Raw genomic sequence first — 244,264 nt, 5'->3', positions numbered from 1 at the left:
TATATCAATATTTCAGCATTGTCTAATGTTAATTGATTAAACTTTGACTTCTCCAGACTAGCCAGACTTGTGTTGCAATTACCCTCCCCCCCCCCCACAACACACACTGACACAGCACTGATGCTGCTATTAACATCTCCAGAATGATAATGAAAAGTTAGGAACTGCTTCTTTTATATCAGTCTAAAAGTACTTCTAAAGCACATGATTTACTTAAATGTGTGATTTCTTTAAGTTTGCATGAAGAGTTTATAGAAACTTTTCGCTTTTGTCACTGGCAACTAACACAGCATTTCTGGCATTCCCTCCTAAAATTTATAACTTCCGGATCTCCTCTTGATATTCATGAAACATTGTAAAGGAATTTTGATTTTGTACTGATGCTATGGTGGTAAACAAAGACCAAAAGCATTGTAGGTTGCAAACAATTTGAAATCTTTCAAGAAATACAGTCAGTCATAATTCACAGTGTAAATAATGCAGTGCTTTTTGCCGCAAAGAGGTAACTTTTTTCAAAGCATAATACCATTTTTAGTTTCGTGCACAAAAAGTTTTCCTTTATACCATTGTACTACATAATGTCTAAATATGTGATATGTACACAACTTTTGACATAAACCATTTTCAGCCAAATTCTTAAGGTGGCAGGGTCCAGTTTCGTAAATTGGCCTCTGGCAAATTTCTTAACTTAAGGCTATGGTGTGACTTTTTCAGTTATTATTGTTTACTATTTATAGCTATAGATATATTTGTGAACTAGGTGTTTCGGGCTTGTGTTGTTCTTGAAATTGATGTCAGGCATGTACACCTTCCATAGTTGCTCTACAGTATGTTCATAGTTAAATACCAATAGTCGGCTACGAAGAAGAGCTAGCCTCCCACAGCAGTAGACACGTGGGTTCAAGGCAAGTGGAGTATCTCAAAAACGGCTTGGATGACAGCTATTCTGAATTGCATCAAACTATTTAGTAGACAATGTTTTTCAAAATTTTCATCCAGGGAAAGAGCTTGCGTTTGCACTGTGAGCATCACATGCTGTCAAAAATGGCCTTTGGATGTGAAAAATGCATGTATAAAATAGGATTGAGGTGTATAAACTTCTTCTGCTATGAACTGCCATTGACTTCTCTGGTCAAGTGAATAGTATTCTTATGCTTTGTTTTAATATAGGTATCTAAAAATATGGACCTTTTTGACCTCACTTGTGTATTTGATTTTTTAAGATTTTTTATACTAGGTCGCTGATTGCGGTAATAAATTTGTACATAAAAAGTGGTCCCTGCCCCCTTAAACAGGAAAACTTATATTGGAAATCCAAAAGTTACAAGAATAGCATTTAGAGACCACGATACGGAATGCTCACAATCCAACTCAGTCAAGGTCTCAGTAATACAAGTTATATCCCATGCAATTATAAAAGGTTTATCGATAAGTGCCATTACTCTGTTGAAATTGTAGTGGACATAACAAAACGTCAGATAAGGCACATTTAGGTCCGCGAAACAAAATGTTTTCGTCCGATCGCGCTGACTGGTTATTGAGCTGGGATTTACAAGCAACATCCCGTATAAAGATAAGGAGTTGTGTTGTAAAATTGTATAAGTCTCTCCAAAACAGTGTAGTCGACACAGAATCCATACAGGGCGCACGTATATTTAAGAGACGATGTTCTGTCCATATATATTTAAGAGACGATATTTTGACCAAATTCCATGTAAATATATTGAATGGCTATTGAGAAATTCTGACTGTAAGCAGTATTAATGTTTCCATGAGAAGTCAAGAATTTTCTCGAAAGAGGCATACATTTGTCAAAAATGGAGTAACTGAGACTAATTCTCGTAAAGGCAAATGTATGTGTCTGAGACAATATTCATACCAGATGGCATCCTAATATATTCAAATAGTTCTTGAAATCTTGATCATTTGTCATTTGTCACTCAGCTGCCGTCACGTCTCTAAATTCCGTAGACACCCTGCAATAGTGATAAACCAACATAAATTGTCAAATATTTTAGTTAAGTTTTCTGCAGTTTGTAATTATCAGCTCAATGTTTGTACACGATTCCACAACATAATACAGCCTACATTTTACCTATCGGCTACAATTTCGTACCTGGACCCCCGAGCAAAATGTCTCGTACATTTTAGTCACGGTTAGGCAAATTTACAGTTATAAGCTACATGTGTGTACCTGGGACACCACCTTAAAATGTCATACATTTTTGCTATCGACTAAATGTTTGTACCCGGGCCCCCAGCGTAAAATCTCACACATTTTAGTTACGCTTTATACAATGTAAAGCTATTAGCTAAATGTTTATACATTGTCCCCCCACCCCCCAATATAATGGACATTTTCAATTATTACCATAATTATTTTCGCTCTTCGCTTAACCATGCTCACCGATTTAACATAATTAAAAGCATTATTATTTAATTTTGCCGCATTGCCTTTTCTATTTGACGTTTGTTTTACGTACGTGTTACGTATACATTGTTTGTGCGGCGTATTTTAAACTTATCTTTGATTTTTTGCCAACCTAGTATAGTCGTTTTAACATTCATTTTCGAATTTGTAATGTTTTTAAAGGCCCATCATTACAGAAGCCGTTTACTGAAGCTTGCATCTTTTTTTTTTTTTTTTTTTTTTTTTTTTGATCAGCCTGAATGAACAAGTTGTTGTTGTTGTTGTTGTTGTTGTTGTTGTAGGGTTTAACGCCATTTTCAGCACAAGATAGGCTATACATGGCGGAAAGTATAATTGGTGGAGGAAGAACCCTGGAAACCCCGGGAAGAACCACCGACCCACGAGAAGCTACTGGCAGGCTTTCTCACGTACCAACGTTAGCCGAGAATGAACAAGTAAAAGCTTTGTGCATGTAAAAGTGTGTATATGTATGTATACACGTATGCATGTGTGTATCAATCCACTTATATAACTGTCTAAGAACCTAAATATAAGACAGGCCCTGTGGAACTTTGGTTGCATAGAAATATGGTGATACAGTTTCATTTCTTACATATTTATATGTTTTCATCTGTGCAAAAATCACAGTCTAATAATTAGAGTCATATGACGTTAGTAATATGTGCTAAACGAGACCCAAATAGGACACCCAAGACCCAAACTGGAATTCCTTTATTTAATGAGTCCATATGAATAACAGGGGGATGGTATTCTCACCCATGTGACAGAGAAATCCTGCTTTGTTTTTTTTACTAACCTTACTTTTCTCAATGGACGCAACCATTGTTGTATTCTGCTGAGCTCGAGGGAGTTCTTTCATTGTAATATAAATATTAATTATTTATTGTTAATTTCATATCATATGTAAAAATTGTGTACTTCGGATGGACAGGTCACGCCACAGCCTTCATTAACATATTCGTATTAATGCGTCATATGTAAACAGCATTAGCACGTGGATTTAGACGTATTCACGCAAAACTTAACAATTACCAATTACAACTGTTGTTGCTGTTTGTGGATGAGGGTGTGTAAGTGGTAAATATATCTGGATTCTAATAAGATGATTATTCTGATTTTCATAAAAAATTGTGAGACCGAATGATCTACAGATAAATGAGAAGAAATGATAGTGAGTGATGAATTCCCCTGTTAAATCTGTTGAGCCATTTAACACGGATTTCCCGTTTGGGTCTCAAGTGTCCCATTTGGGTCTCGTTTTCTACATTACTGCATGCGATAAACCCTTTCTTATCTCATTTGCGCAGGTCCTACACATTCATGAAGGATCTGTATTGGTAAGAAAGTGACATGTACAAAATAGATGAACTAATAATGAATAAATTAGAAGATAGATAGATAGATGGATGGATGGATTGGTGGGTGGACGGACAGACAGATAGATAGATAGATAGGCCATTTCTAACAGTAACCTCTTAATGCTGGTACCATTCTGTAAGTCTTTGATATGACTCGGCCGGGGATCGAACCCACGATCTTCCGCTTCCGAGGCGGACGCTGTAACCACTAGGCCACCGGAGCGATATATAGATAGATAGATAGATAGATAGATCCCCGCTGCTGTTTAGATAACGACTTTGAAATAATAAGTATTATACTGTCTCTTAATCCCGAACGTGAATCAGGAAATGAATTTAAAAACTGTATATATGAAGCAAAAGAAAATTGTATTAATGAAATAATGGTTTGGAATGTTTATTTAACGTAACAATATTACCAGTGTAAAGACGAACAGGGTCACGTTTGTCAAGGTTAGTCCAAGTATCGTCAACTTACGCATAAATATTTATTCTAAAAACATATATTTGATTGTCGAGATAATTAATAATCATCATCGCCGCTCGTTGGTCGTTCAGTGTATCATCGATAACACACGAGATGCGCCATCTCTGGTAAATTCTTTTTTGGCGTCACGAATACTTTTAATCAGAGTTTCCGTCGGATCAACCAGAGCCCGCCTCCGCATGTCAGGGGTTCATCTATCAAGATCGAAGCTACATTTAGAAAGTTCAGTTACAGATAATCTCTCATATTCTTCCATATTATAATTAAGGCAAATATATATTTAAATTAAATTAAAATATCATTATAATATGTGTATATATAATGATTCCAACAAAGAATAACTGTAGTTGGCTTATGAAAGGTTCTACTCCCAATGACGTGTGTGTGTGTGTGATTTGGATTTTTAGCGTAGCTTTAACAATTTTTCAGTCATATCGCTACGATGTCTGCTGTGTGACAGTTTATTGCGATGTCTAGCACTGGTGCATCATGCCGCAGACATGTAGCATGATGTCCCACCCAGTCACATTATCCTGAAACCAGGTCGACCAGTCCTAACACTAACCTCTTAATGCTGAGCGCCAAGCGAGGTAGCTGTTAGTACCATTTTTGTAAGTCTTTGGTATGACTCGGCCGGGGATCGATCCCACCACCTCCCGCATCCGAGGCGGACGCTCTAAACACTGGGCCACCGGAACGGTCAGCTCCCTGTAACAAAGCTTGCGTAAATAAATTATGTGGACTTCACCTACAAAGTTTACGAAAAGGGAGTCTAGGAAGAGGGAGTCTAGGACCAAAACCGTTTATGAAGTGTGGTGTTGGGGTTAGAAGAGAAATGCAGTTGTGTGTGTAATGTGGTGGTAAAAATACAGAGAGATGAAACGCTGTTATAAAAAAAAAAACCACTGACAATAATGACAAAGTTATAAATAACTGTTGAAGATTATCTCACCAGATTTGTAAAAATTTATTTAGACAAATAAAATTATTCTATAAAATGGAGCAAAGTGAGTTTATTAAACATCTTATCATCAAGAATTATGAGGCATCTCGTGATCATATCATCGAGTACTTTCGACTAAAACAAACAAGTTGGTAATGTCAATAATACTGCTACGGATTATATTTTGTTATTTTTTAAATAAATATATATTCATTATATAATGAACTACAAAATTTTTAATGTTATTATTTCTGCAATTAAAAAATTCAAACATGACGTATAAAAATATGTGATGAATTAAATCCTGAGAAAATTATTTGTAAAACTTTGAAGATAGATATACACTACCAGCAGAAAACAAGTTCTTTAAGCTAATTCAGCACTCTATGTTTCAATCCTTGGCGACAGTGACAGATACAGAAGTTGAAACATTCGTATCTCTCTCACTCGCGATTGAAAAAAAACTTAGATCAGAATTATCTCACGAATACGAAACAAAAGATTATTAACACACGTGTGAGGCACTTCTTATCGTCTGATTGTGAAAATGAAACAAGTGTCAGTGACCATAGTGATTCTGAGAGTTAGGCAGCGAGCGTTACAACTTGTTTTGGTGTAACGGATTGTGAAATAAAAACTCAGATTTATTTCTGATAATAGTATTTATTTTCATTTAGATTTTTTTATGATACTAATATTTATTCTCCTTCAGCCCTTTAATTATTATTTTTAGTGTCATTTATCCCAGCAATTTATGAAATCAGTCCTAAAATTATTATTTTTAGTAACATTTACCCCAACAAATTATAAAATCTGACTGACTTTAACAATTTCGAGTACCATACACCATAATATATTTGAGAATCAGTGAAAAAAAGATCTTAATATTTATTCTGATAATAATATTTATTTTAATAATATTTATTCTGATAATAATATGTGTTATGTAATTTTCTGTTTGATGAGATTTTTTAATATCTTAAGTACCATTCACCCCATCAAATTATAAAATCTGACTAATTTTAACAATTTTGAGTACTATATACCCCATCAAATTTGAGAATCAGTGAAGAATAAGATTATAATATTTATTCTGATAATAATATTTATTCTGACAATAGTATTTGTTATGTAATTTTCTGTTTTCGATGAGATTTTTATTATTTTAAGTACCATTCAGCCCATCAAATTATAAAACTGACTGAATTTCATTTTTTTAGTAGCATTTACCTGAATTCTTGACGAGAATCAGTGCAAAATAAATTATATTATAATATATTTATTTGTTCCTTTACAAATTCAAGGATGAAATTATTATGTTTTGTTTCTGTTTTTGACGAAATTGTTTGATAATCTGAAAACTTATGGGTAATGTTCCCATCAATTTGATGATATTATTGGATAATCTGATTTAATTTGGGTAACGATAAAACCAATAATACAATTATTGAACATAAAACTGTTAATAAAATTGACTAATAATCTAAAAACTATTGGTAATATACCCATCAATTTGATGAAATTGACAAATAACCGGAAAAAGTATGGGTAATATATCCATCAATTTGATGAAACTGTTTGCTAATCTGAAATAATTATGGGTAATATACCCATCAAATTATAATATTTAACTGCCTTGACTTTGTCAATGCTGAAATATGAGCGAGTATCAGTATAAAAAGAATTCTGTTCTATGTATTTTACTACCCCTGATTATGAAGCAGGATTTAAAATCAATCACTAACGTGAAGATCTATGATCTTTTAAATTCAAAATTCCATTTCGTGAATCAAGTAACTGTCCAGATTGGTCAGTAAGTTTGACATGTATCATTGATAATAACAAATCATGACACCGCAAATAGACCGGATTAATAGGTTCTTGTACAATCAAATATCCAGGAGGTACTTGTGTAAATGTGTATAAAATATATCCTTGTTGAGTTTGATTTGACTTTTCAAGATTTATTTGATAGGTACTGTCAATTGCATCACATGCAAGATTAACTGCAATCGTAGATGTTATATTAACAATTCCAGGTGAATTATGACTGCCTGCCGCCAACGCATGGATTATTGTTATGTTTGAGAATACCTGCCGGTTGGGTTTTCTTCTCGATGACTAAAGTAATTTGGGAAAGTTCTCGTTGATAAGATCGTTGACTGATATTTTCAGACTATCTGTGGAAAGTACTGGTATTACAAACGCTGGTAATTGTTCTTTTGTTTCTTATAATGATCGAGAAATAATTGTCCAAGTGTTGTTTAGGGAGGTTCTTCTTTTACACTGACTAAATCATCACCGTAGTTTCTACTCCGGGCAATCACTGTTTCAACGATAACTTTATTGACATAATCAAGATCCGAAGCAGTCTGGTTTAGATGTTGTATATTTTCAATAATATGTTGCTTGATATCATCATTGTACTATTGGGAGATACTGGAAAATAAATTTTGTACATCACCGAGTACCCATTGGTACTTAAGTTTAATTTTAAGGGAAAATCATTAATAAAATCTTCATTGATAAATGCTTTGTAATCATTTATGTTAATATTATATATAATTCTTCCTAACCTATGAAGTCTTTCACCATTAGACGTAGCAAAATAAATTAGCTCACCGTTAAAACATGCATGAAAGAAAATCCACAGATAACTTTTTCGAAATTTTGGAAAATTTATTTTAAAAATTCTCATCTGTGATAAAATCATCTCGTTTTGGTTCTGGTGGTCCTTGATGAACGGGTAGAATATCTGACCATTCTAACACACTTCTGATTGATGATTGATATCTACAGCATACTCTAGCGAGTTTATTTTTTATCGCAGCTGATAAAGTTGGTTCGTGAACAGTGATAGCAATTTTGGATTTAATTCTGCGTTGGAATGCATCGGTGATTTGTTCATTTTTATAGGCTAAGTTCAGGATTAGTTGAGCTTGCTGATATCATCGTAGTTTTTGACGGAGTTGTATTAACAACAATCTGCTGTAATAACTCGTTCGCGGTTGACATTATTATTATTATTATCTTAACCATATGTGGATTCTATTACGCTCATTGCATCTTTGTAAGTTCCAGTCATCTGTGTATATTATTCCATCGTCGAGACTCGATGATAACAAGGAAGATATTTCTTTACTTTTAATGTATACTGATCAACATAATGTTTTATTTTCTTTTGTCATTCAAGTGCTTCATTGTATCTAAACCGTTGAACATCAATCAGGATTCACATGCTATTTTAATTATTTCGTAATCAATTGAGGTGTTTCAGCGACAAATTACAGACACCACCAGTAAGACGCCGCGGTTAATTATTTATCAGATGATTCCAGCATAAATGTTTCTTCGTCTCCTTTATTAAACACAATAGAAACGGTTCCAGACAGATTATCGGTTGAATGACGCCAGGGATACGGGGTAAATATACTAAATTTTGCACCGCTGAACAAGGACAGCCTTTAAGCACCAGTGACTTCCGTGGTATGCTTGATAGTGGTATTTTGCTGTGACGATGTTGATGCTCCTGATGATACTGTATATACCGCATTGATGATCAGCTTGTGAGGAATTTTAATCAGATTCAATTTTTAACGATATCAGGAATTCCAGTGATAACATCTAGGTTTTTTCTTCTTCTAGTATCATCGATATTACTCTGCGCTATCGCGATTAGCTCGGAAAATGATTTAGGATCTCTAATAACACCTACTCGTTGATTAATCTTTTCAATGGTTGACATAGCTGTTTGTTATCGCAGAGTTTTGTGTTAATGTCAGAGAGTTTAATACCGGTTTCTACTGGTTTTCCAAATAAATCTTCAACAATTCCATTTATTATTTTGCGATAATTAAACAAATGTGTTCGCATGAGTATTATAATCAGATTAAAAAGTGGTCATTTCATTATTAATTGAAACTAACGAGTTCATAATTGGGAGATTTCTACGGTCGATATATTTCTTTGTTACAGCTTCATCGTCTGATTCTAGTTCTCCAAGATCAGTAATTTTATTATTAGCCATATTGAGAGAACCAGTCATTGTATCAACGGTGGATCGTAAACGATTTGAGTCTCTGATTCTACCGCCGTCAGTACATACTGGAATGTTATCGATGGTAGCACCAAAAACTCTACGATATATGTTGACCCACTTAATATTACTCGTCTTTAAAATACCGTATTTATGCTGAAAAATAACTACTTCATCCCGCTCAAGTCCAGAGAGGTTCATAAGATCAGGAAGATCATATCTAGTAGCGTAATTCAACAAATCAATATCATCTTTTTTTCTTCTTGTCTTTGATAGAAGATCTTTCCTAAATATCAACCCATATAACTTAAGATATGTTTATAACGACGGTGGACGGTTATACCGTCTACTTGTATAATCGTGCACGACTTTATGAGCTGGTATTGTTGATGTTGACATAGCGCCGAGTACAGTAATTACTTCACGGCCATATATTGGTGAATCGGTTATTGTCTGTGTTGATAATGTTGAATGCCAGACTGGAATATAATAAAGATGATTGCTTTGCATTCTGTCGACATATTTTAAAAATTCTTTTGGTGATGCCAACCCATAAGAATCAAAATAAACAATTCCACGTGTATCAATCGCGTATGCAGCCCAATGAGTACCTGGACCAGAACTTCTTCCGAGAATAATGATACCGGTTTCAATACGGTTTGGTTGTTTTGGTAACTCTTCACGCATAGAAACACCACTGAGTGTTTGATATTTAATTTTGTATTAGCATCAATCAAATCAAAATTTGACATTGGAAGGATCAGCGAAGTGTTCCTGGACGTCTCAGACTTGTTCCTTACCAATGAGGGGTTCTTGGTAATATTAGACCCTTTCCTTTTTTTAGAAGTCTTTATTCCTTTTCCTGTTGCTTTCTTTAATGCCATTTCAGTAGTAGTTCCAACAGCACCAAGTACAGCTGATTTTGCAACAGCTGGAGCCGCAGCGGCTATTAAGGCTGATATAGCTGCAAAAGTGGAAATATGCCGGGCACGAGAGCAACACGCTAATAACTGAGCCACTCCGGATTCTGCCTCCGTTATTCTCCTCGTACGACCTAGTTACATATCCCCATGCCAGCAGGGGTTTGAGAGCTCCGTTATTTTTGAGAAAGCAAGTGAAGTTCAGTTTCAGTCAGATGTGGGGTCCCCGGTAGGGTACCTGAGTGGTCTAAGGTACTCATCTTAACATATAATTCACATATCTCAGCTCAGTCCGCGTGGGTTTAGTATCGGCTCGGCAAACGCTAGTATGCACAAATGATTTTCAGTAGCTCTCCGTAGATTGGTGGTTTTTCCTCGGGCTTTCTTTGGTTCTTTCTCCACCAGATCTACCGGCCGCCATGTAATAGTCTATCGGGTGCTGAAAAATAGAATGCAATCACTAAAACAAAACAAACACTTAGGTCTACGAGTTGTAGCAGGCGCAATGGAAATTCAAGCCGTACAAGTTATTGCTGGTAATTTTTAAATAGGTGTTATTTATACGATTGGTGTTTAGTTCTCTTTTGCAAGATTTTCATTGATGTAAGGGATGAATGCATTAAAATATACTGCTGGTGCAGTAGCTTGCAGAAAACGACCAACGCAAAACTGATTTCGACATGAAATTAGTCACTATTCAAGGCAAGCAAGAACGTATTTATCTTCTCAAAATAAATGAATTTCACTGCTGTTTATATTTATAATTGTCTTTTTAAATTCGATTGAGTATGATTGATCAGAAAACTGTATGGCCATGCATAACCAACCGTTTTGAAACAGACTTCAATAAAGTCACTGCACAGAATGCACTACGTATCTGCAAGAAATTATTTATTCAAATGGGAAAATTACTTAATTCTATTCAAATCAGAAGCACCAGGTTATCCTGTCTATTCGCTTTTGTAAGCCATTCTTTACTTTTTAAGGTAACGGTTTCCGTGGAACTCAGATACTCGTAGCGGACAACATTATGTGTAGAAGATATGTCCATTTATGTTCAACACTGGCAACAATTCACCCCAGTCGGTTGTGGCCATCATAACTCCATATCATCGAGGTAGGTCATTGTATCTTCTAGTCTTTTTAATGAATATAATTGTTTCTGTTATTTGTTGCTTCGCAGTACAACGAAAACGGCAATAACATCCGTTAAATGTGCTCATTTTCAAACAGCCTTCAAATATTTCTAAGATTACCAGTTTTTCTTCACATTTAAACGCTGAAAGCATAAATAATTCGCATACCAATATGTAATAAGAAGCCCAGCCAGAAGACAACACGTCTGTAAGCCAAATGGAAAATTGTTTTGATATTAGGCAATAATCGTACCAATACAAATATGTATTGATGTATTTAGGCATCTTCGTTAGCGAAGGTTTCGATATGTTAACCCTATCTATACCATGGCTGATCTATCATATTTTTCAGTGCTTTGTCCTAGCGACATCCATTGTTTCCCTTAGCATATAATGTCAACTAACCAACAGTGTGTAACAGCAGCACTTTGTACATCAGCCGAAAATAGCAAAGGCTATTGACTTCAATAGAAGAAGAGATGACATTGTAATCTAACATTGAAAGTATGAGTACGTACCTGAGAGAAGCTATTACAAGTGTATTTGAGGGAAAGGATGTATTTGTACAAACACGGACCGACAGTGGAAATCTGATTATTTATGAGTCCATTTCCGTTGTGAGCGCCTCTTCTCTCTGTAGGAACAATGTTCAAATTCGAACAAGCTGGTTTGGATTGGATGCAAAGGCTTGTCGCCGCATCCAATGAAATTCACAGACCCGAAGCATTTAAATATCTGATCGATCCGCCAATGTGTAGCTAGGGATAACGACATCGGAGCCTCATCTTCACTAGCCAAGGTTCTGATAACCTTATCTACACCTTGGCGGATTGAACATATATATTGGTGCTTTGTTATAACGACATCTATTGGATTTCATGTGTTACCCACCTTAGTATGTAATGCCAACTAACCAATAGCGTGGTGCATTGTACATACACTGAAAACAGTGGGTGCAATTAACCCCAAAAATGATAATTTGGAAGTTAAACATAGAATATGTGACTATATACCAAAGGGAAGCCATTACAGGTGTATCTGAACGAAAGTTATTTGTGCAAACACTGGAAAAATTGCTTATTTATCAATCCATTCAAGTTGTATGCTCCCGTTGTCTCGATCACGTAGGCGCAGTGTTCAAATTTGAACAACTTAGTTTTGAAGAAGGTTAAAACATACATAGAGCAGTATGAAGAAGTAATAACTTTAGTATTGATAACTCGAGCATAAGCAAGAACAGACCCTGATAACAAGAAAGTTAAAACATAGAGAGGTATGAAGAAGTAATACCTTTAGTGATGATAACGCGAGCATAAGCAAGAACAGACCCTGATAACAAAAAAGTCAAAACATAGAGAGGTATGAAGAAGTAATAACTTTAGTGATGATGACGCGAGCATAAGCAAGAACAGACCCTGATAACAAGAAAGTTAAAACATAGAGAGGTATGAAGAAGTAATACCTTTAGTGATGATAACGCGAGCATAAGCAAGAACAGACCCTGATAACAAGAAAGTTAAAACATAGAGAGGTAGAAAAATAGGTAGAAATACAATTTTCTATTTAGCTAAAATGTACAGGACAACCTGAAGATCTATCTAATCTTATAATGTCAGATACGTTATCAAACATAAAATCATTCACTGGATGTTGTTCTAGCTGCTTAAACAAATATCAATTGACGGTGGAAACATATTAATCGGTAGAAAAAGAAAAAGATGATGAATTGAAGGAAAGGATTACCGAACAATCTACCGACACATTAAACAAGCATGCGAGAAAGATATTAAAATACAGAATGATATATGTTTTTGACGTAGGCAATTAGTGGGAGGAATACATTGATGCCATGCAAGCGTTTGAAACAAATACAAAAATGAATACAAATGCATGATGACGGTAATGTTTTGCCAAAATAAGCTTGGCCTGAGAAAGTAAAAACCGAATAGGAAGATTACGAACACAAACTTTTCATACAAATCTTCAAAAGAGAAAAAGCAGACCAAAATAATTCAAAGAGAGGAAAAACGTTTGCAAGAAAAACAGTTAAGGATTTTTTGCAACAAATTTTTTTCCTCCAACTCTTTAACTTACTCAAACCAAATGTACTTTACGGTAAAGAAAACTTGACAACTGCTTGATGTTTTACCCAAGCTTATTAAAGAATATAATAATACAGGTCAAGCAACAATAAACATGTCATTTAATGTTGACTAGAAAGAAAAGGCATTAAAAGTATGTCTCATACTATTGGGTTACATGTCAATTTGGAACCTCCTTCAGGGATTATGCAATGAAAGTATGACAACAATTCACCAAACCGCATTTCTTTCTCCGCCGGACAAAATATTTACCATGTACAACTTTAAAAGACAAACTGATCAAGTAAACACAAGAAAAATAAAATGAAGCTGGCAGAACAATGAAGGAAATGAATAGGTGTTTGAGGGACAAAAGATGAAAATGACATGTCACTGTGGAAAAAACAGTAAAAAAAATTTGCAAACAAATCACTGAAGAAACAATGATTTCAAGTCAAAGTTTAGATAGTAAAGGCTATCACTTGCTTTATCTTAAGTAAATGGACAAAAATTGATTTTCTTAAAAACTGACAAACACAGCACTCTATCCTTGTCGGGCGATGCAATTTAATGCAACAAATCGGTTAACTTACCTTAATCATGTTAAAATATGAACCATATTTAAGAGACAAGTCTTTACTAGACTGGAACTCATTGTTTCAACACGTCATGGAACATTTTTATACTTTCACTTTAATATTTTATTGTAATAACAATTAAAAGATAAGGAGCTCAGTGCGACTTGAGATTTTGGCATCATCAGTTAAACTGGGCAGTGTTGATGGCAACATCTGGTTGTGCGATTTAGTTAATAAATTTGATAGATACAAATGAATCATTATCAGTAAAATAGAAATCTTATCCTTATGTCCAGGTGGGAAAATTCATGCCTGAAAGTGTCACAACTTTAACTGATTCAAATCAGATGGGATAAAACGGATATAAAACACTTTAATTATATTTTAAATTACACCATATCATGGTGGGAGATGCCTCATGGCAAACAAAATATTTCACCTATCACGGGCTAGGAAAAATAACTGAAGGCGAATGTTTTGGTTAGGCTACATATAATGTTGTGTTTGCCGTGTATAATAAATATTACAACCATAAATCATGGACTGTTAAATAATGGATAATATTATCACGTTATGAAATTAATTATACCGTAGTCAAATAACTTGTCTGACATACCTATTCCTGTAAGATAGCAATGGGTTAGTAGATGGGGAATAACTAGAGCGATTCAAAGTATAAGGTATATACAATCAGCAATTTCAGTGCACAAGTATGAAACAAAATATATATTATTATATATTTTCGACAGATACTGTTATTAAACTTAATTAAGCTATTAATGTTAGGACAACACAGGTATGGCAGAGATGAACATATTATTGTAGAAGTTCATTAATGTATAATGGATTAAGACATAAAACTGGACTATGCTGTTGATAGTGACGGTAATTTTCCCGTACCGATAATTGATAGTATAGTTTGAGGCAACAATAATTTACGAATATCCAGGGACCCAGTTAAACTGGGGTTAAAACCTAATATTAATATTGAGATGACATGCAAACGGATGTCTTTGCACATCAGTAAATTCTAATATGTGTTTAGACCGTGTCTCTTCGATAGAATCATCAATAAATCCCTCCGTATATAACACAAATTTTACACTTAGCCTTACCCAAAGCGCATCGTCTATTATTCATATATTATTTGTTAGATTTCTTGGCGCTAACATATTTTCTGCGTCTTCTTTCCTTGAGATGTGAATTACTCTACCATAGCATTTTCCATAATATTGCGTTCTAGCTTTTATTATTAAGTTATTTTCTATGGAAGTATTTTCTAGAGAGAGAGAGAGAGAGAGAGATAAATTACTTATTTGAGCAAATTTTTATTATATTCTTGTAAAGTAGAAATAGTTAGTATTATGGTCCTTATACTGAAAGTAGCACATGTAAAGATACTGCATGCCATGGGAATACTTGGATCTTGAAGGTTAAAATTTATTAAATAATTTGGGATTATCATATCATTGGAATATCCTATATGATATTTTGATACATCTGACTCAGAGAATTGAAGGAACTTTTGATCAATATAAAAATCATTACAGTATGTCCTGATTAAATTTCTGTCAAGAAATTAAAACAAATGGTATTGTGTAAGAAACGAACATTTTTTGTAACGATATCTGGTTATATAAGACCGCTCGGGTGGCCTAAGTACTTAGAGCGTCCGCCTCGGATGCTCGGGTCGCGGGTTCGAACCCCAGCCGGGTCATATCAAAAACTTATAAAAAAAATGTCATTTGCAGCTGCCTCACTTGACGCGCAGCATTAAGAGTTTAGTGTTAGGACTGATCGGCCTGGTGCCAGGATAATGTGACTGAGTGGGATATGATGCTCAAATGTCTGCGGCATGATGCCTCATTGCTTGACATCACTATAAAATGCCACACTGCAGACATCGTAGCGATATGACTTAAAAATTGTTAAAAGCTACGTTAAAAATCCAAATCACACACACATATAAATACACACACAAACGCACACACATTTCGACATAAAAAGAGTTGCTTGATTATAAATTCTTTGTCTCGATTAATTTAGCAACAGAAACAGACGAGGAAGCCCTAAAATAGGAGAACAATTGATAATGGACGGGATATCAGGTTTTACTTGTGTGTCCCATGTTACAGGGAATTGAAAATGAAGTACCTAATAAAATTATAGTTTTCATAACCGAGTAAGATAAAGTTTATCATTATTATGTCAGAAAATTATAAAGATTGATATATTTTGCAGATTAAGAGAGTGTCATAAGAAAAGTAAGATTTTCTTGAAAATGGATTATTTGTATTTAAAATAGCTATATCAATACCCTCTATAAACAGGCTTTATTTCTTGACATACACTGTACAATTCAGTTATTAGAATATCTTTTTGTCAGCTTAGCCTTCCTCAAGTCATGCAAATTTCTCACATCTGCAGCTATATATTTTGATGTACAGTTTGAAGCTGAATAAAGAGTTAGGCCCCTTTCTGTTTCGTATCCTTTCTCCAAGTAGTTCAGTATGAGTAACCATGACAAAGCATTGCTAGACAGACACTGGAGCACACACAACGGATGGGCGACGTGCAAATTATTTTGGTTTTCGACAAGTAGAGCTAAAATGCAAAGAAAAAACTGAACTAAATCGACACAATATATTCAGAGGATGATTATCGTCACAAAATTCCAATCATCAAAACAACCGGATCCATGTACATTAAGGATTAAATATTGACGAAGTGTCTAGTTTAATAAGTGACTCGATATCCTTGTTTTGGAGAGCCGGATATGTCATTATATTAATATGATCCGAGGAAGCAGGATGTATATATATATATATATATATATATATATATATATATATATATATATATATATATATATATATACAAACATTCATTTTAATGCAGCTTTCAAAATGTAACTTTTTAAGGAATTCTGAAATTAGAAAAAGTGTCAGTCAAAAACCGAGACCGCAATGACTAGGTAATCGGAAAATCACCCATTTCAAATACACAATGGTTTATTTTTTTACTTTTATTATATCATAACAAACTAGGCTCAAAAGAAATATATTTACTCTCCTTGAAAACTGAAAATAAGAACATTTTAAAATACAGTATGTCGAAAATATCATTTAAAATATCTACATTATTGTGCGATTTTATTATTATCATGGGTGATTTTATTATTATCATGGGTGATTTAATTATTATCATGGGTGATTTTATTATTATATCATGGGTGATTTAATTATTATCATGGGTGATTTAATTATTATCATGGGTGATTTTATTATTATCATGGGTGATTTCATTATTATCATGGGTGATTTTATTATTATATCATGGGTGATTTAATTATTATCATGGGTGATTTTATTATTATCATGGGTGATTTCATTATTATCATGGGTGATTTTATTATTATATCATGGGTGAAAGAACATTTTTAAATATTGCTTATGATACGCAAATAGTCATTTTTACGATGACTAAGTGTTATATATGAGTTCAATAAATAATTGAAAAAGAGATCATATACATTATATAATTACAAGTGATTTTGTCATCTAGTGTTTTCTTATCATCTGCGTTTTAATTTAATTGTAAATAAACAGTTCATTATATAGCAAATAACATGGCTTAGGTTAGGGATGCTAATATTTTGCGAGAAAATAAAGTGATTGTGTTTGTTTAATTATTTATTCAATAAAATTATTCTTGCAAAATTGCAAGGATGTTGTTAATAAACCAATTTAGTACTAAATATAATTAAATTCAGTTGATAAATAAATGAATGGAATTAATCTTTAATTTACTGATTAGTTAATTAATTCAAGTGTGTTTGTGTGTTTGATTATATAGTTACTTATGCACATATCTACATCAACTTTCTTACATTTTTAAAAGATTTAGAATAATAAAAGGTACATGAATGAAAATGAAAAATTGAACATTGATACTTATTCTAACTGACCTAATTAGTTAAGGCGAAACTCATTAATTAAAACATTATTTTGTTCAAAATTTGATGACATTAGTTAAATATTTCAACATTTGGAAATATGATATAAGGATTTGAGAAAGTAAAAAATGATCTATGAACTGCTAACTCGGGTTATAAAATTATTTTAATGAAATTAAAGTTGTCAATGGTATCGGTAACAAGTTTTCAGAACAATAATGTTTTCTTCACACAATCAGTTACGAATATGCATTGATAGCAGCACAAAAGTATTAGAGTTTTATGCAATTACATATAAACGTACCAGATTTCTGGAAAAGAGAGAGAGAGAGAGAGAGAGAGAGAGAGAGAGAGAGAGAGAGCGAGATTATATGAATAAATGAAATCATAGATTAAGGTACCGAGTCAGGTATTATACACTATACATACACCGAAAGGAATACGCCATATTATTAACAGCTAGGAATCAAGACGTCGTGTCTTTACTTATTAATATGGAATTTATAAAAAATAAATTTAGCGGATACATACAATTTTGAATACTCTCTAATAATATAAAGGATTTCATGTCCTTAAAATATGTTTGGAATTCAAGCAGTCCAGTAACAATTTCCTTCCATGTAAATTCCAATGACTGGTATATAGAGCAGCATATATATAACATTTGCACATAGACAATGATATGTATTTGATACGTACGATATCAGTACCGTAATGGTCATCATCATCATCATCATCATCATCATCATCATCATCATTGGCGACTCGGTCTCGAAAGACCATGCGAATAGCGCCCTTGGGGTGTTGTCTGTCTCCGTTGGCATCGTTTGCTGTGGCTGTGCAGGCCTATACGTGAGTGACAGTCCCTACTGCAGTTGGTGCAGACATACTGGGAAGTCTGTGTTACTGTGGTTGCTGTTGCGTTCTTCTTTCTCTTACGTTTCTCTGCCGCCAACTGGCCTCTCCTCACATCAGCGACTGATATGCCATTGTTTACCATCAGTCTCCAGGTGCCTCGGTCCTCAGCCAGCTCTTCCCAGCCATCGGGTGAAATGTTGCATGCCTTCATGTCCCTCTTGCACACATCTTTGAAACGGAGTGAGGGGCGTCCGACTCTTCTTGTGCCAGTGGCCAGTTGTCCATATAAGATGTCCTTTGGCAGCCTTCCATCCTTCATGCGTCGGACGTGACCCAGCCATCGAAGGCGGCGTTTAATTAGCAGGGAGTACATGCTGGGGGTACTTGCACGCTGCAGGATCTCACTGTGTGGAACACGGTCTTGCCAGCTGATTTTCAGGATGCGTTTTAGGCACCGTATATGGAAGGAGTTGAGCCTGCGTTCTTGCCTCATGTAGGTACTCCACGTCTCACTTCCATATAGAAGGGTGCTGAGAACGCAGGCCTGGTAGACTTGGACCTTGGTGTGCTCTGTCAGCGCGTTGTTTTCCCAAACCCTCTTTGTTAATCGAGCCATGATGGTGTTTGCCTTTCCAAGCCTTCTGTCCAGCTCCATATCAATCGAGAGAGTGTTGCTGATGGTTGACCCTAGGTAGGTAAAGTTGTTGACTGCTTCCAGGGTGACACCGTTGATTTTGATTGAAGGGGCAATGGTGGTATCTTGCACGCTGACATTTGTTTTTTCCAAGCTGATTGTGAGACCAAACTGCGTGCAGGCAACAGCAAAACGGTCTCCCAGTCTCTGGAGGGCTTCCTCGGTGTGGGCCACAAGAGCTGCGTCATCTGCAAAAAGCATCTCCCTGATGAGCACAGCTCTCACTTTGGTCTTTGAGCGCAGTCGTGCCAGGTTGAACAGCCTCCCATCGGACCTGGTGTGTAGATATATGCCATCCGTGGACGTGTCGAAGGCATAGGACAGGAGCAGGGAGAAGAAGATCCCAAAAAGTGTTGGTGCCAGCACGCAGCCCTGCTTCACACCACTGTTAATTGGGAAGGAAGTTGAGGATGATCCATCATACAGGACTGTTCCCTTCATATCTGCATGGAAAGAGATTATCATGCTGAGGAGTTTTGGGGGGCAACCGATCTTACTCAGAAGTTCAAAAAGGCCCTTCCTGCTGACCAAATCAAAGGCCTTGGTGAGGTCGATGAACATCATGTAGAGTGGTTGACCTTGCTCTCTGCTCTTCTCTTGGAGTTGTCGTAGGGAGAAGATCATGTCTGTCGTCGACCTGCCTGCTCTGAAGCCGCACTGTGATTCCGGGTACACACGGTCTGCCAGCAACTGCAGCCTGTTGAGTATGATGCGGGCGTACACTTTACCAACAATACTCAAGAGCGAGATCCCCCTGTAATTATTACAGTCACTGCGGTCGCCCTTGTTTTTGTAGAGGGTCACAATTGTGGCATCACGCATGTCTTGGGGGACTACTCCTTCCTCCCAGCAGCGGCAAAGTAGCTCGTGCAGTGGTTTAATCAATGCTGGTTTTCCACGTTTGATAGCTTCGGGCGGGATGCTGTCACTACCTGGTGCTTTGTCGTTTGGAAGGCAGTCGATTGCTTTGCTGAGCTCCTCTAAGGTTGGCACTTTGTCGAGCTCTTCCATGGTGGGCAGATTCTTTATGCTGCTGAGGGCTGCATCAGTGACTGATGTTTCTCGGGAGTATAGTTCTGAGTAGTGCTCCACCCATCTGGCCATCTGTTGCCCACGGTCTGTGATCTTCTCTCCCGTCAGGGATTTCAGGGGAGCGACCCTTTTCACCGTGGGGCCTAGAGCCTTCTTGATGCCACTGTACATGCCTTGGATGTGTCCGGACTCGGCACTGCGCTGGATCCCTTCACACAGTTGTTGCCAGTACTCGTTCGCACACTGTCTAGCAATGCGTTGGGTGTTACTTCGGGCACTTCTGAGAGCAGCAAGCGTCCGTTCATTAGGGCATTTTTTGTAAGCTATGAAGGCTTTTCGTTTCTCCTCGATTTGTGGTTTCATCTTTGATAGGTGTGCATTGAACCAGTCCTGGCTGGGTCGTTCCTTCTTGCCAAACGTTGACATAGCCGTACTGTAGATGGCACCCTTCATGGCATTCCACTTGGCAGTAGCGTCACACTCAGGCAGGTCCTGGAGAGCCTTGTTCAGGGCAGACACATACTCCTCCACCTTGGCAGGGACTGACATCTGTGCAGTGTTTATGCGAGGACGTCCTTTTGGTTTTGAGCGGTGTAGCACGTGTGGCTGTAGTCGCACTCTGCTGCTCACAAGGGCATGGTCGGAGTCACAGTCTGCACTGTGGTAGGTTCTGGTGGAGAGGACGCTGTTAAGGGCAGAGCGCCTGGTGATGACCAAGTCGAGTTGGTGCCAGTGATGAGATCTGGGGTGTTTCCATGACACTTTGTGTTGTGGCTTACACTTGAAGAAGGTGTTTGTGATGCACAGGCCATGGTAGGTGCATAGCTCCAGCAGTCTCTGGCCGTTTTCATTGGTCTTTCCAGTGCCATGATATCCTAGGCAGGTAGGCCATGACTCGTGGTCTGCACCTACTCTGGCATTAAAGTCGCCGAGGAGGAATAGTGGTTCATTTTTGGGGCATCCTTTGATCTGTTCGTCCAGCTGCCCATAGAACTGATCCTTCACGTCTTCTGATGACGTGAGGGTTGGGGCGTAGACACTGATGATGTTGACAGGACCTGAAGTAGTGGTGAGGCGGATGGACAAGAGACGCTCAGTGCCCCCTGTGGGAGGTTCAACCGAGGCCAGGAGATTGTTTTTGATGGCAAAGCCCACTCCGTGTTGACGGGGCTCCTCAGGTTCTCGACCCTTCCAGAAGAAGGTGTAGTTTTCCTCTCTGAGGGAGCCACTAGAGGCGAGCCTGGTTTCCTGGAGGGCAGCTATGCTGATATTTAGTCTGGTGAGTTCTCTATCGATGATGGCCGTCTTTCTGGTGTCGTCCACTTCTCTGAGGTCGTCGGAGATGCCTGTACACATGGTGCGCACATTCCAGCTTGCAAATCGAAGAGCTGGAGTCTTCTTTATTGGTTTCTTGTTTCTTTTGTCTGGTGTGGAATTACCGTCTGCTTGTCATGCTGAACAACACACTGAGCTCCAGACACCCACTGGAGCAGGCAGACGATGGCGGGTCAACACCTTATTGACCGGGGGCTGCCCGGCTTGAGGCGGGCGATAGTTGGCCAGTGGGACACGATGATCCCTCCCACCGTCAAAGCTGACCCGTGGCGCCCCTTCCCTACGCCAATCGGGTGGGACTTATAACCCGTAAACTGTCAGCTTCCGTGTTGTTTCCTCACTCAGTAGCGAGACTGGAGTGTCCTCTCCAGGGCGCAAGCCTGGGCGTGGAGTATGGAGATCCTGGGCTGCCCAGACGTCAGGATCCCCCTCTCGTCCTTGCTGGTGGGGTCCAAAGGAATGCTGAGCATGACATTTGGCACCAGTTTGGATGCAGGAGCTGCCGGAAGGAGGTCGCAGTCGACCCCCAGCCGCCTTAGGGGCTCCACTCCTGATTTTCTGTCTGGGTTTACTCCCGTAGCCTTTCCTTCTCCCGAAGATATCCACAAGGCAGTGGAGCCATAATCCAATGGATGGGACTTGGTTGGTTTTGAATCAGAGTTTCCTTCTCCTAGATGAACTGCCTGACAAGGCTAACGAGCTTCATCTGCCCGGGTTTGGGGTCAGAGTTTCCCTTCTCTTAGACTGGTTGCCTGCCAAGGCTAATGAGCCCAGTCTGCCCACCCAGTTATACCGCCGGGTACTCGGTCGCGCCACACAGCAGGCTCTGTTAAAAACAGGGGCACCGCATGAAGGTGCTGCTGTGGACACAATAGTGTAGGAGAGGCCATATGCAAGTAACCTCCCGCCCCGCAGAGCGAGACAGTGGTCCTGCGGCGATCACTACACCTGGGAAGGAGAGGCTATGAGAGACGCTTCACTTTCCTTTGGCAAGCGGGACGTCGGACCCAGGCCACGCACCCCCCAATGATATGTATTTGATACGTACGATATCAGTACCGTAATGGTAGAATATATGTAATGATACGAATACGGTCGTGAGCTTTTTAACCGTAATGAAAGGGTCTATAACTGTTGTCACTGTTACACTGCTACAAAAGTGGGTAAACTATCTGATCTACAATCCGTATTTTATTAAATGCTAGTGTGTGTGTATATATATATATATATATATATATATATATATATATATATATATATATATATATATATATACATACATACATAGATACAATGCGGTAATTTCTTAGGACGTGGAATCAGATAAGAAAATGCGCAAAAACATATCAACACCAGTGATGTGCATTGGTTCTAGGTGCCGTTGTTGGCTTTGAGTTGAATTGTTTCGAATTGTTGGGAACAAGCTATTAAATGGTATATTTACATTTTCAGACTCAAAGATTTACGCGCTTGAGGAAAGGAATATAATTCCTGGTTTTGAAAACAATGCGCGATATTCCAGAAAATCATGATAACAGGCTATACTCACTTACAATTATAAGATAACTGAAAAGTAAATCGGAATTTAATCTATATTTTTTCCAGGCTTATATGAATAGTAGAATCGATTAGAAAATGTATTTGAGTTGACTATGAGTTAGAGTAATTTTTTATTTATTAAACTTGCATTATTATCAATATCGTTAGCAGATTTTGACCAATTGCCTCAAAACAATATGGCACATAGGAAAGAAGATTTTTCAGAGCTTGTCACCTACATATTGGTCGAATAAAGTAATGTTTATTCCTAAGTTATGTCGAATATTTTGGTCATCAGTTGAAAGCAAATAACTCTGTTAACATGCCTGTTGCAGAATCATTAATTATTTTAAGAATAATTTATCAACAATCTTATACAAATGCTCCAGTTTCACAATTCTGGCTATGAATTTGTGTATCTTGCCCCATATGACCTTATTGAATGGAATTGAGATATCACGAAATACCATGTCGGTGTATCAAGAGACTTTTAATAATTCAAAACTGATACACAGTTGAATAACGTGAACGAGAGTCTCGTTGCCATTTATTTGTAAGTTTTTGTTCATACAGAATAATTACGTATGCGTTTGAGGAATTTTATTAACGCATAGACATAAGATAGTAAGGAAGTTGGCATGCGATTGGTTCAAACATTTGTATCCACTTGTAGATGGAGATTGTAAGATTCAACAAAGTGAGAGACGCTAGAAGATTTGTTCAATACCAATGCTTTGCTACGTCAATAAAGGTCAAATGATGACTACACAACTGATCTTTGTTTTATTTTTTAAATAAAATTGGAAGAGTAATTAAGAATTCTTTCCATTAATATATGATTTTTAAAACTGCTTTTGATCACTGAAATCCGATATTTGTAAAACCAATGTAGAATGTTTCTTTACATATTTAAACCCCCCCCCCCCACAACAAACATTACTTTAGATTCGAAAACTTCAGTTTCAGCAGATGTAGTTCCAGGACTAATAAAATCTAATGAAGGGTCAATAACAATAAACAATAAGGAAAGATCATTAACAATGAACGCTAAGGAAGGATCAATACCAACAAATGCTAAAGAAGGATCAATAACAACAAACGCTAAGGAAGGATCACTACCAACAAATGCTAAAGAAGGATCAATAACAATAAACACTAAGGAAGGATCACTACCAACAAATGCTAAAGAAGGATCAATAACAATAAATGCTAAGGAAGGATCAATACCAACAAATGCTAAAGAAGGATCAATAACAATAAACGCCAAGGAAGGATCACTACCAACAAATGCTAAAGAAGAATCAATAACAATAAACGCTAAGGAAGGATCACTACCAACAAATGTTAAAGAAGGATCAATAACAATAAATTCTAAGGAAGGATCACTACCAACAAATGTTAAAGAAGGATCAATAACAACAAATTCTAAGGAAGGATCACTACCAACAAATGCTAAAGAAGGATCAATAACAATAAACGCTAAGGAAGGATCAATAGCAATAAACGCTAAGAAAGGATGAATAACAATACAGTCTCAGGAGGGTCAATAACAATGAACGCTAAGGAAGGATCAATAATAATAAATGTTAAGGAAGGATCAATAATAAGAAAAGCTGAAAAGGTATCAATAACAATAAACGCTGAAGAAGTATCAATAACCATAAACGTCGAGAAAGCATCAATAACAATAAAAGCAGAGAAAGCATCAATAACAATAAATAGTGAGAAAGTGTAAGTAACAATAAACGTTAAGAAAGGGTCCATACCAATAAACGCTAAGGAAGGATCAATACCAACAAAAGCTAAGGAAGGATCAATACCAACACACGCTAAAGAAGGATCAATAACAATAAACGCTAAGGAAGGGTTAATAATAATAAACCCTTAGGAATGATCAATAACAATAAACGCCGAGGAAGTATCTCTAACAATAAACGCCGAGGAAGTATCTATAACAATAAACGCTGAGGAAATTTCAATAATAATAAACGATGAAGTATCAATAACAGTGAACGCTGAGGAAGAGAAAATAACAACAAATGCTGAGAAATTATCAGCAAAATTAGTCGGTTCTTGAATCATTTGTCTGAAAATATTCAGCTGTATAAACCTTGTAATTTATGCATATCACTTAGAATATGTGGCAAATATTAAAGTTAAACTTTAATTATTTATTCTGCATATATTTCAATTATATTTCATATAATCGCTTATACTTACTTTGCATGCTTTCATGATTTCATTTCACACAATATACAGAATTTTAATGCGACGCGAATATATGAATTTTAGATCATTTTAGATCCATTAATCATTTGTAATTCTGAGGACCACCAATGAATCTAAAATAAACAGAACGATGACATGCACGGAGTACACGGGATACATGAGAATCTTGTACACTGTATTTAATAGATTTTGCCTTTTGCGATAATGATGATGACAGATGTGATTAGGTCCATTCTGCAAAAGTCGACTTTGACAGAAGGACATTTCTTTCATTCAAGACCTTTTCCTTCACAAGTGGCGCCTAATTTATTGAAATTCTTTATCATGACTGAATTACATTATTAATCTACGATATAGTGAATATTTAACTCTTGGACAAAACTCTCACGTGAGATTAGAAGATACAATAACATGCACATTTTTGTAGTTATTACAGTTCTATTAATTGATAACTCTGGTGGACACGTTAGTTTGGCATGTTGCTGACGAGCTACTCGTCGGTCACGCCAAAAGCTAGTCAATCAATATACGTATGTACAGCGTAAAATCAACATTAAGGGCCAATGCTCACCACTTCTAATATAAGACTTAGATTCCTCAAGACGAACTCGTCTCTGTCTGCTTTGTATACTTCTATGCCTCTTGCGTTTATGCCGAATGAAAACATATTTGAAAGACGTATAAAAATTTGTATTTCTAGAAAGTAATAAAGTGATTTTTAATTTTGGCTATAACGGAAGTGGAAATAAGCATAACAATATTCGATACTAAATGTTTACATAGACCTTAGTTTAAGAAAGAATTACAACTAGATGCTTCGACAGGAAAATGCTTTTCCAATCATTATCTTCCATTCGGTGATCAGTAATGAGGGATGATATGGAGTGGGGTGGAGAGAGTCAATGTTAAAACATCCATATAATTGACATTACGAACAGGTGCCCATCATAACTAACCGACACATAATTTTACCGATCAACATTCACACCTACTGACAAACACAAATTCTTATTAACCAGTACTCAATCTACTCGCAATCACCAGCATCTACTGACTTAACAATAAGCAGTCATACTGACAGCATCCACACCAACGGACCAAATACAGTTTTTACTGACCAGTATTCACACACCTACTAATACAAATCCACGCTTACTAACCTTTAAACAGCGTTACTCACCGGCACAACATCACCTGACCAGCATATGCAATTACTGATATTCACCCACACATAATGACTAAAGGGATGTCTTACTGACCAGCACCATACATTGTTACAACTCTATGGTCCTAAACTAAGTAACAGAAAAGAGCGAAAACCAACAAGATTTTTTAATTCAAGAAATAATTTTTTTCTCTTGAATACAATGTGAAAATTTATAAAAGAACTTACATTATTGTGTATTAAATCTCAAATATCCCTAAATGTTCTATCACAGGTCTAAAAATATAAAGTTCCAATTGAATTCCAGTAATATTCCAAATTAATTCCGATACTAAACGTCTTGTGCTAGCATTCTTTTGAAATATCACAATAATGTATATTTACAAAGTAACGTTTTAGCCCAAGAATATTATTGAGCACATGGTATGTCCAGTGCATAATTTAAAATATATATCTAAACAATAGAAATTGAACAAAACAGTAAGACAAATTCTACTTCAAATGTTAAGGCAAGACTAAGTAATTTTGCAAGTAAACAACATTATATAAAAAGCTAGTACACAAGACTAGTCACTTTGAAGGTCAGTCTCCTTTATAAAACATTCGAAGTTGTCAACAAGTTTATGAATTTCCGAGCAAAAAACGTAATGTCCTAGGCTTAAATTCTATTACAAATGTTTACCATTAATAATATTCCGAATATTTAATCCACATTCTTTGACAAATAATTGCTTTGTTTTGTGTTGTTTATAAAATGAATAACTGTTGAGTTATTCCATTAGTTTGATTTTGAACAAAGTCAAGTAACAATGCTGTTGGGCATTTCTGCTCACCTAAGGTTTCCGTCACCAATATTAAAGCGAAACGCTTACCGAATTCGTCCAATTGACAAAATAAAATACTGCACTGCTTACGATTTGAAAAGAGGCAATTGTCACCAGAATATTCTGTTCAAAATAATATTAATTTTGACACACGGGATACCAACCCTGTGTTTTCATGACTCGCGATATGTCGGCCTATTCTGCGCATAGCTTTGAAAAGAAGTAATGTTTATTAATCGGGCTATGTAAATTAAATACATTACTTTGGACTGTTTTCGTCAGTATTTCGGTCGAACAATTAGGTCAGGTTTGTAGCTGGTTTTACAAAATGCAAGCTAACATTGCCAATTAATCGCGAGATAATATTAAGAGAACTAAACTGATCGTTAAAAAAATTATAGTAAAGTACAGTATTTTGTATAAAAATAAGCTATTATGTTGAAGAGAACTAATACTGAATAGGATATAATATGTTTACAACTTCTCGTTTATGAAAACAAATTACTAATGAATTTAGAAACATACTATAGCCGAGGAATTTCTTGAGAATCCAGTTCAAGCGGCAAGTTGACATGTTGTATAGCAGACGATAAAACTTCGTGCGAGACAACTTCTTGCAAAATTGGAAACTTGTATGGAAATGCTGTATTCTTTTAAGGGATACATTTCCATCTCTTATATAATGTATTTATTTTATGATTCTAAAAGATAAATTGGATATAGGATTGTTTGGGTTACAAGTTCAAGATGGTCATGGAGTGGGTCTTCATGTTGACATTTAGAAGTCACATTTTATATGCAATTAGGGTAGACACGTGGGATATTTTTTGTATCACTTCCTTAATAAAAGGACTATTGGATATTCGACCAAAACAACACGAGATTCAATGCTTACAGGAATGTCGTATCGTTGCTCAGAATTTATCCGACGCGCAGAACTGGCCGACATGGTAGGTAATCATAGAAGAGCCAATAAGCAATATATATAAACCATTACCTAAACAGCATAGTATGTAGGTGGTGTCGGTAAATTTGCATGTACATCTATTGCAATGATGCTGTAAAAACGGTAATCAAAGGTACCAACTCATAATAACACTGAAATGGCTGTGATTAAAAGTAGTGCTAAAATTACGCAAGTCTCGTTTAGTTTAGCAGAGACTATAACCTATTTCAGATTAATAGAATTAAAATGGCTGTCTCTTAAAGTAAAACGAAACTTTAAGGACTAATATGGACTTTAGCGAAGGTTACAAAAAATCGAAAATTGTCCAAGACTAAAAGTAATGCTAAATTACAAAACCACATTATGGTAGAAAAAAAATATACAAATCATGGATTCGGATGCAATTAGTACCAAACTCTCAAACCATTAAAGTGATACTAACATTTCGAAACTACTTTCGAATTTACCTTAGATTGAAAAACGCGTACCGAATACAAAATTGACCTAAAAAAAATAGTAATACCAACAAATTACGAATCTAATGCAGAATTTTGTGGACACTAAAATGAAATTTCCCAAAATTTAATAATAGTTACAAATTTTTAAAAAATTAATAAATAAAGTTGAATGGTTTACTTTGAGAATTTACTTTGAGAATTGTAAAATAAGACTTAAAATTAAACAAGTTATACCTAACTTAACGAAAAAGTATTGAGAGAAATAACATACTTGCCAAAGATAAAACCAAACTTTCAAACTAACAAAGTAACTTAATGAAAACAAAAATGTAAAAGTTATGAAAAATAATATTTAAAGTCTATTTTTTAAATAAAAAATGAACCAAATTTTAAAAAGCACATTTTTCCAGTGTTAAAAACTGAAGAAATTGCAAGTTATATTTGGGATGGTAATGTTGAGTATCATTTCCTTTTTCTTAAACCTCAGTGGCCCTGAAAAGGGTCGTTGCGGGTTAATAAAGGTCTAGGTTGATATCTTTGTTTATGTAGCATTGAGAGTAATGATGACAAACATCTAATGACCATAACCTACCTTAGCTATCCAAAACCCACACATACAAACAAAATGGATGTGGGGACAGGATGATGTGACGGTCAATACTACACATAACGGCAATGCTACAGCCACTCTTGTAGACAACACTTGATGGAATATGGATATATGAGGTTCACTCACACTTACGTATGAACAAACACACTTCTTATCCAACAGATATACACATGAATACAAAACATATTTGAAAGGGGATAAGCAGATAGCAGTAAAAGTCAAATATAATTGCAATTATAGACAAGGTTTTTACTATCCGCTCTCCCACCAATCCCCGACAAATTTTAAAAAAAGAAAAAAACAGCAAATAAAAAATATCCATGGAAAACTCTTTTGAAAGGGTTGTAGGGTATGTGAGGGTGGGCGATCCTTACAAATAAATATACCTGATACTGTCCAAAATTAACCATTACAAGTCATATGGATAGTCAAGGGGAAATGTTAGTACAGGAATGATTGTTTCAGGTAGTATGGGACATTTAAAAAGTCATGCAAACTTTGAGAAGTTCAAAGATTTTACGTCAAATGAAAGTATTGTTATGGAAATGTTTAATGTTGCTCCTAATTGTTTTTTGAACTCGCTCAAACCAATTCTAGTTAAAGTCTTACAGGCCATGTAGGCATTCAACGCCGACTATTTCATAATGGGTGTCATTTTGTTTAGAATTTGATTCTTTAAAAAGGAATTATTCACTTTATTTGCGCACCCCGAGACTTATATATCGTAAAATCAAAGTTCGTGGACATTTTTGGACGAGATTAAGCTAATAGTGTGATCCATTACAATCTGTCGTTCGCTGTTATGTAACAATGAAAGGTACGCATGTTGATAAACAAATTCGTTATACCCTATATTATAACGACTGGACTCAGCGTGCTCTTTGCTTGATCCAGTTTACTACCTGGCCACTACTGGATGTTTGTTTCTCTTTTCTTCTTCAAATGTAGACATGATAATGTTTACTTACCCATAAATGTATTCATGAGCGTTTTGCCTTAGATAAAAGGGGCAACGAACAGTGTGTTGGTAAGGAATTCATTCTGAAAAGATCAAAATACGGGTTAAAGGAAGATACTTTAATGGAGAAATGTCGGTAGGTACATTGGCAATTCAGATCGATACTTCATTATTATTATTATTATTATTATTATTATTATTTGTAGTAGTAGAAGTAGTACAATATTGGAGCAGTCGCCGAAGAAGCCGCAAACTCTATTCTCTTGATTCTTTTTTCATCTTTATAGCTTCCACGGGACCCCATCACACTGTTATGAAACCATGGGCTGATACACACAGACACATACATAAAAGCGATTTCGATATCGTTTCGGACAAGAAAACAAAGTGTACCTCGTTGCCTTTATCATCCGGATGGTGGAGTTTTGAATGGTGAATGTGCCCCTATTAGAAACATGTAATTATATGGAAGGAAATAATTTATAAGTAGCTTAACATGCAAAGTCAAGTGTAGTAAGTGTTAGTGTTATGCAAAAGAGTGTAATGAGTGTAATGAGTGTAATGAATGTGCTATGCATTTACACCCAAACGATTTTAGTCATTTTTTTTGTTTCCTTTACCCTCTACACTGAATAAAGTTTACTGACACTATACGGACAACATTGTGGAACTGTCCCTTAAACCTTTTATACATACATACATACATACATACATACATAGTGATGTGCAGAGTTTTGTATGATGCATGAACATGAGCTGTGCAGTAATTAAAATTACGTTTTATCATCAAATATTGAGTAGGTATGTGCGGCAGTGGTGTAAACTTACTTCTCCTTGATTCCAAGTGTTTCGTTCTGGAAGAAGGCCAACGTATATAATTTTGTTTAATTTATATAGATTGTGCACCCTTTACGTATGATACCTTATGAAAGAGCAAGCTAGAGAGATTTACGTACGATAACTTATAAAACAGAAAGCTAGAGACCTTTACGTATGATACCTTATAAAACAGCAAGCTAGAGACCTTTACGTATGATGCCTTACAAAATAGTAAGCTAGAGACCTTTACGTATGATACCTTATAAAACAGCAAGCTAGAGACCTATACGTATGATACTTTATAAAACAGAAAGCTAGAGACCTTTACGTATGATACCTTATAAAACAGAAAGCTAGAGACCTTTACGTATGATACCTTACAAAATAGCAAGCTAGAGACCTATACGTACGATAGCTTATAAAACAGAAAGCTAGAGACCTTTACGTACGATGCCTTATAAAACAGAAAGCTAGAGACCTTTACGTACGATATATTATAAAACAGCAAGCTAGAGACCTTTACGTATTATACCTTATAAAACAGAAAGCTAGAGACCTTTACGTACGATACCTTATAAAACAGAAAGCTAGACACCTTTACGTACGATACCTTATAAAACAATAAGCTAGACACCTTTACGTACGATACCTTATAAAACAGAAAGCTAGAGACCTTTACGTATGATACCTTATAAAACAGCAAGTTAGAGACCTTTACGTACGATACCTTATAAAACAATAAGCTAGACACCTTTACCTACGATACCTTATAAAACAAAAAGTTATAAAACAATAAGCTAGACACCTTTACGTACGATGCCTTATAAAACAGAAAGCTAGAGGCCTTTACGTATGAGACCTTATAAAACAGAAAGCTAGAGACCTTTACGTACGATACCTTTTAAAACAGAAAGCTAGAGACCTTTACGTACAAACAGAAAGCTAGAGACCTTTACATACGATACCTTACAAAATAGCAAGCTAAAGACCTATACGTATGATACCTTATAAAACAAAAAGCTAGAGACCTTTACGTACGATACCTTATTAAACAGCAAGCTAGAGACTTTTACGTATGATACCTTACAAAATAGCAAGCTAGAGACCTTTACGTATGATACCTTATAAAACAGCAAGCTAGAGACCTTTACGTACGATACCTTATAAAATAGCAAGCTAGAGACCTTTACGTACGATACCTTATAAAAGAACAAGCTAGAGACCTTTACGTACAATACCCTATAAAACAGAAAGCTAGAGAGATTTACGTATGATACCTTATAAAACAGAAAGCTAGAGACCTTTACGTACGATACCTTATACAACAGCAAGCTAGAGACCTATACGTAAGATATCTTATAAAACAGCAAGCTAGAGACCTTTACGTATGATACCTTATAAAACAGCAAGCTAGAGACCTTTACGTACGATGCCTTATAAAAGAACAAGCTAGAGACCTTTACGTACAATACCTTATAAAACAGAAAGCTAGAGAGATTTACGTATGATACCTTATAAAACAGAAAGCTAGAGACCTTTACGTACGATACCTTATAAAACAGCAAGCAAGAGACCTATACGTAAGATATCTTATAAAACAGCAAGCTAGAGTCCTTTACGTATGATATCTTATAAAACAAGCAAGCTAGAGACCTTTACGTATGATACCTTATAAAACAGCAAGCCAGAGACCTTTACGTATCATACCTTATAAAACAGCAAGCTAGAGCCCTTTATGTATGATACCTTATAAAACAGCAAGCAAGAGACCTATACGTAAGATATCTTAAAAAAAAACAAGCTAGAGACCTTTACATACGATACCGTAAAAAACAGCAAGCTAGAGACTTTTACGTACGATACCTTATAAAAGAGCAAGCTAGAGACCTTTACGTACGATGCCTTATAAAACAGCAGGCTAGAGACCTTTACGTATGATACCTTATAAAACAGCAAGCTAGAGACCTTTACATACGATACCTTATAAAACAGCAGGCTAGAGAGATTCACGTACGATACCTCATAAAACAGCAAGCTGGAGACCTTTACGTATGATACCTTGTATAACAGCAAGCTAGAGACCTTTTACTTCAGGCGATGCTTGTTTTACGAAGATTATATATATATATATATATATATATATATATATATATATATATATATATATATATATATATATATATATATATATAATTACAAAAAATATATCAGTAAAGAAACATTTATGTAAAAGGTGTAATGCAGTAGCAATTGAACAAATATTAGTAGAGAAACATAACCAAGAATAAGGCTTGCTTTAACACACAGTGTCCCGAGGTAATGTCTACTTTTGGTACAGTCTGATTAAAGTCAGATCTCTGCTGTCAAACGTGAAGATATGACAGCGACCGCTTAGAGGTCACCTTTTGGTGGTCATTTTTTCGAATCGATTGTCCAAAGGAAATTGTGGCAAAACGTCCTGTCTGTCTGAATATGGCCCATTTACTCCACATCCGTGTTGGTCCCCCTGCTGCTGCTGTGTGTGTGTGTGCGTGTGTGTGTGTGTGTGTGTGTGTGTGTGTGTGCGTGTGTGTGTGTGGACCTTAAGGTCTGACTCTTCATCTCAGAAACCATTACTCGATAATGTAACTGTTAGATATTTATATGAACCTGGTGCACTTGAAGGTGGTAAAAAAGAGCAACTGATTCTATCTGGAGCGTAACCACACATAAAAGTTCCAACGTGGTAAGACACACTGGTAGATTGCAATCTACAGAATAGATTCAACTTCTCCTCAACATGGATTTGTACGTGAACAATTACAAGTAATTCTTGAAGATAGTCAATTACCACCGCTTTCACTCTTGTGAAGGATGATTCGTTAATATATCAAGATACTGGCCCCATTACGTCGATTGGACTTAAGACAGGTCAGCATCACATTTTCGCATATGTGGACGAGACTACTATTAATTCTATCCACTGTGAATTGTCTTGGATTGTTATTCGAATACTGCCACAACATTACTGTGTTACAGCAAGCACAGTGATTATTTTTGTCGTTGTTTCAGTGTTATGATAAACTCAACATCAGTATCAAAGTCGCGCTTATTTTGTCTGTCATATCGCTTATAACCAGCTAATATTTCCTTACTACTTCGTTTAATATATGAACAATTGGGCAGAGACGTTTGAATGTGGTTGTGACATGTGATGAAAATAGATTTAATTTCTTGAGTCTGACTCCGGGGTAATACAAAAATCACTCATGTAGCATGCATAATGTATAGTACAACTATATTTAATGTGGAAAAATTGTCTCATTCAATTGCATCGCAAACTACTTTAACGAAATGGTTAAACCTGAAGCATACGTATTCGAAGTTATATGTATTCAAATTTTGACTAAGAATAACGGGATGTGCGCATTGTCCTTTAATGAATGTTTTTGATTTATACACAGTATACGTCATCCAGCAAACAAGATGTTTACTACCCGTTAAAAAATCTTTTCAATTTGAACAAAGTTCATGTATTCATATATTTAATTGATTCATTTTGTTTCAGCAACATATAAACAAGCTTCACCATGTCCCTTACATCCCAGGCCCTGACCCAGGTAAAACAATTTGATGGATAAGTGAGATTCCAGTTATTTTGCTCATGATTGTATGTGAAAATATATGTCATATCCAATCATTTTATGTGATTTCATCGTTTTAAAGAAAGTTAATAATCAAAAGAAAACACTTGATGTTGCTGCTGTCATGGGCACACACAATAGGCCATTCTCAGAATGTATTCATGTATTCATGAGACCCTGGGTCAACGAATCCAAAACGAGGCTAAGCTAGACACCAGCTTCATATGTTATATATATATGGTTGTTGGTGTGTTTGAGCAGCAGAGAGAGTGAGCAGACCACTTGCTTTAAAGTCCATTTTTGAACATAAAACCACATACGAAAAAAATGAAACATAAAAGGTTAATAACGTCAAACCAATGCCTCTAATATACCGAGAGTTTCTCTAATTGTGTTAGTTTTTTTGTTACTCTATCTTTTGTTACTCTATCTTTGTCGTTCGTGTTTTTTTTATAATTTTTATGTGTGTTTTGTTTACCCAGCGTGACAGTTATTTATGGTCGCACCATCTCTGCTGCTATAAATGTGTAAGTAATTAAATCATTATTATATCAATCTTTCAACAAAATATTTTATCAAGACCTATGCGATATCGCTATAGAGGATCATGTAAATGTATTGCTATAAATCCGTGTGGAGCAGATTGTGCTTTTGAAAAGAAGTTTTGAACCTAATCATGTCCAGATCCCCAATACACCAAGTCTGATAAATATTTCGTGGAGTATATGTATCGACGTCATTAAACACAACTAAAATATTGCAGTTATCTCTGATCACTTTAGGTATTTCTGTATATCGCTGAGTAACATAACTCATATCAGTATTTTATATCTCCCTCGAGAAAATATTCTAGCTGGATTTGACTGCTTATCCGGCACGAGATTATTAATAAATCCACTGAGGTCATCTACAGATTGGGCTTCATCAATATCGATGATAAAATAAAAAATATCATTACCATCTTCGTCCAACAATTTTGCATTTTCCTTAAAATCTTTAAGTACATCGTAAAAATATCTGATAATCAACTGACGGAGCTATTAAACATAATTTATCTCATTTGAGTCATCTCATTACCAGATTAAGTAATAATGCGTCTTACCAGACCCATATGGACCTATGATAATTGTTCTGATATAATTTGGTAGCGCTGTGTGATGTTTTACTGGCTCTTTCTTTCGTGTCACTGAGAAATCAATGACATCCATGTTATGCAGATATAATAGATAATATGGATTTATATTGTGTTCGATGTAGAGCAACCACCCCCACAAGTGGATTAACAACAATAATAACAAAAACTAAAAAGCAAGCACTTACAGGTAAATGTGTAAAATGTGGTACAAAACAATATAAATTTATTTTTAATAATAAAATTGGTGTTGATGTCGCTACTTCATTGGGAAAATTAACAAGAACTCCATGGGCTAAATACACAGGAGAAAAACATCTTTCTGGATATAATTATTGTAGTCCTGGAACTCGACTCGATTTCCGACTTGACGAGCGAGTTCATCTAAGACCTGGAGAGTATCCAATAAATGCGACTGATCAAGCATGTCAGGGCCATGATGTCGCATATAAAACTCCAGATCTGCAACAACGACATATTGCATATGTGAAGTTGATTCACTCGTTAAATTCCATAAAAAATAAATCTTTTAGAGAATCATTAGCTAATTGGCTGATAAGATCTGCGATGAAAGGTAAGCTAGTATTAGGATCTGGTAATTAATCAACATTTAAATAGAAATAATGGACTTGATTTATTATAGCCCTTTAGGATATTGGACGAGTAGAGCACCGATTAGTAAACTCGCTGATGCAGCAAATGTTACACGTTATGTTTGCTGCAAATTGGTTAGCACGACAGGCAATATGGCAAATTTAACTACCAGCACCTAAAAAGTTCAGCATGCACATTTTGATGTCAGCACTCCTAATGAAGTTCATCAACCAGATATTTTTTTTTACCACACGATACTATTGAAATTGGTAGACGTCAAACACGTACATACAAATACGCGTTAACTGTCGTTGACGTTGCAAGTAGATAGAAGGAAGCAGAGCCGTTATCAACTAAAACAGCAGCTGAAGTTTCTTCTGCTTTTGAACGAATGTATCAGCAAGGATCCGGGCCACAAGGTAGTCTACGATGGCCACAGTTACTACAGGTTGATCCTGTCAAGAAAGTTTTTGGTGCAGTATAATCTCTGATGCAAAAAACACTACGTCAAAATTACATGAGGACATACCGCAATTCATCGCGATCAGGCAATTGTTTACCGATTTAATCGAAAACTTGCTGAGCGGTTATTTGGATAGCAATATCCAAAGGAAATAATTCAGAAAGATATGAGATCTCGTGAATGGGTTGCAAGATTACCAAGTGTGATAGCAGCATTAAATAATGAAATTACTAGAACAACTGCCATGAACCCTATTAATGCAATTACAAAAAAATAAAAAATAAAACACGTACTAAAACAACAACATGAATTTTTAAAACAACAAGTATTAGGTAGTATTACTGTCAGGTATTTATATGAACCAGGTGATGCTAAAGGTGGTAAAAAAAGAGCGACTGATCCTATTTGGAGTATTATGACACATACAATTTCCAGCGTGGTAATATCCACGGGTAGACCTGCAATCTACAGATTAGATTCAACTGTTCATCAACGTGGATTGTACGGGAGCATTTACAAGTAATTCCTGAAGACACAAAATTACCACCGCATTCACTTTTGTAAACTCGCACCTCGACGTCGATTAAATTCAAGACAGGACAGTATCACATTTTTGCGTGTATGACCAAAAATTACTATTAATTCTGTCTACGGTATATTGTCTTGGATTACTTTGTGAATACTGCCACAACATTACTCTGTTACAGCTTGCACAATGATTATTTTGCTGTTGTTTTAATGTCGTGATAAATTCAGCATCGAGATCAAGGTCGCGCTTATTTTATTTTTTTGTCACATTGTTAATAACTAATTTTTGTCTATGACAATTCTCTGCAGCTGAGATATTCTTCTGATCGACACATTGCGAGATAAACTAAGTTTGACCATTCGATACGATCATCGACGATCCAAACATTTTCATCAGAGATGATTAATCCTTGTGATGAATAAATTGTCATTGCGTATCCTATTGTTCATGGAGTTTTGTACATAGTTAACGCACTCTCAACAACACTGACAGGAACTAAAACAATATCATTTAATATACGATTTCGTTTTTCTGACGAACACGGTTTATCAACGTCGATATTCTGTCATCGCGAATCTGCTGGTCGATAACACAATGAAACAGGTATATTTGAACTTTTTTCTTTATGTAACATAAATAATTGTTGTTGAAGTGTATCACGAACTATCTTTCTACTTGCAACTATCAAATCATTTGGTCTCCATAAATTCCAAAAATTGTTAATAGAAGTATCTGAAATTATTTCACGCATTATTTCACATTGAATTTTATTCGGTTGTAGTCTGATTAATTTCTTAAACTTTCTTAATTCAGGATCAAGCGCTCTATGATCATCAGTTATTTTCATTACAATCAACAAAATTCTTCAGTCGTTTATGTGGAGACAATCCATCAAAAGGTGGTGGCTGACCATGATCGCCACACATTATTATATTACATTATATTACATCAGTATTTTTTGTCCATAACCAATCAAGAAATATTTGTAACGTTTCTCAAACAATAATCTTTGGAATATATTTCTCTTCCATTCGTTCAGGAGTTCATTTATCTCCCTTCCATCGAATGAATTTATGATAAGTGCATGATTTAATATTTCGTTCTCTCATGTCTCTTGCTAGTCTATGTGTTGGTGTTAATACCAATATTTCTGAACAACTGTTCAATAATAATTTAATCACACGAGTTGTTTTGCCACAACCGGCAGGCCCATTGAGATAAACATTTTTTTATCTAGCTACAGGATCATATACAGATGGTGCAGATGATAATTTTGATATTTGATATCTTAGGTAATAAATGTCCTTAATTTCAACGTTTGCGGATCCAGAATAATTAAGCATATTTTCTTGTTTTATTCTTCATTCACCCCATGACGCATAAGTGCCGATATGTAGTTGTTCTAGCGATCCTGTATCTTTTAACTGATATAAAACAAATCCGTAGCGACTCTGACAGCGAATTATATTTATCATCGATAATAGTTTTATCGAAACGTACGCTAGCATTGAAGATCTTAATTGAGTAAACTGCGGTGACTCACCATCAATATAACTCACAAGTGTACCTAATATAGTTCTGTCTTACAAATTAGTATTACTTCGACTTATTAATGTCTTTCTATTCGTTGTATCAGCAGTTATAAAATCTAGTTCAGCATCATCTATCATTAATCTTGTACAATGTCGTTTATGATCATATGAGCCTCCTTGGATAAATTTACCAAGTATTTGTCTGCCAAGATCTTTTGCAACTTTATTCTCAAAATCAGTTATATCAGGATTTTCATAATCAGAATATTTCTTTTGTTGTGGCAACCAGACTTCTTTCTGCGAAAGATACGATATAATTGATTAACTTACTATTAACAATACTAGTATTTTTTTTACATCGAGCATATATCTTAATAATACTGCTGGTGCCTTCATTTTTTCTGAAAAGTGTTAGCCAAACTAGACATAACAAATCAGATGAAGATTTTCAGCAAACTTAAATGACTCGATACAAACGTATCCAGTCAAGGAAGAATCTGGTAATGGTCCATTTATTGATACTCTGGTCATCTCGTGTCTTGGATATGCAAATCGCTCAAAATACTCAGAACACTTTCCGGTACCAAGAAAAAATCCGGATAACATACAACCATATCAACCGAAATAGCATCCCTATATTCGTATTTAGTATTCCATAACTCACCGTGTCCGTTTTCGACACAACTGCGTTGTAATTCTTCAAGAAAATCCAATCGTGTTGGTTTCCCCGAATTTTTCTCTCTAGCAAAATGAGAAGCAGCTGAGGGAACGGTAAAACAATAATCAGTAATTGTTCAGCATCGTCATGGGTAAATTTCAACGCAATATCTTTCATTTCTTTGTGGTGAGAATCTGTACAATAAATATTTCCATTATTCCGTACAACCTGATCATAGTTTCCATTATCTAAACTGTGAAATAACCATACTGATACAGGATCGATCTTACTTATTTCGTTAATAAAATCAAATATATCTCCTTGATAAATTTAACAATTCGATTTCGAGGAAATATTGTTACTGCATTAGTCCACTCATGCGCATCATGATCAGTAATTTTAATCGAAGCTCCTTTCGATTTATATTTTGATTCGTACAAAATCTCTCCGGTTATTGTTCTTACAGTTATTGGGAATTTCAAGTTCTTTTCTAATTCAGCAACATTTACTGTAGCTCTTTTATCCTTGACTGATTCAGCCCATTTGCTTATTTTTTCACGTCGCTGATCTGTTAGTTTATTTCCACGTATCGCGTTTGTAAAATAACCCATTACTCGCTCGGCTACACAAATAATTTTTGAAAATTTCGTCTCTTTTAGTTCATGAACGCTGGGTTTATCATTAAGCGGATAAATTCAATAAAAAACCTCGGTTACACGATTCGCTCTTTCATAATACGGTTTGTCTATACCAGTCAATATTCCTAGTTTAGAATTTTTACTTAATACGGCGACTTTTTTTTCATTTTGAAGGACAGGGATGTTTTTTTCACTCTTAATCCAAGTATCGTCAATTTCCTTAATAAACATTACTCTGAAAAAATATATTTGATTGTCGAGATTTTTAATAATAATGAAGCATTCCGTGATGGTGTAATTAGTCTAAAAAAAACCGGTCGGTACTGTCACTAATACTGGATATCTTATATTCAATACCGGGTGAAATAAAATATATCTTTGTCTTAAAATCGTGTACGAAAGTTTTTGGGAGGTAATCGAAGACGGTCTTGTGATCGATAATATTAATGGGCAAAGGCTCAATAACTCATTTTATAATGTACTAGTAATTACACAGAGCGAGAATCGTACATTTGGTAAGACTGGCTGTAATGAAAAGAGATCAAAGCAGTTGTATCTACAAATGTAGAGACAGGCGAAAAAAATAGTATTTCAATCAAAATATCCAGCTGGCTAATATTTTGATATCTGCAGGTATTCAATAAACCTTGCCGCAAACAATATATCTAAATCAGCGTATTCGAAGAAATATAAACAAAAGATAATATTTCATTATTGTTGAAGGGAGATAACTCTGTCAAGCAAAGCTCTCTCCAGTAGAGTAATTAAGTAGTTACCTTGCTTGTTGCTACTAATATTATATTACTATTTATTTAATTTTTGAGTCATTATACTCATGGTTAGAATAATTATAGATCGAACAATTATTAATTCATTCTAAGACTTCATTTCACTGGTGATGAAAGTACTGGAATTTTATATATGTGTCCCGACAGGTAAAGACAATTTTTGAAAAACACAAACGACAAAGATAAAGTAACCCAATTAGAGAAACTCTCAATAAGTTAGCGGCTTTGGATTGACCTTTTATTTTTCATTTTTTTCGTATGAGGTTTTATGTTCATAAATATATATATGGACTTTAAAACAAGTGGTCTGTTCACCCTCTCTGCTGCTGTTTGTATTTTCTTGCAACTGAATGATGTAATAAAGAGAAATCCAAACGCAAAATAGGTCCTGTCGATGAAGCAAATGAGTGTATGTATGTGTGTTTTATAATGGTAGGTTTCTTACAAATTTACCCCTAGGCCTATTCCACAAAACGGGGTCATCGAAAACTGGGCGTACCTCCACGCAGCGCATTAATATCAGAGATATGAATTGACGTACAAGTAGTAATTACAGAAAAAGTGAAATTTATTACCTCGTTGAAAAAATACATAGAAACAGAGAAGAGAGATAGCACCAGTACAATGAAAATCATGAGAGGACCAGTTGCATTAAATTAGGAGAGAGAGAGAGAGAGAGAGAGAGAGAGAGAGAGAACGCGACTGGATAAGAATTAAAGGAACTAACGTAACTGTTGATAAAATATACTGATGTGTGTAAAGGTAAAGGAAAATGCAAGCTTAAATCACAGGCCATTATAATTCTATCGTTGTAGTTGAAACTTTTATGAAATAAATTGCTTATCGAAATATGCATACAAACATAACGTTATTATAGATAAATTGTATTTCTGTCACATGCTTTTTATGTAGTCATGATCACAAGCTGTAACATGCAGTACAAGCCCAAACTGATATTGATGCTTGATGCCTGTTACAGAAATAAAGCTGATTAGATTCAGGAATGAAATTTAAATGAATTTGACAGGTTTACCTCAACAACATGTGGTGACTCATTTTTCTTTATGATCTAAATCACCGTACCTTGACAAGGCATTCATTTCCATCGTTATAAACTCAAAATTAAAGAGAACAGTATTTTAATAAACAGAGTAACAGAATATCCCATACATAAAATAAAAGTTTATATTGTTTAGACACGATTCGTTCCTATTATGTTTACTTTATCTAATGTCTGCATTTACATACTGGGTGTTAAAATTCATCCATCTACCAACACCACAAAAATAATATTAATTATAATCAATGAAAAAGTTCACATAAATAAGGGACAAATGTGTATGTTTTGGGGGCAGGGTGCTTTTGATTTTTTTAATAAATATTTGATTATATATATATATATATATATATATATATATATATATATATATATATATATATATATATATATATATATATATATATATATATATATATATATATATATATCAGCTTTGAACAAATTATCCTGCTGTTTTGTTTGTAAATATATACCTGCCCATTTTGTCAGTTGACAAATAACATTTTATTCAGTTCAGAAAATAAACAATATGTCATTTAAGGGAAAATCCCAGTCCCTCCCACCACTAGGCACTAAAAGCAACAAGCACCATAACAACAACCAGGTTGTGCACTTCTGATACAAATTAAAATGCAAGCATACCGACATGTACCCAAAACTATTTAAAGCTCACCACCAAGTCTCTTGTTGTCTGCGTGGGGGGGGGGCGTGGTTGGTTAAAAGGGTAGTTTGTGTCACTATGCACATTTTGAACATATTTTATTATGACCGCGTGTTTTCATTATATTATTTATTGATGATAGCTGTACATTTAAACCATACCTAATCGGGAACAAAATTAAATAGTTTCTTTTCTCTATCGTTATCTTCCACTTTGTGTGCTGTAGAGAAAAAGGACACTCAAGATTGGACGTAAATCAACTTACGTTTAAGAGAATGGACATGTCCCTCACTGTAATACTTGAATCTTTGTACAGTAGGACGCCATATTTTTTCTCGATCTGCCTAGATTAGCCTCGTTTTCATGATACATTAATATTCATGAGGATCTCATTAAGAATGGTACATAGAGTATATTTATTTATATTAATTCGCCAGCTGTTTGTAATACACCGTAGAATCTTTTCAAGCTCAACAGATTAGTGCAAGATTGGTCCCGAATTTGTTGACGGCTGTTCAAAAACAGACTGGGGGTGAAACTTTTGGCCGTACTTTTACCTTTTGAATTTTTTTGTCTACACTGTTGCTGATTAGTTTTAAAGTGGTATGATAAAACTCCTGACCGTCTGCTTTCCAAGTGACGGGAAGAACTTTAGCATCCAATAATCAATATCATGGGGTGGGGGCATTTTGTGGATAGCTCGGATATCGATTTTGTTTTCTAACATTATTCAATTTTCTTTACAGTCCTCGAAGTGTCTCTGGCAGATTTATTGAAGTATCCTTGCTGTAGATGAACTGACGCATATCATCAACTTCCATTTGCATGTGCGAAAATAGCTGGTGAAAAACAAAGATATGGCACCTGGAAAACTTATTTTGTAAGCCACATCGTTTCTTAATATTAACATTTACATACATATACATATAAAATGCCTAAATACAACTAAATCAGGCAGATTTCATTAGACTCGGTCCATGGTTTCGTAATGTCTATTATTCATGTCTGCAATTGGTTGAAATTTATATGAATTTACTTGAAAGCTAACTTTAAATATATTTAACTTTGAAAATATGAACACAAAATTATCTCAAAAGTGTGTTAGCTTTTTTACAATAATGAATAGAAATCGCTTTTATATGCTTTGACAGCGCTTGTTCGGGACCAATCTTCATTTATAATAATTTTATAAACGAACCTAATTGAGAGGCTCCAAAAGTAAGCAATGTACATGAAGCATTGTGTCCCAAGGTTAGTTTAGTCACTGTAAGTATATTAAATATGAGTTCGTAGCTGTGAACGTGGCATTCGTTTTGGGCCTACATACTAGGATTATCGAGTAAGAGAAACTTTCCACATATTAATTTTGCCAATTCTAATTGATTGTAGCATTGGCTGACATTGATGTGTTTAAACACCCAAAGACCGTGGATCACGAAGGAATGGCTACTATAGTGTTTTTTATAAAGAGCACTTTTTTAAATTCCACAACTGACACGGTTCTGTACAAGAGACAGCTGCATCTGATAAACACGTCTTCAAACTCTGTAATTGCTATACACCTTCCAGTTGAAAAGTTCTTTGTGTCACTAAACGCAACCGCCATTAAGGTATTTCTAATTATATATGTGATTGAACTAAGTTTATTAAAACTAAGTTTATTATAGACGATAGTGCAAATACCGGATACCTTTATTACTATGAATAAAGTTTTTAGTTTTCAGTTCAGACGACAATTTGATATTCACGGGTGTACAGCTCAAACTTTTACTATGTTGATTGATCAATTAGTGGAAATACTTCTTTAATTTATTGCTTAAATAACTGAATCATTTTTATATTTAATTACATAGTCATATTTTAACAACATGAACAAATATAAAAGAATTAGAATTCCAACAAGAAGGTGAAAGAAAGTCAAGATATGAAAATTGCGACTTGGTCTAGATAACATAATTAGTAAGACGAAAATCTTGAATTTAAAATTTATTTATTATACAATTAAATGACATTAGGTAAATAATTCAAACTTTAGAAACATTGTATAAACAACTGATGAATAAATCAGCAATTACAGGTTAAAAAAGGCACAGATCATGCAAAATTATAATTTTGTTAGCATATACATATTTCATACTATTAATGTTTCCAGTGATTTCGGATTACAAGTTCCCACATCTATTAAACAACACCAAGAACAACAAAACAACTTTCTCCATAAAATGGCTTACAAATTTTCATGGATTGCGTGACATTGTGTCACAATAGAAACCGTGTCAGGGATTAGACATTACCGAAAGGAATACGTCATATTATTAATATCTAGGAATAAAGACATCATGTCTTTCCGTATTAATATGGCAAACTAAACTCAGTAGAGAAATACAATTTTAAATGTTTCCTTAATTATACAAAGCATTTCGTGTCTTTAGTATACGTTTTGAATAATTCAAACAAATAAATATTAACCCTCCCAGTAAAATCAGATGATCATTATAACACCATATTAGTAGTCACTGATTCATATACAGATGATTTAGACTGTGAATTAATTTATATGTACATAAATAGGTAATGATATGCATTTTGTATACGTTCATCACAAACAAACAATGGATTATCTCTAAAATAGTATGTAACCCATAATATAAATCACTACAATTGTTTCTAATTAATTTGTGCCAAACAGACAGGTTCCTGCCACCCACTCATAAATAGTTAATCATTTATCTTAACCTGTTTTATTTCTGAATATATACTAACCAGTTTCACCTTTTACTTACTCAAAATTTTAAATCAAATATGTGGAAAATAATTATACCGGCAAATGAGAGAATAATCTATATTTTATCACATCTATGTACTGTTAGCATGAACACGTTTGCAAATAAATTATATTCATGCCCTTTTGCGCTTGGGAATGTAAAATCGGCTACACGCAAAAGTTAAAGTAGGTGAGTGGTTGGAGTAGGGGACTTGCGACTGAAAGGATGTAGATTGGAATCCTACCATTAGATCAGCTATCGTCGACAGCGTGGTGCGTCCTTGAGCGAGGCATTTTACGTTTTACGTTTTGTTTTGGCACTAAATAACCTACATGTGTTATTGAACCGTTAGGCATCAAACCAAATTCACCAAATCAAACCAAATTCACCAACTTATATTTACCATTTATATTTCCGATAATACCACGTGATGTGTGATGCCATGTAGTATATACTCATTATCATGTGCTTGTGAACATTAATGCCCTATTGCCCTAATCCATACAATCAGAAACACAGAACACACATACACTTACACATATATCGTCATAAATGTTGTTTTTGCTCATCACAGCAGAGAAACTTTTCTTTAAAGATACTTCAGTTGTACATTGGGCAAATATCTACAAAACATCTATGAATTATCCACAACAAAGAAATGCTTCGCAAGTGGCTAGCAATGATTCAGTGACGCTGTATAATGTTTCACACTACTTGCTAGGAGCGATTCTCTTTTATCTATAAATAATCACGTGAAATTTGAACTATTCGGAAATAAGTGTAGAGAAAAAAGGGATGAAGTAACTCAAGATTTAATATTTCACCTGTATTAAAGAAAATGGTACCTTCCAATTGCGCATGCCATAAATAGAACTTTGTATTATGGGCCGGAGGCTTATATTAATGAAATAAAGTGATTTTCTAAATCTACAAAATATCTTGCTACAGACTAACGTTCTATGCATTGATATAGGCATGTCTCACAATCACGTGTTATTCTTATATGATGTGTACAAAACAATATATGTATGAATAGAAAACAATATCAGACTTACAATAGCATCCCCTCCTCCACAATATCAAAATGTTTTCTTCAGCAGGATTTTTGAGACACCGATTTTAATGGCAATTGTAGCTAAGCCAGCTGGAGCACAAAAGCGGTGCTCTTCTACATTTTTGCCGACAAAAAATATTTACATGGACTATAACTACAGAGGTTGTGATACAAATATAGATAACATAAAAAGAACTAAATGCTTGCTACGGGTCCTGAGACTGGACATCATGATTAATATCGGTGAAGAGATTATAACAAAGTGTTCTCGCTCTAAATTAGGCATATTGTAGTGCTAGTTTGGTTAGAAATCAAAGTGTGTGAGATTGAACTTCTCCGTTCAGTCCAAATAGACCTGTATACAATCGTATCACTCTTTTAATACTAAAACGCCAATAATTATTCCCAACAGAATCCAGTGCAAGCTGAAAGCTCGGCCCACCTCACCTCCTGATGAATGTCGGATAGTGGCTGGAGTGGAGTGCTGGACTGGCATACCCGTATCATTTAGTGGAGTGGTATCGTATAACAAGATTTTCCAGTCCTGTTTGTCATAGTATCCCACCCATGTATATTCTCCGACCGTTTCGTTATGGGATTGTGACGGTACTACGTCGGCCTCCAATACGGCATAGCCCTGGTTTGAACACATTTGATTAGTTCAAATTGATCACAGTGGTTAGACAGAAAGTTTTTACCAACTTAGTGTTGCCCTTTCTTACACATATATGATAAATAAACACAATAAACAGCGCCAAATTTCACCAGGAGAGAGCGAGCGAGCGAGAGAGAGAGAGAGAGAGAGAGAGAGGTTGCGGATGTTGTTGTTGGATTTAGTTTTCAATTGAATAGTTTGAACCTTTCATGCAGTTTGGAAAACGTTATAATTTCGATAAAATCGTATATTTTCACTGTCATTTAAATATGAACGCAAGGTTTTACGCTGAAGAAAAGAAAATAATTATTGGTTTTGAACAGTGCCAAATTTTCAAAGTCATGATGGTAAATAGTCAACATTGACTCAAAATTAAGCTCTGGTATTAAAGATGGTTGATAAAAAAAATTCGTAGTTTAAACTGCCATCGTTTCTTGCAAGCTTAAAAATATAGTAGAATATTTGTGTTGACTATTTAGAAAAAAATATTGATTGTGGCTTTCAAATAATTTGATTTATGGAACTTGTTATATCATCAATAGCGTTGACATAGTTTGACAAATTGTTGTATCATAAAAACGCTAGTATAGTTTGATGAATTGCTATATCATTAATAGCATGCTTTGACACATTGCTATGGCATCAATGGCTATAGTATATTTTGACAAATTCCTAGTTCATTAATAGCGTTGTTACAGTTTGTCAAATTGCTATATCGCCAGCAGCCTTCCTATAGTTTGACAAATTGCTGTATCATTAATAGCCTTCCTATAGTTTGACAGGTTGCTTTATCATTAATAGCTTTCCTATAGTTTCACAGATTGCTATATCATTGATAGCGTTAGCATAGTTTGACAAATTGCTGTTTAATCAATAGCGTTAATATAGTTTGACAAAAATGCCATGTTATTAATAGTGTTGGTATAATTTGACAAATTGTCCCAATGTAATTTGGCACGTAGGAAAGAGGAGTTTTTTTTTGTGAATTGTAATCTACATATTGGTTAAACAAAGTAAGGTTAATTCTTATGTCATGTCGAATATTTGTGATATCAATTGAAAGCAACTAACTATGTGAAAATGTCTGATGAAAAACCATTAATTATCTTAAATATAAATAATTAATTTATGTACTGTTATATATATATATATATATATATATATATATATATATATATATATATATATATATATATATATATATATATATATATATATATATTGAATTCTAGCTCAGTAAGGTTAATTCTTAAGTCATGTCGAAAGGTTGGGCCATCACTTGAAAGCAACTTACTGTGTGAAAATGTCTGATGCAAAAAAACATTGACTATCTTGAAAATAATTAATTAATTTATGTTTTTTGTGCCGCAGTGAGAATAGGAACTAATGAACTATTGAATATAAATGCTACAGTTTCACAATTCTAGCCGAGCATTCGTGTAGCAAGCCTCTGTATCACAGAAATGAATTTGGGATGTCACAAAATACAACGCTGATGTATTCTTGAGACTCCCGACTCTTACAATTGCATCAGACAAGTTCAATCAACTAATATTATGGTTAAATGACATCGTTTGGAGTCTCGCTGCCATTAATTTAAAAGTTTTCGTATGCAAAGTATACATGTTCTTGAAGGTGAATATTTATTAATTTACAAACACAGTACAGGAAAGAAATTCCCATACGATTGCTTCAAAATGTTTTATCCACTCTTTAGATACAGGTTTTAAGAATCAACAAGTCAGATCAGCTAGAATATTATTCGTTCAAAAGCTATTCTATTCTTAGTAACGGTGAAATCACGCTTACATAACTGAACTTTCCTCCTTGTTTTTCTAAATAACAATGGAATACCAGTTACGACTTTCTTTCAACAGTATCTTTTCCCACACTGTTTTTGATCATTAGGTCGAAATTCGATATGTGTGTTATTAATTGCAGAATGTTTATTTTTCCTGCAAAAAGATTATTCACTCGATTTCTACAATGTTTATGTTTCAGTCGAACTGTTATTTTGAATGTTCTGCATAACACTTCTGTGCCAAGGTTTATCCGTAGAAAGTATTGTAACAATACGTGTTCAATGCATTCGTCACCAGAAGCAAGTATTTTAATTTTGAACCATGATATCAACAAATTTTCCTTTAACGTGACGATTTAAGATCATGTCCAACTTCAATAAAGGCAAAGGTAATTTCATAGAGTGATCTCTTTCACAGCGTTCATGTACTTAAGATCGAAAACTTCAATTTCAACAGATCAGCAAAAAGATCAATAAACGTGGAGAAAGTATCAATAACACTTGTTGGATCTTGAATTACTTGTCTAAAACTATTCAGCTTTATAAACCATGTAACTGTTGCGTAGCCCTAAGAAGTTTGGGCAAATAATTGGAATTAAACTTGAATTCTTTATTCTGCAAATACTTAAATTATATTTCCTATAACCGCTTATAATGAACTCGTATGATTTCACTTGACACAGTATATGGATATTAAATAACTTGATCGAGACCTAACATTTGAATTATGCATCTATTGATTCAATGGATTTCCGAAGACCATCGTTGAATCCAAAGCCAAAGCAAAATTAAACAAAAATGATGTCATGTAGGGACGCATACGAAGTAGCTGTGTACTTTACATTGGATAATTGTTGTCTCATGTGAGTATGATAACACTGGACAACAAATTTTTACAAAAGTCATGTTACTGAAATAAAATTAGTCAATTCTTATCAATTTTTATGTGCTGAACACGAATATGACAGTCAAATTGCAAAATTGGCTCTAGTTTTTTTGTAATCTGCAAGAAATTAATGTTTACATAACGAAATGCATTCCAATAGTAAAAGGTCAACTGTAATAGCCTACCTATAAAAAATCAAGTCATTGACTACATCTTAGATTTCTTCGCCTGTCTCTTGTACAGCTGTTCGGGAGCATCTCTGAGGAGTGTCCAGCAGTAGTCAGCCAGCATTGTAGTGGACCATTTTCCCTGGTATCTTTGTTCCATTGTTGCGATATCTTGATGAAAACGTTCGCCGTGTTCATCACTAACAATACCACAGTTGCTAGGAAAGAAATCCAAATGGGAATGAAGGAAGTGAATCTTTAGAGACATATTGCAGCCAAGTTTCTTATACTTCATCAACATGTCTTCTACTAGTTCCTTATAGTTTTCTGCCCTAACATTTCCGAGGAAGTTTGTAGAAACTAGGCGAAAAGCATTCCATGCTTGTTTCGCGTCACCTTCCAGCAAGTTGTTGAACCGGTCATCTTTGAAAAGCTCTCGAATCTGAGGACCCACAAAAACTCCCTCTTTAATCTTTGCTTCGCTGAGTCGAGGGAATTTTTCATGCAGGTATCGGAATGCTGGCAAAGTCCGGTCAATGGCTTTCACGAAGTTCTTCATCAAACCTAGTTTGATGTGAAGGGGTGGTAGCAAGATTTTCTGAGCCTCAACCAGAGCTGGGTGTTGGATATTCTTCTCTCCAATGGCTACATTCTGCCTGTGAGTCCATTCCTTCCTCATGTAGTGCATTTCCCTTGCTCGGCTATCCCACTCGCATAAGAAACACATGTATTTTGTATATCCTTGCTGCAGTCCCATTAAAAGGGCAACTACCTTCAAATCACCACAGAGGTGCCAGCTGTACTTGTTATACTCAATGGAATTCAGTAGCTGCCTTAAGTTATCGTATGTCTCTTTCATGTGGACAGCATACGCTACTGGAATAGATGGAAGAATGTTTCCATTGTGCAAAAGCACAGCCTTGAGACTCAGTTTCGAAGAGTCCACAAATAGTCTCCATTCTTGTGGGTCATGAGTGATTTTTAAAGCATTCATGAGGCCCTCAATATCGGAACAGAATATCAGATTACTTTCCTTTCTGAAGAAAGGCTCCAATTGCTGGTGGCGCTTTCGATATGCAGTAATTGTGACATCTTCTTCTAGAAGATTCTATTGTTGGAGTCTTGATCCTAGCAATTCTGCCTTGTTCTTTGATAAGTCCAAATCACGAATCAGGTCATTTAGTTCTTCCTGTGTTATTCTGTGTGGGGTTGATGATGCACCACAGTGAAAATCTGGATCACTGCATGCTGATGGACCAGGAGAAGAACAGGTCGACTCGCCTTTGTCTTCGTCAGATGAATCAAGAGAATATTCTGCTGGAGGTTCTGGAATAGGAAGTCCCTCACCATGTGGAACTGGTCTCAATGCAGACGGAATGTTTGGGTAGACTATTCTCGACTTCTTTCGCTTCGTTATTCCGCCGGAAAGAGGAGGAACCAAGCAGAAGTAACAGTCATTTAGGTGGTTGCTTGGCTCTCTCCACACCATTGGGACTGCAAACGGCATTGATGACCTTTTGCAATTCAACCACTGTGAAAGCTGTGTTGTACATGTAGCACAGCATATATGCGGAGCCCAAGGCTTGTCTTGGTCACCAACCTTGCATCCGAAGTAAAGATGATATGCCTTCTTCACTTGAGAATTGATACTTTTCTTCTGGTTGGCAAATGTCACTTCCCCACAAATATAGCAAAAATTGTCCGCGGTATTAACACACTTTCGAGGCATTACTGTTCTTTATTGTACGTAAATGGATAAAATAATAAGTTTTATGTAACAGTAGCTTGAACTGTCTCGCACAACGTCTAAAATATTTTAAATGCTGAACCTATCTGATTGGGCTTTATATAGTACACTGCTTACGTCAGCTTCAGCAGCCGCCTGGCATTAGTATAATAGGCCTACACATGTATAGTACACTGCTGACGTCAACTTACTTCAGCAGCCGCATGGCATTAGTATTGCATTGCATCAGAAAATGATGCAATCAACTGTGGATGATGTGAGCATGATGGTATTATGCAATGTTACATCATTATTCCGGATGTTGCTGCAGTCCTACTGGAGAAATTTACACAGTGAAACATAGAAAATGAGGTATATGAATATCTTCAAAATGAGAGCCAATACAAATTTTTCACGGTTATATTCGTGTTCGGCACACCAAAATACTACAGATTAGGGCCTTTTCAAGTCAGTAATGATTTCACTGTTGACCAGTGTAATGCCAGTTCTTATAGGGCTCATGTAGCAAAAGTCGACTTTAATAAAGAGTACCTTTCTTTCATGGTAGTCTTTTATTTCTTCACAAAATGGCTCCTAATATACTGACATTTCTGACCATTATTCACAGGATTAATATTGTACGCTAAAATGAATATTTATCTCGTGGACTATATCTCACGAGGAATGAAGAGGATACAAATTTATTTAATTCTTATGTAGCTATTGCAACCATATTGACTAATAACGCTCGTGGACAAGTTAGTTTGGCATGTTGCCAACAAGCTAAAAGTCGGCTACGCAAAACTCAGTCCACATACATACGTACGTGTGTGTGTGTGCATGCATACATACACACACACACACACACACACACAGTGGGTCGGTGGTTCTTTCCGGGGTTTTCCCGGATTCTTCCTCCACCATTAATACTGGCCGCCATGTATAGCCTATCTTGTGCTGAAAAATGGCGTTAAACCCTATGACAACAACAACAACAACAACAATACATACATACATACATACATACATACATACCTCCTCTAATCTAATGCTTAGATTCTGGAAATCGAACTCGTCCCTAACCATCTCGTATACCTCTATTCCTGATTTGTTTGGGTCTCCTGAAAATATAGAAGAACGACCATTGCCTTTAGTTTTAATTTTGCGCAAGTTAATCGATGTACGTGATTTGTCCTACTGTCTTTTGATTATTATAAGAGAGGAAACACACCGAAAAACATTCAGAGAGAGGAATATTAGGTATTTCGACCTGACGACGCTTTTCGAAACCTTGCCCTGGATACAGCTTAGTAGTGGTGGACGACATAAGTGTGTCTCTGTGTGTGTGTTTAATGGGGCTGCATTATGGAATAGAACAAGTTCACTCTGGCAATCTTGGATCAGGACGATGGGGGGGGGGGGGATAAGATGAAGGTAATATAAAATACACCCATATGATTAACACTGGGTACGACAACGGGGAATGGGGTGGAGGAAGGGGTAAGGGAAAATAAATATTAAAAGCGTCAGTTATCTTTAATTTTCATTGATGTATTTCGTCATTATTTCCCTAATATCAATATTTCTTTGACTAAATGGCATTACATCGTCTTTAAGAAACTTTGTTTTATTTGTTGAACGCCAATAACCGCATGTACGCACTCACCTCCAGGGCAATTAAAATTGGAAAATTATATTGAAAATCTTGAGAATAAAAATAGGAAACATGTAACAAATATGACTTAGTGCCAAGATTCCAATACTAACATTTATATTTGTATGCAGTAAACTCGCTCTCTCGTCATTTAAGCTTTTGATAAAATTGTTTTTAAATTTTTTTTTTTTTTTGGGGGGGGAGGCACTAGACAGATGCCCCCTCATTTCCAAAAAAAATAAAATAAAAAGTATTGTATGTTTGTGTGTTTCCCCCTCACATATGTTGTATGTTCTATTTAAACGGATTTTTGTATCAAAAATTTAAATTTACATTTTTGAGGGGGGTATTTATTTTTCCCTAATGTTATATAAAGGGTTGTTCGTCCGAGCCTGGTTTTATTCACCTTGCTCGAAGTACCTTCCCTTGAAAATGTTGTGACCTTTGGTAGAGGTCGCCTAAGTCTCAGTGTTTGCTATGTGTATTAGTGCTATATTGTGTGTATGCTATATTTTATGTATGTTTGAGACAGCAAGTATAAATCAAGTTTATTCCCAGTTGTCTTATTTCAATTCTTTGGATTTAGAATCCATTTTAATATATCTTATGTTATTTTCCGTTAATTTATTTTCAATTTAGAATTTTGGCGATCGGAAAGGTGCGGTATATTAGGTAATGAAAAATAATTCTATTGTTTTATTCGAGTGTTAATCTGTGTCGTTCCTCGCAAAAAGTGCTAGAATTAGAAATAGGTAGGCTCTGCTCGATTCAAGATCCACACTTCTTTATTCTCATTGTATTTCTCCTGAATCGAGTTAGGCCTCCTTTGATTATTTTATTAAATTATTTCTTTAGAAAAATTCTAAAAAAAATTGTTTGTATAACTACAGGATTGAAGAAGGGCAACCATACAGTACGGGAGCTGCATGGTTTGAGATAAAGAAGGGGTCAGTGGGGTATTTACTATGTATTATTCTCTGCTTGTATTTGTGTTTCTGTTTTGTCTGTTTATGTTCTATATGGGGTGTTTTTCCAAGACTCTTTCATAGGCCTGTCCATTTCGCGTAGCGCCAAGTGACGTAGCCAAATGATGTCATCGCCTTGTACTTTTCCCATATAGATTCCCTGTAGTTTCGTACTTTTAGATTTAGTAAATTTTCAAATTATGTATATGAGTTTTAGTACCAAAAAAAAAAATTAAAAAATTTAAGACTTGAAAGGGTCCTGGGGTTTGGTCGGGCTCATGTCTGGGTCGGGGAATGAGTTGGAGGCTCTGGCCTGCGCACTGACAGTATCACACCCCTAATGGGTAACCAACCCGAGCTCTCCCTCCCATTCCCCTCCCAATTATGTTCACTCCTCTCCCCAAATACCAATTTCTTAACAAGTTAATTCATAGTTATCTACCCATCACTATTATTTGCCCACAGGCCCTCATTATTTCAACAATGTAATCTGTAATTTTATAAAGTGTATTTTTGTCAAATTTCCCATCTAAAAATAAATCGTTTTCTCTTTTGTAATTGTCCTTTTTGCATATTTCCCCTATTAACTTTAGTCTTTCTTCTTTTCTTTTTTTTCACGTTGCGTCATGGTACGGTACTTACTGAAAGAGGCGTTTTTACACAGTGGACATTTTGGCGATACTCTGATCATGTGCCGTCTCACTCCCACCTCTCTTGTCAACCATGCATTGTGCATGTATTTGAACCAGAGGCTTTCAATTTTAAGTGATCCTAATTTGTTCCAGTGCCCCCAGGCTCTTTCCCAATTTACCCCTAAATTTTCTTGTTCTACTTTACTCATACCTTTTTGTTGTATCTTCTTTTATCCATTGATATCTATATTTTTCATCCTTCTCCCATAAGTCTCTTTTATCACGATATTTAGTTAGTAATTCTTTAATATGCCTGAACTTTCTAGGTATTTCTAATTTTTTTATTAATTGATTATTTTGATATATTTCCCTCCTATTCCACTTCGTAAAACCGTACCAGTATATATATATATATATATATATATATATATATATATATATATATATATATATATATATATATATATATATATATGCATATATATATCCGTTCCCACGGTAGGTTGGGTTCAGATTTTAATCTTTTAAATCTATTTAAAATGTTGGCATATTTAATTAAAATGGGATTAGGTAATGCTAATCCCCCTTTCTCTCGCTCTATATAACGTTTCTTTATTTATGTTTGTGGGTTTTAAAGTCCCATATATAATTAATAATATAATTATCTATTTTCTAATGTGGCATTTTCTATTTCTGTAGATTTTAAAATATAGTTCATGTTAGAGTACATGTATGTTTTTGGCCACCTGGGCCCGTTCCATTATACATAGTGGCGTTAGTGCCCAGATATTCACATTTTCTTCTATTTTCTTTTCCAGGTTTTTACAGTTTTTATGTTCATCTGTTCTCCCAAAGTAGGCTCCCAATGAATTAACTCAGTCCTTGATTAGATGGGGGGGGGGGGGGCAGTCCGGGGTGATTGCCCCACCAGTTCCTTATCTTTAATATTTATGTTTTTTCATGGTTGATTTTAGACCCTGAAGCCTTTTGCATGTGTATGAAGGAATTTGGGTCTTTTATAAAGTTAGTACAATCATCTGCATGTTGTAGCATCTTAATTTCATCCTTTATATTTGGAACTTTAATACCTTCAATTTTAGTGTTCAGTCTTATTCTTATACTTAGGATCTCAATTGCTATTACATATAATAGCATAGATAGTGGGCATCCTCACTGATCTTTGTATGTCAAATTTTCTTTCCCGTCTTCGCTCCATTGACATGTGTTCTTGAGGTTATTTTGTTGTACAGGATTTTAGTCCACTTTTGAAAGTTATTTCCAAATCCATTTTTCTAAGACTTTTTGCATATAGTTGTGTTCTAATCTGTCAAATGCTTTTTCCTGGTCAAAAAGTACCATAGCACCTTTTAGCCCACATTCCTGTATATAATCTATAATTGTTTTAATACTTAAAATGTTATTCTGAATGTCCCTCCTCTTGGCCCAACATGTTTGATTTATGTTTATGATTTTATTCATTCCCTTTTAAATTCTTTCTTTCTGCTAAAATTTTACATAATAACTTATAGTCCGTATTTAGGGGGAGGAGGAGATGGGCCTCCACTTTTTTTTAGATCTTCCCTATCCCACTTCCCTTTGTATATTAGTATTATAATCCCTTCCCTCGAGCGTTCTCTCATATTATCATTTCTCAAATTTGTTGTATAACCATTCTAAAATGGGCAACAACTCGCCACGGAATTTCATATAAAACTCCGAGGTGAGTCCATCTCTACCTGTTGATTTCCCGTTAGTCAAATTATGTATTTCTTCTCTTGAGATGAAATCGTCACACAAGTTCTTGTGTTCTGATGATATCATCTCGCAATCTATTCCTTGTAGGTACTCCTCTATTGTGTTATTATTAATATGTTGAGAGGTATACAACATGCTATAAAATTCTTCAATATGTTTTAAAATTTTCCTTCATTAATTTCTAAAGTTTAAAAACATTTTTCACCCATCCACCCCTCCTTAACTCTTTTCTTTTATATAGACCCTCAGCTTTTTTTTATATATTGTGGTAAATTTTCCAGCCCTTATCTCTCTCCCTGTGTTTTCTTCATCTAATATTTGATTTAATTTCCCTTTACGTATATTCTCTCTCTCATTTGTATTAATATTTTCTAGCTGTCTTATAATCGCGTCTTTTCCATTTTTTGTTTTTTCTTTCTTATTTTTTAATATGTATTATCTTTTTTTTCAATAAAATTTTTAATTTATCCCATTCATTTAAACTATCTATGTTTCCCTTATCTATAATTTTTTTTTATTTCTACTTTAATTTCTTCGATAAAATCTTTTTCATCCAAAATCTTGTTATTCATTTTCCAGTTCCCTTTACACCATTTATATTTGTTTTTCAATTCTATTTCTAAATATATTAACTTGTGATCTGAAACTTTAAGATCTGTAATACCTGTTTTTGATATAACTTTTTTTCATAGTAGGTAAAATATAATGTATCTAATCTACTCCCTTTGTATATTTTGTAATCGTATGTGTATTCCCTCCTAAGTAAATTTAATTTTCCTATATACGTCTACCATTTTGTGCTTGTTTAGGAAAAATTCCATCTCTGGTTTAAACCTTACGTCATTTTAGTTAATTCCCCTACTCTATTTATATTTTCCCCCACCCAGTTAAAATCTCCCCCTAAAATTAAATTTTCCATGGTATATTTTTCCATGTATTTTGATAAGTTTTCTAAAAATTGTTGTTTGTGGTATTTATTTGCCGGCATGTATACATTTAAAAGGTGGACATCTTTTATAATGTGGATCATTCTCCCTTTAAAAAAATCCCCTTCATTTTCCCTTTTCCAGTTTACTCCCCTATTATTTTTAATAAATGTTGCTACCCCTCCTCTTACGTCTTTCCCCTTAAAATCATTTAAAATCAGTATACCATTCATTTTTTCCTCACATAACGCCAGTAACTCTTTAGTGAATCCATTATGTGTTTCCTGTATAAATAGAATGTCGTTAGTGGTTTCATTACATAATTTAATTAATTTATCTTTATTAATCTCATTTACATTTATAGATGAAACACGGAAGTTTTTTCTTCCATTTTTCATTTTCCTTCCAGGTTGCCGCATTCCGGTTTTACAGTGATTATTATTTAAAAATATAGTTATGAATGTAAAGTATGTATGTTAATTAATTTTATAATTAGAATTAATTAACATACATACTTTACATTCCCCCCCCCCCCGTATTACTATATGTTGGAGTAACTTCCTCCGTTGTATTCTCTTCTGTCCTGTCTATACTCGTTTGGTCTGTAGTATTTTCTGTGTACATTTCCGTTTCATTTTCGTGTTCAATCATTTCTGAGTCAGTTTCGTTTTCGGTTCCTGTCTTAATGTCGTTTTCACTGTATTCTTTATCTCTGTCACTGTCTATTTCGCTCTGGTCTTCACTGTCACTTTCTTGCTCACTTTCTTGTTCCTGCCTCAATTTTTTTTATTCCCCCCCCCCCGATCTTATCCTCCTTGATTTCATAAATTGACTGCGGACTTTCTCCTTCTGTGTCACTATTGCATCTCTCCTGGGATGAACCCGACCTGGAGAGGGCTTTCCTTTTTTCAGTCTAAATTTTGGTAAGGGAGTAGAGGTCAGGTGATTCCTGCTCACTTCTGACTCCTCACCTTCCGTTTTTCCCTTTTCGTCTCCCAGGGAGTTTTCCTCCTCTTGTGAGAGAACCTATTAGTCAGTGTAATTGGGTTTCTCGTGTAGGGAGTTTTTAATTTCCCTGTTTTATTGGGACTTAAGATTTTCTCCCATTCTGGGGTTGGTGAATTGTCCCTTATTTCTGTTACGTCTATTTCTGGTAAGTTCACGAGTTCGTTGTTTACTGATATATCAGTTTTGTCTCTCCCCCACCCCCGTTTCTTATTTCCTGTATTAATCTACTTAGTTGTGTGTTAAAGTCACTGTTGGGTATTGGTTGATTGCTATCTACTTTGCTAGCGTAAGTTGCTGTTGTTGTTGTTGTTGTTTGTGCCTGCTGGTTTGTGCACTCCTTAGAGTTATGCCCTGTCTGCTGACATTTAGGGCACTTCCTGAAGTTCTTGCACGCCCGGAACCAGCTTTCAGCCTAAATCCCATTAGATAAAAGAATTTCGGAATTTTTGGGGCATCTTCTTTTGCACAGTGAGGATTCGTATACCTGTCTTAATGTTCCCGAATCCCCATACTGTGGCCATTTTCGCTTTCTTAACTTTGGTTTTTAGTTTCAACTCGACTTTGTCGATAACTTGTATGGTCTCTACTTCCAGACAGAGGCCTGAGATGGAGACATCTATTGTTTTGGACTCTATCTCTCTGGTTAGAGGTTCACTTTTGTATATGTTTGCCTTATTTCTTTTTCTAATTCCATTTTGTACTGAGATAATTTCACTAATTCTACTAACTGTCCTAGTTATGGAATGGTCTCACACCACTATTAAACAGTAGCTACTAATTCACTAGGTAATTACTCACAAAAAGGCGGTGAGCACTATTCTAGATTTTGTGCAGTTTGATCTGCACACACCTCAGATACAGAAATTAGTTCGAAATCCAACGTGATTAGGTAAACATTAATGAAAAGGCAAATTGAAATGTGAAAAATTGAAACAAATTAAGGTTCCCTACTGAAAGAAAAAATACCAACAAATGAAAACAAATGAAAATGAATGTTGGATCTAGTGCAAATGAGTTATCATCAGTTGGTATTCCAACTTTGCTTTAGATTTTTTTTTTTTGGGGGGTACCAGACAGATGCCCCCCATCCTAATTTAATAAATTATTTTATGTATTTTTGTGTTGTATTGTGTTATTTCATCGTTTTTGTAGTAACGTGAATTAGGATTTCGGGTATTTTTTTTTCCATCCCTAGTGTATCTATAGGGGTGTATCTCCGAGAGTGATTTCAATTATCCTCTCGGGTTACTTCCCCTAGTTTGCTTTTTCTGTGACCTTGCTAGGGTCTCCTAAATCCCGTGTTTGTTATATGTTTGTGCTATATGTTATGTATGCTATAATGTGTTATTGTTGGGATAGCATTTACATCAAATTCTTGCAGTGTATCAGTTTTCCTATTATATTCCGTGTTTATAATACAACGGAAATTTTATTAATTTTGAAGTTGGAAGATTGGTGATATCCCCTTAGTGTTTTGAATCTTAGTGATTCTTATGAAGTGTATTAAATTCACCTTTCTTTATGAGATGAGACTGAGCTCCAGGGGGGTTCACATTTTTTTTAATTTGTATGTGTCTCCCCCTTGGAGCAGGTCTATCTTTTAATTATAATTGTTCCAAAAGTTCGTCACAATAGTGGTAGTTGATGATGATTTTAAAAAAAAAATTAATTTAAATTAAGTTACATTTTAAATTCCAAAATTCAGATTTTTCAAATCTTTAAAATTTGAAAAATTGATTTCTTTTCACATAAAATATTTGTTAGTGTAAGAGGATAAATAGATAGATATTCATTTTATATTTTTAGGTTTTCTAATATCTCAAGAGGGTTCTTTTCCAGACTCTTACATGGGCCTGTTCACTTCGCGTAGCGCCATGTGACATAGCCCCATGGCATCATTATCTGTACTTTCCCTCTTGAAATCTATTATAAGTTAAAATTGTATTGGCCCACAAATTTTTATAGTATTAACTATAAAACTTGAAATTTTGTATAAAGTCTGTTTGTTAAAATTACCATCCAGGTATAATATACATTGTGGTTTAAAGTTATCATTTATATTTATTTCATCTATTATGTTTTCCCTAGTGTTTAATGTTTCCCTACAATTTAAAATTACATGTCTTTTAGTATATGGACCTGTTTTGCACAGCGGACATTTTGGCGGTACCCTGACCATATGCCGTCTCGCTGCAGCCTCTCCTGTCAACCACGCATCATGCATGTATTTGAAGGCGAGGCTTTGTATTTTCAAAGAACCTAGTTGGGACCAGTGCCCCCATGCCCTTTTCCAGTTGACATATAGGTTTTCTCTTTCCACTTTACATTGTATATTTTTGGTAATGTCGTTCCGAATCCATTTATATGAGAGTTTTTCGTCCAGGTCCCAAAATTCTTTTTTATCCCTATATTTCATTAATAAATCTTGTATACTTTTAAATTTCCTTGGAGTTTCTAATAATTTCATAACTTTGTTGTTTTTATAAATTCCCTCCCTGTTCCGTAAAACGAAACCAAACCAATATAAATAAATCCCTTCCCAAGGTAATTTCGGGTCGTCATTCAGTCGTTTAAATCTATTTAAAATATTTGTAATTTTTAAAATTATGGGACTTGGTATCCCTATCCCCCCCCCCCGTTCTCTTGATTTATACAGAGTTTATTTTATAACATAAAGTCCCATATGTAGTTAATTATGATTTTATCTATATTATTGAGTATTATATTACTTATATTGGTGGACTTCATTATATAGTTAAGGTTTACGTACATGCATGTTTTGGCCACTTGGGCCGTTCCATTAGACATAGCGGCGTAAGTGCCCAGATATCAACATTCCGTTTTATCTCGCTTTCCATTTTTTTTACAGTTATCCTTCTCTCGTTTTTCCCAAAGCAAACCCCAAGTGTTTTAACGGTATCTTTAAATACATGGGCTGGTATGGTTGAATGCCTACCACGCCAGTTACCTATCTCTAGTATTTCCGTTTTGTCCTGATTTATTTTAGATCCCGACGCTTGTCCAAATTTTTCATATTCCTTTATTAGGTGCACAAAGGATTTCGGATCATCTAAGAAGTTGGTGCAATCATCTGCATGTTGTAACATTTTCACTTCATCTGTAATATTTGGAACTTTTATACCTTTAATTTCCTTGTTTAGTTTTATGCTGATACTTAGCATTTCGATTGCTATTACATATAATAGCATAGATAGTGGGCACCCTTGCCGCACTGATCTTTTTATGTCAAACTTTTCTGTCATTGCTCCGTTATTTTGTACTCTGGATGTTATATTAGTATATAGTATTTTAGTCCATTTTCGGAAAGTTTCTCCGAAACCAAGTTTTTCTAAGACTTTCTGTATATAGTTGTGCTCAATTCTATCAAAGGCTTTTTCCTGATCAAAAAGTGCCATGGCAGCTTTTTGTCCCTTGTTATGTAAATAATCTATTATTGCAGTTATGTTTAAAATGTTGCTTTTTATAACCCTATTTTTTGGCCCACATGTTTGGTTTATATTAATTATGTCCCCTATCCCCTTTTTTAGCCTATTACTTAAAATTCTACTCAAAATCTTGTAGTCTGTGTTAAGGAGGGAGATGGGCCTCCAGTTTTTCAGATCTTCTCTGTCCCCTTTTCCTTTATATATTAAAATAATGATTCCTTCTTTCATTGTTCCTGACATTTCCTTATTTTTTAAAAGTATATTATTGTACAACCATTCGAGAATGGGCAACAACTCTCCACAAAATGTCATATAGAATTCTGCAGAGAGTCCATCTCCTCCCGGTGATTTTCCCTTATTCATGGTCTTTATACTTTCTAGAATTTCTTCTTGTGTGATAAAGTCATCACAAAGTTTTTTAAAGTCATGGTTAATTTTCTCACAGGGAATTTTTTCTAAATAATCATCTATTTTACTCCCTGCTATATTTTGTGATTCATAAAGTGTGGCATAATAGTTTTTAATATGTTTCATAATTTCCCCTTTTTCTGTTGTTGTTGTTGTTGTTGTTGTGTTTATTTTTATTTTATCTAAAGTTTTATCTCCCCCCATTCTTTTATATAGCCCCTCTGCTTTTTTATATATCCCCGTATATTTTCCTGCCCTAATTTCCCTACCCCTGCTTTCTATTTTATTTATCTCCTCCAATCTGTTTTTTTAAATTAGTCTCTATATCATTAGTGTTTGGTTTTTGCATTTGGTGTCTAATCGCTTCCCTTTCCATTTTTAGTTTCTTACTTTTTATATTACAGCGTTCTATAGCTAATTTTTAAATTTAACTTTTAATTTTTCCCATTCCAACATTATATCTATATTTTCCCTACTTTTAAGTTCTTCTATCTCCTGTTTGGTATTTTGTATAAAATCTGTATCTTTTAGGATCGAATTGTTTAACATCCACCTTCCTTGCCCCCATTTTATTCTATTTTTAATTGTTATAGTCATGTTTATAAGTTTGTGGTCAGATATTTTAAAATCGGTTATATTAGTTTCTCTGTGTATATTTATATTCCAATTATTGCAATAAAATTTATCTAAACGACTTCCTTTATTTATTTTATAGTCATAGGTAAACTGTTTCCTTAATAAATTTTGTACTCTATAAACATCTATCAATTTGTACTTTTTAATAAAATATTCCATTTCTGGTTTAATTCTAATGTCATTTGGTGCCAGGTTTCCCTCCCTATCTATATTTTCTCCCACCCAATTAAAATCACCTCCTATAATAAGATTTCCTGTAGCATATTTCTCTATATATTTAGTTAAATGTTCTAAAAAGACTTTCTTTTGTTCCCTGTTTGCCGGCATATATATATTAATTATGTGTATTTCTTCAATTATAATATGTATCATCCTACCATTAAAAACCCCTTCTACTTCTACTCTGTCCCATGATAATCCTCTTTTATTTTTAATTAAAGTTGCAACTTTGCTTTAGAGCGCACAAAAAGTAAGTCTGCTCTCCTCGATGACCTGGATAATGCTAGTTACAATGGCCAAAAGATTGAGACGTTAAAGAGAAGCCACTGACAGTTGTTACCTTGTTTGTACTGCACTGAGCACGTCGATTACTCTCTAAAGCAAACATGGCTATTTATCTAAACGTCACTTGCAAACGGTCTGTAAAGAATCGCACGCTTAGATTAGATAAATTTAACGTTGTTTTTCCAGTTGTGTATGGACCGGATGTTTTGATAACGTGAAAAACAGACTGGTTCAAACGATCCGCGTCACTTCAACTCAAACCACATCGACTACGCCGGAATAAGGTAAATTATCTTCAACTGAGAAACGTATCGGCGGCAATGCCTCCTGGGTCGATTGCCCTCAGTGCCTTGGCAATTGACAAGACTTAGTTTTTCAAAACAACCTTACCGTCTTAACGACTACACCAGCAGGGTGCTAATGTACATCTAACCATGTTTAGATTACACCTATTATATTTACTTCTGTAACATTTATTTATGACAGAAGCAGCCGTTATCTGGAAGGCGTCGTTAGAAATATAAAGCCTAGTGAATGAGCACGAATTTGACACCGTAATATGAGGCGCCGTAGCGGATAAAAGCTAGTCCAATGAGACCGTTGCCATTGAAATTTTCACGTCATATGATCTGAATTCCAATTTCAAAAATGCTTGTCCTTAAAGTTACATTTTCTAGGTCGAGATCTTAGATTGTATCTGTTGAACTGAACAGTACTAGTTGAAGATTATATTTTCAATGTCGAGGTTTTAGATTGTGTCGTTTGAATTACACGGGAATTTTTATGATCCATTAATATATATATATATATATATATATATATATATATATATATATATATATATATATATATATATATATATATATATATATATATATATATATATATATATATTAATATTACAATAACCAGCCAAAAACTATCAGACCATTTCATGGTCAATATGGACCTAAAAACGAAAAAGAAAGAGAAAAATCGGGGCCAGGACTATGGAAACTAAATAATAAAATTGTAAATGACAATGAATATGTAGAAGGAATAAAAAAGAAAAGAAACTGAAACCTTCAAAAATGAAGAAAATATTAGTATAATAAATTATTGGGATGTTTTAAAAAACATAATAAAAAGAATATCTATTCAGTACTCAAACAGAAGGCGGAAAAACAGAAAAAAGACAAACACGAACTCAAATTAGAACTAAGCAAAACAACAAAAACGACGATGAAAAAACGACTGACAGACAAAATTAAAATCATTAAAGAAGACGAAAATCAGGGGAGAAAAATAAGGGCTGGAGAATTTACAGTGATCTACAACAAGGAAAAAAAAAGACGGATATAAACGATAAGAATTTAGAAAAGCGGGTGGGGTGATAAATTTTCAAACAAAATCAAAATAAACAATGTAACCGATACTGTAAAAGAAGATATCCTAAATAATATTTCCCAATATTATAAAGAACTATACACAACACAGAATATAGACTTCAGCACAATCGACAGCTACTTAAAAAATGTCGACTGTGAGATGACATCAACAGTACAGTACATAGAGACCAATGTGATGACGTCATCTCAGATGAAGAAATCACAAAGAGTATAGCTACACTCACTAAAAAGAAATCGCCAGGGAAAGATGGACTCACTGTGGAATTCTACCAAAAGTTTCACGGTGGACTAACGCCGATCTTAAACGCTTTGTATAATAATATATTTTTAAGTAAAAATAAAATGACTAAATCTATGCGGGAGGGGGTTATTACAATTATATACAAAGGGAAAGGGTATAGAGACGAGATTAAAAACTGGAGCCCATTATCACTTTTAAACACGGACTATAAGATTTTAAGTATGATTTTAACAAATAGAGTAAAGGGTGGGATAAACAAAATAATTAATGTAAATCAAACTTGTGGGGGAAAAGGGAGGGATATACAAAACAATATTTTAAACATTAAAACTATAACTGACTACATAAATGAAACTGGTACGAAGGGAGCTATAGTACTCTTCGACCAAGAGAAAGCTTTCGACCGATTAAAACAAAACTATATAAAGAATGTATTTAAAAAAATTGGTTTCGGACCCAGCTTCCAGAAATGGACCGAAATCCTATACACTGGGATAACTTCATGTGCACAGGTAAACGGGAAATGCACGAAAGAATTTGAAATACAACGATCAGTGAGACAAGGATGTCCACTATCAATGCTATTATACGTAATGGTAATAGAAATGCTAAGTCACAAGATACGAAACAACCTAAAATTACAAGGCATACAAATACCAAGCCTTAAAAAAGAATTAAAAATGCTCCAACATGCAGATGATTGCACCAGCTTTATAAGAGAGGGGAAATGCTATAAGCGTCTAGTAGAAGAATTTGGAAAATTTGGTAAAGCGTCGAGTTCCCAAATAAACCACGACAAGACCGAAATTTTAAAAATAGGTAACTGGAGGGGAAACCACCCTGGATTACCCCTACTCAGACACACGGTAAAGGCTCTAGGGGTTTACTTTGGTAAAAAAAGAAGTTGTAGAAAACTATAAACATATTATCAACAAAATAAGAACAATGTGAAAAGCTGGGCCATGGCGCCATTATGTATCATGGAGCGGGCCCAAGTGGCTAAGACTTATTTATACTCAAATATTAACTATATACTTAAATCCATAGATATGATAATAAAATGTTTAAAAACATAGACAATGAAATAATAGATTATATATGGAATCATAAAATGCATAATATATAAAAGATACATTATATAGGGCCAAAAGTAGATGGGGCTTGGGGTTGCCGAGCCCCCCTACTACTAAAATTAATTAACATAATCAATAGTTTTAAAAAAATTACAATCAGACCCTGCTACAGCGTGGGAAGCATTGTACAGCTACTGGTTCGGCTTCACCTTGAGAAACCGACCAGAGATATACAAAAATAACAAAATAATAAACAAATTCGAAGTACAACGCAAATTTAAACATAAAAGAGAACTAATTTTAAAATATATGGACAAAAAACAGACTTATGAAAAACAGAAATAAGCAAAAGTCATGCTTGGATTAGGGATGAGGTAACCAAAAACATAAGATGTAGAGTACAGCAGGACAAGTGGGGGTAAATTGGACAAAACTTTGGAAAAATTGGGGAAAAATAAGATCTCTCAAAACACAAAGTATAATTTTTAAATACCAGCTAACAGGCGAAGAAGCAATCAAACGTCGTATGATCAGGATAATGCCGAAATGCCTTTTATGTAAAGCAGAGAACTTCACCAAACTACATACGATTGCCCAATGTGATAAAACTAAACATAATAAGATAATGTTAATAATGGAAATTTGCCAAAAAATAAAAGTATAACAAAATAACATTTTATTCATAGATGTAGACTAATAAAACAAAATCGTTCTAAAAAATATAGACTATATAGTAACTACGATGATATCATGTGGACAGGAGATAAAGATTTTTAAATAAGATACGTGGTACAAATAAGGATATTAACCACTATACGAACTCAGTACGTTTTACGACGAACATATACTTACCGTCAGGCTGATATAACGCAATTTATATTGGAATTGTGAGAGAGAGGGGAAGGGAGGAATTACAGACCGATGTCATACCCATACCCCCACCTCTCAACCCACAACAGCCATATTTCAAAGACAATTTTAAATTATAATTCCAATATTAAAAAAAAACATATAACTTTTTTTAAAAAAAGAGAAAAAGAAAGAAAGAATTCTTTAATTTAAAATTTTTGGTAAATGTATTTTTTTATTAATTTTTTTTTCTAGAGAGAAAATTCTAAAGACATATCTAATAAGGGATACAGGGAAACTATATGGGGAAGTAAAAGGCGATGACATCATGGGGCTAAGTCACATGGCGCTACGAGAAGTGGACAGGCTCATGAAAGAGTCTTTGAAAACACCCCATGTAGAACATAAACAGACAAAACAGTGACACAAATACATACTGGATAACACTTGCTTTAAAACCCTACTAACTTCTTCTATATCTTAAAAACCATACAGCTCTCGCACTTTATGTTTGACCACTACACAATAATGTGGTCTCATAAACAATTTTGGGTCTTTCAATAAAGAATAATCAGATAAACTAAACAAAGGAGGCCTAACTCGACCCATGAAAAACACATAGAGAATAAAGAAGTGTGGACCTTGGATTGAGCGTAACCTACCTATCAGCATCCTTAAAAACTATTACGAGGAACGACACACTTTATCACTCGAATAATAAAATAGGAATTTTTTAAAACAAAATCTAAATAGTACGCCGTTCCATCATCAAAATTCGAAAACCATCAAACAAATTAAAAGATTAAATATAACATATCATAACGGATCTTAAATTCAAATTAGGAAGAAATGCAACTTTGAAAGATATTTGATCTATACTTGCTGTCTCAAACATACAGAAAATATAGGATACACACAATATAGCACCACTACATATATCAAACACTGAGACCTAGGCGACCTTTAGCAAAGGTCACAAAAATTTCAAGGGAAGGAATTTCGAGCAAGGTGAGGGAAACCATGCTCGGACAAACAACTCTTTAGATAACACTAAGGAAACATAAATACCACATCAAAAATGCTAAAAACTAAATTTCTGATATAAAATTTTGTTTTTAAATAAAACATACAACACGTATGAGGGGGAAACACACAAACATAAAATACTTTATTTTTTTTTGGGGGGGGGCAACTGTCTGGTGCCCCCTCCCCCCCATAAAAAAGAATTACACGGCGGTGGTTGAAACTTCAATGTCATACGTCGAGAATTCCTAATTTACGTACTGATTCAAAGAGTTTGTGTTGAAAGTTCCATTTCATATGTTGAGTTTTTAGATTGTATCTGTTGAATTACACATCGATGGTGGGACATTTTATTGTGCTTGTCACAAATGTTATTTTTAGATAGTGAAATGATGTGCTGATTTTACAAGTAACATTGAACAATGTCTACTTTAGCAATTCAAAATAATATCTTGGGGACGGGGCACCAGAAAGATGCCCCCCCCCCACACACACACACCTAGCCAAAGAAGTGGAAATTGTTTATGTATTGGTTTATCCCCCAAAGGTGTGTTGTATGTGTTATTTTTATAAAAAGAATTTTGAAATGAAATATTTTTTAAAATTAGAAATGTTTTGTTGGGGTATTTCTAAGAAGTCACTAGTGCATATATAGGGTTGTTCATCCGAGAATGGTTTCTATCACCTTCTCGGAGTTCCTTCCCTTGTTCTTTATAGTTGACCTTTGCTAGGTGTCACCTATGTCCCATGTGTGCTATATGTATATGCTATATGGTATGATTGCTTTATATGTTTCTATGTTGGGACAGCAATTATCAAATTCAAGTACCCAGTTGTCCTATCTTTTCCTATGAGTATTGTTCTCAGTAGGAGATTTATAAAAAAAAATTGTGAATTTTGGCGAGTCAGCTATGTGCTATTATATAAATTAAAACCTTAGTGGTTTAGATGTGTGCTATTTTGTGTTCGCTCTCGCATTTTATCGTGAGATTAACTGTGCTCGGTGTGGGGTCCATACTTTGTTTAATTAATTGTATTTCTCCCATCTCGAGTAGGTTATCTTTTATTTATTTAGTTACCAAAGTTTCAAAAATATATATATATATATATATATATATATATATATATATATATATATATATATATATATATATATATATATATATAAGGAAACAAAAGTGAGGTTTGTGAAGAAAAAAGAAGATTCCTATATATGGGGTTAAAGGGCTTTCGTTCCCCACTGGGGGGTATGCAGTAAATACGGGAGCTGTACTGGTGTTAGTATTTCTAGAGAGATAAAATCTTTGTTTCTTTGATTTGCAAGTATCGATCTCACCTATGGGGTTATTTTCCCGACTCTTCCGTGGGCCTGTTCACTTGGCGTAGCGCCATGTGACATAACCCCACGGCGTCATTATCTCGTACTTTCCCCATATGTGGTCCCTGTCCCCCCTTGTTTAGAACCAAATAATTTTCACAGAAATTGTATATAGAAAACCTAAAATTTTTGACAGGCTACTATAAGAATTCAAAAAGTTTAAACATTTGCCGGGGGGGGGGGCTATGTCCCTTTGGGGTAACTATCCACTGGGGATAGTATATCATTGCCCCATCCCCATCCCCTTTTTACCCCCTGTACCTGTCTACCGATTAATATTATTTGGCCGCAGGCCCTCATTGTTGTGACAATATAATCGGTTATCGCATATAGTGTTCTTTTATTAAAGTTGCCATCTGAATATAAAATGTTTTGTTTTCTTAATTATCGTACTTATTTATTTCTGCTATGGCTTTTATTATATTATCCTTGGATTTTTCACATTGTATCATAGCGTGTATTTTGGTGAAGGGTGTCCTTTTTTGCACAGTGGACATTTAGGCGGTACTCTGACCATGTACCGTCTCACTGCAACCTCTCCCGTCAACCATGCATCATGCATGTATTTGAAGCAGAGTCTTTGAATGTTTAGGGAGCCTAATTTGACCCAGTGCCCCCATGCTCTGTTCCAGTTTATGTTTATGTTTTCTTTATCTCCTTTACTTTTTAAATTCTTTGTAATGTCTTCTCTTACCCAACTGTATGTTAATTTTTCCTCTAGATCCCAAAGATCTTTTTTGTCCCTGTATTTTAGTAATAGTTCTTTAATATTTCTGAATTTTCTGGGTATTTATAATTTCTTGGTAAGTTTATTATTTTTATATATATCCATTCTGTTTCTTAATGTAAATCCATACCAGTATATGTAAATTCCTTCCCATGGTGACAGGGGTTATACTTGTATCCTTTTAAATCTCTTTAAAATATTTGAAACTTTTAGTAGTTTGGGGCTAGGTAGTGCTAGCCCCCCCCCCCCCTTTCTCTGGCCCTATATAAAGTTTCTTTATTGATATAATGCATCTTAAAATTCCAAATAAAATATATTATTTTATTATATATTGTATTTAGTGTCGCATTGCTAATATCTGTAGATTTTAAGATATAGTTAGTATTAGCATACATATACGTTTTTGCCACTTGGGCTCGTTCCATAAGGCATAATGGCGTTAGTGCCCAGATGTTCACATTTTTTTCAATCGCTTCTTTCATTCTTTTTACATTTTTCCTTTTCATCGCCTGCTCCAAAATAGATTCCCAATGCTTTGACCTTTTCTCTGATTAAGTGTGTGTGTGGGAGGGGGGGGGGATCCTGGGTGATTTCCCCTCCAGGTTCCTATTTTTAGGATGTCAGTTTTGTCATGATTGATAAGGGATCCTGACGCTTTTCCAAATTTTTCAAATTCCTTGATCAGGTGTTTAAAGGAATTTTGATCCCTTATAAAGTTGGTGCAATCATCAGCGTGTTGCATCATTTTTACTTCTTCTTTAATATTTGGAACTTTTATACCTTCAATATCTTTGTTTAGTTGAATTCTTATACTTAGAATTTCAATTGCTATTACGTATAATGGCATAGATAGTGAGCAATCTTGCCTCATCGATCTTTTGATATCAAATTTACCTGTCTTTGCTCCATTTACCTGCACTGTTGAAGTTATTTTATTGTACAGGACTTTAGTCCATTTCTGGAAAAAATTTCCAAATCCAAATTTTTTAGCACGTTTTGTATATTGTTAAGTTCCAATATGTCAAAAGCTTTTTCCTGATGAAAAAGTACCATCGCAGCTAGGGCCCGAGTGGCCGAATGGTCTAAAGCGCTCACCGTTCCAGATCACTGCCATCTCACCTCTGTCTGCGTGGGTTCGAGTCCAAGGCTCGGCTAGCATGGGTACGTGGGAAAGCCTGCCAGTAGCTTCTCGTGGGTCGGTGGTTCTTTCCTGGGTTTTCCAGGGTTTTTCCTCCACCAGTTATACTGGCCGCCATGTATAGCCTATCATGTGCTGAAAAATGGCGTTAAACCCTAGAACAACAACAATAACAACAATCGCAGCTTTTTGTCCGCTTTCGTTTATGTATTCTATAATTGTTTAAATGCTCAATATATTGTTTTGAATGTCTCTGCCCTTCACTCCACATGTCAGATTTTTATTTATAATTTTTCCCATTCCATTCTTAATTCTTCCCGCTAGTACTTTACTTAATATTTTATAATCCATATTTAGGAGGGAGATGGGCCTCCGTTTTTTTCAAAATCTTCCCTATCTCCTTTCCCTTTATATATTAGAGGTATAATCCCTTCCCTCATACTTTCTGTAATTGTATCATCTCTAAGTAAAATGTTGTTATACAACCATTCTAATATGGGCGATAACTCCCCAAAGAATTTCATATAGAAATCAGTGGTGAGTCCATCTCCACCTGGGGATTTTCCTTTAGTGAGAATTTAGATACTTCTCACAATTTCTTCTTGCGAGACGAAATCATCACATAAGTCTGTATGTTATGTTGATATCATCTCGCACTGAATTTCTTGTAGATATTCCTCTATTGTACCATCTACAATTTCCTGTGATGTATATAAGTGTCACCATCCTGGTGTTTTTTGTTCATCTCCTTGTATATCCGTCACGTCAATGTTTGGTAAGGAGTTTACTGTGTCAGTTTCCTCCTCATTGTTGATGTTTCCGTTATTTCCGTCCTTTTCTTTCTCTGCTCTGATTTTTTCAATCAAGGTTAGTATCTCTTCTTGTGGTTATATCATCTGGGAAATTGCCGATGCAGCAGCTTTACTCGCATACGTGGCTGTATTGGATGCTACAGGCTGTATTGTTGGACCGGGGCAGGGGCACTCTCTAGGTCCATGCCCTGTTTCGAAACATCGTGGGCATTTCCGGTCCTGCTCTGATCCCCTATACCAACTCATTAGTCTAAATCCAAGTACATAGAAGAACATTGAATTTTTGGGGGGGATCTTCTCTATCTACGTAAATCAGTCCAGACTTTATTGGTGCGAAACCCCATATGGTAGCCATTTTATGGGTGATAACCTTGGCGTGAAATTTTTTCTCTATTTTCCTCAATACTTCTTCAGTTGTGACTTCGAGTGGTAGGCCTATGATGTGGACTTCTGTTGCCCAGGGCTCAAGTTCACGCACGAAAGGTTCTGTTTTCCGTACCGTCGCTGTCAGTCCCTTTATCTCAATAGACGTCATTTCCAGTAAAGGGGTTGGGTGCCTAGTGTAAATCACATATTTGTTGAACCCCCCGTTTTGTAACCCATCTATTTTGCCAATATCGATGCCTATTGTATGTAATGCCATAAGGGTTTCTCCTTGTTTTGGCACTGATGCTGCATTACCAAAGTCAAGTGTCTGACACCCTTGTGGGTGGCACACTATTAACTTCCTGTCTTCTACTCTAGTGTGAAACAACTGATTTAATTTTGACCTTTTCGGTACCGCTCTAGCAGGCATTGTTTCAGTTTCAACGTAACCCATCATAAGTAATTGAGCAGTAATCACACAAATACAGGTCGCACACCACTAATGTTAATTTTATATTTAAGAAATCTATACCGATCCCAAAACTAGGCGGTCACGCCCTAACAAATTTGTTCCCAAGGTATTAGCTAATCTCTTACTACAGATATTACCTACAATCCTAATCAGGAATGAAGGTCATTAATACAACAATGGAATATTTCAAACAATAATACAATTTGTGCAGCGTTTCCCAGCCGGGATACGAGCACAACAAAGAAACATATAATGAAAACAATAAATAAAGCAAGAAATATCAATTAGTCTACACATTTCTTACCACTACTCTATCAAGTTTGCTTTGTTCGTGCCAATGTAACAACACACTACTTCTCAACAAAGAGTATAAGAATGGCGCGTTGCCGGCGATATAACATACTCTTTTTTTCTAATTATCGCCTGGTTGAAGATTGGATGTCCAACGTCGAGTTTTTAGACTGTATCTTCTGAATAACACGTTTGTTGTTGACATTTTGATGTCATATGTCGAGAGTGTCAATTTAACATGTTGAATCACATTGATTGTGCTGAAAGTTCCATTTCGTATGTTGATTTTTAGACTGTATCTGCTGAGTTACACAGCTTTGGTTGGACATTTTATTGTGCTTGTCAGAAATGTTATCTTTATATAGTGAAATGATGTGTTGGTGTTACAAGTAACATAACACAATGTCTACTTTAGCAATTCAAAATAATATCGAGCATTAAGATACATCATTCGTGCATTCAGTTATGAGGCGCCATTGCATTTCATGCATTTACAGCTTGAAAGTTAGCATTCAAAGGTCAAGAATTACTATGAATTTCTTCGCTAGAGGTCGCTGTCGTGAACGGGCCGCGTTATGTTGTAAACAATGAGGCCGCTTCTCATTGCTGTGAAATTCAACAGATGAAATCTAAATACTTGCCATGTGAAATTTAACTTTCATCACAAACAGTTACATACAACGTGTGAATTAGGGATTCTCGACACATGACATTGAAATTTGAACCACCGCTGTGTAATTCAAAATAGACACTGTAAAACGTCAACATAGGAAATAAGACTTGAAAAACTACCGCTGTATAATTAAACATATAAAATCTAAACTCTCGATCAAAAAATGGAACTTTAACCCAAAGCCCTGACAATATTCTCGGGATGAAACTTGTTGCTCTGAGTTTCTACCGCATTAGTAGACTCTGCACTGGACAGCTTTCACCTTGTTTTAAATGTTTGGAGAGCGTTCAGTTAATAGCTGAAAATATATGCTCGAGGAACTGTTTAACTGCCCTCCATTTAACAGTAGTATCGCTGAGATGTGCCACATTACAAATGTTGTTATTCGGACAACATGTACTTAAACGTACGTTACGAAATAAAACACAACAAAGGATACAGCTTTTGTAATTCTGAGTGCTGAACCGTACATCTATATATAGATTTCCATCTGACAGAAGACGGGATTCAGCTAATGGACGTCATACTGTTAAGAAAGGTTAATGCTTCCAATGGAATATATTGCTCCTTCTATTACGCTAGAGGTGAGGAATCCCGAGACAGACAGACAGACATACCAAGACACAGACAGACAGAACGAAAGAGACGGAGAGAAAATATTCCATGTGACGCATAATTGGTTGAACTCATCCTAACGTTTGAAACAAATACTTTCATCAGGTGTAATCATGTGAATTTTGTTTAATTTCAGCGCTTATATGTGTTTATTGCTTGTCTTGATTCTGTTTTGTAATTGTAATTGATAAAGACTCAGTGGGAGTCGATTGCGTCTAGGCTACCTAGAATCTACCTTTGCTCTATTGGTTGTCAGTGAGTTGCATTTGTATTATCAATCCTTGAAACACGCGATCCCTTGCAATATGTGTGTGTGTGTGTGTGTGTGTGTGTGTGTGTGTGTGTGTGTAATTAATATACAAAAATGAATATGCTAATTGTTCCACATCATTACAACTATTACGTCAAGGTTTTCATCAAATCTAACCATGATATATTTACTTACCCAAAAGTTTGAGCATCTCTTTCTCGCCGGACTGCATAGGGAAGACGTACAGGAAGGTGTAAAAAAAATCATTCTGAAAAGATCAAAACAATGGCATGGGCAAAACACTTTCTGGTAGAAAGGTCGGTATGTACATTGACAGATCAGTGGATACACAGCTATATACTATTTATTATTATTATTATTATTATTATTATTAATTATTATTATTATTATTACTATTACTGTAATAGTCTAAAAGTCCATGCTGAATACTGCAACTGTTATGTGATTAGATCAAGATCTTAAAAATCTTTCATGGGACTATTTTAGATGGATATAAAATAATATACAACGGCTGACACGCTTTCAGAATAAACACACACACACAAACAAACACAAGCACACACACACACACGAGAGTAATTTTAATAGTGTATCTGACAAGAAACTACCCATAATTCCTTACCTTAATCACCCCGATGACCGAGTTTCGAATGGTTACTGTGCCACTATCAGCAAGAAAAAATTATATTATGATTAGGTTAATATGTAATGTCAAGTGTAGTGTTGGTTAGTGTAATACGAAACCGTATATGCAGTACTAGTATAGCAGAGTGTGACGTGTTGTGCTGCGTTTTGGAGTGGTATATTTTATACCGAAAAATATTGGCCGTTTTATTGTTACCTTTTTAGTAATATATAATATAATATAATATAATATAATATAATATAATATAATATAATATAATACATAATCTGAATTGCAGAGCAGTACAGTGAGCAATAGTACGCTTTATAATAATGTATATTCATCAGGTAAAGAGGCCACCGATGAAAACTTCATTCTACCTTATACCAAGTACATCCTGCCGGAAGAAGGATCACTTGTATGATTTTGTTTAGTTTAATCCGCTTGTGCATCCCTTTGCTACTGTAAATTTATAATACAGGCAAATGAGAACCATTTACCTCAAGCGATTTTGTTTTTCTCTTACAAATCCTTAGTGACAGTCCATTCAATACTTAAATTCAGATTATATATAACATTCCTATTATGTTAAGCAATATTTGAAATGTAAAAACAACAATAACAGTTCGTCCCGCAAACAATAAGGTAGAAGTTGATTTGTCTGAATCCATGTAATGATAAACAAAATTCTACGCAAAGTATCAAAAATAATATGATAAATTGTAAAACTAATTTAACAATTTAAATTTCTACACAAAATTTTAATGTATGCTAGGAATTACATCGTCATTGTAAAACGGTGTAATTTAAAGTACATACCCCAGATTCAAAAGCTTTGCATTTATTTTGATATTGTTGACACCGAGTTGAACTGGAAACTGGAGATTCTATAATGAAATCAACATACGGATCTAGTCATAAACCAATAGCAAAAAAAAAAAAAATAGACTATTCTGTAAACTTACCAATTAGTTTAACTATCAAAGTTATAAAACAAAAACGTAAGAACGACTAACAGATTTATGAATTGAATAAAAAATAATCCTAAACATTTATATTCAAGTCCAAAAGAATCAAAAGTTCCGAATGAATTTCAGATCCTCAAATGTACGTATCACAATGGCATTGTCCAGAACTGTTCTGATTAATTCAGAATTTTCCCAGAGTAATGTCCTAGTTAAACGAGCACTATGTAATTCTAATGAACAATCTTAGCAACTGTCTCCTCCCGAATTATCTAAACAAAAAAAATATAAATTTATTTATAGACTGATTTTAACATATGAAACAAAAATCCGAAAAAGTGATGAACCCAAAAAAGGAATGAATTGATTGTTCAGTTCTCTTCTTATAATACCCTCAAGAGTATATTAAAAAGAGAGAGAGAGAGAGAGAGAGAGAGAGAGAGAGAGAGAGAGAGAAATTAATAACGGCGCAAATTCGAAAGGATTTCCCAACCTTTTGGGCTAAGCAAGCTCTCAAACTCATCGTCAGGGGAGACATCAAATATACAAAACAAACACTTAATAGAATCTCTACGATAAACCCTGGATTCCTACATGTTAGAATCATCACTAGCAGCAGTTTATAGCATTATATATATATATATATATATATATATATATATATATATATATATATATATATATATATATATATATATATATATATATATATATATATATATATATATATATATATATATATATATATATATAGAATACAAATCAGACGGCAAATAATAGTCCTTTCAAGTGCACTTTCTCCAGCGAAGGACCATTGACAAGGAATAGTGCAAAACTAGTATCTAACTAGTATGTGCGCTTTCGACTCTAACTGAGTCTTTTCCAAAGGTACATACAAAACATAGACGACACAACCGCACCCCACCCTCGAAAAACCATTGTGGTTGCAAAAACTTTAAATGACCTTTCTACAGGAATTTTTTTAATAAGATTTGCTATGTTTCAACTAGTTTACTTCAACTTGATGCGGATGCTGAAAAATATTTTAGATGGACCTAGAAATCTATCGGTCATGTCATTGATTAAACGTTTCTTTCATCCACTTCTCTTGTCTGGTCTATGTATGTATGTTTAGATTTTCTAAGCTATTAAAACACTATTAACTCGCCAATCTAATGTCGATCTAGGGATCAGTCTACCTATGTATATATAGACTGATTAATCAATCAATCTCCCTTGTACGAACTCTTCCTCCCATCCTTATCTACATCAGCTACACATTTTAGTTCTTTTCTGCTACATATCAACACTATAAACTGACCAATGCAGCATATATAATTTACTCTAACAATCAATTAGCAAAGCTATATATACTCTTTGCTTTCTTTCTTTCAATATATGTATATAAACATTAAAATAAAAAATATAGATAAAGAATGTGTACATGGAGTCCTATTACCATATCAATACTGAATATATTCAACGTTGTGTTTTTTTCCTTGGATGCCATAGTTGCTGTTATGTCCAAAGAAAGATTCAGAAATACAGAAACCGATTTGCTGTTGATCGTAGTCCACACCATCAATTTTGTAGGTATCACACCGATTGCTGAATTAGGAAAGACCTTGGCAATCTGCGAAAAAACAAAATCTCTGTTAATTTCCATGTTTTTACCTAATTTTTGAGATTGAAAGTGTACGTGCCATTAAAACCCTGATTAATATTAATGTTATGTTTCGGAGGTAATTATGCACAATTGGATAAATTTCTCTCATGTGATACAAAAAGACAGAATGGGCATACGCTGCGCTGAAATTCAAATATAATTATGTTTTAACGTGGTTTTGATCGGATTCCTGTTGATTAACTTCACATTAAAAGATCAACACTTTACCGCCCACTCATACGAAACAAAAATGAATTCATAACAAAAATAAACCTAAGGACACTAATATGTACTTTCGTATTGTTACGACTCTAGGGTCTTAGTAAGTAGCAGAAACGAGTGAACACCAACAAGATTTGTAAAATTTAAAATATAACTTATTTCCCTAAATTACCAAGTGAAATAATTAAAACTAACTTACGTTATGGTAAATGAAATCCTGAAAAGTCCTAAACATCATATCAGGTCCAAAAAGTGTCGAGCAATCCAATTCGATTCCAGTGGTATTCCGAATCATGTATTCATATGTTCTTTTGTAACAATAGTACTGAACGAATCTCACTTTTATAATCATAAAATGTCTTTAGACGAATATACAGCAATTCCAAGTAGCTATGATTCCAAAATATGAATATTTCTATCATTTAATAATTCCTAAGAATTAATGAATTAAATAAATGAACTAAATGAAACACAACTAACTGTCACAAATTTGACCCTGGCGATTATTGCCTAATCGTCTATAATTCAACTGTTAAATGCAAAGCTAACATGCAATACAGAGTCGCAATTGATTATCTCAGCTATTAACAAGATCAGTTATTTTGACATGGCTATTCAGGAATTAGGTCAGCTTGGCCATTCAGAACTCATTTCCTGAAGTTAGGTCACTTGATGTTTACGTGGATTAATAGCGCAACTCATCCGTGGAAATTTACACACTTTACAAGAATGGCTCATCTTTTTAAATGTGCAAATCGACGATCACAGTCAAATAGAATTTCAAATATTATTAAATAAACGATCCTTTAAAATTAGTATCATCAAAGTAATTTACATAATATTTATATGCATAACACTATGTTTTAGTAAGCAAACAAATAAACACAAGAAAATGAAAATGTGTATACGTCTTAGCTCAGCCCGCGACAATATTTTCTTTCTAAATGAGGCTATAACACTTATTATACAAACTGTTAAGCCTTGTCTCTTTCCCACGTAGAAGCAATGAAGAAAATAGCGTATACTCTTTCTATTTCAGATACATGTAACATTGTAACCCACAAGCTGGGGCAATTAATTAATTAAGACTTTGCGGCCAGCTCTAGATCTTAACTTATTTGCTGAAACTTTGGGTGAGATAAAGCATATTCAGTCTTTAATTTTGAATTCAGTACAATATTAAGATATTAACCTATAAGCTAGATTAATAACAAGTGTTAAAGATATTTGATATTTGATATTTGCTAGAATATAAAAAGCTGTCATGTAAACTAGAACATTATTTTGCATTATTTTGATTTTAAATGTAGGCAAATTCTTGTTCACATATTAGCATGATGACATCCTGAGATGTTGAGGTGAAAACAACGCATTTAATACAGTCTCATAGCGTAGACAAAACAGCGATGTTCCATATCATATTGATTTTCCAGGCCATTGGACTGTCATGCAAGAACCTATTTGTATGACCTCATAGTTGAAAGATGTGAACTATAAACAGTACAGTGTAACAGTGAACAGTGCTTTCAATTTAAGTCAGCGATAGAACAATCAACACGTAGTAAATACTTGAATGCTTCCTGTATGCTACCATTTATACACTAGCTTTCATGGCCAATACATATTCTGACAAAGCGCAGACATATACAAATAAACTAACACAATTTGTAGATAAATTTGAACTATAAGTAATGCGAACAATATGTATAGTGACGCTAATATATTTGTGATTTATGCATCGATGTGGTCATATTAGGTACTGATAGTAGTGAAGGGGGATCTTATAGGGTCTATGGGATTTATCATTAAAAACACCCTTGGGAACATATAGGGTCTATGTAAATTTAACATGGAGAAAAATCGTGGGAACATATAGGGTCTATGGGAATTAACATGGCCAAAAACCCTGGGACAATATAGGGTCTATGGGAATTAACATGGCCAAAAACCCTGGGACAATATAGGGTCTATGGGAATTAACATGGCCAAAAACCCTGGGACAATATAGGGTCTATGTAAATTTAACATGGCCAAAAAACCCTTGGGACTGTATAGGGTCTATGTAAAATTGAAACAGGGAGGGTCTCTATTTTTTTATAAAAAAAATAAAATAAAAAAGGGTAGGCAATGGAAAGACTATCTCTTTTCGAGAAATATGGCTGGCCCTGAAAAGGGCCTTTGGTTTATGTTAATATGCCCTTAACATAAAGGGCATTTGCGACATCTTCTTGTCCTCAAACTTCGTCTTACAGCAGGGCCATACATCAGAGTCCTCTTGAGGCAACCTTGTCTCTCTATGTAGACTCTTCTTATCCACAAACTGCTGGTGGTCCTGTGGACAACGGTCCACTTGGATCGGACATACATGAGCATGTCCGTCCTGAACATCATTGTTGACACAAGGGTTGAAGATTCAACGTCTGTCCACATGTTGAGGCTCCGACAATAGGTGAATCAATGCAGTGAACTGCGCTTATTTATAGGGACAGAAAGGATTGAAACGGATTGAGTTCATTCACCAATCCGAACACGCGTTACAGAATTCAGTCAGCCCGCATCCAATCCGAAGAGAGCAGTCTGTGACGTCACGTAGTCTATATAGATTCGCTAGCGCTTGTGTGCAGTCAATCTATGCGACAGTGATTCAACATGACGGAAACTCAGAAAACGATCCAATGGGGTGCACCAGCAGGGGAGACCGCCCAAGGGAACCCGGACTTACTTTCAGAAGAGGTACATTGGGATTTTGTGGATTTTCTCTCCTCGCAAGAATTTGTTCCGGAACCTTCGTTACCTTCTTCATTACCGCAAGTGGAGAATTTTAGACAGAGACAGAAAGAAGAATTGGAGAAATTTATACAACGACAAAAGGAAGCGGAACAGGCTTTTCTCCTACAGCAACAGCAACAAGAAGAAGAGGTAAGAAAAAAACAACAGCAACAACAGCAAGAAGAAGTAGCAGCAAAGAAACAAGAGGGTGAAAATCAAACGGTCACGGTACTGTTGGACATTTTAGCGGAGTTAAGAAGTCTGAAACAAATGTATCAGACTTCTTTATCACGACCGAAGAGAATACGACCTTCCCGAGCTAAACACGTCAACCCTGTGACTAAGCCTACCGTACCACCCTTAGTGATTTCAACCCAATCATTATCATCATCAACATTACGCAGTCCAGAAGTAGGCCTTGGCCGTGGCAAAGGCATAAGGCAGTTAAAGTTGATTGCTTAAACTCACCCCTACATCATAAAGAGAAAAAGGCCCTTTTCAGGGCCACCCACATTTCTCGAAAAGAAATACAATTTCAATTTGCCAATAACTCAAAAAAAAAAAAAAACCCACCCATTTTACCCTTATAGTACGTGTCTTTTTATGAGTGCGTGAGTGTAGCTTCTTATTTTAAAATCAAAACTCAAAGACTCTTACCTTATATCATTCATTTATTCTTTTATCCATTTTTTACAATCCAATTCACAACACAACACTTTAATTTAAAGTTCATTGACTTCTTCTTTCTCCTTTTTTAGTCTCTCTGTTTTTTGAATTTCTTCACTGTCACACTCTTTTCCTCTTCTTCCTCCTCACTTTCTTCCCTTCTTCTTTTCTTCTCCTGTTTCTTTTTCTTCACCTGTCTGCTTTCTTCCTCTGAAGAATCCCTCTCTTCTTCTGAAGAATCCTTCTTTTCTTCTGACTCCTCTTGTTTCTTTTTTGGGCAATCTGGAGACCAATGTCCTTTTTCTTTACAATAATAACAGGTATCTTGACTTTTGTCTTTTTTAGCCCCTGTTTTTGTTCTTTTTTGACGGTCTGGACACACTGAAGACCAATGCCCTTTCTTCTGGCAGATATAGCAAATATCTTGACTTTTATCTATAAAGGAAGGAGAGTAGTCCGTAGGTTGGTCTGAAGAGAATTTTCTAATGACCCCTCGCAAAGCTCTGACGAAACGTTCCATCTGGTTAGTCTCGTCCATCGTTGTGCTCGGCTTGAGAGTGAAATGAATAGTGAAAGGATAAGACACACACCCTTTTATATACGCTGGTCTGCTATGACTATAAAGTAGCTCATGGTGTTTGAACTTGAGTCATTTGACTTTTTGCTTTCAAGATGAAACGATCTAATTCATTCGAGAAGAAAGAAGAAGAAGAAAGTAAGAGGCAGAAACGTGATCTATCGCCTCGTACCAGGGCTGAAATCTTGGCACAAATTCATGCCAGTGATTTTGAAGAGGACATGAGTGAACCAGAATTTGAAACCTCTAAACCAAGTTTACCACCCTTAGTCAACCCTGAAAAATACTATTCCATTCGAGAGACGGAAAAGCGCTCCTCTAGAAAATTTAGAACCACGGCTTACAAATACACGGTGAAGTTTAAAGATTTCAAGTCCGAAGTACCGTTAGAGAAAGCAGAAGGGTTCATCACCGGAGTGTGGGATTCTTTGCTCACTGCACTCAAGCGACAATGTCAACCCAAAGAAGACGATCGCTTGAGACTTTCCATACAACACGACGGTTTGAAATCCCCTGTTTGGATCGAGTTTAGCACCCCTGCAGAATTGACCGCTTCCAAAGTCATGGACAAGATTCAACACGTGCAACAATCTAATGACCAGTTTGACATCACCGATGGAAAAGCCACATTGGACATGACCCACGTCTCTCCTCCTCAAGGGACCGGACGCAAAAAGATGTTATTGGTGAACGACCTTCGCAGCATTAAGCGTAGCCTTGTCCAAATTCACAATCCTCATGACCAGATGTGTTTAGCCCGTGCCATCGTGGTGGGACGAACCTATGCCAACAAGAACGACACGGTAGAATGGAAAAGAGACTGGGAGAACATTCGACAATCGGACCGAGCCAAACAACGAAGTGAAGCAGAACTCCTGTTACGACAAGCTGGCATGTCCAAAGACACACCCTGTGGCATTCCTGAGATGCAAAAATTGCAAGATGCCCTAGCTCCAAGATACACCTTGAAAGTGTACCCTCAAGAAGTGCGCGGGTCTCTGTTGTTTCGAGGGCAAGATTTTAAGGACGGAAAATACATTCACGTTTATCATCACGATGACCATTTCGATACCATTACCAGTATCACCGGATTCCTGGGATACGGTTATTACTGTGAGAAATGTGACCATGGTTATAATAATCGAGAGCAACACAAGCATTGTGGATCGAAATGCTCAGGATGTTTGGCCTCTTCACCCTGTCTGAGCGAAGAACCAGTGCCTTGTTCAACTTGTCTGCGCACGTTTGTTAGCCCTATCTGTTACCAACAACATCTGAAAACGCAAGGTTCACAGAAGAAATGCGCTTGTCAACTCCTGAGATTGTGCCCTACGTGTGAACAAGTCATACGTACCAATAATACCAAGGCACACGTATGTTCAGGAAAGAAAAAATGTCACATTTGTCACCACATCGTGGACTTGGAACACCAATGCTACGTGCAAAAATACCAGCCCCCACCAGAGAAAGAGGATGGTCACAAGAAGAAAGGCAATTTCATCTTTTTCGATTTCGAATGCATGCAAGAGACCGGCATTCACATTCCTAATTTCTGCGTGGCTCATCGAGCGTGCGAGAAGTGCATTCAAGAACCTATCTTCAGTCATTGTCCTCACTGTAGCAAGATTCCTGGAGGGCGTGAAAAAATCTTTCAGGGACCGAACACGTTAGCCGATTTTGCCCAATGGGTCTTAGACCCCATCGACAAGACGTGGAGCCAAGAGGACATCGAACTTTACGGAGATTGTCATCGTCATGCCACGGTGATGGCTCACAATTTCTCCGGATACGACGGACAGTTTCTTTTGAGGTACTATACGGAACAAGGCACCGAACGTCCTAAAGTGACTTTAAACGGAGCCAAAATCATTATCATGCAAGTGGGACAAGTGCAGTTTAAAGATTCGATGAGCTATTTGGCCATGCCTTTGAGTCGAATGCCTAAAACGTTTGGAATGACAGAAATGGCTAAAGGGTACTTTCCACACTTTTTCAATACGGAAGCCAATCAACACGCCGTTCTACCCCATTTGCCCGAGGCTCACTATTACGACCCCGACAACATGCGTACCGAACAACGAGAAGCTTTCTACGCTTGGTACCAGGCTCACGCCTCGGACCCTTTCGACTTTCAGGAAGAAATGTTAAAGTATTGTCGTTCCGACGTGGACATTTTACGACGTTGCTGTGGAAAATTTCGAGAACTGTTCATGGAACACGGAGGGGTCGATCCTTTGAAAGAAGCTTGCACCATTGCCAAAGCGTGTTCCTTAGTGTATCGACAACGATTCATGCCTGAAAACACCGTGGCTGTCATCAGTCCTCAAACGACCCACTTTGTCAAGCGTCAATACTCGGTCAAAGCCCTACGCTGGTTACATTACTTGTGCGACAAGGAAGACAAGTGGATTCAGCATGCTCGCAACGGAGGGGGTGAAAAGACCATCGGAACGTATTCGGTCGATGGCTGGGACTTAGAAAACCCCAAGATCGTGTACGAGTTTAACGGTTGCTTATTTCACGGATGTCCCGTTTGTTACCCTGACCGTGGCACTAAAAATCAGTTTTTACAACGAACCATGGAAGACTTGTACCAGGACACTTGTCAGCGACGCCTAAAGTTAGAACAGCAAGGATACCAAGTGGTGGAAATGTGGGAACACGAGTACGATCACCGTATGAAAACCGATCCCGAGTTTAAACGCCTCGTGGAAAGTTACCAGTTCATGGACCCGCTGAACCCGAGGGATAGTTTGTACGGAGGAAGGACCAATGCCACCTGTTTGCTGTACCAAGCCGACGAAGAGAAAGGAGAAGAAATCAAATACTTGGACGTGTGTTCGCTGTATCCCTACGTGTGCAAATATTGTCGCTTTCCTGTAGGGCACCCGCAATTGCTGACGGAACACATCGACCTGAAAAACATTCGACAATACGAAGGCTTGATCAAGTGTAAAGTTTTGCCTCCCACGAACCTATACCATCCCGTCTTACCTCACCATTGTCAAGGCAAACTGATGTTTCCCTTGTGCCGTACTTGTGCCGAAACGTGCAACCAAGACCAGCCTTGTCATCACAGCCAGGAAGAACGGGCCTTGACGGGAACCTGGGTCAGCGTAGAATTGTTCAAAGCTTTGGACATGAGATACCAACTGTTAGAAGTGTACGAAATTTGCCACTTTCCCAAGACACAACAATACCGCAAGGGTGACCCTACTCAGAAAGGCATTTTCGCAGACTACGTGGATGCCTTTTTGAAACTGAAGCAAGAAGCCAGCGGCTATCCTTCCTGGTGTCACACTCCCGAAGACCAAATACAATTCAAAGAGAAATACTACGAACAAGAAGGCATCACTTTAGACCACATCGAGAAAAACGAAGGCAGGCGATCGTTTGCCAAAGTGATGTTAAATTGCTTGTGGGGTAAAATGGCACAACGACCGTGTTTACCCAAGACGGAATATTTGACAGAACCTTCCCGCTACTTCCAGATGATTCACGACAAAACCAAATACATGAAACACGTGGACGTCGTTCGAGAGAATTTAATCTTGGTCAATTACGAAGAAGATCTGGACTTTGTACAAGACGACCCTTTTGGAAATGTCATCATTGCGGCTTACGTGACAGCCCATGCTCGCTTAAAATTGTACGAAGCTTTAGAACTGTTAGAAGAACGCGTCCTGTACTTTGACACGGACAGTTGCATTTACATCCATCACCCGATTCAACATCACCCTAACATCGAAGGAGACCGTTTAGGAGCCTGGACAGACGAGCATCCCGACGACAAGATTCTAAGTTTCGTCAGTGGCGGTCCCAAAAATTACGGCTACGAATACCGTGACAAACAAGGAGAAGTGCACACGACGTGCAAAGTGAAAGGACTGACTCTGAATTATCGTACCAGTCGAGTGGTCAACTTTGGGGTATTGCAAGAAGCCTTGCAATCGGGAGAGGATGGAAACTTTAAAGTGACCACTTACCAACCGAACAAGATTGTACGTTTACCCACTCACCACATCGTCAGTCGACCTTTGGAAAAAGTTTATCAAATCGTGTACCAGAAGCGAGTGCGACTTCCCAATCATTTCACCTTACCGTATGGACACGTCGGTATTGGTCTGTATATAAAAAAGGAACCCTAGGCAAGATCGATAGTTCATTGGGACTACCAAGACCGAGCGAACAAGATGAATACTTTGAAAGAGACATCGTTCCAGTTTGGGGATTGTAAAAAAGTTGTATCTTCCTCTAGTGTGACTAATATTGGATGGATAAGACCCAGACATTGCGACGGAAAATGTCCGGAAGGAAACTGCGATTGTCCATGTGGTTACCATTGTAATTGCGTAACAGAGTTTGCAGACGAGTGCGATTGTGAGCCTTGCGATGGGTACGATGCTGTACGTTGTGACCTGAGCGATGCCGTAAAGCATCATGGGAACTTTGTTCTCACTACCCCTGTCATGGAAAGTGATGCTGTGCGTGTCAAACCTGAGGGATGCGAAAGCGATGCCGCTCGTCCTCTTAGACATTTTACCGGGTTTAAAGGGGAATGTTCACCTTCACGTCTACCCCCCTACGGATGTCATCCAGCCCTGAGCAAACTCCTGTTCCTGTCACCCAACCCTCATCGAAACGAACCTGTGAAAAACGAATATTCGTTTCCTGTGCTTTTGTCGGAATACTGTGACTTTGAAAATCGTCTTCAATCGTTCAAAGGAAAATGGCCAAAGTATCTGGGAGGACCGACCCCTGAAGAATTAGCCAGAGCCGGAGTTTTCTACTTGGGCGAAGGAGATAAAGTCAAGTGCTTCAGTTGCGGTGTGTCACTTCACCACTGGGAACCGCAAGATTCGGCCTACGTTGAACATGCTCGATGGTCACCGAATTGTCATTACTTACCTTTAGTGGGACCGAGACATTGAAGTAACTTCTTACCATAATAATCTGTTCATGGATACTTTACAAGAGAACATTCGTGCTTTGCCTGTGGAGTTGAGAGAACGCATTTATCGAGAACTAGTCAAAATACAAGTGAAACGTAAAGAACAATTGCATCCGTTACGTCACCGGTGTTTGAACCACTGGTACCTGAAGGCTATACAAGGATTGATTCAATTGAAAGTGTTTCATCGGACAGACATTGATGAACGATCGTCTAGTTTTAAAAAGGATTGGTTTGGTATGGACGATTCTACCTACATCATTGTAAACGTACTGCATCGAATTCCAGAGGAAGAGTTAACGAATTACCAACATCTTGAACACAATGTCAACTTGGTGAAAGAGGAAACTTCTGAACGAATTGTAATGTGTAGATTAGTGACTCAACGATTTAAATTCGACACTGAAGTAAAACCATGTTTGTGCAAACAGTACATTTCTTGTGTCAGACCAAAGAGGATTTAGTATGACCTATTCATGGATACTTTGCTAGAGAACATTCGTGCTTTGCCTGTGGAGTTGAGAGAAAGGATTTACCGAGAGCTGGTGGAAATACAAGTGAAACGTAAAGAACAATTGCATCCGTTACGTCACCAGATCTTTAACCACTGGTACCTGAATGGTATAAGAGAACTGATTCGTCAGAAATTCTTTCAATGGTCAGACATTGTTCAACACTTTGAGGTCGCTAATGATCGACATGTTCATAATTATGGTTACTTCGAGATTCACCTACAGCAATACATTGAGGAAGACGAGGTAAAGGATTACCAACATTTGTTACGTGGAATCTACTTAGCGGAAGAGGAAACTTCTAAACGAACTCTGACGTTTCGGTTACAGTATGCAAGATTTAGATTCCCTACTGGAGAACGAAGATCTCTGGCTAGAAAGTACGTGTATTGCATCCAAAAAAAAGAGAATATAAAAACAGGCTGCCATGCCACGGTTTATGTCACATGTCATCCAACAGATTCCGTGGAAGGAACTCAATGACCATATTCAAACCGTGGATCATTACCATCGCTTATTACAAGAACTGTATCCATTCAATTTGGGACGACAAGTGGTGTGTGTCTTAGTGACTTGTTTTTTGGGATTTCGTTTACCAGCCGATTCTTTGTGGACTCTTTACGATCAGTACTTACCACCTCAATGGCCTTAAATGGTCACGAAAAACTCCTTTTGCTCAAAGCCTTGCGTTTTCATCTGGATACTTCTCGACCTCAACAGGAAAAAAAGATTCGTCAACTTTTAGCTACCCAAGACGTGTATGACGATGTGTGTGTAGCTTGTGACTTACATCCCCATTGGACAGATGTCCGTGCCTGGAAAGAATGGGGTTTTGAGGCTTGGACCCAAGAAGTGGCCCAGTATGCACGAGAGTTGTTCAAGGAAAAAAGTTACTTTTCAACCCGTGTTAGTGACGGTGCCAGAAGAACCCGTCACCCAGGACAGGACTGTCGTGGACAGACCTGAAAGACCCTTTCGGGAGGACACTTGTGTGACCTTACCCCCTACTATAGAACTGGTTAGAACATTACCCAAAACATGTTGTTGTACAGACACTTGTGTTTATTCCACGTTCATCGTTATCATGTGCCTTTTATCCTTGTACTTAAGCCTTTGGCTTTTATGTATTTTTGTCTTTCGTATTCATGTTTGAAAAAAAAAAACATTCAATAAACGTGTTCTGAAAAAGTATATAAACTCTTGTCTTGTTTGTTTTCGTGTCACAAGTGACATTTCTCACACCATGGCTACCTCTACTGTCTCTGCTCCCTCTTCCTCTACTGTCAAAGTCATCGACGAACACTTAGATCGTGCCAGTTGGGAGGCTTTGTATCTTCGCCATCCCTTTAACATGCTCATTGCTGGACCTAGCGGTTCAGGCAAAACCGAATTCGTCAAACGTTTGATCGAACATAAACATCATTTGATCGATCGACCCCCTCAACGGATCGTGTGGTGTTACAAAGAGTGGCAATCGGCGTACAGCCTCTTGCGAGAAAGTCAAGGCGATTCCATCGTGTTTGTGGAAGGCATTCCTAAAGAAGACGACGGCATCGTCTCTGACTCCCGTCAAACCCATTTGGTCATTTTCGACGACATGTTAGGAGAAGACGAAGAAGAAATTAAACTGTGATTTACGCGCAAAGGGCATCACCGTAATGCCAGTGTCGTTTACATCACCCAAAATTTGTTTCAACAAAGTAAAGCCCATCGCACCATCAGTCTCAATGCGCATTACGTGGTCTTGTTTAAAAGCCCTCGAGAAAAATCGCAAGTGCAAGTCTTAGCCAAACAGTTAGGAACGCCTTGGCTAATTCAGGCGTACGACGATGCCACTCAAACGCCACACGCCTATTTACTCGTCGATTTGAAACCTACGACCCCCGAGGATTTGCGATTTCGTACCCACTTGTTTCACCACTGGTGCCAAGACGGAGGGACTGTCCTGTACACGTCTCCGTCCTCGACTTCATTTCACTCCCCATAAAAAAAAATCTATAAAAACCTCAGACCCTTTTTCGTCTGTCTCACTCTCAGTGCGAACATGACGTCCCTTCAGTCGCATCTTCCCGTCAAATTGATTCGTGCCTTGTATGGCATCAGTCGAGAAAAAGATCCACAAACACGAGCTCGTGTCTTAGAAGCTAGTCTCAAAGAAGTCTTACGATGGTTCACGGTGACGGCACGTCAATTACTCCAAGGAATCATTCAGATTCCTCATCAAACCAAACGCTTTTTCGATCGAAACAAAGTTGCTTTGGTCCAACTGGCCGATCCCCGCATTGACACTCAAACCAAAAAACAAATCATTTTGAAACCTGGAGGGAGCGGTACTCTAGGAGGGGTCATCATTCGCTCACTCTTAAGATGGGATCCTAATGCCCCCAAAGTTATCCCCAAGACAAAAGTCCAACGAAGCCCCAAGAAGAAAAAGAAAAAGACCAGGTCCCCAAGAAGAATAACTTCTCCAGTGGCAGGACCCTCCTCTTACCAGACACCACCACCCCGGAAAAAGAAAAGAAGCCCCCAGAAAAAGAAACAGAGAAAAAGTCCCCAGAAAAAGAAAAGTCCACAGAAGAAAACTAGTCGCAAGAGAGGCACTTCGGCCAGGACGCAACCTTACACTCGCAAACCACGACCTGCCACGGCAGTGACTGCGTCTCCGGCATCCTCACGTTCATCCACTTCTCCGTTGATGACACCCAGAACTGAAGAGTACTTGGAGACGTTGATCACACCAAGAACATCTCCGTTGATGACCCCTAAAAGAACTTCCCCAGTGGCAGGACCCTCCAATTTAGTGGCAGTGGCTGCTGCTCACAAAGTACCTTCTCCCAAAATCAAAGTCCAAGAAAGATCGGGCATGTTACAAAGTTTACTGGATTTGTCCAAGCAAGAACTGGCTCGATTTAGTCCGTTGCGTACCCCTGCACGACGTGTCATGCCTGTCCTCAAACTGATAAAACGTAAAGACAATCAGTGGCGACGCGTTCCAGTATAAAAAGAGCCTGTGACCAAGTCGGGGTATCAGTGAACTTGTAAAAGATGTCACCTCCAAGAAGCCACAAAAGAAAGAGACAAAGGCACACGCGTCATCCGACAAAGCGCTTAGCCAAGCATCGACATTACCCTAAGAAAAGACACAGTCGTTCCAAGAAAAAGAGGCGTCAACAAAGGGGAGGATTCCTTGGCGATTTTGGGAAAAACATTGTCACCTTTATGACAAAGCGATAGTCCCAAAAAAAAAGATAAAAGGGTGTGCGTTAAGTCATCGACGTTAGTGTCTGTTCGGTGAATGTCCCGGAACCCACAAGCAAAAATGTCACCCTCCAGAAAACCCCAAGGAAAGAAAAGAAAAGGACTGCCACCACGTTTAGCTAAACATGGGGACATGTTATCTGTCCTGTCCAAAGCTTCTTCACCCCTACGAAAAAAACTCATTCAAACGGCCTCCAAAGAGGTCATCGATACCGTGTGCGAATGTTGTTTGAACGTTTTGAAAGGCACGATCCCTTTGTCCAAACACCAGAAACAATGCTTAGGCAAACATCGTCACGTTCTTCGCCAAATGGTTCAAAAGAAAATTCCCATTCGTCAAAAAAAGAAGATGTTGGTCCAACGTGGAGGCATTTTACCTCTCTTGTTAGGCGCCATACTGAAAGGAGTCTTGGGAACCATGTTGGGAGGACTGGTGGGAGCAAGATAAAAAGGCCTTCGGAAGTTCCAAGATCTCAGAATCGACCCCTGACAACCCCATGGAAGGATGAAAACTAGCTTTAGTGCCTTACAAACGATGGATGGAATACCATCGGTGGCAAGAACAACGCACCCCGCATTTACCTCCCAAACCCAATTTGAGCGAGATGTCCCAGTTACAACACGAATTTCAATCCTTGATGGATCGCCAAGATTTGTCCGAAACAGAAAAATCGCAAAAGTACGGTCAACTCTTGCAAAGACTGCAACTCTTTCACCAGAAAGCTTTAGACGAAACAGCTTTACCCACTCTGAAAGATTTTAAGACCTTGATGAAAAGTCCAGCACCATCATCATCATTACCACCACCACCACTACCATCCCCAAGGGTCACCAGAGATGCTACCCCACAAAGACCTGAGGAAGAAGAGATGCGCGAAGTGTTTCAAACACCGTCAGCAGCTCCTATTTCGAGTAAGATTGCAGCATCCTTGTTGACCCCGTCCCCCACACCCCAACGAGAAGAAATGAAAGCTTGGGTTAAAAAGATGATGTCCACGCCTCCTTCGACAGAAGTGAAAAAGAAAGAAGGGAAACCAGAAGCGAAAAAAGAAAAGAAAACCAAAGCCATTCCATTGCTACCTCCACCTCCACCATCACTACCTTCGACTTCTACTCCCGTAGCCCATCGGACACGTAAATCTGTTTCCAAACCACCCTTTCGTCCCACCCAAAGTAGCATCACCGAAGAGTGGGTGACTTATTAACACACACAAAAAATGGAAAAAGTCTTAGCCAGCATTTACTACGATCCCTCGCATCCTGCAGGTTACGCAGAAGTTCAAAAATTGTATCGTGCTGCCAAAACGCGACTGAAAAGTCTCCGTTTACCTCAAGTGCAACGATGGTTACAAGAACAAGCTACCTACACTTTACACAAACCCATTCGACGCAAGTTTGCCAGAAGTCGCACCCGAGTGGAAGGCATCGATCATCAATGGCAAGCCGATTTAGCCGATGTCTCTCATTTGGCCAGCTACAATCGTGATTACAAATATTTGTTTTGTGTCATCGACGTCTTTTCCAAATTTGCCTGGGTCGTGCCCTTGACTTCCAAATCGAGCAGCGAGGTAGTGCGAGCCCTGCAACGGGTGTTGAAACAAAGCGGTCGTCACCCTCTTCGATGGCAAACGGACAAAGGCACCGAATTTCTGAACCAAGCTTTCCAAAAAGAATTAAAGAAACGTGACATTCATTTTTTTACCACCGAGAATCCCGAAACCAAAGCCAGCATCGTGGAACGTTTTCAACGCACTTTGAAAGAACGCATGTGGAAATATTTTACGCATCACCACACTCTGAAGTACATCGACATCTTACCGCACCTGGTGCAAGCGTACAACCAATCTTACCATCGAAGCATCGGACGTGCCCCGCAAGACGTGACTCCCGACAACGAAGTGCAGCTGTTTGAGCGCCTGTTTGGTACGTCCCCGACGAGGGTTGTCCCCAAGAAAAGTGGAGAGTTGGCCGTAGGAGATTGGGTGCGCATTGGCAAAACCAAACGCACTTTCGACAAAGGTTACTTACCTAACTGGACGACTGAATTGTTTCGTGTCACTGGACGAGTGCATGGCCGTCATCCTGCCGTCTATAAATTGGAAGACATGAACGGAGAAGTGCTCAAAGGAACGTTTTATTTGCCCGAGTTACAACGTGTCTCCAAAAAAGAAGACGACGTGTACGACATCGAAAGCATTCTCGAACGCAGAACCCGTAAAGTGGGCAAACGACGTGTCAAAGAAGTCAAAGTACGTTGGAAAGGATATCCACCCAGTTTCGATTCTTGGATCGACGCTTCGCAAGTCATCGACTATAAAAAGAAGAAGTGACCATCATGCCCTTTCACACAGCAGACGCAGCTACGTCGACCACTCCTTCTTCACCTAGTTCTTCTGTGCAAGATTTACAAAAACAACCCTTGTGGGTGTGGTGTGGAGAACGTGTGCCTAAAACGCAAATCGTCTTTTTCTGCCAAATCTTCGTGGTGTATTGTGTCATCGGGGCAGCCATTGCCAATCTGAGTTTGCAACAAGGAGACAAACAATTGTGGACCATTTTATTGAGCAGTTGCATCGGTTACCTGCTTCCCAATCCCTCCCTGAAATTCTCCTCGAACGGGAACCACGGGAACCTTGTGTCCAGTGCCAGTGTCAGTCACCACTCCAACAACCAGAACCCCATTTTGGGCGGAGACACCCCTCTGACGTCCAGTAATATCCCCTCGGACAGCCACAGAACTCTGGAATTATGAGTCACGAAAACCAATTTTACTTAACCTTACCCAGTGACAGTTCCATGGAGGTGTTTCCCAACAACACGTTGTGCTGTTACACGGCTAAATTACCTCAAACCATCCCCTTAGATCACGAAGCCCATTGGGAAGTGGCTTTGGTAGAAATGATTCACCCTACACAAATCCAAAACATCACCGAAAAGCAAAACACTTTTGAGGTGGAAATCATGAACCAACAATTACAAGAAGCCATGAATGACATCGGGTTTTCAGGGATCACAAGACCAGCCAGCAAACCAGCCTTCAGTATCTACACCGTGAAAATTCCAGCAGGGTTTTATTTTAGTGGCCAACATTTGGTGGACACTATTGCGGACAGGTTCGAGTTCGCCTTTGGCAAAGCCCTGATCAGAATAAAAAAAAGTGTCACCCTGGAGTACCATAAAGTGGCTCGTCGCTTACTGATGAAATTTCCAGATACGGACACATTGTCCTTCAGGTTCAATGGTAGTTTGTTTGAAATTTTGGGTGGATATTCAACAATGGTCACAAACAATATGAGCCCCAAGATCAACAGTAATATGGATTTTTACAAAGCTTTTGGAAAACCGGAGGAACTGAACCAAGGACTGAATTTAATGTTTGTGTACTCCGATGTGGTGGAGTATAACGTGGTGGGACACACCTCTGTACCGTTACTGCGTGTCATTCCTTTCAAAGTGGATAATACCACGGCCAGTGACCAAGAAGGTGGAAACACTTACCACGTCCACCGGGAATTTGTACATCCTCACTATTTGCCTGTCAGCAAGTCGTATTTGGACACGGTCAACATTGCTATAAAAGGAGATTTGGGACAAAATATTCCATTCACCAAAGGAAAAGTCACGGTGAAACTCCATTTTCGAAAACGGTTCTCTCACGACTCGTAAGTAAGTCATGTATCCAGTGTACCAAGGGGTTGCTCGACAACGAGGACACGGTTTAGGAGATATGCTGAAATCGGCCTTTCGTTCGGTGGCCCCAGTGTTGAAACCGATGGTGACACGCGGATTGCACGCCTTGAAAGATGCGGCACTGACGCAAGGCAAAGAATTTCTCCAAAATGTCATCATCGACAAACAAAACCCTAAAGAAGCCTTCATGAGGGCAGGCAAAAATGTCTTGCTGCAAACGGGCAAAGACATTTTAGGCCGACGAGACACACCTATAAATGCCCTGCACGCTACCGAATCAGGCATTCAGCAAGGACAAGGCAGAAAAAGACGACGACGAAGAAAACACCCTTTCACCAGACTTCAAGCTAGAAAGGCCAAGAAAAGAAAAACCGTTCGAGACTTAGACGTTTTCGATTATTGAGAAAAGAGACAAAAAATGATGCACCGAGAATCTTGCGCTTGTTCCAAGACGGAACTGGATCTGTTTGCCATGCCCCCCACCATGATGACGATGCAAGAATCCCAATGGGTGGAATTTCATCCCGTCTCCTCACTGACCGATTCCGCTCCCATCGAGTTTGAAATCAAAGGACAGCCCGAAGATTACATCGATCTGAATAGCAGTTACTTGTACTTGAAAGTTAAAGTTGTCGATGAGGACAATTCACCCCTAGATGGCGATGAGGTAATAGCTCCCGTCAACAATTTCATGCATTCCTTGTTTAGCGGAGTGGACTTGTACTTGAACAACAAACTGGTCAGCAGCAGCATGGATACTTACCCTTATCGAGCGTACCTGGAAAATCTCTTGACGTACGGAATAGACGCCAAGAACACTCATCTCAATGCCTGTGTGCTATGGGAAGCTGACGAAGCAGGCCAGTTTGAAGAATTCGAAATTGATACAAAGGATAAAACTAAATCAACAAATGATGGATTTATAGAACGAAGAAACAGAATCAAAAGTGGAAATAGTTTAGAACTGATGGATCGTTTGCATTTGGACATGTGGTTGCAAGAGAAGTATTTGCTGAACGGGGTGAATGTCCGCCTGAGACTGAATCGGAGCAGTGCCACTTTCCATTTGATAGATAATACTGCTTGCAAAACTGTCATCGAGGAAGCCAGGCTCTACGTACGACGCGTAGAAGTGTTACCTAAAGTGGGTAACGACATCAGTCAGACGTTGAGCAGAACGACCGCCAAGTATCCCATACGACGCGTGGAAGTGAAAACGTTCACCATTCCCAAGGGACAGCGATCCATGATCGAAGATCATTTGTTCCAAGGACAGCTACCCAAACGTTTGATCGTTGGTATCGTCGAGAATGAAGCCTTCAACGGAGCTTTCAAAAAAAATCCTTTCTACTTTCGACACTTTGGCGTATCCAAGATCGAAGTCAGTCGCGATGGCAAGACCTTGTGTACCCGGCCTTTCGAGCCTAACTTTGCCCAGAACAATTACTTGAGATCGTACTTGTCCCTGTACGAAGCCACCGGACAGTTAGGAACCAACACCAGTCACGGTATTACGTACGAGGATTATGCAGGAGGCTACGCTTTGTGGGCTTTCGATTTCACTCCAGACCAAGGCAGCGACGAGGGACATTTCCACCCTATAAAATCTGGCCAGATTCGTGTGGAAATTCAATTTCCAAACCGAATCCCTGATGAAACGGTGAACGTCATCCTGTATGCAGAATTCGATAATACCATAGAAATCAACAGTTTGAGAGAAGTCATTCTAGATTATTAGAAGCCATGGAAGACTGTTATCCCTCTTTACAAAGTGGAGAAACTTTGGACATGAAATGTGAGGAGACTGTGGAAGAAGAAGTGATCATGATGAAGTCAAGATGGCCAGAACAAGAAGCCCATTTAGTCTCCTGTTTTGCCAAACACTTGGTCGACAAAATGACGGAATTGATCAAGAAAAATTGTTATGGATGTCAAAACGATCATCCCAGTCAAATTCAACACGATAAATGCCTGATGTTAAGTCAAGAAGAAAAATTGGACGAGTATCTGGACGAAGCTTGGAGTCTCATCTCGAACAAAGACGTGTTGCACCAGTGGTATAAAGACTTGCGTGAACATTCTTGTCCACCATTAACCACTCAAGAGATCCATCGTATCGAAGCTCTCCTGAATCAGAGTGAGGAAACAGAACGAATAACCGTTTATTCGTCAGACATTTTCAAGCAAAAAGTCAGGATCGAATTGACAACGTATTATTACCTGTGAAGAAGAAAAAAAACACACACAAATCAATGGATACCTGGGAACTTTATTACCTTTTGAACCACAGTTCGTATACGGCTTCTTGGAATCCTGTCGTCTGTGCTAAAGATGAACTCCCTCATCGCAAACCTAAAGACCATCAAGCTTACGTGATCAACACGGACGACAGTCATCTCCCAGGAACCCACTGGGTAGCCGTTTACTTTCCTCAAGAAGGATGTGTGGAATATTTCGATTCGTACGGATTGCCCCCTTTGGAAGACGATATCATCGACTTTATGAGAAGAAATGCTCAAACCACCCGATTCAATAATGTGAAATTACAAGGCACAGATTCCTTGGTGTGTGGACAGTACTGTGTGTATTTTCTGCATCATCGCAGCCTGGGCTATTCCTTAGAACATTTAGTGACTCATTTTGATGCTCGTTCTTCTTCAAGAAATGATGTGAAAGTAGATCGATGGTTTTGTGACCATTATGCTTATCTTTTGTCTCAAGCTAGGAAACGTAGTGTCCATCAATGGCCTAATGATTTCCAACAGTGGAAATCACAATTTCATTCACAACGTTGTCAGCCCTGTTTAAAGTAGATTGTCTATTGAGTAAAAATGTTTGTGATTTGAAAAAAAATTGTTTGATGTTATAGTGTTGGATTATTGTTAAAAAATGTTAGAAATGTTGTTGTTTAGTGTTAAGTGATTTTTGAATAAAAAATGTTGTGTTTTGAAAAAAATGCCTTTGTCTTTTGTTTAGCTATAAGACTGTTGGATTGATGCTCTTTCATTTCTTACTATCCCTCTCATGAACGTTGCGGCTCGAAAATCGTGTGGGATGTTTTCCTTCACGTCCGCGCTTTGACTTTAAGAACCGGGGTTGTTTCCAGTCTAACCATCCATTGTTGACTCATCCTCCTACGAAGATGTGCTCCAAACTAGCTAAGCTCAACGAAGCTTACGTGAATTTGCATAGGGTCAGACACAGTCTGATACCGAAGCCAGAAGAAATAGAGAATGTGAGAATGTTAAAAATCACTGAAGACCTGATAGAAGAGCTCTTCAGAGAAGAAATGAACAGGGAGAAAGAAGAATGGACAGAGAAGTACAGACTTCAGAGACAGCAGCAACAGCAACAACAACAACAGCAGCAGCAACAACCTGAAGCTGACAGAGGCTTTGTCGATTGTCGTATCGACACCAAAGAGTTCTTCTTCTCTTTCCGAAGAAGCAGACCTATCGCCAGAAAGTCTATCCTCAGAGGACATCGCATTCTTAGAAACTAAAAAAAGAATGCCATAGCAAACAAAAAAACAGCCCTTTTCAGGGCTACCCAATACTCTAGAAAAGAAATAACTATTAATTTGCCAATGTGTGTAGGTAGAGTAGTGTGAAAATAAACACTAACTCTTTATGAATAGTGGAAGTGTATGTGTTTGTGTGTTTGTAAGTGCTCACGTAACTTGGTATGGATAGTAGATTAAAATGATGTTAGTTTTTTTGGCTGTTAGAGGTGCATATTTGGGGTTAGATTGGATTGCTTTGCGTATGTGGATAGTCTATTGAAGTGATTTATAAAAATTTTTAGAATAGTGATGGGTAGCATAAAAAAGTGAGTGAGTGTTTCTTTTAGGTCCGCGCGTTGTTGTTGATTATGGTCACGATCTAGGTAAGATGAATTTTATGTTTTTAGTGGGATGTTTTCCTTCACGTCCGCGCTTTCAGTATAAATTGAAACTCGTTCGGCAGTCCAGCTACCCTTGTTGATTTATCAACACAGCCAGAAGAATGAATAGCAGAATAGTGAAACTGTTAGAACTCCAGATGCACCTGGAATATGCCAGGCGCATAGTAAATGAACTATCAGCGGAGGCTATCGTAGAAGAAGCAAGAACAAAGAACGAAGAGGAGAGAAGACAGAGGGAAGAGGAAGAAAAAAAACTAGAAGAGAGGATGTCATACAATATTCCCGAGACAGAGGATTGGGGTGCTGAAGCGAATCATCCCGCCTCTGCACTCTCAAGACAAAAAGTAAAAAGAGACTGGAGTCAAAGATGCGTGTGCGGCGCCAGGCCTGGAAGGTGCAACCATTAGATAGGTGCATCTGGAGTTAAAAAACAGCCCTTTTAAGGGCTACCCAATACTCTAGAAAAGAAATAACTATCCATTTGCCAATGTGTGTAGGTAGGGTAGTGTGAATATAAACACTAACTCTTTATTTATAGCGAGAGTGTATGAGTTTGTGTGTTTGTGTGTTTTTGTTTGTAAATGATGAAGTAAGTTTGTGTGAATAGTAGATTATGGGTTTATTTATTGATTCTTAGCGTATGTAGAGAGTATAGTTGTGGTTATATTATATGAAATGAGAAAGTAGGGGGGATGTTTTCCTTCACGTCCGCGCGATGTTAGGTCATGATCAAGGTAAGATCAATTTTATGTTATTAGGGGGATGTTTTCCTTCACGTCCGCGCTTTCACTATAAGAACCCACAGTGTTTGTTGTTCAAACCATTCTGCAAAGAATAAAAAGAAGATGGCGTCAAACCAAATGGACAAAATACAAACCTTGCAAGACGTTTTAGACAACTTAGGAATAATGGAACAGATGCTAATAAGACTGGTTGAAGACCATTATTCCTATAGTCCCCATCGTGTAAAGATGGAAATTAATAACTTAAGAAAAGCAAAGGACAAGATTAGTTGCGTTATGAAAGAGATAAAGGAGGAGAAGGAGGATGAAGAGGAAAGAATAAGAATACGCAAATGGAACGAAAAAATTGAAAAAGAAGAAGAAAATGAAAAGAGGAAGAAAGAAGAGGAGGAAGAGAAGAAGAAAGAAGAAGAAGAGGAGGAGAAGAAAAAAAAGAAAGGGAAGAAGAGTGTAGGAGATAAAATAAGAACTTGGTTGAGAAAAAGAAGAAATTAGAAGAAGAAGAAAACCCAAAGGCCCTTTTCAGGGCCCCCATATTTCTCGAAAAGAGATAGTCTTTCCATTGCCTACCCTTTTTTATTTTATTTTTTTTTTTTTTAAAATAGAGACCCTCCCTGTTTCAATTTTACATAGACCCTATACAGTCCCAAGGGTTTTTTGGCCATGTTAAATTTACATAGACCCTATATTGTCCCAGGGTTTTTGGCCATGTTAATTCCCATAGACCCTATATTGTCCCAGGGTTTTTGGCCATGTTAATTCCCATAGACCCTATATTGTCCCAGGGTTTTTGGCCATGTTAATTCCCATAGACCCTATATGTTCCCACGATTTTTCTCCATGTTAAATTTACATAGACCCTATATGTTCCCAAGGGTGTTTTTAATGATAAATCCCATAGACCCTATAAGATCCCCCTTCACTACTACTGATGCATTCAAAATGGGCATATGGAACACATCTGGCGTTCCAGACTAAAAGGAAATTAGACTGGCATGTCTATCGGAATAAATCAAGTTAGATACTTTTTCCACGTATCGGTATAGCTTTGCGTTCTATTTCAATCTATCCTTTTATTATAATGGACAAACACTAAGCTGTACGACGAAATTTTGCTAAAATTATTTGCCATGGGGAATGATTAGCAGATATGTACCAACAAGTTCCATTCGGATGCCCATTTACCAATTATATGTAGTCAAGTTGATAGTTAGCTGTGGTAGATAATACGTCGGTATTTAAAACTAGGACAAGTCAATCTCATGCCGCTCGTGTCACACTGCAGACTGAATTCATTTTTTATTATCGAACGCAGCTATAGATTCTTGTCAATTCCTTCTCTAAAACACGATCTTGATCATGTTGTTTGGTCCTGAGTTGATAGGGATCAGAACTCTGAATTATTGCCATAATGATTTAAATTTAACTATAAATACCAATCAGTCGCATTGTATACCCATCCTCTAATAGGCTGACCATTATGTATAGGTTGAGTTAATTCCTAAGTTTGTCAACATTTATTATCACAGAAGTTAAGTTCAACAATGCTTAATTGTAGTCAATATAGGCGACATACTGCTGATTCCGGTTAAGATACGACAACCAGCTTAACTGACATTGAGAAAGAGAAATTAAGTTTTACGTGACAGTCAGACATCATAACTCAAAAGATGACTGTCACAGAGTTTTACATTGTAAAGCTTGGTAGAGACGCTATCGCAAACTTTCACATATGAAATTTTCCGTCATTGAGCTAAATGAATAAGCCTATATTTAATACTGTCACGTTCTGTCACGATTGAGCCAGTTTTAAAAATTTTAAAAAACATCGAAAACACTACAAAATTAGAAAGTTATAATTAAGTATGGTCCTAAATGTGGCTGAAAAAAAGAACTAATGATTGACATTAAACATAAAGCGAATAATTAGCATATGATAAATTTATCTTCTGCAATAAAAACAGGCAACATAAGAATTTATTATTTAAGCATAGTTTAGGTCCTTGTACTACATATATCTTCAAAACATTTTGCTTTTTTATCACTGATTTAAACAACAATTTTTAAACATTCAATTTCAGTCGAAATTAGAACTGTTTTGTTTCAAAAATCAATATCCAATTGTATTGAGACATCACAGAGATATCTGGCTAAGTGAAAATATCTTCAAGCTGCAATATAAGATAGATGATAAAAGAGTATTGAAATATGTTTGCTTTAAATATGAAAAGAAGACCTGATTAATATTTTACAATATTCTGCAGTTTGCTTTGACTGATAGACCTACTGATAACAGCGTTCTGTTTATTAAAATTTGAATATAAGTATTCTGTCTTTTGAAAAGATGGGATAATCTTTTTCTTGGTGTAAGAAACGGGACAATTATTAGGATGAACTTATTTCAATTATTGTTGGAGACAACTTAGATATTGTACACCATTTAAACATAAATATAAACAAACATTTGGCATTTGTACTCATGTTGCTAGACTATGTAAGTCAATAAATATACATGCTAGTTATTTCAATATCATTGACTTGATTTTAATGTAATTTAACATGGAACAATAAATTGAAATCAAAGACCTATGACACGTGTCGACGACATCTTTACAATGCTACAAAAATAGTTCTTATTATAAATATCAGTCACTTTTGGGAACACGTTAAATGTGAAAAACAGAGAGAAAAAATACTCTGAATGCAATATTTGTTAAACGAACAAATATACATGCATATTACAGAACAAACAAACAAAGAAGGGTCAATATCAGTCACGTGGATGACCAATGGTAGACAGGCCTATTCATAATAGACACCAATGTGTGCACACACAGAGATGCACACACCTGCAGGTATATATATATATATATATATATATATATATATATATATATATATATATATATATATATATATATATATATATATATATATATAGATGTGTGTGTGTGTGTGTGTGTGTGTGTGTGTGTGACAATTAATGCCTGTGACACCAGAGATGTACGATGGACCACAGTTATGGATATTATCATTGGGCTATCTGACAAATGAGATATGTAGAATGACTAAATCTAACACATGTCAGATTTAAGGGTCCAAAATTGTTAGTATAGTTGTTCACACTTTTATCGTCCGAATTTTACGGAGGAAATATTCTGAACTTGGCAACTAATTTCGTCTGATCTTAATGTATATACATGATATAACTATTAAATGAACTAAAGCAAAGTTTCTGACAATAACAAAATTTCCATTTTCTCCGCCAAATATAACGGATATTTCGCCTCAGATATATTCAAGCAGATAATGATAAACTTGGGAACCAATATTATACATATTGATGAGGAAAATAGACCTAGTATTATGTCAATGTATATTTTCTTTGAGTCCGAACAGGCAAACATAACAGACGAGCTAAAATCTTTAAACGGTTTGCAAATGTAGGGAATGACAAAATTAGGGAATGCCAAGAGAAAATAATCACTTGCGAATGTGGACAAACTGTCTAAAAAGTCCATTATTCTATCATCAAAATGCAAATTTCATATTAAATATTTCATTAAAAACATATTACGGTAATAAATGGTGAAATGTTTACTTGATACAAAAGTGCCAAATCTGAAAATGGATAATGAAAGTCTTAACTTATTCGTCTTCTAATAAAAAATACAACCACGTGGTTATTACTCAAAGTAAAAATAAAATTATTTCAAGACGGCTCTACAAAACGTGGACGTGTGAGAGAGTTTCGACTTGACACTGAAATTAATTCGAATATGTTTTTTATTGTTTGAAGAAAGTTTAACCATATTTTGGGAAAATAGTAATTAGAAATAGGAGGAACTTTGGTCAAGTGAAGGTCCATCTAGATTTGTAAAGATTTGCCTCATGGAACATTACCTGTAAACATGAATATGAAATTTATTGTTAAAATCTTGTTGAAATGTTGTCATTTGAATCATATCCTTATTAACCGAAAAATTACTTTCAGTTAATGCTTTTTACAGTGCCGTGTACTTTAGATCTATACTATGACTAATAATAATAATAACCTCTATTATTCCAGCTTGATAATTCTAATATTGTACGTAACTTTTCATGAAATAATGACGTGCTATATATCAACCCACAAAGGACAAGCGGTATAATTCAATACTTTTACATTTTTACCAAGTAAGTTATAACCCCAGAATTGGTGGCAAATATTTATCATTTAATCTAGCTTGCGGTTTAAAACCTTAGGAATGTGTAAATTACAAAAGCGTCAGGTTGTGTTGCAACTCATTTCCATGCAGAAAAGCCTTATGGCATATAATATGGGTTATAACCTCTTGTTTCAAAAGAGAAATATTTTGGTGGGCGTAGTTAGGATGCAAACAACAGGAAGTGTGTGAATATGTGTGTATGTGTCCGTACTTGTGTGTGTGTGTGTGAGGCTGTTTTGTTTTTGATTAATCAAGCAAATACTTGATAGTGTCCTTGAAGTTCACTGATGTTATTAATTTATTTCTGTCTCGTGGTTGTGGATAGCAGGGTGTTAGTATTCGAAAACGACTGTTGCTTTGTGGCTGGGCCGGCACTTCCTCGATGAATACTAATGTTGCTTTGTTGCTGAGTCAGCACTTCCTGGAGGAATACTAATGTTGCTTTGTGGCTGGGTCAGTACTTCCGCGAGCAATACTACTTTTGAAAATATTATCTGTCAACTCCAAAACTTCGTTTACAAAAATGTGTAATTATCCAAAACGTATTGAATACAAGATGTGTACATTGTTATTCTGGTAGTCTAGTTGTGTGTGCGTGTTTTGGTTGTATAGGGATACTTATTGCACACCATTGCAGATAGAGATAAATTTTAGGATATGTTTGGACTGGTCGAAAGATGGGCAAAAGGCTTTTGAATTGGCATTCAACTCCTAGGGCGGTGCTTAGACGATGGTGACAATTGTACAGTTGTGCATATATAAGGAAAAAGGGATAATACATAAGAACTGAGATAATGCTACTTTGCTACAGACATCTTATTTTGAACTCTTCTTTAATTTCCCATTAATGTTGTTGAGAAATATATTAGTACATACATACATACATACATACATACATACATACATACATAAATACATTACCTATTTCTTGTGCAATCTAAATCAGTATGTAACGTACAATACCTTAGGCAGAAAGAAAATGTCCTCAGCCATTAATTTTTGGTGTTTATGATCCTTCTCGGCATACTTGTCAAGCATTGTCTGGAACTGTAAAATGAAACTCGAATTAAAAATAATTATCAAACATAGCTTTACAAATAATGATAGACCTTTGTACAGATACATAGACTGATACGTAGGTAATTGTGCTGTTAATTTTGTTAACGGATTTGGGAGTCATTAAGACAGCTACGCTAGAGATTTGTTAGATAATCAAGCACAACACAAAAGCCCACGTATGTAAAATTAACAAGATATAAACAGGGATGACCCTAGAATAGCTGCCAGCAACTGGCACACTAATCGAACCATCTAACCGGCGCCAACCCCACCCCCACCTGCCACCCAATAATTGCTCCTCCCATTTAACTGACGGCAGTAGTGAAGGGGGATATTACAGGGTCTATGGGACTTATCATTAAAAATACCCCTGGGACAATATAGGGTCTATGTAAATTTAACATGGAGAAAAATCGTGGGACAATATAGGGTCTATGGGAATTAACATGGCCAAAAACCCATGGGACTGTATAGGGTCTATGTAAATTTAACATGGCCAAAAACCCTTGGGACTGTATAGGGTCTATGTAAAATTGAAACAGGGAGGGTCTCTATTTTTAAAAAAATTTTTTTTAAATTTTAAAAAAAGGGTAGGCAATGAAAGGCTATCTCTTTTCGAGAAATATGGGGCCCTGAAAAGGGCCTTTGGGTTTTTCTTCTTCTTCTTTTAACTTCTTAACTTCTTCCACCATCCTCTTATTTTGTCCATCATTCCTTTCTTCTTTTTCTTTTCTGTTTCCGGCAGCCAGTCCGGGTGGCCCATGGCCCGGAACTTCTCTTGGATTTTCATCCAGTTTGTGTTCAGTTTTTCGAATTCATCCCTTTTTTTCTATTTTCTACTTCTTTTCTTTCCTTTGACCACTTTTCTTTGATCTTCTTGACCTCTTCGGTCAGCACATTCCTCATTAGTTCTTCAGCTTTCTTAAGTTTTTCTAACCCCCACTTCGCGAAACACCAATCTGTCCATTCTACAATGTCTTCTAGAAAGCACCTTGCACTCGTCACATGATCTATCGCTTCTTTTAACTTACCCACTTTGACATACGGTGGGTTAATTAAACCTCTGATTCTCTTCTCCTCATCCTCTATCATTTCTTTTACAATATTTACGGATAAGTGGAGGCTGGTTACTTGTCTTGAGACGAAGTCTTTTGTCACTGCATACCTCCATTCCTGTTCAACCCTTTCTACTACACTCAATCCATCCACCATCCAATACCAACTTCCCATAAGATCGTTGTATAAAGCTGAAGCTGCTGGCATCTTCTTGTTTGCTTATTCCGTAGAATGGGTTCCAATGGCCAACACTGTTAGTTTTATACTGAAAGCGCGTACGTGAAGGAAAACATCCCCTAAAACATAAAATTGATCTTACCTAGATCATGACCCAACAACGCGCGGACGTGAAGGAAAACATCCCCTACTTTCTCATTTCATATAATATAACCCTAACTATACTCTCTACATACGCTAAGAATCAATAAATAAACCCATTATCTACTATTCACACAAACTTACTTCAGCATTTACAAACACAAACACAAACACACAAACTTACTTCAGCATTTACAAACACAAACACACAAACACATACACTTCCACTATTAATAAAGAGTTAGTGTTTATATTTACACTACTCTACCTACACACATTGGCAAATCGATCGTTATTTCTTTTCTAGAGTATTGGGGTAGCCCTGAAAAGGGCTGTTTTTTTAACTTCAGAGGCCCCTGGTTAATGGTGGCACCTTCGGGGTCTGGCACCACAGACACAACGTCTACTCCAATCATTAGTCCAATTCACATGACTTGTTTGAAGAGCAGACGGTGGGTGAGTGGCTTCACTATCCCACTCCTCCGTTTGCGGAATAGTGAACACTTCTTCTTCTTCCCTCTGTCTTCTTTGTCTTTGTCTTCGTTGTGATTGTGGTTCAGCTACAGGCTGACAAGATGTCCTTGCCTCAGGTGTCACCTTGCACACAGGGTTCATCATAGGGTGACACCTGATCTCTCTCTTTCTTTCATTCTCTTCTTTCATTTTTCTCTCCTCCTCCTCCTGTTCTATTCTCACTTCTTCCACAAGGGCCTCCGCAGTCAGCTCGTTCAGTAGGTATCTGGCATACTCCAGATGCATCTAAAGTTCCATCAATTTAGTCAGTCTGCTGCTCATTTTTTACTGTTGATCAATCAACAAGGGTAGCTAGACTGCCCAGCGAGTTTCAATGTATAGTGAAAGTGCGGACGTAATGGAAAACATCCCCCTAAAAACATAAAATTGATCTTACCTAGATCATGTCCAAAAAAAACAACGCGCGGACCTAAAAGAAACACTCACTCACTTTTTATGCTACCCATCACTATTTTAAAATTTTTTATAAATCACTTCAATAGACTATCCACATACGCAAAGCAATCCAATCTAACCCCAAATATACACCTCTAACAGCCAAAAAAAAAAAATAACATCATTTTAATCTACTATCCATACCAACTTACTTTATCACTTACAAACACAAACACACAAACACATACCCTCACATTTTTTATAAAAGAGTTAGTGTTTATTTTCACACTACTCTACCTTCACACATTGGCAAATCGATCGTTATTTCTTTTCTAGAGTATTGGGTAGCCCTGAAAAGGGCTGTTTTTTTGTTTGCTATGGCATTCTTTTTTAGTTTCTAAGAATGCGATGTCCTCTGAGGATAGACTTTCTGGCGATAGGTCTGCTTCTTCGGAAAGAGAAGAAGAACTCTTTGGTGTCGATACGACAATCGACAAAGCCTCTGTCAGCTTCAGGTTGTTGCTGCTGTTGCTGTTGTTGCTGTTGCTGCTGTTGCTGCTGTCTCTGAAGTCTGTACTTCTCTGTCCATTCTTCTTTTTCCCTGTTCATTTCTTCTCTGAAGAGCTCTTCTATCAGGTCTTCAGTGATTTTTAACATTCTCACATTCTCTATTTCTTCTGGCTTCGGTATCAGACTGTGTCTGACCCTATGCAGATTCACGTAGGCTTCGTTGAGCTTAGCTAGTTTGGAGCACATCTTCGTAGGAGGATGAGTCGACAATGGATGGTTAGACTGGAAACAACCCCGGTTCTTAAAGTCAAAGCGCGGACGTGAAGGAAAACATCCCCCACACGGTTTTCGAGTCGCAACGTTCAATGAGTGTCATGAGAGGGATAGTAAGAAATGAAAGAGCATCAATCCAACAGTCTTATAGCTAAACAAGCCACAAAGGCATTTGTTTCAAAACACAACATTTTTTATTCAAAAATCACTTAACACTAAACAACAACTCTAACATTTTTAACAATAATCCAACACTATAACATCAAACAATTTTTTTCAAATCACAAACATTTTTTTCTCAATGGACAATCTACTTTAAACAGGGCTGACAACGTTGTGAATGAAATTGTGATTTCCACTGTTGGAAATCATTAGGCCATTGATGGACACTACGTTTCCTAGCTTGAGACAAAAGATAAGCATAATGGTCACAAAACCATCGATCTACTTTCACATCGTTTCTAGCAGAAGAACGAGGATCGAAATGAGTCACTAAATGTTCTAAGGAATAGCCCAGGCTGCGATGATGCAGAAAATACACACAATATTGTCCACACACCAAGGAATCTGTGCCTTGTAATTTCACATTATTGAATCGGGTGGTTTGAGCATTTCTTCTCATAAAGTCGATGATATCGTCTTCCAAAGGGGGCAATCCGTACGAATCGAAATATTCCACACATCCTTCTTGAGGAAAGTAGACGGCTACCCAGTGGGTTCCTGGGAGATGACTGTCGTCCGTGTTGATCACGTAAGCTTGATGGTCTTTAGGTTTGCGATGAGGGAGTTCATCTTTAGCACAGACGACAGGATTCCAAGAAGCCGTATACGAACTGTGGTTCAAAAGGTAATAAAGTTCCCAGGTATCCATTGTTTTGTGTTTTTTCTTCACAGGTAATAATAAGTCGTCAATTCGATCCTGACTTTTTGCTTGAAAATGTCTGACGAATAAACGGTTATTCGTTCTGTTTCCTCACTCTGATTCAGGAGAGCTTCGATACGATGGATCTCTTGAGTGGTTAATGGTGGACAAGAATGTTCACGCAAGTCTTTATACCACTGGTGCAACACATCTTTGTTCGAGATGAAGCTCCAAGCTTCGTCCAGATACTCGTCCAATTTTTCTTCTTGACTTAACATCAGGCATTTATCGTGTTGAATTTGACTGGGATGATCGTTTTGACATCCATAGCAGTTTTTCTTGATCAATTCTGTTATTTTGTCGACCAAGTGTTTGGCAAAACAGGAGACTAAATGGGCTTCTTGTTCTGGCCATCTCGATTTCATCATGATCACTTCTTCTTCTTTTTCCACGGTCTCCTCACATTCCATCTTTAAAGTTTCTCCACTAGGTAAAGAGGGATAACAGTCTTCCATGGCTTTCTAATAATCTAGAATGACTTCTCTCAAACTGTTGATTTCTATGGTATTATCGAATTCTGCATACAGGATGACGTTCACTGTCTGTTTCAGTGCTTCTGCAAACTGAAGTTCCACACGAATCTGGCCAGATTTTATAGGGTGGAAATGTCCCTCGTCGCTGCCTTGGTCTGGAGTGAAATCGAAAGCCCACAAAGCATAGCCTCCTGCATAATCCTCGTACTCAATGCCGTGACTGGTGTTGGTTCCTAACTGGCCGGTGGCTTCGTACAGGGACAAGTACGATCTCAAGTAATTCATCTTCTTGTCACTAAAGTCAGGTTCGAAAGGTCGGGTACACAAGGTCTTGCCATCGCGACTGACTTCGATTTTCTTCACGTTGAAGTGTTGAAAGTTGAAAGGATTTTCAGGGAAGGCTCCGTTGAAGGCTGAATTCGAGACCATACCAAGGATTAAACGCTTGGGTAGCTGTCCTTGAAACAGATGATCTTCGATCATGGAATGCTGTCCAGCAGGAATAGTGAACGTTTTCACTTCCACACGTCGTATGGGATACTTGGCAGTCGTTCTGCTCAACGTTTGACTGATGTCGTTACCTACTTTGGGTAACACTTCTACGCGTCGTACGTAGAGTTTGGCCTCTTCGATTTTGCTTTTAGGAGCCTTAGCAGCCTCAGCCTGCAAATGGAAAGCGGTACTGCTGCGATTCAGTCTCAAGCGGACATTGACTCCGTTCAGCAAATATTTCTCTTGCAACCACATGTCCAAATGCAAACGATCCATCAGTTCTAAACTCCTCTTATCTAAGATTTTGCTTGCTCTTGCCTCAAAGCCGGAATTGGTTCCATCCAATTTGTCGAACTTGTTCGCTACGTCAGTTACCCACAGCACACAGGCATTGAGATGACTATCCTTGGCATCTGTTCCGTACGTCAAGAGATTTTCCAGGTAGGCACGGTAAGGGTAAGTATCCATGCTGCTGCAGACTAGTTTGTTATTCAAGTACAAATCCACTGAGCTGAACAAGGAATGCATGAAATTGTTGACGGGAGCTATTTCTTCAGTGTCTTCTACTCCATTACCATCCTTATCTAGAACTTGGACTTTTAAGTACAAGTAACTGCTATTCAGATCGATGTAATCTTCGGGCTGTCCTTTGATTTCAAATTCGATGGGAGCGGAATCGGTCAATGAGGAGACGGGATGAAATTCCACCCATTGGGATTCTTGCATGGTCATCATGGTGGGGGGCATGGCAAACAGATCCAGTTCCGTCTTGGAACAAGCGCAAGACTCTCGGTGCATCATTTTGTTCTGTTCTTTCTCAATAATCGAAAACGTCTAAGTCTCGAACGGTTCTTCTTTTCTTGATCTTTCCCGCTTGAAGTCTGGTGAAAGGGTGTTTTCTTCTTCGTCGTCTCTTTCTGCCTTGTCCTTGCTGAATGCCTGACTCGGTAGCGTGCAGGGCATTTATAGGTGTGTCTCGTCGGCCCAAAATGTCTTTACCCGTTTGCAGCAAGACATTTTTGCCTGCCCTCATGAAGGCTTCTTTAGGGTTTTGTTTGTCGATGATGACATTTTGGAGAAATTCTTTGCCTTGCGTCAGTGCCGCATCTTTCAAGGCGTGCAATCCGCGTGTCACCATCGGTTTCAACACCGGGGCCACCGAACGAAAGGCCGATTTTAACATGTCTCCTAAACCGTGTCCTCGCTGTCGTGCAACCCCTCGGTACACTGGATACATGACTTACTTACGAGTCGTGAGAGAACCGTTTTCGAAAATGGAGTTTCACCGTGACTTTTCCTTTGGTGAATGGAATATTTTGTCCCAAATCTCCTTTTATAGTAATGTTGACCGTGTCCAAATACGACTTGCTGACTGGCAAATAGTGAGGATGGACAAATTCGCGGTGGACGTGATAAGTGTTTCCACCTTCCTCGTCAGCGTTCGTGGCAGAATCCACTTTGAAAGGAATGACACGCAGTAATGGTACGGAGGTGTGTCCCACCACGTTGTATTCCACCACATCGGAGTACACAAAGATCAAATTCAGTCCTTGGTTCAGTTCTACCGGGGTACGAAAATACTTGACAAAAGAATCGTTGTCGAAAATGCCTGGTGATTCGTCTAGTGTTTTTTGTTCTACTTTCTTCCTCATCTCCATGTCACCGCCCAACATGTCAAACAATCCATGACAAAATAAAATGGTTACGATTTTAGTCCGTTCAAATTTCATCAAGAAGCGACGAGCTACTTTGTGGTACTCCATGGTGACACTTTTGTTCTTGACATTCTTAAAAGCTTCCCCAAACACACCATTAAACTTGGTAGCTATGGTGTTGACCAAATGTTGACCGCTGAAATAATAGCCTGCGGGAACCATCAAGTTGTAGGTCCACGTTTTAGTTTTGTCATCATAGGTTTTATTGGTATATGTGCTAATCTTATCCAACTCTTGTTGCAATTGAGAGTCATGAATTTCCACCGTAAAATAATTTTGATTGGGAAGGACATTGAGGACTTGGGTTGGGTGAATCATTTCTACTAAAGCCACTTCCCAATGGGCTTCGTGATCTAAGTGGATGGCTTGAGGTAATTTGGCCGTGTAACAGCACAACGTGTTATTGGGAAACACCTCCATGGAACTGTCACTGGGTAAGGTTAAGTAAAATTGGTTTCCGTGACTCATAATTCCAGAGTTCTGTGGCTGTCCGAGGGGTTAGTGGACGTCAGAGGCGCGTCTCCGCCCAAAATGGGGTTCTGGTTGTTATTGGAGTGGTGACTGGCACTGGCACTGGACACAAGGTTCCCGGGGTTCCCGTTCGAGGAGAATTTCAGGGAGGGATTGGGAAGCAGGTAACCGATGCAACTGCTCAATAAAATGGTCCACAATTGTTTGTCTCCTTGTTGCAAACTCAAATTGGCAATGGCTGCCCCGATGACACAATACACCACGAAGATTTGGCAGAAAAAGACGATTTGCGTTTTAGGCACACGTTCTCCACACCACACCCACAAGGGTTGTTTTTGTAAATCTTGCACAGAAGAACTAGGTGAAGAAGGAGTGGTCGACGTAGTTGCGTCTGATGTGTGAAAGGGCATGATGGTCACTTCTTCCTTTTATAGTCGATGACTTGCGAAGCGTCGATCCAAGAATCGAAACTGGGTGGATATCCTTTCCAACGTACTTTGATTTCTTTGACACGTCGTTTACCCACTTTACGGGTTCTGCGTTCGAGAATGCTTTCGATGTCGTACACGTCGTCTTCTTTTTTGGTGACACGTTGTAACTCGGGCAAATAAAACGTTCCTTTGAGCACTTCTCCGTTCATGTCTTCCAATTTATAGACGGCAGGATGACGGCCATGCACTCGTCCAGTGACGCGAAACAATTCGGTCGTCCAGTTAGGTAAGTAACCTTTGTCGAAAGTACGTTTGGTTTTGCCAATGCGCACCCAATCTCCTACGGCCAACATTCCACTTTTCTCGGGGACAGCCCTCGTCGGGGACGTACCGAACAGGCGCTCAAACACCAACACTTCGTTCTCGAGAGTCACGTCTTGCGGGGCACGTCCGATGCTTCGATGGTAAGATTGGTTGTACGCTTGCACCAGGTGCGGTAAGATGTCGATGTACTTCAGAGTGTGGTGATGCGTAAAATATTTCCACATGCGTTCTTTCAAAGTGCGTTGAAAACGTTCCACGATGCTGGCTTTGGTTTCGGGATTCTCGGTGGTAAAAAAATGAATGTCACGTTTCTTTAATTCTTTTTGGAAAGCTTGGTTCAGAAATTCGGTGCCTTTGTCCGTTTGCCATCGAAGAGGGTGACGACCACTTTGTTTCAACACCCGTTGCAGGGCTCGCACTAACTCGCTGCTCGATTTGGAAGTCAAGGGCACGACCCAGGCAAATTTGGAAAAGACGTCGATGACACAAAACAAATATTTGTAACCACGATTGTAGCTGGTCAAATGAGAGACATCGGCTAAATCGGCTTGCCATTGATGATCGATGCCTTCTACTCGGGTGCGACTTCTGGCAAACTTGCGTCGAATGGGTTTGTGTAAAGTGTAGGTAGCTTGTTCTTGTAACCATCGTTGCACTTGAGGTAAACGGAGACTTTTCAGTCGAGTTTTGGCAGCACGATACAATTTTTGAACTCCTGCGTAACCTGCAGGATGCGAGGGATCGTAGTAAATGCTGGCTAAGACTTTTTCCATTTTTTATTTTGTGTTGGTGTGTTAATAAGTCACCCACTCTTCGGTGATGCTACTTTGGGTGGGTCGAAAGGGTGGTTTGGAAACGGATTTACGTGTCCGATGGGCTACGGGAGTAGAAGTCGAAGGTAGTGGTGGTGGTGGAGGTGGCAATGGAATGGCTTTGGTTTTCTTTTCTTTTTGCGCTTCTGGTTTCCCTTCTTTCTTTTTCACTTCTGTCGAAGGAGGCGTGGACATCATCTTTTTAACCCAAGCTTTCATTTCTTCTCGTTGGGGTGTGGGGGACGTAGTCAACAAGGATGCTGCAATCTTACTCGAAATAGGAGCTGCTGACGGTGTTTGAAACACTTCGCGCATCTCTTCTTCCTCAGGTCTTTGTGGGGTAGCATCTCTGGTGACCCTTGGGGATGGTAGTGATGGTGGTGGTGGTGGTAATGATGATGATGGTGCTGGACTTTTCATCAAGGTCTTAAAATCTTTTAGAGTGGGTAAAGCTGTTTCGTCTAAAGCTTTCTGGTGAAAGAGTTGCAGTCTTTGCAAGAGTTGACCGTACTTTTGCGATTTTTCTGTTTCGGACAAATCTTGGCGATCCATCAAGGATTGCAATTCGTGTTGTAACTGGGACATCTCGCTCAAATTGGGATTGGGAGGTAAATGCGGGGTGCGTTGTTCTTGCCACCGATGGTATTCCATCCATCGTTTGTAAGGCACTAAAGCTAGTTTTCGTCCTTCCATGGGGTTGTCAGGGGTGAATTCTGAGATCTTGGGACTTCCGAGGGCCTTTTTATCTTGCTCCCACCAGTCCTCCCAACATGGTTCCCAAGACTCCTTTCAGTATGGGGCCTAACAAGAGAGGTAAAATGCCTCCACGTTGGACCAACATCTTCTTTTTTTGACGAATGGGAATTTTCTTTTGAACCATTTTCCGAAGAACGTGACGATGTTTGCCTAAGCATTGTTTCTGGTGTTTGGACAAAGGGATCGTGCCTTTCAAAACGTTCAAACAACATTCGCACACGGTATCGATGACCTCTTTGGAGGCCGTTTGAATGAGTTTTTATCGTAGAGGTGGAGAAGCTTTGGACAGGACAGATAACATGTCCCCATGTTTGGCTAAACGTGGTGGTAGTCCTTTTCTTTTCTTTCCTTGGGGTTTTCTGGAGGGTGACATCTTTGCTTGTGGTTTCCGGGACATTCACCAAACAGACACTAACGTCGCTGACTTAACACACACCCTTTTATCTTTTTTTTTTGGGACTATCGCTTTGTCATAAAGGTGACAATGTTTTTCCCAAAATCGCCAAGGAATCCTCCCCTTTGTTGACGCCTCTTTTTCTTGGAACGACTGTGTCTTTTCTTAGGGTAACGTCGATGCTTGGCTAAGCGCTTTGTCGGATGACGCGTCTGTCTTTGTCTCTTTCTTTTGTGGCTTCTTGGAGGTGACATCTTTTACAAGTTCACTGATACCCCGACTTGGTCACAGGTCTTTTTATACTGGAACGCGTCGCCACTGATTGTCTTTACGTCGTATCAGTTTGAGGACAGGCATGACACGTCGTGCAGGGGTACGCAACGGACTAAATCGAGCCAGTTCTTGCTTGGACAAATCCAGTAAACTTTGTAACATGCCCGATCTTTCATGGACTTTGATTTTGGGAGAAGGTACTTTGTGAGCAGCAGCCACTGCCGCTAAATTGGAGGGTCCTGCCACTGGGGAAGTTCTTTTGGGGGTCATCAACGGAGAAGTTCTTGGTGTGATCAACGTCTCCAAGTACTCTTCAGTTCCTGGTGACATCAACGGAGAAGTGGACAAACGTGAGGCTGCCGGAGACGCAGTCACCGCTGTGGCAGGTCGTGGTTTGCGAGTGTAAGGTTGCGTCCTGGCCGAAGTGCCTCTCTTGCGACTAGTTTTCTTCTGTGGACTTTTCTTTTTCTGGGGACTTTTTCTCTGTTTCTTTTTCTGGGGGCTTCTTTTCTTTTTCCGGGGTGGTGTCTGGTAAGAGGAGGGTCCTGCCACTGGAGAAGTTATTCTTCTTGGGGACCTGGTCTTTTTCTTTTTCTTCTTGGGGCTTCGTTGGACTTTTGTCTTGGGGATAACTTTGGGGGCATTAGGATCCCATCTTAAGAGTGAGCGAATGATGACCCCTCCTAGAGTACCGCTCCCTCCAGGTTTCAAAATGATTTGTTTTTTGGTTTGAGTGTCAATGCGGGGATCGGCCAGTTGGACCAAAGCAACTTTGTTTCAATCGAAAAAGCGTTGGGTTTGATGAGGAATCTGAATGATTCCTTGGAGTATTTGACGTGCTGTCACCGTGAACCATCGTAAGACTTCTTTGAGACTAGCTTCTAAGACACGAGCTCGTGTTTGTGGATCTTTTTCTCGACTGATGCCATACAAGGCACGAATCAATTTGACGGGAAGATGCGACTGAAGGGACGTCATGTTCACACTGTGTGAGACAGACGAAAAAGGGTCTGAGGTTTTTATAGATTTTTTTATGGGGAGTGAAATGAAGTCGAGGACGGAGACGTGTACAGGACAGGCCCTCCGTCTTGGCACCAGTGGTGAAACAAGTGGGTACGAAATCGCAAATCCTCGGGGGTCGTAGGTTTCAAATCGACGAGTAAATAGGCGTGGGGCGTTTGAGTGGCATCGTCGTACGCCTGAGTCAGCCAAGGCGTTCCTAACTGTTTGGCTAAGACTTGCACTTGCGATTTATCTCGAGGGCTTTTAAACAAGACCACGTAATGCGCATTGAGACTGATGGTGCGATGGGCTTTACTTTGTTGAAACAAATTTTGGGTGATGTAAACGACACTGGCATTACGGTGATGCCCTTTGCGCGTGAACCACAATTTAATTTCTTCTTCGTCTTCTCCTAACATGTCATCGAAAATGACCAAATGGGTTTGACGGGAGTCAGAGACGATGCCGTCGTCTTCTTTAGGAATGCCTTCCACAAACACGATGGAATCGCCTTGACTTTCTCGCAAGAGGCTGTACGCCGATTGCCACTCTTTGTAACACCACACGATCCGTTGAGGTGGCCGATCGATCAAATGATGTTTATGTTCGATCAAACGTTTGACGAATTCGGTTTTGCCAGAACCGCTAGGTCCAGCAATGAGCATGTTAAAGGGATGGCGAAGATACAAAGCCTCCCAACTGGCACGATCTAAGTGTTCGTCGATGACTTCGACAGTGGAGGAAGAGGGAGCAGAGACAGTAGAGGTAGCCATGGTGTGAGAAATGTCACTTGTGACACGAAAACAAACAAGACAAGAGTTTATATACTTTTTCAGAACACGTTTATTGAATGTTTTTTTTTTCAAACATGAATACGAAAGACAAAAATACATAAAAGCCAAAGGCTTAAGTACAAGGATAAAAGGCACATGATAACGATGAACGTGGAATAAACACAAGTGTCTGTACAACAACATGTTTTGGGTAATGTTCTAACCAGTTCTATAGTAGGGGGTAAGGTCACACAAGTGTCCTCCCGAAAGGGTCTTTCAGGTCTGTCCACGACAGTCCTGTCCTGGGTGACGGGTTCTTCTGGCACCGTCACTAACACGGGTTGAAAAGTAACTTTTTTCCTTGAACAACTCTCGTGCATACTGGGCCACTTCTTGGGTCCAAGCCTCAAAACCCCATTCTTTCCAGGCACGGACATCTGTCCAATGGGGATGTAAGTCACAAGCTACACACACATCGTCATACACGTCTTGGGTAGCTAAAAGTTGACGAATCTTTTTTTCCTGTTGAGGTCGAGAAGTATCCAGATGAATACGCAAGGCTTTGAGCAAAAGGAGTTTTTCGTGACCATTTAAGGCCATGGGGGTATGGTAAGTACTGATCGTAAAGAGTCCACAAAGAATCGGCTGGTAAACGAAATCCCAGAAAACAAGTCACTAAGACACACACCACTTGTCGACCCAAATTGAATGGATACAGTTCTTGTAATAATCGATGATAATGATCCACGGTTTGAATATGGTCATTGAGTTCCTTCCACGGAATCTGTTGGATGACATGTGACATAAACCGCGGCATTGCAGCCTGTTTTTATATTCTCTTTTTTTTGGATGCAATACACGTACTTTCTAGCCAGAGATCTTCGTTCTCCAGTAGGGAATCTAAATCTTGCATACTGTAACCGAAACGTCAGAATTCGTTTAGAAGTTTCCTCTTCCGCTAAGTAGATTCCACGTAACAAATGTTGGTAATCCTTTACCTTGTCTTCCTCAATGTATTGCTGTAGGTGAATCTCGAAGTAACCATAATTATGAACATGTCGATCATTAGCGACCTCAAAGTGTTGAACAATGTCTGACCATTGAAAGAATTTCTGACGAATCAGTTCTCTTATACCATTCAGGTACCAGTGGTTAAAGATCTGGTGACGTAACGGATGCAATTGTTCTTTACGTTTCACTTGTATTTTCACCAGCTCTCGGTAAATCCTTTCTCTCAACTCCACAGGCAAGCCCAAAATGTTCTCTTGTAAAGTATCCATAAGTATATACACTGTTTTTGGAATCGTTGGGTGGTGACCAATAGCCTCGTTTAACTTTGTGCCTAATGTAATATCCACTCATAATCAGTCTTCTTGTACTTTGGAACAGAGCATAATTTAAAACCGGACGAATCACTTTGAGTTTGTGTTTCACTTGTATTTTGATCAGTTCTCGGTAAATGCGTTCTCTCAACTCCACAGGCAAAGCACGAATGTTCTCTAGCAAAGTATCCATAAATAGGTCATACTAAATCCTCTTTGGTCTGACACAAGAAATGTACTGTTTGCACAAACATGGTTTTATTTCAGTGTCGAATTTAAATCGTTGAGTCACTAATCTACACATTACAATTCGTTCAGAAGTTTCCTCTTTCACCAAGTTGACATTGTGTTCAAGATATTGGTAATTCGTTAACTCTTCCTCTGGAATTCGATGCAGTACGTTTACAATGATGTAGGTAGAATCGTCCATACCAAACCAATCCTTTTTAAAACTAGACGATCGTTCATCAATGTCTGTCCGATGAAACACTTTCAATTGAATCAATCCTTGTATAGCCTTCAGGTACCAGTGGTTCAAACACCGGTGACGTAACGGATGCAATTGTTCTTTACGTTTCACTTGTATTTTGACCAGCTCTCGATAAATGCGTTCTCTCAACTCCACAGGCAAAGCACGAATGTTCTCTTGTAAAGTATCCATGAACAGATTATTATGGTAAGAAGTTACTTCAATGTCTCGGTCCCACTAAAGGTAAGTAATGACACTTCGGTGACCATCGAACATGTTCAACGTAGGCCGAATCTTGCGGTTCCCAGTGGTGAAGTGACACACCGCAACTGAAGCACTTGACTTTATCTCCTTCGCCCAAGTAGAAAACTCCGGCTCTGGCTAATTCTTCAGGGGTCGGTCCTCCCAGATACTTTGGCCATTTTCCTTTGAACGATTGAAGGCGATTTTCAAAGTCGCAGTATTCCGACAAACGCACAGGAAACGAATATTCGTCTTTCACAGGTTCGTTTCGATGAGGGTTGAGTGACATGGGTAGGAGTTTGCTCAGGGCTGGATGACATCCGTAGGGGGGTAGACGTGAAGGTGAACATTCCCCTTTAAAACGAAACCCAGTAAAATGTCCAAGAGGACGAGCAGCATCGCTTTCGCATCCCACAGGTTTGACACGCACAGCATCACTTTCCATGATAGGGGTAGGGGCACTAAAGTTCCCATGATGCTTTACGGCATTGCTCAGGTCACAAGGTACAGCATCGTATCCATCGCAAGGCTCACAATCGCACTCGTCTGCAAACTCCGTTACGCTATTACAATGGTAACCACATGGACAATCGCAGTTTCCTTCCGGACATTTTCCGTCGCAATGTCTGGGTCTTATCCATCCAATATTAGTCACACTAGAGGAAGATACAACTTTTTTACAATCCCCAAACTGGAACGATGTCTCTTTCAAAGTATTCATCTTGTTCGCTCGGTCTTGGTAGTCACAATGAACTATCGATCTTACCTAGGGTTCCTTTTTTATATACAGACCAATACCGACGTGACCGTACGGTAAGGTGAAATGATTGGGAAGTCGAACTCGCTTCTGGTATACAATTTGATAGATTTTTTCCAAGGGTCGACTGACGATGTGGTGAGTGGGTAAACGTACAATTTTGTTAGGTTGGTAGGTGGTCACTTTAAAGTTTCCATCCTCTCCCGATTGCAAGGCTTCTTTCAATACCCCAAAGTTGACCACTCGACTGGTACGATAATTCAGAGTCAGTCCTTTCACTTTGCACGTCGTGTGCACTTCTCCTTGTTTGTCACGGTATTCGTAGCCGTAATTTTTGGGACCGCCACTGACGAAACTTAAAATCTTGTCGTCGGGATGCTCGTCTGTCCAGGCTCCTAAACGGTCCCCTTCGATGTTAGAGTGATGTTGAATCGGGTGATGGATGTAAATGCAACTGTCCGTGTCAAAGTACAGGACGCGTTCCCCTAACAGTTCTAAAGCTTCGTACAATTTTAAGCGAGCATGGGCTGTCACGTAAGCCGCAATGATGACATTTCCAAAAGGGTCGTCTTGTACAAAGTCCAGATCTTCTTCGTAATTGACCAAGATCAAATTCTCTCGAACGACGTCCACGTGTTTCATGTATTTGGTTTTGTCGTGAATCATCTGGAAGTAGCGGGAAGGTTCTGTCAAATATTCCGTCTTGGGTAAACACGGTCGTCGTGCCATTTTACCCCACAAGCAATTTAACATCACTTTGGCAAACGATCGCCTGCCTTCGTTTTTCTCGATGTGGTCTAAAGTGATGCCTTCTTGTTCGTAGTATTTCTCTTTGAATTTTATTTGGTCTTCGGGAGTGTGACACCAGGAAGGATAGCCGCTGGCTTCTTGCTTCAGTTTCAAAAAGGCATCCACGTAGTCTGCGAAAATGCCTTTCTGCGTGGGGTCACCCTTGTGGTATTGTTGTGTCTTGGGAAAGTGACAAATTTCGTACACTTCTAACAGTTGGTATCCCATGTCCAGAGCTTTGAACAATTCCACGCTGACCCAGGTTCCCGTCAAGGCACGTTCTTCCTGGCTGTGATGGCAAGGTTGGTCTTGGTTGCACGTTTCGGCACATGTACGGCACAAGGGAAACATCAGTTTGCCTTGACAATGGTGAGGTAAGACGGGATGGTATAGGTTCGTGGGAGGCAAAACTTTGCACTTGATCAAGCCTTCGTATTGTCGAATGTTGACCAGGTCGATGTGTTCCGTCAGCAATTGCGGGTGCCCTACAGGAAAGCGACAATATTTGCACACGTAGATATACAGCGAACACACGTCCAAGTATTTGATTTCTTCTCCTTTCTCTTCGTCGGCTTGGTACAGCAAACAGGTGGCATTGGTCCTTCCTCCGTACAAACTATCCCTCGGGTTCAGCGGGTCCATGAACTGGTAACTTTCCACGAGGCGTTTAAACTCGGGATCGGTTTTCATACGGTGATCGTACTCGTGTTCCCACATTTCCACCACTTGGTATCCTTGCTGTTCTAACTTTAGGCGCGCTGACAAGTGTCCTGGTACAAGTCTTCCATGGTTCGTTGCAAAAACTGATTTTTAGTGCCACGGTCAGGGTAACAGACGGGACATCCGTGAAATAAGCAACCGTTAAACTCGTACACGATCTTGGGGTTTTCTAAGTCCCAGCCATCGACCGAATACGTTCCGATAGTCTTTTCGCCCCCTCCGTTGCGGGCATGCTGAATCCACTTGTCTTCCTTGTCGCACAAGTAATGTAACCAACGTAGGGCTTTGACCGAGTATTGACGTTTGACATAGTTGGTCGTTTGAGGACTGATGACAGCCACGGTGTTTTCAGGCATGAATCGTTGTCGATACACTAAGGAACACGCTTTGGCAATGGTGCAAGCTTCTTTCAAAGGATCGACCCCTCCGTGTTCCATGAACAGTTCTCGAAATTTTCCACAGCAACGCCGTAAAATGTCCACGTCGGAACGACAATACTTTAGCATTTCTTCCTGAAAGTCGAAAGGGTCCGAGGCGTGAGCCTGGTACCAAGCGTAGAAAGCTTCTCGTTGTTCGGTACGCATGTTGTCGGGGTCGTAATAGTGAGCCTCGGGTAAATGGGGTAGAACGGCGTGTTGATTGGCTTCCGTATTGAAAAAGTGTGGAAAGTACCCTTTAGCCATTTCTGTCATTCCAAACGTTTTAGGCATTCGACTCAAAGGCATGGCCAAATAGCTCATCGAATCTTTAAACTGTACTTGTCCCACTTGCATGAAAATGATTTTGGCTCCGTTCAAAGTCACTTTAGGACGCTCGGTGCCTTGTTCCGTATAGTACCTCAAAAGAAACTGTCCATCGTATCCGGAGAAATTGTGAGCCATCACCGTGGCATGACGATGACAATCTCCGTAACGTTCGATGTCCTCTTGGCTCCACGTCTTGTCGACGGGGTCTAAGACCCATTGGGCAAAATCGGCTAACGTGTTCGGTCCCCGAAAGATTTTTTCACGCCCTCCAGGAATCTTGCTGCAGTGAGGGCAATGACTGAAGATAGGTTCTTGAATGCACTTCTCGCACGCTCGATGAGCCAAGCAGAAATTAGGAATGTGAATGCCAGTCTCTTGCATGCATTCGAAATCGAAAAAGATGAAATTGCCTTTCTTCTTGTGACCGTCCTCTTTCTCTGGTGGAGGTTGGTATTTTTGCACGTAACATTGGTGTTCCAAGTCCACGATGTGGTGACAAATGTGACATTTTTTCTTTCCTCGACATACGTGTGCCTTGGTATTATTGGTACGTATGACTTGTTCACACGTAGGGCACAATCTCAGGAGTTGACAAGCACATTTCTTCTGTGAACCTTGCGTTTTCAGATGTTGTTGGTAACAGGTAGGGCTGACAAACGTGCGCAGACAAGTTGAACAAGGCACTGGTTCTTCGCTCAGACAGGGTGAAGAGGCCAAACATCCTGAGCATTTCAATCCACAATGCTTGTGTTGCTCTCGATTATTATAACCATGGTCACATTTCTCACAGTAATAACCGTATCCCAGGAATCCGGTGATACTGGTAATGGTATCGAAATGGTCATCGTGATGATAAACATGAATGTATTTTCCGTCCTTAAAATCTTGCCCTCGAAACAACAGAGACCCGCGCACTTCTTGAGGGTGCACTTTCAAGGTGTATCGTGGAGCTAGGGCATCTTGCAATTTTTGCATCTCAGGAATGCCAGAGGGTGTGTCTTTGGACATGCCAGCTTGTCGTAACAGGAGTTCTGCTTCACTTCGTTGTTTGGCTCGGTCCGATTGTCGAATGTTCTCCCAGTCTCTTTTCCATTCTACCGTGTCGTTCTTGTTGGCATAGGTTCGTCCCACCACGATGGCACGGGCTAAACACATCTGGTCATGAGGATTGTGAATTTGGACAAGGCTACGCTTAATGCTGCGAAGGTCGTTCACCAATAACATCTTTTTGCGTCCGGTCCCTTGAGGAGGAGAGACGTGGGTCATGTCCAATGTGGCTTTCCATCGGTGATGTCAAACTGGTCATTAGATTGTTGCACGTGTTGAATCTTGTCCATGACTTTGGAAGCGGTCAATTCTGCAGGGGTGCTAAACTCGATCCAAACAGGGGATTTCAAACCGTCGTGTTGTATGGAAAGTCTCAAGCGATCGTCTTCTTTGGGTTGACATTGTCGCTTGAGTGCAGTGAGCAGAGAATCCCACACTCCGGTGATGAACCCTTCTGCTTTCTCTAACGGTACTTCGGACTTGAAATCTTTAAACTTCACTGTGTATTTGTAAGCCGTGGTTCTAAATTTTCTAGAGGAGCGCTTTTCCGTCTCTCGAATGGAATAGTATTTTTCAGGGTTGACTAAGGGTGGTGAACTTGGTTTAGAGGTTTCAAATTCTGGTTCACTCATGTCCTCTTCAAAATCACTAGCATGAATTTGTGCCAAGATTTCAGCCCTGGTTCGAGGCGATAGATCACGTTTCTGCCTCTTACTTTCTTCTTCTTTCTTCTCGAATGAATTAGATCGTTTCATCTTGAAAACAAAAAGTCAAATGACTCAAGTTCAAACACCATGAGCTACTTTATAGTCATAACAGACCAGCGTATATAAAAGGGTGTGTGTCGTGTCCTTTCACTATTCATTTCACTCTCAAGCCGAGCACAACGATGGAAGAGACTACCCAGATGGAACGTTTCGTCAGAGCTTTGCGAGGGGTCATTAGAAAATTCTCTTCAGACCAGCCTACGGACTACTCTCCTTCCTTTCGAGATAAAAGTCAAGATACTTGCTATATCTGTCAGAAGAAAGGGCATTGGTCTTCAGAGTGTCCAGACCGTCAAAAAAGAACAAAAACAGGGACTAAAAAAGGCAAAAGTCAAGATACCTGTTATTATTGTAAAGAAAAAGGACATTGGTCTCCAGATTGCCCAAAAAAGAAACAAGAGGAGTCAGAAGAAAAGAGGGATTCTTCAGAAGAAGAGAGGGATTCTTCGGAAGAAGAGAGGGATTCTTCAGAGGAAGAAGAGGAAGAAAGAAGACAATTCTATTTAAAAGAGGCAAAGAAACAGGAGAAGAAAAGAAGAAGGGAAGAAAATGAGGAAAAGACGGTGAAGAAATTTAAGAAACAGAGAGACTAAAGAAGGAGAAAGAAGAAGTCAATGAACTTTTTATTAAAGTGTTGTGTTGTGAATTGTGAATTGGATTGTAAAAAATGGATAAAAGAATAAATTAATGATATAAGGTAAGTGTCTTTGAGTTTTGATTTTAAAATAAGAACGTACACTCACGCACTCATACACAGACACGTACTATAAGGGTAAAATGGGTGTTTTTTTTTTTTTTTGAGTTAATGGCAAATTGAAATTGTATTTCTTTTCGAGAAATGTGGGTGGCCCTGAAAAGGGCCTTTTTCTTCATGGTGAAGGGGTGAGTTTAAGCAATCAACTTTAACTGCCTTAAGCCTTTGCCACGGCCAAGGCCTACTTCTGGACTGCGTAATGTTGATGATGATGATAATGATTGGGTTGAAATCACTAAGGGTGGTACGGTAGGCTTAGTCACAGGGTTGACGTGTTTAGCTCGGGAAGGTCGTATTCTCTTCGGTCGTGATAAAGAAGTCTGATACATTTGTTTCAGACTTCTTAACTCCGCTAAAATGTCCAACAGTACCGTGACCGTTTGATTTTCACCCTCTTGTTTCTTTGCTGCTGCTACTTCTTCTTGCTGTTGCTGCTGTTGTTTTTTTCTTACCTCTTCTTCTTGCTGTTGCTGTAGGAGAAAAGCCTGTTCCGCTTCCTTTTGTCGTTGTATAAATTTCTCCAATTCTTCTTTCTGTCTCTGTCTAAAATTCTCCACTTGCGGTAATGAAGAAGGTAACGAAGGTTCCGGAACAAATTCTTGCGAGGAGAGAAAATCCACAAAATCCCAATTCACCTCTTCTGAAAGTAAGTCCGAGTTCCCTTGGGCAGTCTCCCCTGTTTCCGTCATGTTGAATCACTGTCGCATAGATTGACTGCACACAAGCGCTAGCGAATCTATATAGACCAACAGACGTCACAGACTGCTCTCTTCTGATTGGATGAGGGGCTGACTGAATTTTGTAACGCGTGTTAGGATTGGTGAATGAACTCAATCCGTTTCAATCCTACCTGTACCTATAAATAAGCGCAGTTCAGTGCATTGATTCACCTGTTCTCGTCGCTTCAAGATGTGGACCGATGTGCAATCTTCTACGCTTGTGTCTTCCATGATGTTCCGGACGGACATGCTCATGTATGTCCGATCCAAATGGACCGTTGTCCACAGGACAAACACCAGCCTGTGGATACGTAGGATCTACGTCGAAAGACAAGGATGCCTGAAAAGAGTGCTGATTTACGGACCAACAGTGAGACGCAGCCTAAGGACAAGAAGAAGACCAATGCGGTGCCCTTTATGTTAATGAATACATTAACATAAACCCAAAGGCCCTTTTCAGGGCCAGCCATATTTCTCGAAAAGAGATAGCCTTTCCATTGCCTACCCCTTTTTTTTTTTTTTTTAAAAATAGAGACCCTCCCTGTTTCAATTTTACATAGACCCTATACAGTCCCAAGGGTTTCTGGCCATGTTAAATTTACATAGACCCTATACAGTCCCATGGGTTTTTGGCCATGTTAATTCCCATAGACCCTATATTGTCCCACGATTTTTCTCCATGTTAAATTTACATAGACCCTATATTGTCCCAGGGGTATTTTTAATGATAAGTCCCATAGACCCTATAATATCCCCCTTCACTACTGACGGCTAAATCTGGATATAAATGAAACATTCGCTTTTCTCGTATGTATGTATGTATGTAGGTATGTATTTAGGTAGGTAGGTAGGTAGGTCGGTAGGTAGGTAGGTAGGTAGATATATTAATTTTATACCAAACAGTATTCTATTGTTTTTACACCCCTGATACCCTTGCTGATAGGTGAAAATGAGTCATTTTTGTGTTTAAATTTTGAACATTGATCATCCATGGTAATAGATCCATACATCAATCTTATTCGTTTATAAGTTCCAAATGTTAATTACTCTTTAATTGCTCGTTGAAGCTATCATCCATGGTAACAGATCCGGATATCAATATTATTCGTTTGTAAGTTCCATATGCTAATTCTTGTTTAATTGCTCGTTGAAGCTATCATCCACGATAACAGATTCGAATATCAATCTTATTCGTTTATAAGTTCCAAATGCTAATTACTGTTTAATTGCTCGTTGAAGCTATCATCCATGGTAATAGATCCGGATATCAATATTATTCGTTTATAAGATCCATATGCTAATTGCTGTTTAATTGCTCGTTGAAGCTACATATTCTCATTAGTTCAGTTAGGAACGATATAGCTTCCTTATATAAATTGTTTAACTACATGCGCATCTATCTGTTAAATCTATTGTTTGTTTTGACCGCATGAATATTACGTCAGATTCATTCATCTTTCAATTACATTATAAATAAACATCTCATTGACGAACTTTCTTTAAGTATCTTCGCTAAAATCAAATCTCTACCCAGCCTCATCCTGTTATAGTGGAAAAAAAAGCCCCCCCCCCCCGAAAAGTTGCTTCTTAGCGTCCATATACCTGCATACATCATATGTATATTTTCGTTCGGTCGCCAGAAAAGTGACCTCCTTAATGGAATGGATGTGGAAGTTTGGGTTCAAAATATACGAAATGGAAAGGGAATGCGGTGTAATTGAAGAAAACACATGGCCAAATAAATATAGTATATCAGTATCCAAGTGTATTTGTGTTAATTGAGATTGGCAATTACATGCACTCAGTAATCATCTAGTTTTAGTGCATAAATGTTCTTTCAGTTATACATTTTTACAACAATTAAATGAGAGGGTCTCCTATACTACTTGTTGCTTCTATACTTATATTAGTGTATATACGACTTAACACTTATACCAGTGTACATAAGACTTAACACTTATAACAGTGTACATAAGACTTGACACTTATATCAGTGTGTATAAGACTTCACACCTATATCAGTGTATATAAGATTTTACAACGCCGCTGCTCCTCAACGGTACATTGAAACCTTAAAAGGAGATATAACCAACTTCTGTCCGTTTGTGAATGCTGTCGGGAACTAACATATATACTATGACGTATACGTATCGTCAATTTATTGAGACATAACAATACCTTGTTTCCAACATAGTTGATAAAGTACTGGGGTAGATCTCCCCAGAGTTTATGAATGCCCTTTTCGCTTATCCAAACTTCAAACCTTTTTGCATCATCTACTGGTGGTAAGTTGACAGGAAAAGGTATCGATGGAGGTAGACGAGGAATAGTATTGTTCTGCCACAATACAAACTAGAAGTAAAATAATAAAATATATTTAACATAAAGATAATAATGCAAATAAATCCTAATCTGGGAAGCAATAATCATAGTAAAGATGAATTTTTCGAGAAGTATCATAACGTTCTAAGTAAAATGAGACAAAAAATACAAATTGATAATTGCATTGATTACACACCATTTATATTTAACAGTAATAAAAAGCAAAGTAAATGACACGTAAGCAGACGTTCACATCATCCGCATGTTACACACTTAAACAGACGTTAGCATTATCCAACACACTTAAGCAGATTTTCACAAACGAGTTACTTTTAGACTTATGGGTTATTACAATACCAAGAAAAGTGTGTGACCCTTAAACATAAACAGACGTTCATATCGTCAATTTATATTACACATCCAATTCTTGTTTTATAACACCTCAATATAATTGCATACAAAGTGTTTATCATGCCTATACGGTTATTTAAGGTGGTTGATGTTCCCACAAACTAACCTATGTTATGTAATACCGTACGATCACTCACATAAGGCAACCTGTGCTATATAACACCGTACGATCTGTCACATAAGGCAACCTGTGCTATATAACACCGTACGATCTGTCACATAAGGCAACCTGTGTTATGTAACACCGTACGATCACTCATATAAGGCAACCTGTGTGTTATATAACACCGTACGATCTGTCACCAAAGGCAACCTGTGTTATATAACACCGTACGATCTGTCACCAAAGGCAACCTGTGCTATATAACACCGTACAATCACTCACGTAAGGTAACAAACGAGGTAGAGGATAAGGCTGAGTGATGTTTTGGAATTATTAATTATGCATAGATATTTATAAAAAAGAACTCAAGTTTGAAGCCTAGATGACTTTTTCATATGTGAATTTATGGTACATAATGTATCGTTTTTTTTTAATATACCGCTCCAGTTGCCTAAGTGGTTAGAGCGTCCGCCTAGGGTGCGAGAGGTCTCTGGTTCGAACCCCGGCCGAGTCATACCAACAACTTATAAGAAGGGTACTAGCAGCTGCCTGGCTTGGCGCTTTGCATTAACATGTGGGTGCTAGTATGGTCGGCCTGGTGATATCATAATGTGACTGTCTGGGTCATGATTGCTCTACCTATGCGGCATGATGCCCCAGTGTTAGAAATCACTATAGTAGCGATATGACTGAAAAATTGTTAAAACTATGTTAAAAATCCAAATCACACACACACACACACACACGAGAGAGAGTGAGAGAGCGCGAATGATATTTAAATATCATTCTAAAACCATGTTGAAAGCAACATTCATCGAAATTTAAGGTCAACACCCCTATTAATGAAGTGAAGGAACTGGTTCTTCCGCTCAAACCCACTATTAAAGCAGCGGAAAAGACTGTCTTTTACCTCCTGATATACTATGTTCTCATCAAAAGAAACAACAGACAAGAATGCAACGATGGACGATAGATCAGGAGGGAGACTGAAGCATCGAGTAATGATACATGACAGCTACGGAGGCTACTGAATAACAGTTATGCGGGGGTGGGGGCACCAGCCTCCATAGTAAGCGTTATGGTCGTTGTAATTATATTAAAAATTTTCCACTGCATTATACTGCTGATTTCTTTAGGCGATTGTTTACCCTCCATCGTGGACATTTTAATATGCATGGTGTAGAAAGGATCGATAAAGCCATTATTGTCCACACACACACACACACACACACACACATATATATATATATATATATATATATATATATATATATATATATATATATATATATATATATATATATATATATATATATATATATAAATATAAACGAGTTCACGTCAATAAGGATATAGGAGTAGTAAACAATAATCAGGTTTCTGGCGCAGTAACCCTAACAATCGTCCAAACAAATACAAAGACGCCATTTGCCGTCACCACCCAAAACAAAACTGCCAAATGACAGGCAAAGGTTATCGTGTTGGTGACGAATTTTATGGTGGTTACACGAAAGCATTTGTTTGGACCATTTTTAGGGTTACTTCACCCTCATTATTGTTTACTACTAAAAAAATTATTAATGTTTTAGATAAAATTTATATTTCTTCAAGTAATGTTAATGTCTCAGCTGTAGATATCAGAAATATTTCATCATCACGGTGATAAAGACAAAACTTTATTTTCCCACTTACTCGTCTTCGACATTCACAAATTTTTATTGCGGCTCTGTTAAGACGGTACTTAATGTCAGAAGAAAAATCTTTTGATTGATCAAGGTTGATTGCTAATTTTGTATCTTTTTGTTGACTGATCTTTTTAGTAATTCTGATCTAAACTGCTCAAGATAATTAAAATATTCCGAGTCATCTGATCGAACAAATGAAAGTTTTAGTTTGTCAAATTTACTAAAACTCATCCCTGAAATCTCAACTGTGAGCAGTTTATTGTAAAGTAAAATATTTTAAATTTTACGGCTATTGCTGTCTGTGACTGTTAGCGTTTAAAACATTCTCATTTCTTATTATTAAATCAAATTTATACATGATTTTTGGATAACAAGAAATCAAGAAAATCCCATTTCCGTGTCCGATAATGACCATGCTCTCAAGCATCTATTCATTTTAGCAATAACGTTTATCATCAAAATGTGATAATCCACATTTAACAGTAACGTCTGTCTCAGGTTTGTGGTGATTTATTCTACTTTAGACTTTGTTTCATATAATATAATACGTAAAAAGGGTTATTACTGTGTATTGTGTGACGACCAATAACCCCTCATTTAAATTGGAGAGATCGAAATTTGAATTCTTGGCTGTGCCAAAACATTATAGCGAGCTTATAGGTGAACCTATTTCTGCAATATATTCAAATTACAGAAGATTCCATTTAACAGCTAGAAAATATTGAAAAGAATAATGTAATTCCATTATACCTCACGTGTCAAATTCCAAACACGCACCTTCAGGGGGAAAAATATTGTTCGCCAATTATTGAAATTATATTGAGTAATGGCAATTAACAACGTCTGCAAACACGTGTTCCAGCTCTATGACTAAACTTTGTATTATTGGGTTTAAAATCAATCCCAACAAACATATTTATATATGGTTAGGTGTGTCGGTGTCTGTTTTACTTGAAATAATGGATGTAAACTATAGAATGTAAAAAGTACAAATGCTGCGGATAGACAATGAAAACCGTCCAACAATATTCGTATCAATACTAAAAACCTTACCATAAATTGAAATGGATGTCCACAGTTTTTGAGTTTTCAACACCAAATTCTTAATCGCATATTTTTAATTTTTTACATTAATTGAGGCATATAGCCATTATTACGATAAAGTTTTGTTACACACGCACGCACGCACGTACGCACACACACACATACATGCATACATACATACATTCTTAATCGTATATTTTTAATGTTTGCATTAATTGCACCATATAGCCATTATTATGATAAAGTTTTGTTACACACGCATTTACGCACGCACGCACGCACGCACACACACACACATACATACATACATACATACATACATACATACATACATACATACATACATACATATGACATCAACACTTAGAGGCGAAACATAGGTTTAAATTTGTTATGAAGACTAAAAAATCTATAAACAGAGACAACTCAGAATGGAGTGACATAGATACAAGAAAAAATTAAAAAATTAATATCTACCGATTTGATGTCCCAAAACTCCGGAAGCTCCACCTGCTGAGCTATCGTGTACATAGAAGTATGAATTTTAACCCCCTTTAAAAATCCGAAGTCAGTCTGCGTGTCTGTATATAGGAAACATAAAAATTGGAACATAGTGCTTTAACGAAATAAGACAATGAAGAATAAGAACCAGAAGAGGTTGAACAAATATTAACGATGATGGTAATTATGATAATAACTACAAGTACGATGATAGTAAAGAAATTAATTCAAAAGATACAACAGGAGAGAGGCCACAATTGGCTACAAACAATAACTTTTGTTAAGATAAAAGATTCTATCAGGACCATGGCAGAGAAATATTCAAATCAACATCATAACAGTTCGATCAGCAGTGTGTAAATTGTCTCTGGGAGTTGTAGATCTGGTGCCCGAACTAGCTAAATAACAGTTCTATTACAGGCCACTGCGTCAAAGACTATCCATTTTCGATGAGAAACAACCATCCATTGGGCAAATGGGATAAGCAATGACGTTTGCGGATTTATGCGGATCCATAAATTATCATTGTTGTTTATTTCTGGACGAACCCGCATGTCTGATCAGGTGCCGGTTGTCTCTGCTGATGATCTTGTGCATGAGAAATGCAATCTCGGGCTGGTGACGATTAATGTACGTCAATCACTATGGCAATCCAACTTCAGCCACAATCATGTTGTGCAGACATAGAGGTGCTTGATCGAATCTTTCATTAGTATAATAAATCAGTCGCAAAGCCGCTGAGTAAGAAGATCGTGGTGGGGATGGACATTCCGGTGATTTCACGATTGAACACATGAGAGCGCGCTCGAGAAACTTCCAACCCAAGTGTTTAACTGTGGATGATGTGCTCGCGTTCATTTTGTTCTTTGCCGCATGACCTGGCGAGTTGTATAAGCTGAAGATCACACCACGCAGTAGTTTCATCCGGGTAGTACATCGATGTGTACTGAGTATTCCTGAGCGACACAAATTATCATCGACAGTCATGGTCTTCCAAAATTGTAACGCGCCCGAGTTTGCTTTTTATGCACAAGACTCATGGATAGGGCCATCAGCAGAGGCAACGTGCGCCTGGTGGAAAACACGGATTCGTCCAGAATCTGTGTAAACAACGATGATTAATTAGAGGAATCCGGACAAATCCGCAAACATCAACGGAGATTGTCCCATTGACCCAATGGATTTTTCTGTCTCATCTAAAATCGGTCATCTCTGATTCTGCGCGGATTGTGATTGAAATGTTATTCTTCTGATTCAGGCACCGGATCAGCATCATTAATATAGCTGCTATTTTCCGGATCTTATAATCCGATAGAAATCCTCACACGTGTATCATAGTTTTACTTACACGATGCTGGTTGAACATATATGGAGTGTTTAGTATATATCCTGCTACTGTTTTCGTTCTTGTATTCTGGTTCATATTATCGTTTCATTTTCATAACCTTGATGTGATGATTTTAGTATTTGTGTAGTAACATATGCAAGCAGAGTTACATTCCTCGAACAGTTGATTGAAAAAAGCATTTTCAACCGCCATGTCACTTGCATTTTTATAGATTAAGACGTCAATTGATCGATTGTGTGATTATTTGATGGATTTTAATTATATTAGAAGTTGTATTTTTGCACTTACCTGGATATTCATAAGTAATTTGAAAGATGCTGTCTATTTTATGTCGAACCAACTCAAACACCTGGTTAAAGAAAGTAAAGAGATTTTGTAGGTAAAAGTTGTGACGGTACAGGGTTTACACAGTACACCTATCATAAAAGAGAATAGGATTATCTGGCTTGGTGACTGACACTCCTTGCATTCAGGCAGTCTTTGTCAGTGTCATTATTTGTCACTATTTAATGTTGCGTATCCCGTTTTGTTTTTATATAGCATATCACAGTCATAAATGGCTCCATTATATTTGCTGATGCAATTACAAGTAGGACAGACTGGTATCCTCCGCGTCTCTAAATCTACATGAGTGGGCATCAAAATTCGTATATATTAGTCATGAAATTAGCAACATCCTAGCCTTGGCGCAATGGATGTCAGTTGAATTTTAATTTATTTGCATGCCTTCGTTTAAGTGAACAAAAAAAGCTTCATGTTATCTGTAGCTACAATTAAAAGTTAGAAAGAAGATTATGTGTAATTTGTAGAAATTCGCAAAGAAAAGGCAATCACTTTAGAACATCAGTGAATCAAACATTTTTGACATGTGGAAATGAAGTGTCAAGTTTCGACTAGATCTGCCTGACACATGTTTTGCTAACAACGTCCTAAGTATGTTGAGTACTCTGTAGAGTGTCATAGCAACTAGAACTGATGCACTGTTATGCTGTTATATCCACAGCATATTTACGATAATCCATCAATTGTATAATCTAATCAACATATTTTGACGAAATACTGAAGAAATGAGTAAATGCAAAATGTCTTCATTCACGTGCTTGCTTCAGCGGCCAACTGATCTGTTAGGCAGACTATTGACCAATTTAGCCACAAATTGCTTGAGAAAACGTATGCAGTTTGATCATTTCTTTCTAAAAAATTCAATTTTGAAAAGAGCTGAATGCCAATGTTTAAAACCTACTAGATTCAGGACACTGTATTGTACAACATCTGCCCGATACAAGTTAGAAACTTGCAATATTAAATCTTGCAAGGAGAATTATCACTTGTGACAAACAATTTTGCACACGTTGGACTTCACAAGCGTTTAAACGACACCAATCCAAACAAAACCTACCAGTTAGAAACTTAGCAGTTTTAATAATGCATATTTCGGGTATAACAGCCCCTTGAGAAAAGCTAGAAAACAGGTTTTACAAGCTTTGACAAAAGCTGCCTGACACAGCTAAATCTAACAGTTTTAACAAAACACTTACCACTTTCGACAAGAGCTTCCTGACACAAGTTTCATTGAGAAAGTGTTTCAGCGATTCTGAACCTGTCACCGTCCCATTTAATGTTTCTTGCCTAAACCTCAGTGTCTTGTACACACCTACAACAGAAAACAGACACTTTATATTTAATGAACTTCTCTACCGTCTTCTCTACCGTATCCACCTGCTTATCTATTGTATCCACCTGCTTATTTTCTATTTTATCTTGTATCCTACCCCTCTTACTTATTTGTTTCAATTATTTGTTTCTTCCTTCATTCATTAAGTCATTCAGCCATTCCATCCTTTAGTCTTTCTATTCTTTTTATCATTCTTCCACTTCTCATTCCAACGGGAAGTAGAAGTTTGACACGGCTTGTGTGACGCGGAAATACTGGCTGAACAGCAGTCTCGAACGCCATATTAATTATTTCAGACAATGTACATTTTAGGTCAGAAAATACGCTCTCTGTCCAACTGAATATATCACGTACTTAGGTGTACCTTTCTTTCTGAGTATTTGCAACAGTTTTTAAAAGTTTATATAGATGTTGCCGTAACTCAATAAAGTGAATAAATACTAGTCTTCAGTTGAATATGCATCCATTATATGAATGTTTCTTTAATGCATCAATTGTAGGTTTTTTTTTTCAGCTTCCATTGCTCCCCAACCTACGACATAACCCATCCACAAAAACAATCAATCGCATCTGATGTAGGGCATTGACAGCTAATCACTGCGTTTCAGATATATATACTTTTTCTTACTTCTTTTGTCGAATTAACTGATAAATTGTTAAAGCTACCTTAAAAATCCAAATCACACACACTTACGGACTTTGTCAATTCCCCACCTCTCTCTCTCTTTATATATATATATATATATATATATATATATATATATATATATATATATATATATATATATATATATGCGTGTTGCGCACTTCCACAAGACAATTTTAAAAAATATGATTTCCATACCTACGTTAGCGACCACCGAGAAAACGGCATTTTTGATTTGGCATTCCACTGAAATGTTGACTTTAGACGTATCAGACCTATGAAAGAAAAGAATTTAGGCAAAACTATGAGAATACTGGTGGCCATTAGATCGAGAAAACTCTTTATCTCGTTTATCTTTGGTATTATTATTTGTAGTTTTCCGTTGCTTCTTTCATTGAATAAATTTAGAACTGTAAACAGTTAAACGACGGCTCAGGATTCGTCTGTTGACGTCTCCTTAGTCGAGCCCGTCGTCGTTTTTGATGTTGTTCTTTTGGTTGTATTTATTGTCATAAAATCACGGGAACTATCATCGCCTGTATATAGCTAATATTATCATGTAAACGACAAATATAACGGGAAACTGTGGTCCTGACCGTCTTTACACGCATTCCTACAAAGCTGGGATAGATGCGTGCATGACACACTACTTGGACTATACAACAACCCTTGGAATAATTATTAGTGTGATTGGCCTGAAGTGCACAGTTGTTTAACACATTTCCAACGCTATCACCGATCCTTTCTGCAATGGGTACGAATGGTGGGATTGATTTGGGAATAAGGCAAAACTGAGAACGCTCTAAATAATCATATTTATTTATTTATTTATTTATTACGGTGTCACAATCTAATGTTACTGACCTGCGAAATACAGCACACAGAGCACGGATGATAAGATCTCTTTTGTAGGTAATGGTCACTTTCACGGACGTTCTGTCCAACAACAGCACGGATATGTCCTTCTCGGGCTCCACAAGATGGGGCCTTGAATGGGAAAACATATTTTGATAGTTATTTTCTTAAAACTTAATTTCTTGTCTACAATTTCCAAACGTAATTATCGCTTGAATTTTTGTACGTGATTCTTTTATTTTATAGAAACACACAGACAAAAGAAAACAAATGAAAGACAGAAGGACAGAACACTTATATAATAGATAGGCAAACCGATAGATAAATAAATGGAGAGATAGATGGGTGTGTGATGCACACTGGCAGATGGCAACGTGGGTTAATTGATAAATAGACCGATGTGTGTGTGTGTATATATATATATATATATATATATATATATATATATATATATATATATATATATATATACATACATTCTCAATCCGTCTTTCCTGAAAACTTGCGTTGGTTCGAGTCCAAGGCTCGGCTAGCGTGGGTACGTGGGAAAGCCTGCCAGTAGCTTCTCGTGGGTAGGTGGTTCTTCCCTGGGTTTTCCAGGGTTCTTCCTCCACCAGTTATACTGGCCGCCATGTATAGCCTATCTTGTGCTGAAAAATGGCGTTAAACCCTAGAACAACAACAACTTTCCTGAAAACTAGATAACTAGTAAAACAGGTTGTAGGCAGAGATTCAAGAAAGGTGACTTACTTTTGTGTTTTGTTTCTTTGTAAATAAAACGCGTTATTACAGTCCAACCAAGATTTATAAGGAACTGTTATATTGTTTAGTTATCTGGGGCATACTCCTATTGTACTAACATTAGTTCAGATTTATGAAATGTATACCCGAAAACAATTGCTAAGATTATGAATAAGGACGACTGTACTTGGAATTTCTGCTTTTCATAATTTGAGTAAAGGTGGAGAAAGCAGGAAATAGAATTAAACTAAAAATTGGCACTCACCTTGTTGTTGCTGAATACATTTTTCATTGCTCATTTTGATGTTTCCTTTACTTTTAAAGTTCGCTGTCTCACAAATACTATCAATCATTTCTCTCTGAATCGATTTCGAAATATTCTCTTTCTCTCTCTGTCCCTCTCTCTCTCCCTCCCCCTCATTGTAATGTTGCATCTTCTTCATATTGATTCATTATTCTCCTTTTTGTGGTAGATTACCAGAACTGAGAAGGCGGTAAAGATCAAAGGAGAACCTAGTGCTAACAACGTTAACACATTCATGTCGACGCATAATGCAATGATGCATTTTGTATTAATTTGCAAGTAGAACAGTGTCAACCGTGATAGATCCACGTTGTGCGCAGTTCCTTACGTGTTACACACTTATAATTATGTTATTGACATCATACAACTCCCCCCCTCCTTCTAACCTTGTTACAATTGTTTGAATATCACCCTGGCACACGTCCACGAAGCCATGCACAAAGTACTCCCTGGGATTCTCGTACATAATTGGTGCAACTGGAAGAGTAAAGGGAAATAACAAGCCATTTAAAACTTTATTTCAAAGGAAAAAATTAACTATCTCAATTCATATTCAAGGTCACGCAGAAAAAGGATGCTTCGTTAAATATAGTTGTGAATATTTTTTAATTTTAAACAGTAGTGTTTAGGTTTTTCACCGTCTTTGACTTCGCTGAATTGGAAATAGCTAAAAACATCCCATGGGTACATCAGAACAATAAAACATACGATACATAACCTAAATATCTGGTACAACCTACTTTTGTTCAAGAATGTCAAAAATGTACACAAAGAAAACGAGAAGAGAATAAGCACAAACAATACACTTTTCATATTAGGATGCGAAACTATTGCAGCACATGAGCACATTAACACACTGCGTAACATGCTACACAACCTAAATATCCGATAGAAACTACGTTTGTTAAAAACAAGCTTAAATAAATACAGATGAAAAGAATCAACACAAACTAGTCTTTACATCAACAGCGTAAGATAAGCAAAGGCTTTAAAGGACTATTAGAATATAAGAATTCAAAATGGAGAATTTCCACCTGAAATTATAAGATTATTTTCTACGGAGGACTAAAGATAAAGGGTTTATCAAACTACTGTTCAATTTGCTAATTTGGTAAAAGAACTGATGAGAGTCTATGCTAATGTGCACGAAAAATCGATCGAAAAGTAAAGAACAATACATTAATTGAGAAACATACAACTGAAAAAGGTGTAATGTTCGAACAGTTGAAAAGATACTCTCAGAAAAACATCCAAGAAAATGTGTAACACAAAATTAATTGAAAAATGTTGAAAGCATAAGAGCCTAATTATATGGAAACCTGTCCTAGTTTTTGAAGAGAGTTTTTAAAGGAAATATCAAAAACAATATCAGATACATGCGAATCTGTCGCAGATTTTGAAGAGAGTTTTCAGAGGAAATATCAACAAAAAAATCAGGTACATGGGAATCTGTCCAAGTTTTTGAAGAAAGTTTTCAGAGGAAATATCAAAAACAAAATCAGGTACATGGAAATCTGTCGCAGTTTGAAGAGAGTTTCAGAGGAAATATCAAAAACAAAATCAGGTATATGGGAATCTGTCGCAGATTTGAAGAGAGTTTTCAGAGGAAATATCAAAAAACAAAATCAGGTACATGGGAATCTGTCGCAGTTTTTGAAGAGAGTTTTCAGAGGAAATATCAAAAACAAAATCAGGTACATGGGAATCTGTCGCAGTTTTTGAAGAGAGTTTTCAGAGGAAATATCAAAAACAGAATCAGGTGAAATGATAGAGAACAACTGCTTTTAGATGAAAGACATAAACGACTGCTTAAAGAAAATGGCGTTACGAAATCTGTTACTGCTGATATTCCCAATGCCATAGGTATGGTATCAAAAATTGCTTTTGCAATAGTAAATATTTTTAAGGCTTATTATGGCCATAGCTGGAACACGTAATAGGTGGGAAAAATGGCCTCGTCTCTACATGCGCCAGTCTTAAACTAATTCAAGAATTAAATAGTACAGCTACAGAATGTTAATAAGACTTTGGGATAATGTTTTTTATGAATATTATGGTTTAACCAAATCTTAAACCAGTCCTTGATTGATATTGTATCCAATGATACGGCCTTTATTCATAACCATGTCACTTTGTAAAATAAAGAATCATTCCCGAATCCAGCAGCAAAGTAAAACATGACTGTTATATATCCTGTGTCTTTTGAAACCTCTCTGGAATATTGTCATCGAGATTGTAAAAAAAAAAACAATTATTTGAGTTGAAGTAGAATATGCAGCAGTAGAAACTGACTCGGAAATAGATGTGGCTTATCATTTGTCGGCTTAAGATATAGATTGCACATGTATAAAGCTTTGATTTAACCTGGATATTCCCTCGTTTCTTTTAACAGAAAGAATCCTTCACCCTAGAGAATAGTTCAATTTCATTTTTTTATCTATTATATCTTTTAAAAACTCTCTAGAATATTTTCATCCAAGTGAAATCAATCTACCCTAAATTGAAGCATTTGATAGCCTTTTATATGTGTCTTGAAAACTCTAGAATATTTTCATGCAACTGAAATCAATCTACCCTAAAGTGAACCATTTGATAGTGTTTTATTTGTGTCTTGAAAACTCTCTAGAATATTTTCATCCAACTGAAATCAATCTACCCTAAAATGAACAATTTAATTTGATAGATTTTAGAATGTGTCTTGAAAACTCTAGAATATTTTCATCCAAGTGAAATAAATCTACCCTAAAGTGAACACTTTGATAGCCTTTTATATGTATCTTGAAAACTGTCTATAATATTTCCATGCAACTGAAATCAATCTACCCTAAAGTGAACCGTTTGATAGCCTTTTATATGTGTTTTCAAAACTCTCTAGAATATTTTTATGCAACTGAAATCAATCTACCCTAAAATGAACAATTTAATTTGTCAGCCATTTGTATGTGTCTTGAACAGTGGAAGCAAACTCTATATTATATGTTCCATCTGAACTTGTCCGCCTTAGATAAGGAATACATTTGCTTAGGCTTTTATTGTAATATGGATATTTCATCATCTGATAATCTTTTTTTCCAGAAAGATTTAAAACAAACATGTTGGCCTATCTGTACCTCCCACTGAAATAGACATGAGCTGATTTACTTTGCAGTATCGATTTACCATTGAAATAGACATACGGTGATTTATTTTTGCAATATCGGTTTCCCACTGAAATAGACATACGGTGATTTACTTTGCAGTTTCGATTTCCCACTGAAATAGACATAAGGTCATTTACTTTGCAGTATCGATTTCCCATTGCAATAGACATAAGGTGATTACTTTGCAGTATCGATTTCCCATTGAAATAGACATAAAGTGATTTACTTTGCAGTAGCACCAACCAACTCCGGATATGAATTTTCTCCTCGGTGATGTTAATCAAGATCAGAAAGATAGTTATATGGTTTGGAATGATACCTATCGTCAACCATGACATTTTTTATTCTTTCGAACTATGAACTGGTGGAATATTATCATTCCTGCATAATCAAGTATTTTTAAATCTAAACCGTCCTTAGTGGAAAGAAAAGCATCTTCACCACATGACAGTATTTTGCATTCAGTTAAGTTGTCTTCCACTGACGTAAAAGTGAAACTTGTAAACAGATTTTAATGCTTGTGTTCGATTTGTATATGTTAAATGCCAAAAGATAATCGCTCTACCAACTTTCTGTCGGCCACGCTGCCCAATTTAGCTGATTCTACCAAACCTTCATGGTTCACTTCATGTTCAGATATATTTCGCTGTCAGATTTAAACGTGTCAGTATAAATAAATTATATAACGGTTGCTATCTGAAACATTGAGTTAAAGTGAAATAAATGTATGTCGTTAAATATTTGTGCGATGTCCGAGTCAAATGGATTATTAGACTGATATGCAGGATAAGGGTTGTTCGTTGTGCTGGTTACATATTTCAAATCTGAAGTCCATTATTGATGTTAGCAAATTAATGTAATACTGACTTTTCGTTTGCATATGCAATGAGCTTCTACTTATTGTTGTTCCACATGCCACATTTCTACGTGTGATTACATATGCCACATTTTTACGTGTAGATCTTTCTTGACTCATCTCTACATATTCACTGTGAAAGGTAACTGTATTTTACTTCTTTTGAAATGTGTAAGAACTATTTGCATAACAGATGATTTTGATTAATGCTGCTGCAATGTTTTGTGAATGAAGATTTTATGGCTGTGTTAAAGTCTCCAAAAATAATGTAGACGAAGTTGTTAAACCTTCTTGAAATGAAATGTCAGAGAAATTAAAATGTGTCCCTGAAAGATATAAACATTTATTTTATTTTTCTTTCCTTTGATTTTGTTTAAAACGTTTTAAACTAGCTTATTCTCTGTTGTGTATGTTTTTCGCTTTTTGAGATGGAAATGACATACTATCTGAGTGTTATCTCTTTCATTTCTTCAATAATGTAATTTAATCTCCTGTTAGTTCATTGTATACATCGCATCGACATGATCACGTTTCCCATATGTTTCGTTTGCTGTTTTCAATTTTCCAGCCAAACCTGATGGTTTGATTATAAAACTTATAATCAACAAAACAAATTATTGTAAATTTTTGAACTATTACATGTTCTAATGTGCCACTGTTTTCACATTTTTAACATTCAGAAAACTCGATATCGTTCACAAAATTTAAGTTTCCAAGTACATTGATACTGTTGTTTATCTACTGTACATTTTCCCTTTCCCTCTCTTAAGGATACGTCTACTTGTGGTAAATAATTTATTTGCATGGCGTAACATTACAACTGCTTTGGAAATGTTAAATGATTTATCGTATCCATTGCACTAGTACATGCTATTAAGAATTCATTCAGTTTGTTCTTTAATTTTATATTTTATGTTTGTATTTGTATATTGCTGTCGTACAGAATCAATATTTCAAGGTAGATAACTCAAATAGGGACGACCTAAACTTACTTGCACATATTTTAAAAACTTCCTCTGTAAGGTCATTAAAATAAATATATTTCGGAAACTCACACTGTGTTATCTATTTTTTGTTTCGAAGTTGGATTAACGGTCACCTGACAACAATGCATTTATCGGTTCAGTAACCTAATAAATTTATTCATATTGTTAATATATTGTATTCCTTGCTTGCTTAAACTGGTATCATTATTGTGTAACTCAATTAGATTTTGATAAAATGCCAATATTTTTTCTGGTTTCATTTTTAGTGAAATTCTTCTATGTTGTAGCCTCTAAAGATCTTTTGCAGTTTTCCATTACATATGCATTTCTTTATCCTAGTAAGTTGAAATATATCCAACGTTTTACTTTTCAAGTTAAAGCCGAACTTTCCTGCTTTAAAGCTATTTTTCACTCATCAAAATGTACGTTTTCACTCTTTAAAGATTTCTTTAAAAGTATCGTGTATGTCTTCGGCCATTATATTTTTATTTTCTACGCCCAAACATATTTTGAGAAGAATACATGACAAAGTGTATGTATATCCCTCGTTGTGATCAATAGGTTTCAATGACAGCAACGTTTACTTGTCACTGGTAATCCAAGAGACAAACGCGGTTCCTTCTGTCTAGCATTTCTCGTCAGATTGTATAAAGGTATCAACTGGACTTTGATATAATAGTTTAGTTCTTTTTTTAAAATTCCATTTTAGTTTTATTAGGTTAATAATACGCCGACAGACTACGTTCTACCTTCATATCAAATCATAATTATAACTAACAACGCATGCCCTGATCTGTAAGCATCATATTTGGATGAGAACGATAATTTTATTTTAATTTATTTCAGTTTTTATAGAGCACAGTAGACTCTGTGGTGAAGTGTCGAGATCTTGCGAGCTTATACAAAGTTTTCCTAACAATATTGCAGTTGCAGATTTATTCGGAAGCCTTGAGGAAAATTGTTAGACCAAAAGTGATTGTCTATGATATGACGTATAGCTTCGTTAATAGATTACTCTAAAATTGACAATTTTCTTTGTTCCTCGCTCACCCATACCATATACGTTGTAGACGAAATATTTGCCTGTGATAAATTCTTGCTCACGTACATTGCTGGCCTTATGGCATACAAGTATAGATAGCACTGTGTGGTTTTCTGGCTAGTAAATACTTTTCCTTGAACATTTAAGATATGAAAGAAATGTAATTGAAACGATTATTTTGATGATATTAAAGTAAATCAGCAAGGTAAAACATCAAGGCCATTGTAAAAATATCGTTGATTAAAGAAACATTGAAGGCTATTATTAGAATCACAGACTGCCTGAACTTAACACTGACACTGCACATTGATAAACATACGGTAGAATAAATTTATTCATTACCGCGTAACAATGACGAAGCCCAGCATTGCCACACGCTCACGGTTTGTACTGTTATGTATTTTTAATTTAAGTGTTTGTTGCTTTTAGCCTTTGTATATTCCAGTACATGTTATTTTAATGTAACATTGTTTGCTGAACTTGACCTTGTCCAAAACTGAGTTCATTTCTGCTTGACCTGATTGACTTTTAAGAAGTAAAATTTTACTTCATTTATGTAAGCTACTAATAATAGCTTCATTATTATCTATGTGTATGAGCTTATTAACCGAATTATAATGCAGGAAGACATGTTGATTTGGGTCAGGGTTTGGGAAATTCATAAGTGAATTTTATAGGTTATTGTGTTGTAAATAAACAAGGCTCATAAGATCCTTCTAGAAGTTTATTTCCCGTTAGGTAATGGTTACTTTTAGAAAATGCTAATTGTGACCTGGGATCAATCAGAGAACTATATTGTCTTGTGACTGTGAGGATTTTACCAGTCGTGCTTTAACATCCAGCACTTTAAGTCGCATTATCTCGTGACCAGCTTGAGCTTATTTTTATTTTTTCTTCAAATGATTGAATTCAAGTAATTATTTTCTCTGCAAATACATAGGTGTTCATACAAAATTCATGGATAAAGACATTCATTAGAATTTATACTGAAATCGAACCTGAGAAATATTTATGTGATTCATTAGGAGACTGCTGACACAACAGTACATCTCAGACTATAACAGACATGTCACCGACTTCAATTTTGGATCTCTTCGGGACTTGAGCTGAGTTTTTTCAGGACATTTTATTACTAGGACTTGTGTCTTTAATTCTTGAATTATATTTGTATTTAATTCGCAATACCATAAGATCATTTTTCTCATTTTTCACATTTTATTCTAGGGAAACAAATTATTTGTTAATTTTTACAATGCTTGTTGTCTTCACTCTTTTCTGTTACTTACTTAAAGAGCTAATTTTAAGAGCATAGAACAATAGTGTCCATTTAAAGTTAACTTTTCAGGCATATTTTTAATTGTTTGGCATTATTATGGATATGGAATAGAAAACTGAATGTTCTTCTTATCGAAAACGGATTCGCTTGCAATGATGCCTGTCGAAAATGAAGGGAACAATACTATTTACCAGCTTTTCTATAATTGGTTTAGGAGGCGTCGATATTAGTGCTGTTCTGTAGTATTTCCTTGTTTCGTATTAACACAGTATTCAAGGCTGGATAATTTACGTATATGAAAAAATATACACAAAAGATTTTGTTCATCAGCACTGTTTATAAATACGCACGTATATATTTTTTAATGATGTCCATTAAATGCGGAAGAAATTTCGCTCGGTCACTAGTATCGCATTCATATCGTAAAAAATCTATTATATATCACAGAATTGTCTATTCTTCTTCTTCTCCTCTTTCTGTCTCACTCTGTCTGACTGTCTGTCTGTCTGTCCCTCTCTCTCTGTGAAGATCAAATACAAAAAGGCGAGTCCAGAATCATCGACTTGCAACCTAACGAACTCTGAGTTAAACTATTTATCTCTCTGACCACCTCGTCATTACAATTGCTATAAATAGCATCTCACCCCTGACAGCAACAAGAACTACTGCAACTACTATTACTACTACTACTACTATTGCAACGACAAGGAGAAATAACACCAATTACTACATGTACTACTGCTGCTACAACTACATTTAGCGATACATTTAATCACGATCATAATACACGTATCCATCAATGCCATAACCAGCATTGTAATCTACGTTATCTTATGATCTATATCATCGTCATCATTTACGTTATCATAAGATATTGTACTACAGTACTGTCGAACCTTTTTGACGCCATGGGCCACTGAAAAACGTTTTTCTCGAAGCTGAGGGCCGCAGCAGAAAACTGAAAAACAACGACTATATAGCTGCTCGAGCTCTGACGGGCCATTTAAAATCAGCCCGCGGGATGGACAGCACTGCTGTACTATATTCCGAAGCCACCACAACGAGGAAGACCAAGTAACATTTAAATGTGCACTCAAAACGAGTTTTACCCTACAGACGAAAGGACATAGACCGTGTGGTACTTACGTTCATTCAGCTGTGCCTGAGATATTCGATACATCAAATCTCCATCTGGACCGCTGGACAATACACACTCCAAACTTAAAATTATCGTATGGAGAACAATGACTGAGATACACGTTCTCTTCTTGTTCTGCTTCTCCATATTTGTCTGTCTACCTATACCGGATATAAATGAAACTATCCACACAGTTACATTGGAAATTTATTTAAATCTTCCGGGTCCAATGCAAAACCTAAATATATGCAATGACTAATTTTTTTGACAATGTGAACTTGCCTGATGACATAAATTCTAAACAGTATTTATGGTAATAGTTGACCCCAAGTGTGTGTGTGCGTGCGTGTGTGCATGAGTGTGTGTGCGTGCGTGCATGCGTGTGTGTGTGAGAGAGAGAGAGAGAGAGAGATTTGATGTATAAATGAACTACCAATTGCAAGGAGTATCCGTTTTTCTTTGTTTCAATTGATTTGCCTGACAAAATATATAGGTACAGTTTAATAGCATGTTTATGGCATCTAAAACTCACTGCAAATTATGATTTTACTTATACTGGATGTTGTGTATTCTGGATGCTGTAGCACTAATGCTATACCAAATTCTTTTGAAATAACTCAAAGAAACAAAGTTTAGAAATATTGAAGAATCTGACTTGAACAAATGTTTCCCCTACATCAAAATGTTCCATTTTTTCAGAAATAGGTGGTAACTCCGTGCTCGTACATTATGTGTATGTGTGTGCGTGCGTGCGTGCGTGCATGTGTGCGTGTGTGTATGTGTGTGTGTGCACTGTAGCTAAAATCCCTCTGCTTAATCTGAGATACAGATTCATTTTCCTTAGACATCGGTTCAGTTATATTTTGGGTATTTTTGTGCTTGTTTTGATTTGTCTTTCTTGGGGCGGGTGTATTTCATCTTTATTGCATAAGGTACTTCTGAAGATAAGTTAATTAATACAATTTCTCATTACTCAAGTGTTTTCGTGTTGGATCAATACAACATAACTTGGACCGATAACTGGGCTAATACTAAAATACTTGATTTATGACATACAAGTATTGATTATGGTCGAAACACAGCATGTTTTCACTTACAATATATTAAACTTCCTAACTTCTAGGCACCGACAAAAATCTAGTTATGGAGCTATTTATACACTCTGGGAAAAGATGTTCATTTCTAGCCAATCATATTTATCAGCGACAAATGCAAGAACGAAACTAGACGAAAGTGCACCGGTACGTCACGTATTGAGAATCCCGTACAATTCCTTGGCAAAGTAGCAAGATATAATTGTTGCATTTATATCACTGTCCACAAAACAAAAATTGTGTTCACTTCCTTATGTGTTTTAATAGAACCGTTTCGCTCTATCTATTTTATGAAACTTAAATATGTACAGTTTGTACACTGGATAATTCACGCATGTACCGTGCTACCCTATTAAATATGATGAACCCACACCCTCAATAAATCAGGCATGAAACGTAATACTCCACGGTCGCTCTCAGTAAATAAAGCATGGTACCGAACTTCCATATTGTATATGGAAAAGTTAAGTAAAATTAATATGAGGTACTATTGTGCAGGGACAGTGGGAAATTAACATGGACAAATGGGCCTCTACGCAGTAATGGGGAAATTAACATGGACAAATGGTAACAGTGTTACAAATAGCTAACCACAGTAACGCGATATTGGGAACAAATGGGACAAGCCGAAATTAATATGGTGCACTTGGGATGGGGGTAGGGTGACAATGAGAAATTAATATCCGTGGGCCGCTAGGGGGACAAGGGAAAAAAACGAGGAGACACTTGAGGGACATAGGGAAAGTAACTTGAGTCGCATTTGGGGGACAAATGGGTTTGTAGGACAAACGAGAAAGGTAATGTAAAGGGGTTTTAAGTTTGATTTGAAAACAGAGATATGCACATTTTTTTTAGTAATAGTGAAATGGAATTTTATCTAGGCATGAGACTAGCTCTGAAGGGTCCGTTGAGGTTTCTCCTGCTTTTTTGGTCAACATTTCTTGAACCAGATCTTCCATGAAGACTTTGTTTGGGTAGACATTCCTTTCTTTGTCACGGGACTGCTCCGATAGCCTAGTGGTTAGAGCGTCTGCCACGGATGCGGGGGTGTCGCGGGTTCGAACCCCGGCCGAGGCATATCAAAGACTTATGAACATGATGCTAGCAGCTGTATTTGGCGTTTCGTATTAAGAGGTTAGTGTTAGGACTGGTCTGCCTTGTGTCAGGATAATGTGACTGGGTAGGACATCATGCTACATGTCTGTGGCATGATGCTCCAGTGTTAGACACCAGTGTAAACTCTCACACTGCAGACTTTGTAACGATATGACTGAAACACATATTTCTGAATTTATCATGGGCATTCATCCAGTTGGCATTTAAAAGTTCAAAATCATTTCTTTCTGTTATGTGTCCTCTTGTTTGTATTCTCTTTCTGCCCTTGAGCCTTAAACTTCTCAGTTTCCTCTTCTATGACTTCTTTAATAAAGTAATTTACTGTTTGAAGTTCAGCCGCTTCCCGATGAATACGACTTAGAGCAGGGATTGGCACGTCAAGAGATTTTCTGTTTCACGCAAAGGGCAGCCAAAAATCGCGATTTTAAGAGGGTTACTCTCTTACTGGTGCCACGCGCTCGTTCATGTTGCAATTACTCAAAAAAAAAGTGGCACGCTAAGTCACTTAGGTTGACGATCCCTGACTAAGAGTGTACCACTGATCCTTTAGTTGCTCTATGTTGTAATTACTCCAGAAAAAAAGTTCCAGAACAAATATGAATTCATCTTTCCACTAATGAGAGAGACAGGTTCAAGCATCTTGATAAAATTTCCATGTGAGACTATTGATTTATCGACATAGCACTTTCTTAGTTTGTCATCCACTGTGATCTTTGTGTATTTGTCTTGTGATATTGGATTGTAAGGATTATCAATGTCAGAAAGTGAGTCTGTGATCAAAGTAATCTTATTAAAATAGTCTGAATTTTTTTTGCGAACCAGAGACAACTTTATTTCTGTTTTTTAAATACCTGCTGTACTTTTCATTGTCAAGCATAATTATTATATGCTTACCTCGGAAAAAAATATTTTCAACTTTATTGTGGTATCTTCCTCTGTAATATTTTCCATTATTTTTAATATTTCACACAAACTTTAACTATCCTTATTTTTGACATTCACACAAAGAGTATTGTTTCTCATATTTCACAACTCTATTGGATATCATATTTACGAGCAAATCGTCTTTGACACGTAGCTCCTGTATCATAGCTAGCATAATAAACTTCTCACCACACTGATAAGCTCGAAGTTAATTAAGAATTTTATTTTAAGTGTCTATTGCTATTTTACACGAAGTATTTTTGTTCTCATATTTTAGCCCGATATTTTTATTCACCGCTGATAACATAATATCTACCCCTGACACTATCAGTAATAATGGATTTGCGGTTCCGACAGCTGACGTAATTCCAGCCGTTGTTAGTAACATATGAATGTAATTCAGCACGCCTATCTTTTTATTGTAATGTTTTCTGGCTCTTCTGACACAGTAAAGTTTTATGTGGTAATATTTATAGCATTTGATGAGCTCATCCCTATTATCGTCTTAAAGACCTGATGATGTATGACTGAAATTGATTATTTCTTTTTCATCATTATGGAACTGTTTCAGTAATTATGTCAATTACCGTAGTGAATGTATTTGCAGCGGCAGCTTTATCGACCAGACCATTAAATTTAATATTGACAGGGTCAGCAAGAAAACCTCTGTACTTATCATACACTTTTGATTGTATCTGCTATCTGTTAAAACTTTACGACCCGAAGATGCAAATGGAGGATGAGAATTTATCGGTATTTCAGTAATATCATTGACCCTATCACCATAAATATCTTATGTTTCATCGATATAACTAACAACATAACAATACTATTCCAGTTAATAATTTGAAAAAATATTGGAAGCATCCCACCCGACACCTACGACAGTGACGGCATAACAAAACACGTTACGCCACACATACATACATGCATACATACATACATACATACATACATACATACATACATACATACATACATACATTCATATTGTTTTATGACATTCCATAGCCAAACATATGCGGCCTCATCGTCTTCTATGATCGTGTTGTTCTTTTCAAATCGTTTTTGGAAAATAAACCTGAACATATCTTAAATTTATGAAATGTGTCTGATATAATATTGTAAAGCGTAAACAATTCATAATGACATTAAAAGACTAAGGATATATGGGATATAAAGGTTGTGTACTTCTTGATGATTGGATCTTATGAGTAAGGAAAATGCAGCGAAAATGATGTTTGCAAATATTCTAAGATTGCATTGTTAAATTTATAACTCTCAAAACAATTTTATACAATTTACTAGTACCAGCCAATTTAACGAAATTGCTCATTAAAAGCGTAATTAATTTTCCTGGGTACTACCAACGTTTTCTTTTGTTTGAGGTTCTCTTTTATATCTTTTTTCGGAAGATGTGTTATTCTTTTCTGATGTGTTCATGTAATTCGTCGGTTCTGATTTGAAAGGGATATCCGCTAGGGAGAGCTTTACTCTCTCTCATTATGTCCTATGAGAAAAGTCAAATGTCACAGAAAACACAAGACCAGTTTTAACAGGAGAGCACGACACGTCTCTCATGGAAATATTACTTACATTGTAGCATACAGATAACATGTAGACTGGTGTTGCCAACAAAATCACATTACATGAGAGCATCATGTGCATTCAATTAAATATGACTTAATTTTTCAACTAAACATATGGTTGTCTATTTTTTGGGAGGGAAGGTTTGACCACTTTTCATATAATGGCTACTGTTGGGTTTATTGAACGTGTGGATTGTCCACATTGAACAGTTTCAGAAGATAGACATGTACGGTGAACCTTTCTATGAAAGATATGTTGAAGGTGACTACAACATTTCTCTTATGTGGAAAGTCCTATAAATTGCATATTTTTATTTGTCCTGACCTGCTAAGGAAATTTACGGTATTACCAGTCATGAAAAGCGACAGTACAGTTTTTGTTCTCAGAGTGTCTCTGATAATTCGATTTGATAGAAATGAGCGTGTAGCGATGTCAGGTATCTCAGGTACTTTCACCAGAGTATATAAATAGCTACATAACTGAATTGTTCCAGTCCCCCCAAAGTTTGGAAGCTTGCCATGTATACTGAACATGTATTCTTCGGTCGCGTATTCGTTCACATCGAGATGCGCATACGTTATTGTATAGTAAAACAAACGTCACAATACAGCACGGTATCAGTTATTTCCTATACATACATAAAAAAAGTCGTCACATCAGTGAATATTCTTAATCCCGTTATACTAAACAATATCACAATGATCAGACGCATTTCTTTACTTTACAACTCATACAAAGTACACAGATATTCAAATATCCATGCTCTGATATATCCATACATCCATATTGACTAATCTTACACACTTCAACCATTTTCCAAATTCACAATTCAAGCATGTGTACAATCTAATATATCACATGAATAAATGCACTAGTTTACTATGAAGTAACTTATTAGCAAATTACAAAATTAATTCAGACCACGAGCTAACAATCTACATAATTCGCTACATAATACTCAAACTCTTATCTCAAATTCGCATGTAAATTCAACACTACAAAGGGAATTCTACGTACCATACGATCCTAATAATTTAGTATACATGCTACACATATTTTACAATTACAATACCGCAATATTCTGCAAAAATCGAGCAAATAACTTACTGACCTTTACGAAGTTTTGTCTTTCCTTAGAATCTGTTTCTAAGTTTTCCAGCCAAATTAACAGTGGCTCTTTCGGAGTAATCCTATTGGCTCGGCAATCTTCCCAGGAGAACTAAATTTTCGCTTGTTAGGTAGAAGTTATAATTCGGATCTAAATTGTTATCACACCCTCCGTCCCAGTGCTGATTGGATGTCTCTTTGATTCGATCCAATCAAACTTAGCGGACAATGTCCTTCTCGCTGTCTGTCCACTGGGGGACGGATCTTTTCTAACACATAGGTGAGAAGTCGCGCGATCTAAAGCTTATGCCGATTCAAGTCGTCTCTCTGGTCACGGTAACCTTAGGTAAGAGATTAACTCTAGCCTGCGGCATGTTCAGATATCAGACATGGCTTGTAATAATAATACCTTAGTTTATACACGACATACGAACTGGGGCTGAACAAACGTTACTGTATGTATGTATGTATGTATGTATGTATGTATGTATGTATGCATGTATGTATGTATGTATTCTCAATCTTGAAAAGTAAAAGTCTTAATTTAGTTATTGTCAATGGCACGTACAAAGCAAACAGCAAGAAAGTCCACCAGTTCTGATCACGTGACCATACAAACAACTTTTCAAGAAACTTCATACTTCCTAAGATGAGATAGGAATCATTATTTTATAAAATCTACAATATTACGCATAAAATTACAAGACGACATGGAAAACCACTCACAAGCTACACGGGACGCACGTGAAAAAATGGCGGCTGTCAGGGCAAACAAAGATGTCACAGAACTGGAAAATATGTTCAAACAAGACGAATTGAAACAAATCAGGGATCATTTCTGTAATGCACTTATAAAAAAGGAAGTAGTGATATCACCACCGCCAGTAAAATTACTGGTAGAAGTCAATGTATACTTTTGTACCACATTTGACACATTTATTAGTAAGTGCACGCTTTTTATATTTTGTTATTTGTGTTGCTAGTCCACGCATGGATGTAAATGCTCTACATCGAACACAGTATAGATCCATATTATCTATTATATTTCTACAACATGGATGTCATTAATTTCTCAGCGACACGAATGCAATAGCCAGTCAAACATCATCCAGCGCTACCAAATTCTATCAGAACAATTATCATAGGTCCGTCTGGGTCTGGTATTTAATCTGATAATGAGATGGCTCAAATGGGATACGTTGTATTTAGTAGCTCCATCAGCTGATGATCAGCGATGCTACGATGTACTTTAAAAATGTACTTAATGCAAATGCTAAATTGTTGGACGAAGATGGTGATGACATTATTAATTTTATATCTGATATTGATTAAGCACCATCCATAGACGACCTTGATGGATTTAATAATTTAGTTGTAAAAGATGATGTGATGCTGAACAAACAATCAAATCCTGCTCGGATATTTTCTCGAGGTAGACATACAAATATTGATGTGATACCTAAAGAGATCAGAGATAACTGCAATATTTTAGTTGTATCTAATGGAGTTGATATATATATATATATATATATATATATATATATATATATATATATATATATATATATATATATATATATATACTATGCGAAATATTCATCAGACTTGGTGTAGCGGAGATAATGACATGATTAAGTTCAAAAATTTCTTTTTAAAAGCACAATCTACTCCACAAGGATGGATAACAGTAAATTTACATGATTCTCTATCAGGATATCGTATAAGTCTTGATAAAATATTTGGTTGAGAGATTGATTTAATTACTCACATATTTACAGCAGCAGGGAGGGTGTGACCACCGAGTTAGTCCAATTTGGTAACATACGGGTATACATTTATATTTCAGTTCAGGAAAAAGCGAAATAATAAAATGAACTAACCCAATTAGAGATGACTCCACTGGTGATTAGAAGGTTCAAATTTAGCGTTATTTACGTTATTTAATCGTATTTCAGTTCAGGAAAAAGCGAAATAATAAAATGAACTAACCCAATTAGAGATGACTCCACTGGTGATTAGAAGGTTCAAATTTAGCGTTATTTACGTTATTTAATCGTATTTCAGTTCAGGAAAAAGCGAAATAATAAAATGAACTAACCAAATTAGAGATGACTCCACTGGTGATTAGAAGGCTCAAACTTAGCATTATTTACGTTATTTGATCGTCTTTTTCAATGGTTTATTTCAATTTTGGACCGTTCAAAAAAGTGGTATGTTCACCCTCCCTGCTGCTGGTTTTAAGTTCATAAATAGACTTTAAATAAAGTGATCTGTTCACCCTCTCTGCTGCTGTTTGTATTTGCTTGCAACTGAATGATGTACTAAAGAGAAATCCAAACGCAAAATAGGTTCTGTCGATGAAACAAACGAGTGAATGTATGTGTTTTATAATGGTAGGTTTCTATAATTGTTACCCCATGTCCCATTCCACAGAGATATGAATTGATGTACGAGTAGTAATTACAGAAAAGGTGGACTTTATTATCTAGCTGAAAAAATAAATAGAACTAGCAGAATGAATAATGTCCATTATAGAGAAGAGAGATAGCACCAGTACAATGAAAATGATGAGAGCACAAGTTGAATGAAATTACGAGAGAGAGAGAGAGAGAGAGAGAACGTGACTGGATAAGAATTAATGAAGCTGTTGATAAAACATATTGATGTGTGTAAACGTAAAGAAAAATGCAAACTTAAATCACAGGCCATTAGAATTCTATCGTTGTAGTTGAAACTTTTATGAAATAAATTGCTTATCGAAATATGCATACAAACATAACGTTATTATAAATAAATTGTATTTCTGTCACATGCTTTTCATGTAGTCATGATCACAATCTGTAACATGCAGTACAAGCCCAAACTGATATTGATGCTTGATGCCTGTTACAGAAATAAAGCTGATTAGATTCAGGAATGAAATTTAAATGAATATGACATGTTTATCTGAACAACTTGTGGTGACTCATTCTTCTTTTGTGATCTAAAACACCGTCCCATGACGAGTCAGTCATTTCCATCTTTATAAACTGAAAATTAAACAGAAAATTATTTTAAAAAACAGAGTAACAGATAATCCCATACATAAAATGACAAAATTTAATATTGTTTACACACGATTCTTCCCTATTAGGTTTACTTTATCTAATGTCTACATTTACATACTGGATGTTAACATTAATCCATCTACCAACACCACAAAAATGATATTAATTAGAATCAGTGAAAAAGTTCACATGAATAAGAGACAAATCTGCATGTTTGGGGACAGGGTGCTTTGACATTTTTTAAATATTTGATTATATATATATATATATATATATATATATATATATATATATATATATATATATATATATATATATATATATAATAGCTTTGAACAAATTATCCTGCTGTTTTGTTTGTTAATATATAACTGCCTATTTTGTCAGTTGACAAATTATATTTTATTCAGTTCATAAAAGAAACAATATGTCATTTAAGGGGAAATCCAAGTCCCTTCCACCAGCAGGTACTAAAAGCAGCAAGCACCATCACAACAACCAGGTTGTGCACTTCTGATACAAATTAAAATGCAAGCATAGCGACATGTAACCAAAAGTATTTAAAGCACACCACCAAGTCTCTAGTTGTCTGCGGAGGGGGAGGGGGAAGGGAGCGTGGTTGGTTAAAAGGGCAGTTTGTGTCACTATGCACATTTTATACATGTTTTATTCTGACCGCGTGTTTTCATTACAGTATTTATTGATCATAGCTGTACATTTAAACCATACGTAATCAGAAACAAACTTATTGCTTTAAATTGTTTCTTTTCTCTATCATTATCTTGCGCTTTGTGTGCTGTAGAGAAAAAGAACACTCAAGATCAACTTACGTTTAAGAGAATGGACACATCTCTCACTGTAATACTTGAATCCTTTTGTGATCTGTTCCTTCCATGAACTGCTGGAGACACCCGTGATGAACTTCTCAACGAATTAAAAAAAAAAATACCTAGCAAACAGCTCAGATCGTTTCTCTTGGTGTACAATTGGACGCCATATTATTTCTCGATCTGCCTAGCTTAGCCTCGTTTTCATGATACATTAATATTCATGAGGATCTCATTAAGAATGGTATATAGAGTATATTTATTTATAACGGATATTAATTCGCCAAATGTTTGTAATATACTGTAAAATCTTTTGAAGCTCAAAAGATTTGTGCAAGATTGGTCCCGAATTTGTTGACGGCTGTTCAAAAACAGACTGGGGATGAAATTGCTAAATATGAAAAGAATAAATAGAGACGTTTGAATGAGAATGGGGCCGACGATGACAAATATGTTTAGTCTTTTGAAGCTCAGCTCAGAAGAAAATAATGTTTCGGTCTGAGAAACCGAGCAGAGACCATAAAACGCTAGACACCATAGGACTGTCGAGACTTTTATACGCGTTTTTTTATAGATACAAAAGGCACGATTGGCCAGGTACCTGTGCCTGACTCTACTAGCGTCACATGTACGTTTTTATATCTCCAAAATATTGCGTACTTGTATCCAAGATATCAATATGCTCCATTACAACACAACGGGGCATAATCCGCCGTAGTGACAGACTTCCTCAAGGAACACAGTTTGTGTGTTTTGACAATATTCGCACATCGTACCCGTTATTTCTAGATACACTTTGGATGAAAATTCGTGATAAAACCATTTCATATATGTAGTTTATGTGGAATACAGTTCTTATGTCCACTAATTCACACAAAATCCATATTAAATCTGTTGGTGGCACATTTTGGTGGTAACCTTGTGCCAGGCATTGTAGTTTCTTACCTTTTACTGGAATCTAGATCAGCTTTTGCATTCGTTGTTTTCATGAATCTTTTATATCTTTTTCTCCCCAGTGCCTTGTTCAGTGAACCATTTCTCTATTCTAGGATCTTCTACTTATATATATATATATATATATATATATATATATATATATATATATATATATATATATATATATATATATATATATATTGTTGCTATGTAGAAAGTTTCATCATTTTCTGAGCGTTGTGGCGCATAGAGTATGATCTTAGCTACAGGGTCTCAGTCATAACCAGTTGCTAACATCTTTGGTGTCACCTCTGATGTTTTCATTAGTTTGGGTTTTCGTTTGACACTCTAGCATTTCCAAATATTCGGCCTCATCAAATGCTTTCTCAATCAGTACTTCTCTCCATTTCAACATGTGTTCCTCCACATTCCGTCGGCCAAAATATAAACCTTTAACAGCACCGCATTGTTTTAATCACAAAGTCGACAGATTTGCCTCATAATAAACCATTTTCATAAAGGTTTTTAATATTTTAGTTTTATATTGGTTCAGATATATTTGTGCTCTTATTACCTTCCTTTTTCAGTTATTTTATCTTAGCTTTTGAGAACGCATTATGTTGTGGTCGTACTTTTGCCTTTTCCCATGAAAATTTACTATGCTGTGGCTGAAGTTGTGGCTTTTATATTTAAAATTCATTATGCTATGGCAAATGTTTACCTTTTGCCATGAAAAATTCATTATGCTCTGGCGGTGCTTTTGCCTTATGTCATGAAATTCATTATGCTGTTCCGTACTTTTGTCGTATGTCATAAGAACTCAATATTTATGACCGTAATTTTACCTTTTGAATTTTTTTTGTCTACACTGTTGCTGATTAGTTTAAGGCGGTATGCTAAAACTCCTGACCGTCTGCTTTCTATGTGACGAGAAGAATTTTAACTTCCATATATCATTATCATGGGGTGGGTGCATTTTGTGGATAGCTTGGATATCGATTTTGTTTTCTGACATTATAAGATTTTTTTTACAACCCTCGAAGTTTCTGTGGCAGATTTATTCAAGTATTCTTGCTGTAGATGAACTGACGCATATCATCAACTTCCATTTGAATGTGCAAAATTAGCTGATGTAAAACAAAGATATGGCACCTGGAAAACGTATTCTGTACGCCACCTCGTTTCTTAATATTAAAATTTACATACATATAAAATGCCTGAATAAAACTAAATCAGGCAGGTTTTATTAGACTTGGTCCATGGTTTTGTAATGTATATTATTCATGTTTGCAATTGGTTGAAATTTATATGAGCTTGCTTGAAAGCTCAGTCTAAATATATTTAAGTTTGACAACAAGAACACAAAAATTATCTCTAAAGTTTGTTACCTTTTTTACAACAATGAATATAAATCGCTTTGATATGCTTTGACAGCTCTTATTCGGGACTTTATTTATCATAATTTTATAAACGAACCTAATTGAGAGGCTCCAAAAGAAAGCAATGTACATGAAGCATTGTGTCCAAAGACTAGTTTAATCCCTGTAAGTGTAGTAATTATGTGTTTGTAGCTATAAACGTGGCATTCGTTTGGGGCTTACATACTATGATCATCGAGTAAAAGAAACTTTCCACATATTAATGTTGTCAATTCGAATTGATCGTAGCATCGGCTGACTTTGATATGTTTAAACACCATACGACCGTGAATCACGAAGGAATGGCTACTGTAGTGTGTTTGATAAAGAGCACGTCTTTACATTCCACAACTGAGACGGTTCTGCACAAGAGACAGCTGCATCTGCTAAACACGTCTTCAAAGTGTCTACTTCCTATACACCTTCCAGCTGAACAATTCTTTGTGTCACTAAATGCATCCGCCATTATTGTATTGCTAATTATATATGTGATTGAACTAAGCTTATTAAAACTAAGTTTATTATAGACGATAGTGCAAACACTTCCGGATACCTTTATTACTATGAATAAAGTTTTTAGTTTTCAGTTCAGATGACAATTTGATATTCAGGGATGTACATTTCAAACTTTTGATATGTTGATTGATCAATTAGTGGAATTATTTCTTTAATTTATTGCTTAAATAACTGATTCGTTTTTATGTTTAATTCTATAGTCGTATTTGTTAGCGACAAGAACAAATATAAAAGAATTAGAGTTCCAGCAAGAAGGTGAATGAAAGTGAAGATATGAAAATTGCGACTTGGTCTAGATGACATACTTAGTAAGACGAAAATCTTGAATTTAAAATGTATTTCTTATACAATTAAATGACATTAGGTAAATAATTCAAACTTTAGAAACATATACACTACTGAGGGAAAAATCAGCAACTAATTGTTAAAAAAGGCACAGATCAGACAAAATTATAATTTTGTTAGCTTAGACATATTTCATACTATTAAATTTTCCAGTGGTTTCGGGTTACAAGTTCCGACATCTATTAAACAACACCAACAACAAGAAAACAGCTTTCTCCATAAAATGGCTTACACATTTACATGGATTGCGTCACACTGTGTCACAATAGGAACCATGTCAGGTATAAGACAAGAATACATACACCGAAAGGAATACGTCAGATCACTAATAGCTAGAAATAAAGAACGTCTTGTCTTTCCTTTATTAATATGGCACAATAAACTCATTAAAGAAATACAATTTTAAATATTTCCTTAATTATACAAAGTATTTCAAATTTTTAGTATACGTTTTGAATAATTCAAACAAATGAATATTAACCCTCCCAGTAAAATCAGATGATCATTATAACACTATATTAGTAGTCACTGCTTCTTATAGAGTTGATTTAGACTGTGAATTAATTTATATGTACATAATGATGTGCATTTTGTATACGTTCATCACAAACAAACAATGTATTATCTCTCAAACAGTATGTAACGCATAATATAAATCACTACAATTGTTTCTAATTAATTTGTGCAAAACAGACAGGTTTCCTGCCACCCGCTCATAAATAGTTTATCCTTTGCCTGTTTTATTTCAGAATATATATTAAACAGTTTCACCTTTTACTTACTCAAAATTTTAAATCAAATATGTGGAAAATAATTCAAAGAATTATACCGGGAAAAGACAGAATGATCAATATTTTATCACATCTATGTACTGTTAGCATAAACACGTTTGCAAATGTTCATGCCCTTTTTGCGCTTGGAAATGTAAAATCGGCTACAAGCAGAAGCGAAAAGTAGGTGACTGGTTGGAGTAGGGGACTCGCTACTGAAAGGATGTAGATCGGAATCCTACCATTAGATCAGCTATCGTCGACACCGTGGTGCATCCATTTTAAGTTTTACATTTTGTTTTGGCACTAAATAACCTATATGTGTTGTTGAACCGTAAGGCATCAAACCAGATTCATCAAATTACATTTACCATTTATATATCTGACAATACCACGTGCTGCATGATGCCATATAGTATATACTCATTATCAAGTGCTTGTCAGCATTAGCGCTCTATTTTAATCCATACAATCAGAAACACAAGAACACACATACACTTACACATATATCGTCATAAATATTGTTTTTGCTCATCACTGCAGAGAAACTTTTATTTAAAGATACTTTAGTTGTATATTGGGTAAATATATACAAAGCATCTATGAATTATCTACAACAAAGAAATGCTTCGCACGTGGCTAGCAGAAATTTAGTGACGCTGGATAATTTAGCACACTGCTTCTGCGGATCATTTGCTAGGAGCGATTCTCTTTTATCTATATAAAATCACGTGACATTGGAACTATTCGGAAATAAGTGTAGAGAAAAAAGGGATGAAGTAAATCAATATTTAATATTCCACCTGTATTAAAGAAAATGGTATGTTCCAATTGCGCATGCCATAAATAGAACTTTGTATTATGAGCCGAAGCTTATATTGTTGAAATAAAGTGATTTTTAAATCTGCTAAATATCTATCTACAGATTAAAGTTATGTGTATCGATATAGGCATGTCTCACAATGATCACGTGTTATTCTTATATAATGTGTACAAAAGAATATATGTGTGAACAGAAAACAATATTAGACTTACAATAGCACCCCCTCCTCCATAATATCAAAATGTTTTCTTCACATGATTTTTGAGACACCGATTTTAATGGCAATTGTAGCTAGGCCAGCTGGAGCACAAAAGCGGTGCTCTCCTATATTTTTGCCGATAAACAATTTACATCGACGATAACTACCGAGGTCATGATAAAAAATATAGATAACATAAAAAAGAATTAAATGCTTGCTATGGGTCCTGAGACTGGACATCATGATTAACATCGGTGAAGAGATTATAACAAAGTGTTCTCGCTCTAAATTAGGCATATTGTAGTGCCGGTTTGGTTAGAAAACAACGTGTACGAGATTCAACTTCTCCATTCAGTCCAAATAGACCTGTATGCAATCGTATCACTCTTTTTATACTAAAACGCCAATAAATATTCCCAACAGAATCCAGTGCAGACTGAAAGCTCTTCCCACCTCACCTCCTGAGGAATGTCAGATAGTGGCTGGAGTGGAGTGCTGGACTGGCATACCCGTATCATTTAGTGGAGTGGTATCGTGTAAGAAGATTGTCCAGTCCTCTCTGTCATAGTATCCCACCCATGTGTATTCTCCGACCGTTTCTGTATGGGATTGTGACGGCACCATGTCGGCCTCCAATACGGCATAGCCCTGGTTTGAATACATTTGATTAGTTCAAATGATCACAATGGTTAGACAGAAACATTTTACCAACTTAGTGTTGCTCTTTCTTTAAGATGTATGAACAACAAGCAAAAAACACAGTTCCAAATTTCATCAGGAGAAAGAGAGAGAGAGAATGAGAGAGATTGGTTGCTTGCGGATGTTGTTGTTGGATTTTGTTGTCAAGTGAACAGTTTAAATCTTTCATGCAGTTTGGAAAACGTTATAATTTTGGTAAAATCGAATATTTTCACCGTCATTTACATATGAATGCAAGGTTTTACGCTGAAGAAAAGAAAATAATTATTGGTTTTGAACAGTGCCAAATTTTCAAAGTCATGATGGTAAATAGTCTACATTGACTCAAAATTAAGCTCTGGTATTAAAGATGGTTGATAAAAAAATTCGTAGTTTAAACTGCCATCGTTTCTTGCAAGCTTAAAAGCATAATAGAATATTTTTGTTGACTGATTAGAAAAAAAATAAGAGGTGGTTGTCGCTTTCAATTCATTTGATTTATAGAACTTGTTATATCATCAATAGCGTTGACATAGTTTGACAAATTGCTGTATCATAAAAACGCCACTATAATTTGATGAATTGCTATACCATTAATAGCATGCTTTGACACATTGCTATGTCATCAATGGCTTTAGTATATTTTGACAAATTGCTATTCATTAATAGCGTTCCTATAGTTTGACAAATTGCTATTCATTAATAGCGTTCCTATAGTTTCACAGACCATCGTTGAATCCAAAGCCAAAGCAAAATTAAACAAAAATGATGTCATGTACGGACGTATACGGGATAGAACGACTGCTGTGTACTTTACATTGGATAATTGTTGTCTTATGTGAGCATAATAATGACAGTTCTGATAGGGTCCATGTATCAAAGGTCGACTTGAATAAAGAGTACCTTTATTTCATGGTAGCCATTTATTTCTTCACAAAATGGCTCCTAAATATTGGTATTTCTGACCATTATTCAACAGTATTAATAATGTACGTTAAAATGAATATTTAACTCGTCTCACGAGGAATGCAGACAATACAAGTTTATCTAATGCTTTTGTGGACAAGTTAGCATGGTATGTTGCCAACAAGCTAAAAGTCGGCTACACAAAATTCACTCCACATACATACGTACGTGCGTGCGTGCGTGCATGCATGCAAGCATACATACATACATACATACATACTCACCTCCTCTAATCTAATGCTTAGATTCCGGAAATCGAACTCGTCCCTAACTAGCTTATATACCTCTATGCCTGATTTGTTTGGGTTTCCTGAAAATATAGAAGAACGACCATTGTCTTTAATTTTAATTTTGCGCAAGGTACGTGATTTGTCCTACTGTCTTTTGATTATTATAAGAGAGGAAACACACCGAGGAACATTCAGAAAGAGGAATAGCAGATACTTCGACCTGAAATCTTGCCCTGGATATAACTGAGTAGTAGTGGGGGACGACGCGCGCGCGTGTGTGTGTGTGTGTGTGTGTGTGTTTAATGGGACTGTATTATGGAAAGGAAAAAGTTCACTCTGGCCATCTTGGATTAGAACGATATGGGGGAGGTAAGATGAAGGTAATATCAAATACATCCATATGATTAACACTGGGTACGATAACGGGGAATGGGATGGAGGAAGGGGTGGGGGAAAAGAAATGTTAAAAGCGTCAATTACTTTCAATTTTCATTGATGTATTTCGTCATTTTTCCCCGATATCAATATTTTTTGGAGTAAATGGCATTACATCCTCTTTCCTCGAGGGCAGTAAGGTAGCGCCTATTACTGCATGATGTTCAGGTTTCATTTATTTGCTCGAATGAAGAGCGAAATGTTCAATTAAAATTTGAAAATTATATTGAAAAGCTTGAGAATAGAAATAGGAAACATCTAACAGTTATGGCTTAGACTAAATTTAGTGCCAAGATTCCATTACTAACGTTTATATTTGTATGCAATAAACTCGCTCTGCCGTCAGTTAATATTTTGATAAAATTGTAATTGCCCTTCAATAAATCTTCAACAACGACAGCCAATTACTTCAATGTGTGTTTTCTGAAATCTGCTTAGGATTATCAAAAAAAGAACAGTCTTTGGATGAGCTAATGCTTGTTACAATGGCCAAAATATCGAAAATTTAAGGAGAAGCCACTGACAGTCACTGACGATCAGACTCTAAAGCAAACATGGCTATTTATCTTAACATCACTTGAAAATGGGCCGTAAAGAATCGCACGCTTAGATTAGATCAATTTAACGTTGTTTTTGCAGTTGTGTAGGGACCGGATGTTTTGATATCGTGACATACAGACTAGTTAAAACGATCCTCGTCACTTCAACTCAAATCACATCGACTACGCCGGAATAAGGTAAATTATCTACAACTGAGAAACGTATGGGTGGCAATGCCTCCTGGGTCAATCAAGACTTAGTTTTTCAAAACAACCTTACCGCCTAACATCTACTCCAACAGGGTGCTAGTGTACATCCAACAATGTTTAGATTACATGTATTGTATTTACTCCTGTAACATTTATTTATGACAGAAGCAAGAGTTATCTGGAAGGCGTTGTTAGAAACATAAAGCCTAGTGAACGAGCACGAATTTGACAACGTAATGAGGCGCCGTAGCGGACAAAAGCTAGTCCAATCAGAACGTTGCCGTTGAAATTTTAATGTCATATGTTCAGAATTCCAATTTCACGTATTGTGTCAAAAATGCTGTCCTTAAAGTTCCATTGTCTAGGTCGAGACTTTAGATTGTATCTGTTGAATTGAACAGTACTGGTTGAACGTTATATTTTCGATGTCGAGGTTTTAGATTGTGTCGTTTTGAATTAGACGTCTGTGCTTGAAGATTCAATGTCCAACGTCGAGTTTTTAGACGCTATCTTCTGAATAACACGTTTGTTGTTGACATTTTGATGTCATATGTCGAGAGTGTCAATTTAACATGTTGAATCACATTGATTGTGCTGAAAGTTCCATTTCGTATGTTGATTTTTAGACTGTATCTGCTGAATTACACAGCTTTGGTGGGACATTTTATTGTGCTTTACAGAAATGTTATTTTTATATAGTGAAATGATGTGTGGTGTTACAAGTAACATTACACAATGTCTATTTTAGCAATTCAAAATAATATCGAGTATTAAGATACATCATTCGTGTATTCAGTTATGAGGCGCCATTGCATTTCATGCATTTACAGTTTGAAAAGTAGCATTCCCAGGTCGAGAATTACTATGAATTTCTTCGCTAGAGGTCGTGAACGGGCCGCGTTATTTTGAAACAAGGAGGCTGCTTCTCCTTGATGTGAAATTCAACAGATGAAATCTAAATACTTGCAATGTGGAATTTAACTTGACAGACAGTGACAGACAGAAAGAGAGAGACGGATAGAAAATGTTCCATATCGAGCATAATTGGTTGAATTCATTCTAACGTTTGAAACAAATACTTTCATCGGGCGTAATCATATGAATTTTGTTTAGTTTCAGCGTTTATATATGTTTTTTGTTTGTCCTGATTCTGTTTTGTAATATTAATTGTAATTTTAATTGATAAAGACGCAGTGTGAGTCGAAGGCGTCTAGGTTACCTAGACTCTACCTTTGCTCTATTCGTTGTCAGTGAGTTGCATTTGTTTTATCAATCATTGAAACACGCAATCCCTTGCAGTATGTATGTATGTATGTATGTATGTATGTATGCATGTATGTATGTATGTATGTATGTGTGTGTGTGTGTGTGTGTGTGTGTGTGTGTGTGTGATATCTATGTATGTATGTATGTATGTATGTTTGTATGTATGTGTGTGTGTGTTTGTGTGTCTGTGTAATTAATATACAAAATTGAATATGCTAATTGTTTCACATCATTACAAATATTACGTCAAGGTTTACGACAAAATCTAGCGATGATATCTTTACTTACCCAAAAGTTTGGCCATCTGTTTCTCGCCGAAGATAAGAGGGAATACGTACAGATCGGTGAAAAGGAAATCATTCTGAAAATATCCAAACAATGGCATGGGCAAAACACTTTCGGGTAGAAAGATAGGTATTTACCTTTACATATCAGTGGATAGACATATAGATAATGTTTATTATTATTATGATTATCATTATTATTATTATTATTATTATTATTACAATAGTCTAAAAGACCATGCTGAAAACTGCAAGTGTTTTGTGATTAGATCATGGTCTTCTAATCTTTCTTGGGACTATTGTAGATGGATATAAAATAATATACAACGGCTGACACACTTTTGGAATAAACACACATGCACACACACACACAAAAGCACACACACACGAGAGTAATTTCAATTTGAATCTGACAAGAAACTACCCATAATTCCTTACCTTAATCACCCCGATGACCGAGTTTCGAATGGTTAATGTGCCCCTATCAGCAAGAAAAAATAATATCATAATTAGGTTAATATGTAATGTCAAGTGTAGTGTTGGTTAGTGCAATGCGAAACCGTGTATGCAGTACTAATATAGCGGAGTGTGCTGTGGTGTGCTGCGCTTTGGAGTGGTATCTTTTATACCGAAAGAAATTGGCCCTTTTATTGTTATCTATTTTAATGAATTTTCACAGCGACACTATATAGCAGAGATTGTGTTGATTTCTCCTGAAACCATATATATATATATATATATATATATATATATATATATATATATATATATATATATATATATATATATATAATCTGAATTGCAGAGCAGTACAGTGAGCAATAGCACGCTTTATAATAATATATTCATCAGGTAAAGGGGCCAGCGATGAAAACTTCATTCAACCTGATGCCAAGTACATCCTGCCGGAAGAAGGATAACTTGTATGATTTTGTTTAGTTTAATCCGCTTGTGTATCCCTTTACTACTGTAAATTTATAAAACAGGCAAATGAGAACCGTTTACCTCAAGCGATTTTGTTTTTCTCTTACAAATCCTTGGTGACAGTTAATTTAGTACTTAAATACAGATTATATATAACATCCCTATTATGTTCAGCAATATAACCCTTTGAAATGTAAAAATAACATCAATTCGTCGCGCAAACAATAGGTAGAAGTTGATTTGTCTGAATCCATGTGATGATAATTTTTTTCTACGCAAAGTATCAAAATTATTTAAAATTTTAAATTTCTACACAAACTTTTGATGTATGATAGGAATTACATCATCATTGTTAAACGGTGTAATTTAAAGTACCTACCCCAGATTCAAAAGCTTTGCATTTAGTTTGATATTGTTGACACCGAGATGAACTGGAAACTGGAGATTCTATAATGAAATTAACATACGATTTTCTTGTCATAAATAATAGCAAAGAAACAAAATAGACTAGCCTGTACAACTTACCAATTACTTTAATTATCAAAGTTATAAACAAAACCGTAAGAGAGACTAACAGTATTATGAACTGAATCAAAAATAATCCTAAAAAATTATATTCAAGTCCAAAAGAATGAAAAGTTCTGAATGAATTTCAGATCCTCAAGTGTACGTATCACAATGGCATTGTCCAGAACTCCTTTGATTAATTCAGAATTTTCCCAGAGTAATGTTCTAGTCAAACGAGCACTATGTAATTCACCCCGAATTATCTAAACACAAAATAAAACACATTTAAGGACTGATTTTATCATATGAAACAAAAATCCGAAAAAGGAATGAACACAAAAAAGGAGAGAGAGAGAGAGAAGCTGATAACTGCACAAATTCAAAAGGATTTCAAAACCTTTCGGGCTAAACAAGCTCTCAAACTGATCGTCAGGGGAGAAAAAATATAGAAAACAAACGCTTAATAGAATCTCTACATACAAACTCTGGACTCCCACATGTTAGAATCACTAAGAGCAGTTATACATATATACACAGAGAGACAGAGACAGGGAGACAAAGACAGACAGACAGAGCGAGATAGAGAGAATGCAAATCAGACGGCGAATAATAGTCCTTTCAAGTGCACTTTATCCAGCAAGGGACCACTAACAAGGATCAGTGCAAAACTAGTATCTAACTAGTCTGAGCGGTTTCGACTATAAATTAGTCTTTTCCAAAGTTACATACAAAACATAGACAAGACAACCCCAACCCCATTTCCGAAAAACCACTGTGGTTACAGAGACTTTACATGACTTTTTGTACATGAATTAATCCTTTAAATTTGTTATGTTTCAACTAGTTAACTCCAACTTGATGCGGATGCTGAAAAATATTTTATACGGACCTAGAAATCTATCGGTCATTTCATTGATTGAACTTTTCTTTCATCCACTTCTCTTGTCTGTTCTATGGATGTATGTTTGGATGTTCGAACGTATTAAAACATTATCAAATCGTCAATCTAGTGTTGATATAAGAATCAGTATACATATGTATACATAGACTGATAAATCAATCAATATCCCTTGTATGAACTCTTCCTCCCTTCCTTAATTGCATCAGCTACACATTTTAGTTCTTTTCTGCTACATACCAACACTATAAACTGACCAATGCAGCATATATAAATTACTCTAACAATCAGTTACCAAAGCTATATCTACTCTTTGCTTTCTTTCTTTCAATATCTGTATATAAATATTGATATAAAAATATAGGTAAAGAATTTGTACATGGAGTCCTATTACCATATCAATACTGAATATATTCAACGTTGTGTTTTTTTCCTTGGATGCCATAGTCGCTGTTATGTCCAAAGAAAGATTCAGAAATACAGAAACCGATTTGCTGTTAATCGTAGTCCACGCGATCGATTTTGTAAGTATCACATCGATTGCTGAATTAGGAAAGTTCTTGGCAATCTGTAAAAAAAAATAAAGTCTCAGTTAATTTCCATGCTTTAACCTAATTGTTTAGATTGAACATGTACGTGTCATTAAAACCCTGATTAATATTAATGTGATGTTTTAGAGGTAATTAAGCACAATTGGATAAATTTCTCTCATGTGGTACAAGAAGATTGAATAGGCATACGGTGCCCAGAACTGCAAATAAAATTATGTTTTAATGTGGTTTTGATCGGATTCCTGCTGGTTAACTTCACATTTAAAGAACCAACACTTTACCGCCCACTCATACGAGACAAAAATGAATTCATAACAAAAAGAAACCTAAGGACACTAATATGTACTTTGGTATTGTTACGACTCTAGGGTCTTAGTAAGTAACAGAAACGAGTGAACACCAACAACATTTGTAAAATTTAAAATTTATTTCCCTAAATTACCAAGTGAAAGAATTAAAACTAACTTACGTTATGGTAAATAAAATCCTAACTAGCCCTAAATATTCTATCAGGTCCAAAAAGTGTCGAGCGATCCAATTCGATTCCATTGGTATTCCGAACCATGTATTCTTCTGTACCAATAGTACTGAATGAATCTCACTTTTATAATCACAAAATGTCTTTACACGAATACACGGCAATTCCAAGTAGCTATGCTTCCAAAAAATGAAACGTTCTAGTATTTATTAATTCCTATGAATTAATGAATTAAATAAATGAACTAAATAAAACACAACTAACTGTGACAAACCTGAGCCTGGCGAGTATTGCCTACTCGTCTGAAATTCTGTTAAATACAAAGCTAACATGCAACATAGCGTCGCAATTGATATTCTCAGCTATGAAGAAGATCAGCTGTTTTGACATGGCTATTCAGAAATTAGGTCAGACTGGCCATTCAGAACTCATTTCCTGAAGTTAGGTCACCTGATATTTATTGGGATTAATAGCGCAACTCATCCGTGGAACCTTACGCGCTTTACAAGAATGGCTCATCCTTTTAAATGTGCAAATCGACGATCACAGACAACTAGAATTTCAAATATTATTAGAATCATAAAAGTAATTTACATCATATTTATATGCGTAACAGTATGTTTTAGAAAGCAAACAAATAAACACAAGAAACTTAAATTGTGTGTGTAAGTCTTAGCTCAACCCGCGACAATAGTTTCTATCTAAATGAGGTTATAACCCATATTACATAAATTGTTAAGCCTTGTCGCTTTCCAAGGTAGAAACAATGAATAGAATAGCGTATACTATTTTTATTTCAGATACGTGTAAGACTGTAACCCACAAGCGGAGGCAATATATGAATTAAGAATTTGTGGATAGCTCTAGGTTAGAACTTATTTGGTAAAACTTTGGGTGAGATGAAACACGTCAGTCTTTAATTTTGAAGTCAGTACAATATTAAGATATTAACCTATAACCTAGAGTAACAACAAATGTTAAAGATATTTGATATTTAATATTTGCTAGCATATAAAAAGCTGTCATGTATTATTTTGATTTTAAATATAGGCTAATTCTTTGTTCACATATTCGCATTATGACATGCTGAGATGTTGAGGTGAAAACAACGCATTTAAAAAAGTTTCATAACGTAGACAAAAGATCAATTTTCCATATCATATTGATATTCCAGGCCATTCGACTATCACGCAAGAACCTCTTTGTATGACCTCATCGTTGCAATATGTGAACTATAAACAGTACCGTGCAATAGTGAACATTGCTATCAATTTAAATCAGCTAGAGAACAATCAAAACATATCAAATACTTATATGCTTCCTGTACGCTAACATTTATAAGCTAGCTTGCATGGCTATTAAATATTCTGACAAATCGCAGACATATACAAAAAAACTAACACAATTTGTAGATTAATTTGAAAAATAAGTAATGCCAACACTATATATAGTGATACTAATATATTTGTGATTTATTCATCGATGTGGTCATATTAGGTACTGATGCATTCAAAAAAGGCATCTGGAACGCATTTGGCGTTTCAAACTAAAAGTAAATTCGGCTCACATGTCTATCGAATAAATCAAGTCAGATACTTTCTGTCCGTATCGGTTTAACTTTGTGTTATCCTTTTATCATAATGGACGAACACTAAGCTGAGAGACGACATTTTGCTAAAATCATTTTCCATGAGGAATGATTAAACAGATATATACTAACAAGTTTCATTCGGATACCCAGTTGTCAATTATATGTAGTCAAGTTGATAGTTAGCTGTGGTAGATAATACGTCGGTATTTAAAACTAGGACAAGTCAATCTCATGCCGCTCGTGTCACACTGCAGACTGAATTCATTTTTTATTATCGAACGCAGCAAAAGATTCTTGTAAATTCCTTCTCTAGTACACGATCTTGATCATGTTGTTTGGTCCTGAGTTGATAGGGATCAGAACTATGAATTATTGCCATGATGATGACTACAATTTAATTATAAATACCATTCAGTCGCATTGTATACCCACCCTCTAATAGGCTGACCATTATGTATAGGTTGAGTTAATTCCTGAGTTTGCCAACATTTATTATCACACATGTTAGATTCAACAATGCATAATTGTAGTCAATAAAGGCGACATTCTGCTAATTCGGATTAAGATACGACAGCCAGCCCAATTGACATTCAGAAAGACAAAAGAAATGTTTACGTGACAGTCAGACAGCATAACTCAAAAGATGACTGTCATAGGGTTTTACTTTGTACAGTTTGGTAGAGACGCTTTCGCAAACTTCTGTCACGTTCAGAAGATTGCACCAGTTTTTACAAACATCGAAAACACTATACAAAATTAGAAAGTTATAGTTAAGTATGGTCCTAAATGAGGCTGAAAAAAGATTGACATTAAACATGAAGAGAATAATTAGCATATGATATAATCATCTTCAGCAGATAAAATCAGGCAACATAAGAATTTATTATTTATGCATCATTGAATATGTTATATAGTTTTGGCTCTCGTATTATTTGCATTTTCAAAACATTTTGCTTTTCTATCACTGATGTAAATAACAATTTGTAAACATTCAATTTCAGTTGAAGTTCGAACTGTTTTGTGTGAAAAAATCAATTTCCGATTTTATTGAGACATCACAGAGATATATGGCTATGTGAAAATATCTTGTAGCTGCAATATGAAGATAGATGATAAAAGAATATTGAAATATATTTGCTTGTACTATGTAAGTCAGAAAATAAACATGCTAATTAATGATTTTAATGTAATTTAACATGGAACAATAAATTGAAATGAAAGACCTATGACACGTGTCGAAGACATCTTTACAATGCTACAAAAATATTTCTTATTATAAATATCAGTCACTTTTGGGAACACATTAAATGTGAAAAACAGAGGAAAAAATACTCTGAATTCAAAATTTGTTAAATGAACAAAATATACATGTATATTACGCAACAAGCAAACAAAGAAGTGTCACGTAGCAGACAGACCTTGACTGATTGAACTCCTATTCATGATACACATCATTGTGTGCATATATATATATATATATATATATATATATATATATATATATATATATATATATATATATATATATATATATATATTAATGCCAGTGATACTAGAAATGGACCCAAGATATGGATATTACTATTTGGCTATCTGACAAATGAGATATGTAGGCCATAGGTCAGATTTAAGGGTCCACAATTATTAGTATAGTTGTTCACACTTTTATCGTCCGAATTTTACCGAGGAAATATTCTGAACGTGGCAACTAATTTCGTCTGATCTTAATGAATATGCGTGATACAACTGTTAAATGAACTAAAACTAAGTTTTTAACAATAACAAAATTTCCATTTTCTCCGCCAAATATAGCGAATATTTCGCCTCAGATATCTTTAAACAGATAATGATGAACTTGGGAAGCAATATTATACATATTGATGAGGAAAATACACCGAGTATTATGTCAATGTATATTTTTTTTAGTCCGAACAGGCAAACATAACAGACGAGCTAAATCTTTAAACAGTTTGCAATCAGAGGGAATGACAAAATTAGGGAATGATAACAGAAAATAATCACTTGCGAATGTGGACAAACTGTATAAGAAGTCCATTATTCTATCATCAGAATTCAAATTTCATATTAAATATTTAATTAAAAACATGTTACGGTAATAAATGGTGAAACGTTTACTTGATACAAAAGTGCTAAAATCTGAAAAAGGATAATTAAAGCCTTAACTTATTCGTCTTCTGATGAAAAAGACAAGCACATGGTTATTACTCAAAGTTAAAATAGAAATATCTCAAGACGGCTCTACAACACGTGGACGTTTGAGAGAGTTTCGACATGATACTGAAATTAATTCGAATATGTTTTCATTGTTTGAAGAACGTTTAACCATATTTTGGGAAAATAGTAATTAGAAAAAGGGAGAATTTTGGTCAAGTGAAGGTCCATCTAGATTTGTAAAGATTTCCCTCATGGAACATTACTTGTAAACATGAATTTGACATTAATTGCAAAAATCTTGTTGAAATGTTTTTATTTAAATCATATCCTTATTCACCGAAAAATAACTTTCAGTTCAAGCGTTTTACAGTGTCGTGTACAGTAGAAACAATGCATTTAAGAAAGATGTTCTATAGACACTTTTTTATAATTATCCCCTATTAGTAGTGAATAGGGGCACCCTAGGGACAATAGGGCTTACCATTAAAAACAGGGTTCCGGCACTCTGGGGACTATGTAAATTTAACATGGGGAATATTGTCGCGGCACTCTGGGGACAATGGGAATTGAACATGGAAATAGAGTCTGGGCCTGTCTAGGGACAATGGGAATTGAACATGGGAATAGAGTTTCGGCCTGTCTAAGGAGAAGGGGAATTGAACATGGGAATAGAGTCTGGGCCTGTCTAGGGACAAGGGGAATTGAACATGGAAATAGAGTGTGGGCCTATCTAGGGACAAGGGGAAATGGAACAGGGTCGGGACCCTATTTTAATAAGGTCCCGACCTGATGGGTCTATGGAAATGGAACAGGCGAAAATTGAAACAGGGAGGGGTCTCTATTGTTTTTAAAAAAAATAAAAATGGGGTAGGCAATTGAAAGTCAAGGTCTTTTCGAGAGATAGGAGTGGCCCTGAAAAGGGCCTTTGGGTTTATGTTAATATTAAGGGTATATTAACATAAAGGGCACTGCATTGGTCTTCTTCTTGTCTTTAGGCTGCGCCTGACTGCAGGAGAGTAAATGAGTACTCTTTTGAGGCATCCTTGACGCTCCACATAGATTCTTCGCATCCACAGGCTGGTGTCTGTCCTGTGGATAACTGTCCAGTTGGATCGGACATACATTGGTATGTCCGTCCGGAACATCATCGAAGACACAAGTGTTGAAGATTGTACGTCGGTCCACATGTTGCGGGTGCCGAGAACAGGTGAAGGAATGCAGTGAACTGCACTTATTTATAGGGAGAAGAATGATTGAAACGGATTGAGTTCGTTGACCAATCCAAACAATCGTTACAAAATTCAGTCAGTCCACGTCCAATCCGAAGACAGCAGTCTGTGACGTCACGTAGTCTATATAGATTCGCTAGCGCCTGTGCGCAGTCAATCTATGCGACAGTTTTTCAACATGACGGAAACTCAGAAAACGATAAATTGGGGTGCACCGACGATGGAGACTACCCAAGGGAACCCGGACTTACTTTGAGAAGAAGTGAATTGGGATTTTGTGGATTTTCTTACCTCGCTAAAATTTGTTCCGGAACCTTCGTCACCTTCTCATTCATTACCGCACTTGGAGAATTTTAGACAGAGACAGAAAGAAGAATTGGAGAAATTTATACAACAGCAAAAGGAAGCGGAACAAGCTTTTGTCTTACAGCAACAGCAGCAAGAAGAAGAGGTAAGAAAAAAAAACAAGAAGAAGAAGCAGCAGCAGCAAAGAAACAAGGGTGTCAAAATCAAACGGTCACGGCACTGTTAGACATTTTAGCGGAGTTAAGAAGTCTGAAACAAATGTATCAGACTTCTTTATTACGACCGAAGAGAATACGACCTTCCCGAGCTAAACACTCCAATCCTGTAACTAAGCCTATCGTACCACCCTTAGTAATTTCAACCAAATCATCATCATCATCAACAGTACGCAGTCCAAAAGTAGGCCTTGGCCGTGGCAAAGGCTTCAGACAGTTAAAGTTGATTGTTTAAACTCACCCCTACACCAAAAAAGGCCCTTTTCAGGGCCACCCACGTCTTTCGAAAAGAGGTAGACTTTCAATTCCCAATAACTCAACAAAAAAAAATTACTCAATAGTACGTGTCTATGTATGAGTGTGCGTGAGTGTAGGTTCTTATTTTAAAATCAAAACCCAAAAACACTTACCTTTTATACCTTACTTATTCTTTTATAAATATTTACAATTCAATTCACAATCCACAACATAACAACAATAAAAATTTCATACACTTCTTCTGTCTCATTGTTCACTCTCTCTGTTTTCTAAATTTCTTCACACTCACAGTCATTTAATCCTCTTCCTCCCCACTTTGTTCCCTTCTTCTTTTTTTCTCCTGTATCTTTTTCTTCAGTTCTCTGCTTTCTTTCTCTTCTTCTTCCTCTTCTTCTTCCTCTAAAGAATCCCTTTCTTCTCGAGACTCCTCTTGTTTCTTAGGGCAATCTGGAGACAAATGTCCTTTTTCTTGACAATAATAACAGGTATCTTGACTTTTGTCTCTTTTAACCCCTATTTTGCTTTTTTTGACGGCCTGGACACTCTGAAGACCAATGTCCTTTCTTCTGACAGATATAGAAAGTATCTTGACTTTTATCTCGCAAGGACGGAGAGTAGCTCTGATGAAACGTTCGATTTGTGTAGTCTCTTCCATCGTTGTGCTCGGTTTGAGAGTGAAATGAATAGTGAAAGGACAAGACACACACCCTTTATATACGCTGGTCTGCCATGACTATAAAGTAGCCCATGGTGTTTAAACTTTAGCCATTTGACTTTTTGCTTTCAAGATGAAACGATCCAATTCATTTGAGGAGAAAGAAGAAGAAAGTAAGAGGCAGAAACGTGATATATCGCCTCGTACCAGGGCTGAAGTCTTGGCACAAATTCATGTCAGTGATTTTGAAGAGGACATGAGTGAACCAGAATCCGAACCCTCTAAACACAGTTCACTACCATTAGTCAACCCTGAAAAGTACTAATCCATTCAAGAGACCGAAAAGCGACCCTCATGAAAATTTAGAACCACGGCTTACAAATGCACGGTGAAGTTTAAAGATTTCAAGTCCGAAGTACCCTTAGAGAAAGCAGAAGGGTTCATTACCGAGATGTGGGATTCTTCGCTCACCACACTCAAGCGACAATGTCAACCCAAAGAAGACGATCGCTTGAGACTTTTCATACAACACGACGGCTTGAAATCCCCGGTTTGGATCGAGTTTAGCAGCCTTGCAGAATTGACCGCTTCCAAAGTCATGGACAAGATTCAACACGTACAACAATCCAATGACCAGTTTGACATCACCGATGGAAAAGACACACTGGACATGACCCACGTCTCTCCTCATCAAGGGACTGGACGCAAAAAGGTCTTATTGGCGAACGGCCTTCGTAACACCAAAACAAGCCTGGTTGAAATTAACAGTTCTCAAGAGCACATGTGTTTAGCCAGGGCTATCGTGGTGGGACGAACCTATGCCAACAAGAACGACAAGGTAGAATGGAAAAGAGACTGGGAGAACATTCGAAAATCGAACCGAGCCAAACAACGAAATGAAGCAGAACTTCTGTTACAACAAGCAGGCCTGTCCAAAGACACATCCTGTGGCATTCCTTAGATGCAAAAATTGCAAGATGTCCTAGCTCCACGTTACGCCTTGAAAGTGCACCCTCAAGAAGTGCGCGGGTCTCTGTTGTTTCGACGGAAATACTTTAAGGACGGAAAATACATTTACCTCTATCATCACGATGACCATTTCGATACCATTACCACCATCAATGCATTCCTGGGATATATTTATTACTGAGAGAAATGTGACTATGGCTATAACAATCGAGAGCAACACAAGCATTGTGGATCGAAATGCTCAGGATGTTTGGCCTCTCCACCCTGTCTGAGCGAAGGACAAGAACGAGTGCATTGTTCAACTTGTCTGCGCACGTTTGTCAGCCCTGCCTGTTACCAACAACATCTGAAGACGCAAGGTTCACAGAAGAAATGTGCTTGTCAACTGCTGAGATTGTGCCCTACGTGTGGACAAGGTCTATGTACCACTAGTGCCATGGCACACGTATGTCGAGGAAAGAAAAAATGTCACATTTGTCACCACATCGTGGACTTGGAAGACGAATGCTACGTGCAAAAATACCAACCCCAACCAGAGAAAGAGGACGGTCACAAGAAGAAAGGCAATTTGACCGGCATTCACATTCCTAATTTCTGCGTGGCTCATCGAGCGTGCGAGAAGTGCATTCAAGAGCCTATCTTGAGTTATTGCCCTCACTGCAGTAAGATTCCTGGAGGACGTGAAAAAATCTTTCGGGGACCGAACACGCTAGCCGATTTCGCTCGATGGGTCTTAGACCCCATCGACAAGACGTGGAGCCAAGAGGACATCGAACGTTATGGTAATTGTCATCGTCATGCCACGGTGATGGCTCACAATTTCTCTGGATACGATGGACAGTTTCCTTTTGAGATGCTATACGGAACATGGTACCGAGCGTCCTAAAGTCACTTTGAACGGAGCCAAAATCATTTTCATGCAAGTGGAACAAGTGCAGTTTAAAGATTCGATGAGTTACTTAGCCATGCCTTTGAGTCGAATGCCTAAAACGTTTGGAATGACAGAAATGGCCACACTTTTTCAATACCGAAGCCAATCAACATGCCGTTCTACCCCATTTGCCTGAGGCTCACTATTACGATCCTGACAACATGCTTACCGAACAACGAGAAGCTTTTCACGCTTGGTACCAGGCTCACGTCTCCGACCCTTTCGACTTTCAGGAAGAAATGCTAAAGTATTGTCGTTCCGACGTGGACATTTTACGGCGATGCTGTGGAAAATTTCGAGAACTATTCATGGAACACGGAGGGGTCGATCCTTTGAAAGAAGCTTGCACCATTGCCAAAGCGTGTTCCTTAGTGTACCGCCAACGATTCATGCCTGAAAACACCGTTGCTGTCATCAGTCCTCAAACGACCAACTATGTCAAGCGTCAATACTCGGTCAAAGCCTTACGCTGGTTACATTACTTGTGCGACAAGGAAGACAAATGGATTCAGCATGTCCGAAACGGAGGGGGCAAAAAGACCATCGGAAAGCATTCGGTCGATGACTGGGACTTAAAAAACCCCAAGATCGTGTACGAGTTTAACGGCTGCTTATTTCACGGATGTCCCATCTGTTACACTGACCATTGCACTAAAAATCAGTTTTTACAACGAACCATGGAAGACTTGTACCAGGCCACTTGTCAGCGACGGCTGAAGTTAGAACAGGAAGGATACCAAGTGGCGGAAATGTGGGAACACGAGTACGATCACCGTTTGAAAACCGATCCCGAGTTTAAACGTATCGTGGAAAGTTACCAGTTCATGAACCCCTTGAACCCAAGGGATAGTCTGTACGGAGGAAGGACCAATGCCACGTGTTTGCTGTACCAAGCCGACGAAGAGAAAGGAGAAGAAATCAGATACTTGGACGTGTGTTCGCTGTATCCTTACGTGTGCAAATATTGTCGCTTTCCTGTAGGCACTCGCAATTTCTAACGGAACACATCGACCTAATCAACATTCAACAATACGAAGGCTTGATCAAGTGCAAAGTTTTGCCTCCAACGGACTTGTACCATCCCGTGTTACCTCACCATTGTCAAGGCAAACTGAATGTTTCCTTTGTGCCGTATTTGTGCCGAAACGTGCAACCAAGATCAGCCTTGTCAGCACACCCAGGAAGAACGGGCCTTGACGGGAACCTGGGTCAGCGTAGAATTGTTCAAAGCTCTGGACATGGGATACCAACTGTTAGAAGTGTACGAAATTTGCCACTTTCCCAAGACACAACAATACCACAAGGGAGACCCCAGTCAGAAAGGCATTTTCGCAGACTACGTGGATGCCTTTTTGAAACTGAAGCAAGAAGCCAGTGGCTATCCTTCCTGGTGTCACACTCCCGAGGATCAAAAGACATTTTAAAAGAAATACTGGGCACAAGAAGACATCGCTTTAGATCACATCGAGAAAACGAAGGCAGGCGATCGTTTGCCAAAGTGATGTTAAATTGCTTGTGGGGTAAAATGGCACAAGACGGAGTATTTGACAGAACCTTCCCGCTACTTCTAGATGATTCACGACAAAACCAAATTCATGAAACACGTCGTTCGCGAGGATTTGATCTTAGTGAATTACGAAGAAGATCAGGACTTTGTACAAGACGACCCTTTTAGAAATGTCATCTTTTCCGGCTTTCGTGACAGCTCATGCTCGCTTAAAATTGTACGAAGCTTTAGAACTGTTAGGGGAACGCGTCCTGTACTTTGACACGGACAGTTGCATTTACATCCATCACCCGAGTCAACAGCACCCTGACATCGAAGGAGACCGTTTAGGAGCCTGGACAGACGAGCACCCCGAAAACAAGATTCTAAGTTTCGCCAGTGGCGGTCCTAAAAATTACGGCTACCAATACCGGGACAAACAAGGAGAAGTGCACACGGAGTGCAAAGTGAAAGGATTGACTCTGAATTATCGTACCAGTCGAGTGGTGAACTTTGACGTATTGAAAAAAGCCTTGCAGTCTGGAAAAGATCAACACTTTAAAGTGACCACCTATCAACCCAACAAGATTGTACGTTTACCCACTCACCACATCGTCAGTCGACCCTTGGAAAAAGTCTATCAAATCGTGTACCAGAAGCGAGTGCGACATCCCAATCACTTCACTTTACCGTATGGACATGTCGGTATAAAACATTGGTTGTATGTGGATAGCCACTCACCAGAAGGATGACTTCGCCACAACAAGAATCCAGTGAGAAACCCGATGAGAACTCCAAGTTCAAACCCTACCCTTTTCCAGTCTTCTTACCTGACTATTGTGATTATTCCTGTCGATTGGACACGTTTCAAGCATGGCCTATGGATAGGGAAGGATTACCTTCTTCGCATGTTTTAGCTGAGTAACGATTGGGATATGAAGTACAGTGTTTCGCTTGCGGACTGAAGTTACGAATGGATCTATGTATCTACAAAGATTCAGCTATTCTGGAACATACTCGATGGTCTCTGCACTGCCCTTACCTTTCTATGGCCTTTCCACCCATTACACTACGGTACAATTATGACGGCACCTTCCAAAACTGGACATAAAAAAGGAACGATGTACAAGCTTGAGACTGCATTGCGCCTAGTATAAAAATGGGCTATGGTCAAGATCGATAGTTCATTGTGTCTACCAAGATCAAGCGAACAAGATGAATACTTTCAGAGAAACACAAAACAAGTTCAGACAGGCACACTTCAAGTGTAGGGCTTCTGAAGCGGAATGCGATTGTGAGCCTTGCGATGGGAACGGTGCTGTACGCTGTGACCTTAGCGATGCCGTAAAGCATCATGGGAACTTTGTTCTCACTGCCCCTATCATGGAAAGTGATGATGTGCGTGTCGAACCTGAGGGATGCAAAATTGATGTCCCTGGTGATCGTGGACACTTTATTGGGTTTCATGGTCAATGTGGATGTCCACCTTCACGTTTACCCCCCTACGGATGTCATCCAGCTCTGAGCAAACTCCTGTCCATGTCACCCAACCCTCATCGAAACGAACCTGTGAAAGACGAATATTCGTTCCCTGTGCGTTTGTCTGAATACTGCGACTTTGAAAATCGTCTTCAATCGTTCAAAGGAAAATGGCCTAAGTATCTGGGAGGACCGACCCCCGAAGAATTAGCCAGAGCCGGATTTTTCTACTTGGACGAAGGGGATAAAGTCAAGTGCTTCTGTTGCGGTGTGTCACTTCACCTCTGGGAACCGCAAGATTCGGCCTACCTAGAACATGCTCGATGGTCACCGAATTGTCATTACTTACCCTTAGTAGGACCGAGACATTGAAGGAACTTACCATGTCGTTGAAGAAGAAACCAGACTGGCTAGGAGTCAAATGTTGGACATCACCGAGACCAGTATTTAAATTTCATTTCAAAAACGATATTGAATCATTACCTAAAGAACTGCAAGAGAAGATTTACAAGGAAGTTTGGCAGGGACTTGCCAGAGTGAAATCTCAATGGGTAACTGTGGAACTTTTGTGCCGAGAAATTCACAAGAGGAAAGTGACAAAAATTAATCAATGTGTTAGATTTCTCTGGGTCAGGTGTGCATTCGTCCTATTATATCACTCTAGACCGTTTACATCAAAAGACTTCAATGAGATCCTTGGACGTTACCCTGAATGGCAGTGGTCAAAAATTACTCACAATGTAGATTACTTTTGCTGTAGGAGAAGATTGTGAATTCTGACTGACCTATTCAAGGATGCTTTGCTAGAGAACATTCGTGGCTTGCCTGTGGAGTTGAGAGAACGCATTTACCGAGAGCTGGTCAAAATACAAATCAAACATAAAGAACAGTTGTATCCGTTACGTCACCGATGTTTGAACCACTGGTACCTGACTGCTATAAGAGAACTGATTCGTCAGAAATTGTTTCAGTGGTCAGACATTGTTCAACACTTCGAGGGCGCCAATGATCGGCATGTTCATAATTTTGGTTACTTCGAGATTTACGTAGACCAACGCATTGAGGAAGACAAGTTAAAGGATTACAAAGGTCTATTACGTGGAATCTGCTTCGCGGAAGAGGAAACTTCTAACGAAGTTTGAAGTGTAGGTTACAGTTTGGAACATTTAAATTTCCAACTGGAGAACGAAGATCTCTGGCCAGAAAGTACGTGTATTGCATCCAAAAAAAGAGAATATAAAAACAGGCTGCCATGCCAAGGTTTTTATCACATGTGATTGAACAGATTCCGTGGAAGGAACTCAATGACCATATTCAAACCGTGGATCATTACCATCAATTATTGCAAGAACTGTATCCAATCAATTTGGGACGACGCATAGTCTGTGTCAGAGTGACTTGTTTTCTGGGATTTCGTTTACCAGCCGATTCCTTGTGGACTCTTTACGATGAGTACTTATCACCCAAATGGCCTTAAATGGTCACGAAAGACTCCTTTTGCTCAAAGCCTTGCATTTTCATCTGGATACTTCTCGACCTCTACGGGAAAAAAAGATTCGTCAACTTTCAGCTACAGAAGACGTGTATGACGATGTGTGTCTAGCTTGTGACTTACACCCCCATTGGACAAATGTACGTGCCTGGAAAAAATGGGGTTTTGAGGCTTGGACCCAAGAAGTGGCCCAGTATGCACGAGAGTTGTGATCCTTCCTTACAACATCCAAAGAAAAAAATTACTTTTCAACCTGTGTTAGTGACAGTGCCAGAAGTACCCGTCAGCCAGGACAGGACTGTCCTGGACATGCCTGAAAGACCCTTTCGGGAGGACACTTCTGTGACCTTACCCCTATAGAACTGGTCAGAACATTACCCAAAACATGTTGTACAGACACTTGTTTTTATTCCACGTTGATGATTTTGATCTGCCTTTTATCGTTGTACTTAAGCCTTTGGCTTTTATGTATTTTTGTCTTTCGTGTTCATGTTTAAAACATTCAATAAACGTGTCCTGAAAAAGTATATAAACTCTTCTCTTGTCTGTTTTCGTGTCACAAGTGACATTCCTAACACTATGATTACTTCTGCTGTCTCTGCTCCCTCTTCCTGTACTGTCAAAGTCATCGACGAACACTTAGATCGTGCCAGTTATGAGGCTTTGTATCTTCGCCATCCCTTTAAGATGCTCATTGCTGGACCTAGCGGTTCAGGCAAAACCGAATTTGTCAAACGTTTGATTGAACATAAACATCATTTGATCTATCGTCCACCCCAACGCATCGTGTGGTGTTACAAAGAATAGCAATCGGCTTACAGTCTCTTGCGAGAAAGTCAAGGCGATTCCATCGTGTTTGTGGAAGGCATTCCTAAAGAAGACGACGGAATCGTCTCTGACTCCCGTCAAACCCATTTGGTCATTTTCGACGACATGTTAGGAGAAGACGAAGAAGAAATTAAACTTTGGTTCACGCGCAAAGGGCATCATCGTAATGCCAGTGTCGTTTACATCACTCAAAATTTGTTTCAACAAGGTAAAGTCCATCGCACCATCAGTCTCAATGCGCATTACGTGGTCATGTTTAAAAGCCTTCGAGATAAATCGCAAGTGCAAGTCTCAGCCAAACAGTTAGGAACGCCTTGGCTGATTCAGGCGTACGACGATGCCACTCAAACTCCACACGCCCATTTACTCGTAGATTTGAAACCTACGACCCCCGATGATTTGCGATTTCGTACCCAATTGTTTCACCACTGGTGCCAAGACGGATGGCCAGTCCTGTACACGTCTCCGTCCTCGACTTAATTTCGCTCAAAAAAAATCTATAAAAACTTCTTTTCAGACACTTTTCTTCTGTCTCACACAGTTTGAACATGACATCCCTTCAGTCGCGTCTTCCCGTCAAATTGATTCGTGCCTTGTATGGCATCAGTCGAGAAAAAAATCCACAAATACGGGCTCGTGTCTTAGAAGCTAGTCTCAAAGAAGTCTTACGATGGTACACGGTGACAGCATGTCAATTACTGCAAGGGATCATTCAGATTCCTCATCAAAACCAAACGCTTTTTTGATCGAAACAAAGTCGCTTTGACCCTACTGTCCCATCCCCGCATCGACACTCAGACAAAAAAACAAATCATTTTGAAACCTGGAGGGAGCGGTACTCTAGGAGGGGTCATCATTCGCTCTCTCTTAAGATGGGATCGTAATACTCCCAAAGTTCTCCCCAAGAAAAAAGAAGTCAAACCAAAATCCAAGAAGAAGAAAAAGAGCCACGGTGGCAAGACCAGGTCCCCAAGGAGACACGGGTCTCCAAGAACTTCTCCAGTGGCGGAACCCTCCTCTTACCAGTCACCACCCCGGAAAAGAAAAGCCCCCAGAAAAAGAAGCAGAGAAAAACTCCCCAGAAAAAAAAAAGCCCACAGAAAACTAGTCGTAAGAGAGGCACTTCGGCCAGGACACAACCTTACTCTAGCAAACCAAGACCTGCCACATCAGTGACTGCGTCTCCGGTAGCCTCAGGTTCAGTCACTTCTACGTTGATGACACCAAGAACTGAAAAGTACTTGGAGACGTTGATCACACCAAGAACTTCTCCGTTGATGACCCCAAGAACTTCCCCAGTGGCAGGACTTTCCAGTTTAGCGGCAGTGGCTGCGGCTCACAAAGTACCTTCTCCCAAAATCAAAGTCCAAGAGAGATCTGGCATGTTACAAAGTTTACTGGATTTGTGCAAGCAAGAACTACACGACGTGTCATGCCTGTCCTCAAGTTGATACGCCGTAAAGACAATCAGTGGCGACGCGTTCCAGTATAAAAAAGGCCTACGACCAAGTAGGGGTATCAGTGAACTCCCAAAAGATGTCACCTCCAAGAAGTCAAAAAAGAAAGAGACGAAGGCAGACTCGTCATCCGACAAAACGCTTAGCCAAGCATCGACGTTACCCTAAGAAAAGACACAGTCGTTTCAAGAAAAAGAGGCGTCATTAAAGGGGAGGATTCCTTGGCGATTTTGGAAAAAACATTGTCACCTTTATGACAAAGCGATAGTCCCCAAAAAAAGATAAAAGGGCGTGTGTTAAGTCGTCGAAGTTAGTGTCTGTTTGGTGAATGTCGCAGAACCCACAAGCAAAAATGTCACCCTCCAGAAAACATTCCTCTTCTAAATCCCAAGAAAAGAAAAGGACTGCCTCCAAGAAAAGAAAAGGAAAGGACTGCCTCCACGTTTAGTCAAACATGGGGACATGTTATCAGTCCTGTCCAAAGCTTCTCTACCCCTGCGAAAAAACTCATTCAATCGGCGAATGTTGTTTGAACGTATTGAAAGGCACGATCCCTTTGTCCAAACACCAGAAACAATGTTTAGGCAAACATCGTGACGTTCTTCGCCAAATGGTTCAAAAGAAAATCCCCCTTCGTCAAAAGAAGATGTTGGTTCAACGTGGAGGAATTTTACCCCTCTTGTTAGGCCCGTTGCTGAAAGGAGTCTTGGGAACCATGTTGGGAGGACTGGTGGGAGCAAGATTAAAAGGCCCTCTGGAGTCCAAAGATCTCAGAATCCACCCCTGACATCCCATGGAAGGACGAAAACTAGCTTTAGTGCCTTACAAACGATGGATGGAATACCATCATTGGCAAGAACAACGCACCTCGCATTTACCTCCCAATCCCAATTTGACTGAGATGTCCCAGTTACAACACGAATTGCAAGCCTTGATGGATCGCCAAGATTTGTCCGAAACAGAAAAATCGCAAAAGTACTGTCAACTCTTGCAACGACTGCAACTATTTCACAAGAAAGCCTCAGACGAAACAGCTCTTCCCACTCTGAAAGATTTTAAGACCTTGATGAAAAGCCCGTCCCCCACACCATCACCACCAGTACTACCATCCCCAGGGGTCACCAGAGACGCTAACCCACGAAGGCCTGAGCAAGAAGAGATACGAGAAGTGTTTCAAACACCGTCAGCAGCTCCCTTTTCTAGTAAGATTGCAGCATCATTATTGACCCCGTCCACCACACCCCAACGAGAAGAAATGTAAGCTTGGGTTAAAAAGATGATGTCCACTCCTCCTTTGACAGAAGTGAAAAAGAAAGAAGGGAAACCAGAAGTGAAAAAAGAAAAGAAGACCAAAGCCATTCCATTGCCACCTCGATCACCACTACCTTCGACTTCTACTCCCGTAGCACATCGAACACGTAAATCAGTTTCCAAGCCATCCTTTCGTCCCACCCAAAGTAGCATCCTCGAAAAGTGGGTACCTTATTAAGAAACAAACAAAAAATGGAGAAGGTGTTAGCCAGCATTTACTACGATCCCTTCCATCCTGCAGGTTAAGCAGGAGTTCAAAAATGGTATCGTGCTGCCAAAACGCGACTGAAAAGTTTCCGTTTACCTCAAGTGCAACGATGGTTACAAGAATAAGCTAACTACACTTTACACAAACCCATTCGACGCAAGTTTTCCAGAAGTCGCACCCGAGTGGAAGGTATCGATCATCAATGGCAAGCCGATTTAGCTGATGTCTCTCATTTGGACAGCTACAATCGCGGCTACAAATATTTGTTTTGTCTCATCGACGTCTTTTCGAAATTTGCCCTTGACTTCCAAATCGAGCAGCGAGTTAGTGCGAGCCCTGCAACGAGTGTTGAAACAAAGCGGTCGTCACCCTCTTCGATGGCAAACGGACAAAGACACCGAATTTCTGAACCAAGCTTTCCAGAAAGAATTAAAGAAACGTGACATTCATTTTTTTACCACCGAGAATCCTGAAACCAAAGCAAACATCGTGGAACGTTTTCAACGCACTTTGAAAGAACGCATGTGGAAATATTTTACGCATCACCACACTCTGAAGTACATCGACATCTTACCGCTCCTGGTGCAAGCGTACAACCAATCTTACCATCGAAGCATTAAACGTGCCCCGCAAGAAGTGACTCCCGACAACGAAGTGCTGGTGTCTGAGCGCCTGTTTGGTACGTCCCCGACGAGAGCTGTCCCCAAGAAAAGTAGAGTGTTGGCCGTAGGAGCTTGGGTGCGCATTGGCAAAACCAAACGCACTTTCGACAAAGGTTACTTACCTAACTGGACGACCGAATTGTTTCGTGTCACTGGACGAGTGCATGGTCGTCATCCTGCCGTCTATAAATTGGAAGACATGAACGGAGAAGTGCTCAAAGGAACGTTTCATTTGCCCGAATTACAACGTGTCACCAAAAAAGAAGACGACGTGTACGACATCGAAAGCATTCTCGAACGCAGAACTCGTAAAGTGGGCAAACGACGTGTCAAAGAAGTCAAAGTACGTTGGAAAGGATATCCACCCAGTTTTGATTCTTGGATCAACGCTTCGCAAGTCATCGACTATAAAAAGAAGTGACCATCATGCCCTTTTGCACAGACGCAGCTACTACTGCTAACACTCCTTCACCCAGTTCTTCTCTGCAAGATTTACAAAAACAACCCTTGTGGGTGTGGTGTGGAGAACGTGTGCCTAAAACGCAAATCGTCTTTTTCTGCCAAATCTTCGTGGTGTATTGTGTCATCGTGGCAGCCATCGCCAATTTGAGTTTGCAAAAAGGAGACAAACAATTGTGGACCATTTTATTAAGCATTTGCATCGGTTACCTGCTTCCTAATCCCTCCCTGAAATTCTCCTCGAACGGGAGCAACGGGAACCTTGTGTCCAGTGCCAGTGCCAGTCTCCACTCCAACAACAACAACAACAACAACCCTATTTTGGGCGGAGACACGCCTCTGACGTCCAGTAAACCCTCGGATTATGAGTCACCAAAACCAATTTTACTTAACCTTACCCAGTGACAGTTCCATGGAGGTGTTTCCCAAAAACACGTTGTGCTGTTACACGGCCAAATTACCTCAGGCCATCCAATTAGATCATGAAGCCCATTGGGAAGTGGCTTTAGTGGAAATCATACACCCGACCCAAGTTCTCAATGTCCTTCCTAGTCAAATTTGTTTTACGGTGGAAGTTCATGATGAGCAAATGCAACAGTACTTGGATACCCATGTCAAGTATAACAAGAACACCCCTAACACAAAAAATCAAAAGTGGACCGACTATCACTTCATCATTCCCCCAGGCTATTATTTTAGTGGTCAACATTTGATCAACACCATAGCTTCCAGGTTTAATGTCGTGTTTCTGAAAGCTTTGGAGAGTGTCAGAAAAAGTGTCACCCTGGAGTACCACAAAACAGCTCGTTGCTTCCTGATGAAATTTCTCGAGGGGGGTAAAATCATGTCTTTCTTATTTTGACCTGAATTGTTTGCCATGTTGGGCGGGGACATGGAGATGAAGAAGAAATTAGAACAAGATAAAGGCGAATTACAAGTCATTTCTGACAACGATACTTTTGCCAAGTATTTTCGTGCCCCGGTAGAACTGAACCAAGGACTGAATTTGATGTTTGTGTACTCCGATGTGGTGGAGTACAACGTGGTGGGACACACCTCCGTACCGTTACTGCGTGTCATTCCTTTCAAAGTGGATTCTGCCACAGTCGCTGACGAGGAAGGTGGAAACACTTATCCCGTTCACCGCGAATTTGTACATCCTCACTATTTGCCAGACAGCAAGTCTTATTTGGACACGGTCAACATTGCTATAAAAGGAGATGTGGGACAAAATATTCCATTCACCAAAGGGAAAGTCACGGTGAAACTCCATTTTCGAAAACAGTTCTCTCACGATTCGTAAGTCATGTATCCAGTGTACCGAGGGGTTGCTCGACAGCGAGGACACGGTTTAGGAGATATGTTAAAATCGGCCTTTCGTTCGGTGGCTCCGGTGTTGAAACCGTTGAAACCGATGGTGACACGCGGATTGCACGTCTTGAAAGATGCCGCACTGAAGCAAGGCAAAGAATTTCTTCAAAATATCATCATCGACAAACAAAACCCCAAAGAAGCTTTCATGAGAGCAGGCAAAAATGTCTTGCTGCAAACGGGTAAAGATCTTTTGGGTCGACGAGAAACACCTATAAATGCCCTGCACGCTAACGAGCCAGGCATTACTACTTTCCTGATGCCACAGCAAGGACAAGGCAGAACGAGACGACGAAGAAAACACCCTTTCACCAGACTTCACACTTCTAAAGCTAGAATGACTAAGAAAAGAAGAACCGTCCGAGACTTAGACGTTTTCGATTATTGAGAAAGAGAAAAAATGATGTACCGAGAGTCTTGCGCTTGTCCCAAGTCGGAACTGGATCTGTTTGCCATGCCACCCACTATGATGACGATGCAAGAATCCCAATGGGTGGAATTTCATCCCGTCTCCTCTTTGACGGATTCCGCTCCAATCGAGTTTGAAATCAAAGGACAACCCGAAGATTACATCGATCTGAATAGCAGTTACCTATTCTTGAAAGTCAAAGTAACCGAAGCGAACAACGGACCCATAGACAGCGATGATGTATTAGCTCCCGTCAATAATTTCATGCATTCCTTGTTCAGCGAAGTGGACTTGTACTTGAATAACAAACTGGTCAGCAGCAGCATGGATACTTACCCTTACCGAGCGTACCTGGAAAATCTCTTGAAAAACACTCATCTGGATGCTTGCGTGGTATGGAAACCTGACAAAGCGACTAAGTTCAACAGCATTACAGTTGCTGGGGATGCTACAAATTCAACGGGATTTGTAGAACGACGAACGAAAATTGCACTAAGTCGTAGTTTAGAACTGATGGATCGCTTGCATCTAGACATGTGGTTACAAGAGAAGTATTTGCTAAACGGTGTGGATATCCGTCTGAGACTGAATGGTAACAATGTCGCCTTCCATTTGATGGCTGCAGAAAATTCCACTTACAAAACCAAAATCGAAGAAGCCAGGCTCTACGTACGACGCGTGGAAGTGTTACCTAAAGTGGGTAACAACATCAGTCAGACGTTGAGCAGAACGACCGCCAAGTATCCGATACGTCGTGTGGAAGTGAAAGCGTTCACTATTCCTGCTGGACAACGATCCATGATCGAAGATCATCTCTTCCAAGGGCAGTTACCCAAACGTTTGATCGTTGGTATCGTCAAGAATTCAGCCTTCAAAGGAGCCTACCATGAAAATCCTTTCCTGTTTCATCATTACAACATAGCCAAGATCGAAGTCACTCGCGATGGCAAGACACTGTGTACCCGACCCTTTGAGCCTAACTTTACCCAGAACAATTACTTGAGATCGTACTTGTCCCTATACGAAGCCACGGGACAGTTAGGAACCAACACGAGTCACGGTATATCCTACGAGGATTATGCAGGAGGCTACGTTTTGTGGGCTTTTGATTTCACTCCAGACCAAGGCAGTGACGAGGGACATTTCCTACCTATAAAATCTGGTCAGATTCGTGTGGAACTTCAGTTTGCGAATGCAATACCTGCAGATAACACAGCGAGCGTCATTCTGTATGCAGAATTTGACAATACCATTGAAATCAACAGTTTAAGAGAAGTCATTCTAGATTATTAGAAGCCATGGAAGACTGTTATCCCTCTTTACCTAGTGGAGAAACTTTGGAGATGGAATGTGAGGAAACTGTGGAAGAAGAAGAATCCCAAGACGAAGAAGTTATCGTGATGAAGTCAAGATGGCCAGAACAAGAAGCCCATTTAGTCTCCTGTTTTGCTACAGTCCTGGCAGATATAAAGAAAGAATTGATCAAGGAAGAGTGCTATGGATGTCACAACGATCATCCCAGTCAAATTCAACACGATAAATGTATGATGTAGAGTCAAGAAGAAAAATTGGACGAATATCTGGACAAAGCTTGGGGTCACATCGAAATAGAATTTGTGTTGAATGAGTGGTATAAAGGCTTGGATAAACATTCTTCTCCTCCATTAACGTCTCTGGAGTGCCGTCGCATCGAATCTCTCTTGGACCAGAGTAAGAAGTCGGAGCAAAACGCTTTTTACTTGTCAGACATTTTCAAGCAAAAAGTCAGGATCGAATTGATGACTTATCATTACCTGTGAAGAAAAAAACCACACAAATAAATGTATACCTGGGAACTTTATTACCTTTTGAACCACAGTTCGTACACTGCTTCTTGGAATCCTGTCGTCTGTGCTAAAGATGAACTCCCTCATCGCAAACCTCAAGACCATCAAGCTTATGTGATCAACACAGTCATCTCCCAGGAACCCAGTGGGTAGCCGTCTACTTTCCTCAAGAAGGATATGTGGAATATTTCGATTCCTATGGATTGTCTCCTTTGGAAGACGATATCATTGACTTTATGAGAAGAAATGCTCAGACCACCCGATTCAATAATGTGAAATTACAAGGCACAGATTCCTTGGTGTGTGGACAATATTGTGTGTATTTTCTGCATCATCGCAGCCTGGGCTATTCCTTAGAACATTTAGTGACTCATTTTGATCCTCGTTCTTCTTCTAGAAACGATGTGAAAGTAGATCGATGGTTTTGTGACCAGTATGCTTATCTTTTGTCTCAAGCTAGTAAACGTAGTGTCCATCATGGCCTAATGACTTCCAACAGTGGAAATCACAATTTCATTCACAACGTTCTCAACCCTGTCCAAAATAATGTGTTAGTTGAAAACAAATGTTTGGGTATTTGAAAAAAAAAATGTTTCATGTTATATTGTTGGATTATTGTCAAAAATGTTATGGTTGTTTGTTAGTGTTAAGTGATTTTGAATAAAAATGTTGTGTTTTGAAGAGAAAATGCCTTTGTCTTTTCTTTGGCTATAGGAATCTTGATTCATGCTCTTTAACTTCTCTCTATCTCTCTCATGACACTCATTAAACGTTCCGACTCGAAAACCGTGTAGGGATGTTTTCCTTCACGTCCGCGCTTTGTCTCCAGTCTAACCATCCATTGTCGACTCATCCTCCTACGAAGATGTGCTCCAGACTAGCTAAGCTAAACGAAGCCTACGTCAATTTGCATAGGGTCAGACACAGTCTGATACTGAAGCCAGAAGAGATAGAGAATGTGAGAATGTTAAAAGTCACTGAAGACCTTCTAGAAGAACTCTTCAGAAAAGAAATTAACAGGGAGAAAGAAGAATGGACAGAGAAGTACAGACTTCAGAAACAGCAGAGAGAGCAGCAACAGCAGCAGCAACCTGAACCAAACAGAGGCTTTGTCGATTGTCGTATCGATACCAAAGAGTTCTTCTTCTCTTTCCGAAGAAGCAGACCTATCGTCAGAAAGCCTATCGTCAGAGGACGTCGCATTCTTAGAATATTAACGATCGCCCTAGCTTCAACTTCGCACACAATAAAACAGCCCTTTTCAGGGCTACCCCAATCTCTAGAAAAGAAATAACAATCGATTGCCTATAATAAGTTAAAAAATAGAAGTGCGTGTATAAGCACATAAATTATTTTTCTTGCTTAGAAAGTGTGTGTATGTGTGTGTGTATAAGTATTTTGTTTAAGTGACTTGTCAACATGTTTTATAATAGTGATGTGTAGTATAAAAAAGTGAGTAAGTGTTTCTTTTAGGTCCGCGCGTTGTTTGGTCATGATCTAGGTAATTTAAATTTTGTGTTAGGGGATGTTTTCCTTCACGTCCGCGCTTTAACTATAAATTGAAAATCGCTCGGCAGTCTAGCTACCCTTGTTGATTGATCAACACTAGAGAATGAGCAGAAGGCTAGCGAAACTGTTAGAAGTTCATGTGCACCTGGAATATGCCAGGCTCATACTGAATGAGCTGGCCGCAGAGGTTATAGTGGAAGAAGGAAGGATGAAAGAGGAGGAGAGAAGAAAAAAAGAAGAGGAGGAGAGAAGAAAAAAGAAGAGGTGGAGAGAAGAAAAAAAGAAGAGGAGGAAAATGGGAGAGGAACGGCTGTACTACAGACACAACAAGGAAATTTCAGAATCCCAGAGACAGAAGATTGGGATTCTGAAGCCACTCATTCCTCCTCTGCACTCCCAGCAAAACGAGTGAAAGGAGATTGGAGTAGGAGATGCGTTTGCGGTGCCAGACCGGGGAGGTTCAACCATTAACCAGGTGTCCTTGAGTTCAAAACAAACAACCCTTTTCAGGGCTACCCAATACTCTGGAAAAGATATAGTAATCTATTTGGCAATGTGTGTATGTAGAGTAGTGTGAATATAAACACTGACTCTTTTTTACTACTGTAAGTGTATGTGTTTGTGTGTTTATAAGCGCTAGCATAGGTTAGTGTGGATAGTAGATTATTGGGATTTGATTTTAATGCTTTGCGTGTGTGGATGGTAGATTTTGGGTTTGTTTATTGCTGCTTTGCGTATGTGAATAGTAGATAATATGAGAAGAGAAAAGTAGGAGATGTTTTCCTTCACGTCCGCGCGTTGTTTGGTCATGATCTAGGTATTACAAGTTTTGTCTTAGGGGATGTTTTCCTTCACTTCCGCGCGTTTTAAGTGATGATGTAGGTAATATAAGATTCGGGTATTAGGGGATGTTTTCCTTCACGTCCGCACTTTTCGTATAAGAACCCACAACGTTCGTCGTTCGCACCATTCTACAAAGAATAAAAAAGAAGATGGCTTCGAACCACCTTGATAAAATGAAAAAATTGCAAGACGTACTGGACAATTTGGGCATGATGGAGCAAATGTTAGTTAACCTAAACAAGGATCACTATTCCTTTAGTACCCATCGAGTGAAAATGGAGATCAACAATATAAGAAAACTAAAGGAAATTATAAGTGATCTGTTGAAAGAAATAAAGGAGGAGAAGGAGGATGTAGAGGAAAGGATAAGGATGAGAGCATGGAACGAAAAAATTGAAAAGGAAGTAGAAAATGAGAAGAGGAAGAAAGAAGAGTAAGAGAAGCAGAAAGACGAGAAAAAGAAGTAAAAGGAGGAAGAAAAGAAAGAAAAGAATAGAAAAAGTGTAGGACAGAAAATAAGAAGCTGGTGGAGAAATATAAGAAATTAGAAGAAGAAGAAAAAACCAAAGGCCTTATTAAAATAGGGTCCCGACCCTGTTCCATTTCCCCTTGTCTCTAGATAGGCCCAAACTCTATTCCCATGTTCAATTTCCCTTGTCCCTAGACAGGCCCAAACTCTATTCCCATGTTCAATTCCCATTGTCCCTAGACAGGCCCAAACTCTATTCCCATGTTAAATTCTCATCGTCCCTAGAGTGCCGCGACAATATTCCCCATGTTAAATTTACATAGTCCCCAGAGTGCCGGGACCCTGTTTTTAATGGTAAGCCCTATTGTCCTTAGGGTACCCCTATTCACTACTCCTATTGCACTGATATCACTCGCTAGGTACGTAGAGGTAACGTCCGCCATATCAGATGTGAAAAAGACAGTAAGCAAAATGTACCGATGCGTGAAAATACAAAACAAAGGATTCCACCGCATGCATAAATTGTACAAGAGAACAGTTACAGTCTACATTTGTAGGAAATAAATTTACAAACCTTTAATTTTAAAATCAAGTGGCATAATAAAAAAAAACAATAGAGAGTTCTTATTATGTTTGTCCTTTGCAATCGTATAGAATTAAGTAAGTTCTTCGTGTTGTTTGATCACTTATCAAGATTTGATTCATTTTTAGCAGGCATCTTTCTCCAGTATTCAAATGTTTCCGCTCCGAAAGTATGTCGACGTTGATAAGCATTTAATAAATTAGCGCTGAATGTTCTACAAAGCCCTACTGTGGAGTAGCATGTTTTTCACCATCATTTAATTCTAATATTTATTTTCACATTTATATATCTTCAACTGCTATAAAAAGAACTTTAAAAGTGACCTCACATTAAGTTAATTACTGTACATCTATACTATGACTAATAATAACCTCTATTATTCCAGCTTAATAATATAATATTGTGTGTAACTTTTCATGAAATAATGACGTGCTATATATCAACCCACAACCACCAAGCGGTAGAATTCAATAATTTTACATTTTTACCAAGTAAGTTATACCCCAGAATTGGTGGAAAATGTTTATCATTTTATCTAGCTTGCGGCTTAAAACCTGAGGAGTGTGTCAATTACAAAAGCGACGGGTGTTATTGCAACTCATTTCCATGCAGGAAAGCCATATTGTATATAGTAAGGGTTATAACCACTTATTTCAAAACGGAAATATTGTGGTGGGCGTAGTTATGATGCATACAACAGGAAGTGCTTGTATGTGTGTGTGTGTGTGTGTGTGTGTGTGTGTGTCCGTACGTGTGTGCGTTACGTTGGTTTGTTTTTTATAAATCAAGCAAATATTTGATAGTGTCCTTGAAGTTCATAAATGTATTTCTGTCTCGTGGTTATGGATAGTAGGGCGTTAGTGTTCGAAAACGACTGTTGCTTTGTGGCTGGGCCAGCACTTACTCGATGAATACTACTTTTGCTTTGTGGCTGGGTCAGCACTTGCTAGATGAATGCTACTGTTGCTTTGTGGTTGGGTCAGCACTTCCTCGAGGAATACTACTGATACTTTGTGGTTGGGTCAGCACTTCCTAGATAAATACTACTGTTGCTTTGTAGCTGGGCCAGCACTTCCTCGATAAATACGACTGTTGCTTTGTGGCTGGGTCACCACTTCCTAGATAAATACTACTGTTCCTTTGTGGTTGGGTCAGCACTTCCTAGATAAATACTACTGTTGCTTTGTGATTGGGTCAGCACTTCCTCGAGAAATATTACTGTTGCTTTGTGGTTGGGTCAGCACTTCCTAGATAAATACTACTGTTGCTTTGTGGCTGTGTCGGCACTTGCTCGAGGAATACTACTGTTGCTTTGTGGTTGGGTCAGCACTTCCTCGATAAATACTACTGTTGCTTTGTGGTTGGGTCAGCACTTCCTAGATAAATAATACTGTTGCTTTGTGGCTGGGTCAGTACTTCCTCGATAAATACGACTGTTGCTTTGTGGCTGGGTCAGTACTTCCTCGATAAATACGAATGTTGCTTTGTGGCTGGATCAGCACTTCCTCGAGGAATACTAATATTTCTTTGTGGCTGGGTCAGCACTTATTATATGAATACTACTTCTGAAAATATTATCTGTCAACTCTAAAACTTCGTTTTAAAAAATGTGTCATTATCCAAAACGTATTGAAGACAAGATGGGTACATTGTTATTCTGATAGTTTAGATGTGTGTGCGAGTGTTGGTTATATCGGGATACTTCTTGCACACCATTGAAGATAGAGATAAATTTTGGGATATGTTTGGAGTGGACGAAAGATGGGCAAAAGGCTTTTGAATTGGGATTCAACTCCTGGGACGGTGCTTAGAGGTTGGTGACACTTGTACAGTGTGCATATATAAGGAAAAAGAGATAATTGATAAGAACTGAGATAATGCTACTTTGCTACAGACATCTTGTTTTGAACTCTTCTTTAATTTCCCATTAATTTCGTTGAGAAATATATTAGTCGATACATTCATACATACATACATACATACATACATACATTACCTATTTCTTGTGCAATCTAAATCACTATGTACCGTACAATACCTTAGGCAGAAAGAAAATGTCCTCAGCCATTAATTTTCGGTGTTCATCCTTATTCTCGGCATATTTGTCAAGCGTTGCCTGGAACTGTAAAATGAAACTCGAATTAAAAATAATTATCAAACATAGCCTCGCAAATAATGATAGACCTTTGTACAGACACATAGATTGATACGTAGGTAACTGTGCTGTCAATTTTGTTAACGGATTTGGGAGTCATTCAGACAGCTACACTAGAGATTTGTTAGATAATCAAGCACAACAAAAAAGCCCACGTATGTAAAATTAACAAGATTAAAACAGGGATGGCCCTAGAATAGCAGCCAGCAACTGGCGCACTAATCGAACCATGTAACCGGCGCCACCCCCACCGCCACCGGCCACCCAATAAGTTCTCCTCCCATTTAACTGACGGGCTAAACCTGGATATAAATTAAACATTCGCTTTTCTCTCATGTATGTATGTATGTATGTATGTATGTATGTATGTATGTATGTATGTATGTATATTAATTGTATACCAAACATTATTCTATAGTTTTTATACCCCTGATACCCTTGCTGATAGGTGAAAATGATTCATTTTCCTGTTTACATTCTGAACATTGATCATCCATGGTAACAGATCCGGATATCCATCTTATTCGTTTATAAGTTTCATATGCTAAATCTTGTTTAATTGTTCGTTGAAGCTATCATCCATGGTAACAGATCCGAATATCAATCTTATTCGTTTATAAGTACCATATGCTAATTAATGTTTAATTGCTCGTTGAAACTATCATCCATGGTAATAGATCCGAATATCAGTCTTATTCGTTTATAAGTTCCAAATGCTAATTAGCTTCAATGAGCAATTAAACATTAAATACCATATGCTAATTAATGTTTAATTGCTCGTTGAAGCTACATATTCTCATTAGTTCAGTTAGGAACGATATAGTTTCCTTATATAAGTTGTTTACATGCGCATGAATTTGTTAAATCTATTGTTGGTCTTGAGCGCATGAGTATTACGTCAGATTCATTCGTCTTTCAGTTACATTAAAAATAAACATCTCATTGACGAACTTTCTTTAAGCATCTTCGCTAAAATCAGATATCTACCCAGCCCCATCCTGTTTTAGTGGCAAAAAAAAAACGACACCCCCCTTCCCCCGAAAAGTTGCTTCTTAGCGTCCATATACCTGCATACATCATATGTATATTTTCGTGCGGTCGCGAGGAAGTGACCTCTTTAATGGAATGGATGTGGAAGTTTGGGTTCAAGATATACGAAATGGAAAGGGAATGCGGTGTAATTGAAGAAAACACATGGCCAAATAAATATAGTATATCAGTATCCAAGTGTATTTGTGTTAATTGAGACTGGCAATTACATGCACTCAGTAAACATTCGTATCTATTTTTAGTGCATAAATGTTGTTTTAGTTATACATTTTTACTACAATTAAATGAGATGGTCGCCTATACTACTTGTTGTTTCCATACTTATATCAGTGTACATAAGACTTAACACTTATAACAGTGTACATAAGACTTAACACTTATATCAATGTATATAAGACGTAACACTTATATCAGTGTATATAAGACTTAACACTTATGTCAGTGTATATAAGACTGAACACTTATATCAGTGTACATAAGACTTAACACTTATATCAATGTATATAAGACGTAACACTTATATTAGTGTACATAAGACTTTACAACGCTGCTGCTCCTCAACGGTACATTGAAACCTTAAAAGGAGATATAGCCAACTTCAGTCCGTTTGTGAATGCTGTAGGGAACTAACATATATACTATGACGTACATTCATACGTATCGTCATTATTATATCAATAGTTACAGAGAGAGAGAGAGAGAGAGAGAGAGAGAGAGAGTTACATGATTGTAGGTAAGTAAGTACGTATTTAATGTATTAGATTTTAATATGAGTGAGGCAATCGTGGGTAAATGTGTAGGTATTTACGTTAGTAGATTGCAATGTTAGTGAGACATAATACCTGGTTTACAACACGGTTGATAAAGTACTGGGATAGATCTCCCCAGAGGTTATGAATGCCTTTTTCGCTTATCCAAACTTCAAACCTTTTTGCATCATCGACTTGTGGTAAGTTGACAGGAAAAGGTATCGATGGAGGTAGACGAGGAATAGTATTGTTCTGCCACAATACAAACTAGAAGTAAAATAATAAAAGATCTTTAACATAACGATAATAATGCAAATACATCTTAATCTGGGAAGCAATAATCATAGTAAGGATGAATTTTTCGAGAAGTATCATAACGTTCAAAGTGAACTGAGACAGAAAATACAAATTGATCGTTGCATTGATTACACACCGTTTATATTTAACAGTAATAAAAAGCAAAGTAAATCACACATAAGCAGACATTCACATCATCCGCATGTTACACACTTAAACAGACGTTAGCATTATCCAACATACTTAAGTAGATTTTCACACACGAGTTACTTTTAGACTGATGGGTTATTACAATATCAAGAAAAGTGTATGACCCTTAAACATAAACAGGCGTTCATATCGTCAATGTATATTACACACCCAATTCTTGTTTTATAACACCTCAATATAGTTGCACACTAAGTGTTTATCATGCATATACGGTTATTTTGCGATGGTTGAGGCTCCCACAAGATAGCCTGTGTTATGTAACACCGTACGATCTGTCACATAAGGCAACCTGTGTTATATAACACCGTACAATCACTCACGTAAGGTAACAAACCAAGTAGAGGATAAGGCTGAGTGATATTTTGGAATTATTAATTATGCATATATATTTATAAAAAAAGAACTCGAGTTTGAAACCTAGATGACTTTTTCATATGTGAAATTATGGTACATAATGTATCGGGGTTTTTTTAATTTACCGCTTCAGTTGCCTAAGTGGTTAGAGCGTCCGCCTAGGGTGCGGGAGGTCTCTGGTTCGAACACCGGTCGAGTCATACCAAAGACTTATAAAAAGGGTACTAGCAGCTGACTCGCTTGGAACTCAACATTAAGATGTGAGTGTTAAGACTGGTCGGCCTGGTAAAATCATAATGTGACTGTGGGTCATGATTGCTCTACATATGCAGCATGATACTCCAGTGTTAGACATCACTATAGTAGCGATATGACTGAAAAATTGTTAAAGCTATGTTAAAAATCCAAATCACACACACACACACACAAACACACACACACAAACGAGTGCGCGACAGCTACGGAGGCTACTGAATAACAGTTATGCGGGGGTGGGGGCACCAGTCTCTATTGTAAGCCTTATGGTTGTTGTACTTATATTAAAAATTTTCCACTGCATTATACTGCGGATTCCTTTAGGCGATTGTTTATCCTCCATCGTGGACAATTTAACAGGCATGGTGTAGAAAGAATAAATAATGTCATTATTTTCCACATATATAAAATGATAAACGAGTTCACGTCAACAAGGATAAGGGAGTAGTAAACAATAATTAGGTTTCTGGCGCAGTAACTCTAACAATCGTCCAAACAAATACAAAGACGCCATTTGCCGTCACACCCAAAGACACCACTGCCAAATTGCAGGCAAAGGTTATTCCGTTGGTGACGAATTTTATGGTGGTTACGCGAAAGTTTTTTTAGGGTTGCTTCACCAGTAACCCTCATCATTATTGTTTACTACTAAAAATTTATATCGGTATTGATAACAAAAATTTTATGTTAATATTTTAGATAAAATTTATATTTCTTCACCTAATGTTAATGTCTGAACTGTAGATATCAGAAATATTTCATCATCACGGTGATAAAGACAAAACTTTATTTCCCACTTACTCGTCTTCGACATTCACAGAAATCGTTTATTGCGGCTCTGTTAAGATGGTAATTAATGTAGAAGAAAATACTTTTGATCGATCAAGGTTGATTGCTAATTTAGTATATGTTTGTTGACTGATCAGGTCATGGAAGTTATTAAACCTTTATAGTAATTCTGATCTAAACTGCTCGAGATAATTAAAATATTCCGAGTCATCGGATCGAACAAGTGAAAATTTTACTTTGTCAAATTTACTAAAACACATCCCTGAAATTTCATTGTTGATCTCAACTGTGAGCGGTTTATTGTCAAGTAAAATATTTTAAATTTTACGGCTGTTGCTGCCTGTGACTGATAGCGTTTAAAACATTCTTATTTCTTGTTATTAGATCAAATTTATACTTGATTTTTTGATAAAATTTATGCTTGATTTTTATATAAAAATTCACACTGACAACAAGAAATCAAGAAAATCCCATTTCCGTGTCCGATAATGACCAAGCGCTAAAGTATCTATTCATTTTCGCAATAACGTTTATCATCAAAATTTAATAATCCACTTTTAACAATAACGTCGGTCTCAAGTTTGTGGTGATTTGTTCTAATCGCCATTGTCCTGACATAACTGACGCCACCATCAAGTACATATTTATAATCGTCGAATCTCATCACATATTTTACTAATCCGCTCATTATACCTTTTGCTTTCTCAGTTAATTTGATATTGTCTAGTCGTACCGCACACATTTTTTTATCTTAATTCAACAAATTTTGACATTACGGGAAAATTCATTTCGGCTTTGAATTTACCAATTACTTTGTTATTCGTACTGTCTTGAAACCCACTATCTCAAGGATAATCTGATAAATCAAACAGTTGTGGATTATCATAAATTTCCTTATAAATATCGTCACATTCGATTTCACAAACTAGCAAATCAGTATCAGTAAACAATAATTTCCTTTACGGCCATTTAACCGTGACAAAATTGTAATGAAAATCGTATATGAACCACTTCGATAATTTAAGTAAGGCGGCGCCAACACAAATTGGTTTATTAAACTTCAAATTTATCTATTTTTTGTCCCGCAACAAGATTTTCACCAAATATTTTCATGCTGACAAAATCGTCTGATGCAACAGGTTTATTCCGACGAACGATATTGTTACCATTTCAATATAAACGCTTTTTTTAAAAATAGTTTTCATCTTCTTACCAAAAACAGAATTATTCATCAACTTAAAGAACTTCTTTTCAAAATTTGTAGTGGCAGCTGCTCGTCGGGTGGTATACTATTTGACGTAACCGCTCATCCAAGGCGAATGTTTGAATTTTAGTACTCGATTAACTTTTCTTAAAATTAGACCGGAATCAACTACTTCTTTAAAATTTTAATAATAAATGACGTAATTTCGTTTATTCAACACATTTGGTACTAGTTAACTTGCTTTTGAGTTTGTTCTGTCTCCTGCTATAATTTTCTGATTTTTTGACAACAAATTGTAATCGATTGTCATTTGATTCCGCACAAAACGGGTAATCGTTATGCAAATCGTGACGCTCAATCGGATAATCCAAATCAACTTCAATGAAATAACTCACATCGTCAGGTATTTTTATCCTTCTGTTTCACGCATAAATTTGTTCCGGCGAAATCCAATGTAATCCGCTAACGGCATTGGCTCTAACATTGCACAGCCACATACATTATTTGTTTAAAGATAAACGATAAAAATCAACGGCAGATTAGGATTAAAATCTTTCATATACTTGTTATTCGCAGCCGCACATTTTTTGTGATAACACTTACTCCACTGCGAATTCCCTTTTCAATAAAGTTGAACATGTTGACGTCGGTGAATAACTCTAGTTTTACTTTACTAAATTTCAACAAAGCGTCCCATGATAAACAAGATAAAGAATAATACCAGCAAGGATCTAGACCGTAATTTATGTAACTGACCCGCCTAAAATTCTTAATACATCGGCGAGTAACAAAGCATCTGTTTTCAAATACAAATCATGATAATCGCCAAATGTTTTACAACTAAATTTATTCCAAATATATTGTGCGTATTTATGCTCGCTATCATTAACATCTTCGTTATTCAGTTGCGAGTATAACTTACTTTGCTCCGGTAATGATGTTTCGTTAAACTTGCTCCAATCATCAAGATACTCGAAAGGAAATATACTATTTGCTTGAGTCAAATATATTTGTCACCGAAACAGTCTCGCAGATTATCAAACTCATTACAACCACGCACAAGCTCATCAAGCGATGCTGCCATGAATTGCAGACTATCGATGAATCCTAATTTACCCAACGTGATAGACAAATACTTTTCAAAATGATTCGGAATACGTTTTATTCTTCCGTCGTTAATTTTTAATTGTGCTAGTACTTCTGGATTACCAAATGTCTCTACGATGAGATGAGTGTCGTATCCTCTAAATTTATGGAGAATAACCGGGTGAAAATCAGGAGCATGAACTTGTAGATTAAAATTATCATGTGGGAGTCCATGATATTGTCCTGTCAAGTGACAATGGTCGCGCTCTCGGTCATCGCCCAACTGTGATTCACAAATACGAAAAATTTCTGCTTGATCGAAATCAATTTATTGCTCTTGAGTTAAACTTTTCATTGGTTTGGTCGCTCTTAGTCGATTGGAAATAGAATCGACTTCGCTTATTAATCGTTCAAGTAAACGAATTCCGGGATCGACGCCGCGATAAAGTTTTATTGGTCTGGAGAAACTGGGATCAACCGCGCACACAACTTTATACGCGAATCCGCATGGCACACGATTTTGAAATTTTATTGTACTTGATCGATTAGGTTTATTCTCTGCACCAAATACAAGCTGTGAAAGACACTCAAAGTCACCATAAATCACAAACGGTAGGTTTTTATGATTGTGATTTTTAAATTGCAGTATTTTATCTTTTTATGTTGGCATTGTTATTCGCTGTACTTCCGAACAGTATTGCAAAAGTTTTTCAAACTCTCTATCATTGGAACAACCATATAAAGAACGATAACAGAAATAGATTTTTTAAAATTTTATTGAACTGTTTTCCCACAAGTCCGTACGTTTTTTAATCCAAGCATAATGATTTTTATTTTTTAAAATAGTATATTCATTGTTAATTGAGATGCTTTGTCAGAAATAACTCGAGGATAAATTTGATCTTGTTCGTAAAAACCAAATACATTTATTGAAATATTGTTTTCTTTTCAAACTTTGGTATTTGATTTTTCGCAACAGGAAAGTCACTACCGGAAAAGTTTAGTGATGATATATAATCAGCGTATTTTCTGACACGTTCAGAATCTTTATCTGATCGCCCCCATGAAATATTTTTTGCCATATTCTTAACGTTAATTCAACACTTTTTATTTTTTTTATTTTCTTTGGAAAGTCGAAGTATGAGCTACTGCGTAATGAATTGTATTTCATCGTGTGAAATAAAATCTCAGAAATCGTCTCGAACTTCCAACCCGATATTCCTCTATTATTTTATATTTATTTACTGAAGAATCTTGTCGGACAAATTGGCAAGACCTGTTCCGATTACAACTCGTTTAGATTTTGTGGCAATATACGGATCAGCAATTTTTTCATCGATTGTTTTTTCGGTAACGTGTAATTTTGACAGTATAAGGTGGTATTGCACTAGGATCCTTAGTCCTTTGTGTAAATGAAGTTCACGCTTTATTGTTGGTTGGAGAAAACGAAATAGATTTGTTGAGGTAAAATTTGCTATAACAAGTTGGTTGTCAAATGGATAACTGTTATCAAATCCGACAAAAGCTGTAGCAAATTTACTTGGAATAATATTCGTTATTAAGCTTTTTATCCCATTATCTCGTAATTTCAGCATCGTAATACATTAGGATGTATAAATTTCAGATTGATTTCTTAAATTATGTACAATGAGAGTTTATAAAAACGTAATATATAAATGACACAAAATTTACGATACGGGGAATATATTAGGGTCCGTGATCAATCCCAAAAGCAAAGTTCCTTTCGCTCAGAAAACACCGGCGGGTTATAAAATATCAGTAAAGCCAGGTGATACCGAGCGCACAGAGATGTTTAGAAAAGATTTCATTTATTCACTGTTTTGTGATGAAATTCCGGAAGGAGAGAGAGTTTATCATGTCAACGGTGCAGTTACCGATGACAGTAACGCAAATTTATCTTTTCAAAACGAATATCAGCCTCATCATGTGTTTGAGTTGTACGAGGCCAATGATCAAGGTTTGATCAGACATGTTAAAACAAAAAATGTTACCGGTATAATAACTCATATTTTGTATTTGCAGGTTGTCAGAGTTATTAAAACTAACCCAGCTTGTTACAAATCACATCGGTTTGTGTTCGATGTATGTAACGGTCCTATTCCACCAGGGTTGGTGATTAAACACATCAATAACATTAAGACCGATAATCGTTTAGAAAATTTAGAGCTAGTTACTCATCAAGAAAATGTTAGAAAAGGTAAAGCGGGTAATCATAATTTTAGTAACGTTAAACCTGTTGTTGCAGTAAATCTCGAAACAAACGAGGAAATTAAATTTCCTTCAATAAATTCTGCTGCGAGATATTATAAAATTAATACAGCATCAGTTAGATTAAAATCCTAATGGCCAAATAAATCCCGACACATCACATTCACCCTTCAACAGAAACTTCTTTAAATTCGACAACTAAAGTTCCGCTGAGATTTCTATTAATTTTGCTTGATCGATACACATGTGACACCAAATCATGATAGCTTCCCTGTCATATGTTATATAAGCAGCTACATCTTCTAGTAGCTGCTTCTTTCTGCCTCTATCAGAAGCACTTCATCACTACCACCAATTACCAAAACCAAATTAAATTATATCGAATCATTTTCGTTTGCAAATTAGGCTTGTCTGACAGCTTTATCAAGCTACTCACGATTGACTATTGTTGCTCGCCCATGAGATCGAATCATTGTTAATTTATCAAATTATACTAAAGTTAATTTAATATGGAATTGATGAAACGCCGAGCAGATATTTACTGCGACGATTGTGACAATGTCACTGCTGCCAACGAAAAGATATTCATCGTATATGATAAAGTCCACAACGCAGTCATCAACGATGAATTTGGTTTAAGTTTGTTGATGCATGATTGCAATGAAGACGATGAAATCGCTGCCATTGATAATTTCATTACCGCTTATGACAGCGACATCGTAACCATGGTTGATAAAGAAAAATCACAAGGAAGATCGACAACTGGCAGATACATTGCTAAAAAATATAACGGAGTTTAATTTTACAGTTGAGGAAAATCAGTTACTCTGGAAATTGATAATTCCTTTTATGAACGTGAAGATACCTGGACGACAAAAAGGGATAAAATTCGATTTTGTGTTTGTTAAGGTCTTCAACTTGATGCAACTGAAAGAAGAAAGAAAATTATATTTGACGTCGTTATGTAGACCAATCAACTGTAAATCAGTCCTACCGAAAAACGAATAAATTTACAAAAATCTTACATTTTAATTATACTGGTCGGTACCCAGCTGTTAAATTTCGCACCGAAACCGCGCCATTTGACCAGACTTTTTTTGGATAACTCGTTCGATAACAAAGATATCTTGGTCTGTCCGCTGTAGTTTCTGTTCGTAAAAGTTACCAATTACTAGCTCTCCTAATAAATCTTTTAACGAATAAGTAACAGGAATCGTCGATAGAATTTTATCGACGACAAATACTTCGGTCCAGTTTCTGTTAAACCTTTTTCAAATATTTTCTTTTTGTTAATAAAATTCTGACTTTGTCGCCGATCTTAAATTTATGCCGGCGTTACATATTTTTGCTTGCAGGTATCGAATTTTTAATTGCGTCTGTCGGCGACATCATACTTTTACCAGCGTAAAATGGTTATATATTGTCTTGTTATATTTTGATATAATCTGTGGAAGATCGTCCATGTATCTGTTATTATTTTTCATTGTTAAATGTTTGTGTATCCGCCAGTTAAGCATACAGTTAAATCGTTGAATAATAGCGCTCTTAACCTCATTGCCAGTAACGTATTTTTTAAATATTGTTCTGTTTTAAACAATATTCAAATTTTTATTGAAAAACTCAGCGCCATGGTCAGTCCAAATTTTATTTGATTTTCTTTCCGTGCTAACGATAATTGTTTTTAGCACATCTGTTATTGATGTTCCTGTTTCATCTGTAACCGGATTACTGAACGCGTATTTACTAAAAATATCAATTACCTTAAACAAGTATTTTTTGTCATCGTTAAATTTAGATATATTTGACGTATCTACTAAATATATTGCCCAGATATAGTCAACGGCATTCGCGACAGCCTTTCATCGCGGAAACATCTTTTTTGGTTTGTGTAATATCCAACCACCAATTGGTTTTGGTAATTTACCAATAAGTTTGTGGATGTCAATACCGGTGCCGATTACTTATCTGTGATTACAGCGTTGGCAGCAAGTTACAATTTTATCTTGCTCGAGAACTAAATCTCGGTCACATTTCCATTTGCGGTTTTATTTCATGGTTATATTTCATTGCTTGACTAAAATAAAGTGAATTTTAATTTTTTGAGAAATCGGACAAAAAATCTTTATTTTTTCAGAAATTTGATCGGAATTTCGTGATATGTCGGGCAAACTAAATCAGACAATTGAGATTTTTGATGAAATTCCGTATAAATCTGTCAACGTTATAAAAACCCTGGGCAAGATGAACATTAAATTTCTTGTTTCTTGAAAGAGAGAAGTAAGATCCTAATTTATTCATTTCGCTATTGTTCAGCGGAACATCGTCAAACACAATTATGTTTTGTTCGTACGAATCAAGTTTTTTTACCATAGTAAGATCATCAGGTTTTTTGGTTAAAAATATATCTTCGCCGAAACCAAAATAATCTAGTAATGTGTCGTTGTAATCGCTTACCATATCGTATTTATTGTGCTGTGGATTAATTGTGTAAATATATACTCGATCGTAGTTAAAGTTGCCGTTGAGCAGTAAATTCATCAGCAAGTTTGTTTTGCCAGATCCTGTCCCACTAACAATATGGTAATGGCAATCGGGTAGTTCATTGTTGCGTTTATGCGCGATTAATCACTCGGTATCAAAATTCATCATTGACATCGTTTTATATTTATCAACCGATAAAATGTTATCCCACACAAAAATGTGTGTGTTGGTAAGAAATAAACAATGAGCTATTACACGACATTAACCGGGTCGGTATCTTCTAATACTGTAACAACAAATAGAACAGTTGATCTCAAGAAATCCGGCGATACTATGACCGATAATTTGTTGATGTCTAAACAATTGTGTTGGGACTTGTGACAAAAATCTGTTGAAGATAACAAGCAAAATAAGACCGGCGGAACAATGGCCGGCAACATTGATATGTCAGGTAAAAGATCATAAATTTAGAAATTACATCTCCGCCTACAACTTTAAGTCAAAACCAGGCAGAAAGCTGGCTGCAGTTAAAATATGTTGATGACATAAAACTAGATAAGACGGGCGTACCATTAGAAGAAATATTGTTATGTCCGATTAAAAGATTATCGGACATAGGCAAGATTTCCCACCAGGACATGTAAGCACAAGTCAAGCGACAAGTTATAACCAAGTAAGGTCAGTCAGTGCGGTAAAGAAAATCGGCGACACAATGACTGGTAACCTGGTGATGAGCAATAACGCAAAAGTAATTGTGTTTTCAACAAACTCACCAACAGCTGATGAGACAGGCGCAGTAAGTTATTTTCAGCTGAAAATTACACTAACGCCTTATTTACGTTGGTCTCGTGGAACAATGACTGTCAGCATAAACATGGGTGGTAAGTTAATTTACAATACACAACCTGACAATACAACGCTAAATTTGTCAAAAGCAACTTCTTAAAGTTGACCGGCAACATCATGTCTGGCATGCTAAATATTGGCGCTAACAAAATAACATCGTCGCATAATCCTGCCGCCGATGTTGACTTGACAAATAAAAAATGTTGATGACAGTAAAATTTCAGCAATCGCAGCTGTATATCCAGCTGTTAATGGCACGTATGTAAAAAAAATCGGAGAGGTAATATCAGGTCCGATAGATGTGGGCGCTAACAAAATAACAACGATTTATACTTCAGCTAATCCCGTTGATCTGACAAAAAAAAAGATTACGTAGACAACGTTCCTGGTGGAGGCGGAAAACGAAGTAAAAACAGTGTTGGATATATTTCAGCACATGTTGAAACATCTGATAACCGAGTTGGATTTGTTGCAAGTACATCAACACAATATTCAGGAAATAATCCAAATCATGTTCTTTTTATTTTAGTTGTTGGTGGTGATCTAGAGTGGACGACTAACTGTAAACCTTTGGTTAAAAATAAAATGACCTGCTACGGTATATATTTGGCAATTTCATTTGTGAGGACGATTAAATTCTGGTACCGGACGAATTCATAACTGGCGTTTAGAAGGATCTAACGATGATGTAATCTGGAAAACGTTGGATAGTACAACAAAGACTTATTCTGGTCTGACCGCATTTCAAATATATATACTCGACGATCACATTTAAAATTTAATCGGACAGTATAGAATAAATGTCAGACACAATGACAGACCCACCAATTGTGACTGTAGCAAATGAATTTTATGATAGTGTTTGTAACATCAATAATTATGTATGCGTCAGTAATCTCAATACTGTATCTTACCTTCAAATGTAAGAAGCAAACGCTAAAACGAAATGAACGAGATGAAAAGTTATTTCATTTATCAAATCCTCTAAAAATAACTGCTCTATGACCGGTTACAGATAATTTTCTTCGTGTGCATGGAATACGCGCTCCACAACTCAAAAAAGCTATAAGATATTTTGATTTAATAAGAAAAAAACTCTCATCCAGATCACTGTAGCGAGGTACAAAAAAGGTAGATTTATCGAAAAAAAATATTAATTGAGCTAGGCAAAGAAAATATTGATTTAATCATTAAATCAAATATGGTGAAAGAGCGAGTGCATGGGCGAAAAAAACCCCTGAAGAAAATCGAATAAAACGGGTACATAGAGAACTTAATAATTTGGCAAATAAAAAATAAAAAATACATTGTCAAAAAAATCCACATTTAAACGAGAAATTTAATAAACGTTACATATTTCTCGAATTAAGTATGGATTATCCCGATAAAAAAACTACTTGAAGTTGTAGACGATAGAGCAGACGCTGAACACATGCTTAGAGCATACGCTAATGTGATATTACCTCTTTTTGATGATGATGTTACTTTTAACCCAATTATTGTCAACAAAGCATTAAAACTAATTGAAGAACATAAATCGCTGATTGATAATTACGATGACACTGAGTTCGTCACCACCGGGATAACGTTTGCTGTCATTTGGCTGGAGTGTTTTTGAGGGTGAAGGCAAATGTCGTCTTTGTTGTTGTTGTTGCTATCGTTGGGTTTAACGCCATTTTTGAACACACGATAGGCAATGCATGGCGGCCAGTATTAATGGTGGAGGCAGAAAGAGATTATTGTTGTGTATTGTTTGACGACCAATAACCCCTAATTTAAAGTGGAGAGATCAAAATTTGAATTCCTGGCTGTACCAAAACATTCTAGCCAGTTTATAGCTGAAACTATTTCTGCCCTATATTCAAAACACAGAAGACTCCATTTAACATCTGGAAAATATTGAAATGAGTTATGTAATGCCATTATACCTCACTTGTCAAACTCCAAACACGCACCTTCTGGGGAAAAAACAACATTATTCGCCAGTTATCGAACCTGTATTGAGTAATGGCAATTAACAACGTCTGCAAACGCGTGTTCCAGCTTTAAGACTAAACTTCGTATTATTGGGTTTAAAATAAACCCCAACAAACATATTTATATATGGGTAGGGGTGTCGGTGTTTGTTTTACTTGAAATAATGGATGTAAACTATGGAATGTAAAGGTACAAATGCTGCGGATAGACAATGAAAACCGTCCAACAATATTCGTATCAATACTAAAAAACTTACCATAACTTGCAATGAATCGCCTCTTTGGTGTCCACAGTTTTCAACACAAAATTCTTAATCGTATATTTTTAGATTTTTACATTAATTGCACCATATAGCCATTATTATGATCAAGTTTTGTTACACACGCACGCACGCACGCATGCATACATACATACATAAAACTATAAACAGAGACAACTCAGAATGAAGTGACTTAGATATAAAAAAATTAAAAAATATTTGTAATGAATATCTACCGATTTGATGTCCCAAAACTCCGGAAGCTCCACCTGCTGAGCTATCGTGTACATCGACGTGTACATAGACGTGTGCATTTCAACCCCCTTTAATAATCTGAAGTCAGTCTGCGTGTCTGTATATTGGAAACATAAAAATTGGAACATAATACTTTAAAGAAATAAGAAAATGAAGAATAAGAACGAGAAGAGTTTGAAAACAATAGTGATGATGTGGTAATTATGATAAGAACTACAACTACGATAATATTAAAGAAATTCATTTTAAAATGGGTAATCTCTGACGCAGTGGCCTGTAATAGAATTGTTATTTAGCTAGTTCGGGCACCAGATCTACAACTCTCGGAGACAATTCCGCACGGGTTTATCATTATTGTTTTTTAGATACACACGGCTGATCGAACTGTTATGATGCTGATTTGAAAATTCCTCTGCCATAGACCTGATATAATCTCTTTTCTTACCAAAAGTTATTGTTTTTAGCCAGTTCTGACGAGTTGCATAAGTAGATGCACCCGGGCTCTCAAGAATGGCAAATTCATGCCCGAAGAATATTTTCCCATTGTGGCCGTCATCGGGATCGAACCCGCTCATGAATTTGCCCGCGATTTTATACTTGCACGGGAGGAATACCCCAAGGGTTTAACGATGCCATAGGTGAGCTAAGTCCATGTCGGCCCGTACTGGACCGCAACAAAGACATCTTCTCGCGATCGGTGCCGAAATGGCAATCAAGCAGGTGAAGCGATGCGGGGACAGTAAAAATACGTCATACGACAGATACATTGTCTGGACGATACTGCGACATAAGCATAAACAATTGTGAATGAACCTCACAGAACAACAAAGATTTTTAATGACCTTCATAATCACACGATAACCCACCTACCCCAATCCCCAAAATGGGTATAACAGTATTTAAGTCGCTTGTGCGTCCCCGCCGATAATACAAAACCACGTATGACAAAACCGTCACGCGATTACGTCAGACCTGTTCGACATCGATGTGTGCTGACAGTCATGGTCTTCAAAAATTGTAACGCGCCCCATTTTGCTTTTTTACGCACAAGACTCATGGGTAGGGCCATCAGCAGAGGCAACCTGGGCCTGATCGAAAACGTGGATTCGTCCAGAATCTGTGTAAACAACGATTAATTAGAGGAATCCGGAAGAATCCGCAAACATCAAGGGGGATCATCCCATTGACCCAATGGATTGTTCTATCACATCTAAAATGGGTCATCTCTGATTCCGCGCGGATTGCGATTGAAATGTTATTTTTTTTTATTCAGGCACCGGATCAGCATCATTAATAGAACTGCTTTTTGCCCGAATTTATCGTCTGAGAGAAATCTGCACAGGCTTATCATATTTTTACTTCCACGCTACTGATTGAACAGTTAATTTGTTGATCTGAACATTCCTCTGCTATGGAAATGATGTGATCTACATACATACATACATGCATGCATGCATGCATAAACACACACACACACACACACACACACACATATATATATATATATATATATATATATATATATATATATATATATATATATATATATATATATGGAGTGTTTAGTAGATATCCTGCTACTGTTTCATATTATCATATTATCGTTTCATTTTCATAACCTTTTCGGGTTGATTTTAGTATTTGTGTAGTAACATATGCCATCGTAGTTACATTCCTCGAACAGTTGATTTTAAAAAAAGTATTTTCAACCGCCATATGACTTGCATTTTTATAGATTAATCATTCAATTGATCGATTGTGTGACTGTTTGATGAATTTTAATTATATCAGAAGGTGTATTTTTGCACTTACCTGGATATTCATAAGTAATTTGAAAGATGCTGTCTATTTTATGTCGAACCAACTCAAACACCTGGTTAAAGAAAGTAAAGAGAATTTGTAGGTAAAATTTGTGGCGGCACAGGGTTTAGTAGTACTTACCTAAAATTTTAAAGTAGAACCGAATCTGAAAATTGTACTTATATAACATGTTACCTATTTTATGAACATTATACACCGAGATCAGCCGTTGCACGGTGCGCCGGAATATTACATCAGACGCAATTGAGATTTATCATTTCAATCTAGGAATGTAGATCTCATACTTGAAATCGAAAAACTCTGGTCTTGGGTTTGAGATTGAGTTTTCATTCTGTGCCAAACTTAAACGACATTTCAGCATTAATGCGTACTGGCATAAGTTTGATCAGTATAAATATCTGAATATAAATCTTCATATTTCATTTATGTTCATCTATTTCGCCACTCAGATTAGGGTGTTGTTTCTGCTAATTGACATTCTTCGGTTTACAGAGTACACCTATGATAAAGAAGAATAGCGGTTCCTGGCCTGGTGGATGATAATCCTTGCACTGAGGCAGTCTTTGTCAGTGCATTCTTTGTCAAAATGTTGCGTATCCCCTTTTTTTTAGCATATCCCAGTAATAAATGGATCCATTTATGTTTGCTTATGCAGTAACAAGTAGGAGAGACTTGTATCCTCCACGTCTCTAAATCTGCAAAATGGTTCGCTTTTTTAAGGAAATCACATGAAATACACAATCTACACGAGTGGACATCAAAAATCGTAACTATTAGTCATGAATTTAACAACATCCTGGTCTTGGCGCAATGGATGTCAGCTGCATTTTAATTTATTTGCATGCCTTCGTTTAAGTGAAAACAAAAAGCTTCATGTTATCTGCAGCTACAATTAAAAGTTAGAAAGAAGATTCTGTATAATTTGTAGAAATTCGCAAAGAAAAGGCAAACACTTTAGAACATCAGTGAATAAAACATTTTTGACATGTGGAAATGAAGTGTCAAGTTTCGACCAGATCTGCCTGACACAAGTTTCGCTAAGAATGTCCTATGATGAATGCTCTGTAGAGTGTCATAGCAACTACAACTGATGCACTGTTATGCTGTTATATCTACAGCATAGTTACGATAATCCATCATTTGTATAATATAATCAACACATTTTGACGAAATAATGAAAAAATGAATAAATGCAAAATTTCTTTATTCACATGCTTGCTTCAATGGCCGAATGATCTGTTAGGCAAAGTATTAACCACTTTAGCCACAAATTGCTTGAGAAAAAAACGTATGCAGTTTGATCATTTCTTTCTAAAATTTCAGTTTTGAAAAGAGCTGAATGCCAAAGTTTTAAACCTACTAGATTCCGGACAATGTTTAAAATCTAATAGATTCCGGACACTGTATTGTATAACAGCTGCCTGATACAAGTTATAAGCTTATAATATTAAATCTTAACGGAGAATTATCACTTGTGACAAACGGTTTTGCACAAGTTGAACTTTACAAGTGTTAAAACGACACCAATTCAAACAATACTTGCCTGTCATGAGTTAGAAACTTACCAGTTTTGGTTAATGCATAATTTGAGTATAACAGCCTCTTGCGAAAAGCTAGAAAACAGGTTTTACAAGCTTTGACAAAATGCTGCCTGACACAAGTAAAAAAAAAATAACACTATTAACAAGACACTCACCACTTTCGACAAGAGCTGCCTGACACAAGTTTCATTGAGAAAGTCTTTCAGGAATTCTGAACCTGTCACCGTCCCATTTAGTGTTTCTTACCTAAACCTCAGTGTCTTGTACACACCTACGACAGAAAACGAACACTTTATATTTAATGAACTTCTCTACTGTATCCACCTGCTTATCAGTTGTATCCACCTACTTAGCTATTGTATCCACCTGCTTATATATTGTATCCACCTGCTTGTTTTCTATTTTATGTTGTATCCTACCCCTCTTACTTATTTCTTTCATTTGTTTGTTTCTTCATTCATTCATTAAGTCATTCAGCCATTTCATCCTTTAGTCTTTCCATTCTTTTTATCATTCTTCCGCTCATCATTCATCAATCAGTCTGCATACAATATTCAAAGAATGTACTGTGAATATCAGTGTACATAATACACACAACTGCATTTCTGTTTTCTCTTCAGTCAACGGGAAGTACAAGTTTGATATGGCTTGTATTACACGGAAATACTGATTGAACAAGAGTCTCGAACGGCATATTAATTATTTCAGACAATGTTCATTTTAGTTCAGAAAAAAAACGCTCTCTGTCCAACTGAATATATCATGTACTTAGGTGTACCTTTCTTTCTGAGCGTTTGCAACATTATTTAAAAGTTTATATAGATCTTACCGTAACTCAGTAAAGTGAAGCAATGATAGTCTTTAACTGAACATGCAACCATTATATGAATCTGTCTTTAATGCATCATTTGTAGGGGTTTTACAGCCTCCATTGCTCCCCAAACCAACCACTTACCACGTACCGCAAAGACAATCAATCGCTTCTGATGCAGGGCATTGACAGCTAATCACTGCGTTATATATATATATATATATATATATATATATATATATATATATATATATATATATATATATATATATATATATATATATATATATATATATATATATATATATATATATATATATATTTCTTACTTCTTACTTATAACTGAAAAATCGTTAAAGCTACCTTAAAAATCCAAATCACATACACTTACTGATTTTGTCAGTCCTCTCTCTCTCTGTCTCTCTCTGTCTCTCTCTCTCTCTCTCTCTCTCTCTCTCTCTCTATATATATATATATATATATATATATATATATATATATATATATATATATATATATATATATATATATATGCGTCTTGCGCACTTTCACAAGAAAACAAAAAATATAATTTCCATGCCTACGTTAGCCACCACAGAGAAAACGGCATTTTTGATTTGGCATTCCACTGTTATGTTGACTTTAGACCTGTCAGACCTATGAAGAAAAAAAAAAGAATTAAGCAAGACCATAATAATACAGGTAACCATTAGGTCGAGAAAACTCTCTTATCTCGTTTAATCTTTGGTATTATTATTTTTAGTTTTCCGTTGATTCTTTCATTAAATAAATTTAGAACTAACTGTAAACAGTTAAACGCCGGTTCAGGATTCGCCTGTTGATGTCTCCTTAGTCGAGCCCATCGTCGTTTTTGATGTTGCTATTGCTGTTGCATTTATTGTTATAAAATCACGGAAACGATCGTTGTCTGTATCTATCTAATATTATCATGTAAACGACAATATGGTGAGAAACTGTGGTCCTGACCGTCTTTACACGCATTAATACAAAGCTGGGATAGATGCGTTTATGACACGCTACTATATAGATTGGTAGTAGTGAATGGGGCCACCCTAGCGTCAAGGGGAATTAGCATTACAGAACCCCTTGGGCCACTCTAGCGTCAAGGGAAATTTAACATGGGGAAAACTCGTGGGCGACTCTAGCGTCAAGGGAAATTGAACATGGGGAAAACTCATGGGCCACTCTAGCGTCAAGGGGAATTTAACATGGAGAAAAATCGTGGGACTGTATAGGGACAATGGGGTCGGGACCCTATTTTAATATGGTCCCGACCTGAGGGGTCTATGGAAAGGGAACAGGCAAAAAATTGAAACAGGGAGGGGTCTCTATTTTTTTTAAAAATAAAAAAGGGGGATAGGCAATTGAAAGTCGATCTCTTTTCGAGAAATGTGGGTGGCCCTGAAAAGGGCCTTTGGGTTTATATGTGCCCTTAACATGAAGGGCATCTGTGACTTCTTCTTGTCCTTAGGCTTCGTCTCACTGTAGGACCGTAAATCAGGACTCTTTTGAGGCATCCTTGCCTCTCCACGTAAATCCTACGTATCCATAGGTTGCTGGCGGTCCTATGGACAACTGTCCATTCGGATCGGACATACATCGGTATGTCCGTCCTGAACATCATCGAAGACACAAGAGTTGATGATTCGACTGTGGTCCACATCTTCAGGCGCCGAGAACAGGTGAATAATTGCAGTGAACTGCGCTTATTTATAGGTAGAGGAAGGATTGAAACGGATTGAGTTCATTGACCAATCCAAACACGCGTTACAAAATTCAGTCAGCCCGCATCCAATCCGAAGAGAACACGTGGTCTATATAGATTCGCTAGCGCCTGTGTGCAGTCAATCTATGCGACAGTGATTCAACATGACGGAAACTCAGAAAACGATCCATTGGGGTGCACCAGCAGTGGAGACCACCCAAGGGAACCCGGACTTACTTTCAGGAGAGGTAAAATGGGATTTTGTGGATTTTCTTACCTCGCAAGAATTTGTTCAGGAATCTTCGTCACCTTCTTCATTACCGCAAGTGGAGAATTTTAGACAGAGACAGAAAGAAGAATTCGAGAAATTTATACAACGACAAAAGGAAGCGGAACAAGCTTTTCTTTTACAGCAACAACAGCAAGAAGAGGTAAGAAAACAACAACAACAACAAGAAGCAGCAGCAAAGAAACAAGAGGGTGAAAATCAAACGGTCACGGTACTGTTAGACATTTTAGCGGAGTTAAGAAGTCTGAAACAAATGTATCAGACTTCTTTATCACGACCGAAAAGAATACGACCTTCCCGATCTAAACACGCCAACCCTGTGACTAAGCCGACCGTACCACCCTTAGTGATTTCAACCAAATCATCATCATCATCAGAAGTAGGCCTCGGCCGTGGCAAAGGCTTAAGGCAGTTAAAGTTGATTGCTTGAACTCACCCCTACACCAAAAACCAAAGGCCCTTTTCAGGGCCACCCACTTCTCTCAGAAAGAGATCGACTTTCAATTGCCAATAACTGAAAAAAAAAAAAAAAAAAAAAAAAAAACATTTTACCCCTATAGTACGTGTATATGAGTGCGTGAGTGTAGCTTCTTATTTAAAATCAAAACTCAAAGACACTTACCTTTTTATACCTAATTTATTCTTTTATCAATAGTTACAATCCAATTCACAATTCACAACAGAGCACTTTAAAAAGTTCATAGACTTCTTCTGTTTCTTTGTTTACTCTCTCTGTTTTTTCAATTTCTTCACCGTCACAGTCTTTTCTTCCTCTTCCTCCTCACTTTCTTCCCTTCTTCTTTTCATCTCCTGTTTCTTTTTCTTTGCCCCTTGTAAATAGAATTGTCTACTTTCTTCCTCTTCTTCTTCCTCTCCAGAATCCATCTCTTCTTGCTCCTCTTGTTTCTTTTTTGGGCAATCTGGAGACCAATGTCCTTTTTCTTGACAATAATAACAGGTATCTTTACTTTTGTCTTTTCTAACCCCTTTTTTCTATTTTGACGGTCTGGACACTCTGAAGACCAATGCCCTTTCTTCTGACAGATATAGCAAGTATCTTCACTTTTATCTCGAAATGAAGGAGAGTAGTCCGTCTGCTGGTCTGAAGAGAATTTTCTAATGACCCCTCGCAAAGCTCTGATGAAACGTTCGATCTGGCTAGTCTCTTCCATCGTTGTGCTCGGTTTGAGAGTGAAATGAATAGTGAAAGGACAAGACACACACCCTTTTATATACGCTGGTCTGCCATGACTATAAATTAGTCTATGGTGTTTAAACTTGAGTCATTTGACGTTTTGCACTCAAGATGAAACGATCCAATTCATTTGAGAAGAAAGAAGAAGAAAGTAAGAGGCAGAAACGTGATCTATTGCCTCGTACCAGGGCTGAAGTCTTGGCACAAATTCATGCCAGTGATTTTGAAGAGGACATGAGTGAACTAGAATCCGAGCACTCTAAACAAAGTTCACCACTCTCAGTCAACCCTGAAAAGTACTATTCCATTCGAGAGACGGAAAAGCGCTCCTCTAGAAAATTTAGAACTACGGCTTACAAATACACGGTGAAGTTTAAAGATTTCAAGGCCGAAGTACCGTTAGAGAAAGCAGAAGGGTTCATCACCGGGGTGTGGGATTCTTTGCTCACCACACTCAAGCGACAATGTCAATCCAAAGAAGACGATCGCTTGAGACTCACCATACAACACGACGGCTTGAAATCCCCTGTTTGGATCGAGTTTAGCAGCCCTGCAGAATTGACCGCTTCCAAAGTCATGGACAAAATTCAACACGTACAACAATCCAGTGACCAGTTTGACATCACCGATGGAAAAGCCACACTGGACATGACCCACGTCTCTCCTCCTCAAGGGACTGGACGCAAAAAGATGTTATTGGTGGACGAGCTTCGCAGCACCAAAACAAGTCTCGTCCGAATTCACAACCCTCAAGACCAGATGTGTTTAGCCAGGGCTATCGTGGTGGGACGAACCTATGCTAACAAGAATGACACTGTAGAATGGAAAAGAGCCTGGAAAACTATTCAACAATCGGACCGAGCAAAACAACGAAACGAAGCAGAACTCCTGTTGCAACAAGCCGACTTGCCCAAAGACACACCCTGCGGCATTCCTGAAATGCAAACATTGCAAGATGTCCTAGCTCCACGCTACACCTTGAAAGTGTACCCTCAAGAAATGCGCGGGCCTCTGTTGTTTCGAGGGAAAGACTTTAAGGATGGAAAATACATTCACGTCAATCATCACGATGACCATTTTGATACCATTACCAGTATCACCGGATACCTGGGATACAGATATTACTGTGAGAAATGTGACCGTGGTTATAACAATCGAGAGCAACACAAGCATTGTGGATCGAAATACTCAGGATGTTTGGCCTCTCCACCCTGTCTGAGCGAAGGACAAAAACCAGTGCATTGTTCAACTTGTCTGCGCACGTTTGTCAGCCCTACCTGTTACCAACAACATCTGAAGACGCAAGGTTCACAGCAGAAATGTGCTTGTCAACTGCTGAGATTGTGCCCTACGTGTGGACAAGGCATACATACCAACAGTGCCAAGGCACACGTATGTTCAGGAAAGAAAAAATGTCACATTTGTCACCACATCGTGGACTTGGAACACCAATGCTACGTGCAAAAATACCAACCCCCACCAGAGAAAGAGGACGGTCACAAGAAGAAAGGCAATTTCATCTTTTTCGATTTCGAATGCATGCAAGAGACTGGCATTCACGTTCCTAATTTCTGCGTGGCTCATCGAGCGTGCGAGAAGTGCATTCAAGAACCTATCTTCAGTCATTGCCCCCACTGCAGCAAGATTCCTGGAGGACGTGAAAAAATCTTTCGGGGACCGAACACGCTAGCCGATTTTGCCCAATGGGTCTTAGACCCCATCGACAAGACGTGGAGCCAAGAGGACATCGAACGTTACGGAGATTGTCATCGTCATGCCACGGTGATGGCTCACGATTTCTCCGGATACGATGGACAGTTTCTTTTGAGACACTATACGGAACAAAGCACCGAGCGTCCTAAAGTGACTTTGAACGGAGCCAAAATCATTTTCATGCAAGTGGGACAAGTACAGTTTAAAGATTCGATGAGTTTCTTGGCCATGCCTTTGAGCCGAATGTCTAAAACGTTTGGAATGACAGAAATGGCTAAAGGGTACTTTCCACACTTTTTCAATACGGAAGCCATTCAACACGCCGTTCTACCCCATTTGCCTGAGGCTCACTATTACGACCCTGACAACATGCGTACCGAACAACGAGAAGCTTTCTACGCTTGGTACCAGGCTCACGCCTCCGACCCCTTCGACTTTCAGGAAGAAATGTTAAAGTATTGTCGTTCCGACGTGGACATTTTACGACGTTGCTGTGGAAAATTTCGAGAAATGTTCATGGAACACGGAGGGGTCGATCCTTTGAAAGAAACTTGCACCATTGCCAAAGCGTGTTCCTTAGTGTACCGGCAACGATTCATGCCTGAAAACACCGTGGCTGTCATCAGTCCTCAAATGACCAACTATGTCAAACGTCAATACTCGGTCAAAGCCCTACGCTGGTTACATTACTTGTGTGACAAGGAAGACAAATGGATTCAGTATGTCCGCAACGGAGGAGGCGAAAAGACCATCGGAACGTATTCGGTCGATGGCTGGGGCCTAGAAAAGCCCAAGATCGTGTACGAGTTTAACGGTTGCTTATTTCACGGATGTCCCGTCTGTTACACTGACCATGGCACTAAAAACCAGTTTTTACAACGAACCATGGAAGACTTGTACCAGGACACTTGTCAGCGACGCCTAAAGTTAGAACAGCAAGGATACCAAGTGGTGGAAATGTGGGAACACGAATATGATCACCGTTTGAAAACCGATCCTGAATTTAAACGCCTCGTGGAAAGTTACCAGTTCATGGACCCGCTGAACCCGAGGGATAGTTTGTACGGAGGAAGGACCAATGCCACCTGTTTGCTGTACCAAGCCGACGAAGAGAAAGGAGAAGAAATCAAATACTTGGACGTGTGTTCGTTGTATCCCTACGTGTGCAAATATTGTCGCTTTCCTGCAGGGCACCCACAATTGTTCACGGAACACATCGACCTGAAAAACATTCGACAATACGAAGGCTTGATCAAGTGCAAAGTTTTACCTCCCAAGGACTTGTACCATCCCGTCTTACCTCACCATTGCCAAGGCAAACTGATGTTTCCTTTGTGCCGTACTTGTGCCGAAACGTGCAACCAAGACCAACCTTGTCAGCACACCCAGGAAGAACGGGCCTTGACGGGAACCTGGGTCAGCGTAGAATTGTTCAAAGCTCTGGACATGGGATACCAACTGTTAGAAGTGTACGAAATTTGTCACTTTCTCAAGACACAACAATATCACAAGGGTGACCCCACTCAGAAAGGCATTTTCGCCGACTACGTGGATGCCTTTTTGAAACTAAAACAAGAAGCCAGTGGCTATCCTTCCTGGTGTCACACTCCCGAAGACCAAAAGACATTCAAAGAGAAATACTGGGCACAAGAAGGCATTACTTTAGATCACATCGAGAAAAACGAAGGCAGGCGATCGTTTGCCAACATGATGCTAAATTGCTTGTGGGGTAAAATGGCACAACGTCCGTGTTTACCCAAGACGAAGTATTTGACAGAACCTTCCCGCTACTTTCAGATGATTCACGACAAAACCAAATTCATGAAACACGTGGACGTCGTTCGCGAGGATTTGATCTTGGTCAATTACGAAGAAGATCTGGACTTTGTACAAGACGACCCTTTTGGAAATGTTATCATTGCGGCTTACGTGACAGCTCATGCTCGCTTAAAATTGTACGAAGCTTTAGAACTGTTAGGGGGACGTGTCCTGTACTTTGACACGGACAGTTGCATTTACATCCATCACCCGTGTCAACAGCACCCTGACATCGAAGGAGACTGTTTAGGAGCCTGGACAGACGAGCATCCCGACGACAAGATTCGAAGTTTCGTCAGTGGCGGTCCAAAAAATTATGGTTACGAATACCGGGACCCACAAGGAGAAGTGCACACGAAGTGTAAAGTGAAAGGATTGACTCTGAATTATCGTACCAGTCGTGTGGTCAACTTTGGGGTATTGAAAGAAGCCTTGCAATCTGGAGAGGATGAACACTTTAAAGTGACCACCTATCAACCGAACAAGATTGTACGTTTACCCACTCACCACATCGTCAGTCGACCCTTGGAAAAAGTCTATCAAATCGTGTACCAGAAGCGAGTGCGACTTCCCAATCATTTCACCTTGCCGTATGGACACGCCGGTATTGGTCTGTATATAAAAAGGAACCCTAGGCAAGATCGATAGTTCATTGTGACTACCAAGACCAAGTGAACAAGATGAATACTTTCAGAGAAACACAAAACAAGTTTAGAAAGGCACAATTCAAGTGTGGGGCTTCTGAAGTGGAATGCGATTGTGAGCCTTGCGACTTTTCAACCTGTGTCAGTGACAGTACCAGAAGAACCCGTCACCCAGGACAGGACTGTCGTGGACAGACCTGAAAGACCCTTTCGGGAGGACACTTCTATGACCTTACCCCTATAGAACTGGTCAGAACATTACCCAAAACATGTTGTACAGACACTTGTTTTTATTCCACGTTGATGGTTATCATGTGCCTTTTATCGTTGTACTTAAGCCTTTGGCTTTTATGTATTTTTGTCTTTTGTATTCATGTTTAAAACATTCAATAAACGTGTCCTGAAAAAAGTATATAAACTCTCGTCTTGTTTGTTTTCGTGTCACAAGTGACATTCCTAACACTATGGCTACCTCTGCTGTCTCTGCTCCCTCTTCCTAAACTGACAAAGTCATCGACGAACACTTAGATCGTGCCAGTTGTGAGGCTTTGTATCTTCGCCATCCCTTTAACTTGCTCATTGCTGCACCTAGCGGTTCAGGGAAAACCGAATTCGTCAAACGCTTGATCGAACATAAACATCATTTGATCGATCGTCCACCTCAACGCATCGTGTGGTGTTACAAAGAGTGGCAATCGGCGTACAGCCTTTTGCGAGAAAGTCAAGGCGATTCCATCGTGTTTGTGGAAGGCATTCCTAAAGAAGACGATGGCATCGTCTCTGACTCCCGTCTAACCCATTTGGTCATTTTCGATGACATGTTATGAGAAGACGAAGAAGAAATTAAACTGTGGTTCACGCGCAAAGGGCATCACCGTAATGCCAGTGTCGTTTACATCACCCAAAATTTGTTTCAACAAAGTAAAGCCCATCGCACCATCAGTCTCAATGCGCATTACGTGGTCTTGTTTAAAAGCCCTCGAGATAAATCGCAAGTGCAAGTCTTAGCCAAACAGTTAGGGACACCTTGGCTGACTCAGGCGTACGACGATGCCACTCAAACTCCACACGCCTATTTACTTGTCGATTTGAAACCTACGACCCCCGATGATTTGCGATTTCGTACCCACTTGTTTCACCACTGGTGCCAAGACGGAGGGCCTGTCCTGTACACGTCTCCGTCCTCGACTTAACTTCATTCCACAAAAAAAATCTATAAAAACTTCAGACACTTTTCGTCTGTCTCGCACACATTTTGAACATGACGTCCCTTCAGTCGCATCTTCCCGTCAAATTGATTCGTGCCTTCTATGGCATCAGTCGAGAAAAAAATCCACAAACACGAGCTCGTGTCTTAGAAGCTAGTCTCAAAGAAGTCTTACGATGGTTCACGGTGGCGGCACGTGAATTACTACAAGGGATCATTCAGATTCCTCATCAAACCAAACGCTTTTTTGATCGAAACAAAGTCGCTTTGACCCAACTGGCCGATCCCCGCATCGACACTCAAACCAAAAAACAAATCATTTTGAAACCTGGAGGGAGCGGTACTCTAGGAGGGGTCATCATTCGCTCTTTCTTAAGATGGGATCCTAATGCCCCCAAAGTTCTCCCCAAGAAAAAAGTCAAACGAAGCTCCAAGAAGAAGAAAAAGACCAGGTCCCCAAGGAGACACGGGTCTCCAAGAACTTCTCCAGTGGCGGGACCCTACTCTTAAAAGACACCACCCCGGAAAAAGAAAAGAAGCCCCCAGAAAAAGAAACAGAGAAAAAGCCCGCAGAAAAAGAAAAGTCCACAGAAGAAAACTAGTCGCAAGAGAGGCACTTCGGCCAGGACGCAACCTTACACTCGCAAACCACGACCTGCCACGGCGGTGATTGCGTCTCCGGCAGCCTCAAGTTCATCCACTTTTCCGTTGATGACACCAAGAACTGAAGAGTACTTGGAGACGTTGATCACACCAAGAACTTCTCCGTTGATGACCCCAAGAACTTCCCCAGTGGCAGGACCCTCCAATTTAGTGGCAGTGGCTGCTGCTCACAAAGTACCTTCTCCCAAAATCAAAGTCCAAGAAAGATCGGGCATGTTACAAAGTTTACTGGATTTGTCCAAGCAAGAACTGGCTCGATTTAGTCCGTTACGTACCCCTGCACGACGTCTCATGCCTGTCCTGAAGTTGATACGACGTAAAGACAATCAGTGGCGACGCGTTCCAGTATAAAAAAGGTGTGTCACCAAGTCGGGGTATCAGTGTTTTGGTGCTCCTGAAGATGTCACCCTCCAGAAAACATCCCTCTTCTAAACAACCCCAAGGAAAGAAAAGGAAAGGACTGCCACCACATTTAGTCAAGCATGGGGACATGTTATCTGTCCTGTCCAAAGCTTCTCCACCCCTACGAAAAAACTCAATCAGCTTCCAAAGAGGTCATCCATACCGTGTGCGAATGTTGTTTGAACGTATTGAAAGGTACGATCCCTTTGTCCAAACACCAGAAACAATGCTTAGGCAAACATCGTCACGTTCTTCGCCAAATGGTTCAAAAGAAAATCCCCCTTCCCAAAACAAGAAGATGTTGGTCCAACGTGGAGGCAATTTACACCTCTTGTTAGGCCCATTGCTGAAAGGAGTCTTGGGAACCATGTTGGGAGGACTGATGGGAGCAAGATAAAAAGGCCCTCTGAAGTCCCAAGATCTCAGAATCGACCCTTGACAACCCCATGGAAGGACGAAAACTAGCTTTAGTGCCTTACAAACGATGGATGGAATACCATCGTTGGCAAGAACAACGCACCCTGCATTTACCTCCTAATCCCCATTTGAGCGAAATGTCCAAGTTACAATACGAATTGCAGTCCTTGATGGATCGCCAAGATTTGTCCGAAACAGAAAAATCGCAAGTACTGTCAACTCTTGCAACGACTACAACTCTTTCACCAGAAAGCTTTAGACGAAACAGCTCTACCCACTCTGAAAGATTTTAAGACCTTGATGTAAAGTCCAGCACCATCACCAGTACCACCACTACCAGTGACCAAGACAGAAAAAGAAGAAGAAGAAGGGTTTCAAACTCCACCAGAAAAAGTACGCAAGTTAGCAACACCACCTACCTCCAGAATTGGATGGATTAAAAAGATGATGACCACCCCTTCTTCATCACAAGAGAAAAAGAAAGTGAAGACAGAAGTGAAACAAGAACCAATATCCCCTTTTCCGACATCCTCCTCTGCGACACCAATTGCTGGTCGCACACGCAAAGCATTGCAATCCGAGAAAGTACCCCAAGAGGAAAAGAGTAGCATCTTCCAAGAGTGGGTGCCTTATTAACACACAAACACAAAATGGAAAACGTCTTAGCCAGCATTTACTACGATCCCTCGCATCCTGCAGGTTACGCAGGAGTTCAAAAATTGTATCGTGCTGCCAAAATGCGACTGAAAAGTCTCTGTTTACCTCAAGTGCAACGATGGTTACAAGAACAATCTACCTACACTTTACACAAACCCATTCGACGCAAGTTTTCCAGAAGTCGCACCCGAGTGGAAGGCATCGATCATCAATGGCAAGCCGATTTAGCCGATGTCTCTCATTTGGCCAGCTACAATCGTGGCTACAAATATTTGTTTTGTGTCATCGACGTCTTTTCCAAATTTACCTGGGTCGTACCCTTGACTTCCAAATCGAGCAGCGAGTTAGTGCGAGCCCTGCAACGAGTGTTGAAACAAAGCGGTCGTCACCCTCTTCGATGGCAAACGGACAAAGGCACTGAATTTCTGAACCAAGCTTTCCAAAAAGAATTAAAGAAACGTGACATTCATTTTTTTACCACCGAGAATCCCGAAACAAAGCCAGTATCGTGGAACGTTTTCAACGCACTTTGAAAGAACGTATGTGGAAATATTTTACGCATCACAACACTCTGAAGTACATCGACATCTTACCGCACCTGGTGCAAGCGTACAACCAATCTTACCATCGAAGCATCGGACGTGCCCCGCAAGAAGTGACTCCCGACAACGAAGTGCTGGTGTTTGAGCGCCTGTTTGGTACGTCCCCGACGAGGGCTGCCCCCAAGAAAAGTGGAGTGTTGACCATAGGAGATTGGGTACGCATTGGCAAAACCAAACGCACTTTCGACAAAGGTTATTTACCTAACTGGACGACCGAATTGTTTCGTGTCACTGGACGAGTGCATGGCCGTCATCCTGCCGTCTATAAATTGGAAGACATGAACGGAGAAGTGCTCAAAGGAACGTTTTACTTACCCGAGTTACAACGTATCATCAAAAAAGAAGACGACGTGTAGGACATCGAAAGCATTCTCGAACGCAGAACTCGTAAAGTGGGTAAACGACGTGTCAAAGAAGTCAAAGTACGTTGGAAAGGATATCCACCCAGTTTTGATTCTTGGATCGACGCTTCGCAAGTCATCGACTATAAAAAGAAGTGACCATCATGCCCATTCACACAGACGCAGCTACATCGACCACTCCTTCACCCAGTTCTTCTCTGCAAGATTTACAGAAACAACCCTTGTGGGTGTGGTGTGGAGAACGTGTGCCTAAAACGCAAATCGTCTTTTTCTGCCAAATCTTCGTGGTGTATTGTGTCATCGGGGCAGCCATCGCCAATTTGAGTTTGCAACAAGGAGACAAACAATTGTGGACCATTTTATTGAGCAGTTGCATCGGTTACCTGCTTCCCAATCCCTCCCTGAAATTCTCTTCCAACGGGAATCAGGGGAACCTTGTGTTCAGTGTCAGTGTCAGTCACCACTCCAATAACAACAACAACCCTATTTTGGGCGGAGACACGCCTCTGACGTCCAGTAAACCCTCGGACAGCCACATAACTCTGGAATTATGAATCACCAAAACCAATTTTACTTAACCTTACCCAGTGACAGTTCCATGGAGGTGTTTCCCAAGAACACGTTGTACTGTTACACGGCCAAATTACCTCAGACCATCCCATTAGATCACGAAGCCCATTGGGAAGTGGCTTTAGTAGAAATCATTCACCCGGTCCAAGTCCTCAATGTCCTTCCCAATCAAAATTCTTTTGATGTGGAAGTTCATGACGAACAAATGTAACAGTACTTGGATACCTATGGCAAATATGACAAGAAAACCCCTGGCACAAAAAATCAAAAGTACACCACCTATCACTTGTTCGTTCCCCCAGGCTATTATTTTAGTGGTCAACATTTGGTGAGCACCATAACCTCCAGGTTTAATGTCGTGTTTCTGAAAGCTTTGGAAAGTGTCCAAAAAAGGTGTCACCATGGAATACCACAAAGCAGCTCGTCGCTTCTTGATGAAATGTGACGGGGGTAAAATCCTGTCCATTTTATTTTGTCCTGAATTGTTTGACATGTTGGGCGGAGACATGGCCATGAGAAAGGCCATGCTCAAGAAAAACGAATTACCAATCATTTACGACAACGAGTCTTTTAGCAAGTTATTTCGTGCCCCGATAGAACTGAACCAAGGACTGAATTTGATGTTTGTGTACTCCGATGTGGTGGAGTACAACGTGGTGGGACACACCTCCGTACCGTTACTGCGTGTCATTCCTATCAAAGTGGATTCTTCCACGGTCACTGTCGAGGAAGGTGGAAACACTTACCACGTTCACCGCGAATTTGTACATCCTCACTATTTGCCTGTCAGCAAGTCGTATTTGGACACGGTCAACATTGCTATAAAAGGAGATCTGGGACAAAATATTCGATTCACCAAAGGAAAAGTCACGGTGAAACTCCATTTTCGAAAACGGTTCTGTCACGATTCGTAAGTCATGTATCCAGTGTACCGAGGGGTTGCTCGACAGCGAGGACACGGTTTAGGAGATATGTTAAAATCGGTCTTTCGTTCGGTGGCCCCGGTGTTGAAACCGATGGTGACACGCGGAGTGCACGTTTTGAAAGATGCGCCACTGACACAAGGCAAAGAATTTCTCCAAAATGTCATCATCGACAAACAAAATCCTAAAGTAGCCTTCATGAGGGCAGGCAAAAATGTCTTGCTGAAAACGGGCAAAGACCTTTTGGGCCGACGAGACACACCTATAAATGCCCTGCACGCTACCGAGTCAAGCCTTCAGCAAGGACAAGGCAGAAAGAGACGACGAAGAAAACACCCTTTCACCAGACTTCACACGTCTAAAGCTAGAAAGCCAAAGAAAAGAAGAACCGTTTGAGACTTGGACGTTTTCGATTATTGAGAAACAGAAAAAAATGATGCACCGAGAGTCTTGCGCTTGTTCCAAGTCGGACCTGGATATGTTTGCCATGCCCCCACCATTATGACCATGCAAGAATCCCAATGGGTGGAATTTCATCCCGTCTCCTCTTTGACGGATTCCGCTCCCATCGAGTTTGAAATCAAAGGACAGCCCGAAGATTACATAGATCTGAATAGCAGTTACCTGTACTTGAAAGTCAAAGTGATCAAAACGGACAACACCAATCCAGGAGGCGATGCTAGAGTAGCTCCTGTCAACAATTTCATGCATTCCTTGTTCAGCGAAGTGGACTTGTACTTGAATAACAAACTGGTCAGCAGCAGCATGGATACTTACCCATATCGTGCCTACCTGGAAAATCTCTTGACGTACGGAAAAGAAGCTAAGAATACTCATCTGGATGCTTGCGTGGTATGGAAACCTGACACGGCAGGTGTAGGCACGTTTAACGACACAGTCCTAACAGAAGATGAAAATCCTCACAATGTGGGGTTTAACGACCGTCGTAAGAAAATTCTGCAAGGGCGAAGTTTAGAATTGATGGATCGTTTGCATTTGGACATGTGGTTACAAGAAAAGTATTTGCTGAACGGGGTGGATATCCGTCTGAGACTGAATCGTAGCAGTGCCGCTTTCCATTTGATGGCCCATGCCAATGAATACAAAACTATCATTCAAGAAGCCCGACTTTACGTGCGTCGTGTGGAAGTGGGAAACGACGTAAGTCAGACGTTGAGCAGAACGACCGCCAAGTATCCGATACGACGCGTAGAAGTGAAAACGTTCACCATTTCCGCTGGACAGCGATCTATGATCGAAGATCATCTGTTCCAAGGACAGTTACCCATGCGTTTGATTGTTGGTATCGTCAAGAATTCAACCTTCAACGGAACCCACGATCAAAATCCTTTTGAGATTCAACATTACAATGTGTCCAAGATCGAAGTCAGTCGCGACGGCAAGACCTTGTGTACCCGACCCTTTGAGCCTAACTTTGGTGTGGCGAAGAATTATTTGAGATCGTACTTGTCCCTGTACGAAGCCACCGGACAGTTAGGAACCAACACCAGTCACGGTATTTCGTACGACGATTATGCAGGAGGCTACGCTTTGTGGGGTTTTGATTTCACTCCAGACCAAGGCAGCGACGAGGGACATTTCCACCCTATAGATTCGTGTGGAACTTCAGTTTGCAAATCCACCTCCAGATCACACAGTGAACGTCCTCCTGTATGCAGAATTTGACAATACCATAGAAATCAACAGTTTGAGAGAAGTCATTCTAGACTATTAGAAGCCATGGAAGACTGTTATCCCTCTTTACCTAGTGGAGAAACTTTGAAGATGGAATGTGAGGAGACCGGGGAAGAAGAATCTCAAGACAAAGACGAAGAAGTTATCATGATGAAGTCTTGATGGCCAGAACAAGAAGCCCATTTAGTCTCCTGTTTTGCCAAACACTTGGTCGAAAAAATGACGGAATTGATCAAGAAAGATTGCTATGGATGTCACAACGATCATCCCAGTCAAATTCAACACGATAAATGCCTAATGCTGAGTCAAGAATGAAAATTGAACGAGTATCTGGACGAAGCTTGCAGTCTCATCTCGGACGAAGTCGTGTTGCATCAGTGGTATAAAGACTTGCGTGAACATTCTTGTCCACCATTAACCACTCAAGAGATCCATCGTATCGAAGCTCTCCTGAATCAGAGTGGGGAGACGAAGCGAAGAAACGGTTATTTGTCAGACATTTTCAAGCAAAAAGTCAGGATCGAATTGATGACTTATTATTACCTGTGAAGAAGAAGAAAAAAATACACACAAAACATGGATACCTGGGAACTTTATTACCTTTTGAACCACAGTTCGTACACGGCTTCTTGGAATCCTGTCGTCTGTGCTAAAGATGAACTCCCTCATCGCAAACCTCAAGACCATCAAGCTTACGTGATCAACACGGACGACAGTCATGTCCGAGGAACTCACTGGGTAGTCGTCTACTTTCCTCAAGAAGGATGTGTGGAATATTTTGATTCGTATGGATTGCCCCCTTTGGAAGACGATATCATTGACTTTATGAGAAGAAATGTTCAGACCACCCGATTAAATAATGTGAAATTAAAAGGCACAGATTCCTTGGTGTGTGGACAGTACTGTGTGTATTTTCTGCATCATCGCAGTCTAGGTTATTCCTTGGAACATTTAGTGATTCATTTTGATCCTCGTTCTTCTGCTAGAAACGATGTGAAAGTAGATCAATGGTTTTGTGACCATTATGCTTATCTTTTGTCTCAAGCTAGGAAACGTAGTGTCCATCAATGGCCTAATGACTTCCAACAGTGGAAATCACAATTTCATTCACAACGTTGTCAGCCCTGTCCAAAATAATGTGTGAGTTGGGAAAAAAATGTTTGTCATTTGAAACAAAATGTTTGATGTTATATTGTTGGATTATTGTTAAAAATGTTAGAGTTGTTTGTTAGTGTTAAGTGATTTTGAATAAAAATGTTGTGTTTTGAAAAAAATGCCTTTGTGGTTTGTTTGACTACAGAAATCTTGATTCATGCTCTTTGACTTCTTACTATCCCTCTCATGGCAGTCATTGAACTTTCCGGCTCGAAAACCGTGGAGGGATGTTTTCCTTCACGTCCGCGCTTTGACTTTAAAGCCGGGGTCGACTCCAGTCTAACCATCCATTGTCGACTCATCCTGCTACGAAGATGTGCTCCAAACTAGCTAAGCTAAACGAAGCCTACGTGAATTTGCATAGGGTCAGACACAGTCTGATACCGAAGCCAGAAGAGATAGAGAATGTGAGAATGTTAAAAGTCACTGAAGACCTGATAGAAGAGCTCTTCAGAGAAGAAGTGAACAGGGAGAAAGAAGAATGGACAGAGAAGTACAGACTTCATAAACAGGAGAGAGAGCAGCAACAGCAGCAACAGCAGCAGCAGCAACCTGAACCTGACAGAGGCTTTGTCGATTGTCGTATCGACACCAAAGAGTTCTTCTCTTTCCGAAGAAGCAGACCTATCGCCAGAAAGTCTATCGTCAGAGGACATCGCATTCTTAGAAACTAAAAGATTGGCATTGCAAACAAGAAGAACAGCCCTTTTCAGGGCTACCCAATACTCTAGAAAAGAAATAGTAATCCATTTGCCAATGTGTGTAGGTAGAGTAGTGTGAATATAAACACTGACTCTTTTTTATAGTGTGAGTGTATGTGTTTGTGAATATGATTGTGTGTTTGTAAGTGCTCACGTACGTTTGTGTGGATAGTAGATTATGATGATGTTTTTTTTGTTTTTGTTTTTGCTGTTTGACGTGTGGGGAGAGTAGATTTGGGGTTTGATTGGATTGCTTTGAGTATGTGGATAGTATATTATTTGTTTAATAAAATTTTTTAGAATAGTGATGGGTAGTATAAAAAGTGAGTGAGTGTTTCTTTTAGGTCCGCGCGTTTGTTTGGTCATGATCTAGGTAGGATCAATTTTGTTTTAAGGGGATGTTTTCCATCACGTCCGCGCTTTCAGTATAAATTAAAAATCGTTCGGCAGTCTAGCTACCCTTGTTGATTGATCAACACTTGAGAATGAGCAGAAGGCTAGCAAAACTGTTGGAACTTGATGTGCACCTGGAATATGCAAGGCACATACTAAATGAAATGGCCGCGGAAGCCATTGTAGAAGAGGGAAGGATGAAAGAGGAGGAGAGAAGAAACAAAGAAGAGGAGGAGAGAAGAAAAAAAGAAGAGGAGGAAAAGGAGAGAGGAATGGCTGTACCACAACCACAAGAAGAAAATTTCAGAATCCCAGAGACAGAAAATTGGGATTCTGAAGCCACTTATCCCGCCTCTGCTCTCCTCCAAAAAAGAGTGAAAAGAGACTGGGGAAGAAGATGTGTGTGTGGTGCCAGGCCTGGAAGGTGCCATCATTAACCAGGTGCCATGGAGTTAAAAAAACAGTCCTTTTCAGGGCTACCCAAAACTTTAGAAAAGAAAAGTAATCGATTTGCCAATGTGTGTGTGTATGTAGAGTAGTGTGAATATAAACACTGACTCTTTTTATAGTGTGTGTGTGTGTGTCTGTGTGTGTTTATTTGTAAGCGCTCACGTACGTTTGTGTGAATAGTAGATTTGGGTTTAATTTTAATGTTTTGCGTGTGTGGATAGTAAATTTGGGGTTTCATTTTAATGCTTTGCGTGTGTGAATAGTAGATTTTGGGTTTGTTAATTGCTGCTTCACGTATGTGAATAGTAGATCATATAAAATGAGAAAAGTATAGGATGTTTTCTTTCACGTCCGCGCGTTTTAAGTGATAATCTAGGTAATATCAATTTTGTTTTAGGGGGATGTTTTCCATCACGTCCGCGCTTTAACTATAAAGCTAACAGTGTTAGCCATTAAAACCCATTCCACGGAATAAATACAAAGAAAATGGTGGTAGCAACAGCGTTACTGAATCATTTGATAGGTATTTATTATTGGATAGTAGATGTTACGTTTGTCATGTAAAAGATAGAGAAAGAATTCAAGTTAGAAAAGTGTCTTGACTGTTTTAATACTCTGAAGGAAGCAAAGGAGATAGTAAAAGGAATGATGGAAGAAGAGGAAAAGAGATTGAGAGGATTGATTGACCCGCCTTATGTAAGAGTGGGAAGTTTAAAGGAAGCACTTGAAAATGTCATCGAAGGCAGGTGCTTCTTAGAAAAGATATTGAATTGGACGGAGTGGCGATACGTAAATTGGGGGTTGGACCAGCTGACAAAAATGGAAGAAGTAATGAGGAAAGTGATGACGGAAGAGGTAAAGAACATCAAAGAAAAGTGGACTAAGGAAAGAAGAGAAGAAGAAAATAGAAAGAGAAAAGAAAGCTTTGAGAAACTCAACAATAACAAGATACGAATACAGGAGAAATTCCGAGCGATAGGTCATCCTGACTGGATGCCTGAATTAGAAATAAAGAAGAAGATAGGAATAATGGCAAAAGTTAGAAGATGGCTACAGAAGTGGAGGAAATAAAAGAAGAAGATGATGATGAAACCAAAGGCCCTTTTCAGGGCCACCCACATTTATCGAAAAGAGATCGACTTTCAATTGCCTACCCCTTTTTTTATTTAATATGTGTGTGTGTGTGTGTGTGTGTGTGTGTGTGTGTTCTATCCGTCTCCCCTGTTCCCTTTCCACAGACCCCTCAGGTCGGGACCATATTAAAATAGGGTCCCGACCCCATTGTCCCTATACAGTCCCACGATTTTTCTCCATGTTAAATCTCCCTTGCCCATAGAATGGATATTTTTTTCTTCCATGTTAAATTCCCCTTGACGCTAGAGTGGCCCATGAGTTTTCCCCATGTTCAATTTCCCTTTAGAGTGGCCCACGAGTTTTCCCCATGTTAAATTTCCCTTGACGCTAGAGTGGCCCAAGGGGTTCTGTAATGCTAATTCCCCTTGACGCTAGGGTGGCCCCATTCACTACTATTGGTACAACAACCCTTGGAATATTAATTAGTGTGACTGGCCTTAAGTGCGCAGCTGTTTAACACATTTCCAACGCTATCACCGATCCTTTTTGCAATGGGTACGAATGGTGGTATTGATTTGGGGATACGGCAAAGATGTGAACACTCTAAATAGTCATATTTATTTATTTATTTATTTATTTATTTATTTATTTATTACTGTGTCACAATCTAATGTTACTGACCTGCGAGATACAGCATACAGAGCATGGATGCTAAGATCTCTTTTGTAGGTAATGGTCACTTTCACGGACGTTCTGTCCAACAGCACTACGGATATGTCCTTCTCGGGCTCCACAAGATGGGGCCTTGAATGGGAAAACATATTTGATAGTTATTTTCTTAAAACTTAATTTCTTGGTTACAATTTGTAAACGTAATTATCGCTTGAATTTTTGCAGGTGATTTTTTTTATTTTATTGAAATACACAAACAAAAGAGAAAAAATGAAAGACGGAAATGCAGAACACATATAATAGATAGGCAAACTGATAGATAAATAAATCGAGATAGATGGGTGTGTGATGCACACTGCCAGATGGCAACATGGGTTAATTGATAAATAGACCGATGTGTGTGTATATCTATATATATATATATATATATATATATATATATATATATATATATATATATATATATATATATATATATATATATATATATATATATATATATATATATATATATATATATATATATATATATATATATATATATATATATATATATATATATATATATATATATATATATATATATATATATATATATATATATTCTCAATCTGTATTTCCTGAAAAATAGATAACTAGTTAAACAGATTGTAGGCAGAGATTCAAGAAATGTGACTTAATTTTGTGTTTTGTTTCTTTGTAAATATATTTAAGTTAGGGTGTATACGTATTGGACGATATGCACGATACTCTCCTGTGATACCAGATATTGTTACGGGTGGGACGACGAAAAAGTGTTGATAGAGAAATCGAGGAAACATTAGTGAATCATTTTTCTATTTCGATCCTCTTTGACTAGTCCACCCAAACATATGATTGATTTCGCACAATAGAATCATGTCTAAATTAAGAATTGTCGCCAGGGCCTTCACATCGCTCTTGATGATGAGTTCTTTTTCTTCTACCGTGTCACATAATTCATTTATGCATCCATTTTCCACCCCAATTTCTTCCTTTTCTTAAATGTTGCATCATCTAGCAAACTAAATCCGCCAATCATTAGAGACTGCTCAAGTGATCATGCTTTTCCAAACGCTTACAAATGGTAATTTGTAGATGAACTTTGAATACTGTCGAGATGATATTTGAAAAAACTAGACAACCTGATTTTGCCACACATTATTGACCATGCTAACTGTATGGCGGAAATTGAATGTTATTTTTTTACAGCTATTGCCAAATGGAAATACAAGCCAAAAATAATATAATAGTTTTGAACGGTATGACAAGTTAATTTTATTGCTTCTTGACTGCGCTGTTACTGAAAAACTTCCATTATTTGATATACTTAAGGAAACTGCCCCCTCCCTCCAACCCCCATCTAAAACTGGTTCTTACAGTCCAACCAAAATTAACGGGAACTGTTATATTGTTTACTTATCTGGGACATATTCCTATTGTACTAAAATTAATTTTATGAAATATATACCCGAAAAGAATTGTTAAGATTATGAATAAGGACGACTGTACTTGGAATTTTTGTATTTCATCATTTGAGCAAAGGTGGAGAAAGCAGGAAATAGAATTACACAGAAAATTCGCACGCATCTTGTTGTCGCTGAATAAATTTTTCATTGCTCATTTTGATATTTACTTTACTTGTAATGCTCGCTTTCTCACACATACTATAAATCATCTCTCTCTTTCTGAATCGATTTAGAAATATATATATATATATATATATATATATATATATATATATATATATATATATATATATATATATATATATATATATATATATATATATATATATATATATATATCATTGTAATGTTGCATTTTCTTCATAGTGATTCATTATTGTTCTTCTTTTTGCGGTAGATTACCAGAATTTAGAAGGCGGGAAAGATCAAAGGTGAACCTAGTGCAAACAACGTTAACACATTTATGTCGACGCAGTTCCTTACGTGCTCCACACTTATAATTATGTTATTGACATCATAATACCCACCCCCCGTCACCTTCTAACCTTGTTACAATTGTTTGAATATCATCCTGGCACACATCCACGAAGCCATGAACAAAGTACTCCCTGGGATTCTCGTACATAATTGGTGCAACTGGAAGAGTAAAGAGAAATAACAAGCCATTGAAAACTTCATTTCAAAGGAAAATTTTAACTATCTAAAAGTATATTCAAGCTCAAACAGAAAAAAGGATGCATCATTAAATATTGTGGATATTTTTAATTTTAAACAGTAGTATTTATGTATTTTTTTTATGGTCTTTGACTTAGCTGCATTGGAAATAGCTAAAAGCATCACATGGGTACATCAGAACAATAAAACATAACCTGAATATCGGGTACAACCTACTGTTGTTCAAGAATTTAAAAAATGTACACAAAGAAAAAGGTAAGAGAATAAGCACAAACAATACACTTTTCATATTAGGATGCAAAACTATTACAACACTTGAACATATTAACACACTACCCAACATGTTACACAACCTAAATATCCGATAGAACCTACGGGTGTTATATAAGAAAAACTTTAAATAAATAGAGATGAAAAGAATCAACGCAAACTAGTCCTTACATTAACAGGATAAGATAAGCAAAGGCTTTAAAGGACTATTAGAATATAAAAATTCAAAGTGGAGAATTTCCACCTGAAGTTATAAGATTATTCGCTACGGAGGACGAAACATAATGAAGGGTTTATCAAACTATTGTTGGATTTGGTAATTTGGTAAAAGAAATGATGACAGTCTATGCTAACATGCATGAAAAATCGATCAAAAAGTAACGAACAATACATTAATGGAGAAACATACCCCTTAAAATGGTGTAATGCTAGAGCCGTTGAAAAGATACTCGCAGAGAAACGTCCAAGAAAATGTGTAACACAGAAAAAATGTTGAAAGCATACGAACCTAATTACATAGGAATCTGTCGCAGTTTTTGAAGAGAGTTTTCAACGGAAATATCAAAAACAAAATCAGGTACATGGGAATCTGTCGCAGTTTTTGAGGAGAGTTTTCAAAGGAAATATCAAAAACAAAATCAGGTACATGGGAATCTGCCGCAGTTTGAAGAGAGTTTTCAGCGGAAATATCAAAAATAAGATCAGGTACATGGGAATCTGTCGCAGTTTTTGAGGAGAGTTTTCAAAGGAAATATCAAAAACAAGATCAGGTACATGGGATTCTGTCGCTGTTTGAAGAGAGTTTTTAGAGGAAATATCAAAAACAAGATCAGGTACATGGGAATCTGTCGCAGTTTTTGAGGAAAGTTTTCAAAGGAAATATCAAAACCAAAATCAGGTGCATGAGAATCTGTCGCAGTTTGAGGAGAGTTTTCAAAGGAAATATCAAAAACAAAATCAGGTACATGGCAATCATCGGAGTTCTTGAGGAGAGTTTTCGAAGGAAATATCAAAAACAAAATCAGGTACATGGCAATCTGTTGCAGTTTGAAGAGAGTTTTCAAAGGAAATATCAAAAACAAAATCAGGTACATGGGAATCTGTTGCAGTTTGAAGAGAGTTTTCAAAGGAAATATCAAAACCAAAATCAGGTACATGGGAATCTGTCGCAGTTTGAAGAGAGTTTTCAAAGGAAATATCAAAAACAAAATCAGGTACATGGGAATCTGTTGCAGTTTGAAGAGAGTTTTCAAAGGAAATATCAAAACCAAAATCAGGTACATGGGAATCTGTTGCAGTTTGAAGAGAGTTTTTAGAGGAAATATCAAAAACAAGATCAGGTACATGGGAATCTGTCGCAGTTTTTGAGGAGAGTTTTCAAAAGAAATATCAAAAACAAAATCAGGTACATGGGAATCTGTCGCAGTTTGAAGAGAGTTTTCAAAGGAAATATCAAAAACAAAAACAGGTGCATAGGATTCTGTCGCAGTTTGAAGAGAGTTTTTAGAGGAAATATCAAAAACAAGATCAGGTACATGGGAATCTGTCGCAGATTTTGAGGAGAGTTTTCAAAGGAAATATCAAAAACAAAATCAGATACATGGGAATCTGTCGCAGTTTGAAGAGAGTTTTCAGCGGAAATATCAAAAACAAGATCAGGTACATGGGAATCTGTCGCAGTTTTTGAGGAGTGTTTTCAAAGGAAATATCAAAAACAAAATCAGGTACATGGGATTCTGTCGCAGTTTGAAGAGAGTTTTCAGAGGAAATATCAAAAACAAGGTCAGGTACATGGGAATCTGTCGCAGATTTTGATGAGAGTTTCCAAAGGAAATATCAAAAACAAAATCACGTACATGGGAATCTGTCGCAGTTTGAAGAGAGTTTTCAGAGGAAATATCACAAACAAGATCAGGTGAAATGTTAGAGAACAACTGCCTTTAAACGAAAGACATAAACGACTGCTTAAAGAAAATGGCGTTACGAAAGCTGTTAGTACTGATATTCCCAATGATATAGGTATGGTATCATAAACACTGCTTTTGCAACAGTAAATATTTTTAAGTCTTTTTATAGGCATAGGGGAAACACATAATAGGGGGAAAATAGCATCGTCTCTATATGTGCCATTCTTAACATAATTCAAGAATTATATAATACAGCCTTATTTTGAACTGATACAGATTGTTAATATAACTGTGGAATAATGTTATTGATGAATATTATAGTTTAATCCAATTTTAAACCAGTCATTGATTGTTGTTGTATCCAATGACACGGCCTGTATTCATAACCATGTCACTTTATAACATAAAGAATCCTTCCCTAATCCAGCAGCAAAGTAAAACGTGACTGTTATATATGCTGTGTCTTTTGAAACCTCTCTGGAATATTGTCATCGAGATTGTAAAAAAACAATTATTTTGAGTTGAAGTAGAATATGCAGCAGTAGAAACTGACTCGGAAATAGATGTGGCTTATAATATGTCGGCTTAAGATATAGATTGCACATGTATAAAGCTTTGATTTAACCTGGAGATTACTTCGTCTTTTTTAACAGAAAGAATCCTTCACCCTACAGAATAGTTCAATTTTACTTTTTGTATCTATTATATCTTTTAAAAACTCTCTAGAATATTTTCATGCAAATGAAATCAATCTACCCTAAAGTGAACAACTTGATAGCCTTTTATATGTGTCTTGAAAACTCTAGAATATTTTCATGCAACTAAAATCAATCTACCCTAAAATGAACAATTTGATAGCCTTGTGTATGTGTCTTGAAAACTCTCTAGAATATTTGATGCAACTGAGATCAATCTACACTAAAATGACCAATTTAATTTGATAGCCTTTTGTATGTGTCTTGAACAGTAGAAGCAAACTCTGTATTATATGTCCATCTGAACTTGTCCGCCTTAGGTAAGGATTACATATGCTTCGGTTTTTGTTTGTAATATTGATATTTCATCATCTGATAATCTTTTTTTTTTCTTTCACAAAGATTTTAAACAAACATGTTGACCTATCTGTACCTACCATTGAAATAGACATAAGGTGATTTACTTTTCAGTATCGATTTCCCATTCAAATAGAGATAAGGTGATTTATTTCGTAGTATCTTTTTTCCCGTTTAAATAGACATAAGTGATTTTCTTTGCAGTATCGCTTTCCCATTGAAATAGACATAAGGTGATTTATTTTCCAGTATCGATTTCCCATTGAAATAGACGTAAGGTGATTTATTTTGCAGTATCGATTTCACATTGAAACAGACATAAGGTGATTTCCTTTGCAGTAGCACCAACCAACTCCGGATATTAATTTTCTCCTAGGTGATGTTGATCAAGATCAGAAAAAATGGTTTGGAATGATACCTATCGTCAACCATGAATTATTGTATTCCTTTCAACTATGAAATAGTGGAATATTATCCTCCTGCATAATCAATTATTTTGAAATCTAACCCGTCCTTATTGGAAAGAAAAACATTTTTACCAAATAATAGTATTTTGCATTCAGTTAAGTTGTCTTACATGGACGTAAAAGTGAAACTTGTAAACAGATTTAAATACTTGGGTTCGATGTGTATATCTTAAATGCCAAAAGATAATCGCTCTATCAACTATTGTCGGACACGCTGCCCAACTTAGCTCATTCTACCAAACCTTCATGGTTCACTTCATATTCAGATATATCTAGCTGTCAGATTTAAACGTGTCAGTATAAATAAGTTATGTAACGGTTGCTATCTGAAACATTGAGTTTAAGTGTAATACATTTTATTTCGTTGAATATCTGTGCAGTGTCCGAGTCAATTGGATTACTAGACTGATATGCAGGATAAGGGTTGTTCGTTGTGCTGGTTACATATTTCAAATCTGACGTCCATTATTGACGTTTAGCAAATTAATGTAATATGGACTTTTCTTTTGCATATACAATGAACTTCTATTTCTTGTTTTTTTTTTAAATGCCACATTTCTACGTGTGGTTCCATATGCCGCATTTTACGTGTAGTTCTTTCTAGACTCATCTCGGCATTGTCTTCATTTCGTGGGGTAGTTTAGTTTTAATTATTCTAGATATTAAAAGAAAGTTCTGCAAGCTTTAATCTTCAAAACCTGTATACATATACAATGTGAACGGTAACTGTATTTTACTTCTTTTGTAATGTGTAGGAACTATTTGCAGAACACCTGATTTTAGGTAATGCTTCTGTAATGTTTTGTGACTGAAGGTTTGATGGCTGTGTTAAAGTCTCCAAGAATAATGTACACGAAGTTGTTAAACCTCCTTAAAATGAAATGTCAGAGAAATTAAAATGTGTCCATGAAAGATATAAACATTAATTTTATTTTCATTTCCTTTGATCTTGTCCAAAACGTTTTAAACTAGCTAATTCTCTGTTGTGTCTGTTTTCTAAATTTTGAGATGGAAATGATTTGAGTTTAATCTGTTTTGATTTCTTCAATAATGTAATTTAATCTCCTATTAGTACATTGTATACATCGCAGCCACATGATCACGTTTCCCATATGTTTCGTTTGTTCTTTTCAATTTTCCAACAAAACCTGTTGGTTTGATTATAAAACCTATAATCAACGCACATTTTTATTGTAAATATTTAACCATTACATGTTCTAATGTGCCACTGTTTTCACATTTTTAACATTCAGAAAACTCGATATCTTTCACAAAACTAACGTCTCCGTGTTCATTGATACTGTTGTTTATCTCCCTTTCCGTCTCTTCAAGAGACGTCTACTTGTGATATATAATTTATTTCCATGGCGTAACATTGCAACTGCTTTGAAAATGTTAAATGATTTATCGTATCCATCGCACTCTTTACAATTCATTCAGTCTGTTCTTTAATTTTATAATTTATGTTTGTATTTGTATATTGCTGTCGTACAGAAATCAATCTTTCAAGGTAGATAACTCAAATAGGGACAACCGAAACTTACTTGCACATATTTTAAATACTTCCTCTGTAAGGTCATTAAAATAAATGTTTCTGGGAAACTCGCACTGCGTTATCGATTTTTTGTATCGAGGATGGGTTAACAGTTACCTGACAACAATATATTTATCGGTTCAGTAACCTAATAAATGTATACATATTATTAATATGCTGTATTCCTTGCTTGCTTAACACATTAACCCCTGTAGCGTTTTGTCATTTTCGCCTGAAAATCGAGTAGGAAACACATTCTGAAAGCTATTTCTTAATAGACTCGAAAACACCAAATCCCCGGTCATCTTTCAATAACATACTGCCTAGTTGTGTTAGAAACATCGTTTATCATCGCCTATTTGACTAGCGCATGATCAGAATGGTAAAAGTTGGGGGTTTTGGGGGGTTTTGTGCTAAACGGAGCCATTATTTTTGTATAGAGACCACTCTTTATTCCAAATGCCCATCTTATCCTACATTTTGCAAAGGCTCATCTGTCTCTTTGCAATTCATACCGGTTTGCCTTAAATCTGAGACCAAAAAGTCTAAAATCAGGACACAAAATCAGATTCCGACCACGAGGGGATTTTGGTTAAAAAAAGGTTGGGTCCAAAAAATGAGTTTTTTATCTGTATTTTGTAGTGCAACCAGATATTCCAGATTATTTTTTATCATTGTAGAGCTACATCTGTCTACCTTTCTATAATATCACCCACTTTATTTTATCATGCATGACCATGACGCTACAGAGCTTGGCAGTAGGCTACTACCTCCTGCCCCGTTAAGTCGTCGCTAAGGGTTAATGAGGTAAACTGGTATCATGACTGTGTACCTCATTTAGGTTTTGGTAAAACGGCCATCTTTTTCTGGTTTCATTTTCAGTTAAATTCTTCTATGTTGTAGTCTTTAAAGGTCGTTTACATTTTTATGTTACATATGCATTTTTTACCCGAGTAAGTTGAAATGAATCCAACGTTTTACTTTTCAAGTTAAAGCCGAAAGTTTCTGCTGTAAATCTATTTTCCCTCATCAAAATGTATGATTTCGCTCTTTCAAGATTTCCTTAAAAGAATCGTGTATGTCTCCTACCATTATGTTCTTACTTTCTGAGCCCAAACATATTTTGAGACAAATACATGACAAAGTGTATTTATATCCCTCTTTGTGATGCATAGGTTTCAATGACAGCAACGTTTACTTGTCACTTGTAATCCAAGAGACATACGCGGATCCTTCTGTCTAGACTTTCTCGCCAGATTGTATAAAGGTATCAACTGGACTTGGATATAATAGTTTAGTTAAACCTTTCAATTCTTTTTTGTATTCCATTTTATTTTTATTATGTTAATAATACGCCGACAGATTACATTCTACTTTCATCGTATCAAATCACGAATATAACTAACAACGCATGCCCTGATCTGTAAGGGTCATATTTGGATGAGAGCGGTAATTTTATTTTCATTTATGTGTTTTCATAGAGCAAAGTAGGTTCTGTGGTGAAGTGTCGAGATCTTGCAAGCTTTTACAAAGTTTTCCTAACAATATTGCAGTTGCAGATCTCTTCGGAAGCCTTGAAGAAAATATTTCGACCAAAAGTGATCATCTATGATGTGAAATGTAGTTTTGTTAATAGATTACTCTAAAAATTAACATTTTTCTTTCTTGCTCGCTGACCTATACTAGATGCGATGTAGACGAAATATTTGTCTGTGATAAATTGTTGCTGACGTACAATGCTGGCCTTATGGCAAACATGTATAGATAGCACTGTGTAGTTTTCTGGCTAGTAAATTCTTTTCCTTGAACATTGAAGAAATGAAAGAAATGTAATTGAAACGATTATTTTGATGATATTAAAGTAAATCAGCAGAGTAATGTGTCAAGGACATTGTAAAAATACCGTTGATTAAAGAAACATTGATGGCTATTATTAGAATTACAGAATGCCTGTACTTAACACTAACACTGCACATTGATAAACATACGGTAGAATAAATTTACTCATCACCGAGTAACAATGACGAGGCCCAGCACTGCCACATTTTCACGGTTTATAGTGTTATGTATTTTTAATTTCAGCGTTTGTTTGTTGGTTTTATTTTTTTAAATTCCAGTACATGTCATTTTAATGGAACATTGTTTGCTGGACTTGACCTTGTCCAAAACTGAGTTCATTTCTGCTTGACCTGATTGACTTTTACAAATAAAATTTTATTTCATTTATGTAAACTAATAATAATAGCTACATTGTTATCTATGTGTATGAGCTTATTAACCGAATTATTTATTCAGGTAAACATGTTGATTTGGGTCAGGGTTTTGGAGATTCCTAACTGAATTTTATAGGCTATTGTGTTGTAAATAAACAAGACTCATAAGATCATTCTAGAAGGTTATTTTCCCTTAGGTAATGGTTGTTTTTAGAAAATGCTAATTGAGACCTGGGATCAGTCAGAGAAGTATATTGTCTTGTGACTGTGAGGATTTTACAATTCGTGCTTTAACATCTAGCACTCTAAGTCACATTATCTTGTGACCAGTTTGAGGTTATTTTTTTTTTTAAATTATTGAATTCAAGTGACTTGACCTTGTCCAAAACTGCTTGACCTAATTGACTTTTAAAAAATAAAATTTTATTTTATTTATGTAAACTACTAATAATCGCTTCACTATTATCTATGTGTATGAGCTTATTAGTCTAATTATAATTCAGGTAAACATGTTTATTTGGGTCAGGGTTTGGAAAATTCATCAGTGAATTGTATAGGTTATTATGTTGCAAATAAACAAGGTTCATAAGGTCATTCTAGAAGGTTATTTTCCGTTAGGTAATGGTTGTTTTTAGAAAATGCTAATTGTGACATGGGATCAATCAGAGAACTTTGTTGTCATGTGATTGTGAGGATTTTACCAGTCGTGCTTTAATATCTAACACTTTAAGTCGCATTATCTTGTGACCAACTTGAGCTTGTTTCTAATTTTTTTCTTCAAATTATTGAATTCAAGTGATTATTTTCTCTGGAAATACATAGGTGCTCTGACAAAATTCATGGATAAAGCCATTCATTGGAATTTATGCTGAAATCGAACCTGAGTAATATTTCTGTGATTCAACAAGAGACTGCTGACACATCAGTACTTCGCAGACCATAACAGACACGTCATCGCCTTCAATTTTGGGTCTCTTCGGGACTTGAACTGACTTATTTTCAGGACATTTTATTACTAGGACTTGTGTCTTTAATTCTTGGATTATATTTGGATTTAATTTGCAATACCATAAGATCTTTTTTTTCTCATATTTCACTTTTTATTCTAGGGAAACAAATTATTTGTTAAATTTTACAATGCTTGTTGTCTTCACTCTCTTCTGTTACTTATTTAAAGAGCATATTTTAAGAGCATAGAACAATAGTGTCCATTTAAAGTTAATTTTTCAGGCATATTTTTAATTGTTTAGCATTATTATGGATATGAAACAGTAAATTGAATGTTCTTCTGATAGAAAACGGATTCGCTTGCAATGATCCCTGTCGAAAATGAAGGGAAGAATACTATTTACCAGCTATTCAGTAACTGGTATAGGAGGTGTCGATATTAGTGCTGTTCTGAAGTATTGCCTTGTTTCGTATTAACACAGTATTCAAGGCTGGATAATTTACGTATATGAAAAAATATACACAAAAGATTTTGTTCATCAGCTCTGTTGTTAAATACGCACGTATATAATATTTTTAATGATGCCCATTAAATGCAGAAGAAATTTCGCTCGGTAACTAGTATAGCATTCATATCGTAAAAAATCTATTATATATCACAGAATTGTCTATTCTTCTTCTTCTTCTTCTTCTTCTCTCTCTCTCTCTCTCTCTCTCTCTCTCTCTCTCTCTCTCTCTCTCTCTGTGAAGATCAAATACAAAAAGGGGAGCACAGAATCATCGACTTGCAACCTAACGAACTCTGAGTAAAACAATTTATCTCTCTGACCACCTCGTCATTACAATTGCTATAAAAAGCAGATTGTATAAAGGTATCAACTGGACTTGGATATAATAGTTTAGTTATACTTTTCTATTCTTTTTTGTATTCCATTTTGTTTTTATTATGTTAATAATACAACGACAGACTACGTTCTACTTTCATCGTAGCAAATAATGAATATAACGAACAACGCATGCCCTGATCTGGAAGCATCACATATGGATGAGAGCGGTAATTTTATTTTAATTTATTTCAGTTTTTACAGAGCACAGTGGACATAGTGATGAAGTGTC

The 244,264-nt window shown here is 37.5% G+C and overlaps 2 protein-coding genes across 2 annotated transcripts; both read right to left on the bottom strand.

Moving 5' to 3' along the window:
• Window positions 1-45,043: 45,043 nt before the first annotated feature.
• On the bottom strand, window positions 45,044-145,693 carry LOC149780603 (uncharacterized). Its single transcript, XM_089937723.1, has 15 exons — window positions 145,508-145,693; window positions 137,448-137,538; window positions 136,026-136,148; window positions 135,360-135,436; window positions 134,379-134,494; window positions 133,129-133,189; window positions 131,469-131,572; window positions 127,605-127,778; window positions 105,094-105,177; window positions 78,425-78,598; window positions 76,820-76,887; window positions 75,998-76,040; window positions 75,550-75,622; window positions 53,160-53,245; window positions 45,044-47,526 (listed from the first exon to the last, which is right to left on the bottom strand). Exons 1-15 carry the CDS (start codon window positions 145,644-145,646, stop codon window positions 47,260-47,262), a joined length of 1,680 nt encoding a protein of 559 aa, XP_089793849.1. The 5' UTR covers window positions 145,647-145,693; the 3' UTR covers window positions 45,044-47,259.
• A 12,703-nt stretch (window positions 145,694-158,396) lies between these two features.
• On the bottom strand, window positions 158,397-212,693 carry LOC149780602 (uncharacterized). The gene is made up of 11 exons (XM_089937724.1): window positions 212,612-212,693; window positions 210,907-210,967; window positions 209,076-209,191; window positions 196,946-197,119; window positions 194,937-195,020; window positions 167,543-167,716; window positions 166,123-166,190; window positions 165,258-165,300; window positions 164,824-164,896; window positions 162,080-162,165; window positions 158,397-160,859 (listed from the first exon to the last, which is right to left on the bottom strand). Exons 3-11 carry the CDS (start codon window positions 209,151-209,153, stop codon window positions 160,683-160,685), a joined length of 957 nt encoding a protein of 318 aa, XP_089793850.1. The 5' UTR covers window positions 209,154-209,191; window positions 210,907-210,967; window positions 212,612-212,693; the 3' UTR covers window positions 158,397-160,682.
• Between the last annotated feature and the right edge of the window lie 31,571 nt (window positions 212,694-244,264).

The sequence above is a fragment of the Sinohyriopsis cumingii genome, chromosome 16, assembly GCF_028554795.1.
Source record: "Sinohyriopsis cumingii isolate HCF-2022 chromosome 16, ASM2855479v2, whole genome shotgun sequence".
In the NCBI taxonomy this organism is placed as follows: Eukaryota; Metazoa; Mollusca; class Bivalvia; order Unionida; family Unionidae; genus Sinohyriopsis; species Sinohyriopsis cumingii.
This window is presented reverse-complemented; position numbering and strand designations above follow the sequence as displayed.

Bases quoted from the DNA above. Each gene is read 5' to 3' on its own strand.
- LOC149780603 (XM_089937723.1), bottom strand. From the start codon at position 145,646: ATGGAGAAGCAGAACAAGAAGAGAACGTGTATCTCAGTCATTGTTCTC. The intron at 75,623-75,997 runs GTAAGGAATTAT...TGATCTTTTCAG, and splicing joins CGGTCATCGGGGTGATTAAG to AATGATTTTTTTTACACCTT. The intron at 53,246-75,549 runs GTAAGTAAATAT...CTATATTTTCAG, and splicing joins AGAGATGCTCAAACTTTTGG to GAGACCCAAACAAATCAGGA.
- LOC149780602 (XM_089937724.1), bottom strand. From the start codon at position 209,153: ATGCACACGTCTATGTACACGTCGATGTACACGATAGCTCAGCAGGTG. The intron at 167,717-194,936 runs GTATTGTACGGT...TTTTTTTTACAG, and splicing joins ACATTTTCTTTCTGCCTAAG to ATTGCCAAGAACTTTCCTAA. The intron at 164,897-165,257 runs GTAAGGAATTAT...GGATATTTTCAG, and splicing joins CGGTCATCGGGGTGATTAAG to AATGATTTCCTTTTCACCGA.